The sequence below is a fragment of the Aquarana catesbeiana genome, linkage group LG05 (assembly GCF_042186555.1).
Source record: "Aquarana catesbeiana isolate 2022-GZ linkage group LG05, ASM4218655v1, whole genome shotgun sequence".
In the NCBI taxonomy this organism is placed as follows: Eukaryota; Metazoa; Chordata; class Amphibia; order Anura; family Ranidae; genus Aquarana; species Aquarana catesbeiana.
This window is the reverse complement of record NC_133328.1, coordinates 250,903,305-251,191,662: the sequence shown is the minus strand read 5'-3', so window position 1 is coordinate 251,191,662 and position 288,358 is coordinate 250,903,305. Positions and strand designations below refer to the sequence as shown.

Here is a 288,358-nt window from a genome sequence, read left to right as displayed (position 1 = left end):
TTCTCCTGGAGCAAACATGAGGACTATGCGTTTTTATTAACTGTAACACTAAGGATCTTTTGATTGAGGAGTTCAATCTGCGTGTGTTCCAGGAGAGAACTTTAAGGGAAGACATTAAGATTTACTGGCAATATGGGTTGAGGAGTATTGGAATTGAGAATAGACTGAACCATCGCACCTGGAGAGGGCAGAGGGAGGAACAGTACAGACATGGGGTGTTATTTACTAAAGGAAAATCCACTTTGCACTGCAAGTGCACTTGGAAGTAAAGTCGCTGTAGATCCGAGGGGGACATGCAAGGAAAATAAAAAACAGCATTTTAGCTTGCACATGATTGGATGATAAAATTAGCAGAGCTTCCACTCATTTCAGATCTTCCCCTTAGATTTAGAGCGAATGCACTTTCAATTGCATTTTCAAGTGCACTTGCAGTGTAAAGTGGATTTGCCTTTTGTAAATAACCCCCATAGTGACATAAAAGATTGCTGTCATGCAACAGAACACATAAAACTGAGAGCCAGCAAAGGTGGCCCAACTTAACCAACCATCCCCCCACACCCCCCAACAATGGAGGAGGGTCTGCAACCCCAAATGAACACCAGCCTGTGGCCGGACGTGAAGGCAAATGTGCAAAAGGCACCTAGCCCCTTTCAATAGAAACAGTCAAAGGCACATAAGGTATTCCGGCAAGGAGTGTTGGTGTAGATCACCCGGAGCCCCGGGGGCACAAAACCTAGACGGACTAAGTGTGAAAAACAGGCACAAAGTAAAGTACTATCAAATAGTTTGTAGGATGTAGGACCAAAGACTTTGGGGCCATAGCATGGGTGTTGGCACTCACGCTGCAGCCGTATACCTGGATAGAGGTCGCAACTGTGTAGGGAAGTGTTCACCTGGTAAGACTCGGATCCCCGGGAATACAGCACACGGAGAGCTATCCGGAACGTTGCTCACAGGAGAAGGCAGTCAATGGGTACATCAGACAGCAGCACCCAGTCTCCAGGATGGAAAGGAAAAAAAGAAAGAAGAAAGAACACAAGCGGGCTGCAAGGAAGCAGCCCCGGCTATTTCCCAACTGTACAATTTGGGTGGAGGAGGGGGAGGCGACAGCCGTCACCAGAGCTCTGACAGAAATGACAGGAGCATAGCGTCCAGGGTTTCCCGGGCATAGTCCCATCACAAAGGGGCCCAAGCGGTGTACACGGCAGTAAAAGTGGGTCGCCGGCCACAGATTGTAGGATAGGGCTCCGGATTCGGAGCACCACAGCCCACGAGTCACAGTCAATGCCCTGCAGTGAGAGTCACAAAGGTACGTTCAGGAAATTGTGAGGCCATCAATGTATGGTATCAGCCCATGCAGCAGCCTCTCTGGGGGAGGTGAAGAACTGCACACGGTCACCATCTTGAACATGCAGCATGGTGGGGAAAAGCATGCTGTATTTAACCCCCTTCTCCAGCAGCATGGCACGGACATGGTCAAAGGACTTACGATGCCTCTGTGTTTCCACAGAATAGAGTGAAAAAATAAGTAGTTTGACATTGTCGAATTTCAGTTCTCCCTGCAGGCCGGTAGCACGAAGCACCGTACCTCCTACTCTGTAGTGAAGGAGTTTAAAGATGAACGTGCGTGGTGGAGCCCCCTGCGGTCCTCTGGTTGCCAGGCATGTGATGGGCACGTTCAATTGAGAAATGTGAGGAGAATTTTGCTCTTGGGAGCAAGGAGGGGAGTAATTGTTCCTTGAATGCCATCGGGTCCAAGCCCTCTGCACCCTCAGGCAGCCCCAGGACCCGCAGATTATTACAGCTGTTCTGATTTTTGGGGTCCTCTGCCCTGGGCTCTAGTGATTTAACCTTGGTTTTAAGGATCTGCAGGTCAGCATGGTGATCTCTCTGTACATCTTCTGTCCCGCATACTCGTCTCTCCACCTCGGTCACCCGGTCCCTGAACTTGTCCATGTCTCAGCGAATGAGGGCCGTCTCCATCTGGACATGGTCAATCTTCACCATGAGGGTAGATTGGCAGGTAGAAATGGCCAACATCAGGGCATCAAAAGCTGCAAATCCGGCCTGGATAGTGCCATCAGACGGAGAAGTCTGAGTCTCCATATAGCGGGCCGAGGAGGAGGTAGACCTAGGCTTAGGCAGTGTACTCACTGCTTGGAAGAAATTAGAGTAGAAACATAGACTTTATAGGCATACGTGTATATAGTGGGGACGGAAAGTATTCAGACCCCCTTACATTTTTCACTCTTTGTTAAATGATTTTAGCAAATGGCTGCAATATAAGTTCTTTTTTTTTTTCCTCATTAATGTACACACAGCAGAAAAACACAGAATTGTTGACATTTTTGCAGATTTATTAAAAAGGAAAAACTGAAATATCACAAGTATCCAGGCCCTTTGCTGTGACACTCATATATTTAACTCAGGTGCTGTCTATTTCTTCTGATCATCCTTGAGATGGTTCTACACCTTCATTTGTGTCCAGCTGTGTTTGATTATACTGATTGGACTTGATTAGGAAAACCACACACCTGTCTATATAAGACCTTACAGCTCACAGTGCATGTCAGAGCAAATGAGAATCGCGAGGTCAAAGGAACTGCCTGAAGAGCTCAGAGACAGAATTGTGGCAAGGCACAGATCTGGCCAAGGTTACAAAAAAAAATTCTGCTGCACTTAAGGTTCCTAAGAGCACAGTGGCCTCCATAATCCTTAATTGGAAGACGTTTGGGACGACCAGAACTCTTCCTAGAGCTGGCCGTCCGGCCAAACTGAGCTATCGGGGGAGAAGAGCTTTGGTGAGAGAGGTAAAGAAGAACCCAAAGATCACTGTGGCTGAGCTCCAGAGTTGCAGTCGGGAGATAGGAGAAAGTTGTACAAAGTCAACCATCACTGCAGCCCTCCACCAGTCGGGACTTTATGGCAGAGTGGCTCGACGGAAGCCTCTCAGTGCAAGACACATGAAAGCCCGCATTGAGGTTGCTAAAAAAAACACCTGAAGGACTCCAAGATTGTGAAAAATAAGATTCTTTGGTCTGATGAGACCAAGATAGAACTTTTTGGCCTTAATTCTAAGCGGTATGTGTGGAGAAAACCAGGCACTGCTCATCACCTGTCCAATACAGTCCCAACAGTGAAGCATGGTGGTGGCAGCATCATGCTGTGGGGGTGTTTTTCAGCTGCAGGGACAGGACGACTGGTTGCAATCAAGGGAAAGATGAATGCAGCCAAGTACAGGGATATCCTGGATGAAAACCTTCTCCAGAGTGCTCGGGGCCTTAGACTGGGCCGAAGGTTTACCTTCCAACAAGACAATGACCCTAAGCACACAGCTAAGAGTGGCTTCACAACAACTCCGCGATTGTTCTTGAATGGCCCAGCCAGAGCCCTGACTTAAACCCAATTGAGCATCTCTGGAGAGACCTAAAAATGGCTGTCCAACGTTTACCATCCAACCTGACAGAACTGGAGAGGATCTGCAAGGAGGAATGGCAGAGGATCCCCAAATCCAGGTGTGAAAAACTTGTTACATCTTTCCCAAATAGACTCATGGCTGTATTAGATCAAAAGGGTGCTTCTACTAAATACCGAGCAAAGGGTCTGAATACTTAGGACCATGTGATATTTCAGTTTTTCAATAAATCTGCAAAAATGTCAACAATTCTGTGTTTTTCTGCCGATATGGGGTGCTGTGTGTATATTAATGAGGAAAAAAATAAACTTAAATGATTTTAGCAAATGGCTGCAATATAACAAAGAGTGAAAAATTTAAGAGGGTATGAATTTCTGTCCCCTATGTATTAGGTAAAAAATTTAAAGCTTTTAATAGGATAAAGTTAAAACCATTGTATACAAACACATTAAAAAACATATAATTGAGTGACCTCAAGGACTCTCATAACACCTCTAATACATATATACAACGGGTGGCCCTGCCCCCCTCTGATGCCACGGGGAAGCCATTGGGAAGTCCCTGTGCATCAGTGGGGGGTGGGGTCACCTGGGTACGTCACTGTGTGGCCCCGCCCTCAGTTATAAAAGAACTATCACTTGAGAGGACGGTCATTACGGCGTGTGCCTCCCATGGAGGCAGATCGGTGGCGGCGTGCGGGTTTTGTTTTTTGGTTTTTTTTCGGTCCGGCGGAGTGAGAGAAGAAGATAAATGGAATGGGACATTTTAATTTTTTTATTTTTTAAGGGCTTGTCCCAAGATGTGTCTTGTGGTTTTTGAACATTTTGACACTTTTTTGTGAAATGGTATGGGTACAATGTACCTGTTACCATTTCAAATGGGGGGGCGGTATCTGGGGGTCCCCTTGTTAAAGGGGGCTTCAAGATTCCGATAAGCCCCCACCCGCAGACCCCCACAACCACCGGGCAAGGGTTGTGGGAATGAGGCCCTAGTCCCCATCAACATGGGGACAAGGTGCTTTGGGGGGCTGCCCCAAAGCACCCTCACCATGTTGAGGGCATGTGGCCTGGTACAGTTCAGGAGGGGGGGCGCTCTCTCATCCCCACCTCTTTTCCTGCGGCCTGCCAGGTTGCGTGTTCGGATAAGGGTCTGGTATAGATTTTTAGGGGGACCCCTACGCCATTTTTTTTTTAATTGGCGCAGGGTTCCCCTTAATATCTATACCAGACCTGAAGGGCCTGGTATGGAATTTGGGGGTACCCCCACACAATTTTTTTTTTTTTAATTTTGGTTCGGGGTTCCCCTTAGTATTCATACCAGACCCAAGGGGCCTGGTATGGATTTTTGGGGGACCCCATGCTGTTTTTTTCAATGACTTTTATCTGTATTGCCGAGACCGGACAATTCATTATACCTGCGAATAGTTTTGAATGACTTTTTTTCCTTTAGAAATGTCATTATGTGCAGGGACCGTTCTAAACACTGGAAAAATGCGCAACTTTACAGGCATACTATAGACACCCCCCAGGTAAAAAATTTAGGAATATTTCACTTTTATTGTTTCACTTTAAGCATTATTAAAATTACTGCTCCCGAAAAAATGGCCGTTTTTAAAACTTTTTTTTGCATTGATACATGTCCCCTGGGGCAGGACCCAGGTCCCCAAACACTTTTTATGACAATACCATGCATATAAGCCTTTAAAATTAGCACTTTTGATTTTTCACTTTAGTGTCCCATAGACTTTAACAGTGTTCACGTGTTCGAACAAATTTTTTGCCTGTTCGCATGTTCTGCTGTGAACCGAACCGGGGGGATGTTCGGCTCATCCCTGCCCAAAGGGCTGGATGTTCATACATTTTGCAATCTTCATAAAGTATTCAATTTTTTTTTTTAGTCCTCACTTGTGAACCAGACGTCAAGGACCCCTTGCCACCAGTTGTTATTTCATCCAAGTTTAACATGTCCTGTGATAGTTGGTAAGGTTTTATAAAAACACCAGGCTATACAGTTCAACCTGAGTGTATGTCACTACTGTTTTCAATACCCCTTACATTGTGCTGGCTAAGAGAATTTTGAACTTATCTACACTCTCTGCTGACACCAAAAAATAAAACAGAACACCTGGAGCGCTGCGAGTCTAGGGGCCAAGTAGAGTGCTCTGATGAGGAGTAATCAGAGGAGTAATCAGATAAGTGGATCAGACCCAGTGCAGCCAGCATGGCATGAAAAGAGATGCGACAGTCAAAGAAAAAACACAAAATGCAGCACTTTAAAGAATAATCAAATAAATTCCAACGTAGTACTGTATGCATAAACAATGCTATTCATTCCATAAAGTTAAAAAATGGTTGAACAGTCAAAGTTTAAAATAAATGGTAGTGAACGTTACCAGTGACCTCAGAGTGGATAAGGGGGAAACAATCATCTGGGAGGCTTGCCTGGAGATGATTTGAACATGAATCACCAGCCAAGGAAATGGAGGGGGGAGTGTACTGGCTGCTGGCAAAATCTGTCAGCTCCAGATGGATGCCATGGCTGGATGGAAAGGCAACCTGTGTGATATAAATGGCCCCAGAGGGAACAACCAAGCCGAGCAGGGTCTACATTCTCCTATGCGCCTTCTGTGACATCACTGCTGTGCCCGAGATGAAGGGGGAAAGGTGTCCTGAAGTCAGTTATGTAAGCGTCCACTGTTCTGGTGCCGTGACTTACATGTTTCGCGCGCATGCACTTTGTCAAAGTGACCCCAAAGGCTTTGTATCATCCCTCACTGTATAAGATGGGATAGCAGGCTTCAATCAGAATGATTTCTTCCTGGGTGGTTAAAACAATCCAAAAGCATGTATAGCTCTTGAGCTATTTGTTCCAAAAAAAGCTGATGGCCTTACACTGTGGCAACATCATGGACATCTTAGCACTATATACTGTTGGAAATCGTATACAACATATCATTGGCAAATACCTTTATTACCCGTTATAGAATTTAACCTGCCTGATTGACTGATCAGCAGGGCAGCCCTCAGACTTCTTGATCATTCCATGTATACTTGCCATTAAAATTTGACTTAGTGCAACAAACTCTCCCTGTATATGACAAGTTATTATTCATCGTATGCTGCCACATTTCAGTAAGATTAAAAAAATTCTATACTTGGCTTTCCATAATTTTCCTTTCTTGTTACATCTTCATGCTTTTTGTGTTCCCACTAGGGTGATTTTACTTGGGTGATTTTACTTGTTGTCCTGCTGACCATTGCCATTGGTCATTTGAGTTGTTATCCAAATAGAGAATAAATAAATGCACCCATTGGTACAGTGATTCCAATAATAAGTGTCTAGGAGGAAATTTCCCAGAATCTCACTTCCTGTTTTTTCTAAGGAACAGTAAGTGAAATCACCCCAGTTGAGGACCGAAAGGAAAAAAAGCAGGGGTTTTAATCAGTAGCGATATAGTAAAAAAATGTTGACATCTATTTGTTAAAGTAAAATATCCTTTATTATATTATCGCCACAAAGTGCACTCCTAGTACAATCTAAAATGAACCTGAATGGCAACAAAAGAATATTATGGACCTTGTGTGCAATACAATGCGTTCCTTTAAATACTTGTTAAGTCCAATACTCTGGAAAAACAGTTACTTGCATCTTTTTCACTTTTTAGATACTGTATGAAGTAAAATATCTGCGAGTTCAGAAAATATAAATGTTGAAAATTCTGAATGTGTAAATGCTTTAAAGTTGTGCTGCTTTAGATCGGATGACTAACTTCTCACACCACAAGACTGATCACTCTATCCGTAATCCCATAAACCTTGTGGATAGCCTTCCCAGAAGAATTAAAGCCATTATAGCTGTAAAGGGTGGGCCAACTCAATATTGAACCCTACGGACTAAGGCTGGGATGCTATTAAATGTATTGTGTGCAAAAGGTAGGCGTCCCAATACTTTTGGTAATATAGTGTATATTTTACATCCCCCCAGCCAGCAGACTTATGCCTGTTGGCATTCCCAACTCACAGTTGACCTCCAGGACTGCTTTCTCCAACACAGAACCTCCAGTTGGCGCCTGGTGTGTGCCCAGAGATTGCTCCCTGTTCAGATGCAATGCCTCCCCTATGTACTGCTGTGTCTACTGAGCAGGGAGTAGCTGACTATCTTGACACATAAGGAGGCACTAAACTGACAGCAGCATCTTACCTCTTCCATGTCCCGCTGTGTCATCTAATCAGGAAGCTGCCAATTGTTTTAAATACACAGAGAGGTACAGGATTGGCAGTGGTGTCTCCTGCATGGCAGTGGAGTGAGCTCTTTACAATCAGAGTGATCTGAAGCCATTACAAGCAAGACTATGTGGCACCTCCATCACAGCTTTTCTGAGTACTGAACTCCCACTCACTCAGCAGACTTTGTTTTACACCTTCTGAGCCAGTACTACAGCCACAGTTAAAGAGCGCTAATTTGTACTGCTACCGTCTTGGCAAGCTCTAGGCATCCCACGCTTAAAAGGGCAGCCTTAAAAAGAATACCACCACTCATTCTCCACTTTTTCTTTTTACATCCTAACTAATGTAACCTGTGTCCAAATTAAGCTGGCCACAGATGCTTCTAATCTTGGCCATTTCAGCAAGGACCAGCCAAGGTTCGAACCATCTATGGGCAGGCCGAACGTACCCAAGTCTATCCATCAATCGACTTTGGCACAACCAGCATGTCACATTTTTACATGCGATTATTGCCAGCGGCTATAGCCCCTAGCAATAAGCACCGTGTTCTCCTGGAAGGGAGGGCTCCCCACTGGTAGAACACAATAGCTCCGCGGGACGGATTACCCCATCAACACTAAATGTGTTGATGAGGGAATCAAGTATTGTTCTTTCTTGCAACCCATGGTTGCAAAAAAAGAAAACTGCATCATCTACAGCCTACCTTAATCTCCTTACCCTTAATTCCTGAGCACTGAGAACATTCACACCTGTGCTCATAATGGACATGAACTTTAAAACACCTAATTTTTTATTAAAAATGGAAAAATATCTTGGTAAAAATACCCTGGTCACGCAGAAAACACCAACAGAATAAAAGAACTTGAACAACATATGAGTGATTTGATTTGGAAGACTAATGACTCGCCACCCAGAATAAATTGGCTCAATTGCTCCTTATTACTTCAATGGGAGAGAAATTGGAAGACCTAGAAAACAGAAATCCAACCTATAACTCATAGGTATACCTTAACATAAAGACGCAGACCTACTACACTATCTCACAGCCAATCTAATGAATTTTCTCACTCTTGCAACATAGAAAGACTACAATATATTAATAAACCCTCTGAACACTGCTATACACCCTTTCCAGCACACTATGCAGTGAAAAAAAGGAAAATTTATTATCAAATACTTACCGTAATTTTCCTTTCCTGATGGACTCCATGGCAGCCTACGTGTGGGTTAACCCCGCCTCCTCTCCAATGCTATAGGACCCCATTCCCATAAATGAGTACTCACCACTAGCTACTGCGTTCTGTAACTAGCCTACTCTTTGACAAATGGGTGGGAACTCCGTCTGCCATAGAGTCCATCAGGAAAGGAAAATTACGGTAAGTATTTGATAATAAATTTTCCTTTTTCCTGACAGACTCCATGGCAGCCTATGTGTGGGAAATAACTAGCCGACCACACGGGTGGGTATGCTGAATCAAACAAAATTTTAATTTGTCCTATCAACCGATAGGATTCTCAAAGCAAAGTTCACAGAGGACAATGAAGCAGGCTCAATACAGTAGTGAGACATGAAAGTATTGATAGAGGCCCACAAGGCCGCTTTGCATATGGTGTCTGGGGCCATGTTTCGCGCTGCCGCCCATGAAGCCGCCATTCCCCTGGTGGAATGAGCTGTCAACGCCTGTGGAGGAGCCAAGCTCTTCGCCCTGTATGCTTGTTGAATAGTTTGAACAATCCAAGTAGCGAGCGTCCTAATCGAAGCTTTCTTCCCTTTATTGCTTCCCGAGTGTAGAATAAATAAATGGTCAGAACGTCTGAAGGGAGAAGTCACTCTCAGGTATTCTTTGATTGCTTCCCCTACATCCAAAGGATGAATCTCGGAGGACCCCGGAGACCTAAACGTAGGAAGGACTATCTCCTGATTATCATGGAACACTGAGGACACTTTCGGGTTAGAACCCAGCATAGGGATGAGGACTACCCGGTTCGGGAAGAACGTCAGGAAGGGTTCTTCACAACCCAGAGAGCCAATCTCAGAGACTCTTTTTGCCGATGTGACGGCTACTAGAAAGACCACTTTTGCTGAGAAGTCCTTAATAGAGAGTGGTGCAGGCCCGGTAGTACTGAGTCCTGAGATTGAGTCTAGAACAAGTGGCAGGTCCCATTTGGGGAACCTGGATTTCCTTTGGGGCTTGAGCCTTGAAGCACCACGAAAAAAAATTGTCAGATTAACGGATTGGTTGCCCAAGAGGACCCAGAGAAGGCAGACAGTGCAGACACCTGGACTCTAAGCGAGCTGATGGATAATAGTAGATCTAAGCCTGTTTGAAGGAAGCTGAGAACGTCTTGCACCCCCGGGTGTCTAAAAGACCTACCGCTAGAAGAGCAAAAATCCAAAAACTTGGACCAGATCCTACTGTAGACTCTATTTGTGCTAGGTCTTCTTGAGCTCATGAGAGTTGAGATCACTGTAGGAGCGCAACCAAGCGAGATTAGCCTCTCCCTCTCAAGAACCAGACCATCAGTCTCAGCACTGCCGGACATGGGTGCAGGACTGACCCCTGAGTAAGAAGGTCCGGCCTGAGAGGGAGAGGCACCGGGTCCCTGAAGCTGAGTTGGACAAGGAGAGGGAACCAAGGCCTGTTCGGCCAGTATGGAGCTATTGTCAACACTTCGGCTGTTTCCGAACTGAGCCTCTGCAGGAATCTCAGGATGACCGGAAGCGGCAGGAAGGCATATGCCTTGTTGAACCTCCAAAGATCCGCCAGTGCGTCCGACCCGAGAACCTGGCTGCAATGACCTCTGGCATAAAATTTCTCCAGCTTGCAGTTGTGGCGGGAGGCGAATGGATCCACCTCGGGATTGATCCCTAGTGACGAGACCCATCTGAATGTCTCCATATGCAGGGACCACTCGTTGTTGTCCAGCTTGGTGCGTGAAAGGAAGTCTGCTTGGGTATTCTGGACTCCTGGGACAAACACCGCCGAGATATTTCACAGGTTCTTCTGTGCCCAAGAAAGGATGGGCTCGACTTCCCGAAGGAGATTGGGACTCCGGGTACCCCCTTGCCTCTTCACGTAGGCGACTGCCGTTGTGTTGTCCATTCTTAACAGCACTGAGTTCCCTTTCAATAGGTGAGAGAAGGATTGCAGTGCACACCAGGCCGCTCTGAGTTCCAGGACGTTTGAACCTAGGACTGGGAGGCATGGATCCCATTTGCCCTGGGCGAGGTTCGAACCGCAGAGGGCTCCCCAACCCGTCCCGCTGGCATCGGTCGTGACCGTGATCCAGGAGATGGGGGCAATGGAGTGACATGCCAGGAGGTTCTTGCGTTGAAGCCACCAAAAGAGTCTGTTCCTCATTGATGATGTCACCCGGCTGACTCGATTCTTGTCCCCTGTTCTCCACTGCTGCAGGAACCCTGACTGGAAGGGACGTAATCTCCACAAGGCCCACTTGACCATGGGAGTCGTAGAGACCATCGTACCAACGATTTCTAGACATTGAGAGGCTTTCAGGAGTGTGGTATGTAGAGCCCGAGAAATTCTGTCCCGAACAACCGGAATTTTCTGTACTGGAAGGGAAATAGTGCTTCTGACGGTGTCGAACTGTGCTCCCAGATATATTAGGTGCTGAGCCGGAATTAGGTGGCTTTTTGCTAAATTCAGGAGCCACCCGAAGCTGGATAGGGTGGAGATCACCAGCTCCCGATGGGCCAGCAGCTGTTCCCTGCTTTGAGACAGAACCAGGAGGTCGTCGAGGTAGTGGTAGAGACGCACCCCCTTTAACCTTATGAGAGCTACTGTGGCTAAGAGGATTTTTGAAAAGACCCGGGGGGAAGTTGTCAACCCGAAGGGGAGGCAAATAAACTGCAGATGATCCTGCCCTACTTGGAAACGTAGGTACTTGTGAAGCCCCTTTTCTACTGGGACGTGGAAGTAAGCATCCTTCAAATCGATGGAAATCATCCAGTCGCCTGGCTGAATAGCTTGCTGAATGGTCGACAGAGTTTCCATCTTGAATTTCCCTTGCTCTATAAACTCGTTCAGGTAGGTCAGGTCTATGACCGGGCGCCAAGAGCCACTCTTTTTTTGAACTAAGAAAAGAGGGGAGTATACCCCCTGAAACCATTCGTCCCTGGGGACGTGTACCATTGCTCCTTGAGACTTCAGAAGGTCCACGTAGGACAGTAGGGCTTGTTTTTTGTTCTTCCGACCGGGGTAGAAGAGTGGAGACAAATCTGGGAGGAGGAATATTGGAGAAGGTCCATCTGTGACCTGTCAAGACTGTTCTTATTACCCAAAAGTCCGAGATCGAGGCCACCCAGACGTGCCGGAAGAGGCTCAGTCGTGCCCCTACCCGACCCGCCTGGGCGGGCGCAATCTCAAAAATACTTTGCCTGCTTACGACCACTGGATGTCTGGCCTTTGGTAGACTTGCGAAAGGACGTTTAACCTCTGTTCCAGTTCTTCCTAAAGTCCCTGCCTGGCTTGTAAGAGCGAGCTTCCCTGGAGCGCTCTGGAGAATGTCTTCTAAAGTGAGGTTTCTTCCGACCAAGAAGGCGTCTATCTTGGGGAAGGAAGCCTGACTTGCCACCCGTGGCACGTGATATGGCATCGTCGAGTTTGTTGCCAAACAGTGAGGACCCCTCGAAGGGAATCTTACACCAGGCCTGTTTGGAAATTGGGTCAGCAAGCCAAGGACGTAACCATAAGGCCCACTTGGCCGTGACTGATGACAGCATAATCCGCGCCAATAGGCGTATCAAATCAATGGATGCCTCCCCCAAGAAGACTGCCGCTAGCTTTAATTCTGCAGCTGCTGAACTTCCTGCTAGCTCCTCCGAAATTCCCTTAAGGAAGGAATCCACATTCTCCGTCCAAGCCTCCATGGCTTTTGACATGGCCGCCAGGGCCAAAGCCGGTTTACAGGCCGTACCGGCTAGCCCATAGATCCTCTTCAGATCCTGGTCAATCCTTCTCTCAAGACCATCCTTGAAGGATACCGTATCCTCTAGGGGAAGCGTGACATGTTTAGCCAGACGCATTAGGGCAGCATCTACAAGGGGAGCATTCTCTAGGTACTTCACCTCTTCCGACTTGAAGGGGTATAATCTGGAGGCTTTATTAACCATAGAGGACTTCCTGTCCGTCTTACTCCATTCCTCATCTATAATATCTTTCAGCTCCGAAAGGAGCGGGAAACTTAAATGTTCTTTTCCAAGGTGTTTGAAGAATTTCTTCTGTTTAGCTGGAGGAGTAGCGGGATCCTCCCATTTAAGGGCCTCCTTGACTGCTTTAATTAAAGGTGACACCATGTTGAAGTCAAAGCCTCCGATTTCCTCTTCTTCCTGAGGATCGTCATCTGAGGGATCAAGAGAGGCCGCATAAGGCTGGGAAGTGCCCGGGTCTTCACGGGCCTCATCAGCCGGGGGGGCCAGACAGTGAAGTAGACTGACTCAGCGTGTGGGGAGAATCCAGCTCTTTCAGGGATTGTTGTACCACACGTTTAACGAGAGATTCCAAGTGTTGGTTCTCTGTCTCTTTTTCCCTGACCGCCCGGGCATAACACCGATCACATAGTGATTTGCCCTCCGGAACTCTTGCTCCACATCCCCAGCAGGCTCTTCGATCAGAGCGGCTGTCATGGCCGTGGGAGCGGTGTCTGGAGGAGGAATGAGATCGTCTCCCCTGGTGGTGGTCTCCAGATGCAGAGTCTCGTCTGGATCTTGAAGGAGACTGGCGTTGCGGCCTGGCAAGGTCTTTATCATTCTGGACCGAAATCTGAGGGTCCGATCTAGAAGGGCTGGAAGAAAAAACACAGCAGGGAAGGGGAAATGATGGGACCAACATCAGATAACGCATATACCATGCGGCTGACTTTCCACCCCTCCCCTCTTAAGCACATACCTTGTGCGAGAGGGCTGGCCACTTAAAGGCGGTGAATTATCCATGATTTGCAGAAGAAGGGCGACACAATGCAGCTGGTCTGCAAAAAAGAAAAAATGGCCTGAATGGGCCGACAAACCAGTAAGGAGGAGTCCTCTGCCCCAAAGCAAACAAACGAGCATTTGCAAAAAAAAAAACAAGGGAGAAAATTTCTCTCTGCCCTTCTCTCCCTTTTTTTTTTCTTTTTTTTTTAATCAACATGAATTGCACTTAATAATTTATTATTATATTTTTTTATATATATATATATATATATTTTTTTTTATAACCAACATGAAATGCACTTAATAATTTATTATATATATATATTTTTTTATTTTTATTTTTAATTTTCAAAAACACACAGTGTATACCTACACTGCAAACACTCACCTAGCGATGACCAGAGCTGGGTATGGGGAAGACCGCTCCACTCCCGTCCACTGTGAGGGGAAATCCCACTGTGAGGGAGTCTAAGAGTGGTATTTGAAGCTCCCCGCCCATGACGTCACCGCCCACCATGCACCTGCGCCGTAGGTCGGTGATTGTACCGCGCATGCGCGGTTCCCCGAGTATTGCGCTGTACTACGCATGCGCGAGCCAAGCCTCGGTCTCGAGGAGGCTACTGCGCATGCGCGAACGGCGCGAACGGCCGTACCCGGAAGTGCTGAGGCGAGCTGGAACGCACCAGCGCCAGCCGCCATGAGGGGCGGAAAAGGACCCAAAAGCGACCGGCATAATAGTAATAGGAGCCGGGGATACCTAGGGGAAGACAGGATACACAGAGAAACACTGCCATGGAGACACAAACAATGCTTCCGACCTTGCCAGCCGTTGATGCGTCCAGAAGTTTTCGGCATACAGAGGCAACCATCCCTCCACCACAAGGGGAAAACTTCAGCCTCAAACGCTACTCGCCCGCCCATGGCTGGGCCCTGAGCTGCACCACAAGAGGTATGCCATGATCCTGGATCCGTCCGACCGGACGCGAACATCTTGAGTAGGTCCATTGGAGGAGGACAAAAAAGGAATGCAGTAGCTAGTGGTGAGTACTCATTTATGGGAATGGGGTCCTATAGCATTGGAGAGGAGGCGGGGTTAACCCACACGTAGGCTGCCATGGAGTCTGTCAGGAAATAGGGATTTTTAGTTCACACATTGCAATACATGTTTGTATGCCCCATGTTGGCATTGTATCCACCATAGCATTTGCAGTGGCAAAACAGAGTAGGACTGGCCAGAAGAGGGATTACTAAGATGCAGATGGCCAGCTTAAACATGTTTTTCAATGTGTAAACTAAAAATCCTGTTTTTTCATTGCATAGTTGGCTGGAAAGGGTGCTTAGTGTGCAGAGGGTTCATTCAGAATTTGTAGTGTTAACATGTGGTCACACCCCTTTAGCACCTGATCTATTATAGATATGTGCAAGCTATTGGGATTTGAGCACAGGTATATCTTGTTTTTGTTACAACATAGAAAGCGTGAATGGACTAGGTCTGGAAAGACAGGGATCCAACAACAGACCTAGACCTGTCATAGCCAAATACTTTCACCCGGACAAAGAAGCCAATCTACAGAAAGCATAAAGGTGCATAAAAGGTACGAAATATATACAAGAAAAAGTTGCGCTACTAGTGTAAAAGAATAAAAAATATAAAAATTAGCAGCCAGCATCAACAATATGACTAATTGTGAATAGAGTAAAAAATAAAAAATGCAGTGCTAAAATAAAATATAACCACTCCAAGAGTCACCTTGGGGTAGGGAATTCACTGATGTAAAAGTGAATGGTACTGCAAATGTACAATATATAAAATACAATAAAAGTGCTCAGTGGATAAGTGAGGACAGTGGGTGAACTCATATGGCACAATCACAAAAACCAAAGGAATACATATAGTCCATACAGTAATTAAACATGAAGTGTTTAACTGACATAGGCCATATAATTGGGCTGGTTTACGTAGCATTTGCGCCATGAGTTGCGGTGCACGCCGATGTGCAAATTACATTTTCGTATTTACAAAACATTTGCGCCAGTAACACAGCGCGATCCCCCATTTACTATTCTCTTCGCGGCGCACGGGAAGAGGTGATCGGCGCACGGCATCTTTAACTTAAAATTTAAACAAGCTGAAAGTGCCAATATTATGGGGGTGATGTGGGTTGATGTGAGGAAGTGTAGTACTAACTGCCCAAGTCACAAATATGCCCAAAATACACCACGCATGCTCAAACGGCATTTGCGCTTGTTCAAATGCTTTGGTTCACTGCGCTGGCAAAATCTTAGTAAATGTCAAGCAACGTAAATGCATTCGCATAGGTTGAACGGGCGCACCTTTTTTTTTTTTAAACGCTGGTTCACTTCGCGGCTATAATGAAATGTCGGTCCGGCAATACACATAGAAGTTCATTGATAAAAACAGCATTAAGAAAAGAAACTAAATTCAGAAAAAAAAATGCGTGGGGTCCCCCCGAAATTCAATACCAGGCCCTTCAGGTGTGGTATGGATTTTAAGGGGAACCCTGTGCCAAAAAAAAAAAAAAAAAGGCGTAGGTCCCCCTAAAAATCCATACCAGACCCTTATCTGAGCACGCAACCTGGCAGGCCGCAGGAAAAGAGGGGGGGACAAGAGAGCGCCCCCTCCTGATCCGTACCAGGCCACATGCCCTCAACATTGGGAGGGTGCTTTGGGGTAGCGGCCCCCCAAAGCACCTTGTCCCCATGTTGATGAGAACAAGGGCCTCATCCCCACAACCCTTGCCCGGTGGTTGTGGGGGTCTGCAGGCGGGGGGGCTTGTGGGAATCTGGAAGCCCCTTTTAACAAGGGGACCCCCAGATCCCGGCCCCCCCGTGTGAAATGGTAAGGGGGTACAAAAGTACCCCTACCATTTCACAAAAAAAGTGTTAAAAATGACAAGGGCCAGTTTTTGACAATACCTTTATTTAAAGCCTTCTTCGGGTCTTCTTCCTTCTTCCTTCCTTAGGTTTCTTCCTCCATCTTCTCCTTCCTCTGCTTCCTCCTCCGATCCTCGGCTTTTTGCTCCAGTGTTCTCGTCCGGCATCTTCCTCCGCGGCGTCTTCTTCCCCGCTTCGTTCTTGGGCCGCTCTGCATCCATGATGGGAGACTTCCGCTGTGTGACGCATCTCATCTTCTGACACTTCTTAAATAACGTAGGGCAGGGCCACCTGGTGACCCCGCCCCCCTCTTACATCACGGGGAAAGCCATAAGGGAAGTCCCCGTCAAGTCCCTGTGCGTCAGAGAGGGGTGACCCCGCCCCCTCTGAAGCACGGTTCCGTTATATATATGTCAGAAGACAAGAAGCGTCACACAGCGGGAGCCTCCCATCATGGATGCGGATCGGCCCAAGAACGAATCGGGGAAGAAGATGCCGCAGAGGAAGATGCCAGACGAGAACATCGGAGCAAGAAGCCGAGGATCGGAGGAAGAAAAAGATGGAGGAAGAAACCAAAGGATGAAGGAAGGAAGAAGGAAGAAGACCCGAAGAAGATGGAAAGAAGAAGACTTTAAATAAAGGAATTGTCAAAAACTGTCCCTTGTCATTTTTAACATTTTTGACACTTTTTTTGTGAAATGGTAGGGGTACTTTTGTACCCCTTTACCATTTCACATGGGGGGGCGGGATCTGGGGGTCCCCTTGTTAAAGGGGGCTTCCAGATTCCCAAAAGCCCCCGCCCACAGACCCCCACAACCACCGGGCAAGGGTTGTGGGGATGAGGCCCTTGTCTCCTCATCAACATGGGGACAAGGTGCTTTGGGGGGGACCCCAAAGCACCCTCCCAATGTTGAGGGCGTGTGGCCTGGTACGGTTCAGGAGGGAGGGTGCTCTCTCATCCCCCCCTCCTTTCCTGCGGCCTGCCAGGTTGCGTGCTCGGATAAGGGTCTGGTATGGATTTTTAGGGGGACCCCGCACCATTTTTTTGAAATTTTAGCTCGGGGTTCCCCTTAAAATCCATACCAGACCTGAAGGGCCTGGTATTGCTCTTGAGGGGGACCCCCACGCCATTTTTTTTTATTTTGGCGCGGGGTTCCCCTTAATATCCATACCAGACCTGAAGGACCTGTTATGGAATTTTGGGGGAACCCCACACATTTTTTTTTTCTTAATTTTGTTTTTTTTATTAATGCTGTTTTTATCAATGAACTTTTATGTGTATTGCCGGAATGACATTTCATTATAGCCACGAGTAGTTTTAAATAACTTTTATTCCTTAAGGGCCAGTTCACACCACATGCAGTCCTGAGCGGTTTTTTTTCTGCATCAAAAACGCATGGTTTTCAATGGCATAGTTCACACCAGTGCTTGCAGTTCAAGTGCGTTTTCAGTTCCCGAAAAAAAAGTAGAACATGCTGCATTTTTTAGGCACTGGACTGTACTGGAACGCCGTAAAATGCATCAAAAATGCACTGGAACGAACCTAAATGCGCCAAAAATGCACTGCAACACACTTGTCCTTATTTAAGGTTAAGAAAAAAGAGGGGGGGGGAAGCAATGGACTGCATCAAAAACGTGCATGCAGAAAAGCACCTGGAACGCATCCGAACTGCGTTTCTATGGTGTGATCTGGCCCTTAAGGCCAGTTCACACCATAGAAACGCGGTCCGGACGCATTCCAGGTGCTTTTCTGCATGCGCGTTTTTGATGCGTTCCAGTGTGTTTTTGGTGCGTTTTTGATGCAGTCCAGTGCTTTTTTCCCCCCCTCTTTTTTCTTAACCTTAAATAAGGACAAGTGCGTTCCAGTGCGTTTTACAGCTTTCAAGTACAGTCCAGTGCAGAAAAAAATGCAGCATGTTCTACTTTTTTGTCTGGAACTGGAACACACTGGAACTGCAAGTACTGGGGTGCCATTGAAAATCATATAACCAAATTTCCATGCATTTTTGATGCATAAAATATGCACGGGACTGCATTGGTGTGAACTGGCCCTTAAGCAATTTGGCATATTTAAAAGCATTTATCCTTGTTTCGTTTTTGGGGTTGTCCAATTGGTGACATTGATATATGTCCCTTATGGTGGGACCTGGGCCCCCATACCCATTTTAAGGCCAATAACTAGAAGATAAGCCAGCCAAGTGGGTACTAGTAAAATTGCCAAGTCAGTTCCCTTAGACTGCAATGGTATTTGTTGTATCACTTTTGCACGTTTGGCTCTTTAGTTGCCCCCCCCCCCGGACTGGGGGGTGTTTTGTCCCATCTGTCATTTTGGTGCATGCTGGGTGATGTGCTTAATTTTGGACAGGGGGTGGCTTATTTTGTGCTAGCTGCATTTGGGTTGTTCTGGGCATGCTCAGGGACTTTGTTTTTTTCCTGTGCCTTTTGGTGTGTGAAATGCATTTGGGTTTGTCTGGGCATGCTCAGAGACTTTGGGTTTTTTTGGTGGTGCTTTTTGTGTGTGAACAGCACTTGGATGTTTCTGGGCATGCTCAGAGTGTGTTTTTTGGGTTAGTAATTTAAGGACATCCTTAACAGGTGTAGTCACTTTGAAGTTCTCTCTACATTGGGTGAAGTTGCATTTTGTGTGTTTCATGGACTGTGCATGTGTTTGCAATTGCCTCATTAGCACACAAACCTATGTTATATAAAGCTTGCAGATAGCATTCTTTACTTTGCCCTGAAAAGAGCCAAGATTTGGGGGGAGTACATTTGGGTGTCCTTATCAAGTTTCTAACACATGTATTTTCTATTTGTATTTTGTTTATGTTGCTGCAAAACAGATGTGTTTTATGCAATTTATTTGTTACTTTGGTTTGTTGTTTTTTTTTGGGTGGTGGTTATTTTACCATGAAATCTTTTTTATGTTAGCAATTTTTGTTGTTTTTACGTTGTTCACTTTGGGTTAACTGTCTTTGCTGCATTATTTTTAAAATTCTTTCTCAAGATGTTGTGACTAATGTTTTAATCCTTAACCACTTGAGCCCCGGACCATTATGCTGCCTAAGGACCAGAGGTCTTTTTCCAATTTGGCACTGCGTCGCTTTAACTGCTAATTGCGCGGTTATGCAATGCTGTACCCAAACGAAATTTGCGTCCTTTTCTTCCCACAAATAGAGCTTTCTTTTGATGGTATTTGATCACTTCTGCAGTTTTTATTTTTTGCGCTATAAACGGAAAAAGACCGAAAATTTTGAAAAAAAATGATATTTTCTACTTTTTGTTATAAAAAAAATCCAATAAACTCAATTTTAGTCATACATTTAGGCCAAAATGTATTCGGCCACATGTCTTTGGTAAAAAAAATGTCAATAAGCGTATATTTATTGGTTTGCGCAAAAGTTATAGCGTCTACAAACTAGGGTACATTTTCTGGAATTTACACAGCTTTTAGTTTATGACTGCCTATGTCATTTCTTGAGGTGCTAAAATGGCAGGGCAGTACAAAACCCCCCCAAATGACCCCATTTTGGAAAGTAGACACCCCAAGGAAATTGCTGATAGGCATGTTGAACCCATTGAATATTTATTTTTTTTGTCCCAAGTGATTGAATAATGACAAAAAAAAAAAAAAAAAAAAATATTTACAAAAAGTTGTCACTAAATGATATATTGCTCACACAGGCCATGGGCCTATGTGGAATTGCACCCCAAAATATATTCAGCTACTTCTCCTGAGTACGGGGATACCACATGTGTGGGACTTTTTGGGAGCCTAGCCGCGTATGGGACCCCGAAAACCAATCACCGCCTTCAGGATTTCTAAGGGTGTAACTTTTTGATTTCACTCTTCACTGCCTATCACAGTTTCGGAGGCCATGGAATGCCCAGGTGGCACAACCCCCCCCCCAAATGACCCCATTTTGGAAAGTAGACACCCCAAGCTATTTGCTGAGAGGCATATTGAGTCCATGGAATATTTTATATTTTGACACAAGTTGCGGGAAAGTGACACTTTTTTTTTTTTTTTTTTTTTTTTTTGCACAAAGTTGTCACTAAATGATATATTGCTCACACAGGCCATGGGCCTATGTGGAATTGCACCCCAAAATACATTTAGCTGCTTCTCCTGAGTATGGGGATACCACATGTGTGGGACTTTTTGGGAGCCTAGCCGCGTACGGGGCCCCGAAAACCAATCACCGCCTTCAGCGTTTTTAAGGGCGTGAATTTTTGATTTTACTCTTCACTGCCTAACACCGTTTCGGAGGCCATGGAATGCCCAGGTGGCACAAACCCCCCCCAAATGACCCCATTTTGGAAAGTAGACACCCCAAGCTATTTGCTGAGAGGCATGGTGAGTATTTTGCAGCTCTCATTTGTTTTTGAAAATGAAGAAAGACAAGAAAAAACTTTTTTTTTTTTTCTTTTTTCAAATTTCAAAACTTTGTGACAAAAAGTGAGGTCTGCAAAATACTCACTATACCTCTCAGCAAATAGCTTGGGGTGTCTACTTTCCAAAATGGGGTCATTTGGGGGGGTTTTGTGCCACCTGGGCATTCCATGGCCTCCGAAACTGTGATAGGCAGTGAAGAGTGAAATCAAAAATTCACGCCCCTTAGAAAGCCTGAAGGCGGTGCTTGGTTTTCGGGGTCCCGTACACGGCTAGGCTCCCAAAAAGTCTCACACATGTGGTATCCCCGTACTCAGGAGAAGCAGCAGAATGTATTTTGGGGTGTAATTTCACATATTCCCATGGCATGTTTGAGCAATATATCATTTAGTGACAACTTTGTGCAAAAAAAAAAAAAAAAAAAAAAAAATTTGTCTCTTTCCCGCAACTTGTGTCGCAATATAAAATATTCCATGGACTCGACATGCCTCTCAGCAAATAGCTTGGGGTGTCTACTTTCCAAAATGGGGTCATTTGGGGGGGTTTTGAACTGTCCTGGCATTTTATGCACAACATTTAGAAGCTTATGTCACACATCACCCACTCTTCTAACCACTTGAAGACAAAGCCCTTTCTGACACTTATTTTTTACATGAAAAAGTTTTTTTTTTTTTGCAAGAAAATTACTTTGAACCCCCAAACATTATATATTTTTTTAAAGCAAATGCCCTACAGATTAAAATGGTGGGTGTTTCATTTTTTTTTTTCACACAGTATTTGCGCAGCGATTTTTCAAACGCATTTTTTGGGGAAAAAACACACTTTTTTAAATTTTAATGCACTAAAACACACTATATTGCCCAAATGTTTGATGAAATAAAAAAGATGATCTTAGACCGAGTACATGGATACCAAACATGACATGCTTTACAATTGCGCACAAACGTGCAGTGGCAACAAAATAAATACATTTTTAAAAGCCTTTAAAAGCCTTTACAGGTTACCACTTTAGATCTACAGAGGAGGTCTACTGCAAAAATTACTGCCCTCGATCTGACCTTCGCGGCGATACCTCACATGCATGGTGCAATTGCTGTTTACGTTTGACGACAGACCGCCGCTTGCGTTCGCCTTAGCGCAAGAGCAGGGGGCGACAGGGGTGCTTTTTTTTTTTTTTTTTTTTTTCTTTATTATTTTTTTGCTTTTTTATCTTATTTTTAAACTGTTCCTTTCATTTTTTTTTTTTTTAAATCATTTTTATTGTTATCTCGGGGAATGTAAATATCCCCTATGATAGCAATAGGTAGTGACAGGTACTCTTTTTTGAAAAAATTGGGGTCTATTAGACCCTAGATCTCTCCTCTGCCCTCAAAGCATCTGACCACACCAAGATCGGTGTGATAAAATGCTTCCCCAATTTCCCAATGGCGCTATTTACATCCGGCGAAATCTAAGTCATAAAATGCTCGTAGCTTCCGGTTTCTTAGGCCATAGAGATGTTTGGAGCCACTCTTGTCTCTGATCAGCTCTATGGTCAGCTGGCTGAATCACCGGCTGCATTCTCAGGTTCCCTGTTGAGACAGGAGAGCCAGAGAAAAACACGGAAGACGGTGGGGGGGGGGGGCATTCCCTCCCACGGCTTGTAAAGGCAGTCTAGAGGCTAATTAGCCACTAGGATTGCTTTTACATGAAAGCCGACCGCTGGCTGAAAAGAATGATACCAAGATGATACCTAAACCTGCAGGCATCATTCTGGTATAACCACTCAAAGTTGTGAATGGCGTACCTGAAGACAAAAAAATGGTTAACAATAAAGCACAGTAAACAATAAAGTATAAATAATTACATACCTGAAAAACAAACATGATAAAACATAATAACAATAACAATAACAATAAAACACTGCAGAATAGAATACAGTAAAAAAAGAGCAGAACAATAGAGAGAGAGAATAGAGAGAGAGAACAATAAAACGACAACTATTTTTTTTTATTTTATATATATTTTTTTTTTTTTTTTACACTTTTTTTGTAACTAACTTTTATAACTGTAACCGGTTCCAGGTTCGGGTCTCTCAAAATGCGATGGCATCTTGGGAGACCCTGTGAAAGTGTGCCTAGTCTGTGCAATGCTGTACCCTACGCTAATACTCAACTAGTGTATGGTAGCGTTCAAAACATTCACCAATGCAAAGACCAGGATTGTCAGGACAGGAGGGACAATAATAGCGGGTGTCACGCCTATATCCGCGTTTGCTGCAGACACAACATCTTTTTGGGGGGGGTTCGTTGGGTAGGGGTACTCGGGAGCACATAAAAATGCCTCTCATGCAGCCGACTGCATTTCGTTGGGGGATGTGAATGGGGGAAGTACGGGCGCTGCAGAAGTGGTGGGTTCCCAATTAGGATTGGCGAATGCAGCAGGAAGGGCACTATGGGCACGACGGGCCTGTGTTTGTCTTTTTGGTGGCAGCGGGACACTACTTGTGCTTGTCACCTCACCAGCTTGAACTGCACTTATGGGACTCGCCACGTCACCAAGTGTTACTGCAGTGCTGGTTTGACTACGACCGGGGTGTACTAGGCCGCTGGTGCTTGCCAGTTCAATAAAAAGCTTCCAAAAAAACTGTTAGCGATCGCAGGGATCAGGCCTGACTCTGCGAACGCTGCAGTTATGCGTTTAGTGTTTTGTAAGTGACAGTGATCGATCGATACTGCACTTGGGTGGGCTGGACTGGGCCGGGCGGAGGGGCAAAACGCAGGTGCTAGCAGGTATCTGGGTTGATCCCGCTAACACTGCGTTTTTGGGAACCCTAAACTGCTGGGGACGCTAGTATAGATCTGATCTGATCGGATCAGATATTGATCCGTTCAGATACTATACCACTAAAGGAGGCGTATGCTGCGTGCGTGGGTGTTAGCGGTACTGGCGCTAACCTGACGCTGCCTGGGGCCGGTGCTTGCTAGTTCACCAAAATGCTACCAAAAAAACTGTTAGCGATCGCAGGGATCAGGCCTGACACTGCGAACGCTGCAGTTATGCGTTTAGTGCCTTGTAAGTGTCAGTGATCGATCGATACTGCACTTGGGTGGGCTGGGCTGGGCCGGGCGGAGGGGCACAACGCAGGTGCTAGCAGGTATCTGGGCTGATCCCGCTAACACTGCGTTTTTGGGAACCCTAAACTGCTGGGGACGCTAGTATAGATCTGATCGGATCAGATATTGATCCGATCAGATACTATACCACTAAGGGAGGTGTACGGTGCGTGCGTGGGTGTTAGCGGTACTGGCGCTAATCTGACGCTGCCTGGTGCTTGCTTGCCAGTTCACCAAAATGCTACCAAAAAAACTGTTAGCGATCGCAGGGATCAGGCCTGACTCTGCGAACGCTGCAGTTATGCGTTTAGTGTTTTGTAAGTGACAGTGATCGATCGATACTGCACTTGGGTGGGCTGGGCGGAGGGGCAAAACGCAGGTGCTAGCGGGTATCTGGGCTGATCCCGCTAACACTGTGTTTTTGGGAACCCTAAACTGCTGGGGACGCTAGTATAGATCTGATCGGATCAGATATTGATCCGATCAGATACTATACCACTAAGGGAGGCGCATGCTGCGTGCGTGGGTGTTAGCGGTACTGGCGCTAATCTGACGCTGCCTGGGGCGACGCATATCACCGCCGGGCGATCAGGGGGCTAAACCTTTATTAGGTAATAAACGGCGGGTGCCCTGACACTATAAAAAATAAACGAACTAACCTGCGTCACCCGTAACGGTTATACGGTGATCAGTGGTGAAAGGGTTAACTAGGGGGCAATCAAGGGGTTAAAACATTTATTAGGTAGTATATGGGGGTCCCTGTCACTATAAAACGCTGACGGCGAACCTAAATATTTACCTCACTAACTAGCGTCACCAGCGACACTAATACAGCGATCAGAAAAATGATCGCTTAGCAACACTGGTGACAGGGGGTGATCAAGGGGTTAAAACTTTATTAGGGGGGGTTAGGGGGGTACCCTAGACCTAAAGGGGGGTAATACTCACTGTCCCAACACTGTAACTGTCACAAACTGACACTATGCAGTAATCAGAAAAAAAAAAAAAAAAAAAAAAAAAAAACCTGCTGGTGTCAGTTTGTGACAGGGGGGGGGGGTGATTGGGGGGGGATCGGGGGGCGATCGGGGGGGGGATCGGGGTGTTTTGTATGCCTGGCATGTTCTACTGTGTGTGTGTGTGTTGTGCACTCACATTGATGTCTTCTCCCCTCGGCGCTGGAACGGAAAATACCGAGCCGAGGGGAGATGACATCATTTCCTTTGCTGCTGTTTAGCATACAGCAGCAAAGGAGTGTTCCCATTGGCCGGCGGCGATCGCGAGGGGGGGGCCACGAACGGATGGCCTCCCCCTCATCTCGGATCGCCGGGGAACAGAACGGGACCGCTTCGGGCACCGGGGGGGGGTCCGATCGGACCCCCCACCTGCGAGAGGCAAATCACGTACATGTACGTGATTTTGCCTGCCCGTGCCGCCTTGCCGACGTAAATCGGCGTTAGGCGGTCCTTAAGTGGTTAATAGATGTCCATTTGTGGGTGCACTCCTTTTAATTTCTGTTAATTTACACTGCAAAAGGGTCAAACCTCAAACCTATTCTGTTAGCCCCGGTTCACACTGAGGCAGCGTGACTTGCAGTGCGACTGCCTCAGGCGACCTGGACACGACAGGGGCGGTGACTTGCAAAGCGACTTCTATATAGAAGTCTATTCAAGTCGCCTCAAGTCGCCCCCAAAGTAGTACAGGAACCTTTTTCTAAGTCGGAGCGACTTGCGTCGCTCCGATTAAAACGGTTCCATTGTACAGAACGGGACGCTACTTGTCTGGCAGCTAGGTCGCCTGACAAGCCATCCTAGTGTGAACCGACCCTAAGTGTCTAAAATTAACATGTGTGTATTTTGCTTTCCTTGCTTCTTTTCCAAGTCCTTTTTTTTGGACTAAAATTGTTTCAAAATTTTTATGTTTTATGTGTGTTCTTTTCATGCAACGGATTTCCCAGCTGCAGCTTAACTAGGCTGACAGGACATGGTTAGGAAATTTTATCTTATCTAAAATAGCTGTCCAAAATACAAAACCATTGACTTTGATTTAAAGCACCTGTGCAAGATGAAGGGAAAACCTGCAAACATGGCCTGTTGGGGGGTACTTGAGGACAGTGTTGAGAAGCACTGATTTAGAGCACTGAACTAAAATTAAGCTGAAGACAATCCTATTCTAATTGTGAACATTTGAGGGAAATCAATTTTTTTTATTTTTATTTATTTATTTTTTTTTTTTAAGGTTGGGCTTTGTGTCCCTTTTCTTAAAATTGGCTTTGCTTCCTGTTACATAGCCAAACAGGAAGTGAGAGTAAAACCCTAACAATATTTTTCCTTGGGGACACACAGGTCAATTTAACTAGTGCCCCCATTATGCAAATTGCACTCTAACACTTTTTTGTGTACACCCCAAATTATTAGGTATTTTGGGGTTTATTAAAGGCAAATCCTTTCTGCAATACAAATGTAGTTGATGAAAATCAGAGGGGTAGCACTGGTGATTTTATCATCCAATCATGTAGAGGCAAAGATGCTGTTTTTTTTTTTTTCTTTTCCTTGCTTGTCCCCCTCGGATCTCCAGCAACTGCACTTCTAAGTGCACTTGTAGTGCAAAGTGGATTTACCTTTTAGTAAATAAACCCCAAGATACATAATAATTTGGTATGTACATGGCAAAATGCTAGAGTGTAATTTCCCAAATGGGGAAACTATTTATATTGACCTGTGTGTCCCCAAGGACATACATTGGTTGGGTTTTACCCTCACTTCCTGTTTGTCTATGTGACAGGAAGTGAATAATTTTGAATGAGAAATTGGTAAAATTTGGGAGGTGTCTTCACCCTATCGGGGTGTAGATATCCCCCAAAACTTCTAATCCCTCTGCAGTCTATCCCAAAGCAAAAATAAGAAAGGATTTTAATTAGTTTAACTTTGCAAAGACACATTCCTAAGTTCAATTGTGATGCATGTTGATGGCCCATTTAGACCTTTAATAGAAAGTCATCAGTTGCCTTTGACTCTAAACATTATTTTTGGCCGGTCCTAGAAATCTGCATCTGTTTTTCTATTAACCACTTGGTGTCTGTGCTATAGCCAAATGACGGCCACAGCGTGGACCTGAATTTCTGGGAGGCTGTCATAGGATGGGCTCCCCGAGTGCTCCCTGCAGGGTGCACTGAGTCACTGAGACTCGGGTGATCACAGAACGAAGTAAGGGCCGAGCCCGGCCCCTTACCACACAATTAGCTGTCAGCCAATGACGACTGATCACATAATGTAAACTAAAGCTTGGTAATTGTTTATTTTTCCTCCTCACGCTGACAGCATGAGGATAAAAATAAAAGCTGATCACCAGCTTAGGTGCAAGGGACATTGGTCCCGAAGAGGCAATTCTGCCTCATCTGTGCCCACCAGTACCACCTGCCAGTGCCACCTATCAATGCCCACCTGTGGTCCCAAGCAGTGCTGCCTATCAGTGTAACCAATCAATGCCCCCTCATCAGCAATTGGTCTGGACAGCAGGGGGATTAAAGTGCCCAGTAAGCAATTGGTTAATTTCCATGCCAAATATGGATTTCTGTAATAAAGATGTGTGCCCGCTGTGTATACGGCATGGGCGTAAGCAAGTCGCACACATATGAACGGTACTCATTGTAAATTATGGGGTAGAACTTGTGATGCAACTTTTCAGTCCCTAGTGGCATGACAAGTTGCAGTAGTGGAAAACAAGCCGAAAAAGCACATTGTAAATCACGCAACTTTGAGGTTGAAATAGTGGAAAGAGAGCATTAGGCTAAAGCGGTAATAGGAAGATGCACTATAAGAATTACTTGTCATTGTAGAAAACCAAACAGGCTCTTGCACTGAATCTAATTTATGGAAGATCTAACTGATTGGCCAGTGTATGGTGACCTTTAAAGATATGAAAACTTGAATTTCTGGTGTTTAAGCCTCATACACACAATGGGACTTTGTACAAACTTTCCCGTGGATTTTTGTACAAAGGGCGTTGGCCTTAGGATTTTTTCACACGGACATGTCCGTGTACGGAGCCCGCTCTGCTCAGCGGGGGATCGCTCCATGGATCCCCACTGAGCAGGCAGATGACAGGTCTGTCTCTGACAGGCCCGTCCCTGCACAGTGTGTAGAGTGCCGCTCTCCTCTATGGGGGATCGGATGATGACGGACCGTAGAGTCCGTCGTCACACGATCCGATGATGGATGGAAACATAGGTTTTTCCTCCGTTACACTTTTTTGGAGTGGAGTGGGTTGGATGTCAGCGGACATGTCACCACTGACATCCGACCCTCCATAGAGGTCTATGTAGTGTCCGTTCAGGTCCGCAGGTCCGAGGCGGACCTGAAAGGTCCGTCCGTGTGAAACTGGGGCGGTGCGGGCGTCACTGGTAAAACGGCGCTATTTTTAGCGCCGCTTTACCGGCGGTATTCGGCCGCTAGCGGTTTTAACCCCCGCTATCGGCCGAAAAGGGGTTTATATAAATCTGCCCGCAAAATGCCACCGCAGTGGCGTTTTAGCCGCGCTGTCCCATTGATTTCAATGGGCAGGAGCAATTTATATATCGCTCCAAAGGTGCTGCTAGCAGGCCTTTTTTTTAGGCCCTTATCACACTGGGGCATTTTTAGGCGCTACAGCGCTAAAAATAGCATCTGAAAAACGCCCTAAAGAAGCGGCTCCATTCACTCCAGTGAGGGCTTTCACACTGGAGCGGTGCGCTGGCAGGGTGTCACAAAAAGTCCTGCCAGCAGCTTCTTTGGAGCTGTGAACTCACCACTCCTCCCCATTGAAATCAATAGGGCAGCGCTGTGATACTGCCGGCAAAAAGCTGCTCCAGCAGCGTTTTGCGGGTGGATTAAACCCCTTTTCAGCCACTAGCAGGGGGGTTAAAACTGCCCCGCTAGCAGCCTAATAATGCTGCTAAAACTACAGTAAAGCGGCGCTAAAAATAGTGCCGCTTTACCGCAGACGCCACCACCGCCCCAGTGTGAAAGGGGCCTTACTGTCCTGCTAGTGCACCGCTCCAATGTGAAAGCCCGATTCACACTGGAGTGAATGGAGCCACTTCTTTATGGCGTTTTTCAAGCGCTATTTTTAGCGCCTGAAAAACGCATCAGTGTGAAAGGGGCCCTAGGGCCTTATCCTTTCACACGGACGGATAGAATTGTGCTTTTAGCTGCGTTTTCTACCGCAGCTAAACGCACACAATGCTTTCCTATGGCCCCATTCACACACTGCGTTTTGATTACATGCGGTTTGGTGCGGATAGAAAAAATAGAATTGACTGCGTCCAGGAGCAATTTAGCGCAGCTATCTGCACATAACGCAGGTAATCGCAGTGCACTGTGTCAGCTGCAGATAGCAGCGCCGAACTGACTCGCTCATCGGGAGAGGAAAAAATGTTTTTTCCTTTCCCAATGAGCGACAAGCAGGGGGATCCGACTTGGATCCCCGCCAATGCCAGGCACCGTGGTATGAATCTTGAGGGAGAACTCCACGCCAAATTTTACATAAAAAACTGGCATGGGTTCCCCTCCAAGAGCATACCAGGCCCTTTGGTCTGGTATGGATTGTAAGGGGAACCCCTATGCACTGCGGTCCCCCCCACCCCAAAGCACCTTGTCCCCATGTTGATGAGGACAAAGGCCTCTTCCTGACAACCCTGGCCGTTGGTTTCGGGGTCCGCAGGCGGGGGGCTTATTAGAATCTGGGAGCCCCCTTTAATAAGGGGGCCCCCAGATCCCAGCCCCCCACCCTACGTGAATTCAGTATGGGGTACATGGTACCCCTACCCATTCACCTGGGGGAGAAAAGCGTCAAGAAAAAAAAACACACTAGACAGTTTTTAAAAGTAATTTATTAGCCAGCTCCGGGGGTCTTCTTCCGACTTCGGGGGTCTCTTCCGCTCTCCGGTATCTTCTGCAGGACTCCCCAGCTATCTTCTCCCAGCTCTTTTGCTAGCGGGGACCCGGTCTTCTGTCGCTGTCTGGTTCTTCTGCGGTATCTTCTGCCAGATCCCCCGCTATCTTCTTCCCGCTCTTTTGCTAGCGGGGGGGCCCAGTCGTCTTCATCGTCGTCGTCTTGTTCCATCTTCTTCCAATGTTGACACGACGCTCTCTCCCGCTGTAATGCCGTCTGCGAGGTGTGTGGCGACTTATATTGGCATGGGGTGTGGTCACATGTCACTGGCATGATGGGACTATGCCGTCATTAAGGGCACCTGGTGTCACCTGGTGACATCACATGGTGACCACGCCCCATGCCAATATAAGTCGCTGCACACCTCGTAGATGGCATTACAGCGGGAGAGAGCGTCGTGTCAACATCGGAAGAAGAGAAGAGGGGAGAAGACGACGAAGAAGAAGACTGGGCCCCCGCTAGCAAAAGAGCTGGAAGAAGATAGCGGGGGGATCCGGCAGAAGATACCTGAGAAGAACCGGACAGCGGCAGAAGACCAGGCCCCCGCTAGCAAAAGAGCTGGAAGCAGATAGCGGGGGAGTCTGGCAGATACTGGAGAACGGAGAAGAGGCCAGAGAGCGCGGAAGAGACCCCCAAAGTCAGAAGAAGACCCCCGGAGCTGCCTAATAAATTACTTTTAAAAACTGTCTAGTGTGTTTTTTTCTTGACACTTTTCGCCCCAGGTGAATGGGTAGAGGTACCATGTACCCCATACTGAATTCACGTAGGGTGGGGGCCAGGATCTGGGGGCCCCCTTATTAAAGGGGGCTCCCGGATTATGAGCCCCCGCCTGCAGACCCCGACAACCAACGGCCAGGGTTGTCAGGAAGAGGCCCTTGTCCTCATCAACATGGGGACAAGGTGCTTTGGGGTGGGGGGGCCCGCAGCGCGCCCCCCTTCCCCAAAGCACCCATCCCCCATGTTGAGGGCATGCGGCCTGGTATGGTTCAGGAGGGGGGGCTCGCTCGTCCCCACCCCCTTTCCTGACTGGCCGGGCTGCATGCTCAGACAAGGGTCTGGTATGGATTTGGCGGGGACCCCCAAGCCATTTTTTCGGCGTAGGGGGTGCCCCTTACAATCCATAACAGACCGAAGGGCCTGGTATACCCCATTCTCGCGCCGCTTTAATTGGAATGTGTTTTTTATTCTATTGCAGAGAGCGCGAGATGTACCTCGCCGAGAACCAGCGCGATGGGATTGCGCTGGAAACATTCTCGCGGCCAGGTACTGCTGTGTGTGTGTGCCGGTTCACATGCTCAATTAAGGATTTATCCAGCGGGCCAATTAAGGTATGAACCGGCAGGGCACATTCATCTTAGTAAATGACCCCCAATGTGTCTATAATGCACATTAAAAAGTCCGTGGAGACTCCAATAAATGATATATAGTCTCTTACAGATGACAGAGATGCAATCATTTTTATGAGAGAAAATTATGAATATACAATGTAGGGAGTGAGTTTTACACACAACACTCTGGAAAGTGCATCCAACACCGGGGAAGGGGGGTGGGTACTCTTACCCCAAATCGTGGACACACACGCCAGCGGCGGTGGGTCAATCAAGCATAAAACGATCCTCCAAAGAGAACTCTCCAACCAGAACTTCTGCAGAGAAGATGATGTATACCAGCATCAACATCCAGGGGAGTCGGTGTAAAGTTGTCGCAGGTAAGGATTTGTTGTCATCCAAATGGCAGCATGGATCATGGGAAAAAGGTGAAACAAAAAGGCCTCCACATAGTGCAGATGAATCCTAGATAAAAAATGTATTTAAATAAAATAGGTAAAAAAAGTACAAAATATCGTTCCAGATACTTACATAACGTGATCACAGACATCTAATAAGAAAAGCGTGGTATGTAGAGCCAAGCAGGCTATGTACCCAAAAAAGGTACTCTGCAAAGTTTTTCCCTTTACAAAACCATAACCTTAACCACTTCCTGCCCAGCCTATAGCAAAATGATGGCCGGGCAGTGGTACAGTTATCCTGACTGGGCGTCATATGACGTCCAGCAGGATAACTGCCGGCGCGCAGTGCGGCGATCGGTGGTACGGCGTGTCAGTCTGACACACCGCTACACCGATCTCGGTAAAGAACCTCTGACGGAAGCTTTTTACCACATGATCAGCTGTGTCCAATCACGACTGATCACAGTGTAAACAGGAAGAGCCGTAGCCGTTTATCCTCGCCGATCGGCAGCTCTCTTGACGGGGGGGGGGTCTGCGCCGATTATCAGCGCAGCTCCCCTGCGGATGCCCACACTGGACCACCAGGGCACCCATCACACATTGATGCCCCCCATGGCCACCAGGGATGCCACACATTGCCCTAAAAGATGCCAGTACCCACAAATGGTGCCAGTCAGTGCCCACTATAAATGCCTGCCAGATGTCTCCTCATCAGTGATGCCCATCTGTGCCACCCATCAGTGCCCATCCATGCCCACCTACCAGTGCCACCCATAAGTACTCATCAATGCAGCCTTTCAGTGCCCAGTGCCACCTATGAGTGCCCCTCATCAGTGCCCATCAGTGAAGGAGAAAACGTATTTACATAATTGTATTATTTTTTTTTTTTAATCTTTATTTAAATTATATATATATATATATATATATATATATATATATATATATATATATATATCTCCATACAAAAAAATAACATTTAATCATACACCTATATAATAACACCTCCCCTCATATCCCCTATCCTCCCCCACCCACCTCCCCACTAAACCAAACCCCCCCTCCCCACCCCGCAGACTTCTCTTATATTTCCGTCCAGGTACCTTCACCTCGCCTACCCCACTGGTGTCAAATTAATTCAGCCTCTTCTCAGCATAACTCGCAGACTTCTTAAAGGCCACCCAACTTGCCCATCTACCTCCCACTGTCTCTTGCTCCCTATTTGGAGGATCTATCTCCCTTTTCTCTAAGTTATATGTTTCTTGTACTCTTAGGAACCAATCGCCGATCCTAGGACCTTCGACCTTCTGCCATTTTTTTTAGGGATTTCGCTTTTTGCTGCATTCAATAGCACGGGGATAATGGACGCGTTGTACCCTCGGTCTCCTCCCTCCGAGCTGTGAAACAAGCAAACCCAGGGGTCATAAGGGATTGATTTACCCGTAATCTCCTCTATGATTTGAATTACCTCCAGCCAGTATTTTTTGACAACCGGACAACTCCACCAAAGATGGGCCATAGTCCCCAACGACCTGCACCCCCTCCAACAGTTCGGAGACCTATCTGGTTGGAATTTGTTAATTTTCTATGGTGTTACGTACCATCTGGATAAACACTTTGTTTCTGTCATTTTTATATCCATTGCCGAGCTGTGTGTTGCCTTCAAAATATTTCCCACTACATTTTCCTCTAGAGTTACCCCCAGATCCCTCTCCCATTTTTTAATGAATGGCGGCACTTCCATCTCTCCACTATTTAACAGGATTTTATATATCGCAGAGACATACCCCTTAGACTTTTCACTGCAAAATATTTTCTCTATTGGTCTGAGGTCTTTTTCCTCTCTTAAAGGTCCTGGGAGACTTTCTACAAAATGTGAGAGCTGTGCGTACCGCCAGCCATTTAATTTCAATAAATCGCTTTGTGTAACTAAGTGCTGAAAAGTGCAAATTTTCCCTTTCTTCATAATATCTTTTAATTGTATTTCGTTATTTATGATCCAGTTTCCTCCTACTTCCTTCATCCCCGGGGGAAACAGCTCATTATTTTTTAAATAAATCAGTGGTGAGTTATATTCCCAACTATTATTTATATGCATCAGGTCCCAGATTTTAAAGGTGTGTTGTGTAATAATATGAGTGTCTGGGCCTAGCTTTCTAAAAAGTGAGGGATTCCATAACAAATATTTCCTTGTCAAAAGAAGTTTATTGAGTATACAATGTTATAAAGATACATAAAGTAAGTTTACAAGGATCTATAAAGTAAGCTCATTGTTTTACAGTAGGGTTTATATAGGTAAATATCATGAAATTTCAAATATTAAACATTGGGTTCACGTAAACCTAAATTAAAGATATATATCATTTCCTTAGTTACTTTTGTAGGTATTTAAATGATTTATACCTACTATACATATTGTTTACAAGTAGAGTGTATATAGGTCAAATAAATTCTGATAATGAGCTTTAATCGTAAGGTGGAGAAAAGGAAAGAGAAAGAAGAAAAAGGGTTGAAAGGTAGAGGTATGGTCCACAAGGTTGTCCCGCTCGTCAGTTTATTATTCTTCTTAGTTCTCTTTGAAGCCTTAGAATGGGTGTCTCTGTAAGTCAATTAATCTGTTACCATGGCAACAGGACAGAGTCATTGAAGTTTGACAGGAACTGTTGTTTTGTCCAAAGATGCCAAAGTTTTTCAAATTTTGGAATTTGATTTTGATCGATGGCTACCATCTTAGCATGGGACATTGTATTATTCATTCTGTGAATTGTTTCTGCTAGTACCAATGTAGGAGATTTCCATGCTTTGGCCACTGTTTGTTTTGCAGCCGTTATTAGTTGGATCATAAGTTTGAATTGAGAGAGTCTTAACCATTCCGGTTTTAGATTAAGTAAAGTTAAATATGGATCTGGTTGTATTATTTTTTAAAATATTTTAGATGCAATCACAAAGACTTCCTTCCAGAAGGTTTGGATTACTGGGCACGTCCACCATATGTGTAAATATGTGCCTATTTTTGGGCATCCTCGAAAACAAAGAGCTGAGGTATTGGGTGAATATTTTGCCACTCTAGCGGGTACAAGGTACCAGCGAGTTAGGACTTTATAATTTGTCTCCAGTGCTAAGATGTTGGGTGAAGATGACTTAGATGTGAGCCATATGTTAGACCAGTCCGTGTCTTCTAAAGTTCGTCCCAGGTCCTCCTCCCACCTCTGAACGTAAGAGGGTCTATTAAGATTTGCTACTCCATATAATTGATTATAAAGTGATGAAATTGTACCTTTAGCAAATGGATCTTTTGTACAGATTGATTCAAAAATGGATAATTGGGATAATGGTGTATCCCCCTTTAGGAATGGTGTATAGAAATTTTTGATTTGGAGATATCTAAATATCTCAGAGTTTGGTAGATCATATTTTTCTCTAAGCGATGGGAATGAAAGGAATGATTTAGATGCTATGAAGTCATTTAGTGTCTGAATGCCTGATGTTGTCCAAGCTTTAAAAGAATTTGGGTAGATCCATGCCGGATAAAAGGCCGGATTTCTGATAAAAGAAAGGAGAGGATTGTGTGGAGATTGTAACTGATATTTGGTTTTTAGTTTATCCCAGAGAGATAAGAAGTGTTTAGTTATGGGATTATGAATTTTAAAGCGGTCTTTAGGATCAAGCCATAATAAATTTGATATTAATAGAGGGTCATTTTCTGAAGCCTCTATAAATACCCATAATGGGATTTCCTGTTTTGCATGGTATTTGGACAGACTGGCCAAATGTGCCGCTCTGTAGTAGTTAGTAAAATTAGGGTATTATTTTTGGGAAGATGTAGTGTGTGTATAGGTATACGTGGTTTAGAAGAGCCCCATATAAACGAAGTTGCTCTTTTTTGTACTATTCTCAAAAAATAGGAAGGAATTGGAATAGGGAGGACTCTGAATAGATAAAGCAATTTGAGTAGAATAGTCATTTTGATTGCATTAATCTTCCCCATCCAGGATAAAGGAAGTTGCGACCATTGTTTTATTAGATTTGTGATCTGTCTTAATACAGGAGGATAATTGGTTGAGAATAAGTCAGAATGAGAGGCTGTTAAATGAATTCCAAGATATGGGATTGATTTTTCTGCCCATGTGAATGGGAGTGCAGCCCTAGCTAGGATCAATTCCATGTTTGTGAGTGAAATATTAAGCACTAGGCTTTTCTTAGGATTAATCATAAGGCCGGATAGGGCTGCAAATCCATCAAGAGCTGGTATTAAGTTAGGACCAGAGACCTGTGGTGATGATAGAAAAAGTAATATATCGTCTGCAAATATACATAATTTGTGTGTAATACCTCCTACTTCAATGCCAGTTATAGTTTGCTTTGTTCTGATATATTGGCCCATGGGTTCGAGTATAAGGGCAAATAATAAGGGAGATAATGGGCAACCCTGTCGGGTACCTCTTTCGATATTAAAGGCTTCAGATTTGTATCCAGCATATTTTATATAGGCTTTGGGTTTATTATATAATGCTTTGATCCATGTTAAAAAGTGGGGTCCAAAACCCCATTTTTGTAATGAATATTGCATATATTGCCAGGATACTGTGTCAAATGCCCTCTTAATATCGAGAGATAGAAAACATAAAGGGATTTTCCGTTTTTTTAGCAATATGTGCCAATAACACTGCCCTGCGTATATTATCGCCTGCCTGTCTATTTGGCATGAAGCCTACTTGATCTCTATGTATTAATTTTCCTATAATGCTATTGAGGCGTTTTGCTATTATTTTTGCTAATAATTTAATATCGAGGTTTAACAGAGAGGCCGAAAATTCACACAGGAAGTATCATCAGTAAGGGGTTTTGGGATCATACAAACAATTGCCATTAGTGTTTCTTGCCGAAAAGAATGTCCATCTAGAAGTTTGTTAAAAGTTTCAGTGAGAATGGGAGAGAGTATTTCTGAGAATGTTTTATAGTATAAAGCCGAGTAGCCGTCTGGGCCTGGTCTTTTGTTAAGTTTTAGGTCTTTTATGGCGTTAGCAACTTCATCTATAGTTATAGGCTCATCCAAACTGCTTTTTTGATTCTGAGATAACTCAGGTAAGGTTATTTTTGAGAAGAAGGATTCAGCATCTGTAGGATTAAATTCATTGTTTGTCTTGTATAAAGTTGCGAGATGTGAGTGAAATTTATGGACTATTTTAACTGGATTACAAGTGTAAACATTTTTTGATAATTTCAAACGTATTGGTTTGAAAGATTTGTTAGTTGAATTTAATGCCCGAGCCAAATATGTACCTGGTTTGTTTGTATTCATGTAGAAATTGTGTTTGGAGCGTTTGAGGGATTTATCAACTGACTCAGTGAGAAATAGATCGTATTCCAATCTAGATTTTTCCAGATGAGATTTTGTACTCTGAGATGGATTATCTTGAAATGATATGTAGGCTGCATTAAAATTGAGTTTTAGTTTTTTTGCTAGATTTTTGCGTTCCCGTTTAAATAGTGCCATTTGTCTTTGTATTGTACCATGCAAGACAGGCTTATGAGCTTCCCACAGTGTTATTGGGGAGATGTCTGTTGTATTATTAATTGATATGTATTCCTTTAAAGCTTGTTCAATTGCCATCTGATGTAGTGGGTGTTTGAGCATTATGTCCGGTAAGTACCACGTTGGGTCATGCGCTTTTGGTATGGCTGAGGCTATAGTAGTGTATACTGCATTATGGTCAGACCACGGAATCGGAATTATATCTGATGCAATAATTTCTGGTATCATTCCTATTGTTAGAAAAATATGATCTATTCTGGTGAAGGTTTGATGAGGGTGCGAGAAATAAGTGAATTTCTTTTTCATTGGGTTACTTTCTCTCCATGAATCTACCAGATTGTATTTGGAAAGAAGTTGAGAAAAAGGTAATCTAGAGGTTATTTTGGATGGTGTAAAAGGTGATTTATCTAGAAATGGGAGGAGGACCTGGTTCGAATCCCCACACATTATCACTGTTCCTATTTTGTGTGTATTAATCACTTGTAATATATGTGAGAGGAATGGTGTAGGTTGTTAGGAGCGTAGTAGGAAATCACCATGATTGCTGTATCCATTATATAACCCATGAGTATCAGGTATCTACCTTCTGGGTCTTTCATTTCTGATGATAAGGTGAATGGTGTGGATCGGTGAAATGCAATTAGAGTTCCCCTTTGCTTGGTACAGGCAGAAGCCGTGTAAATTTGTTGATAAAAAGGAGAAATATATTTTGGAGTAGAATCTTTGGTGAAGTGTGTTTCTTGGAGGCATACTATGTGAGCCTTCTTGTTATGGAAAGTACGGAAGGCTTTGGTCCTTTTTTGAGGGACATTTATTCCCTGAACATTCAGGGAAAGTATATTCAGTGGTGCCATGGCAATAGATCAAATAGTTATGACTTACTTTTTGTTATGCAGAGCTGACTGCGCAGATCAACCTGTGTGGACTGAAGAGATGAATAGATAGAAAAGAAACCAGTGAATTCTGGAGTAAAGAGTAAACAAAAAACATATGAGATTAGATGATACATTGTATAAATTATTTTTTGCAAGTAATCACAATTTACCCGTGAAAGAGAATAAATATCTCTCTCAGGGGAATAAGTGCCTTCGTCACACTCCCACATAATATGGTTGGGAGAATGAGGAGGGCTAATGGGGGTACACGGATCTTCCGCTTACAGGAGAGAAGTGCTATGTCAAAAGACATCAAAATGATGTTTCATTAGTTGGAGTGCAGAATATAGTTTTTGTTGAAATTATTTATTCCAGGGTGGTTGTATATGGTTAGTCTTGCCCTAGGCTAAATAATTCAGTTAGAAAGGTACTGTTAATAACTTTGGTATTGATGAAGAAAGTTTGAATTATTTTGGGATTTTAACCCTTTTAGAGTAAACAATTACATATTTTATTCATATGTAACTGTTTAGATATGTTAACTCATAAAATTGAGGTTGTATTGCTTCAGATTAGAATAAACAAAAACATAATTCTAGGAACTAGTTAGGTAATAATATATTTGTTTTAAGAAAAGAAAGGAAAAAAAAAAAAGCTTCCATTACTTCTGGATTATTGAACATATTTGTCCTAAAAAGTAATAAATCTATTGTTATTACCTGATAATATATAACTGAACAAGAATTTCCTTATTTCACTTATATATTCTAAGGCTATATGAATCAGAAGTAATAAGAAATATAACTGGAATGTAACATGATCCCACACAGTGTGTGACTATCAGAATGCAGTTACATTCAGTTATAAATACAGGTTTTTTATAGAGAACCATCTCTTAGTATAATAAATGAAGAGATATCAGGAATTAGGATGTCAGTCCATTGAATCTTCTTGGTCCATGGATGATGTGGCATAACGGCCTCTTTTGTGAGAATGATGATTCCCATTTTGTTCTGGAATTTTCTGGGTGCTGCCTGAAGGTGAAGATGATGCCATTCTTCTGCGTGTGGGAGTGTTGCTGCTTGTGGGTTCTGTCAGATTTAATTTTAAAAGGGTTTGTTGTAGTTCATCTGCTGATCTGCTTCTGTAAATTGTACCTTGGTAGTTAAATCTGACTGAAAAGGGGAAGCCCCATTGATACATAATGTTGTGGCGTTGCAGTTCCATTAGTTGGGGTTTCATGGATCGTCTTTTAGTAATAGTAAGTTGGGATAGGTCAGCAAAAATTTGATAATTGTGTCCTTGAAAATTAAGTTCCTTTTTTTCTCTTGCAGCAATTAGTATTTGTTCTTTCGTTCTGTAATAATGAAATTTTGTGATTATATCACGTGGGGGTCCATCTTTCTTTTTGGCTGTGAGGGCTCTGTGTACTCTGTCCAGTTCTAAACGTTCAATAGGGATATCTGGCTTTAGTTCTTGTAATAGAGCAGTAATAGTAGATTGCAGGTCTGTCACAGTTTCAGGTATTCCCCTTATGCGCAAGTTTGAACGTCTGGCTCTATTTTCGTAATCTTCGAGCTTACTTTGAAGTATTAAATTCTCTTTTTTTAATTGTTCCAATTCTGTTATATTTTCTTGGGTTGTAATTTCAATTTCATCCATTTTTATTTCTAAGGCTGCGGTGCGGTTTCCCAGCTCTCTTATTTCTTTGGTTAGGCTGTTTGTTATTTGGTCTGAGGTTTGTTTTAAAGCCTTATGAAGCATCTTTTCAAATTGTAATAATATTACTGGGGATACTGAGGAGGCTTGTGGAGAAGTTTGTGAGAGGATTTGTTCTGTATCTGACTCAAATGGAGAGTCTTGCTGTGACATTTTCTGTCTGTGAGAGCGCCCTGATGCTGTATCTTGTGAGGTGACTGGAGCTGCTTCAGCTGCAGTGAGTGCCTGTGAGCTCTTTGTGAGGTGATTTTTATTTCTGCCACGGTTTCCTACCAGTACCATATTTCCTGCCCAAACTTTCACAGTTTGTTCCCTGGGGCAAAAAGGTTCAAATGGATACCTTTTGAGCCTGCAGGCTCCGCTTTGTCCTTCTCTGCTCTCCTCAGCGGTGTGGAGCTCTAACAATGCATGTCTGCTCCGCTAGGCTCCGCCTCCTGCTCCCCCATAACAAATATTTCAAACGTGCACTACTTAAGCCCATTTCTAGATTAACCCATCTTTTATTATACCCCCCTTTAACCCAATCTACCGCCCGTGCAATTCCTATTGCATTACTATATTTTTTTAAATCTGGCATAGCCAGCCCCCCTTGTGCTTTTTCTCTACATAACTCCTTATGTGCTACCCTAGGTTTCTTATTGTTCCATACAAACCCATTTATTATTTGTGTTAATTTTTTAAAATAAATTTGAGGCAAAGGGATTGGAAGCATCTGCATCTTATAAAACACTTTTGGAGCCAACACCATTTTAACTGAATTAATTCGCCCAATCCATGAGATTGGGCGGTGTACCATCCTTTTTGTTTCTGCTCGAATTTCATCCAATAGAGGGATAAAATTTAATGCATAGATCTTCTTTACTGAGCTTGTTAACTTGACCCCCAAATATTGAATATTATCTCTCACTGGAAAATGGAATGTCTCCCTTATCCATGCCTCTTCCTTACTATCAATGTTGATGTTTAGGGCTTCAGATTTTTCTAAATTAATTTTGTAATTTGAGAACTCTCCGTACTTCTTCACTATAGACAATAAATTGGGTATCGAGACCCTAGGGTACGTAATGTAGAGAAGGACGTCGTCGGCATAAGCAGCCAATTTATGTTCCTCCTTCCCCACTATACAACCTCTAATATCCGGGTTTTTTCGTATAGCAGCCAACAAGGGCTCTAAAGTTAAAACAAATAGGAGGGGAGAAAGCGGGCAACCTTGCCTAGTCCCGTTTTTCATTTCGAACTGAGCTGAGGCAAGATTGTTAACTTGTACAAAGGCTGAGGGGTGGTTATACAGAATTTTAATCCATTTTATCATTTTTTTCTCCCACACCCAATGCTTCAAGCGTTTTAATCATGAAACCCCAGTCTACTCTGTCAAAGGCCTTCTCGGCATCTATAGAAAGAAATAGACCTGGGGTTCCACTGTTCTTGATGGCTTCTGCTACAAGCAATGACCGCACCCCATTGTCTCTACCCTCTCTCCCCGGAGCGAAACCCACCTGGTCTGGATGGACCAGGTACGCCATTCTCTCCTTAAACCGTGTTGCAAGCACCTTCGTGTACAATTTAATGTCTGCGTTTAAAAGCGCTATAGGCCTATAACTGAAGCAGAGGGTGCGATCCTTGCCCTCCTTAGGAATTAAGGTCACCGCAGCCAGCAAAGCTCCCTCACCCAGCGCGCTCTGCGTCCCGAGCTCGTTCCAGAGCCGACTCAGTCTCGGGACCAGAGAGTCCCTAAGTCTTTTGAAGAAGCAAGACATGAAACCGTTTGGGCCGGGGCTCTTCCCAGTGGGAGATCTTAAAGCTAAGCGAATTTCCTCTTCCGTTATGGGGTTGTCAAGTTCTTTTATGTCCTTTTCGGCCAATTTGTTGAGCCCCGCCTCCTTCAAAAAGTCCACCACCCTTTCCTCTTCCACATCCATTTGTTCCAACAGAGTACAGAGAAGTAAAGTACTGTCTAAATTCCTCCCCTATTTCTCTCGATGAAAACCTCAGGTCCCCTTTTTTATTTTGAATTTTGTCGATGAAATTTGTATCCCTTTTTTTCTTCAGGATTTTTGCCAGATGATTACCTACTTTATTTCCCCACCTAAATTTGTCTCTGAGATGTCTATTCATAATTTGGTTCGTCTCCTCCTCCATTAAATCTCTTAATTTGTCTCTTTTGATGGTCAACTGCTGCAGTGGGGTCCTATCTGATCCTCTATGGGCTTTATGAATCTGCTCTAACTTAAATATTTATGTCATGAGTGTTTCCTTTTTTTTTAGCTCTTTTTTCAATCCCGCCCATGCAGAAATCAAAACCCCTCTTATATATGCCTTAAAGGCTTCCCATACAGTAGTCCCCGAAATCTCACCCGTATCATTTATTAGAAAAAACAAATCTATTTCCTGCTGAATTTTTTCGGCAATCTTAACGTCCCTGATTAAATTTTAATTTAGGCGCCATGTGAACGGGGGTTTTTGTACTCCTTTTAGTCTCACTTTCATCGTGGCAGGGGCATGGTCTGACAATGTTCTGATCTCAATCCTTGTTTCTTCCACTGCATCCAATAGGCTATGAACCACCATCAGATAGTCCAATCTAGAATAAATCCCATGCACGGGGGAGAAGAAAGTATAATCTCTGACCCTTGCATGTTGGACCCTCCACACATCAATCAACTGACAATCATGCAATTTTTTTCCAATTCTTCTCAAGAGACTTTTACTCATCCCCCGTGCATTTGAAGAACTATCCAAGGATGGGTCAAAGCTAAAATTGAAATCTCCCACCAATATCATCTCCCCCTCTCTGAATCCCATCAGTCTGTTAAGTACCTGGGAAAGATATTTGGTCGGACCCCTATTCAGGCAATAAACATTGGCGAGAGTGAGGGTCATATCTCTAATTCTAATCTTTAAAAAGAGAAAGCGCCCTTCTGGATCCGTCTTCCTGTCTATTAGAACATAATTTAATCCTTTCGAGAAACCTATTGCCACCCCTTTTGCCCGTTTCATAAGGGAGTCGCTGTATATCCATTTTGGGAAATGCCTAGAGTAAAGCTTCCTGAAGAAAAACCACATCTGCCCCATATTGTTGCAGCTCTCTCAGCACCTTATGCCTCTTATTGGGGGAATTTAACCCTTTAACATTGTATGTCAAGTAATTGATATACATTTAACCTGGTCCTTGTGCCTCACTTGAGACCTGGTGTTTACACAAGGCACTCTGTATATTACGAATCTGCAGGGGAAACCCCCCCTCCCCCCCCACCACTACCTGGCCACTGGGTCGCAGTGCCGAGCTTACTATACTCGTGCCCTGCGCTCCCTTGTGCTATGGAGTGGAGCCCTGGTCGTGGACAGCAGTGGCACCGCCCCCCCTCCTACGTGGGGTGGGGGAGGGAGTCCTAAGAGGTCCTCCAATCGCTTAATTACCCCCCTCCCCAGCCCCCTTCTCACTGAAAAATCATTGCAATCAAAGCCCTTCAACTAAGGAAAAACCCCCTCAGGGATAATAGGGGCAGGAATATCTAAGTTCCTACAAAAGTCCTGTAGATCTCCGGTGTGTCTCATTTTAAAAGTCCTACCCTCTTTCGTCACACTCAGTGACAGCGGGAAGCCCCAACTATATTTTAAATCTGCCGCCCTCAGTAAGTCCAATAACGGTTTCAATTGACGTCTCCTCGCTAAAGTTCCAGCAGAAAGATCTGAGAATATTTGAATTTCCTGATTATTGAATTTCACCGGTTGGGCCCCTCTTAATTTCCTCCAGATTTTTGCTTTGTCCTCAACTTGATGGAACTTCACTATGACGTCCCTAGGCACATCTTCTCTCACACTTGGGGGTTTTCTTATCTTGTGGACTCGGTCGATTTTTAGCTCACACTCTGGATTTCTTCCCAAGCGGGCGTTAAAAATTTCCCTTATCGCTATGGTCAGATCTTCTCCTCTCTGCTCTGGTAGAGATCTAATTCTTTGGTTTTGTCGCCTATTTTGATTTTCTTGTTCTTCCAATTTATGCAACAACTCGCGTTGGTCCCTCTGTAGTGTTTTTACTTGTTTCTCTAGCGTAGAGAGTTCCTCACCCTGCTGTTCCACCACCTTCTCCACTTCCTCCACTCTCTTAAGGAGGTGTCCCATATCTGTCCTTACATTGAGGATTTCTGCCTTAATTGCTTCTTCAAGCTTCAAAAACATGTCTTGGATCTCAGCTTTAGTAGGGAGTGCTTCTACGGCCGGGTCCGTCTCCATACTCAGATCTGGTCCAGCTTCGGAAGGAGTCCCTACAGTCCCCCCCGGGCCCCTTTATTTTTAGTTATGGCCTTCTTTTTGTCCTTTGCCTCGTGTTGTTTGTTGTCCATACCTGGGCTTTTTAAATACATTTGAATTGTTCTGGAATTTAAACTGTCTCTGGGTTTGTTAAGGTCTGCTGATTTTTGGGAATGTCCTCTCATGTGCCTCCCTTCCCTATACACTGCCAGTTCCCTTTTTGCGCTAGCTTTTATCGCAAACTACAGAGCAGTCCTGTTCCAAGCCCGGCTCAGTCCAATAGTTTAGCAGGTTAACAACAATTTTACTCAGTTCTCAGTGACCGTCCCTTTGAAATTTACAGCGAATCCTGGGTTTCCAGTGGGGACCTCTTTGTCCCATTGTCAGAGCCAGCACTGCTTTAAGAAGGGGGGGGGTCCCGGCACCTCCTGTTCTGATTGTCTGGACCAGGTCGTCCGGATTAAAAGTGCACTGCTTGTCCACTCTCCACATTCGGGAAAAACACGGCTGTGGGGCTGGGGAGGACGGGACGGAGAGCCATCAGAGAACCAAGACGAGGGGGGGGGGAGCCAGGGGACGCTGTAGCGGCGAGCTGCCGCTCTGCCGGACCTCCGTAGGCTGTGCTGTATCAAGCACTGATCTGCGGCTCCTGTATGGCCGCCACTTACGCTCCCTCGAGCCAGCCGCCGAGCGGACCCGGCCGCCGTCTCGGAGGAAGGTTATCAGGCCGGCCACGGGCTCTCACCCCGTGCCTTCTGAAACGCCATCCCTTTCAAGCCTCCTTCGTCCACCACCCCACCACCAGGCCCCTCCCCCAATCCTTAGCACGTCACATCCTCCTCCCCCTGCTATTACTGCATACGGTTCATTTACATAAGTTTATAACAGAAAACAAAGACTTTTTTTTCAAAATTTTTCGGGGCTATATTTGTTATGCAAAAAATAAAAACCGCAGGGGTGATCACATACCACCAAAAGAAAGTTCTGTTTGTGGGAACAAAATGAAAAATTTGTTTGGGTACAGTGTAGCATGACCGCAAAATTGTCATTCATAGTGACAGCGCTGAAAGCTAAAAATTGGCTTTAGCGGGAAGGGGCGAAAGTGCCTGGTATTGAAGTGGTTAAAAAGTAACTCCATTTTTTTTCTTAACAAAAACACACATCCCCCTCTGGGTGATCTATGTACATTGCAAGGATTTTAACATTTGTTGCAGATTCCCACCTTTTGTTATTCTGAAGAAATCATTGTGTGTTTGTCTGTGTTAGGCTATGTTTCCACTATTGCGTCCCCAAAGTCGCGCGATTTTGCCGCGATTTTACCGCGACTTTTTAACGCGATTTGAAGCAATGCCTGTATCTATGGACCTCAAGTCGCATCAAAGTGGGACCAAAGTAGTGCAGGGACTACTTTGAAGTCGCTGCGACTTGAAGTCACACAGATATGAACGGTACTCATTGGAAATCATGGGATACAATTTGTCATGCGACTTTTCAGTCCCAAGTCGCATGAAAAGTCGCACTAGTGGAAACATAGCCTTAAAGTGGAAAGTGAATCTAATGGAAATGGTTTTAGAATTATCATTCAGCTGCAGGGCTCTGAGGAAAATGGCAGTCTGCATCCCTTTAGACAGAATTTCCTATTGGGCGTATCTCACCAAAAATTACATTTTTGTTGCAGGGGATGCCTGAAATCTGACTAGTATCTTAGTGCAGACTTCAGGGAAAATCAGTAAGCCAATCACACAAGCAGGAAATGATGTTTCTGGGGGGTGTTCTGTACATACTCTGTGTACAGAACATCTCCAGGTAGCCATGTTGCATTGCATTTTACAGAAAATTACAGAGCTGCAGATTGAAAAAGGAAAAGGTAAATTTTATTAACATTCAATTACAATAGGACTTGTGTCGCAATTGTATATGCTATATATTTTTTTTTTTTTATTTGCCTCCCCCCCCCCCCACGAAAGTGGAGTCACCCTTTAAGATAATTTCCAGGAACATGGCTGGCCTAAATACCCCAAACAAAAGGAAAAAAAAAAAGAAAAAAAAAAAAAAGGATCTTGTATCATCTAAAATGCTTGAAACCCAAACATCGCCCTCTTGCTTGCCAGAGAGGCCACAATAGCCAATTTATTGATGGCTGGATAGCAGAAACCACAAAAAGAAGGGTTGCAAGACTAATGAGTAAATCCCTTATTAAAAAAAAAAATCCTCAATACTGTCCTCGACCCAAATGTAATACGGACCTCTGCTGGAAGAAAATACTACTGACTGGATTGAATTCAATACCCCTAAAATAGAGAATCTCCATATACACAATCCCACAGTTGATCAAGAGGAAAAAAAAAAAAAAAAAGAAAACCACACACACACTCTATAAAAAGCCAATTTGCCGGGGGGGGGGAAATCCTTTCAGATCCTCCAGAAGGCAACTGAATTTCCCCTGGATCAACAATCGCTGATGTTATTACCTATAAATGTTATATCCAGTTATGTTTGTGCTTTCAGGAATGCAACCAGCTATTTTTGAAAACAATCTACTGAGCTGGCCAGAATTAGTTCTTGAGGGACTTCATTACACATTTTCACAGCTCTTATTGTGAAGAAGGCTTTCTGTATATGGAGGTTAAATCTCTTTTCCTCAAGACATAAAGAGTGTCACCTTGTACTCTGTAATGACCTGAAAAATTTATTAAGTCTACACCCAGTTCACTCTATGGATCATCTATGTATTCGGTTCCAGCCCTGCCCCATTTGGGTTCCACGCTGGTTAGCATCACGGTTTGCTGCTTCCCACAGTACCAGGCTTCTGCTGCTCTACCACCTGGATACAGATACTTATATATATTAAAAAATGTCAATGTTAACTCATTCTAGTGGCTAGAATAAATGATCATTTAGGATGAGTTTACGTTCATACCCTTTTAAACACTTTACAATGCAGATAAATATGCATAATTATGCATCAAAATAAACTTTTTTATGCAGGAGTTTTCTGCCAGTTTCTGGGGCAAAATGACCTACCACAGATGTTGCTTCCTTAATACACCCCTGTGCATGCAGCCTTCTTAGCGATAAAGTACTGTGCATCAATTACAAATGCTTTTTTCATAAAATATGGTTCTTTTTTTTTCCCATCCTTCTCTGCATCTATTATGTAGATCTCCCGCAGCCTCTTTATGGACATCTATCTACATGCACTTGTTCCAGCATTGGCTGAACACCACTGCTCAGGACTGGTTTCCTGATGGCGGCAACAGGTGGACCATCCCTTCACTCTGTGTTGGCATAATCGCTTGTAGCCAGCATAATTTACGCATGCGATCGGGTGCACAACCGGGAGGAATTTTTCCATTGTAATAGGAAGTGCCCAAACAGTGATCTCACTGCTGAGCTATTGTGTTCTAACGGGGGGTATGCCGCCCCCCCCCGACAGAAAACACCGGTCAGTGTTCTCAGCCATTGGCTGAGAGAGCTAATCAAATGCCGATCAGCAGGCCTTTTTTTCATGGAATTATAAAAGAAACCACTATGGAGAATGAGAAAACTCCATTAGTTGCCAACATCCCTATATATTGTATAGTTAAAGAGAGAAAGTTACCCCCCGGTACTTTGGGACTTAAGGGCGAACTTTTGAAAAACAGTGTTTTAAAACATAGAAAAATGTATTATTTTATAGCTATAGAAGTGTTTCTCTCATACTATATGCATATTATGTACGGTTTTATGTATGGCGTTGTTACACACCATCATACTTAACTTCTAAAATAAAAAATAAAAATTCTTTTAGAAGTTAAAAAGTAGGATGGTGTGGAACAAAGCCATACATAAAACAGTACATAATATGCATATAGTGTGAGAAACACTCCTCCTATAGCTATAAAATAATACATTTTTCTGTTTTAAAACACTGCGTTTTCAAAAGATCACCCTTAAAGTCCCATAGTACCGGAGGGGTCCTTTCTAACTTTTTTCATGGAAGGTCAACTTTAAATAGGATGCAAGTAGAGGATTTTAAAAATGTACAAATTTACATTTGATGATTAAGAATCATGTCCCAGGCCAACCTTATTTCATAGCACTAAATTCATATATTATGCGATTTGAAATACACAAAAATATAGCATCCATTTTCCAAAAAAAAAAAAAGGGTGGGGGGGGGGGGGGGGAAGTGTTTATTTTACAAAAAACATTTAATTTCCTAGGCTTACAAGATAATCTCAGTTAGTTTTATAACAAAGATACTGTCAGTAATTGTGAGCAACACTGGTACTAGGACACAGTTTGAGGAAAAGCAAAGATTAAAGTTCTTCTTTCAGTTGTTTAGATTTTGAAGCATGTTCCTCTATAAATGTAGACAATCCCTCCAGGTCTCTACTTCCACTTTGGAATTTAATTGGATTGTGTTTACTGTTCTTTGGAGCAAAATATATAGTCGGAAAACCTTCAACTTTGTATTTGTCGTTGGGAACGTCATTGGCAGTAGCATCCATCTTGGCTATAACAATATTTTGCACCGATCTGTATTTTTTACCAAGGTCATTAAAAACCGGTTCCAGTGCTTTGCAGTGTCCACACCATGGGGCATAAAATTCTATGAGTACATCAGATTTTGCATCCATGACAATTTCATCAAATGTTTTTCCGACCACAATTTTGACAGGGCCTTTATTGTTTTTTGGTATGGGCTGGGACTTAAGAACTGGAGTGAGTTTGCCTGCGGAAAAAAAATAAAATAAAATTAAAAAAAATGCACATATCCATACATACATAGTAATTGTAGGCAATAAAATTAAAGCTAATGAAATGTTCCATCTTACATTGAAAAAGGGATGGTCATAGCACAAATGTTGAGGCTAAAAGTTGCATTAATCTGTATAAACCTACAAGACAATGCAGTTTTGGCTTGGACAGATTTGTTGGAAAATAATATACTGTAAATAATTGGATTATAGTAATAATTCAAACCAATTGTTTTCTGTAATTTGTATCACACATTTCTTCAATCATGCGATCTGACAGTCCATTTAAAGTTGATCTTCAGCTTTTAGTGAAATTTATATACGGTAGTTTGTTTAGGCCAACGTCTTTGAATGAATACAGTTTCCTCCAACTTGCTGAGTTGAAGATCATGACATTATCTGCCTGCCTCTCCTCTTCAGCCAGAAGAATTCATAGAATAGAAAGTTCCCTGGGAGAATCTAAGCAGATTATATATATATATATATATATATATATATATATATATATATATATATATATATATATATATATATATATATATATATATACACACACACACACACACACACACACACACACACACACACACACACACACATATATATATATATATATATATATATATATATATACATACATACATACATACATACATACATACATACATACATACATACATACACATACATACATACATACATATATACACACACACATATATACACACACACATATACACATACACACACACAAACACAAATATATACACACACTGAACCAAATGGCCTACTAAAATATTTATTATACTACTACTACTATAGGTGGGTGGTGGACACTTGGAAATACCACCCCCCTATCAAATCAGCTCAGCTACACTACATCTGGGTGGTGGTGGTGGACACAGCAACCTCCCCCCCTTCCCAGATCAGCTCAGGGTGGTAGGGCAGACACAAACACCTCTTCAGCCTCTTCTATCACAACAGCTCAGGTGACTGGGCAGTGGATAGCATGCCAGCCCACACCTCCCACCCCCTTATCACTAGCTCACCTCAGGCAGCGGAGGACACTGCCATTACAATCCACAACCCGCGCTGGCTGGCTCGCTGGATGGATGGATGAATGGCTGGCTGGCTCTCAGCCTCAGATACACCCGGACGGCAGCTAGGAAGGAGGACTGGGGACTTACCATCGACACCCCCCATTTTTTTGCACCCGGGGAGGACTGCCTCCCCCCCACTCCCCCTTGGTATGCCCCTGCCAGAATGTGCCTCACATCCTGTTCTCTCTCCTTCACAGAGAAGCCGAGCGTCAGTATTCTGAAACGGCAGTGACGAGGGGGGCTGGTCAATATTCGCTCCATAAGACGCAGGGACATTTTCCTCCATTTTTTGGGGGGGAAAAGTGTGTCTTATGTGAGAAAAATCTGATACATGGCACACATAGTGGGCACATCTAGTAAAAGGTAAAAGTTTGTTTTGACGACACGATTCGTATGCAAATCAAAGACTTACTCCACTTCAAAGCTAAAGCAGCATTACAGATTTCCCGGAAAAAAGTGTATGAGTCAGGAAACAAATGTGGCAGACTGTTAGCACAATCCCTTCGAACACAAAAGTTAGCATCTTATATACCACACGTAACTTCCCCCGAAGGTCAGAAAAGGAGTCTACCCCAACAAATTACAAAATGAATTCAAATCTTATTACGAGAAATTATATAACCTACCCACGACACCACAGACACCGGAACAGATGACAGAATACTTAACTAAATCGCTAATGCCCACATTACAGACTGAAACACGAGACATCTTAGAGGAACCTATTACACTGCCAGAGATACAACTAGCAATACGTAACACAAAACCAGGGAAAGCTCCAGGCCCAGACGGCCTGACGACTCAATATTACAAAACATTACTACCATCTCTGGGAAATCACTTATTAAAACTGTTCAATAATCATAGTGAGGGGGACATCTTTCATAGTTCTACACTACAGGCCCAGATATCGGTCATTCCCAAGGAAGGGAAGGACCAGACACAATGTGGGAATTACCGCCCAATTTCCTTACTCAATACAGACCTCAAATTGTTCACCAAAATATTAGCAACCAGATTACAGCTACACTTACCCCAGCTAATACACTTAGACCAAGTGGGATTTGTCCCAACCAGGGAAGCAAGGGACAACACCATTAAAGTCTTGAACCTACTCCACACGGCCAACAACACAAACACTCCAAGCGTCTTTATCAGCACCGACGCCGAAAAGGCGTTTGACCGCGTAAATTGGGCGTTTATGTTTGCAACACTTCGACATGTAGGGATCGGCAATACCATGATGAGATGGATAAAAGCAGTCTACACGACACCGACGGCTAGAGTCAGGGCAAATGGAGTACTATCAGACACGTTCCCGATCACCAATGGGACGAGACAGGGGTGCCCTCTCTCTCCCCTTCTTTTTGCACTATCAATCGAGCCCTTCTTGTGCCACATTAGACTAAACCCCAATATCTCGGGAGTAATGATAAACCAGGCACAATATAAGGTGTCCGCTTACGCGGACGACCTTATGTTTTCTATCACAAACCCAATAACATCACTCCCGAACCTACTCAAGGAATTTGACATATACCGTTCCCTCTCCAATATGAGGATCAATCTCACCAAATCAGAAGCCATGGGGGTGGGAATACCACACTCAGGGCTTACACTTCTACAATCTAACTTCCACCTAAAATGGACCAACACAGCACTGAAATACCTGGGTACAAGGATCCCCCAAACACTTTCGAAGCTTTACACACTAAACTTCCCGCCACTACTAAAAACAGTCAAATCACTTTTAAATAATTGGAGCAAGGGACTACACTCCTGGTTGGGAAGGTGTAACATACTAAAAATGTCCATACTCCCAAAGTTCCTCTACCTCATGCAGGCCCTGCCAGTAAACATACCCTCATCCTACCTCAAGCAAATACAGTCGACATTCACCGAATTCGTATGGGCCAAACAAAGACCACGACTTTCAAACAAAATACTTGTCCTCCCCAAACAATATGGGGGTCTGGCATTGCCGGATGCCCGTTCTTACTATCAGGCAACTAATTTGGGAAGAATGGTGGATTGGTGTCGTCACCGAGAAACCAAACTATGGGTCCAAATGGAACAAGATCAAAGTACAGTGCCTCTCCAGAGGGTCCCATGGTGTTACTCAAACTTGCAATCGGAGACCAGGAGACACCCTCTAATAGGTGCGACTGCACAAATCTGTGCCAGGCATATCGCACGGGCAACACTAACTTCGCCGAATTCCCCTCTATACCCAATACTAGGAAACCCATTATTTACACCGGGCTTGAAGGACACGGTCTTTAGAAACATGGCAGAGTCAGGCCTACACCAAGCGTCTCACTTCAGCTCTGGAAGTCGGTGGAAAACAGCCACAGAACTCTCTGATCCCATGGGCATATTTCGCCTAGACTTTTTGAGGGCATCTCAGTTAAGCCATTTTCTGAAAACACTCCAACCTCCCACGAACGCCCAAATTCTTACCACATTAGAAGAACTTTGTTCCGCCTCGGGGGTAGTACCACACACGCTCTCTCTGATGTACAACCTGTTAAATACACCACCGACAGACTTCGTACCACCGGGCCTACTTAAATGGGAAAGAGACCTAGACTGCAATTTTACCACACCCAAGAGACAACAAATCCTCCGATTCACGCACAAGTCCTCTATCTGCGCCAAAACCCAAGAGACAAACTACAAAATTCTCACTCAGTGGTACAGAACCCCAGCACTGCTACACAAGTTTTTTCCGACGACATCCGACCTCTGCTGGCGATGCCAGACAGAACCAGGGACATTATTGAATATCTTCTGGTCATGTCCCAGACTAGCGAACTTTTGGCAAACAATACGGGAGATAGTAGGTAAATTTACAGATTACAACATCAGTGACGACCCAGCCTTTTTCCTCCTACACGCATCAGACATCCCGATAAAGACTTACAAAAACTCAGTGACCCGACACCTCTTAGACGCAGCTAAAGCCTGCATCCCACTACATTGGAAGTCCACAATACCACCAACCATAGACCTTTGGATGACCAAGGTGGAGGAAATTAAGAGTATGGAGGACCTTATCCACACTGCACAAAACAAACAGGAAAAGTTCTCCAAAACATGGCAGCTGTGGAACATGTTTATATACTCCAGTGAAGGCCAAGCTATGAGAGAAACCTCACTGACTAATTGACCTCTTACTAGGCAATTTTATCTTAATTTCTAAACTTTTGCATAGAGAACAGATAATGACGCTACAGTTACATTTTTGTTACACCTTATTAACACACTCCATGATCGCTGCGAATGCTTCCCTTTACCCCTTTCTCTCCCTTTTCCCAACCCTATCCCCTAGCCCCTCAACCACCCCCCCTTCCTTATCCTTTTCTTTCCTTCTCTTAGTAGGATACTCCTACAATTAAATTGTGGGTAAAAAAAAATAGAAGGGAAGGAGCTCATGGGACTGTACTAACCTAACATGACACATAGTAAGACGCATATAGGTTCCTTTCCAGGGTGGAGAGAAGCCTACACCTATTTTTAGTGACTAATGCATATTGATGTGTTATATAATTGTTATGTTTGCTGTCAATTCTCTGTACATTGTACTGTATCGGTCCATGTGGGCCTCCTTTTCTGTTATAAATAAAAAATTAAAAAAAAAAAAAAAAAAAAGTTTGTTTTGACCAGCTTGGAACTCCATTTAAACCAGGGGTCTCAAACTGGCGGCCCTCCAGCTGTTGCGAAACTACAAGTCCCATCATGCCTCTGCCTGTGGGAGTCATGCTTGTAACTGTCAGCCTTGCAATGCCTGATGGGACTTGTAGTTTTGCAACAGCTGGGGGGCCACCAGTTTGAGACCCCTGAACTAAAAGCTTAAAAGCATTTAAACCTCACTAAATGTTGGACATTAGCTTTAAATGTAGAAAATTGTACTCTGTTTGGTATCATTGATTCCCCATACTGAACAAGAATCAGAGAACGAAGAGGAGAGAGTTGTCTGACGAGCTCAGCATGTAAAATTATAGACCAACATTGTAAAGACTGTAAGACCATCTGCAGACAGCTTGATGTTCCTGTGTGTATAGTTAGACATTATTAACCCATTAACAATGCCTGCCAGCAGCCCTTTGAGTGGGCTTTAAAGCCCAGGAATGGCATGGCTTCTATATCATGTGACTACTGTGACTGGCTCTCACAGTGGTCACATGATTGTGAGCCTGCCCTGCTGGCTCCCATTAAGAAGCTGGGACCGGGGCGTGGTCTCGGCGCAGACAGATGAGGAGGTGAACTAGCTGAGCTCCCGGCCTGAGGTGACTTGCCAGCCATATAATACAGCGCTAACCCCACATTCACAGCTCCTCCAGCTTTGGTAGTAACCGAGAACACAGCAGACTGTCATTACCGGCAGTTCCCGACATGGAACGGTACCTACGGCCGAATTTACAGGCGGCTTCTACTCCGGCTGGGAACAAGATGGCGCCAGCCATCTGTAGCCACGCTGCTCCAGATCCTGCAGTACCGCAAAAAGGAGAACATAGCAATGAAAACGACATGCCTCCATTCTCCCCTCCTAGCGACCTCTCTCCATGCATGCCCCGCTCCTTTATTATGTCCCCTGAGACAGGGACATTCCATGAGGACCCGAGCAACTGACTGGCAGTGGATGCTTCCCCACAGAAGCTCAACTACAGCCACAACAAATCAACAAACCCCCGGCTGCAGGGTTCTACTGCACAGGACACAGTGAGTACCATCTCAAAAGACACCACACAGCACAACCCTCCCTGCTTTTTTAACAGAGCAAACTGTGTGGACCTTCCTGCAGCAACTACCTACAAGAGCTGACTTTGAAGCCTTAGCAAACAGGGTAGAATCAGCACTGAGGGGAGAACGACAAGTGCTTAAGCAGGAAGTATCAGAGGTAGATGACAGGGTAGCAGCATTGGAATGGGATAAAGGGGCAATGGCACATACGGTAGACCACCTCCAATCTGCTCACACTGACCTGTCTGATCAAGTAGTACAGCTCCACCTACTTCTTGATGACCTTGAAAATCGCAGCCAGAATATTCGGCTCCGGGCCATCACAGAGACTGTGACACAGGCGGAAATGCATTCACAAGTTACCGCCATCTTTAACAGGTATCTTGACCGCCCCCCAGACACAGAAGTTGCTATTGATAGGGTACACCGTACCCTCGGCCCCAGACCTACCCCGCAAGACAGACCCAGAGATGTACTGTGTCGCCTGCATGCCTACAAGCTCAAAGAAGAAATTGTTCAATAGGCATGGAGAGTAGGAATTTTGGAATTTGACGGGGTCCCCGTCCAACTCCTGCCGGATGTTTCCAGAAAGACCTTGCTAATGTGCAGAGCCCTGAAACCCCTGCCAGAGAGAATCGTGGAGCTAGGAATGTCCTACACATGGGGCCACCCATTTCACCTAAAAGTACCAAAGGCAATCGCTCCTTCCCGCTGCGACATCCCTCGGAACTACCTGACCTATTCAACTTTGCAGAGATGGAGCCCATACAAGTTCCAAATTGGCTCATTATTGATGTTTCAGCTGATCCACCAGGCGGTGCACCTCAAGGCAGGCCCCAACAAGCCAGAGACAATTGCCAATACCGTAGGAACAGACAACGGCCATTAAGGAATGAAAAACGACGTTGAAGACTGTTCAACTACCCCATGCAGTTTTTCTACGAAGCGCATCATAGACACTTGAAGTAAAAGACCATTCCCTCTCATATTGAACTTTGGAGCCCCTCTTGTGGAACCTACCGGAACTCCTCCTCCCTCCCCTTCATAATGTTATGTGTATATTATAATATATATTTATGGTCGTGGCCCTAAGACCGAGACAAATGTGGATCACAAACACGCGACAAGACTCACAACATAAATAGACCTGAGGTGTGGCTTTTGGTCGTCTGGTAGGTATGGCAAGAAAAGGGGCCATACCCAAGATAAGTAATGGATGATTGTGAAGGAGAATTTGCTGAGGAGTGCTGTAAAAAGGGGAATGGGAGGGAGGGTATCGTGCACTGGAACTGACAAAGAGGAAGGGGAAGTGGTCAGCTTAAATACCCTCCGGACTCCTCCCATAAATTCAGGCCAGCATACTGGCCTTCTAATTTATGGTCGTGGCCCTAAGACCGAGACAAATGTGGATCACATAAACACGCGACAAGACTCACAACATAAATAGACCTGAGGTGTGGCTTTTGGTTGTCTGGCAGGTATGGCAAGAAAAAGGGGCCAAAAATAAGCAAGTAGGAAAGAATCTTTATTGCCTCTAACCTCATTGAGTGAGCTTGGAATATATATCTGGTGAAGCAGGCAGACTTTCATCTGCCTAGCTTCTTGGTCACATGGTCTGGTACTCCATGCTGAGATGTGGCTAAGGCTGCATCGATCCAAAGGAATGTCCAGAACACCGCCCGGGGTCTAGGCCTAAGTTGACCAGTAGGACCCCAACATGTTTAATAAACTGACTGCAACTCAGGGGGTTGGACAGAAAAGGCAGTAACGGGCTGGAGACTGGCTGGGTAGGTGAAAGAGCAGACGGTCAAAAGGGCGTGCTGGGCACCAGGCGTTGCTGGCTCGAAAGAAGTTGATATCCACTCCGGGTCCGGTTTGTTGCATTTTAGAGACCGTAAGATGAAGGACATAGTGACTTGGATACCGGCCAGGTACAGCCTGATAGTGATATCAGCGAGAGCCAGCTGATATGAGCAAGAGCCAGCTGTGTGTGGCAATAAGATATAAAAGGCTAGGACATGAGTGATGTCATCTGCTGTGGTTCCGGGACAAGTGGCAAGGAACCTACGGCAGATGTTCCAGGCCGTGCGATAAACCTTTAGTATGTTGCTAGACAGTGAGTGGTTGATGAGCCAGGTTGCATTGGCAAGGTGTGGCTTCAATCCATTATTAGTTAAGACCAAGGTGGGATAGGAGAGGATGATGGGTCGGCTCCGGGTTCCTGCTGGAAGAATGAGACAAAATTTAAGCGTGACAGTGCATCGGCTGCGGCATTGCACTTGCCAGGGATATGCTCACAGTAATTGTTAAACTTGGTGATTGCAGCAGCCTGCGCAGGAAGGACACGACGGGGAGCAACTTGGATCCACCCTTATTAATGATGTCGGCTGTAGCCTGGTTGTCGGTGATGAAGAGCTCTGTCTGACCTGTCCACGTGTGGCCCCAGACTTGGGCTACTGCCACAATGGGGTACAGCTCGAACAATGACGAAGATCGAGGGATATCAGGAATCAGGCCGATTTCCAGGGGCCAAGGTCTGGTGAACCAGTGATGGCCAAAAATTGCAGCAAAGCCGGTGGAGGCTGCAGCATCTGACTACCTGGGGCAACTGAGCTGATACTGAGGGAAAAACCATTGATATGCTGTTCCAGTTGAAGAGGAACTCGTCCCACATAGCCAAGTCTGCTATTGCTGCTGGGTCTAGTCTGAGGACTTGGTCGGGTCCTGCACTCGGGCGAGAGACTAAGAGCTGTGAGATGAACGACCGCCCCTGAGGAATTGTTCTCATAGGGAAATTGAGCATCCCTATCAAGGACTGCAGCTGTGTTTTAGTACACTCCTGTGACCGGGTAAACTCCTGAATGATGGACCTAACATGAGGTAATTTGTCAGAAGGCAGGCTAGGCTGCATGGCGTGCGTATCCAGGACGATGCCTGAGAAACTTATGAAATGTTACATGTTACACAACAAAGCTAATAAAGGGTCTGGAGGATCTTAGTTATGAGGAAAGGTTGCAAGCGCTGAACTTATTCTCTCTGGAGAAGAGACACTTGAGAGGGGATATGATTTCAATTTACAAATACTGTACTGGTGACCCCACAATAGGGATAAAACTTTTTCGCAGAAGAGAGTTTAATAAGACTCGTGGCCACTCATTACAATTAGAAGAAAAGAGGTTTAACCTTAAACTACGTAGAGGGTTCTTTATTGTAAGAGCGGCAAGGATGTGGAATTCCCTTCCACAGGCGGTGGTCTCAGCGGGTAGCATTGATAGCTTCAAGAAACTATTAGATAATCACCTGAATGACCGCAACATACAGGGATATGTAATGTAATACTGACACATAATCACACACATAGGTTGGACTTGTGTCTTTTTTCAACCTCACCTACTATGTAACTATGTAATGTGTTGGGCCTTCCACTATGTGTTCATTGAGATTGTTGAAGACCTCTCTTAGCTTGTCTATATCTACCGGGGGGTATGTCCAGGTGTTCGATGAGCAGAAAATCGTCCGGATAATGGATAAACCTGTGACACTGGGCCTGGTGTGACAGGTTCAAGTGAGGGACTGGGCGAAAACGTCAGCTTTGTCTGCGAAGTGGCGACAAAAAAGTTCTGTGTCTGTGAGGCTCCAGTCAGAGCTGATCTGGAACTGGGCAAGTCTCGCTGCTGCTTTGGCTGAAAACGACTGATGGTATTCATAGAAGGCAAAACCTCCATATTTGTAAGCAAAATCTGTCACAGCATGAAGATATAAGTTCAGCTCCTCCCTCCTGCTGAGGGTGGCTGAACAAAGTATGTCTCTGAACATCCCAAAGGCCAGGGCGAACTCAGTGGCTGGCAGCTTACGACTGAGGCTGGGGTCTCTCGACTTGACAACCACTGAGACATCCCCCCAGGCGTATGATTTGTTGTCAGCTAAGTCACGGACTGGGATGAGCAGGGATGTCAATTGACGTCTTTGCCCTCCAATATATCCTCCCCGACACTGGTCAGGACAAGATGAGCGGGGAGGACGATAGGTGCAGGGCCCGGTGTAACTGCAGAAGGAGAAGCGGTCATTGGGACCATGACCAGGTCAGGGAGGGCCATGGGTGGGCGAACTTTCAAAGGTGTGACTCTGGTCTGGACGTCTGAACTGTTGCGGCTAAGGGGGAGACCAAAGAGTGCAGCTGGGCCCCGTGGATGGATTGTAGGGATGCCTGTTGGGCCCAGCTGCAGCTGGAGGCGGGAAGAGGAGCCTGAAAAGCTCTGCCTTCCTGGCCATAGCGGGAAAGGGAATATCCCTGCGACTCAGCTCAGCTATGAGAGTTTGGGGATGTTCAGTCCCCTGAGGGACTGCAAGCAGCCGCGCTCTGAGCCCGCTTGGGGGAGTGTGAAATTTCCGGGTGTGAAATCCTCGCTGCCAGCCTGCGACATGGCTCCGGCCAGAAGACAAAAGGGGGCGGGTGCTCATATTTAAGGAGGAGTCATAGCCATAGGATAGAGAGCGGGGTGGTAAAGAGAAAACTCAGAGAGGAGGAAAAAGGGGAGAAGTACAGAAAAAGGAATGATAGGCATAGACAGGAACTGACAGAGTTCTGTTGTACAGAACTTATGTAGAGTGGAAATTTAGAAAACTCAGAAGAGTGCATGGCGACTGAGGTGGGCCAGGAGGTGACTGGCCAGATAACCGATAGCTCGGGTGCCTATCTGGGGCGAGCACAAACCTGAAGACCAGAACCCTAGGGCGAGAAGTAGAAGTCTGGTACGGCCTACGTAGGAATGTTGCGGTCTGTAGGGGGTGACGTGTGCTCGGCCTGCTAACACTTGCACTACCAGCAAGCCTACTGTTAAGCGACCTTGTCTGTTTTCGAAGGGCGACCCTTCACCTCGCAGAGTGTCATGTATAGACATATGTGACAGAACTAACGCCTGGAGATCACGTCCAATGATGTATGTGAAGTGACGGTATAGTGAAAGGGTGCTGCAGAATGATGTGATAGAAAAGCCCATGAACTAGGCCCTGACTGACGCTCTAGTAGCGAGGTCCTGGTTAGGATCGAAACTCGGTCGACCGGGAACACCTGCAGTAGGGGTGACATAATTGCAACGATATTTTTTTTGTTTTGTTAATGTGTCCCCCTTGCATGCGACTGGCCCTGGTGAAGATGCAAGCATAGCGTTTTTTTTTTTTTTTAACTTGGGAAATAACGTCAAACATGGTACAGGATGGAACCTGGACTCGACTGACCTGAAGGAGAAAAGACAGATGAAAACAATGAGTGGCTCGTACGAATGCCACTGGAGAAGAGTGACCGATTAAGTGCCACTAAAAATGAAGTGGGCTGTATGAGCACCACTGAGTGTGCTTGCAGCGATTGCAAGGAGTATATGTTGAGATGCATGTTTTGTAGTGATTGCAAAAATGGGTATATGCCGAGATGCGTGTTTTGCAGCGATTGCAAAGAGTTTATACTGAGATGCATGTTTTGCAGCGATTGCAAAAATGGGTATATGCTGAGATGCGTGTTTTGCAGCGATTGCAAGTGGGTAAACACTAAGATGCCTGTATTTGCAGCAATTGCAAGGAGTTTATACTGAGATGCATGTTTTGCAGAGATTGCAAAATGGGTATATGCTGAGATGCGTGTTTTTTGCAGCAAATGCAAGGGGTTATAACGAGATGCGTGTCTTGCAGCGATTGCAAGGAGTTATGATGAGATGCGTGTCTTGCAGCGATTGCAAGGAATTATGATGAGATGCGTGTCTTGCAGCGATTGCAAGGAGTTGTGACGAGATGCGTGTCTTGCAGCGATTGCAAGGAGTTATGATGAGATGTGTATCTTGCAGCGATTGCAAGAAAAGGTCACCTACTGACAGGCGAAAAAGAAAAAGGATAGTAGAAATTGTATATGTAGGAAGGAACTGCTAAGTAGCATACGCAACGAATCTTAGATCTGTGATAGGGACTGTTACGAATTGGTGTGTGGGATACTGGTGATGCGAACCATTGTTCCGCTGATGCGACTAGGTTTGAATCGAAATGTGACGTGTACAAATGTAAATGTGACACAAATGACATAAGTAACGAATCGTAGGTTTATATAGGAACCGCTATGAATTGGTGTGCGTGATATCCGTGATGTGAACCGTTGTGCCGCCGGAGCGACTAGGTTTGGAATGGACTGTGATGCATGTAGCTGCCGCTGCGATCCGAATCGGTCAGAAGAAATAATATGAATAACGATATTGTAGGGTATGCTATTAACTACTATGAATCAATGTTTGGGACACGACCGATGCGAACCGTTGTGCCGCCGAGGCGACTAGGCTCAAATTGGAGTGATGCGTATGGCATGAAAGTGATATGAATCAGGGAGTAGCATGACATAACAATGAATCGTTTGTAGGGTACGAGAGTGAGTGGTTTAAATCGGTGCGGGATGTATCTGATGCAAACCGTTGTGCCACTGACGCGACTAGGTACGTATCAGACTGTGGTAGGTAATGCAACATATCTGATATGAATCAGTAGTAGGGTAAAAGAAATTGGTTGAAAAGTATGAAGTGAATCCGTTATGAATCGGTTGCAGAGTGTATGCCACCCCTTACTCTAAAACCGAACCCATACCAACCACCCAGCCCCCCATGCTAATCAAGTGCAGAGAAGGCACCAGGTGGGTCTAATTACCACCTCAATCAGCCACAGAACCTGTGCAAACAATACATGCTCATCTCCAAATGGATGAGATGGCAACCCCATAGACCAGGGGTCTCAAACTGGTGGCCCTCCAGCTGTTGCAAAACTACAAGTCCCATCATGCCTCTGCCTGTGGGAGTCATGCTTGTATCTGTCAGCCTTGCAATGCCTCATGGGACTTGTAGTTTAGCAACAGCTGGAGGGCCGCCAGTTTGAGACCCCTGCCATAGACTGTGAATCCTATGAGCAACAAAGCCTGTAACGAGTGAAATTGGACAACGACTAACAGTGGCTTGGATCTACAAATGAAACATATGTTTGTGGGTGGGATGACAAGCAAGGCTGAGGGAACATGTGAATCTACTACACCTGTGCTGAATGATGACAGGACGTGACCGACAACAACTCAGAGGCAGCTAAAAGCGAAAGGGATGCAGGATAGGAAACTTAACAAATCGCAACATTGCGTATGAACGAAAATGTTCAAACCCTACCTGCAACAGCAAATGAGAACCACAGACAAAGACCACGCACAGAGAAGCTGCAAGACATGTGTAATCGGACGGACTCATGAACACGAGGTGAGCTGGGAAGAGTCAGCCCAGTGATGTGTAGTATCGTGCACTGGAACTGATAAAGAGGAAGGGGAAGTGGTCAGCTTAAAGCGGAGTTCCACACAAAAATGGAACTTCCGCTTTTCGGAACCCTCCCCCCCTCCGGTGTCACATTTGGCACCTTTGCTGCAGTATTTGTAGCTGCTGGCTTTTAATATTTTTTTTTTTTGGCGGTTTAGGTGGACCCCCGCTTTAAATACCCTCCGGACTCCTCCCATAAATTCAGGCCAGCATACTAGTTTCAAAAGGTCTATTCCTACACCAGCACTCCAAAATAATAACGGTTACCCCTTCTGAGAGCTACATGCGGGGCCCTCTACCCTTGTCGATCAAGGAGGGGAGCATTGTCCACAGGGCACACCGTTAATCCCAGACAGGGCCACCCACATGTTCGAGTGGAGATGCCCCCCACCCATGTTCATGAGATCTTGGAGGGATTAGATAGAATAAATGAGGTGAAATTGCACCATCCGTTCACTTGACCAGTTTGTATTATTGTCAGTGCCTTTGAAATGTTATGTTATGTTACAGCTTGTTTAACCAATAAGTTGGCGTTGCCTGACGGGGCAACTTGGCCTTCACAGAATTTAATTCGGAGGCGCCCTTTGAGGGCAATGCTAACCTCTTATATTGTTTCCTGCCATTACTGTGGTTCTTAGTCTGAACGTTACAGACACTTAATTTCCGGCCTATATATGCAATGATAACGGATTCCCGGCTTTAACATAAACATTTGCCTGCTCCTACATTGGGAGAAATGTTATACATAAGTTGTGTTCTCTTATTTATTCTTTAATGTTATCTAGTTAATCATTTATTTTATCTCATTTTTGCAATCAGGCTGGCGGGGTCTCCTTTGGGTCGGGGCTCCTCGTCTGGAAGTGCCTTACCGCTACCCACTCTAGGCATTCTTTGCCCTGGCGGCAGTAGAACTGCTTGTTTGAGCACTAGCTGCGATACCCTCTTCTCTTCCTCCCTACGTCATTTCTTTCCGCTCTATCCCCCTTCCACTTATTCTTGGTTTACCCAAACCGCTGCTGACTTTCCATCTCTCCCCCCCTCCTCTTTTTTTTCCTCTCTCCCCCCCTCCTTGGTCCTTTTGTTTGCGGTGGGGCCCGGCTGGTGTCACGTCAACCGTGTCAGTGAAGATCATTTCCTGGAATATCAAGGGGCTAAACTCACCCGAGAAACGAACTAGCTGCCTCAAGGAACTCTGGAGACTAGGAGCGCAAATAGTCAGTCTCCAAGAGACCCACTTTAGAGCAGATAAGATCCCTAAACTTTACAACTCCAATTTCCCGACAGTCTATCACAGCCCGTCTCCATCCTCCAAAGCTAAGAGGACTAGTATTTTGGTTGCCAAGTCCCTCCAATGGCAGTTGTCGGACATCCATCGGGACCCAGAGGGCAGATTCCTCTTGCTGAAAAGAAAAATTTACTCCCACACTTTCACTCTGGCGAACGTATACCTGCCCAATACCAATTAAATAACAGCCCTGGAATCTTTTCTCTCCACTCTTGAATCCTTCAAGGAGGGGACCCTTATCTTAGGCGGGGACTTTAATATAACCTTAGACCCCCACAGGGACTCCTCAGCGAGACCGCTTTCCACGCCTAGAGGATCCAGACTACGCCTCAAAGAGCTTCTTCATTCACACCAACTAGTCGACATACTAAAGAGAGACTATACCTACTACTCCCCCGCCACATGGCTCCTACTCTAGAATTGATTTCTTTCTCATTAAAAACTCCACCATTCCGTTAATTTTCAAAGCCGAAATAGGCCATATTGCAATTTCAGATCATGTAACGACTATAAGGCCCCTTTCACACTGGGGCGGTTTGCAGGCGTTATTGCGCTAAAAATACCGCCTGCAAACCGCCCCAAAACAGCCTCCGCTGTTTGTTCAGTGTGAAAGCCCGAGGGCTTTCACACTGAAGTGGTGCGCTGGCAGGAGAAGAAAAAAATCTCCTGTCAGCCGCATCTTTGGAGTGGTGAAGGAGCGATATATTCACCGCTCCTAAACTGCTCCTGCCCATTGAAATCAATGGGACAGCGCGGCTATACCGCACTATACGAGTGGATTTAACCCTTTTTCGGCCGCCAGCGGGGGGTTAAAACCGCACCGCTAGCGGCCGAATACCGCGGTAAAACAGCGCTAAAAATAGCGCTGTTTTACCGCCGATGCCCCCTACCGCCCCAGTGTGAAAGGGGCCTAATAGAAGTTAACCCCCAACAAAGACAATCTAGCACACCAATATGGCGTTTAAATGAATCTCTATTAAAAGACCCGGAAATCACAGCAGACATACAGTGCGAACTTAGCGAATACTTCGCCACAAACTCAGGATCCGTAGAAAACCCCCTTTCCCTATGGGCCGCACACAAATGTGTCCTCCGTGGGATCTTTATAAGGCACGCACATGCGTCCAAACAACGCAGAACAGAAAATTTAGCCGACCTGTTGGACAAACTGTACACCCTTGAACGAGCACATAAACGTAACCACTTGCCGACCGCCTAACGCAGATATATTGTGGCAGAATGGCACGGGCTGGCAAAATCACGCGCCCCCCCCCCCCCCCCCCGATGCCCTCATTCGTGGCCACCCCCTCGCGATCGCTCCCAAAGAATGACAATCTTCCTCTGCCTCTGTAATGTCAACAGCGGCAGAGGAAGTGATGTCATCTCTCCTCGTTCCGGCGCCGAGGAGAGAAGACATCAATGTGAGTTGCACCAATACTACACTAACAGTAGAACACACTAGGCACACTTTTACCCCCCATGACCCCCCTGTACCCCCTGTCACAGTGACACCAATAGCAGTTTTTTTTTTTTCTGATTATTGCATTGGTGTCAGTTTGTGACAGTTAAAAGTGGTAGGGCAGTTAGTGCTAGCCCCCATTAGGTCTAGGATACCCCCCTAATAAAGTTTTAACCCCTTGATCACCCCCCGTCGCCAGTGTCACTAAGCGATCATTTTTCTGATCGCTGTATTAGTGTCACAGGTGATGCTAGTTAGGGAGGTAAGTATTTAGGTTCGCCATCAGCGTTTTAGCGTCAGGGACCCCCATATACTACCTAATAAAGGTTTTAACCCCTTGATTGCCCCCTAGTTAACCCTTTAACCAGTGATCACCGTATAACTGTTACGGGTGACACTGGTTAGTTTGCTTTTTATAGTTTCAGGGCACCCGCCGTTTATTACCTAATAAAGGTTTAACCCCCTGATCGCCCGGCGGTGATAGAAGTTAAGTTTTAGGGTCAGATAAGGTCTGCGTCGCCCCAGGCAGCGACAGCTTAGCGCCAGTACTGTTAACACCCACGCACGCAGTATACACCTCCCTTAGTGGTATAGTATCTGAACGGATCAGTATCTGATCAGATCTATACTAGCGTCCCCAGCAGTTTAGGGTTCCCAAAAACGCAGTGTTAGCGGGATCAGCCCAGATACCTGCTAGCACCTACGTTTTGCCCCTCGGCCCAGCTCTGCCCAGCCCACCCAAGTGCAGTATCGATCGATCACTGTCACTTACAAAACACTAAAACACACATAACTGCAGCATTTGCAGAGTCAGGCCTGATCCCTGCGATCGCTAACAGTTTTTTTGGTAGCGTTTTGATACAGTCGCTAACAGTCAAGAGCTTTTTTACCTGTGAGTCTCACTAGTGTACCACTAAATTTAGAGCCCAAAATGGCAAATCGAAGGTACACTAGTGAAGAGGCCTACACGTTTCTGAGCATGACAGATAATGAAGAGGAAGTCACTCATCTGTCAGATTCAGACTCAGAATACGATCCTGTAGACGACAGCGGCTCCATGACAGATAGCTCTGACGACGGAGTTGTGGTCCCTGCCAAGGTCGGGACCTAAACTTCTTCTGTCGTTGATGTGCAAGAACCGCAGGTCCATGGTATGGGGCAGAGCAGTACTAGCGCCGCTATTCCTTCTGGTGAACTGGCAAGCACCAGCGGCCTAGTACACCCTGGTCGTACATCCAGCACTGCAGTAGCACGAGGTGACATGGCGAGTCCCATAAGTGCAGTTCAAGCTGGTGAGGTGGCAAGCACAAGTAGTGTCCCGCTGCCACCAAGAAGACGAACACAGGCCCGTTGTGCCCTTCCTGCTGCATTCGTCAATCCCAATTGGGAACCCACCACTTCTGCAGCACCCGTACTTCCCCCATTCACTAGCCAACCCAGCATTCAGGTGGAAACAGTTGATTTTACATCACTTGATTTTTATTCGCTGTTTTTCACCGAAGATCTCTATAGATCTATTGTGGACCAAAGCAATTTGTACGCTGGTCAACACATCGCCACTATTCCCCAGTCCTCCCTAGCCAGAGATTGGAGACCAATTACGGTCTCCGAATTTAAGCTCTTTCTGGGCCTTTCCCTCAACATGGGCATAACCAAAAAGAGTGAGTTGCGGACATATTGGTACACTGACCCAATTCACCATATGCCCTTGTTCTCTGCCTCCATGACCAGGGCAAGACACGAGCAGATCTTGCGGTACATGCACTTCAATGACAAGGAACTCCGTCGTCCTCGTGGAGACCCTGGATACGATCGGCTCTACAAAATTCGGCCCCTCGTAAACCACTTCAACCAACGTTTTGCAGACTTGTTTACTCCCCATCAAGTTGTCTGCGTTGATGAGTCCCTGATTACGTTTTCTGGCACACTTGTCATTCAAACAGTACCTTCCCAGCAAGCGTGCCAGACACGGGGTCAAGATGTATAAGCTCTGTGACAGGGCCACAGGCTATACATGTAGTTTTATGGTTTACGAGGGAAAAGATAGTCACGTAGAGCTGACAAACTGCCCTGACTACATAGGAAGTGCTGGCAAGATTGTGTGGGACTTGGTGTCACCCTTATTCGGAAAGGGGTACCACTTGTACATGGACAATTATTACACGAGCGTGCCACTTTTTAGTCACTTGTTTGATCAGCAGATTGGAGCATGTGGCACGTGCGACCTAATCGCCGGGGCTTTAGCTTGTAGATTCCAGCCTTAGGCTGGGGGAGAGAGCCTGCTTCAAGTGTAATAATTTGCTCGCTATGAAGTGGAGGGATAATAAGAATGTTTTCGTTCTTACCTCCCTTCATGCAGACATGACGGTCCAAATTACTACGGCGACTGGTGTTGAGGAGAAACCCCTCTGTGCCCACGAATATAACCAAAATATGGGAGGGGTGAACCTCAACAACCAGTTGTTGGCGCCGTACCTAGTTACCCGTAAGGCCAGACGCTGGTACAAGAAAGTGTCTGTTTATTTATTTCAATTGGCTTTGCTGAACGCTTATGTGCTATATAGAGCTTCAGGATGGACTGGATCCTTCCTTAAATTCCAGGAAGAGATCGTCAGAGCCCTTCTGTTTCCAGACGGTGCTCCACCTCACCTTCCTCAACCAAGTGCAGTAAGCCGGCTGCATGAGAAGCATTTTCTTTATGTCCTCCCGAGTACCCCTACCCAACGAGCCCTCCAAAAAAGATGTCGTGTCTGCAACAAGTGCAGATATAGGCATGACACCTGCTATTATTGTCCCTCCTGTCCTGACAATCCTGGTCTTTGGTGAATGTTTTGAATGCTACCATACACTAGCTGAGTATTAGCGTAGGGTACAGCACTGCACAGGCTAGGCACGCTTTCACAGGGTCTCCCAAGATGCCATCGCATTTTGAGAGACCCGAACCTGGAAACGGTTACAGTTACAAAAGTTAGTTACAAAAAAAAGTGGATGAAGGGAGGTATTCTAATGGTGGGCATACCCACCGATCAATCTCTTTTTTCGTTCAGCCCACAGGCTGCATGAAAAAAAAAAAAGTTTACAATATATGCCTAACAAGGACCAGCAACGTACTGGTATGTTGCTGGACTTTGAGTGGTTATAACAGAATGATGCCTGCAGGTTTAGGTATCATCTTGGTATCATTCTTTTCAGCCAGCGGTCGGCTTTCATGTAAAAGCAATCCTAGGGGCTGATTAGCCCCTAGACTGCTTTTACAAGCAGTGGGAGGGAATGCCCCCCCCCCCCCGCCTTCCATGTTTTTCTCTTGCTCTCCTGTCCCAACAGGGAACCTGAGAATGCAGCCGGTGATTCAGCCAGCTGACCATAGAGCTGATCAGAGACCAGAATGGCTCCAAACATTTCTATGGCCTAAGAAACCGGAAGCTACGAGCATTTCATGACTTAGATTTTGTCGGATGTAAACCGCGCCATTGGGAAATTGGGAAAGCATTTTAATCACACCGATCTTGGTGTGGTCAGATGCTTTGAGGGCAGAGAAGAGATCTAGGGTCTAATGGACCCCAATTTAAAAAAAAAAAGTACCTGTCACTAGCTATTGCTATCATAGGGGATATTTACATTCCCTGAGATAACAATAAATATGATAAAAAAAAAAAAAAAATGAAATGAACAGTTTAAAAATAAGATAAGAAAAAAATAGAAATAAATATAAAAAGCACCCCTGCCCCCCCCCCCCTGCTCTCGCGCAAAGGCGAACGCAAGCGTCGGTCTGGCGTCAAATGTAAACAGCAACTGCACCATGCATGTGAGGTATCACCACAAAGGTCAGATCGAGGACAATAATTTTAGCAGTAGACCTCCTCTGTAAATCTAAAGTGGTAACCTGTAAAGGCTTTTAACCGCTTCAATACAGGGCACTTAGACACCTTCCTGCCCAGACCAATTTTCAGCTTTCAGCGCTGTCGCACTTTGAATGACAATTGCGCAATCATACAACACTGTACCCAAACTAAATTTTTATCATTTTGTTCCCACAAATAGAGCTTTCTTTTCGTGGTATTTGATCACCTCTGCAGTTTTTATTTTTTGCTAAACAAATAAAAAAAGACGAAAAAAATTTTGAAAAAAAAATAAAAGTTTAGCTTTTATTTCTGTTAAAAAAAAATTGTAAATAAGTTTTCTCTTTCACTGATGGGCACTGATAAGGCGGCACTGACAGGCACGGATACGGCGGCACAGATGAGGTGGCACCAATGAGCGGGCACTGATATGTGGCACTGATGGGCACTGGTAGGCGGCACTCGTATGCAGCACTGATGGCCATTGATAGGCGGCACTGATGGGTGGCACTGGTTGGCACTGATAAGCGACACTGAGCAATGAAAGGTGGCACTGCTGGGCACTGATACGCGGCACTGATGGGCATCCCTGGTGGCACTGGTAGGCATCGAAGTGGGCACTGATTGGCAGCTGCCTGGGCACACAGTGGCATTTCCCTGGGGGTCTAGGGGCATACCTGGTGGTCCAGTGTGGATGGCTTCCCTGGTGGTCCTGGGCGGCTTCCCTGGTGGTCCTGGGCGGCTTCCCTGGTGGTCCTGGGTAGGATCCAAGGGGGGGGGGGGGACGACTCTTTACCTAGATCGGTGTTGCAGGGTGTCAGACTGACACACCGCAACAACGATCGCCGCGATGCACGCCCCCGGGGGCGCACAGTGGCTCGATATTCCTGATCACGTCATATGACGTCCGATTAGGAATATCAAACCACTTTGCCGACGTCATTTGGTAATAGGGCGGGTGGCAAGTGGTTAAAAATGTATTTAGTTTGTCGCCACTGCACGTTTGTGCAGTTAAAGCATGTCGTGTTTGGTATCCATGTACTCTGCCTAAGATCATCTTTTTTATTTCGAAAAATCGCTGCGCAAATACGGTGTGGAAAAAAAAAAATGAAACACCCACCATTTTAATCTGTAGGGCATTTGCTTTAAAAAAATATATATAATGTTTGGGGGTTCAAAGTAATTTTCTTGCAAAAAAAAAATTAATTTTTTCATGTAAACAAAAAGTGTCAGAAAGGGCTTTGTCTTCAAGTGGTTAGAAGAGTGGGTGATGTGTGACATAAGCTTCTAAATGTTGTGCATAAAATGCCAGGACAGTTCAACCCCCCATGACCCCATTTTGGAAAGTAGACACCCCAAGCTATTTGCTGAGAGGCATGTCGAGTCCATGGAATATTTTATATTGTGACACAAGTTGAGGGGAAAATACAATTTTTTTTTTTTTTGCACAAAGTTGTCACTAAATGATATATTGCTCAAACATGCCAAGGGAATATGTGAAATTACACCCCAAAATACATTCTGTTGCTTCTCCTGAGTACAAGGATAACATGTGTGAGACTTTTTGGGAGCCTAGCCGCATACAGGCCCCCGAAAACCAAGCACCGCCTTCAGGCTTTCTAAGGGCATACATTTTTTATTTCACTCTTCACTGCCTATCACAGTTTCGGAGGCCATGGAATGCCCAGGTGGCACAAACATCCCCCCAAATGACCCCATTTTGTAAAGTAGACACCCCAAGCTATTTGCTGAGAGGTATAGTGAGTATTTTGCAGACCTAACTTTTTGTCACAAAGTTTTGAAAATAAATTTTTTTTTTCTTGTCTTTCTTCATTTTCAAAAACAAATGAGAACTGCAAAATACTCACCATGCCTCAGCAAATATCTTGGGGTGTCTACTTACCAAAATGGGATCATTTGGGGGGAGGGGGGGGTGGTTGTGCCATCTTGGCATTTTATGGCCTTCAAAACTGATAGGTAGTGAGGAGTGAAATAAAAAAATTTACGCCCTTAGAAATCCCGAAGGCGGTGCTTGGTTTTCGGGGCCCCGTGCGCGGCTAGGCTCCCAAAAAGTCCCACACATGTGGTATCCCCATACTCAGGAGAAGCAGCTAAATGTATTTTGGGGCGCAATTTCACATATAACCATGGCACGTGTGAGCAATATATCATTTAGTGACAACTTTTAGTACATTTTTTTTTGTTTTTTTTTTTATCATTATTCAATCACTTGGGACAAAAAATGTAATATTTAATGGGCTCAACATGCCTCTCAGCAATTCCCTTGGGGTGTCTACTTTCCAAAATGGGGTCATTTGGGGGGGGGGGGGGGGGGGGTTGTACTGCCCTGCCATTCAGCACCTCAAGAAATGACATAGACAGTCAAACTAAAAGCTGTGTAAATTCCAGAAAATGTAGCCTAGTTTGTAGACGCTATAACTTTTACGCAAACCAATAAATATACGCTTATTGACATTTTTTTTTACCAAAGACATGTGGCCGAATACATTTTGGCCTAAATGTATGACTAAATTTGAGTTTATTGGATTTTTTTTATAACAAAAAGTAGAAAATATAATTTTTTTTCAAAATTTTAGGTCTTTTTCCGTTTATAGCGCAAAAAAAAAAAAAAAAAACGCAGAGGTGATCAAATACCATCAAAAGAAAGCTCTATTTGTGGGAAGAAAAGGACGCAAATTTCGTTTGGGTACAGCATTGCATGACCGCGCAATTAGTTAAAGTGACGCAGTGTCAAATTGTAACAAGTGCTCTGGTCAGGAAGGGGGTAAATCTTTCCGGTGCTGAAGTGGTTAATCAAGCCCCCGCACTGGAAATGGAACTCACGAAAGTGCGGGAAATGATTAGGGAACACTCCCTTTACAAAGCCAAACATGTTCTTCTAAGGGTACGTCGCTCATACTATGAAGATGGCAACAAGTGCAGCATGTTGGCTAGAGCACTGAAAGCCCAAAATAGCAAATCATTTGTCTTGGCACTGACTACCTCTTTCGGAGCTAAAATACATTCCACCCCAGAGTTAGCTGAAGCATTCCGTAAGTTTTATGCGGATTTATACAACTTGAGATCTACTCCTTTGGCCTCAACAAACCAGATCACTCTCTGAAATGAAAACTTACCTACAGGAGGCCCAACTCCAGAGGCTCACTCAGGAGGAAAGGGATGCTTTATCCCAACCACTCTGCCAAAGAATTTGCGATGGCCATCGTGGCCACCCAGCCTGGGAAAGCCCCAGGACCGGACGGCTCTAGGATTTCGCACTATAGAACCTTTCAAACGACACTTATGCCACACTTCTTAGAAGCCTTTAACGCCATCACAGATGGCCATAGCACCCCCTCCGAGTTACTCAGCCCTAAAATCTCTGTCATTCGAAACCAGGCAAAGACCCACTACAATGTGCCAGCTACTGCCCCATCTCGATTTTGAACTGCGACATTAAGTTATTCACCAAAATCATCACAACCAGATTAAAGGTTATCTTGCAGCGTATTGTACCCCTCAATCAGGTAGGGTTCATCCAATCCAGGGAAGCCAGAGACAACACCATTAGAACCCTAGATATCATTGCATCAGCCGAGAAACTCAACTCTCCAATGCTTCTATCTACAGACGCCGAAAAGGCTTTAGACAGTCGATTGGACCTTTCTTTTTGAAACCCTCAAATGTTTTGGTATGCCCGCCCCAATCTTGTCCTGGATAGCGGCCATTTACACAAACCTGACAGCCACTATTAGAGTTAATGGCTTTAATTCTGACTCCCTCGCGATCTCTAATGGCACCAGGCAGGGATGTCCCCTATCCCCACTCCTCTTTATACTCACACTGGAACCATTTCTTCAACATGTATGTAATAACCAAGATGTGAAGGGAGTACAAACCACGACATACCACCACAAAGTGGCAGCATTTGCCGTCGACCTTCTTTTTTATATCACAGATCCCCTAACCTCTCTGCGCTCCCTACTACGGGAACTGAAAAAATATGGTGCCCTTTTCAACTTTAAGGTAAACCTCCAAAAGTCTGAGGCTCTTAATGTCTCCCTTCCAGACTACTCTGCAAAGCATACGGCCTAACTTCCCCTTTAGATGGGCGACACAGTATCCAGTACCTAGGGACAAAAATACCAGCAAATCCAAACTCTATATTTAAACTCAATTTTCAGCCACTTCTGGCCTCATTGTCCACAGATTTGGCTAGATGGAATGGACTGGCCCTATCGTGGTTCAGTCGATGTAACATACTCAAAATTAATGCGATGCCCAGACTTTTTTACCTATTACCTGCCTATTAAGATCCCCCAAACATACTTTCAAGCGGTTAGATCCGCCTTCACTAATTTTGTGTGGCAGTGAAAAACCCCCCAAATCACGAGAGCACTTATGCTCCGGCCTAAACTCAAGGGAGGAATGGGGTTCCCAGATCCGGCTCTACTATACAGTTGTCCACATGAATAGGGTAGTAGATTGGTGTTGGCATGGCGCCACTAAGCTATGGGTCAGCTTGGAACAAGACACTGAACAGGTACCAATACAGGGCCTGCCATGGGTAGGGAAAAGTCACGTTACCCACCTCTCCCACCACCCCTTAATTGGACCTATTTTGACCGAATCCGAAAGGTTCTTTAAACTCTCTTCGCTCAAAAGTTTCCCGTCCCCAATGTCACTGATAATAGGATAATAGGAAAGTTCGGACCTGGACTGTCAGAACCAGCATTTACCGCACACTCACCGCAGAAAATCTTAAGTGCGTCCCATTTCCTCTGCACAAATGGCTGGATTTCATGCAAAACCCTGTTTACGGGCTCAGGATCACAGTTCCTGGACCACTGGCGAGCTCATCAATTGACATTTCCTGAACTCACTACCCAAGCCACACCTCTTTCAGAGGCCTCTTAGCCCGTTTGAGGAACTCTGCCTGGGGGAAGGTCCGATAAGGAAATCCTTGTCCCTTTCCTACGAGGCTCTACTAGATCTTCATGCGCAATCGGAACCTCCCTTTCTTTCCAAATGGGAAAAAGACCTTCAGGTCACTTTTTCGAAACAAAAAGATAAAATTCTCTATTTTGCTCATAAATCATCGCTATGCAGTAAGTACCAGGAAACCACTTACAAAATCATGACACAGTGATATAGAACCCCATCTGTACTAGCCAAACTATTCCCACAATTGAGCGATCGATGCTGGAGATGTGACTCCCACAGGGGAACACTTTTACACATCTTCTGGGAATGCCCGAACATCCAGCCATTTTGGCTACAAGTTATCCAATTGATTCACAAATTTACGGACATGTCAGTATACGGAGACCCTGCAGCAGTTCTTCTTAATCTGACCCCTCCATCGTGGAAAAAATACAATAAATAATTACTTAAACATTTACTTAATGCAGCTAGAGCATGCATTACAGCCATGTGGAAACAACAATCTCCTCCTACCCTCGCCCAATGGTTCGCCAGAGTGAAAGACATAGAAAGCATGGAGAGTCTGACCGCCGATCTTCGGGACAAATCAGAACAACACAAAAAAAGATGGTTCTACTGGGATCAGTTCCGTTTCTCTGATGAATACCCTCAATACCTTTGCCTGTCGTGACATGAGTGGTGTGGGGCTGGCGGGGTACTGTCCGCATCCCCTTCCCTACCTCCCCCCACTACACCCTTTTTCCTTTTACTTTCTTCTCACAGTAAATTTTTTTCTTAAGTTTAAAAATTGATGCACTTCGTCACGGCCGAACACCGTTTAAGATAAAATCCGTCATCAACCAGTCACTACTTTCCGAGAGGTTTTGAAATCTTTATCGATTGCATAAAAATGCTTTTTTCAATTTTTAAAAACAGATAATGTTAGATTGTAGTATTTACGCTAACTGTTATTACCCTAACTGTGATATAGCAGGGCTGTTTGGCTACCTGCAACTGTCACCCTCTGTGCATCTTTCAATAAAAAGATAATCAAAAAAAAAAAAGAAGCTGTGACCAAGAACTGTCAGTGACATCTCAGTGTGCTGTGAGCAGGCATGGGGCACGCTCTGAGCACACAACCTTCTGTCACCTTGAACACATATTTGCAGCAGCCTTAAAGCCCAGTTTTTTGCTGCCACATATAGGGGTTACCTAGTCAGCAAAGTTAAGTAGTTTGGGGTCCATGGGAGCGTAGCCAACCTCCCAGGGTGTGGCCACAAGAAGAAAATATAATCCAGATGGAATAGGATAGAGTAAATGGTAGACAAAAAGTCAAGGAAAACTTCTGAAGAGATTGCCCTCTTACTGCAGTGATCAGAATATATTTAGAATTCATAAGAATGACTCAATGATAATTGTGAAGTTGAAAACCAGATCCTGTATATGTATTATTTTTTCAAGTGATCAACTTTTGGTGGTTGCATTTTAATAGTTAATATACATAATATATTAATTTATTTAATTGAGATACAAGAGTCATTTTGGCTTAAATGTAAATTCATTATCTAGGAGTACAGTTCAGGACACAGGCTGAGTATTCATGGACCCTGGGTTATAGGCTTGTACCTTCAGGTGGTTGGACACTGGCAATGCTTTTGAGGACATATGGGTGCCTCCCCTATAACCCTACTCTAATCTGAGTCCTCAGCTTTGTAGCAAGCAATGCAGAGTAACCCAAGCATATATGGGAGGGTGTTCTGTGTCCTGTAATACACTCCAAAATATAGAATTTACGGGCAAGTCAAAATTCATCTCATCATACAGTACAGAAAACAGACTGAGTATTAATGGGACATCGGGATGTTCCCAAGCAAACCAAACTGTGCCAACAAAAAACAAAAAGTCTGACAGACCCAAGTTCAGAGTGCTGCTGCTAGAACATTGTGGCAGAAAGCTGCATTCATGAAAGATTGAATGTCTACCTGGTAGAACTTTGAAAACAAACAGAGAATAATGTGGTACCCCTACAAAGCTCAACTAGAGAGGCTTGGCTCCCGAATGCCCAGGAAACACTGGGTGGAGTGGGTATAAATTACACAGGAGGAGATTTGACCTTTAGAGTGTAGGGTAGGACTAATAGGGAGTCCATCTTCCTGGTAGAAGCGGTTTGCTTTGAGGTAGACTTTGATGGCTCAGACTACATCAAGGCAATGCATAGCAATTTCCTTTGGGTGCTTGGGAGTAGGGCACAAAGTTGGAAGGACTATGTCTTCATTGAGGTGGAAGACCAATATCACCTTAGGAAGAAAATATGGTCTTTGGTGTAGAACTACCTTGTCCTTGTGAAGAATTGCTCCTTACAAGAGAAAGCTGCCAGCTCAGACACACATCTGAGCAGCACAATAGCAACTAAAAAGGCTACCTTGCAGAAGCGGTCTTGTATGGGGATATTCCTTGATGGGTGCAAAGGGAGGTTTCTGCAGGGCAGAGGGACTTAAGGAAGCACAGGGTGCTGCAAAGAGGTTCTGATCTGAGGTACACCTTGGCTAAGCAAACATAAAATACCCAGCACACTTATCAGCTAGCCTGCAAAAAAACAAAAACAAAACCAAACTGACTTTTTCTAACAATTCACGCTGATGTCCAATGTGTCCCTGTGCCTTTGAGCTCTCTCCAGGCAAACCTGCCCTTAATTTAACCACTGCTATACAGGGTGCCAATTTATAGACTCTCAAATAGAGTTAGGACTGAGGTACACAGAGGTGCTTTGGTGAGGCACCGCGGCTTCCACATATATTTGCAAATGTGTGCAACTAAACCCTATTGTTTCTAATGTGAATTGTTAGACAGGGTCAATTTTTTTTTTTTTTTTGCAGGCTAGCTGGTAAGTGTGCTGGAAATTTTGTTTGCGATATGCATTACCTCTCCATGTGCACCTTACTGCAAAGGCTAGTTAGAGATTGGGGTCGTTGTCATGTTTTTGTATATCTTGCACGCTTTGGATAAAGATGCTTAAAGTGGCATTTCAGCTTTCCCCTAACTAGCCTTAAAACTCTTCCCTCCCCCCTCCTAACACCTATCCTAATTAACCTGGGTAAGAAAGAAGTATATACTTAACCTTTTTCAGGCTGCTTCGGTCCAGTCATGCGAATCCCCCTGTCAGCCAGCGGCAGCTGCAGGAAGAGGAGAGTGATCCAAAAATGGCTAGTAAAGACTACAGCAGTGATGTCACCCATGAGTCTCAATGGCCCATCCATTGTTGGTTCACCCTCCTCTCCTTTGAAGTCACAGAGCTGAAACAAGGGAGCCGGATCATGTGACCGCACTGACCTGAAAATAGGCAAGTACAGTATATACATCTTTCTTACAGTGGTCTGGGTCTAGGGGCATGGCAAGGTAAGGGAGATTCAAGTGCGACAATGTTGAGGCTTTTGTGCACAGCCGAATGAGCATATCCACGATGGCAAGCATATTGACACTGCAACCTCAGGTGTATAGGAGTCTGGGAGTGAGAAATCTTCCTCAGCCTCCTCTAACTCTTCCTCCAGGTCCTCTTCATTCCCTCTTCCAGGCCAGGCATATTAGGATCTGACTCAAGTAAAGAAGGTCAGGTAGGCCGTTTGCTACATGCCTGAAATAGAACTAGAATAGGATTCAGTGACCTGTGTTAAAATCAAGTCTTGCTCTGGAGCAAGTCAAACACTTAGACCCCTTTCAAACTAAGGCAGTTTTCAGGCATTTTAGCTCTAGAAATTGCGCCTGTAAAGTGCCTGAAAACTGCCTACCATGCCGTCTGCATGTGAAAGCCTGAGTGATTTCACACTGGGGCGGTGCACTTGCGGGACGTTAGAAAAAGTCCTGCAAGCAGCATCTTAGGGGCTGTTTGGGAGCACTGTATACAGTGCTCCCAAACCGCCCCTGTCCATTGCAATGAATGGGCAGTGCTTCCGAAGCGCCTGAAAAGCGGCAGAAGGGGCATTTTTAACCCCTTCTTCTGCCGCTAGTGGGTGTTAAAAGCGCCAGCTAGTGGCCAAAAAGCGCCGCTAAAATGAGTGGCGCTTTAGTGCTAACACAGTGTGAAAGAGGTCCAACTTTAATGTTGCACAGACCTTTGGCAGAGTGAATGTTTGCCTACGTTTGTGCAGCCTTTCCCTTTTGCCTGCAATCTGCACTGCATTCATTTCATGGAGGACAGGCGAGACAAATAAAACAAAAAACACAACTAATCACCACATAGGGGGCACATTTTTTTAAAAAAAGTCAAAGTATGTAAAAAAATTCAAAAAGGTACACCAAAGCACCTAAATTCCCCTTCCCTGCAAATCATTTTTTGAGCCCCCCCCTCCTTATTGAGCACAACTGCACGTGTCAGGGGAGCCTAAGCACAGAAATATTGACTACCCTACATGGGTTATACATTGTTGTGCAAGCAATAATTCTAGGTGCATTATTGTTAAAGTGGTAGTAAACACCGCTTGCTGACTTGTACCTACAGGTAAGTTTATATTAGCCACTTCCCACCCACATGACATCATATATGACATTGTGGACTTTGAGTGGAGATATCTGGAAGATGTCTGTAGCTACAGGCATCATCCAGATATCTTTTCCAGCCAGCGATTCCCTGCAATGTAAAAGCCATCCTAGCGGAGTATTAGCCGCTGGATCACTTTTACAGACGGCGGGAGGGGATGCGCCCCCCACCGGCGCCCCTCTTGGCTCTCCCATGCAATCGGAAAACCGGAAATCTAATCCGGCGGTGGCACTGGGTTACTGAGTGGGGTGCGGAAATAGGATAAACATGTCTAGATAGATACATACATACATACATTTATAGGAGACATAAAAACCTGGGTGTCGACCACTCTGTAGCAAAGTCTTTGTGGCAAAAGGGTGGAAAGAAGTGAGTAGAACTATAGGGGCCTGATAGAGTTGGGATAGAGATATAGATATACAGTGGGGACGGAAAGTATTCAGACCCCCTTACATTTTTCACTCTTTGTTATATTGCAGCCATTTACTAAAATCATTTAAGTTCATTTTTTTCCTCATTAATGTACACACAGCACCCCATATTGACAGAAAAACACAGGACTGTTGACATTTTTGCAGATTTATTAAAAAAGAAAAACTGAAATATCACATGGTCCTAAGTATTCAGACCCTTTGCTGTGACACTCATATTTAACTCAGGTGCTGTCCATTTCTTCTGATCATCCTTGAGATGATTCTACACCTTCATTTGAGTCCAGCTGTGTTTGATTATACTGATTGGACTCGATTAGGAAAGCCACACACCTGTCTGTATAAGACCTTACAGCTCACAGTGCATGTCAGAGCAAATGAGAATCATGAGGTCAAAGGAACTGCCTGAAGATCTCAGACAGAATTGTGGCAAGGCACAGATCTGCCCAAGGTTAAAAAAAAATAAATTATGCTGCACTTGAGGTTTCTAAGAGCACAGTGGCCTCCATAATCCTTAAATGGAAGACGTTTGGGACGACCAGAACCCTTCCTAGAGCTGGCCGTCCGGCCAAACTGAGCTATCGGGGGAGAAGAGCCTTGGTGAGAGAGGCAAAGAAGAACCCAAAAGATCGCTGTGGCTGAGCTCCAGAGATGCAGTCGGGAGATGGGAGAGCCCTCCACCAGTTGGGGCTTTATGGCAGAGTGGCCCGACGGAAGCCTCTCCTGAGTGCAAGACACATGAAAGCCCGCATGGCGTTTACTAAAAAAACATCTGAAGGACTCCAAAATGGTGAGAAATAAGATTCTCTGGTCTGATGAGACCAAGATAGAACTTTTTGGCCTTAATGCTAAGCGGTATGTGTGGAGAAAACCAGGCACTGCTCATCACCTGTCCAATACAGTCCCAACAGTGAAGCATGGTGGTGGCATCATCATGCTGTGGGGGGTGTTTTTCAGCTGTAGGGACAGGACGACTGGTTGCAATCGAGGGAAAGATGAATGCGGCCAAGTACAGGGATATCCTGGACGAAAACCTTCTCCAGAGTGCTCAGGACCTCAGACTGGGCCGAAGGTTTACCTTCCAACAAGACAATGACCCTAAGCACACAGCTAAAATAAGGAAGGAGTGGCTTCACAACAACTCCGTGACTGTTCTTGAGTGGCCCAGCCAGAGCCAGAGACTTAAACCCAATTGAGCATCTCTGGGAACCTAAAAATGGCTGTCCACCAACATTTACCATCCAATCTGACAGAACTGGAGAGGATCTGCAAGGAGGAATGGCAGAGGATCCCAAATCCAGGTGTGAAAAACTTGTTGCATCTTTCCCAAAAAGACTCATGGCTGTATTAGATCAAAAGGGTGCTTCTACTAAATACTGAGCAAAGGGTCTGAATACTTAGGCCCATGTGATAATTCAGTTTTTTTTTTTTTTAGTAAATCTGCAAAAATGTCAACAATTCTGTGTTTTTCTGTCAATATGGGGTGCTGTGTGTACTTTAATGAGGAAAAAAAATGAACTTAAATGATTTTATCAAATGGCTGCAATATAACAAAATGAAAAATTTAAGGGGGTCTGAATACTTTTTCCGTCCCCAGTGTGTGTGTGTGTGTGTAGATATATATCTATCTATATTGTCACTTTAAGAATTGATAATATGCTTGATTTGTTTACTTTCCCTAGATGTTCTCCTTTTTCTTTGTTTCAATTCCTTGGAAAAAGGAAACTACAGGATATGTGACTGATAAGAACCCAGAAAGCTGACTTCCTTATCAAAACCAGACCAAATATTGCTGATATGTCTTTTTTGAGAGTCACATGATGTAACCACCCATTTAACTGGTCCCTTGCTACTAAGATATGAATGTTGATTGGACTAAACTATATGATCACACCTATAAACACGCCTAGTGCTTATGCATATTCATAAAGTATAAAAATTGTATAACCCGTAGATGTAAGCTCAGAAACACTTTCACTTTACTGCTTGTTGAGAACTGTGTATTGTGTTTCTCCACTATAGTGCATGGAATAAAAAAAGCACCCACTTATCTTAAGATCTGGACTCACTATCTCATCATCTGTCTTGTTTTGAGACCCCTAAATCAGATTTAACAGAAGTGTCCTAGTACCTTGTAAAATGATAAAGAGTGCTAAGGTTATGGATACTAAGACACGCCCAGTGCTGTTTGCACTCACTATCACAGGAGTGCTGTCTTTGGCGCAACATCGCTGAGCTCAGAGCTATTGTGGTGGGGAAGAGAGCTCAAGCAAATCGGTTTGAATTGGAGAAAAATCTTGCTCCTGGGATAGCAGGGGTAAGCAGTAACCGACGAGAGCGTCTTTTTACCATTTGTCTTAGCAACAAGATAGGACAGAGGGTGCCATCTCGGAGTTTTTTTGGCCAGACTTCAGAAGGTACACAAAAGGCCTACACTTCTAGCCAGGTAATTTTGGTCAGAGCTGCACAGTTTGTTTTTATCTACAGATACCCATTACCTGCATAGGCAGAGTGTATGCCTGTAATCCTAGAACAAGGAACAGCATAGAGAATATTCACTTTATCATAGGGGGCAATTGCAGTTGCCTCCTCTATAGCAAACAGGGTTGAGGGGTTCTCTCAGTTCATTGAACATTTAGATATTAAAGTGATAGTAATTTGCAGAAATTAATATAATTTCTAGAAAGTGAGCTTTTAGGAACACAAATACAATTGATATTTGATAAAAAAATACACATTTTCTAAGCTACAATATGTGCAGGGAAATGAATATAATTGTATTTCAGTGCTGGAACTACATTTGTCAGAGAATGAAATGGTCTAAATGCACCACTCAATATGTTGCAGCTGTCAGTGTTGAGTTACTAGACGTTTCATATATATATATATATATATATATATATATATATATATATATATATATATATATATATATATATATATATATATATATATATATATATATTTATTTTAAAAGCTTACCTTTCTTAAAAGCCATCACAAAATCCCTAAGGGAATCTGAATCAAATTCATCAGGGTCTCTGGCATATTTTTTACCATTTGTGTCTAGAATGGCTACATTCACTTCTTCCCCACTGTCACTTAATCCAAGGTCTTTTAATTCAGAAGCATAATCCTCTTCGTTAGCAATAGCAAAGGTATACTCTGGAAAATCTTTTGCAACATCCAAAACTTTATTTCTCCAGTACTGGGTTGCTGCAATTAAAACACAGTAATATTAAAGCAAAACTAGGTTTTTGAAAACTTCGTCCTTGTGGAACTCTTCCCTCTTCAACCCAATCTAATTCAAGGCTGTATATGAAGCCCTGATTTATTTCCAAATTTAGATTAAAGCAGTATTACACCCAACAAATAGGAATTTTGACTTACCTGTTAATTTACATATCTTGGAGTACAGGACACAGGAATTGATTTTTAGACCACAAGTTTTATGATACTACCCTTCGGTGACTAGACACTGACAAAAGCCTTACTGGAAACCTCCCCCCACAGTGTAGCTGTATAACCACACCCATTGCATGAGGCTCCAGTTTTTTTACCAAGCAGTAAGAAAAATCACAGAGAAAGGAAGGGAGGGGCCTGCACTGTACTCTATATTTACAGGTACAATAAAGTTCCTATTACCCCAAGGCCCCTTTCACACTTGTGCGACTTCAAAGTCCCGCGATTTTGGAGCAGTACTACTTTGTACAACTTTGCCACAACTTTGGCATTAACCATTCTCAGCTTGTGCTTACAAAGTCGTACTGAAATCGTGTCTATATTATTCAGGTACGATTTGCATGCTACTTGAGGGTTTAATATTGAGGTCTATGGAGTACAACTCGCATGGAAGTTGGACCAAAGTAGTGCAGGGACTACTTTGAAGTCGGCACGACTTAAAGTCGTGCCAATATGAATGGTAGTCATTGAAAATCATGGAGAATGACTTGTCATACAATTTTGCAGTACAAAATCGTGGGACAAGTCGTATAAGTGTGAAAAGGGCCCCCTTGTTCTAAGATTGCCCTGTATTTGGCTCCATCTTCCCATCAACTATGACCAGCTTCCCTGTCTCTGCTGAAGAAAAGCATCCCCACAACATGATGCTGCCACCACTATATTTCACGGTGATGCACAGTGTTAGTTTTCCGCCACACATAGTGTTTTGCTTAAAGGCCAGATTTGTGGAGTGCACAACTAGTAGCTGTCCTATGGACAGATTCTCCCACCTGAGCTGTGGCTCTCTGAAGCTCCTCCAGAGTTACCATGGGCCTCTTGGCTGCTTCTCTGATTAAATTGCCCGGCCTGTCAGTTTAGGTGGATGGCCATGTCATGGTAGGTTCAGGCCAATCAAAGAGGCTGAATGTAGTTACCATACCGACGTGTCCCTCCTCCAATGAGAGGCTCTTCCTGCTGTGGGGATTCTAGCCATGTTGTGGCAACCCCCTCCTTCCCCATGCACGTCCGTGTACATTGACTGAGTGATGTCCTGATGTTATTGGAAGCCTGAACACAAGGTCCTGTATAACACCTGGTTTGCCGGTCATCTGCCACGTCAACAGAGGGGAGGTTCCAACACCTGCTGGTTATCTGGCCCTTGGTCTATCTACGAGCTTATTGAGCTTACTATCTGGTAAGCATGCATTCTTAAAGGTGGAGGATCACTGGAAGGGGTGTCGTTTTCATTTTCCACTTTTAGACACTGATCCCTATGAAGAGCTAATTGGGGACTCTTCCCATCCTTTAGAAGATTTCCTCTTTTGGTTCTGGGACTTTTTTATTTATGGTTCACTATCTTGTGTTTTTGACATTTTTGTGATTTTTATTCAATGATATTGACTGTTCACTATTGATTTGTGTGCTATTCAATTTATTTATTTCGAGGATTCACATACACTTCCATAATCAATTGGGCATCTTTTCATATATGCCCTAACATATGTTACGAGGGTTTAGCGCAGTTTTTTTCATTGTTTTTGTCCCATTATTGTGTATTGCACATTTGAACTGCAGCTCTTGTTAGCTTTATTTTAGGGCAGTGTTTTTTGTTTCACATGGTAGGTTTGCAGTTGTGCCATACGCTTTCCAGTTTTGATTGATGGATTGAACAGCGCTCCGTGAGATGCTCAAAGCTTGGGATATTTCTTTTTTAATAACCTAACCCTGCTTTGATCTTCTCCAAAACTGTATTCCTGACCTGTCTGGTGTGTTTTGGCCTTCATGATGTCGTTTGTTCACTAAAGTTCTCTAGAAAAATCTCTTTGGGGGGGCTTCACAAAACAGATGTATTTACACTGAGATTAAACTACTCACAGGTGGACACTATTTAGGTGACTTCTGAAGGCAATTGGTTCCACTAGATTTTAGTTAGGGGTATCAGCGTAAAGGGGGCTGACTACAAATGCATGCCACACTTTTCACATTTGTAAAAAAAAAAAAAAATTTGAAAGCCATCATTTTCCTTCCACTTCACAATTACGTGCCACTTTGTGCTGGTGCATCACATAAAATCCCAATAAAATACATTTACGTTTTTGGTTGTAACTTGACAAAATGTGGAAACTATCAAGGGGTATGAATACTTTTTCAAGGCACTGTAACTGCTTAAAAAGTGTTGTCTGGAGTTTGGCTTTAATTTGATAGTCAAGCCTATCCAAATCTGCTAGGGCAGCTAACCCTACACTCTCCTCACACTGACAATGTTGCTATCCAAAAGTTGTCTCCGTTGCTCCACCAATCAGACTGTACACACCCTGAGACAGAGTGTGAATTAAAATAGCCACCACATTTAAGGATTGGTAAACTGCAATATATTACACATTTGTTTTTGGGTTTAGTACTGCTTTAATAAACTCCACTCAATATCCTTCAACTATTAAAAGCTAAAGACTACTTACTAGTATTTTTTTTCTGCCATTTAACAGTTGAATGACAGAGCGCAACGCAACACAGCACTAGTAGAGTGGGGCTTAATCTCTGATAAGTCGTCGAGTCCCCTTGTAAGCCTGGGCCTAGGTTTCAAGGAGCTTCCCAAGGATTGACTTAAAGATGAATACTTGAAGGCACCACAAGTTTGTCATCTTAGAATCCAGGTGGCTAGGTCAGGTCCACTTCCAGTGTACATTATTGTAACTAGTGCATCATTTTCAAGCTCCTTGTTTAACCCCCTCAGCACCAGCACATTTCTTCATTTTCAAAACATTATGGCAAAATGGGATCACCTTGGGGTGTCTGCTACCAAAAAAATAATAATAAATAAAGAAGAAGGGGAGGGTTTTTTCAAAGTTTTTGGTCTTTTTCCCCCGTTATATTAAAAAAAAAAAAAGGGGGGATTATTAAATACCAAGAGAAAGCTCCGTTTGTTTCCAAAAATTATATAAAAATGTATTTGGGTGCATGAGTAATTGTCAGTAAATCCATCACAGCACTGAACACTGAAATATGTCCTAGTAATGAAGGGGTATTACAGGCTAGTACCCAAGTGGTAAAACATTAAAGAAAAAAAAAAAAAAAAGACATGGGGCCTAAACCCAAGACTTAGAAATATTTTTGATTCTATGCTGAACTTACCAGTGCGATGGTCGAAGCTGAAATCTACTGTGTAATAAACAACAAAAAGTGGGCGCTTTGTGTATCTCTTAGCTTCATTAGCATGTGTTCTGTGGCCAACTAAAGGCAGACCATGCTTACGAATGTGGTCTTTAATATTTTCTTCTGTTATAGTATCCTGAAACAAAATTTCAAAGAAAGATAAAACTACATTTTTCCATTACATATTATCAGAAAAATCATTTGAACCTAAGCAACAGCATGGCAGGCAAGTGCATGCACATGCATAGATTGCAATGATTTAAGTAAAAGTAAAAAAGAAAAAAAAAAAAAAAAAAAAAGTAGCCAAGCTGTTCAGAACATAATGCAAAAGGCTTTACAAGTACACAGAGACAAGGCCAAAAAAAAAAATCTACACATACTTAGTATAAAAAACTAAGAGCTGACACGTTTTGGCTTATGACCCCATAAAAACCTTGAATGCACTAGCTACCCCTAGACTCAGTTAATCCTCCAAAACATACCTAGTAAGTCCTGCAATTCTGCTAACTGCCACCCCTACTACCCCCACACCATCAGTTTGACTGTCAAGGTCCCAGTCTGTGTAAAAGCTGCAGTCAGCATCTCTTCCTGCAATATGTTATGTTATTAATGTTTTATGTGCTAACTGGGGCTAGCTTAAAGTGGTTGTAAATCTCTGACATGAAAAAGCATATTCCTCTATAGTGTGTATCTGCCTCAATCCAAAGCACTGAATGTGGTTTCTCTCTGCTGCCTGTCTGCTCTGCCAACTGTCTAAGTGATTTCTGACAGCCATTGCCAACTCCAAGGGGTGGAGGGGGTAGGAGAGTTCCAGAATACAGCCTGTGATTGACAGCCTCATCCATACTTGCTTCCTTATGGGTTTGTATGCAGGGGGGGTGTCGATCCCTCTAAGAGCTCATGTTATAGTCAGCTCCCTGCTATGTGCTCTGAAATGTGTGACCTCAGATTCCCACTCCCTGCTTGCTAGAGCTCAGAAATGCTGTGTACAATGTGTGGTTTAGTAGGCTGTAGCGAAGAGATGGCTGCAGATAAAACAGGTATAACTTGTACAGAAAGATTTGTTTCATTTCTGTATATCACCAGACGCTAATCACTTCACTGGGATTATATAAGGCCCCTTTATTACGATAAGCCCGCTCGGATCCACCTGTTCGTTTTTCAGGCAGAAAACTCCCCATAGAAATCAGCGGGGCTCTGACAGGTCCCTCCCTGCTCAGTGAGCAGAGAAGGACCTGTCATCCACAGGCTCAGCAGAGATCAACGGAGCGATCTCCCGCTGAGCAGATCCGCCCCGTGTGAGAGGGGCCTTGTGGTTTACAACCACTTTAAAGTTTAGTTTATTCACATTCCATTTAGATGCAGCAAACCTGAAAAGTATTCCACAATCCAAATAGGAACTAAATATGGATATTTTTTCTTGAAGCGGAAGTAAACCTATCCATAAAATGGTTTAATTTCTGGTACGTGCTGGAAATGTAACACTCCCATTGGTTGTGTTCTCAACCAAACTGAGAAACCATGCAATGGCTAGTGTCATAACCGATCACATATGCAGCATCATGGCAGTTGTAGATTAAACGGAGGCAAAGATGGCAGATTCCCTGGCTGAAAACGATAGGTGGGTTTACATACACTTTAAACTGGTCATTTGAGGATCCTCTGGTGCATTTCTTTAAAATTAAAATCACCATCAGTGTTGACACTTTTCTCCTAAACCTAGCTGGAATAAGTTTTGGCAATGCATGGCTTAGCGGACCTGTGCATACTTAACTTTGATACACCTTCTCTCCTCTTAAGCCAAAATCTGAGGTTTTTTCTTGTCAAAATATTTTATTATAGATTTCAGTATGGAAATAACATTGTACAAGTGACATATTGTAGTAATAATACAGTCTTGTAGAAGATGGTAATTTACATAATCTAATATTATATCCTTAGAGACAATAAATTAACGTCAAGAACAAATTAAAATGTTGTTGATAATACATAAGGCTATTCAAGATAATGTGTATTAATATAATAGTCATATATTATAATCTTGACAATATCAAAGAGACTGTTGAGTGGAAAATACGAAAAGAAAAAATATACAAAATAACCAAAATGGGTGCTATAAAATCGTATAGTATATCATAAAAAATAAAAGGAAGGAGAGATGAAGGAAGTGAAGAAGAGAAGGAAGAGTGGAAAAGTCCGCAAGGTGAGACCATGATCCATTACTACTATTTAAGGAAACATAAGCTTTAAAATTCTACATTCAAGCTACCACGGCAATAGTACTTGATTGTCAAAGGTTTGTGGTATAGTATAGTTTATCCAGGGTTGCCACGTTCTTTCAAACTTAGGGATCATGTCCATATCAATAGCTATAATTTTGGCATGGGTCATAGTATTATTCATTTCAACTAATGCTTCCTTTACGATTAGGTTAGAAGATTTCCATGCTCTTGCTAGTGTTTGTTTAGCCGCTGTAAAGAGTTGCATTAGCAATTTAAATTGAGCGTGTGTTATATTTTCGGTTTCAGGTTAATTAGTGCTATTGCAGGATCAAAAGGAATTATATCAAATAATTTAGATGCAATATTAAAAATTTCCTTCCGATATATTTGAGCTTTTGGACACAACCACCAAATGTGAAAGAACGTTCCCAATTCAGAGCATCCCCTAAAACACTGTGCAGAATAATTTGGTACATATTTCGCCAGCCTAGCTGGTGCTAGGTACCATCTTGTTAACACTTTATAACTCGCTTCAAGCGCCAATATATTAGGTGATGCTGTTTAAGTTGAAGACCATATTTGATTCCATTCAGAGCTATCTAATTTTCGTTTTAAGTCTTTTTCCCATTTCTGTATATATTGTGGTTCATTATGATTGGTTTGAACCAGTGAATGTGAATATAGTACAGAAATAGTACCTCTAGAATGTGGGTTATTCTTATAAATAGCTTCAAAAGTGGACAAATGAGTTAGAGATGTTACAGTATTTAATAGTGGTGTGAAAAAGTTTTTGATTTGGAGGTATCTAAACAATTCCGATTGTGGTATATTATACATTTCACTTAAATTCGGAAAAGGAATAAATGATGAAGAATTTACAAATTTGTGCATGTAAATTACATCTCTAGATGTCCATTCTTTGAAGGATTTGGGAGATACCCAGGCAGGGTAAAAAGCAGGATTTTTGAAAAAAAGAGTAAAGGATTATGTAGGGATTGTAACTGATTTTTAACTTTCAATTTATTACAGAGGGAAATAAAATGTTTGGTAATTGGGTTAAACTTTTTACGATCTTTTTAAGACAGAGTAAGTTGGAGATTGAAATAGGATCACATTCAGCAGCTTCAATAGATACCCAAAGTGGGACTTCATGATGTGCATGATATTTAGTAATACTTGCTATATGTGCTGCCCTATAATAGTATGCAAAATTAGGACATCCTAAACCCCCATTTGTTTTAGGAAGATAAAGTATTTTGCTGAATCCGTGGTTTGGAAGAACCCCATTGTTTTCCTTTGTATAATTCTCAGATAATGTGCTGGAATCAGAATTGGTACAACGCTAAACAAATAAAGTAGTTTAGGTAACAATGTCATTTTAACCACTTCCTGACCGCCGCACGACTATGTACGTCCTAAGTTTGAACGGGGATATCGTTGTTATGGCAGCAGCTAGCTGCCATAACCCCGGTATCCCCGTTTTCGTGCGGCGGCCGGCTTTCAGATAAAAGTGGTCCCTGCGGCGGATTCGCCGCGAGATCACTTTTATCGGTGGCGGGAGAGGGCCCCCCCCCCCCTCGGCCGCGATCCGGTGCCCTCCGCCGCTTACCAGAGCCGGCGGTAGCGGCAGAGGCGATCGCGTCCTCTGCCGTGGTGTGTATAGAGACGAGTAAGGCCAAGATGGCGCTCACTCGTCTCCATGACACTGCTGGGCGGAAGCGACGTCAAAACGTCACTTCCGTCCACGCCTCTTAAAGGCATATTTTTTCAAATGTCATTTTTCTAAATGACTTTTTTTTTTTTATTGCATTTTAGTGTAAATATGAGATCTGAGGTCTTTTTGACCCCAGATCTCATATTTAAGAGGTCCTGCCATGCTTTTTTCTATTACAAGGGATGTTTACATTCCTTGTAATAGAAATAAAAGTGACACAATTTTTTTTTTTTTTAAAGTGTAAAAATAAATAAAATATTGTAAAATAAATAATAATAAAAAAATTTTTTAAAACCCCCCTGTCCCGACGAGCTCGCGCGCAGAAGCGAACGCATATGCGAGTAGCGCCCGCATATGAAAACGGTGGTCAAACCACACATGTGAGGTATCGCCACGACCGGTAGAGCGAGAGCAATAATTCTAGCCCTAGACCTCCTCTGTAGCACAAAATATGCAACCTGTAGAATTTTTTAAACGTCGCCTATGGAGATTTTTGAGGGTAAAAGTTTGACGCCATTCCACGAGCGGGCGCAATTTTCAAGCATGACATGTTGGGTATCAATTTACTCGGCGTAACATTATATTTCACAATATAAAAAAAAAATTGGGATAACTTTACTGTTTTATTTTTTTATTCAAAAAAGTGAATTTTTTCCAAAAAAAGTGCGCTTATAAGACCGCTGCGCAAATACGGTGCAAAAAAAAAGTATTGCAATGACCGCCATTGTATTCTCTAGGGTGTTAGAAGAAAAACCATATATAATGTTTGGGGGTTCTAAGTAATTTTCTAGCAGAAAAACCTGTTTTAAACATGTAAACACCTAAAATCCAAAACAAGGCTGGTCTTAAAGTGGTTAATGGCATTTATTCTACCAAACCATGAAATTGGGCGATGGGACCAGGAATCAATCATATTTGATATGTGTTTCAACGCCTGAGGATAGTTGGATGAAAATAAATCAGATAATATTGATGTAAGTTGTATACCAAGGTATGGGACTGATCTGTCAGTCCATGTAAATGGGAGACCAATTTTTGCAGAAGATAATTCCACATTTGAGAGGGATATATTTAGAGCTAGACATTTTTTAGGGTTAATGTAAAGACCTGAAATTGCAGCAAAATTATCAAGAGTTGGCACAAGATTAGGGCCAGACACTTGTGGTGATGAAAGAAATAGGAGAATATCATCAGCGAATAGAGTTTGTGATGATAACCTGCTATTTCAATTCCAGTAATTGTAGGTTCATTTCTAATTTTCAGTGCTAGTGGTTCTATAAGAAGGGCAAAAAGTAAAGGAGAGAGTGGACATCCCTGTCTAGTACCTCTTTCAATATCAAAAGAGTCAGATTTATAACTGGCATATTTGACGTATGCTTTTGGTTTATTGTAAAGTGCAAAAATCCAATTTGTGTAGTTTGGACCAAATCCCCATTTCTGTAATGTATATTGCATATATTGCCAGGAAATAGAGTCAAAGGCTCTTTTGATATCAAGGGAGAGAAAACAAGCAGGAATATTGCGCGTTTTAGCAATGTGGGCCAACAGGACTGCTCTGCATATATTGTCACCTGCCTGACACGAAGGCATAAAGCCAACCTGATCACAATGGATAAGTGTACCAATAATCTTTTTTAGCCGAGCAGCTAAGATTTTAGCTAATATCTTCATATCAATGTTTATCATAGATATACGGCGATAGTTGTGCTGAGGGTGTCATCTGATTGTGATTTCGGAATCATACAGATAATAGCCATTAATGATTGTCGGAACGATTTATTATTTAAGAGGTCATTAAATGCTTCTGCAAGTACAGGAGAAGTATCACTATAACTTCGATAATACAATGCTGAATATCCGTCAGGACCCGGTCTCTTATTTATTTTTAATTCTTTAATGGTTTCTGTAACATCATTGAGTGTAATGTGGTTTTCTAGTTGCGCTTTTTGAGCATCAGTCAATTGTGGGATATTTATTTGTGAGAAAACGGAATCTGCCTCATTAGTGCTAAATGTATTTGTTTCAGTATAAAAGATCTTTTAGATGAGATTTGAATTTTTGTACAATTTTTTGGTGGATTACTAGTATATACATTATTAGCCAATTTAAGTTTTATAGGTTTGAAAGATTTATTAATGGATTTTAAAGCCTTGACTAATAATGTACCATGTTTATTAGACTTCACATAGAAAGTATGTTTAATTCTATGAATTGATTTATCAGCGGAGTTGGTAAGAAAAAGCTCATATTCTAGACGTGCTTTTTCTAAACGAGTTCTAGCAGAAGTGGGATTACTTTGAAAGGACATAAACGCTGAATTAAATTCCATCTCTAATTGTTTTGCTAGGTTTCTACTTTCTTTAAGATTTAAGAATTCCTGATTGTTGTTGAAAAATGCCTCCAAGGACTGGCTTATGCGCTTCCCATAGTGTAAGAGAGGATATGTCAGTACTGGTATTGTTTTTTAAATAATCTTTTAATGCTAACTCAATGATTTTGCGGTGAGGTGGATGTTTAAGTAATGTGTCAGGGAGGTACCAGGTTGGGTCATGTGCTCTAGGTATAATTGAAGCAATGGTGGTACATACCGCATTATGGTCTGACCAAGGAATGGGAATGATGTTAGACATAAGTATTTCTGGCACCATACCTATTGTTATGAATATATGAGCTATACGGCTAAATGTTTGATGTGGGTTTGAGAAATACGTATAGTTTCTTTTTGTTGGATTAGATTCTCTTCAAGAATCGATCAATTTGTGCCTGGAAAGAAGCTGAGAAAAAGACCATTTGGTTTTGTATTTTGGTGAGTTATATGGGGTTTTATCCAGAAATGGGAGGAGTACTTGATTGGAATCACCGCACACAAAAATTGAACCCATTTTATGTGTATTTATAACTTGAAAAAGATGTGATAAGAATGATAAAGGTTGGGGGCATAATAAGAGACCACTGTTACAGGAGTATCCATCACATATGCTGTGAGTATTAGATAACGTCCTTCTGGATCTTTGATTTCAGAATGTAATGTGAATGGTGTAGTACGATGAAATGATGAGAGTGCCACGCTTTTTTGATGTTAGCCGAAGCTGTAAATACTTGTGGGTAGGATTTACTGAAAAATGTGGGAGTTGTAGTCGGTGTGAAGTGTGTTTCTTGAAGACAAACAATGTGCGCCTTCTTAGCTTGAAAAGGCCTAAATGCTTTCGTTCGTTTGTGTGGAACATTAAAACCCTGGACATTTAGTGAAAATATGTTTAAAAGGAGCCATGTCAAATGATTTCTCTTGCTAAATATCGCTTTTGAATAAAACTTAGTGCAGTGATTTCTGGACTTACCTTTGCGGACAAAAGAAAAAAGGATAAGAAAGTTCAGTATAATCTATCTTAGAGAAGAAAACGGAAAAATAAATTATATAACATGCAAATACAGTGAAAAAACATAGGGATACAAAAATTGCTCGTGATGAAGAGTTAAACTACTCATCAGGGGGTAAAGGACCTTCGTCGAGTCTCCACATAGTAATGTGGGGATCCGAGGAAAGCAGGTTGAGGCACATGAAGCTTCCGTGCGCTGGGAAGTCGCCTAAAGAGAATGATGTACATCTCAAGGATGTAATAATACTAGCCCTAACTATGTATTTTTGATTCATATATATATATTAAGATCTAATGATAGAATAAAAATGAAATTAGAGGAGAAATTCCTCAGAATTGTATCTTATAGAACTAAGGTTATGAAAACAAAATTATCCTCAATGTTAATATAACCAAAGTGTGTTCAAAACAGTGGAAACAAATTACCTACAAACTTTGTTATTTAGTTTCAAAACTTAAGATAAATATATAGTTACAAAGTGTCTCACTATACTTTAACTAGATATTAATAGCCTATGGAAGATCTGTAATTACTTAGTCCATAAGTAATAGTGGATCTTAGACTGAGAAAGAAAAAGGAAAATTTCCTATATTTCAATAAGGGATTATGAAAATATATGATCTGAACAACAATTTCAAAATGTTTTAATATTAAATTTAAAGAGAAAAAAAAAAAAAAAAAAAAAGATTAGGATAATAAATTATTTCTGTAAACTTAGAAATAATTCATTAGAGATAAATTAATTTATATTGCATTTTTCAATGCATTTCAACTTATGAGTTATAAATCAGGGAGTTGTATGAGATGTTAAAATTAAAGCAGCACTCAAATTTTTCTTGACCCTTAAAAAGGTACTATTTTAACAAAAACAATGAATTTTATGATAAAAATGAATTTCTTCAGTCCATGGAGTCATCTTGGCCTTGGGGTGAGGTTGCAAATCGTCCTCTTATGTGAATGATAATTTCCATTTCTCGCCTCAGAATGAGTTGCACTTTGAAGGGAGGAAGCCGAAGCTGATCTTCTTCGTGTAGCAGTGTTGGGTGAATTCCCATCCGTTAAACTGAGGTCTTGGAGAGCTTGTTGGAGTTCATCAGCTGTTCTGTAGGAGATTCTTGTGCCGTGATGAGTGAAGCGTACAGAAAATGGGAAGCCCCATTGGTATTTTATATTATGACGTTGTAGCTCCATTAATTGGGGCTTCATTGATCTCCTTTTAGATATTAATTGGGAGAGATCAGCAAAGAGTTGGTAATTATATCCTTGGAACATGAGGTTGTTCTTTTCTCTAGCTGCATTTAAGAGCTGTTCCTTTGTCCGATAAAAAATGGAATTTTGCTATTACATCCCGTGGGGGGCCATCCACTTTTTTGGGCATAAGAGCCCTATGCACTCTGTCCATTTCCAGCCTTTCTAATGGTATTGCTGGCTGTAATTCTTGGCACAGTGCTGTAATAGTTGCTTGTAGATCTATGACCGATTCAGGTATGCCTCTGAATTGCAGGTTTGACCTTCTTGCGCGGTTCTCATAATCCTCCAATCTATTCTGCAATGTAACATTTTCTTCCTACAGGAGTTCAATTTCAGATATAAATTCTTGGGTAGTGCTTTCAATTTCCTCCACTTTAAGTTCCAGTGAGGCTGTGCGTTGTCCCAATTCTCTTATTTCCTTAGTTAAATTAATAGTTATTTGCTCTGAGGTTTGCTTTAAAGCTTTATTAAGCATTTTTTCAAATTGTTTCAAAATGCTTGAGGGTACTATAGACTCTTGAATTGTTGTGACACTGTTAAATCAGTCTCTGAGTCCCCAGGGGAGATAAGTTGTGACATCTTAGGTTTATTACTCTTTTCTGAGGTAAATTTGCTTGAGGAGACTGGTGCTTTTTTTGTGGTGTTCCGCGCTTGAATGCCGCTATTAGAGGTCTGTTTCATCTTATTTCTGGCACCCCCCAGCACCATTTTAGAATCAAAATGTTCACCTCACCTCTCAGGAGTAGATGCTCAGAAGTTTTTATAATTATATGATGGCAGGCTGTCTGTATGATGCGGCTTTCTTCCCCTCACGGAGCAGAGCTCTAGCCTGACATGTCCGTCCCGCTAGCCTCTGCGCATGCGCCCCCTATCTGAGGTTTTTCAAGCAAACTATTCATTTTCCCTCACTGGCTCAAGAGAGCTCAATTCTCTAATTTCTCACAAGAGGCCTTTTGGATGTTGCCAAATTGTTCCTTGGTTAAGCAGACCTGGTCTGACATCTCTATACCGAGTCTCTCCCAAATGGCTGCCTGGTTACTGGGAACAAATGATGGGCCTCTATTTTAATTCCTTTCTTTCTGTTGTCAAAGAGGGTAACCTAGACCATTTAAAATTAAGTTCTGGAAGGTTTTCTCTTTGAGGATGGCAGGATTCTGAATTTGTAGTTGTTGGGTTACAAAAAACCATTGACAATGGCCTTGCCGTCTGTATCAAAGTCCAAGTGGTGGCCCTTGACGTTTTACTGAAGAATTTGTTGGCTAATCTTCTCATACCCAGAACATTATTAGTTACATGCTGGATTTAGTGAAACCTTTATCAATGGGGTCTTTATTTGGCACACCAGAGAAGCAAACAAAAACTTAGGCCACTCATCCTTTTGACAATGACACAGTACAGTACTGTACAGTCGATGAAACCAGGAGTACCGCTCTCCCCAGATTGTTTGGACTCAAAATAGTCTTGCCTATTTTTTTCCCTGCTCCCTCTAGGGTTCCCAGAAACACTTAGCCAGTTCAATGGTGCATGCTGGAATGGAGGAAAATATGAAAAGAAGTGATTTATTCTTTTTAGCCAATATATACACCTTCCCTGGTTCCAGTGATGTCCAAATATAGGTAATATTGTCACATGGAACTACATCCTCAGAGTTTCCTGAAGCACAAAAACCTTGCCACAAGAGCAGCCAGTGTTCAAATAGGAATTTGAGCAGTGACAGAGGAGAAGTACATTACACCTTCCTGGACCTGGCAACGCTGGATCAGACACTGCACAACTTCTTTAGATATCACTGGAACCAGGAAGCATTGATGCACCAGAAAGATAAGGAAGTACAGGTAGGTATCCTTGATATCCACTGAAGCAAGAAGTCCCCAAGAAGGAGGAAGGCAATGACTGATTGGGTAGATGGCTTACAGAACTTTTTTTTTTTTCCTTCCTTTTTAAAAAGTGTTGAGCACTATTAGGTCCTAAATGAGACGAATGCCCTCTTTTGCTTGGAATGGCGAATAGGTTGGATTGAAGAGCTCCACTTTTCTTTCTTTCTTGGGAACAGCAGCAATGACTCCTTGGTAGAAGAGCTGTGCCAGAGCAGTGTGAAAGCCTGTTCAGGAGAGGTTCAAAATGGTAGCTCCTGGTAAACACATGCCTTTAACCATGCAACCAATATGCCTTTGGTTCAGGTGGGTTGTAAAAGGCCAACAGATGTCTCGTCTCTCCCCTTCCGTCGCCAGTGTCGCTAAGCGATCATTTTTCTGATCGCTGTATTAGTGACACAGGTGACGCTAGTTAGGGAGGTAAGTATATAGGTTCGCTGTCAGTGTTTTATAGCGACAGGGACCCCCATATACTACCTACTAAAGGTTTTAACCCCTTGATTGCCCCCTAGTTAACCCTTTCACCAGCGATCACCGTATAAGTGTTACGGGTGACGCTGGTTAGTTTGTTTGTTTTTTTATAGTTTTAGGGCACCCGCCGTTTATTACCTTATAAAGGGGTAACCCCCTAATGCCCGGCGGTGATATAAGTTAGGTTTTTAGGGTCAGATAAGGTCTGCGTCGCCCCAAGCAGCGTCAGGTTAGCGCCAGTACCGCTAACACCCACACGCACGCACCATACACCTCCCTTAGTGCTATAGTATCTGAGCGGATCGATATCTGATCTGATCAGATCTATACTAGCGTCCCCAGTAGTTTAGGGTTCCCATAAACGCAGTGTTAGCGGGATCAGCCCAGATACCTGCTACCACCTGCGTTTTGCCCCTCGGCCCAGCCCTGCCCAGCCCACCCAAGTGCAGCATCGATCGATCACTGACACTTACAAAACACTAAGCACACATAACTGCAGCGTTCGCAGAGTCAGGCCTGATCCCTGCGATCGCTAACAGTTTTTTGGTAGCGTTTTGATACAGTCGCTGACAGGAGCATTTTTGCCTGCGAGTCTCACTAGTGTACCCCTAAATTTAGAGCCCAAAATGGCAAATCGAAGGTACACTAGTGAAGAGGCCTACAGGTTTCTGAGCATGACAGATAGTGAAGAGGAAGTCACTCATCTGTCAGATTCAGGCTCAGAATACGATCCTGTAGAGGACAGCGGCTCCATGACAGATAGCTCTGACGACGGAGTTGTGGTCCCTGCTAAGGTCAGGCGTACCAGACCCCAATCTTCTTCTTCTGTCCTTGAAGTGCAAGAACCGCAGGGCTCTCGTATGGAGCAGAGAAGTACTAGTGCCGCTATTCCTTCTGGTGAACTGGCAAGCACCAGCGGTCTAGTACACCCTGGTCGTATATCCAGCACTGCAGTAACACTTGGTGACGTGGCGAGTCCCATAAGTGCAGTTCAAGCTGGCAAGGTGGCAAGCACAAGTAGTGTTCCGCTGCCACCAAGAAGACAAAGACAGGCCCATCGTGCCCTTCCTGCTGCATTCGCCAATCCGAATTGGGAACCCACCACTTCTGCAGCACCCGTACTGCCCCCATTCACTGGCCAACCTGGCATTCAGGTGGAAACAGTTGATTTTACGCCACTGGATTTTTATTCACTGTTTTTCACCAAAGATCTCTATAGATCTATTGTGGACCAAAGCAATTTATACGCTGGTCAACACATCGCCGCTAATCCCCAGTCCTCCCTTGCCAGAGATTAGAGACCAATTACGGTTTCCGAATGTAAGCTCTTTCTGGGCCTTTCCCTCAACATGGGCTTGAATTAAAAGAGTAAGTTGCGGTCATATTGGTCCACTGACCCAATTTACCATGCGTGTTCTCTGCCTCCATGGCCAGGGCATGATACAAGCAGATTTTGCGGTTCATGCACTTCAACGACAATGAACTCTGTCGTCCTCGTGGAGACCCTGAATACGATCGGCTCTACAAAATTTGGCCCCTCGTAAACCACTTCAACCAACGTTTTGCAGACTTGTTTACTCCCCATCAAGTTGTCTGCGTTGATGAGTCCCTGATTAAATTTTCTGGCCGCTTGTCATTCAAACAGTACCTTCCCAGCAAGCGTGCCAGATACGGGGTCAAGATGTATAAGCTCTGTGACAGGGCCACAGGCTATACATGTAGTTTTATGGTTTACGAGGGCAAAGATAGTCACGTAGAGCCGACAAACTGCCCTGACTACATAGGAAGTGCTGGCAAGATAGTGTGGGACTTGGTGTCACCCTTATTCGGAAAGGGGTACCACTTGTACGTGGACAATTATTACACGAGCGTGCCACTTTTTAGTCACTTGTTTGATCAGCAGATTGGAGCATGTGGCACCGTGCGACCTAATCGCCGGGGCTTTCCCCAGCGGCTTGTAGATTCCCGTCTTAGGCTGGGGGAGAGAGCCTGCTTGCAGTGTAATAATTTGCTCGTTATGAAGTGAAGGGATAAGAAGAATGTTTTCGTTCTCACCTCCCTTCATGCAGACACGATGGTCCAAATTACTACGGCGAATGGTGTTGTGGTGAAACCCCTCTGTGTCCACGAATATAACCAAAATATGGGAGGGGTGGACCTCAACGACCAGTTGTTGGCGCCGTACCTAGTTGCCCATAAGGCCAGACGCTGGTACAAAAAAGTGTCTGTTTATTTATTTCAATTGGCTTTGCTGAACGCTCATGTGCTATACAGAGCTTCAGGACGGACTGGATCCTTCCTTACATTCCAGGAAGAGATCGTCAGAGCCCTTCTGTTTCCAGACGGTGCTCCACCTCACCTTCCCCAACCAAATGCAGTAAGCCGGCTGCATGAGAGGCATTTTCAATATGTCCTCCCGAGTACCCCTACCCAACGAGCCCCCCAAAGAAAATGTCGTGTCTGCAGAAAGCACGGATTAAGGCGTGACACCCGGTATTATTGTCCCTCCTGTCCTGGCAATCCTGGTCTTTGCACTGGTGAATGTTTTGAGCGCTACCATACACTAGTTGAGTTTTAGCGTAGGGTACAGCATTGCACAGACTAGGACACACTTTCACAGGGTCTCCCAAGATGCCATCGCATTTTGAGAGACCCAAACCTGGAAACGTTACAGTTTTAAAAGTTACAGTTATAAAAAAAAAAAAAAAACCACAAATATAAAATAAAAAAAACAAAAATAGTTGTCGTTTTATTGTTCTCTCTCTCTATATTCTCTCTATTGTTCTGCTCTTTTTTTACTGTATTCTATTCTGCAATGTTTTATTGTTTGTTATGTTTTATCATGTTTGCTTTTCAGGTATGTAATTTTTTTTTTATAGTTTACTGTGTTTTAACCATTTTTTTTTTTCAGGTACGCCATTCAGCTGCAGCACGGATTTATTTATCTTGACAGCAACAGCGTTTGCTCCCACGATATATAAAGCCGTGACTCCAGCGCTGTCGGAGGTGATTTCACCACCACAGTTACATACTTCAGCATATATGCCGAAGCGTGGGGGCAGCAGTGGGTGGAGGAGCGATTTGCTCCTGCCTTTTGTGGGAGGATGCCCCCATGCTTCGGCATATATATATATTTTAGGTAGGCACGGGTTGCGTTAAATGTTTTATTTTTTACTATGTTTTTTTTTGTATTTGCTTTGCACGTATGGTAAGTCTTACTGTTATACTGTAATGTTACTTTGTTTTTTGTTAACCATCATTTGCTTAGCAGGTACGCCATTCAGTTGCAGCGCAGATTTATCTATCTTGACAGCAACAGCGTTTGCTCCCACGATACATAAAGCCGTGACTCCAGCGCTGTCGGAGGTGATTTCACCACCACAGTTACATACTTCAGCATATATGCCGAAGCGTGGGGGCAGTAGTGGGTGGAGGAGCGATTTGCTCCTGCCTTTTGCGGGAGGATGCCCCCATGCTTCGGCATATATAAACGGTGCATGTATGCCCATCATTAGAAGTGGGTGGATGAAGGGAGGTATTCTAATGGTGGGCATACCCACCGATCAATATCTTTTTTTCGTTCAGCCCACAGGCTGCATGAAAAATAAGTTTACAATATATGCACAACAAGGACCAGCAACGTACTGGTATGTTGCTGGACTTTGAGTGGTTATACCAGAATGATGCCTGCAGGTTTAGGTATCATCTTGGTATCATTCTTTTCAGCCAGCGGTCGGCTCTCATGTAAAAGCAATCCTAGCGGCTAATTAGCCTCTAGACTGCTTTTACAAGCAGTGGGAGAGAATGCCCCCCCCTCCTCACCGTCTTCCATGTTTTTCTCTGGCTCTCCTGTCCCAACAGGGAACCTGAAAATGCAGCCGGTGATTCAGCCAGCTGGCCATAGAGCTGATCAGAGACCAGAATGGCTCCAAACATCTCTATGGCCTAAGAAACCGGAAGCTACGAGCATTTCATGACTTAGATTTCGCCGGATGTAAACAGCGCCATTGGGAAAGCATTTTATCACACCGATCTTGGTGTGGTCAGATGCTTTGAGGGCAGAGGAGAGATCTAGGGTCTAATAGACCCCAATTTTTTTTAAAAAAAGAGTACCTGTCACTACCTATTGCTATCATAGGGGATATTTACATTCCCTGAGATAACAATAAAAATTATTAAAAAACATAAAAATGAAAGGAACAGTTTAAAAACAAGATAAAAAAAAAAAAAAAAAATAATAAAGGAAAAAAAAAAAAAAAAAAAAAAAAAAAAAAACACCCATGTCCCCCCCTGCTCTCGCGCAAAGGCGAACGCAAGTGTCGGTCTGGCGTCAAATGTAAACAGCAATTGCACCATGCATGTGAGGTATCACCGCAAAGGTCAGATCGAGGGCAGTAATTTTAGCAGTAGACCTCCTCTGTAAATCTAAAGTGGTAACCTGTAAAGGCTTTTAAAAATGTATTCAGTTTGTCGCCACTGCACGTTTGTGCGCAATTTTAAAGCATGTCATGTTTGGTATCCATGTACTCGGCCTAAGATCATCTTTTTTATTTCATCAAACATTTGGGCAATATAGTTTTAGTGCATTAAAATAGTGTGTTTTTTCCCCAAAAAATGCGTTTGAAAAATCTCTGCGCAATTACTGTGTGAAAAAAAAAAAAATGAAACACCATTTTAATCTGTAGGGCATTTGCTTTAAAAAATATATATAATGTTTGGGGGTTCAAAGTAATTTTCTTGCAAAAAAAATAATTTTCTAAAGCTTCTAAATGTTGTGCATAAAATGCCAGGACAGTTCAAAACCTGCCCAAATGACCCCATTTTGGAAAGTAGACACCCCAAGCTATTTGCTGAGAGGCATGTCGAGTCCATGGAATATTTTATATTGTGACACAAGTTGCTGGAAAAAGACAATTTTTTTTTTTTTTTTTAATGCACAAAGTTGTCACTAAATGATATATTGCTCAAACATGCCTTGGGAATATGTGAAATTACACCCCAAAATAAATTCTGTTGCTTCTTCTGAGTACGGGGATACCACATGTGTGAGACTTTTTGGGAGCCTAGCCGCGTACGGGACCCCGAAAACCAAGCACCGCCTTCAGGCTTTCTAAGGGCGTAAATTTTTGATTTCACTCTTCACTGCCTATCACAGTTTCGGAGGCCATGGAATGCCCAGATGGCACAACCCCCCCCAAATGACCCCATTTTGGAAAATAGACACCCCAAGCTATTTGCTGAGAGGTATAGTGAGTATTTTGCAGACCTTACTTTTTGTCACAAACTTTTGAAAATTGAAAAAAGAAAAAACAAAAAAAATACATTTTTCTTGCCTTTCTTCATTTTCAAAAACAAATGAGAGCTGCAAAATACTCACCATGCCTCTCAGCAAATATCTTGGGGTGTCTACTTTCCAAAATGGGGTCATTTTGGGGGGTTTTGTGCTATCTTGGCATTTTATGGCCTTCGAAACTGTGATAGGTAGTGAGGAGTGAAATCAAAAATTTACGCCCTTAGAAATCCTGAAGGCGGTGATTGGATTTCGGGGCCCCGTATGAATCTAGGCTCCTAATAAGTCCCATACATGTGGTATCCCCGTACTCAGGAGAAGCAGCAGAATATATTTTGGGGTGTAATTCCACATATGCCCATGGCCTGTGTGAGAAATATATTATTTAGTGACAACTTTGTGCAAAAAAAAAAATAATTTGTCACTTTCCCGCAACTTGTGTCAAAAAATAAAATATTCCATGGACTCAACATGCCTCTCAGCAAATAGCTTGGGGTGTCTACTTTCCAAAATGGGGTCATTTGGGGGGGGGGGGGGTTTGTGCAATCTGGGCATTTTATGGCCTTCAAAACTGATAGGTAGTGAGGAGTGAAATAAAAAATTTACGCCCTTAGAAATCCTGAAGGCGGTGATTGGTTTTCGGGGCCCAGTACGCGGCTAGGCTCCCAAAAAGTCCCACACATGTGGTATCCCCGTACTCAGGAGAAGCAGCTGAATGTATTTTGGGGTGCAATTCCACATAGGCCCATGGCCTGTGTGAGCAATATATCATTTAGTGACAACTTTTTGTAAATATTTTTTTTTTTTTTGTCATTATTCAATCACTTGGGACAAAAAAAATAAATATTCAATGGGTTCAACATGCCTCTCAGCAATTTCCTTGGGGTGTCTACTTTCCAAAATGGAGTCATTTGGGGGGGGGGGGTTGTACTGCCCTGCCATTTTAGCACCTCAAGAAATGACATAGGCAGTCAAACTAAAAGCTGTGTAAATTCCAGAAAATGTACCCTAGTTTGTAGACGCTATAACTTTTGCGCAAACCAATAAATATACGCTTATTGACTTTTTATTACCAAAGACATGTGGCCGAATACATTTTGGCCTAAATGTATGACTAAAATTGAGTTTATTGGATTTTTTTTTTTATAACAAAAGAAAAAATATCTTTTTTTCTTCAAAATTTTCAGTCTTTTTCCATTTATAGCGCAAAAAATAAAAAACGGCCGAGGTGATCAAATACCATCAAAAGAAAGCTCTATTTGTGGGAAGAAAAGGACGCAAATTTCGTTTGGGTACAGCATTGCATGACCGTGCAATTAGCAGTTAAAGCGACGCAGTGCCAAATTGGAAAAAGTCCTCTGGTCCTTAGGCAGCATAATGGTCCGGTCCTTAAGTGGTTAAATATAACTTCTATGTGTAATGTGTGCAGTGTGTGTTGCTTTTACTAAGATCTGTTTCTCATCCCTGCTTTGCAGATTGTTCCCTCAGTACAGAGCTCTGGGTCATTTACCAACACAAGAGCTCTGGGCTGTGATTGCACACAGCCAAACAGCAGGTCCCAGACATGAATCATTGGCCAGGACTTGCTGACAGGCTCCCGCAATCACAGTGGGTGCAATAAACCCAGAAGTAGGTAGCGATGTACAGGTATGTCACTTTGCTTACAGTAGCCACCTGTCTGCAGTACATTGCAGGAGGGCGCTAAGTAATTAAGTGGTAATATATCTTTACATAAACCCACTGAAATGGCTAGTTCTATAAGAAACAAAGCATATCCTCCCCACATAAGCTATAGCTATATGAAGCATATCCTCCCCACATAAGCTATAGCTACAACCCTTTCTTTTCCAGAGACCTATAAAGTTCACAGAGCAGATCGTACTCCTTAGCTTCCAGGAGGCAGTACATGAGAATCTAATGCCACATACTTCACAGCACAATGCAGAGAGCTGATGGGATGGGATTGGATGGAATGAAAATGAAAAAAAAACGGATACCCCCCCGCTGCCTCACTAGAAAAATACACGCGATCAGTTAAATATGCCTGTCAATCACCTTCTGTGGGGGGGGCACATCCCCATGGATTGGCTAGAGTCACAGAAAATTTCCAGAAGTGGCATATTCAGATTGCAGAGAAAGGAGCTGCCGGGATCCACATTAGGTGCTATTGATTGGGGCGAGCACACTTTACAGGAGGATACACAGTTTTGCTCATAAGTTTACACCCTGGCAGAATTTACGATTTCTTGGCCATTTTTCAGAGAATATGAATGACAACACAAACTTTTTTTCACTCATGGTTAGTGTTTGGTAGAAGCCATTTTTTATCAATCAACTGCGTTTACTCTTAAATCATAATGACAACAGAAACTACCCAAATGACCCTGATCAAAAGTTTACATACCCCAGTTCTTAACACTGTGTATTGCCCCCTTTATCAATGACAGCTTGAAGTCTTGTAGTATTTGTGGATGGGGCTCTTTATCTTCTCAGATGAAAAAAGCTGCCCATTCCTCTTGGCAAAAAGCCTCCAGTTCCTGTAAATTCTTGGGTGGTCTTGCATGAACTGCACGTTTGAGATCTCCCCAGAGTTGCTCAATAATGTTGAGGTCAGGGGACTGAGATGGCCACTCCAGAACCTTCAATTTATTCTGCTGTAGCCAATGTCAGGTCGACTTGCCCTTGTGTTTAGGATCATTGTCATGTTGGAATGTCCAAGTACGTCCCATGCGCAGCTTCCTGGCTGATGAATGCAAATGTTCCTCCAGTATTTTTTGATAACATACTACATTCATCTTGCCATCAATTTCAACCAAATTTCCTGTGCCTTTGTAGCTCACACATCCCCAAAACATTAGCGATCCACCTCCGTGTTTCACAGTAGGAATGGTGTACCTTTAATCATAGGCCTTGACTCCTCTCCAAATGTAGCGTTTATGATTGCTGACAAAATGATCAATTGTGGTGTCATCACGCTAAATGACTGTGCCAGAAGATTTGAGGCTTGTCTCTGCCGTTTGGTGTATTATAAGCAGGATACTTTGTGGCATTTGCGTAGTAATGGCTTTCTTCTGGCGACTCGACCATGCAGCCCATCTTTCTTCAAGTGCCTCCTTATTGTGCATCGTGAAACAGCCACACCACTTTTACACAGAGTCCTGTATTTCACCTGAAGTTATTTGAGGGTTTTTCTTTGCATCCCAAACAATTTTCCTGGCAGTTGTGGCTGAAATTTTAGTTGGTCTACCTGACCGTGGTTTGGTTTCAACAGAACCCCTAATTTTCCACTTCTTGAGAGTATGAACACTGCTGATCAGCATTCTTAATTCCTTGGATATATCTTTTTATATCCCTTTCCTGTTTTATACAGTTCAACTACCTTTTCCTGCAGATCCTTTGACAATTCTTTTGCTTTCCCCTTGACTTAGAATTCAGAAAGTCAGTGCAGCACTGGATGAAAGATGCAAGGGTCTGTCAGGAGTCCAGAAACTCATTGACCTTTTTACACACGCACACGCACACACACACACACACACACACACACACACACACACACACACACACTCTACAGGTGAGGATGGTTACCTTTAATAACCATTCAAACCCCTTTGTGTCAACTTTTGTGCATGTTATCAGGCCAAAATCACCATGGTAGGTAAACTTTTGATCAGGGTAATTTAGGTAGTTTGCTATGATTATGATTTAAAAAGAGTAAACACAGTTGATTGATAATAAAATGGCTTTAGCCAAACACTAACCATGAGTGAAAGAAAAGTTTGTATCATCATTCATATTCTCTGAAAAATGGCCAAGAAATCAAATTCTGCCAGGGTATGTAAACTTATGAGTACAACTATATATTTGTTCATTTCAAAAGCGATTTCAAACGGTCTCTGCCTGTGAAGTTAACCACTTAAGGAGCGGGCCTATTTTTCAGACTCTGTGTTCACAAGTTAAAATCATTTGTTTTGCTAGAAAATTACATATATAATGTGTGGGGGTTCTAACACCCTAGAGAATAAAATGTTGGTTGTTGCAATACTTTCTGTCACACTGTATTTGCGCAGCGGTCTTACAAGCCAATTTTTTTTTTGGGGGGGGGGCACTTTTTTTTTTAATTAAAAAAAAATAAGACAACAGCAAAGTTAGCCCAATTTATATATTATGAAAGTAACTTGATACCCAACATGTCACGCTCGTGGAATGGCGACAAACTTTTACCCTTAATAATCCCCATAGGTGATGTTTAAAAATATCTACAGGTTATCCTTTTCGAGTTACAGAGGAGGTCTAGGGCTAGAATTATTGCTCTCACTCTAACGATCATGGCGATACCTCAAATGTATGGTTTGAACACAGTTTTCATAAGCGGGCGCTACTCACATATGCGTTCGCTTCAAGCTCATCAGTACAAGTTCATCGGGACGCTTTAATTTTTATTTTATTTCTATTATTTTATTAATTTATTTTTTGACACTGTCCTTTTAAAACAAAAAAGATTTTTGGGTCACTTTTATTCCTATTAAACATCCCTTGTAATAGAAAAAAAAGCACGACAGGACCACTTAAATATGAGATCTGGGGTCAAAAAGACCTCAGATCTCAATTACACTAAAAAAGTAATAAAAAAAAAATAAAAAAAAAATTCTCCTTTAAGAGCATTGGGTGAAAGCGACGTTTGACACAGTTTGATACAGATTCTCATTCATTCTAGTAAGTGATACAGAGAAAAGGGACCATCTTCAGTCCCTTTCTCCGTCTCAAGTGATGGGGGTCTGTTAATACCTCTGATATCTCATCAAAGACCCCCCCCCCCCCCCCAAAAAAAAAAAAAAAAAACCCACACACACAAAACATAGTAAGGCTCCCCCCCCGCCAGGTCCGCCCACACTCACCCCTCCACGGTGACTGTCCCCCCTCCCGCACTCACCCCTCCATGGATACCTCAGTGTCTCCTCCAGGCCAACCCGATCCGTCCCGATTGGCTAGGAGGAGAATCTGGAAGACGATCGCTATTGTCACAAGTGGGGGTGCAGTGCTATGTGCCCGAGCCCAACTTTTTTCAAGCCTATTAGAGCCTCAGGCTCTAATCATGTGGTTCGAAAAAAAAAAAAAAAACAAACCACACTGGGGCGGTTTGCAGGCTCTATTGCGCTAATGATAGCGCCTGCAAACCGACCCGAAAGTGCCGCTGCTTTGATTCCAGTGTGAAAGCCCCGAGGGCTTTCACACTGGAGCGGTGCGCTAGCAGGATGGTAAAAAATGTCCTGCTAGCAGCATCTTCGGAACGGTGAAGGAGTGGAGTGTATACCGCTCCTGCCCATTAAAATCAATGGGACGGCGCGGCTATACTGCCGGCAAAGCGCCTCTGCAGAGGCGCTTTACGGTGGTTTTTAACCCTTTCTCGGCCGCTAGCGGGGGTAAAACCGCCCCGCTAGCGGCCGAATAACGACGGTAAAGCGCTGCTTACAATAGCGGTGCTTTACCACCGACGCCGCCCCCACCCCAGTGTGAAAGGGCCCTCATACAAAACATATTAGTCCTGCAGGGGAGCGGCGCCCCAGCGCCCCTAATGGACCAGCCGCTCCTGGTAAGACCCCTTTCACATGGAGCAGACTCTGAAAAAGCAGATCCGCCTGCTCAGAGGGGGATCTGTCTGCTGAGCAGGCAGATGACAGGTCCATATTTCGGAGATCAAAAACAGCTCAAATGGTCAAATAGCGATAAGCGTGAGGGGTCACTGATGACGGCTGTGTAGCTGAAACATGTCGGGCGGACCCCTCACGATCACCGCTATTTGACCGTTTGAGCTGTTTTTGATCTCCGAAATATGTGAGTTTATATTTTTTTATTTAATAAATCAATGTTTTAAACGTTATCACGCAATGTGAGTTTTATTTCTCGCATGGCATATGAAACTTTCGTTTGGCCTTATTGGATCGTTTGTGGATGTGGAAAGCTGTGTTGATACCCCTCTTCCCATTGCAAGTTGAGGATATTTGACGAGTTACCCTGTACAGACCGGTTGGTCAACAAGCCTTTTTGACTTGTAAGACGTAGGTCTTTTCAAGTCATTAAGTTCCGGTAAGCCTCTTGATGTTCCGGTGATGGTACTGCCACCCATCTAGACCCTCTGTTCACCTGTGGTTCCCTCATTGTTTACCAACCTGCTGGATGTGACAAATGTCATCTATGTGTGAACTTGGGAGTCATATTTCCATAATTTTTAATGCACAACCCCTATAGACTTTCGGTGGCGGTTTCGTTTTCACAATTTATTATTCATTTATATTTTGGACTTTTTATATGAATTTGAGTGCTTGATCTGCCGAACCTTCACGGTTTTTCAGATATATTGTATTAATTTTTATAATTGGTCACCAATATTTATATTGTATTTCAATTGCTGTTTTGAATTACACAGTGTCACTTTATTATGCACTTCATACCTTTGTTCTACAAGGGGTGATTAGGTTTTATACACTGTTTCTACGCACGTAAGACCTCCTGTTTAATATATATATAGCGCTACACTTTTATTATTTTTTCATCCCAATTGACATAAATGAGACTGCCTGTACAGGGATGCATGGAACACCTGTGCATCCCTGTGCAGGTAAACATAGCCCCCCATGGGCATACACTTTAGTATGCCATATGTGAACGAGGCTTTAGTACTAAATTTAGCAGGAATTTTGTAAGTTACGTTGTGTTTATGTGCAATATTAATGATTTTATTGTATTTTTAGTGAAAATAGCGATATGATGAACATTTGCGCAATTATTGTGGGGCCCAAAAAATTAGTAGCACTTTTTTCATTCTACTGCCCATGTGCTTTTAGAAAAATGTCTAGTTTGAGGGGTCTTTACAAATTATGAAATCTGTAAGTGTAAAATGAAAACCTCCATATTTTTAGAGATTTTTTGGGTACGTTCGATTTTCACAATTTTGCAAAAAGGCACAATTTAAAATTTACAAATATTTGTTATTTAATAACACCATACAGGTTAAGCTTTAGCAGGGATTTAGCAGGAATTTTGTAAAATTAGCTGGGTTTTAATCTGCTAATAATGGTTTTAGTGTTTTTTTTGCCAATATATTTATTGGTTCCATAAACATGTGCACAAATACCGCGGGTTCTAAAAAAATCAGTAGCACCTTCTTTTTGTTCTAGAGGTCATATGCTTTCAGGAAATATGGTTTTGTGGGTCTTTCACAAATTCTGAACACTGTAAGGGAAAAATGAAAACCTGATTTTTAGAGAAATTTGGATATTTATACTTTTTGCGTCTGTTCAATTTTCACCATTTCACAAAAGGGCGAAATTTGAAAGTTACAAATATTTGTTATTTATTCACTCAATACAGGTTAAGCTTTTATATTTAGTAGGAATTTTGTAAAATTTGCTGTGTTTTTATCTTCCAATAATGGTTTTAGCGTATTTTTTGCAAATATATTAGTTTGATGAACATTTGCACAAATACCGCAGGGTCAAAAAGAAAAAAAAAGTATCAGTAGCACCTTCTTTTTATTCTACTTGTCATGTGCTTTCAGAAAATATATGGTTTGGGGTTTTTTTCACAAACTCTGAATGCTGTAAATGAAAAATAAAAAAAACAAAAGGAAAAATTGCAAAAATGGTCTGGCCACCTGAGTGTACAAAATGGAGCACAGGGCCTGGCAGCGAAAAGGCTTTATGTGGAGTAATGTAAAGTAATGCACTTGGGGTCAAAAAACATTAATGGAAAATATTCACTAGGTGGAAAAAAGCTGGGAGAATCAAAGATGGAGAAGGATCTAGGGGTGTTATTAAAAGATGCAGACTGAGCAACAGCATACAGTGCCAAGCTGCAGCTACCAAAGCAGGCAGAATATTAGCATGCATAAAAAGGGGGATATGCTCCAGAGACAAAACTAGAATTCTGCCACTTTACAAAGCTCTGGTCAGACCTCATCTGGAGTTTTCCGTTCAGTTCTGGTCTCCAGTCCTCCGAAAGGATGTTCTAGAGCTGGAGAGAGTCCAAAGAAGAGCAACAAAACTAATAAGGGGAATTGAGGACCTCAAATTACAAAAAAGGGCTGCAAATACTAAATGTATTCTCGCTGGAGAAAAGACGCTCGAGACGGGACATGATAGCGATCTACAAATATCTCAATGGGGATCCCAGCATAGGAAATAAACTAAACTATTCAGTCCTAGGGAGTGTAAAAGGACACATGGCTCACAATGAGACTGGAGAAGAAGCAGTTTAACCTCAAACTGCATAGGGGGTTCTTCACTGCTAGGGCAATAAGGATGTGGAACTCTCTCCCACAATTGGTGGTGGATGCAGGGAGTATGGATATCTTTAAAAGACTCTTAGATATACATTTTAAAAGGACACAACATACAGGGATATGGGAAATCAATATAGACAATGATACACATGCACCCACACAGGTTGAACTGGATGGACTATTGTCTTTTTTCAGCCTTACCGACTATGTAACCAAGAGGCATTTAAAAAAAAAAAAAAAAAAAAAAATGCATTCAGAGCTCCTCTTTCTGCTTCCCACTTCCTTCTAGCAATGCCATCTGGGAATGTAGTCCACTGAGCCAATAGGAAAGGAAACTACATTTCCCATGAATCATTGCATTCTCTGTGTGCCTGGGATGTGAACTAGCATTTGTAGGAGGGGCTGGCTGGCAATCAGGTTACAAAGCCTTTGGGACACAGATATAGCTGCAACAAAAGGGTTAATGAGTTCACACTCTTTCCTGTTAGTAATCCCAGCTCCTCGGCAAATGTAGCATCTGATAAACTGTCTGTACTGAAACGTACAAGGCTGATTGTATATAGGGGTCGACCGATATGGGTTTTTCTCTGGCCAATGCTGATCTCATAAAATCTAACAGTTAGACCCCTTTCACACTGGGGCGTTTTTCAGGTGCTTTTGGGCTAAAAATAGCGCCTGTAAAGTGCCTGTAAAACAGCTCCCCTGCAGTCTCAGTGTGAAAGCCAGAGTTCTTTCACAATGAGGCGATGCGCTGGCAGGATATTAAAAAAAAAGTCCTGCAAGCAGCATCTTTGGAGCCGTGTATACCACCACTTCTGCCCATTGAAATGAATGCGCACCGCTGCTGAAGCACCTGCAAAGCATTTCGGCAGCGGCGCATTTAACCCCTTCCTCGGCTGCTAGCTGGGTTATAAGCGCCCCGCTAGCAGCCGAATAGCGCCGCTAAAATGACAGTAAAGCGCCGCTAAAACTAGCAGCGTTTTACCGTCAACGCATGCCCGCTCCAGTGTGAAAGCAACCTTAACCACTTAAGGACCAGCCTCGTTTTGGATTTTAGGTGTTTACATGTTTAAAACAGGTTTTTCTGCCAGAAAATTACTTAGAACCCCCAAACATTATATATGGTTTTTCTTCTAACACCCTAGAGAATACAATGGCGGTCATTGCAATACTTTTTTTTGCACCGTATTTGCGCAGCGGTCTTATAAGCGCACTTTTTTTGGAAAAAATTCACTTTTTTGAATAAAAAAATAAAACAGTAAAGTTATCCCAATTTTTTTTTTATATTGTGAAATATAATGTTACGCCAAGTAAATTGATACCCAACATGTCATGCTTGAAAATTGCGCCCGCTCGTGGAATGGCGTCAAACTTTTACCCTAAAAAATCTCCATAGGCGACGTTTAAAAAATTCTACAGGTTGCATATTTTGCGCTACAGAGGAGGTCTAGGGCTAGAATTATTGCTCTCGCTCTACCGGTCGCTGTGATACCTCACATGTGTGGTTTGACCCCCGTTTTCATATGCGGGCGCTACTCGCGTATGCGTTCGCTTCTGCACGCGAGCTCGTCGGGACAGGGGGGTTTTAAAAATTTTTTTTTTTTATTTTTATTTTAAAATATTTTATTTATTTTTACACTGTTTAAAAAAAAAATTGTGTCACTTTTATTCCTATTACAAGGAATGTAAACATCCCTTGTAATAGAAAAAAGCATGGCAGGACCTCTTAAATGAGATCTGGGGTCAAAAGGACCTCAGATCTCATATTTACACTAAAATGCAATTAAAAAAAAAAAAAAAAGTCATTTAGAAAAATAACATTTGAAAAAATATGCCTTTAAGAGGCGTGGACGGAAGTGACGTTTTGACGTCGCTTCCGCCCAGCAGTATCTTGGAGACGAGTGAGCGCCATCTTGGCCTCACTCATCTCCTGACACACAACGGCAGAGGACGCGATCGCCTCCGCCGCTACCGACGGCTCCGGTAAGCGGCGGAGGGCACCAGATCGCGGAGGGGGGGGGGGGGTCCCTCTCCCGCCACCGATAAAAGTGATTTTGCGGCGAATCCGCCGCAGGGACCACTTTTATCTGAAAGCCGGCCGCCGCACGAAAACGGGGATACCGGGGTTATGGCAGCTCACTGCTGCCATAACAACGATATCCCCGTTCAAACTTAGGACGTATATAGTCGCGCGGCGGTCGGGAAGTGGTTAAGGGATACAGAAATTTTTTTTACATTTAAACATTTATTAAACAAAACAAACCTCCAATCAGTTTACTTGTATGCAGAATTTAGATAAAAAAAAAACAAAAAACTATATCTTAAATATTATACACACAAAAACAGGTAATCAAAACTTGAAAAGAAAAAAAAAAAAAAAAAAATGGGCTAACTTTACTGCTTAGTTTTTTTTTAATTTATTAGTGTATTTTTTCAAAAAAAATTGCGTTTGAAAGACCACTGCGCAAATACCGTGTGACATAAAATATAGCAACAACCGCTATTTTATTCCCTAGGGTCTCTGCTAAAAAAAATATAAATAATGTTTGGGGGTTCGAAGTGATTTTCTAGCAGAAAATTACAGGATTTTTACTTGTAAGCAACAAATGTCAGAAAAGATTTAGTCTTTAAATGGTTAAACTGAGAACTTCTACACCAGAGTTCAGTTCATTCATAAGTGTAAACATTGTATCTCTTCAGGTTCTTTTATCAGATTTGGCAGGCTGCCCAGGGAGGAGAGAAGAGCTCAGCAAAGCTGGCCCCCCTACAATCAGCACAAATAAAAACGCAAGTGTGTTTCTTTAGTGCTACGTTTGTGCTGTTTTGTGCCGTAAAAATTTACATTTGTGCTGCTTTTATTTTTAAGATATTAATAATTGTTTTTTCCAGACCATGACATCACCTAGCCCCCCTACAACGTCCAAATGACACAAAACTGGTCTCGTTGGTTAGTGCTACGTTTGTGCTGCTAAAAATTCAGTTCTATCTTTTATCGTTTTTGCATTATTAATGATTTATTAAAAGGTCACCAAAGGTCAGTCAGCCCCCCTACAACGCCCAAATGACACGAAACTGGTCTCGTTGGTTAGTGCTACGTTTGTGCTGCTAAAATTTTTATTTGTGCTGTTATGGTTTTTAAGTTAACAGTTTTTTTTGTCAAACCCCACTGACTTTGCTCACCATACAGTCAGCACAAATAAAAACTCAAGTGTGTTTCTTTAGTGCTACATTTGTGCTGTTTTGTGCTGCTAAAATTTCTGTTCTACCTTTTATCGTTTTTGCGTTATTAATGATTTATTAAAGGTCACCGAAGGTCACTCGGCCCCCCTACAACACCCAAAGGACACAAAACTGGTCTCGTTGGTTAGTGCTGTTTTGTGCTGCTAACATTTCCGTTCTATCTCTTATCGTTTTTGCGTTATTAAGGATTTATTAAAGGTCACCAAAGGTCAGTCAGCCCCCCTACAACACCCAAATGACACAAAACTGGTCTCGTTGGTTAGTGCCTCATTTTAGCAGCACAAACCAGCACTAATGTAGCACTAACCAACGAGACCAGTTTCGTGTCATTTGGGTGTTGTAGGGGGGCTGAGTGACCTTCGGTGACCTTTAATAAATCATTAATAACGCAAAAATGATAAAAGGTAGAATGGAAATTTTAGCAGCACAAATGTAGCACTAAAGAAACACACTTGAGTTTTTATTTGTGCTGATTGTAGGGTGGGCAAAGTCAGTGGGGTTTGACAAAAAAAACTGTTATAACTTAAAAACCATAACAGCACAAATAAAAATTTTAGCAGCACAAACGTAGCACTAACCAACGAGACCAGTTTCGTGTCATTTGGGCGTTGTAGGGGGGCTAGGTGATGTCATGGTCTGGAAAAAACAATTGCTAATATCTTAAAAATAAAAAGCAGCACAAATGTAAATTTTTATGGCACAAAACAGCACAAACGTAGCACTAAAGAAACACACTTGAGTTTTTATTTGTGCTGATTGTAGGGGGGCCAGCTTCGCTGAGCTGGAGAGAAGTCACTTCACAGAAGATTTCAGGCAACTTGTATTAAAATCTATTACAGAAGTCATTTGCAAGTCGTGCTGAAGTTATATCGGCCTTTTTTATTAGCACAATCGGCCGATGACAATTAAGTAAAAAACACCAAATATCGGCCGATATATGGGTCGACCTCTAATTGTATATACATAGCGCTGTGTGCAATCCCGCTGTCATCCTCAGTGTCAGTCCAGAACAGCAGCTGCCAAAATAGAAGGTATACACGCAGGGCCGAAACTAGGGGGGGCGCTTGCCCCGGGTGACGCATTTAAGGGGGGGGGGGGGGGCGCTGCCAGGGTTGCCGCCCCCACCCGCACTGGGAACCGCTGCTCTAAGTGAGTCACTGCAGGACAATCAAAGGAAGTAGCTGAACGGCTGCACTACGAATACACATGGTAGATGCTTAATCATAGCCAGTAACCATAATCAGACTGGGTATATAGCAGTGTTGCCAACCGTCAGTATTTTTACTGGCAGCCAGTAAAAAACAGGCAATTTTCTCCTGCCAGTAAATGCCAGTAAAAGGAAAAAGTTGCCAGTAAAAAATATGGCTGTGATGTTCGGCCCGGTCCAGAGCCGGCCGAGACCATCCAAGTGCCTGCTACAGTGTGTTCGGGCAGCTCTGGTGGAGGCGGTGCCCGATCGTGTCGTGTGATGTCATGGTGCAAGGGAGCCAAGTAGAGCGGCCAGAGCCTCGTGTGTGGGTCTGCAGGAAAGAAGCAGGGGAGGTCAGGAGTGGGACTGTCAGTGCTGTTTAGACTGGAATGGACTGAAGGGACCACCTGGCTTGGAAAGAGACTGTCACTGTGACTCAGGATGGGGACATGTCGTGTCAGTGAGAAGTCAGCATCATCTGTGCTGCTGCATACTTCTGTCATTGTCACTGTGAGAATTTCATGTGTGTGTGTGCCTTCCTATTCTAATTTCTTGCCCTCCTGAGTCCTGTCCCTGAGCTACTTACTTACTATATCGAAAATAAAAAAATAAATATGTTTTTTGCCCTAATAGCTACCTTAAATCATATTGCTAATTGCATATTGTACTTGTTTGTAGCCTAAATACTAAAATTTGCACTTAAAACCGTAATTTTTGGAAATGCCAGTAAAAACGTGGCTGTGCCAGTAAATTTTGTGTGTTGTGCCAGTAAATTTCAATCTGGTAGGATGGCAACACTGGTATATAGTGAGATAAAACCAATTGGGTTAACAAACACCCCCTAAAACTCCTTCCATATCCAATCAGACTGAAATGGAAACCTAGTGTGCAGAGAGATGGACAGCACATGAAAACAGAGAAACACAGAGTAACAAACTCTAAAAACATATGACAATATAATAGTGATGATAATAATATATTTGTTTAACCAGGTCAATAGAACTGATTCACTGTGCTAGCGTGCTGTCCCTCAGCAGATGACATAACTGTAAAATGTTCTAGTATAGACTCAATATATAACATGAAAACATAACCAAGCACTGAACAATGCATTTAAATGTATCTGCAAGGCTAAGCGCAATCAAAATACCTCAGACAATACCAGAAAGACGATCACGACAGAAAACCCGACGTTCATGATTGTGATTTGCAAATTCATGAAAAATCACGTAATGATCATTACTATATCAGACACATTTGTGTCAAACATGTTCCATTAGCAATTGAATAAAGTGTAAGGTCACAAAACTATGCGATCGTTCTCCTATCTGCCATGACTGTGGTAGGGAAAAAAACGTTACGAAAGAGAAGGGGAGGAATGCTAATAAACAGAAAACAGAAGAAGACAAAAGGGTAAGAGGCGAATTCAGTCAATATCAAGCAGATAGACTTAAAAGACACATACAGGTGCTGCTTGAAAAACCCATGCAGACAAAATTATAAAAAAAATTAGTTTTTTTGCTAGAAAATTACTTCGAACCCCCAAACATTATACATTTTTTTCTTCTAACACCCTAGAGAATAAAGTGGCGGTCGTTGCAATACTTTGTCACACCGTATTTGCGCATCGGTCTTACAAGCACACTTTTTTTGGGAAAAAAAATACTTTTTTTTAATTAAATGTAATTAAAAAAATGAGCCAACAGTAAAGTTAGCCCAATTTTTTTTTATATTGTGAAATATGATATGCCGAGTAAATTGATACCCAACATGTCACGCTTCAAAATTGCGCCCGCTCATGGAATGGCGACAAACTTTTACCCTTAAAAATCTCCATAGGTGACATTTAAAAAATTCTACGAATACGCCACAGAGACCACTCTTATCGGAAACCAGACCGCCGGCTGAAGAAGAGGATAAAATACCAGGGTTATGGCAGCTAGCTGCTGCCATAACAACGATATCCCCCAAAGTAAGGACGTAGATCGGCGCGAGACAGTCCGGAAGTGGTTAAACTTCCCTCCTAAAATTGGGGTGCGTGTTATACACTGATAAATACGATAGAGATCTATCTCTATTTTTTTCTACCTACTGACTGTGCACTTTTAATAAAGTGCCTGATATCTTCACACACTAAGTGCATACAATCAAATTTATTGCTGAGTAAGAAAAAAAACGATCCCGTGAACCGTCATAGCTGTACGTCGGCTCCTTTAAGCAGGATAGCAGGCGCGGGGGTGTCAATGCTTGTGACCGGCGGTCGCAATGACTGCTGACCACGAGAGACAGAACAGGGATGTTTGTGTGTGTGTGTGTGTGTGTGTATATAAATATATATATATATATATATATATATATATATATATATATACACACACACACACACACACACACACACACACACACACACACACACCCCTGTTCAGAATATAATAAAAATGCCATAAATCCATCCCCTATTTTGTAGACGCTATAATTTTGCACAAACCAAACAATATACACTTATTGCGATTTTTATTACCAAAAATATGTAGAAGAATACATATCGGTCTAAAAACTGAGAAAAAGAGAACAAGCGAGAAAGAACGAGCAACAGTGTGCAAGGGTTTAACAAAATCAGATACACTCTTGCCTGTCAGTTTAATCTCAGCTCAAAATACAGATGGGTTAATAGAAGGATCTCCCAAATAACTTTACATAGATGCTTACAATACAATACAGCAATCAGGTTACAGAACCTTTGGGACACAGATAATAGATGCAACAAAAGGGTTAATGAGTTCACAAACACTCTTCCCTGTCAGTAATCCCAGCTCCTCTGCAAATGTAACATCTGATAAACTGTCTGTACTGAAACATACAAGGCTGCTTGTATATACATAGTACTGTGTGTAATCCTGGCTGTCGTCCTCAGTGTCAGTCCAGAACAGCAGCTGCCACAATAGAGGGTATACATGCAGGGCCGAAACTGGGGGGAGGGGGGGGGGGGGGGGGTCGCTTACCCCGGGTGACACATCTGGGGGGGGTGCTGCCAGGGTTGCCACCCCCACCCACACTGGCATCCGCTGCTCTAAGTGAGTCAGAACAATCAAAAGGAAGTAGCTGAACGGCCACACAAACTGTCACATCATGGTTATAGTTGGTACAGAAGAAAACACTAATGCGTTTCACATCATAGCTAGTAACCATAATCAGACTGGATATATAGTGAAACAAACACCCCCTAAAACTCCTCCCATATCCAATCAGATGGAAATGGAAACCTAGTGTACAGAGATATGGACAGCACGTGAAAACAGAGAAACACAGTAACAAACTCTAAAAATATATGACATAATATAATAGAGATGATAATAAACTCTAAACTTGGGCTTTCACACTGGAGTGTGAGGAGCGGCTCTTTCAGAGTGCTTTGCAGGCGCTATTTTAAGCGCTGTAGCGCCTGTAAGGCGCCCCAGTGTGAAAGGGGTCTAAAGTGTAATGTCACAAAACTATGCGATCTTTCTCCCATCTGCCATGTCTGTGGTAGGGAAAAGGACCTTATAATGAAGAAACAGTTACGAAAGAGAAGGGGAGGAATGCTAACAAACAGAAAACAAAAGACACACACACACACACACACACACACACACACACTGCCCATACAAAATACACACACGATACATACAGATATTTCACCCCAAATACACATATGACATGCATGGATAACAGCAGTATGGAAAAAAACAAAGCCGTCCGTGCATGTTAATGCGATATATAGTACATTAAAAAGATAAATATCTAAATAGATATACGGGCAGTGTTAAAAACAATATCAATGTAAGTGCTAGCGTATGTGCGGTATACACAAGATGTAAATAGATACCCTGCCCAGCGATATGGAAAACCACAGCCATCAATGCAATATTGCAACGCATAAAATTAAAAAAAAATTATATATGAATTTGAAAAGGGCATCAATGTCAATCCAAACCACTTCAATGAAGCTATTCCTAGAAATAAGAAAAGGTCCCAATCAAAGTTTAAGCCTGCTGGGTTTCTTGTATGAAGTGAATTATCCAGTAAACTTCCTTTCTACACAAAATGCCAAACTTATTGCCACCTCTTATGGGCATACTTCTTTTTTCCATGCTCTGAATGACAAGGCTGGAAGTGTTTTTATTATGGCGTTGAACACAATGTCTAGCTACGTTTGCAGAATGGTCTTTTTCTATATCATGTAGGAGATCATATAGACAGTCCCTCAGATGTCGGGTGGTCCTTCCTACATACTGGATCTGACATGTAGTGCATGTAATGACATACACCACATAGCGTGTATTACAGTTAATAAAAGGATCCGATCCCAAAAGATTTACCTGTGAATAACAAAGTGACACGGTCACCTCCTTTGATGAAGGAACAATAAGAACTGCTTACGCCCCACTTACAAGTGCCATTAAACAGTAGCCAGTGCGCGGGTGGTCGTTCACTAGTATACAGGCTAGGTGACAGATTTCTACCTAAAGTAGGCGCTCTTCTGGAGACGCCCTGTATCCCATTAGATAAGATCTGTGCATATATACGGGGTCATTGGTCAGGACAGGAAGATACTTCTTGATAACTTTTTATTTTCTCAAACTCTATACTGTAGGGGGTTGAAAAAACAGGAGTACTGGAGAACTGTAAAGTTTTATACCTATGATGTTTATTGGCTGGAAATTTTTGGTTCATTAAAAAGTGTCCCGTGGGGTGTTCTCAGCGGTAACTAGGGCCCTATTGATAAATGGAACTGGACTAGCCTCTTTATTTAAATCTGGAGGTCATAAGAATGGCCTCCCTTTTAACCGTTTGCCGACCAGCGCACGCTGACGTACGTCGGCAGAATGGCGCTGGTAGGCAAAAGGACGTACAGGTACGTCCCCTTTAAGAAGCGGTGTCGCGGGTGCTCGCCCGCGGGTCCCGCAAACTCGATGTCCGCGATCGTGTCACGGACAGGAAGAACGGGTAAACAAAGCATTTCCCCATTCTGCCTAGTGACAGGACAGTGATCACCGCTCTCTCTCATCGAGAGCAGTGATCACTGTCCTGTGTGTTGAAGTCCAGCCCCCTAACAGCTAGAATCACTCCCTCGGACACACTTAACCCCTTCACTGCCCCCTAGTGATTAACCCCTTCACTGCCATTTACACAGTAATCAATGCACTTTTATAGCATCAATCGCTGTATAAATGACAATGGTCCCAAAATAGTGTCAAAAATGTCCGATGTGTCTGCCATAATGTCGCAGTCCCGAAAAAAAAAAAAAAAAAAAAATTGCAGATCACTGCCATTACGAATAAAAAAAAAAAAATTTAAATTAAAAAAAGCCATAAAACTATCCCCTATTTTGTAGACGCTATAAATTTTGCGCAAACCAATCAATATACGCTTATTGCGAATTTTTTTACCAAAAATATTTAGAAGAATACATATCGGCCTAAACTGAGGAAAGAAATAGTTTTTTTTATATTTTTGGGGGATATTTATTATAGCAAAAAGTAAAAAAATGTGTTTTTTTCAAAATTGTCGCTCATTTTTTGTTTATAGCGCAAAAAATAAAAAAAAACGCAGAGACGATGAAATACCACCAAAAGAAAGCTCTATTTGTGGGGGGGGGGGGACGACTTCAATTTAGCTTGGGTACAACGTCGCACGACCGCACAATTGTCAGTTAAAGTGACGCAGTGCCGAATCGCAAAAAGTGCTCTGGTCAGGAAGGGGGTAAAATCCTCCGGGGCTGAAGGGGTTAAAATCAAATTCTTTACTACATAAACGTTTAGTCTACAGAACTGACCCACTGGTATACTCCTAATAGTATGACCCGGATGATTAGTTTCAGCTCTTAGGAGAGTGTTCCCCACACAGGGCTTCCTGTATAGACTGGACGCTATATGATCTCCATCGCCCTTAAGCAGAACATCCAAAAATTCAATGGACGAGGAATCACTGTGATCCGTGAATCGGAGATTAAATTGGTTATCATTCACGAAGTCCAGCCATGTCTCTAAAGTAAAATGTTGCCCAGAGGCAATAAACAAGTCGTCCATATAGCGACAGTATAGCATAGTATCTGCTCTGCGGGGACTATAGGCCCCAAATATGCGGGACCTTTCCCACCATCCCATGTACAAATTGGCAAATGATGGTGTCACTGCAGCCCAGTCAAGTGTAATGGATAGGCAGCAACCACTGCATAGTTTGCCAAATACTGGAGAATCAAATAGGAGGAAGACCGCACAGGTGCACTAGCACTGAATCACTCTGCTCCGCAGTGGCATCTGGTGCGAGTGGCACCCCCGGTGGAGTGCTGTGAGGTCTCCCTCCTAGTCCTGCCCAGTGCCCAAACAGCCCATGTCTATTCTGCGTGAGGGAGGTGCTGGAGTGGGAGGGGGTGCAGAGAAGGCCCTGGGCTAGAAAAGGGTTGGTGTATCAAAGGCCCTGCGCCACAAGGGGACCGCAGAGGAGGCCCTGCGCCACAAGGGGACCGCAGAGGAGGCCCTGCGCCACAAGGGGACCGCAGAGGAGGCCCTGCGCCACAAGGGGACCGCAGAGGAGGCCCTGCGCCACAAGGGGACCGCAGAGGAGGCCCTGCGCCACAAGGGGACCGCAGAGGAGGCCCTGCGCCACAAGGGGACCACAGAGGAGGCACCGCGCTAGGTGGGTTGTAGAGGAGGCCTTGGACTAGGAGCAGCGTGCAGAGGAGGCCCTGGATTAGGGGGGGTGGGTGCAGAGGAGGCCATTGACTAGGAAATGGTGGTTGGTGTGGCAAAGGCCCCTAGATAGGGGGGTACAAGGGAAATACTGGACATTTATAAATTGTCGCAAGTAATGCCAAACAGGAGCAGAGAGACTGGTTGTGTGATAGATTTATTAAAGGAGAAGTACAGCCAAAGTCTGTTTGGTTGTACTTCTCCTGTTGATCACAGCAGTGCAGATTGTTTTGCACTCCTGTGACCCATTTTTTCAGATGACAGCGGGCTTAAGCCCACTCTCGGCTGATGTCACAGGGTTGGTCCAGGCAGGGGGAAAAAAAAAAAAAAAAAAAAAAAATCACAACCATATGATTGGGATCTGCCCACATGCCTGGCCCGGCACCCAGCTCAGCCTGTCGGTGAGCTGCTGAGAGCCTTAGCTGGCCACTCCTGCCCCCTCCACAGCCCAGTGCTTCAGTGAGCACTGGGGGGGGGCAGAGCAGAGAGCCAGAGACTGACAACCACCAGCTCTCTGTTTAGGGAGCACAGAGAACTGAGTGATCGGCAGCGTTTGATTACTCGGTTCTCAGCCTTAGGGCCGACAGGGGACAGATGCAGCATCTACCTAGGTAAGTATGATTCATAAATAACATTCCCATACTCGACATCTCCTCTTTCCTGCTATCTGACCCACATGACAACTAGGCCTCATTCACATGGAGCATATGCGTCCATGCCCTGTGTGATGGCCGTGTACCGCGTGGGGATACTTGGTGTTTTGTGCATCCCTGTGCAGGCAGTACAGTCAAAGTCAATTGGGACGCAGAAGCTGCATGGACAGTCGAATGTCAAAATTTGACCTGCAGACGGGAAGGGATGCATGTAACCAAATGCAGTGTCTGCATTTGGATCTGTGCACCCACTTCTATAGGTGAAGCTCACTGGTGGATGCAAAAAGTGGCTTAGCATACAGGACCTGTCTCATTGCCTGTCTGAATGAGCCCTTAGGGTAATTTATCAAAATTAGAGCAGACAGAATTTTGAGCAGCTGTGCATGGCTTTTTAAAGCTGAACAAGTTGAAGATACAAGCTGATTGGTTGCCAGGTGCAGCTGTTCCAGATTCTGACTGCACCCGTTTTGAATAAATTCCCCTCACTGTGTTTTACATTTCTTACTCCTGACTACAGCATTCTAATACAGCACATTTTTTGTTAAAGTGGTTGTAAAGGCACAAGGTTTTTAATCTTCATGCATTCTAAAAAACCTTCTGTGTCCAGCAGCCCCACCTAATAATTACCTGAGCCCCTTCTCAATCCAGCGATGTCCAGGAGAGCCTTGGTTGTCCGGGGACTCACACTCCTGTGAATCAAAGCCAGTTAGCCAATCAGAAGATGAAGGGGCGTAGTGTCAATCCATGGCTCCATGTGTGAATGGACACAGATATATATACACACTATATGCAACAGAACAGTTTTATTTTAAAATGGTACATTTGTGGGGAAGAAAGGTGCAGCTTTTAAAATTTGGAAAACCGGAACTAGCAGCTTTGGAGGATCCAAATGGTAAGAAAGAAACATCTGTTTACCATTCTGCACAGTGCTTTATAGTTATATAGGCATCCTTTACAAGATCATAACAAGTGTTGTAAAGGTGAACGAAAGGAGAGAGGAGGGAGGAGGGTATAGAGAATATATATATATATATATATATATATATATATATATATATATATATATATATATATATATATATATATATATATATATATAATCTCATTCAAATAGAAACTAATGGCAGGGTGCAATATAATACATTTTTGCCTTTGGACTTAACCCCTTAGCGCCAACCGTACGCACATATGCGGCCTCGGCTTTAAGGGGTTATACCGGAATGAAGATTTTAGAGCGGGTGGTCAGCTCTTCAGGGATAACAACGATGTGGCTAAAAGTCGCTCGGTTGTTATCCCGTAAGAACGGGAGGGGACCTGTCCCAACCCCCCCTCCACCACCTTCTGCCGCTGTTCCATGCCTCCTGTCTAACTGGCACTTCCACCAGCTAGAGAGAGACTGAATCGAAGCCGGAAACAACTTGGTTTCAGTCTCCTATGTGTAAACGATCTAAATACTTTGAAGTGCAAAGGAGGGATTTGGGGTACCAGTCACCACCTATTACTGTTACAAGGGAGGTTTACATTCCGTGTGACAGCAATAAAAGTGATCAACATTTTTTTTTTTTTTTTACAGAGACAATGTAAAAAATAAAAGTAAACAAATAAGAAAAAAAAAAAAAAAAAAAAAAAAAATGTAAAAAGCAGCCCCGTCCCCGGAAACTTGTGCAGCAAAGAGAAAACGCACACGCAAGTCGCACCCGCATATGTAAACGGTGTTCAAATCACACATGTGAGGTATCGCCGTGATCGTCAGAGCGTGAGGAATAATTCTAGCACTAGACCTTCTCTGTAACTCTAACTTGGTAACCACTATTTTTTTTTAAAGCATTGCCTATGGAGATTTTTTTTAGGTACCGTAGTTTGTCGCCATTCCACGAGTGTGCACAATTTCAAAGCATGATAGGTTAGGTATCTATTTACTCGGCATAACATCATCTTTCACAATATACAAAAAAATTGGGCTAATTTTATCGTTTAGTTTTTTAATTCATGAAAGTGTCTTTTTCCCCAAAAAATTGCGTTTGAAAGACCGCCGCGGAAATACAGTGTGACATAAAATATTGCATATATAAATAAAATGTTTGGGGGTTCTAGGTAATTTTCTAGCAAAAAATATGGATTTTAACGCGCAAGCAACAAATGTCAGAAAATAGGCTTAGTCATGAAAGGGTTAAATACTGCTTTAAATTCTGAAAATGTGAAAAGCTTCCACTGAAATGGTCTGACATAAAAAGGAATCTTGATTACAGAAACTGTTGGGTGAAAATATTTTAAATTAGATTATAATTAAGAAAGAAAAAAATTTTTTTTTTTACCTGAATACTTGGTTGGGCTGTACAGTATATGGGGGAATGACAGGTGGTACTGAAGTAGAGGGTAGCCACAAAGTAAATAAAATTGCCTCTGGGATACTAGTACAGGACCTTAGACTATGCTGCTCTAATTCATGACTGATGTTAAAACACCCCACTATCACCAGTGCTTGCCACTTCCACCAGGATGTACTGCACCGGCTTGTGCTTTTCAGCTGGATGTGCAACGCATTGTGACATAGCACACCTGACATTTAGAACTGAACTCTTCATTCTCAGAACCATATGAATCTGACTAAGAGGTCTCTTCATCTGCTGTCAGTCATATTAAGAATTTAATGCCTCCTCACCGGTGTATGCCGCTTTAGACATTTTTCTCAGTGGCTAGAACGGTACCTGATGACAAGGGTACTGGTGCTGGCAGGCTGGACACTTATTAGATTTCACAAATACTGGAGCTAGGTGGTGCTCTGGACATTGGTTCTGGCTGACATTTTTACTAGATAACACGGGTACTAGCTGGCAGTGATCAGGACACTGCTCGGTTCTCACTGACACTGGTACTAGCTCTAGATCAGGACACTGGAGAGGATTCCTCCATCAAACGCGCTTGTGTGAATGGAGAAATATGTTTGTTGCTTTTTGGTTAGTATGCATATACCAGCCGAACAAAGGTTGGGGGTCACAGCAATCACAGGGTAAAGGGCCAATTTCATGGTCTTGTGTTTTTAAAGCAACATCCCACCTGTTAAGTATACAATACAATGGGCCGATAGCAAGTGGTAAAAGAGCTGGGAATCCCAAAGACTGAACCACATCACAAATTGAATAGTTTAAAGCTGTTGCCATGTCCAGTAACAGGGCTACATTTTATAAACATTTATAATTATTTCAAAGATAACCAGTAAAAACCTTACCTTAATTTTAAGACTGTGCATTTTTGGTTCATATTTTGATTGAAATCGGTCAGGATGCATGACAACTATTTGTCCTGCTGAAGCTTTAAGAAAGTTTGCAATGTCTGTGTTGAAAGTGTGGTATAACTTAAAGTCTTCTCTGAGAGCATTTGCTGAAATATACAAGGAATAATACGAATAATAATAATAATAATAATAATAATAATAATAATAATAATAATATTACAATAGCATAAGTTAAATATCTAGAGACAAAGCTCCTGAAAATACATTTATATAAAAGTATACAGTTCATTAGCCAAGTGTGCCATGTATATATTTTGGGAACAAGACAAGGCTAATGACTGCTGTTACTTTGCGCATGTAAATTGTTTTTATGGAAGATATTGAAAGCTGAACGCCAGGAAAACCACTAAATACACAAAAGAAAAACATGTATGGGAGAAGGTTTGTCTTCCAAAAGGATTTGGGTGATGTGATGAATAATTAAAGCTAATTGGCCTCTTTCACCATTTGGCCTGGCAATCCTTTTGTGTTTTTACGTTTTGATTTACATCACAATCTAAAACACCCACAAAGAGGAGCCTTGCTTTATGCGAGCAGCCTCACCAGGGCCAGTGAGCAAGAATGGACAATTTGGACATAGGTGTTGTAAATATGAAGGAGTGTACTAATAAATTTAAATGTAATTATAATATAAATTATAATATATAAATATTATGTGTTGTGGAAACAGGAATGATCAGACAAATATACAACACCAATGTCTCCAAACATATCCTACAACAGGCTGAGTAATCATAAACCTTGGGTTACAGGCTGGTACCTTCCCTTGAATAGACACTAGCAGGTTTTTGAGACTACGTCCCCTTTGCATTCCCCCTATAACCCTACCCCACTCTGTAAGCCCTCAATTTTGTAACAAGCAATGCAGAGTAGCCAAAGAATAGAAGGGAAGGTGTCCTGTACCGTAACCCCAGACACAAAATTTACAAGTAAAACATTGCTTTCTTAGTTGTACATTACAGGACACAGGCTAAATAATCAAACCCTGAGGTATCCCCAAAAAATAGATGAAGGATGGACAACAACCAGGTAAGAAGAAATTGTGCCAACAGGCCATCAACAAGGGTGAACAGACCCAACTTCAGAGTGCTGCTGCAAGAACATTGCAGCAAAAAGCTGCACCCACAGAAGAGTAGACCGCGTGGTAGAATTTAAAAAAAAAAAAAAAAAAAAAAAAAAAAGGTATAAACATGAACAGAGTACCAGGTGGTGGCCTTCCAAAACTGAGAAACAGATGGTAGATTTAGCCTACTTAAAATAATGTAATCCCCAAGCATATTTGGGAGTTAATTCGTAATACATTTCCTGTCACCCCCACCTTTTATGCTCTTCCAAAAGTCCACAAAAGCAAATGCAATCTTTCAGGCAGACCGATCATATCGGGCAATGGTTGTTTAACCGATAATATTAGTCGGTATGTTGACGAATAAGACCTTTCGTCTTGGCACTCCCTATTGGTTATATTAGAGACACTTTAAATCTACTCCAAATTATCGATGGAATCCACACTCCCGAGCATGCCTTGATAGTCTCGATTAATGTGGAAGCCCTATATTGCTCCATCCTGCATGAGAGGCATTTCAGTTATTAAACATCTTTTTCAACAAGTTTGCTGATTTAAAGTGTAGTAGATTTAAACCATACAGAATGGAGGCTCAATGAGTTCATAGTTCAGGCATTGGAGTTTACACTCACTCAGGATGCCTTTTTTCAAGGTTCCCACTAGCTCTAGGTGTAGGGTGTGGCTATGGGGACGTGCTGTGCTCGCTCATATGACAGCCTGTACCTGGGGGAGTGGGAGCGTGACTTTTTAATCACGTGATGATCTACTTGATTTTTCAAGCCATATCAATTTATGGCATAGATTCAAATCGATATCTTTTTGATATGGGATGGACCCATTGAGACTCTCCATCAGTGCCATGAACTCCAATCAGTTCAATTTAACTTTTACTATGGACTAGAGTTTGAGCGCAAATTGCTTTTTTTGGACATTACCATCTCCAAAGACCCGGACAGGACTCTTTCTAGTAACCTCTATCGCAAACCCACAGCAGGGAATAACATTCTACACTTCTCCAGCTTCCATCCAAGACCCCTTGTGAACTCAATTCCTTATGGGCAGTATCTGCGTATTTGCAGAAACTGCACCAACAATGACGCTTTCAAAAGGCAGACGCATTGCGAGATAGGCTTTTGACCAGGGGTTATTTGAAAACGTGTCTAAAGAAGGCATATAGACGGGCTGTGTTACCTACTAGACATTCACTTCTCTATGCCCCTAAAAAACGCAAGACAGATGATACTACTTGGGTAATAACCCGCTTTTGCAGCCAACACTCACAGGTCAGGAGCATCATGGAAAAATATTGGCATTTGTTAAGCATGGACCCCACTCTTGGCCCCTTTGTGCCAGATAAACCTGCCATCACTTATAAATGTGCAAAATCAGTCGGTGACCAACTGGTCCACAGCGAATTCAAATGTAGTGCCAAAAAAGATCCTTGCATATCACACAAGCTGTTATTTATACGCTTACAAAGATCAATAACATATAGTTTGTACAAAACACATAAATTCCTGCTGGATGTAGCGGCTGTACAAAATTAGCCCAGCGGTTAGTGGGCAGAAAACTGACATTTAGCCCAGACTCACATACACAATGGGGAAATATGCCCCTGGTAGCACCAGTCAGTGAAATTGGTGATCTAAAAATGAATGAACAATAGGGATAATAGTATACTGGTAACGTATAGAGAGTTTAGAGCAAGGGCATTGAATTAAAATTCACATCCAGAGGTCCGAGTCTCATGTTTGTGCTATAACCCATCACTTCATCACATCACAGCCTTTCCCCCTTAAATTACAGTTTTCCCTTTTACACGAGTATCATTAGTCCTTCCCTTTACATCACAGTCCCCCCCTTTACACCACAGCAGCACCTTTTACAACACAGAACCTCTCATTTACATTACAGTGCCCCCTTTACATCACAGCACCCCCATTTACAATACAGCCCTTTACATTACAGTGCCTTCTTTACATCACAGCCCCCCTTTGCTTCATAGCGCCTCCTTTACTCAACTGTCCTCTGTCCCCTTTCACATCACAGAACCCCCACCTTACATCAGAGACCTCCACCCTTTACATTAGCCCCCTTCCTCACATCCCTGTCCCCTTCACAGCCCCCCTCCTTGGTTCCCAGTTCCTTCACAGCCCTCCTTCCTTGCACCTCAGTCACCTTTACAGCCCCCCCCCCCTTGTATCCCAGTCTTTTACTTGCATCTTAAACCCATTAACAACCCACCTTCCTGGCAGCCAGGTCCACTTCACAGCCCCCCTTCCATTTTCATCTAAGTCCCATTATCCTTGTATCCAAGTCCCCTTCAATAAATAAATTTTATATTATATACAATATATATACATATACACATACACACACACACATATATATATATAGCGCAGCATGTCCAGACAGGGGGCGGGACATGCTTTTCATGTTAACAGGCAGGTGATTGGTTGCTAGGACTGCCTTGCATTTCAACACTAAATCGTCGGCTTGTTAACATGAAAAGCATGTCCCGCCCCGTGTCTGGTCATGCCACACCATCTGCATTCCACCTGCTATGGATGAATGCTGTGGAGGCAGGAAAAAGAAACTGCAGCCAGGAGCGGATACTTAGGCTGCTAAGTGGCGGAGCCACGGTCCAGGTAAGATTGCCCTGTGGGCCGTTTTCGGACTGTGGTCTGCCATTTAGGGCTAGTTTACACTTGCTTCAAAACATATACATATATACACACATACATACATACATACATACATACATACATACACACAGCTTGGTGCTTCGGTGGGGCTTCAAGCGAGCTTTGCCATAGACTTCTATGGAGGCTTTGAAGAAGCTTTGAAGCACCACTAAAGCTACAAGGGGTATAATTTTTGAAGCAAAGTAAAAGCAGGTGTAAACAGGACTGTAAGCTAACCATTTTATTTAGTGACAGGAGCTTTGACTAGCGTTCAGAGAGCTTTAACAAAGCCTGTCTGAAGCCTTGTTGAAGCTGAAGTAAGTGTAAATGAGCCCTTAGTGATGCCTGGTTTAGAGGATGAGGTTTGGCAGAACCATTATTCTGAACCATAGGGTTATATTGCCCTCTACAGGATTAGGACACTAGGCAGAAAAAAAAAAAAAAAAAAAAGGACTTGGCTACGCCGACGGGCAGTCCTAGGCGATATACACCCCCCCCCCCCCCTCTCTGCTATAGGCCTTCAGTTTAGTAACAAGCAGTGTCAGAAGCATCAAAACGCCTTAAAGGGGTGGGTGCTGTGTCTGTCAATGAACTCAGAGAAATGGATTTTACAGCAAGTCAAAAATCCCATTTTCTCGTTCGTTCATTGACAGACACTGTGCTCCATTATTCAGAACCATAGGGATGTTCCAAAGCAGTGCCAAACATGAGGGGTGAGGCAACGAAAAATCCCAAGGCTAACACAAGAGCCAACCAGGTAATAGGAGCTCAACACAGAACTACTGAAGCCCAACCTGAACAATACACCCTCCAAGAGAGATTAGACCCCCTAAACAGCAGCCCGCAACACCTTGCGGCCAAAAGAAGCATCCCCAGATGTCAGCACATCCACGTTTTAGAATTTTGTGGAAGTGTACACCGACGATCAAGGGCCACCTTGCAAACCAGCACAGCTGACGCCTGATGGAAGGCCCAAGAAGCAAAAAGCAGCCAAATAGAATGCGCCATAACAGGGAAAGGAGGAACCCAACCCCTGATAGAATAGACCAGAGTCCTCGTCTGTCTGATCCATCTGGAAAGGTTGCAGCAGAAGCAGACAGCCCCTTTTTTGGCTTGTCCATGATCACAAACTGTCTGATCTCCGAAAAGGCCCTGTGACTGCCAAATACACCCGAATCGACCGAACACGTCCGGGGCATGCAAGGTAAATTCCTTTAGGACATTTGACCTGGCACACAGGGAAGGCAATACAACGTCTTTAGTCAAAAGGAATCAGAGGAGGGAACCACTGACAAGGGCGAAGAACCACTTGATCTTTGTGGATCACCAGGTAAGAAGTATGACATGGTAACGCCTACAGTTCCGACACTCTGCAAGCAGAGGTGATAGCAACCAAAAAAGCCACCTTCTGGGACAGAGCAAGCATAGGAACCTCCCGAATATTTTCAAAGGGAGGCTCCTGTAGAACTGAACGCACCAAGCGTAGATCCCACGGCGGTAGAAGAGACCGCACCGGTGGCGGCAGATGTCAAAACCCTTGATTAAGAGTACACACCAGGGAGCGCGAGACCAGGGGACACCGAAGAAAACCGCCAAGGCAGACACCTGACCCTTGATACTCAAGGCCAAGTTCTGCTCAACACCCCCCCCCCCACCCCCCCATGAAGGAAGGTTGAAATCCGAGCCACCGAGAAACAACGAGGGTAAATGCCAAGCGCCTCACACCAGGATATGTATGCTATCCATGTCCGGTGGTAAATCTTCCTAGGAGGAAGGCTTCCTAGCCTTTAGCAGCGTCATAACTTCAGCACCTGGCCACTGCAGTTGGAGGAACAACCTCACTGACAGGACAGGGAGTGTGGACACCAACCCCGCAATGTGGGTCACATGCATGACGGCAAAGTCAGACATGGCATCAGTCAAGACTCATGAGGCGGGGGAAGGCGGGGGGCGCAATTTACTAACCTATATGCCTAAGCGCCACCTGTGAAAAATGCGAAAGAACACAGGGGGGGCCGCCGACTGAGACCTCTGCTGCCTTAGGCCCCACACAAGGGCGTCACCGAGGTCCCAAGCAGGGGACGTCGACCGAAGCCCCGCACAGGGGGCACTGACCAAGGCTCCTCACAAGGGGCACTGTCCAAGACCCCGCACTGGGGCGCCTACTGATAACCCGCACAGGGGGCACCGTTGTACCCCTAACAGGGGCACTGGCTGAGACCCCGCACAGGGGGCGCCTACAGATGCCCCACACAGGGGACACCACTGTGCCCTTCACAGGGGGCACTGGCTGAGGCCCCTCACGGGGGGGCATCCACCAAGGCCCCTCACAGGGGGTGCCTATGGAGGGCCAACATAAACAACCCTCCCAAAAGGGGGTCTCCCCTCAGAGCCCCAACAGCGCCGTCCCTCTGGAAGAAGGTGTCTGGCGTGGCCGTGCAGACTAAATTTTTGGCCGCCCGCCGCGAGTGCACAGGTCCGCGCGGGGGGGGCGCGACCGGCCAGGATGCCCGCAACGGAAAGCGGCGCCCTCCACCGCCCGCTCTAGGACCACCCTGCACATCGCCCGGTCAGCCGCAAAAGCCGCGGCATAAATTTTCGGCCGCCTGCCGTGAGTGCACCGAAGGCCGCCGCTTAAATTAGTGGAGGGCCACCGCAGGGGGTGCGGATCTGTGGATGCCTGGTCACCCACCCAACAGGTGCCAAGGTGTACCCCCCAGTGACAACCCTGGAGGGGGGGGGGTGTCCGAAGCACCTAAGCCAGAGGCCTGGGCCTCACCCGGGGAAGGGGGGGGTGGAAATGTGGAGGAGGACCCCAGAGGGACCAACCACCCCAGGGAGTACCCGTGCCCCACACACCCTCGCTGGCCAGACTGGGGAGACCACTGGATCTTGATGTCCAGCCCATCGCCCAGTCTGGTAGCCGATTGTAGATCTCACAGGAAAAAATCCAAGAGAAAAAAAGTTTAAAAAGCAAAAACTAGAAAATTGCCAAGACCAGAGATTCCAGCAGGGAACTAGGTCCTTACTGCTGACCAGGCAAAAAAAAAAAAACTGAAGGCCTATAGCAGAGAAGGAGGTGTATATCACCTAGGACTGCCCATAGGTGTAGCCAAGTCTTTCTGCCTAGTGTCCTACTCCTGTAGGGGGCAATATAACCCTTTGGTTCTGAATAATGGAGCGCTGTGTCTGTCAATGAACGAAAGAGAAAGCAAGTTTAACAAAATATTAATATTCTCAGAGCATTAAACAATCAGGAATTATAACTAGTACCTGTAAGTGAAGAAATCCATGTTTTGACAGTCAGCATGTACCTTGCAGCAACTGATAGCTGACTGGGGCGTTCAATAAATACCCTGCCAAACAATGTGAGCAATCTAATTGCCTTGATGGTTATAGATTGCAGCTGGCTTAGGGTGCCAGGATGCTCGTTCCATCCACAGAGGTGGTGAGCGACTTCCATCTTGGGTCCTTGATGTAACAGCACGCGGGATGACCCCCAACAGGGCGGGATGACGTCACGTGCTGCATCACCGCCGACGCGCATGCAGCCACAGACTCATGTTCCAAACGGGAACGCAGATAAGAGGAAGGGAGGCAGTCGCCTCAGTGGACGTGAGGTAAAAAAATTCATCCCCAGCCAAAACAATGACCAGCCTCTTTTCGGAGAAGATCGAGGAATGTCATGGCACGTCGGGTGATGTGAAGTCTGGGCAGAAAACTGTACCACCACCCAGGATCCACGGAAGATATTAAAACGACCCTAATTAAATTAAAAATAAATGTAGGTTTTTACAAATTAATTTTACATCCCCCTGAGGAAAAGCCTTGCAGGAAGGGTTTGAAATGTATTGCTTCATTGAGGCCTGGTGGCGAGGTGGCTTTTAGGCCCCTTTCACACTTGTAAGTCACGCAACTTTGATGCAACTTGAAGCATTGCCTGTGTAATCTTGAGGTCTGTGGACCTTAAGTCGCATTAAAGTCAGACCAAAGTAGTGCAGGGATTACTTTGAAGTTGCTGCAACTTGAAGTCACACAGATATGAATGGTACTCATTGGAAATTATGGTGTACGACTTGTCATGCGACTATGCAGTCCCGAGTCGCAGAGTGTAAAAGGGGCCGAAGTTAGTAAATCCACCCTAGCTCTCATAGCAAGTTTTTATTAAAAAACCAAAGGCCCACCCTGTGATAGGAGTGTACACGATCTAATGCTAGGAATATTACTCTGGGCATGGATTCACCATGCACCAGGGCAGTGTCTATCCAAGGGCAATTCCGCATCCTTTTTGCTTATACTTGCCATGTGTCAGAAGATTCTTCTCCAAAATTCAAGTTTAATCTTCTTGACGTAGTAACATCCAAACTCACATGACAGGATGTATACCACAAAGGGAGTTTTACAGTTTACATAGAGTCTAGGTTTCAGAATTGAGCCGTTGGGTAGAATAAGGTTTGTCCGTGTGTCCATAAAAGTTGGCAGTAGTTACAATTCTCACATGGGAATGTTCCTACTATTTTGCATCTATCGCCCCTTTCTTTTTTGATTTAGCTGTGGACTAGCTTATCCCTTATAGATGGAGCTTTCCTGTATGTGATGGCAGGGTGCTCAGACACAAAAGGAGCCAATGAGGGGTCCATTGTTAAGAGATGCCACTTGCTGAAAATTTGTTCATGCTGTCTAGAGTATTTTGTCACAATTCTAGTGACCTCATTGTTTTTTTGATTCCCGATGGGCAAAGAGCAATTCAGTATGCGACTTGCTTTTTGCCCATTTGTATGCTTTTTTTAGAGCAGTTTTAGAATATCCTTGTTGGAAAAGTCTAGTTTTTAATGTTTGGGTCACTTTTTCAAAGAGCAGTTGTGTCTTGCCCTGATATATTGCCCATATGGAATAAAGACCAGTAAGGTTTTGGGGTGGAAGCTTGAAGCAAATATTGTTTTTCCAGCAGTGGGTTTGCAAAAAAGTTGTCCATTTTAAGGTTTATGAACAAGGGACATCCAAAAAAGGTGATCTTTAATTGGCCATAAGACATGGTGAATTTCAAATTAAATGTATTGTTGCTATTAAAAGTAGTTGAGGAAATCATTTCAGAGCGTCTCGGGCCCATCCCATAGCATGAAGAAGTCAGTGAAGCGGTACCACGCCATTCACTTTCTAAAAATACTGGAGGGCCACCACATCACTGAGCAAACATTTTTGGTGGCCACTGATGTGGGAGGCCATTTACGGTTGAATTCCTCATAACAAGGGTCTGTCAGAAATCTGCCACGTTCTCTCTCAAAGGAGTCAACACAAATGCCAGCTCAAGGAGTTTATTCATTCTTCCTTTGGATTTTTTTTTTTCCAGGCACAATTTTTTTTCCTTCCATGACTCAGACTACCTCCAGCTACAGGGGGTAGCCATGGGGATCTGCTGCACCCCCTCATATGCCAATATGTACCCGAGGGAGTGGGAGCAGAATTTTTTTTTCCCCCGACAACTCACCATCAATGTATGTGGACCACACTGTTGCACGGTACCACTACATTGACAACATCTTCATGCAATTGGATGGGCATGAGACTTTTATGATTTCCTCAACTACATTATTAGCAACAATACATTTAATTTGAAATGTCATATAGCCAAACATCACCTTTTGGATGTCCTTGTTCATAAACATCAAAAAATGACCAACCTTTTCGCAAACCCACTGCTGGAAACAATATTATATGCTTCAAGCTTCCACCCCAAACCCTTATGCCCTGTACACACGACCGGTTTTGCCGTCGGAATAAACTCTGAAGGTTTTTCCCGACTGAATTCTGCTCAAGCTGTCTTGCATACACACGGTCACACCAAAGTCTGACTGTAAAGAACGCGGTGATGTACAACAGGACTAGAAAAATTGACAGTTACTTACCGATAACTGTTTTTCTAGGATATCTTCCAGGACGGCACACCTGAGAGATGAGAGGCTCCTCCCTACAGGAAACACAATCAATCGACAGCTGTTTTAAGTCCCCACCCTTCCCCTTGATCCTCAGTTTGTAGAGAAGTAACTCTTGAACCTGGTTCACAAGGGAAATCATTCCTCATAGGTACTCACCTTCTAGTGTTCTACCATTTTCCCTCCTCCAACGGGTGGGAAGTAGGCCTGCCGTCCTGGAAGATATCCTAGAAAAACAGTTATCGGTAAGTAACTGTCAATTTTCTCTAGTCATCTTCCAGGACGGCACACCTGAGAGGATAATCAAGTACCTCAGGCCTACCTTAGGGTGGGACCACTGCAAGACCCTCTTGGCGGACCTTGGTTCTGCAGTGAGTTTTACCTCCACTCCATATGCTTGATGAAGGTATCTTAGCTGGATCATGCGGCTGATCTGCAGGTCTACTCCACCGATGTCCCTGCCTTCTCTGCTTCGGATGCAGGACCTAGGTGGAGTGGGCTCTTAAAGATGGAATCAGAAAACATGTTAAACTTGTAGGTTATCAATGTTGCCTATCTCACACATCTAACAACCATGGCCTATTGTGCCTGTAGGTGCTACTTAGAACCCTTAAAGATTAATCAGAGACCTGTGTTGTAAGACAAGGACACTAATTGATCACCAAGAGGGCCTGTCTTAACCATAGGTGTGCGCAGCCAATTTCATTAGGGTGTGCACCCTAAAGCTCAAACACCCATGCATGTGTGTGTGTCTACATATATATGACCCCGGCAAATTGATCTCTCTGCTGCCACAGTGAAAGAGAAGAGCATAGACACTTCTCTTATGGCAGAGCCAGCAAGATGTAGATCTTTCACATGTTCCTGCTGCTACACAGAGCGATAATACTAATGCGCATGGGGTGATTAGGGTGTGCCTGGGCACACCCTGTGCGCACGCCTATGGTCTTAACACTATCCTGTTCAGGGAAAGAAAACTGCAAAAAAAGGTGGGCCCCTAACAGACAACCTTTTTTGTTCATTTTTATCTTTACATCAGCAAAGACTAAAGGGAAGCCTACTTAAGGGTAATAGATTAACCGAGGCTTAATCCCTGGGTTTAAGGCATGCCCACTCTGTGGCTTTACTTACGCCTGAGTGCCTACTTCAGGAGAATAAAGTCCATAGCAGGAGTATAACACTTATACTGCTACATCTAGTTCTGCTAGAAGGGTGAGATGAAGGCCATGCACCGAGCCGTAACCTATTCGGTCGGATATACATCTTTATACTTCATCTTCAGGTCATAATATTCCTCTGAACAGAACTTCCCAAGTTCTTACTAAGCAGGGTGATTCTTTATCGCCTTCCTCCAGTGTCCTATAACCCTACTGGGCTTCAACCCTAGGAAATGGTTCCAGCATCCCTGAATGTAAGGGGCTGAGGCTTTCTGACATGTGACGTCTGCAGCCAGAACTCCAGGCCCCTCCACGGAAAAGAGGGCTGAAATACAAAAGGTGATACATGCATTATTAATATCACAAATTAAAAAAGACCATAGATTGTGGACCCAGCACAATAGATTTAGACAGAAAGGACACAAGCATAGACAATAATGTGTATCTGAGTGTGGCTAGCTAAACCAACATATCAAATATGGGAGAGACCCAAATCTGAACTTCAATGTAGACAAACAGTCCTCACAGTCTGGTTTTCTGATGTACAGCCAATCTGTAAAAACATTAAGATACACGCAAACCCTCAGCCTTGGTTCACACTGGGACGACTTGTCAGGCGACCTAGTCACCTGACAAGTAGCGTCCTGTTCTGTGCAATGGAGCCATTCTAAATCGGCACGATGCAAGTCGCTCCGACTTAGAAAAAGGTTCCTGTACGACTTTGGGGGCGACTTGCATTGACTTCTATACAGAAGTCGGTTCGCAAGTCGCCGCTGAGTCGTGTCCTGGGTCGCCTGAGGCAGTCGCGCTGTAAGTCGTGCTGCCTCAGTGTGAACCGACCCTAAATGCTGCGTGTTTCTGAAGTGCAGCTAGCTAGGTCATAACTGATATATATACATAAAGGATGGGAGTCCTGTTTACGGTGGAGTTTTACTGATGTACAGCAAAACAGGGCCATAAATATAAGACAGAAAGACCCAAACTTCTATGTTGCGTATTTCTGATGAACCACCAAATACAGTTATAAGATCAATATGGCCCTGGCTAGCTAAACCAACATAAGACAATATCTTTTCTGTTATGCAGTTCTGTAGTGCAGTCACATAGAACCAACACGGAAAGGACCCAAGCAACCTGCAGCATTGTGTTTTTCCGAAGTGCAGTAAGGCAAGGGAATCTGAAACAGAAAGCACCAACAAGCTTCAATGTTGAGTATTTCTGCTGTACAGCAACATAAAAACAGACAGCCTTCCTAGCTGCGATCTTTCTGGTGTATTGCAAAGTAAGGCAATAAACTCCATGATGTCTATTCTTGTGTGTAGCAAAACCTCAACCAGAAGGGAACTTCGGGCTCCCACACCTGTGCGACCCAACCTGCAACCGCAAAAACGCAAGAGAATCACTATGGCTTCCAATGGGAACCATTTGTGTCTGTGCAACTCCAGGTCGCAGCGCCACCAAGCAGACCCTGCTTTCTGGATCCACAGACCTCAAGATTACACAGGTCGCAGGTAACTTGCAATTTTCAGGTTGAACAAGCGAGGGGTCCCCAATGCTCTATCTCCCTGGAGGCGTGCAGCCAACAACACCCTGCTGTGTATCCCTAAGAAGCAGCAAGGTAGAACAATGAGAAACAGAAAAGACATCGCTCACTGCTGTGCCTTTCTGATATGCAGCCGATAAGGCAGTAAATATAGGACATACAGGACACAAACAATCTTCAATCTTTGTGTATGTCTGATGTGTAGTAATATACCAATACTGAGCAGATACGCCACCATCCTCAATGTGTCTCCCTGCTGAGGCAGCAAAAACAAATCAGAAAAGGACAAGCAACCTTCACTGCTGTGTCCTTTCTGATATGCAGCCAATAAGGCAGTAAATGTAAGACATAAAAGGACAGACAACCTTCAATCTTGTATATGTCTGATGTGCAACAATATAACAATCTGAATAGAGATAGCACATCCATATTGAAGGGATTTGGCATGCGACTCAACATGTCAAATCGCATGCCTAAAATCGGCAACCTTTGCCGTTAATAGCACTGTCAGCCTGACGCCACTTTGCGGGGCTGCACCGATTACCAAAGGCAGTACTAGTACTACCCCTGGCACAGGTTCAACTTGTATTTCCCAATAATTCAGGACCATCAATCTTCACTACTGCCTATCTAATAAGCAACCAATAAGGCAGTAATACAGGACACACAAAAAACCCCAGACAGAACTCAATTTTGAGTATGTCTGATGTGCAGCAATATAGCAAATATGAGCAGAGATGTCATAAGACTAAATGATATGCATTTCCGCCATGCATCACAAAACCAGAAAGTACAGACCACCTTCCCTGTTGTATCTTTCTGATCTGTAGCCAAATAAGGCAGTACCTTTAGGATATAAACAGACAACAACAAAGCTTCAGTGCAGTGCATTTCTGATGTACAGCACTATATCCCTTATGAGCAGAGATGTCACAAATTTCAATGTGTATTTCTGCTGTGCCCCAAAACATCCCAGCAAGGACAAACCTACACTACTGAGCTCTACTGGTGTGCAACCAAGGAGGAGTCATGGTGTATCCCTTTATGAAATAACCAAACAGAGCAATTTGATCCCTAGGCATAGCCTGGGCTGTAGATACTAACACTTCACCCCCCAGTGAAGGAACAAATTATAAAAATGGTTAGACACCTTACAATAGTAGCTGTTGTCCTACCTTACCTCCGTGGACTGAGCAAACGCTAGCCAGCTCACACACAGGTGGGGCTGATCAGAAACTAAAGTCTCAATGAGCCCAGCCCTAGAGGCCAATTTAGGACAGCCTCTAGAAAAGGTGGTCACCAATTTAGCCTGGAGGAAAATAGCCACCTGCAGGCTTTAAACAAGCAATCATGTATCTAGCTCTTGCATATGTTTGCACAGAAAATCCTTAATTAAAGGATATAGGAAGCGATTTATGGTAAATCGCCTTTAGATCTGTCACTGAGTTGACTGCAGCCCAAACCAACAAAAAGGTTTTTCTTACCTCCTGCACTTCAATATAACCACAATGTAAAGGTGGAGTGGGAGGTTGGAGCTTAGGACTTCAGATTCCTAGCAGCTGGGCTAATAGGGCCATATAACCTAGTGCACCTGCTGACCAGGAGAGCTTACTCCTGAATCCTTCAACCATTGCACAATCCATAAATTGTTCAGTGGTATACCTGGCCTGTAAGGAACTCTTTGTATCTACCAGGTCCTTCCCCCCCCCCCCCCGCTTTATTCATCCCTACTAATGTCCCACAACCGGACATGTAGGGAGAGTGTTGGAAACCTACTGTTGTGATCACCACAGTGTCTCTGCTGTAAGAGAGAGCTGTGGATGGTGGTTTTAGCAGTAGCTTCTGGGCTATTTTGTTATGCAGACCCCAGGTCCTGCACTGCACCACTTAGTAAATTCAGGGGGAAGGGGAAGAAATGCCTTACCTACCTCTTTCCCATCTGAGGTGGTTTAGGCACACTCACTCCTCTGCACTACTTGTCCACCATACAGCATCTCTGATGTAAGAGGGAGCTGTAGCTGGTGTTTTTAGCAGAAGCTTCTGGGCTATTTGAATCCAGACCCCAGGGGAGATTATCTCAAATGCCCAGAAACCATCTGGCTGGGATTGGGGATTTTGCAGCTAAATTCCCAAGGTAAAGGAAAGTACTCACCGTTGTAGTCTTCCCCTTTTTCCACAGCCACAGGGCTTGCTTTTCCATCCTTATGGTCCACACGCAAGGAGGATAGCCGCCAAAGTGCCCCCCCCAACTGCTAGGCTGTGTCCTGCCAGTCAGTATATACATCTGGGGGGGGCAATGCCGTACGTTCCTCATTCCCTTCTGAGGTGGTTTAGGCAGACATCCACCGTAGTGAACTGGTGCCTCCTCGAAAGGAGGATGTGGGCGCCTGCTCCTGCTGACTCTCAGCCTTCCCACCTGGGTAAGAACGCAGGTCGTTCAGGCGGCGCCCTCCCCAGCAGCCCACGCGAGCTACCAGGGGCCCAGGAGTCGGGGGCCCTGGAAAGAACTGACAGCCAGCACCCCTGTCTGAATGGACGCCCGGACAGGTAAGGGGGGGGAGACAGGAAAAAGGCCCCTGAAGTTCTGGGGACACCACTGTACCCAGGGGCCTTCAGCTCTCAGGGGGGCTCTTCCAGTTTCTGCTGCCCCCCCTGAGGAAAGGATAGGGGAACCCCCCAGGAAGGATAAATATATCCGGCCAGACCCAGAGGCCCATCAGGTACTAACCAGGCCCGACCCTGCTTTGCCTCCGAGATCATACGAGATCGGGCAGGCGGCGCCCTCTTTCACTTTCAGGGTGATGTGGCCATAGGCCTTCCCCAGGCATTTGGTCCGGCTCCCAGGGGGGGACCACCAGCCACAGGCTTCGGGTCATTTGGAAAAAAACAAACGGTTTCGCTGTGTAGGGAGAAACACAATCAAAAACTGAGGATCAAGGGGAAGGGTGGGGACTTAAAACAGCTGTCGATTGATTGTGTTTCCTGTAGGGAGGAGCCTCTCATCTCTCAGGTGTGCCGTCCTGGAAGATGACTAGAGAAAAAGAAGTGCAATAGCAAGTGTTTGGGCTCCTTCTGCTAATCTCGTGTTAGTAGAAGTTTGGTGAGAGACGATTTGCGCTTTTCAGATTGTTTTACTGCTCTTCAGTTTGTGCTTGTGAGCTTGTAGCTGTTCTTCAGTGGGTGTAGTCAGTTCATATCTGTTTTCCAGTGCGTTCTTGCCCCCTCGTTTCTGATTTTCAGCTCGCTCTTCACAGGCCTTGCTGTTCTTCAGTGTGTTCTGTTCCTTTGTTCTGAGCAGCTGACCGTTTTGTTGCAGGTACGTACTCGTCGTAGAGTTCGTGTTGTGTGGGGGTTTGGTGTTGGGGTTCATACTTGGACCCAAGCCCAGTCCATGAACAGTGCGGGGAAGAGCTCATGGACCAAGAATTGGTTACTCCAGCGTGACCAATTCTCTCATTTACCTTTGCTGGGTGAAATCCAGGAGAATAATCCTGATAATTTCAGGAACTTTCTCCAGACGACGGACCCTGTTTTTCAACATCTGTTGGCTTTGCTGACCCCTTGTATTATGAAGCAGGACATCTGCATGCGGCAAGCCATCACTCCCGAGCAGAGGCTAGTTGCCACGTTGCGGTACTTGGTGGTTCTCTACAGGCATCTCCCCCCAGGCTCTGGAGATCATTATCCCAGAGACGTGTTCTGCCATCATTCAGGTCCTGCAGAAGGACTATATTAGGGCAAATTCTCTCCTTTAACATCACATTCTATGTATTTAATGTTTGCTAATGTATTGTATTTATTTCCTTATTCCCCAATTATCATGATTGTAATATGCTGTGAATGTCTTCTTTGTCCTCATGCATGCTGTAAGCTTTTAATGCTCTTTTTTGTCCTTCATGCATATTTGCCTTCACTAACCTCCCCAGCATGTTATCCTGGGCCCATATACACCTAGCCTAGTCACTTAATGTATTTTGTCAGCTCCATTGTAGTGCTTTACCCTGAGCACCCCCTAAAATGTGTCCAAATGTTATTGTTGTCCTTAAATTCAGGCAGAGGCTTTTTTTTTTTTGGGTCCCAAACTCAGCTCGAAACCCCCCCCCCCCCCCCAAAATTTTTACAATGGGCCATCAGAGGGGGTGAGGAATCCGATAAGTGGGCCTCATATTTTTGTCTTTAAATACTCCTTAAAATAAATGTTATACTGATGTTGGCCAAGAATGTTTTTGTGTAATCTGCTTGCAATGTTATGTGCAAAAGTACTAATATTTTTTTGTCTGGTTTGACGCCACAGTTTCTTTCAACGCCACAGGAATGGCAGACTGTGGCCTCCCATTTTGCCAACCGTTGGGACTTTCCCAACTGTGGAGGGGCTATAGATGGGAAGCATGTCCACATCGTGCCACCACCCAATTCGGGGTCTTACTATTACAATTATAAGGGTTTTAATAGTATAGTGTTGATGGCGGTGGTGTCGGCACAATACGAGTTCCTCTATGTGGACATGGGGAAGAATAGCCGGGTGGAGGAGTCTTCGCCCAGACCGAGTTCTCCCAACGTCTCCAGACTGGTGGCCTGGCATTGCCACCTGCTGCGGACAGCGTTGAAGGACTCCTGTTCGTCTTTATTGCTGATGAAGCATTCGGTCTGGGCGAGCACCTGATGAAGCCATTCCCCAGAGGAACCTCACCCCGGAGAGGAGGGTTTTTAACTACTGGCTGGCCAGAGCCAGAAGAGTCGTTGAGAATGCCTTCGGGATAATGGCCAGCCGGTTCCGCCTGTTTCTGACAGCAATACATATGGCGGACTAAAAAATTAACCACATCATACTATCCTGCTGCATATTGCACAATTTATGTAAAAATGCCCAAAATTATCTTGCCTCAGTTGGGCCTGAGGTCAGACTTCCTGCTAATCCCCTGACGGGCCTGGATACTGGCAGTCCTGGCTTGGCACCCCAAAGCACCCGTGAAGATCGCCAGAAATATGTCAATTATTTTATGGGTAGGGGGACCATTGCCTTACCATTTAGACAATGTCTATATATTTTTTTAATTAAAAAAAAAAAAAATAAAAAATAAAAATAATATAATAATAATAATAATATTAATAATAATAATAATATTAATAATATCTGATAAAATCTTGAAATTTTCTTTATTGCTTGTGTTTCTTTTTAGCTGTCTCCTAGTGCACTTGTAGTGCCAAGTGTATTTTCCTTTAGTAAATAAGCCCCATTGTCACTGTAAACACAAAATTACTTACAAAACTGGTATTGAGCATTGAAAGAAGAAGAAGAAGAAGCCACACATTGTTGATTATCAAACTTTTTACTCTGTGCACATTCACACGTGCGTTATAAAATTTTGATGTAAAATATTTTTTTTTTTCTCAAGTTTTTTACAATTTTTTTTTTTTGGTATAAACAGGCATGTTTTAAAACATAACATACACAACTCTGGAACTTACAAAGTTCAACGTAGAAAAAATGAAGGCAATATCAGACATTATAGTATGTCCAAAATGTGTTGATATTGCCTTCATCAGATGGGGTGATGTCACCCCTGTAAAAGCCAAATTTTGAAGATGCACACAATTTGGGAGTCAAAACGGCAATTCCCTCCTGATCCCATGCCGAACGTCAACATGTGCTATCTCCCATCATGGGGGATCAATGGACATGTTTTGGGGGTGCAACCCCTTCCTCTCACCTACTAGAGTTAAGAGGAAGGGGTTGCACCCACAAAACGAGTACATTGATATCCCCTGATGGCAGATAGCACATGTTGACACACCTTGTGCATCTTCAAAATTTGGCTTTTAAAATGTAAAAAAAAAAAAAAATATTTTTGTTTAGTACATCAAATGGTAAAATGGTGGCATTTCGTAGTACAGCAAATGGTAAAATGGTGGCATTTCGAAGATATTTAGATTCTCCCCAACACATCAATCATGCTCTTCATGTGTTGTTCCATAACATGGAGTTTATTCCTTATGAGGTCAATTTCACGATTCCACACCATGATGTCCTGGATTAGCCTTTGTGCACCGTCACTTGTGAAATGTTCAGCTTGCTATTCCACAACCAGCACATCACCTAAAAATTTTAGTAAAAACAAGTATCATAAAATATGCAGGCATACATATATATTACCTGAAGCCGGGGTGTCAGACACTCACCTGTTGTGGTGACAAGTTTGCCAACTTCCTCAACCTCTCCTTCCTCCAGATCCTCAGGGTGTGGTGTTATATGTAGTACCTGGTGTCCTCTGAGTGGTGTCCCCTGAGTCCTTTCTACCCTATGAGAATGAAACAAAAAGGTATACTTAGCACACAGATATTTGAGTCCAGAAATAGGAACATGAAACATTGCTGGGAAGCGGGATACACTTGTCTTGTTTTCCAAGCTGAAGACATGATTTTTTTAGCTTACCAAAAGCTGGAATACCTTACCTTTTGGTGACAATTTTCACACATGGAGACCCCAAGTATCCACTGGAGTACCTGTGTGGGATGCCTTAAAAAAAGTTTAAGTGCTTCTGAGTCCAGATGTGTAAACGGCTGCTGAGTGTCCTCTCCTTACATTACACTGAATCAAGCTTGCATTTCATTCTAGTTACAAAACACATCTAGACAGCAATGTACAAAACTTATTTTTACACAAATAGGCATGACCAAATGTATTTAACCTGTATCTGCCCAAAACATCGTATTTAATGAGCGAACAATGTTTCCTATGACCGATTACTGTGCCCACAAACATGAAAGTCGCCATTTTAAAACGGTACAACAATAAAGAATAGCACTTGGAGTATCATGCAAGTATAATAATAATGATGATAGGAACACACAAGTACTTACTTTTTAGAAGCACTCTTGATCCTTCTATACTGATCCTGCTCCCTCAGTTTCAGGTCTGACCAGCGTTTCCTCAATTGCTCCTTGGATCGTCGTACCCCAAAATTTCTGTGCAGACTCTTCACAACTTTAGTCATGATCTTGGCCTTTCTCACATTTGGGTTTAGGTACGGTCCATGCTTCCCATCATAGTCGTTCCTCCTCAAGATGTCCACCATCTCCATAAAGGCCATATTTGAGGCCTTAAATCTTATCTTCCGGGATCGGGACGTTTCTGGCTCTGGGCTTTCCTCCTGCTCGTTACTGCTATTATCACGCACCTGCTGTGTCTCCGCCATGTCGCTCCTACTGCGCGCCGAAAGAGAAGGGGCGGGGAATATTCTCGAAAGAACGTCAGGGGCAGGCGACGTTTCACACATGCGCAGTGTATATCAAGCTAACACGCATATGTCGTACGTACAATCTGTGTGCGGAGGAAGAAGGAACAGAAATGGCGAGTGTCCTAAACCAAGGTAAAATTTTAACTTGGGCCATCAGTGGCCTATACTGCTTCAAGATTGAGGCCTATATTGGGATAAAATTATGAGTTTAGGCTGACATTAGTGTTTTTTGTCTGGTGTATTGAGGAGAAGGACAAGGACAGGAAGAACAAGAAGAACAAGAAGAACAAGAAGAAGAAGCTATAGATGCAAAAAACAGTAGGAACAGTCCCATGTGGGACTTGTAACTGACAACTTATGGACACACAGACAAACATTACTCTACCCAAACGGCACAATTCTGAAACCTAGACACTATGTAAAAACTGTAAAACTCCCGGCATGGTATACCTCCTCTAATGTGAGTGTTATTATATCGGGTAGACTATACTTGAATTTTGGAGAAGAATCTGACACATAGCAAGTATAAGCAAAAAGGATCCGGTGTCTTGCCGAGAAAGTTCCCCCTGGCGGATAAGGACCCCCCCTGTACTGTGCAGGCGCAGCGCTTGTGCAGTACGAACGACTAAGGAGCCGCCGAAAATAGCCGAAGCGCAAAACCTTCAATCAGCTGTACACGGCGCCTGCGCCCTGGGTCAAGGTTCAAGTACCACCATCCAAGTGGACCTAGAGGGAGAATAAAAAAGTGCCGAGCAAAGCGAGGCCGTGCCCGAAGCGTGGCGAGCAAAGCGCCGTGTACAGCCGATTTCTATTCTATTCGGCTATTCCTGCTGGCTCCTACTGCGCAAGCGCTGCGCCTGCGCAGTAGAGGGGGGTCCTTATCCGCCGAGGGGAACTTTCTCGGCAGAACACCGGAAATGCCCTGGGGTAGACACAGTGCCCTGGTGCATGGTGAATCCATGCCCAGGGTAAAATTCCTAGCATTAGATTATGTACACCCCAATCCCAGGGGGGATTTCAATAAAAATAAAATTGCTACGAGAACTAAAAAGGTGGATTTTCCAACTTAAAGTCACATCGCCACCAGGCCTCAATGAGGCATTACATTTCAAACCCTTCCTGCATGGCTTTACCTCGGGGGGATTTGAACTTAATTTGTAAAAACAGATCTACAATATTTTTTTTTTCTTGTATTCACATTTAATAAGGGTATTACTTATGCTTATTATTTCTGGAAACTTTGTACGCAAGGTTTATTCTGTTTCAAATTTGTATTTTTATGTAGCTGCCCAGTATGTTAAATGTATGCGATTGTCGCAATGCATTTTTCTGTAAAGCATTTCTTATGGATCTGGTGGGGTCGTTGATGCCTTCAGTGGATTCTGGACAGTGGTGTCATTTCCTGCCCAGACTTCACATCAGACACACCATGACCTTCCTCGATACCCTCCGGAAAGAGGCTGGTTAATGTTTTGGCTAGAGATGCATGTCGTGACTCACTTCCACTGAGGCGACTGCCTCCCTTCCTCTGATCTGCACTCCAGTTTGGAACGAGGGTCTGTGGCCACATGCACATTGGCGGTGATGCAAGATGTCATCCTGCCCTGTTGATCCGGGGTCGTGCCGCGCACCGTTACGTTGGGAGACCCAGGATGGACATCGCTCACCACTTCTAGATAGAACGAGCGCCCTAAGCAATGCATCGCCATCAGTGCGTTTGTATTGCTCACATTGTGTTAGGCAGGCTATTTATTGAACGCCCAAGTTGGCTATCAGTTGCTGCAAGATGCATGCTAACTGTCGACATATGTATTTCTTGACTCACAGTTATTATCACTCCTGATTGTTTAATGCTCCGAGATTTATACCCCACGCCAAGGATGGCTTCTAAAATTTAAACTTGTTTCTCTGCCAAACATCCTCTAAACCATTGCCTTATCAGTATAAGTTTATCCCCATTCATTCACCAATTTAACTGACTGGTGCTACCAGGGGCCTATTTCCCCATTGGGGTCCTTGTGTATGTGAGTCTGGGCTAAATGGCAGTTTTGCTGCCCACTGACCGCAGGGGCCCATTTGTACAGCCGCTACATCCAGCAGGAACTAATGTGTTTTATACAAACTATGTTATCATTTGAGCTTTGTAAATATAAATTATCAATAAAATAAAGTAGATGTGTGTGTGTATATGTATATATATATATATATATATATATATATATATATATATATATATATATATATATATATATATATATATATATATATATATATATATATATATATATATATATAAATAAAATATAACACACACACACACACACACACACACACACACTTTTTTCAACCCAACTAGAAGAGTCCCTTCTTTAAACAGTAGCATCTAGTGTTAAGCAACTTATTTTTGCTATCTGCACATGTAATATTGACAACTCATTTTTTGAACATCATGCATACCAGAGCTCATGTAGTTTTTATATAATGTGTTTTTCTGTATTTGTATGTAAGAAAGAACTTCTTTTGGATATACCCCCATTTAGTTTACTTGTTTTAGCTGCCTATAGGCCCATGGAAGCAATTTTTCTATATTACTATATTTTGGGCTAGCATCATTTCTTCTTACCCATGTAGGTGGGTCCCTCTTGACCATTTGTCACTATGCTTACTAATACAATATAGATTTACATTATAGAAAAATAATACCCAGTTCATAACCCCCGAGGAATAGCCTGAAACATGTTGGTTTTCATCACAACTGTTCATGGGAGCTGGCCTGGAATCAGACACGTGTAGCCCTCTGGATGCTATGTTTCTGTCTTGAGGGTATTCATATGTAATATACCAATGTTTGGTCTATGTTGTATGTACATGCTCATTTTTATACATTTTATCCTTGAATTTTAATGATATTGATGTCAAAATAAAAATATATCTTTTACTTTACATAATGAGTCTGCACACTAGTCTTAGTAAGGCAGGAAGAGGTGCCAAGACCTTTGTGAACACGCTGGGAGCAGAAAAAAAAAAAAAGCCACTGCGACAAACTGGAAATCGTCTTGAACTAAAAAGTGTAGAAAATGCCAATGTGGTTGATAAATGGAAATATGTAACTAGGCATCTTGGATGCCAGATATTCTGTCTAAGACAGGTCATAGCTGACCTTGTGGATTCCATACAAATCCCTCAACAAATACCTTCAAATGTCCCCACTGGGCTTTGGTACTGTGAAAAACTGAGTAAAAATCTTTGAACCCATCTTGAAGAGGTACTGGCACAACCACTCCCGGGGACAGGAGACTTGGGATATTCTGTAAATGTAAGTGACAGGATAGTTTTTAGATGATTTGAGAAAAGAAAGCAGTGAGGGGTTAGAGTTTTGAATTCTACTTTTTACACCTTTGAAACCACAAGTCTGGGACCCAGAAAAAGGCTAACAGAAGTTTCCCCCACTCCTGGGAGTAAGGACACCCCTTCATTGAGAAGAGGGCTGCAGGGAAGACTTGTTGGGCTTTTTGGGCCAAATCTTCTGCTAAAAGAAAGAGTTGAAATCAGGTTTGGAGTATGAATCCGGGGGGAAAGCGACTGAGTGCTTTGTGTTTTGAAGAGGTAGAAGCTCCAGTGGATCAGGGTTTTTTTTAGGGATTTTCCAATGTGAAAAAAAAACTCCTCCCCTGTGACATCTTTAATGGATTTGTCAAATCCTTTAGCAAAAACATGTCCTCCTTTTAATTTAGCTATCGAGACTTTTAGCCATAAGATTCGGCACATATGAATAGAGAATAGGGCCATTCTGATTTGAGCTGTCCCTTTAGGACCAAGCAAAACTCATCTGAAAAGGCAACTGCCTGGGAAGCGGTAATGACTGGCGTGCTCTTTACTGTTCAACTTTCAGACACCCATGTCAACACACCACCAGTGCTCAGGTTAGCGTAGCTACAGCATCTCTGTGTGCTTCTGGTTGACCCAGCTGATATCTTCTCTGAGTATACTGTGTATGACCTGGCCTGTTCTGACCCTGCACTTCCTTGCTTTGAATTCGGTATGGTTTGGGCACTGATCTACAAGTCTCCAGCTGGTCTGCACTATGCTTTTGCTTGACCCTCTGTCACCAGACCCTCCGTTACAACTCAGGTGTCTTGGCCTGCTCCCACTACGAACCAGTCTATGGCCATTCCATCTACAGTGCATCTGCAGCGGTGCACCACAAGTACTAGCAAGCTTGCCAGGCTTACAGTCCTGCTAATGGTGTGTGCTCTTATTTACTGAACTTTCTGCACAATCAACACATCTGAACTGTATTACCTGTTTTATCTAACTCCTGGTCTAACTATCACACATTCTAGGGCATCCACACGAGCCAGATGGTAACTGCTGTAATTTTTTGGAGAAGATATGGTCTTGGTATACAGGATCATGTTGGTTGTTCATTGTCCTTGTCCAGTTAGCTGCAGTTTGAAATTGCAGCATGAGCTGGCTGCAGAGTTGGGCCTGCAAGAGTAAAGAAAGCCTTGAACCCCAAAAATAGCTTCCCAGTGAAGTCCACCTAATGGAGCTTCCTGTAATGGTGTGCTGCTCCCAAATTCAGAGCAGGAATGGTCAATCTCAAAAATTTTGCATGGGGCGTAGTTATCCCCACTGTCACTGCTGATTCAGAAAGCCTGTTGCTTGTCAATCAGCACCTGGCCACACAAAGTGGATGTAAACCCCATTCATGAAACCCGAGCTAGGCACATATATCTACAGTGTTTTCTTATCACTTTTCAAAGCTCTAAGTCCCATGGCTAAGTCCCATGGCCCTTTTTTCTGTTCTCAGCACAACTTCTGAGAAGTTCTCCGTCAACTGATAAAACCAGCCAGTGTCAGGATGGTTGCTGTAAATAGATTAGCAGAGAGCTGGTCTATTCACAGCACAGCTCTGCATTGTTTCTTCCTTTTTCTGTGGAAGGGGGGGGGGGTGCCTTTCCTCCAATCAGCTGTCTCACAGTGTATGGCAAGAATCCACACCCACAGGCGATTTTAGGAAGAGAAAATTCTAACAGGTCGTGCACATTGGTTAATAAAATCTTGCATGGAATGCATCAAGGTAAAAAAAAACTTGAGCATTTAGAAACACTTTAAGGAGTCATGAAGAACAGACAACTTACTTGTACTATATCTGTAATCCAAAATTATACATGCAATAAAAAAAAAAAAAAAAATAATAATAATAATAATAATAATAATAATAATAATAATAATAATAAAACACCCATCCTGACAGGAGTACATGTACATTATTTGTGATTAAAAAGAAGATTAAAAAAGATCACATTTTAAATCTATACCTGAATCCTGATAGATTCCAAATTCTATCTTTTGGTCATCATTAAAAATTCCAAGGACTACAACGTCATCACCATCTTTCAAATGCTCCTGTACTTGTTTAATGGTCTGAATCTGTTTAGAAGGTGGCCCAGCTTGCTCAGTCATGTAATCAATGATCCCTTCAAAATGAAGAAAAAAAAAAAAAAAAAATATGAAAAAACATTCATGCTCTTCTTTCCGTTGTGTTAGGTATGACCAGCAGAAAGATTTGAAAAGACCAAATGTGTGTGTATATATTATATATATATATATATATATATATATATATATATATATATATATATATATATATATATATATATATATATATATATATATATATATACACATATACACACATATACACACACACACACACACATACATACATATACACATACAAACATGCAAAGCTCAAAGTATGTGAAAACATTAAGAATGACAAACTAATTTGCCAGCTGTAGAATTTTTAAAAAAAAATAAGAGTTTTGATCCTTGGTGACAGCTTGCCAAGATGCCGCTTACTTGGGGGTGGGCAAGTAGCTGTGGGCCTGGAAAGGAAATCTTGTGCAAGCACTAATGGTTTGCTTGTTGCTGTCATCCACCAGTTCCAGTACTCCTTTCTCAAGATAAAATCTGCCAGCATTCTTTCCTATTTCAATGCTTGTTACCGATAGTGCTAAGGCTAAATAGGAAGGGGCTAAAGTGTGAAAAAAAAGTTTTGTCCTCATATTAACATTTAAAATCAACCACTTCAATGAATAGTTATTGCAAAAAATTGGTTATGGGGCATACGGTATTCATTGATCCAAAGTAAAAATAGCATAGATGTACCAAAAAATTGTGTGAAAAGGCAGATCGAATTGATTCGTTTTAATAATGGTTTGTTTAATTAAAGTTAAATATATTTTAAACTAATCAAACCAAAACTTTAATTAAACAAACTATTATTAAAACTAATCAATTCGATCTGCCTCTTCACACTTCGTGCTTTTTGTGCATGCCATACACTGATGGCTGTCAAAATACTAGAACAGCTGCTGCATCTGAATGGATACAGAAACTTTTCTGCCAACAATTTTTAACCCTGTCCCTTTGATGTTTCAAACATCTTTTTTGAATGATGGCCACATCCATAGAATACAGACATTTTTAAAATGATTACCATATTTTTTTTATTATGCACAATAGATGTTAATAAGTAAAGTTTCTATGGGATTGATATACTAAATGTTAATAGACTGTGCAATTTGCAAGTGCAGTTGCACAGATTTTCCCAGTTAAGGGAATGTGGTGAAGTGCCCCTGATTGCCATCATCCAATCGGGTGCACGAAAAAAAATATTTATTTCGCAATTTTTCCCCACAAGAGTGGAGGCCACAGCAATACACCTGTGGCCAAGAAGGAAGTGGGGCTACTCACAAATGTGTGAGGCCCAGCCTGCTTAGGTACCGTTACAGTCAGGCTTTGATTCAGTTCACTCTGTGCAGCAACTCTGTAGAAAAAAGGAGAGTTGAATTGAATGGTGTTTTGATGCTAGGGAGGTGGTGTGCAGCAGTCAGAAAAAAATTTGACCCAACTAGCAATGTTCCTGCTGTGCAGGAGGCTCCAAAACCACCAACTTCCAATGAAGTTGTGTAGAAGGTCACAGGAAGGGACTTAAGTAATAAAACAAAAAAGCAATGCATCTGCTTATTGGACTATGGAATACACAATGGTAGAGATCAGTTATCAGTTTATCAGTCCATCCTGTTTATACAGTCTTATGTGACAAGAGTCCTTTGCACATACATTAGGTTATGCATGGAGGTGTAAAACGAAGAACAGAGGAAAAGAACAAATAAAGCCCATCTTATAATTGACTGGTAGGATAATGACCCTGATGCAGCTGATGTAGAGGAAGCAAAGATATGCGTTTACTGTAGGTCCTCAGACCTACAGTACAAGGCATGGAGCAAGTCAGTAATGGGAAAAGATTGGCTCCAGGGAGCACACAGGCAGTACAGGCTACAAGTCCTTTGCCCTCTTATGCCCTTTTGTGGTCACATTTTTCACACTACAGGTTCTTTGTAAATGGCTATTGGCAGTCACCCCCAACAGCAGCACAAAGAAAATCAATGTGATTCTAATGAGCTACCAAATAGTTAAATCTTTCAGTAGTAATATTTAATTGCTTATGTAGACCCAACCTTAATCACCTGCAAGGTTGCTGGTACAAGGCAACATGTTGCTAAAGATGAATCCATTGTTTAAAAACAACAGCTGTACACATATGTGGCAGCACAGACTGTGCCTTAAGCCATGCTGCCACATATATGTGTACTTGTGTTAGTGCTGGAAGCGTGCTTGATCATGTGCTGCCAGGACGAAAACCAAATTATCACAGATGGCCCCCAATGGTTAGTCCAAGACCAGGAGCTAGTAGGAGGGGCACCTCATTACATAATCACTTGTTTAGTAAGCTACCCCTGTATCTTTTGGCCCTTTGTTTGTGAGAAGATACATAGGGAATTTATCAAAAACTAGGCCTCCTTCACCCAACCATTTAGCTGCATACACTGGATTCCAGTGGCAAGAAAACAGGTTCCAGCAGCTGAAATAAAAGATGCACGCGGATAGCGACGGCCGCTCAGCCTGTAAAGTATTGACAGGATGAGAGCAGTAGTCTTTTTGCATGTAGGCATACACCAAGCAGTTTTTTTTTGCAATTAGGGAATGGTGCAGTGTTGAGTCAATAAAATTTATATTATATATATATATATATATATATATATATATATATATATATATATATATATATATATATATATATATATATATATATATATATATATATATATATATATATATATATATATATATATATATACACACATACATACATACATAATATGTAGTAGTGTATGCAGTTTCCTTGTGACTAGCTGTAATCTGGATGCAGTTTTCCACTGGAAGGGCACATTGAGCTGTCAGCACAGAAATCTCAGCTACCACGAACACATATGCAAGGTGTGTGAGTGTTAAGGTGAACTCTCAGCTGCTGCACATACTGTATTTGTTGCATGGGCTGCATGAAGTTAAGGGCACAAGGGCTAGTATCAATGGTTGCAAGATGCAAACTCCCCTTCTCTTGTCACAGGGTACAAACCCACATGCCTGGTGTACTGGGCTGAGAATGTTTAGAAAGAGGGGTACACGCCGCAAATCTGCCATCTAAGGTTTTATAAAAAATGTCCCATAAAATTATTTAAGACTAATAAAATGTTTTATGTAAGCACAAATTACACATTCTCTATATACTTAGGCAAGTTTGAGTCTTGTTAGACTGCAATGACACATATGCCTACATTTTCAATTTAATTAGAGCAGTGAAATAAAGTCAGTTTACAACAAAAATACTTGTATTACAAAAAGTCCTTTGTGTATGTGTATAATATATATATACACACATACATACGCAAAACGTACCGTATTTTTCTCTTGGCCCGTTGTAGTCAAATGCTTTGCCCTTTCGAAAAATCTTCAGTGTGGGGTAACCAGTTACCTCGTATCTCGTTGCAAGCTCAGCTTCAGCCGTAGCATCAACCTTTGCCAAAGGTATAGGTGGTGTCCGCATACTTAATTCCTGTGCAGCCTTCTCATATTCAGGGGCAAGCTTCTTACAATGTCCACACCTAAAGTACAATCAAATGCAAGATACCAACAGTAATCAATGTTGTAGAATTGTACTTGTACGCAGAATGTCTGTGTAATAGGATTGGATACTCTGAAGGGGGGGGGAGGCTCAAAACACACGTCCAAAGTATAATGCTCCTACTACCAGCATGTCACAGTTCTGTAGCAAAGCAGTACCAAGAGCACGATCATACACACCCATGCCCTTTAATTGACTCCAAGGAAAGGATTTTACAGTGGAGCACAAGAAACCCAATTTCTGTCTTTGTCCATTGAGGGACAGATGGGGGGGAAAAAAAAAAAAAAAACATATAAAAAGAAAGGATTTAAACCTCTAAATGGCCCAAAAGCAGTCCAACCTATCCATGTGTCCAGCCCCCTAATCTACATGCACGGTGCTGTACACATAAGGGTTTTTAAGCACATTAGAGCCAAAGGCTCCAAAAAAAAAAAAAAAAAAAAAAAAAAAAAAAAAAAAAAAAAAGGGTGGGCTCGGGTAGAGCACTGCGCCCAAGCCCACCCAGTTGTGTGACAATAGGGAATGAATATTCCCTATTGTCACACCGATTCTCCTCCCGACCAAACAGGAAGTGGGTTGCGAGACCCATTTCCCGATTGGCCAAAGCCATCCTATTGGCCGAGGAGAAACACGGCCACCGTGATGCCGAGGGAGGTGACGCAGGGGAAGCTCTGCCCGCGCCATACATGGGGTAAGTGTGGGGCTGGTACTATCAGCCACCACTGAGGGGCGGGGAAAGAAACAGAAGTAGGAAGGAAGAAGACGACACCTAGAAATGGTGTAAACGAGAAGCTGAGAGGCACCCTTCCTGGGGCCACCCAAGACTCTGAAAGAAGTAACAACAATGGAAGGAAGTTTCCTTTTGATGAACTGGAAGCAGGACAGAAGGATGGAGTCCTGATTATGGTGCAAGGACAAGACTACCTTGGGAGGAAAGGATTTCTCCCAGGATAAAGTTGCCAACTCGCACACACGCCTAGCCAAAGTGATGGCCACAAACAACCTAGTAAAAGAAGATTTAAAAAAATAAATCAATATGTATCTGACCAGTTTAAAAATGGGGGCACCAGATTCAAACTCCACAAAGAACAGAATTTAAAAAGCATAGCTCTGAACTTTGAAGGTGCCAAGTGCAAAAACACTGCAGAAAAGGGGATCCATTCGACAGAGAAACTCTTGGGGTGAAAACCCTTGGGCTACATTCACACAATCCTCCTGCATTTGGTTTATTTAACCACTTGCCGACCAGCCACCGCACTTATTCTGCAGCAGGTCGGCTCTCCCATGTGAACTGATGTACCTGTACTTTGTTCCGTGCATAAGAGATTGCAGGCGCGAGCCCGCTGGTCCAGTAGACTGGCAGAACGGGGATCTGCCTTTGTAAACAAGGCAGGTCCCTGTTCTAACAGGGCATGTCAGAGATCTGCTGTTCCCAGTGATCGGGAACCGCAATCTCTGTCATGTCCCAGGTAGCCCATCCCCCCTACAATTAGAACACACTGAGGGAACATATTTAACCCCTTGATCGCCCCCTAGTGTTAACCCCTTCCCTGCCAGTGTCATTTATACATCGATCAGTGCATTTTTACAGCACTGATCAATGTAATATTGTCACTGGTCCCCAAAAAGTGTCATGTGTGTCAATGTCAAAGTCCTGCAAAAAAAAAAACAAAAAAAAACAAACACACAACCAACCAAACCAACCCCCCCCCCCCCCCCCCACACACACACACACACACACACACACTCGCAGATCGCCGCAATTACTAGTAAAAACAATAAAACAATGAAAAGTCCCTAAATCTATCCCATAGTTTTTAGACGCGATAACTTTTGTGCAAACCAATCAATATACGCCTATTGCGTTTTTTTTTTTAACCAAAAATATGTAGAATACCTAAACTGATGAATACATTTTTTTTTTTTAATTTATATATTTTTTGTATATGTATTATTGCAGAAAGTAAAGAAAATGTTTTTTTTTCCTTCAAAATTGACGCTTCTTTTGTTTATAGCTCAAAAAAAAAAAAAAAACCCCACGCAGAGGTGATCATATACGCCACCAAAAAGAAAGCTCTATTTGTAAGGGAAAAAAGGACATAAATTTTGTTTGGGTACAGCGTCACACGACCGCGCAATTGTTAAAGCGGCGTAGTGCCGCATCACAAAAAATGGCCTGGTCATTAAGGGGCAAATCCTTCTGGTCCTTAAGTGGTTAAAGACTGGATATATTACCTGGGAAGTATAAACCAACTTTGTGTTTCAGAGATGAAGTACTTCTGAATTTAAACGCAATTGCGTTTCCATGTTTTTAATGCATGTAGATGTAGTCAAAAGGGTCCAATCTGCCTCTGGATGCACAGAATTGTAGTTTGCCAGTTTAAAAAGTCTGCATGGCAGTTTTCAAATCCTGAAATGTGAGCTGATAAATAGACTTCTGCTGAGCTGGGGAGAGGCATCCTTCCTGCAAAGGACACCAAGCTAAATTAATCAGTAGGAGAACCTGTGCCTTTTGATTTGTCTAATCTTCTTAAAAAAAAAAAAAAAAAAAAATCGCTTGGGCTCGGTTAGAAAATTTTGTAAATAAGTAACTTTTCTCTTTCACTGCGCTGATGAGGCTGCACTGATAATCAGGGCACTTATAAATCAGTGCAGGTCTCCCCTGTGAGGAAATGTCGCTGATCGGCTTTCCTCTCCTCACCTAACACGCTGTCAGCCAATAACCATCATTTCCTTGTTTACGTGTGATCACCTGTGATTGGACACAGCTAATCACATGGGTAAAGAGCCTCATTATCGGATCAGGAATGCGCTGTGTTCCAGGGACACAGCTTGCCGCCGATCGCCACGTGTGCACAAGTGCGGCGAGAGTGGGACAATGCCATATGACATTGTCTCAGAACAAAAGGGCCACCTTGTGCCCGTCATTTTACTATATGGCGAGTGGGAGGTGGGTAATAGGGGGATGGGGGAAGGGGATAAATAAAAATACACACACACACACACACACACACCACACTTCTTACCAGGGTGCATAAAATTCGACAAGAATAATATCTGCATTGTCCACAACTTCATCAAAATTTTCTCCAGTTAACACAATTGTTGCTTCAGGGGGCAATGTCCAGTCCGGATGGGATATCTCTGTCACTTTTTCCACAATTGCTGAAAAACAAGAAAAACAACATTAAACAATTATGGGTTTTAATTTAAATTGCATGTGAAAAAATAGCTTTGCTCAACTCAATGTAAAATCTTTCACCTATTTTTTTTTTTTTTTTTAAATACAGTAAATGTATACAAACTTTGTACTATATACTATATGTGTATTAAAACGGTTTTCATATAAAATGTTTGGGGGTCAACAAAACATACATACATACAACATCATAGAAGGGGTGTAGCATCAGCAGTCTTTTTTTTTTTAGGGCCATGTACATTTTTGCAAGTATAGGAAAACACCTATTAATACTGTCAGAACGTCTTCTGGACCGAGCTAAAATCTCAAAACAATGCTCAACCTGTGGCCCTCCAGCTGTTGTGGAAATACAAGTCCCATCATGCCTCTGCCTTTGGGAATCAGGCTTGTAACTGTCACCTTACAATGCCTCATGGGACTTGTAGTTCTGCAGGAGCTGGAGGGCCACAGGTTGAGCACCCATGCTATAAGCTCTTAGTTATCTGTGAAACTACAAAGCAAAAAACACCTCTTTCCTGACAGACTCCATGGCAGCCTACGTGTGGGTTAACCCCGCCTCCTCTCCAATGCTATAGGACCCCATTCCCATATATGAGTACTCACCACTAGCTACTGCGTTCCTTTTTTGTCCTCCTCTATGGACCTACACATGCTGTTCGCATCAGGATTGAATGGATCCAGGATTGGCATACCTGTGCGGTGCAGCTCAAAAGCCCAGCCATGGGCAGGCGAGTAGCTTAAAGAGGCTTGAATGTTTCCCCTTGGTGGATGGGTGGTCGCCTCTGTATGCCCGGCGGACAGTTTTCATCAACGGCTGGCAAGGTCTGTGGCTGCATTTCATACTCCATGGCAGTGTTTTTATATGTAGTCTCTGTTTCCCCGGTGATCCAGTGTGGCCTGTCCCCCTCATGGCGGCTGGTTCGCGTGCGTTCCAGCCCGCCACGGCACTTCCGGGTTGCGGCAGTCTCCGCCGCTGGCACCTGCGCTGTAGCCACCTTGAGAGCGAGGCTTGGCTCGCGCATGCGCAGTATGGCGGTTCGTTCGTCGTCCACGCAGGCGCCGAACGGCGGTCTCCTATATAAAAGGGTAATTATATATATATATATATATATATATATATATATATATATATATATATATATATATATATATATATATATATATATATATATATATATATATATATATATATATATATATATATATATATATATATATATATATATATATATATGGAAGTTGTTTCTTTTTTGCCTTGAATATGTGTTGATCAATGCTTTTTGTGCATCTTAAAAAAAAAAAAAAAATAAAAAAAAGCAGAGTTTTGTCCTAAAAACCTTCTCATGTTTGGTGCCTAGGTTTTCTTAGACCATTATCCCTGCAGACTATTTAAAGTGACATTCGCGTCCTAGGTTATGGACAATTCACCGCCTTTAAGTGGCCAGCCCTCACGCACAAGGTATGTGCTCGTGAGGGGAGGGGGATGAGATTTTTGCACAAATGTTGTCATGCTGATACCATGTTCTGCTTTTTCTTCTCTCCCCTTCCCCTCTTCTTTTTTCTCCAGCCCTTCTAGGTCGGACCCGCTAAACGCGGTCCAGAATGCCAATGACCTTGCCAAGCCACAATACAACTCATCTTCATCCAGACGAGACTCCCAGTCCGGATCCCACCAGAGGAGACGCTCTCGTTCCTCCTCAAGACACCGCTCCCAACGCCATGACAGCCGCTCAGACCACAGAGCCTGCTGGGGATGTAGGACACGAGTCCCGGAGGGCAAGTCCTTATGTGACCGTTGCTTTGCTCGTGCGGTTGGGGAAAAAGAGACGGAAAACCAGCGTTTAGAGTCTCTTGTGAAACGAGTGGTGCAGCAATCCCTAATGGAGAGGGAGGCACCTCGCACATTGAGTCAGTCTACCACTGTGTCTGGCCCGCCGGCTGAAGAGGCCCGTGATGATCCGGGTACTTCCCAGCCCTATGTTGCCTCTCCTGACTCCTCAGAGGACGAGTCTATTAATGAGGAGGTCATTGGAGGGTTCGACTTCGCGATGGTTTCCCCTTTAATCAAAGCGATCAAGGAAGCCTTGAAGTGGGAAGACCCTTCCACTCCCCCAGCCAAGCAGAAAAAATTCTTCAAGCACCTGGGGAAAGAACGCGCAAACTTTCCGCTCCTTCCGGAGCTAAAGGAAATCATTGAGGAAGAATGGAGTAAAACAGAAAAAAAGTCTTCCATGTCTAATAAAACCTCCAGATTGTACCCCTTCAAGTCGGAAGAAGTAAAGAGTTTGGAGAATACTCCCCTTGTGGATGCAGCTCTTATGCGTCTGGCCAAACATGTGACTCTTCCTCTAGAAGACGCAGTATCTTTCAAAGATGGGCTCGAGAGGAAGATAGATCTAGATCTAAAAAGAATCTATGGGCTCGCTGGTATGGCCTGTAAACCAGCCCTGGCACTAGCGGCCATGTCCAAGGCCATGGAGGCCTGGACGGAGAACGTGGAGTCCTTCCTTAAGGGCGTATCAGAAGAGCTGGCCGGAAGTTCAGCAGCCGCAGAGCTGAAGCTTGCAGCGGTCTTCCTGGGGGAGGCGTCCATTGACTTGATCCGCCTTCTGTCTCGTATTATGCTGTCCTCAGTTACGGCCAAGAGAGCCCTCTGGTTGCGTCCCTGGCTTGCTGACCCAGGTTCTAAGCAAGCATGGTGTAAAATCCCGTTTGAGGGGTCCTCACTGTTTGGCAATAAGCTTGACGATGCCATTACGCGAGCCACAGGTGGTAAATCGGGTTTTCTCCCCCAGGACAGGCGCATGTTGGGTCGAAAGAAGCCCCAGTTCAGAAGACGAAGCCCGGAGCGCTCCAGGGAAGCACGCTCCTACAAGCCTGGCCGGGACTTTAGGAAGAATTGGAGCAGAGGGCAGACATCCTTCCGCAAACTTGTTAAAAATCAAACGTCCAGTGCTCGTGATCAGGCTATATCTTTTTGAGATTACGCCCGCCCAGGCGGGCCGGGTGGGGGCTCGTCTGCTCCTCTTCCGGCACGTCTGGGTGGCCTCGATCTCAGACTTCTGGGTCATAAGGACGGTCTCGTCAGGCCACAGATGGGCCTTTTCCAGTACTCCTCACCCAAGGTTCGTCTCCACTCTTCTCCCTCGGGCAGAGGATCAGAAACAAATTTTGCTGTCCTATGTGGACCTCCTGAAAACTCAAGGAGCAGTGGTACATGTCCCACAGGACGAATGGTTCCAGGGGATATATTCCCCTCTCTTCCTAGTGCAAAAAAAGGGGGGCTCTTGGCGCCCAGTCATAGACCTCACATATCTCAACAAATTCATAGAGAACAGAAGGTTCAAGATGGAAACCTTGATGACCATTCAGAAAGCTATACAGCCAGGCGACTGGATGTTATCAATCGACCTGAAGGATGCGTACTTCCACGTCCCAGTGGAAAAAGATTTACACATATACCTCCGTTTCCAAATAGGGTCGGATCATCTACAATTTATCTGCCTCCCCTTCGGCCTGACGACATCCCCCCGAGTTTTTTCGAAGGTCCTTCTGGCTACGGTGGCACTCATAAGATCAAGAGGGGTACATCTTTACCACTACCTCGACGACCTGCTGGTGCTATCTCAGAACAGGGAGCAGTTGCTGGTCCATCGGGAACAAGTGATTTCCACGCTGTCCAACTTCGGGTGGCTCCTAAATTTAGAAAAGAGTCAACTGACCCCAACTCAGCGTCTAATATATCTGGGAGCTCAGTTCGATACAGTAGCAAACACTATCTCCCTTCCGTTACAGATAATTCCTACGGTTCGAGACAGAGTCTCTCGGGCCCTACATGTCCGGCAAATGAAAGCCTCTCAGTGCCTGAAAGTCGTCGGCACGATGGTTCCCACAACTCCAATGGTAAAACGGGCCTTATGGAGACTGCGACCCTTCCAGTCAGGTCTCCTTCGACAATGGAAGTCTGGAGACAAGAATCAGGTCATCCGCATAACTTCTACAATGAGGAACAGCCTCTTCTGGTGGCTTCAGCGCAAGAACCTTCTGACCTGCCATTCCATCTCTCCCATCTCTTGGGTGACGGTCACGACCGATGCCAGCGGTACCGGTTGGGGAGCCCTCTGCGGGTCGAACCTGGCTCAGGGCAAGTGGGGTGCATGTCTTCTCAACCCAGGGTCGAACATCCTGGAACTTCGAGCGGCCTGGTGTGCCCTTCAGTCCTTCTCTCATCTCCTCATAGGAGAGTCAGTACTGTTAAGGATGGACAACACCACAGCGGTGTCATATGTGAAGAGGCAAGGGGGCACTCGGAGTCCCACTCTCCTGCGGGAAGTCGAGTCCATCCTATCATGGGCGCAGAAAAACCTTTCCAACATTTCGGCAGTCTTTGTCCCAGGGGTCCAAAACACTCAAGCGGACTTCCTATCAAGGACCGAGTTGGACAACAACGAATGGTCTCTTCACATAGAGACGTTCAGGTGGATCTTGTCGCTCAAGACCAATCCAGAGGTGGATCTGTTTGCTTCCCCCTGCAATTGCAAGCTGAAGAAATTCTACACCAGGGGTCTCTGCAGTCAAGCCATCGGGACAGATGCCCTGACGGATCAATGGAGGTTCAAGCGTGCATACGCCTTTCCGCCACTGCCAGTCATGCTGAGATTCCTGCAGAGGCTCTGAGCAGAGCCAGTGGAGGTGGTGACAATAGCTCCCTACTGGCCGAACAGGCCTTGGTTCCCTCTCCTGGTCCAGCTCAGTTGTCGGGACCCAGTGCCTCTCCCTCTCAGAGCGGACCTTCTTTCTCAAGGGTCAGTCCTGCACCCTTGTCCTGCAGTGCTGAGACTGATGGTCTGGTTCTTGAGGGGGAGAGGCTGGAATCCCTAGGTTGTGCCTCAGAAGTAATATCCACTCTCATGAGCTCGAGAAGATCTAGTACAAATAAAGTCTATGGCAGAATCTGGTCCAAATTCGTGGAGTTCTGCTCTCCCCAGGGCAGGTCTTTTAGACATCCAAAAGTCCAGGACGTTCTCAGTTTCCTCCAAACGGGCCTAGATTTACATCTATCTGTCAGCTCTCTGAGGGTCCAAGTTTCGGCACTTTCAGCCTTCTCCGGCACTTCATCCTTTGGTTAGACAATTTTTTCGAGGTGCATCAAGGCTCAAGCCCCAAAAAAAAACCTAGGTTCCCCAAATGGGACCTTCCATTAGTCCTCGACTCGATCTCTGGACTCAGTACTACGGGACCCTCCCCGCTCTCCATCAAGGTCTTTTCAGCAAAGGTGGCCTTCTTAGTGGCCATTACCTCAGCCAAAAAGGGTCTCTGAGATTGCATCACTTGGTCATGAAGAACCCTTCCTAACGTTTTTTCTGGACCGGGTAGTCCTCATCCCTATGCTGGGTTCCAACCCGAAAGTGTCTTCGGTATTCCACGTCAATCAAGAGATCGTTTTACCTACATTTAGGACCCCAGGGTCCACTGAAAATCACCCTCTAGATGTAGGCGAAGCTATTAAAGAATATCTCAAAGTTACTTCTCCCTTTAGACGTTCTGGTCATCTCTTCGTGCTTCATTCAGGCAGCAATATAGGGAAGAAAGCCTCAACCAGGACTATCGCGACCTGGATTGTACAGACCATACAACAAGCATACAGGGCTAAGGGCTTGGCTCCTCCAAAAGCGATGACAGCCCATTCCACCAAGGGAATGGCAGCCTCATGGGCAGCGGCTCGGCACGTGGCTCCAGATACCATCTGCAAGGCAGCCTCATGGGCTTCTATTAATACCTTCATGTTGCATTATTGTATAGAGCCTGCCTCACTATCCTCTGTAAACTTTGGGTTACAAATCCTATTGACCGATAGGACAAATTAAAATTTATGTTTATTCAGCATACCCACCCGTGTGGTTGGCTAGTTATTTCCCACACGTAGGCTGCCATGGAGTCTGTCAGGAAAAAGGAAAATTATCAAATACTTACCGTAATTTTCCTTTCCTGATGGACTCCATGGCAGACGGAGTTCCCACCCATTGGTCAACGAGTAGGCTAGTTACGGAATGCAGTAGCTAGTGGTGAGTACTCATGTATGGGAATGGGGTCCTATAGCATTGGAGAGGAGGCGGGGTTAACCCACACGTAGGCTGCCATGGAGTCCATCAGGAAAGGAAAATTACGGTAAGTATTTGATAATAAAGTTTCCTTTTTATGTCATGGGAATGAGGAGAGGCGTTTGTGGTTTAAATCAGGACAACAGCCTAGGGTGAGCTTTTACCCTTATCCCTAGCACACACACACACGACAAGAAAAATCTGAGTTTTCAGAGCAATCATCCAATAATCTGATCATTAGAACTCGTGTATGGAACCAAACACGGACGAATATTCGTCCGATATTTTTGTCGTGTGTACTAGGCACAAGTGTGTTATTGCCATAATCACAGAGTACAAAAAAAAAGAAAAAAATATAATATATTTATTTATTTCGGCGCCCACCCAAGAGGACCCGGCGCATCACGGATCTCGGTAAATGGCCGCTAATCGCGGCCGTTTATCATGTGATCGCTCTGTCAAATGACGGAGCGATCACATGTAAACAAACCGGCGTCATGTCATGACACCAGTTCCTCTCCTCCCCTCTCTGTACCGATCGGTACACTGTGAGGAGAGGGGAGAGATCGGATGGTAGCAGCGCTGTGGGCTGCATCTGTAGTGCCCACAGCGCTGCACAGTGACAACTGCCATCCATCCATCCTCAGCCATCCCTCAATGCTCTGCAATACCCTGCACTGCCCCACAATACCCTGCACTGCCCCACAATACTCGGGGATACTCAGCCATACTCTGCCATACCCAGCCATGCTCAGCAATACCCTGCCATACTCGGCCTCTGTATGTGGCCAGGCTGTGGAAGTCTCACACATGTGGTATCGCCGTACTCAGGAGAAGGAGAATCTATTTTGGGGTGTCATTTTTGCTATGTACATGCTATGTGTTAGAAATATTGTATAAATGGACAACTTTTAAAACAAAAAAACAAAAAAAAACAAAAACAAAACAAAACAAAAAAAAACAAAAACAAAAAAACAAAAACAAACCACTTCCCGCCTGCCGTCATACGACGTCCTTGACTTTGTGCGGGAATATCTGAATGATGCCTGCAGCTACAGGCATCATTCAGATATCAGCTTTTTTATCCAGCGATTCCCTACACCATAAGAACGATCATAACGGCTGTTACACTGCTTGATCGTTCTTATGAGAGGAGACGACCCCCCCCTCCGGTGCTTCTACCTACTCACCGCTATGATCGAAGCCAGGATCGTTTTTGTTTTTTTTGTTTTTTTTTTTTTATTTCAGGCACAGCCTAGAGGTGAGATGTGGGGTCTTCTTGACCCCATATCTCACTGTAAAGAGGACCTGTCATGCCATATTCCTATTACAAGGGTGTTTACCCTTGTAATAGGAATAAAAGTGATCAAAAAAATTTTTTTTTTTTGGAAAGAAGTGTCAAACTAAAATAAAGAAAAATGAATAAAAAAATAAAAAATAATTTTTAAAAGCGCCCCTGTCCTCGCATGCAGAAGCGAACGCATACGTAAGTCCCGCCCACATATGAAAACGGTGTTCAAACCACACATGTGAGGTATCGCTGCGATCGGTAGAGTGAGAGCAATGATTTTGGCCCTAGACCTCCTCTGTAACTCAAAACATGTAACCAGTAAAAATTTTTAAAGCGTCGCCCATGAGGATTTTTAAGTAGCAAAGTTTGGCGCCATTCCACAAGCGTGTGCAATTTTGAAAGGTGACATGTTAGGTATCTATTTACTCGGCGTAACTTCAGCTTTCATATTATGCAAAAATATTGGGCTAACCTTACTGTTTTTGTTTGTTTTTTTTAAAGCACAAAACTGTTTTTTTTTTGTTTTTTTTGGAAAAAAAAAAAAAAAAAAAAAGACGCGTTCGAAAACTGCTGCGCAAATATCGTGCGAGATAAAAAGTTGCAATGACCGCTATTGTATTCTCTAGGTTCTTTGCTAAAAAAAAAATATATAATGTTTTGGGGTTCTATGTAATTTTCTAGCAAATAAATGATGATTTTTACATGTAGGAGAGAAATGTCAGAATTGGCCTGGGTGCTCCAGAATGCCTGAAGGTGCTCCCCTGCATGTTGGGCTTCTGTATGTGGCCACGCTGTGTAAAAGTCTCACACATGTGGCATCGCCATACTCAGGAGTAATAGCAGAATGTAATTTGTGGTATGTATATGCTGTGTGTGAGAAATAACCTGCTAATATGACAATTTTTTTTTTTTTTTTTTTCACAAAAAACAAACACTTTATTTTGCAAAGAATTGTGGGAAAAAAATGACGACTACAAAAAACTCACCATGCATCTTTCTAAATACCTTGGAATGTCTTCTTTCCAAAAAAGGGGTCATTTGAAGGGTATTTGTACCTTTCTGGCATGTTAGGGTCTCAAGAAATGAGTCAGTAATTCAGGTGTGATCAATTTTCAGATATTGGCACCATAGCTTTTGGACTCTAACTTTCACAAAGACCAAATAAATATCCAATGATTTGGGTTATTTTTACCAAAGATATGTAGCGGTATAAATTTTGGCCAAAATATGAAGAAAAATTACTAATTTGCAAAATTTTATAACAGAAACGAAGAAAAATGCATTTTTTTTTTTTTTTTTTTTTTTTTTTTTACAGATTTTTCAGTCTTTTTTCTTTTATAGCGCAAAAAATAAAGAACCCATCGGTGATTAAATACCACCAAAAGAAAAAACTCTTATTTGTGTGAAAAAAAGAACAAAAATTTCATATACAGTGTTGCATGACTGAGTAATTGTCATTCAAAATGTGAGAGCACCAAAAGCTGAAAATTGGTCTGGTTATTAAGGGGAATTAAGTGCCCAGTGGTCAAGTGGTTAAATGCCCATCAATGTAGCCTTGTCAGTGTCCATCTGCAGCCTTGTCCATCATTGCAGCCTTGCCCGTGTCATTTGCAGACTTGTCAGTTCACTGCCATTTAAAAATGTCGCCTCCGTTCTCGGCGGCTCTCGGTGACTTTCGGCCATTCTCAGCGGCTTTTGGAGGCTTTCGGCAGGACTGCACGCCGAAAATTTTTACCAAAAATATGTAGAAGAATACATATCAGCCTAAACTGAGGAAAAAAAAAAAAATTTTTTATATATTTTTGGGGGATATTTATTATAGCAAAAAGTAAAAAATATTGCGTTCTTTTCAAAATTGTCGCTTTTGTTTATAGCGCAAAAAATAAAAACCACAGAAGTGATCAAATACCAACAAAAGAAAGCTCTATTTGTGGGGGGGGGGGGGGGGGACACGTCAATTTTGTTTGGGTACAACGTCGCACGACCGCGCAATTGTCAGTTAAAGCGACGCAGTGCCGAATCGCAAAAAGTGCTCTGGTCAGGAAGGGGGTAAAATCCTCCGGGGCTGAAGTGGTTAAAAGGACTATACTACCAGAAAAATTATGCTACTACTTTGTTGAATTCCCAATGGTCTTCGAGAGACTTGGACGACTATTCTCACAGAAGAAGGGTTGTCCAGATAGCCCAGTATCGAAATGCTATGAGAGCAAGAGAGCTAGCAATGTGGGCAACATCCAAAGGTGCAGAGGAAAGTCCGAATAGGAGGGCTACAAGCTGGTAGAGGGGCCCGCTGTAATGCGGAGTGCTGGAAAGATGGATATGTGTACTTTGATGTCCACTGAGGACAATAAATTCCCAATTGAGCGAAGCAATGACCAACTTTGTGGATTTTATTTTAGCACTTGTGAGCATGAATGAAGACAGACAGACAGGCCTGGGAATCACACAGATTGTAACAAAATCCATGAAAGCATTCCACAATAGGGAATGGAACAGTGACACTTTGGTGACGGCGCTTCAAGAGAACAAACCCAAGCTTGTAACCCGGAGACACCACCTACTGCAACCAGGCTTCAGGTATTCAAGATCTCCAAAGTGTGCGCAAAGGCAAACAGGTGCTCTGACAAAGAGTTATCTATGCTAGAGCTGCACGAATAATTGTTACAGAATCAAAAAGCATTCTATGTAACAAATGCAGAAAGGTCTCTGCTCACGTCTGACAGCTGGCAAAAAAAAAATCCAGGCAGCCTGCCAAGTTTATCACAACATCAGAGACAAAGAGAAACATTGTAAACATTTTGATCTTACAAAGGAATGAACTTGTGTCTGCAAATGAGGTAAGTTTAACCATTACATTGGTAGACAACCTTTTAAACACAGTGTGTCGAAAAAACGTTTTCAAAGAAATTGAGCGTGCTGATTTTATAACAAAAAAAAAAAAAAAAAGTTAACTCTCAACCATGAAAAAGATTTTTTATAAAGTAAATGCTGTAAACTACTACACTTACGCCTCAGATGAGCCCCAATTCCTGCATCTTCACACCATTCCTGTAAATCTGTCCCATCACTGAACCCCCCCTGATCATTTGCCCCAACACTAAACCCCCCTGCTCATCTGCCCCAACACTGAACCCCCTTTTCATCTCTTTCACCACTGTACCTCCCTGCACATCTGCCCCACCGCTTTATCCTCCCGCTCATCTGCTCCACCGCTGTACCCTCTTCTCATCTATGATATGCGTGATATGCAGAGTGGTGAAAGAAAGCAGAGATGAGACACATCTACCTGTACACTCATCCAACTCTTGTGCTTGTATGTGATGTCACATACAGTGGGGACGGAAAGTATTCAGACCCCCTTAAATTTTTCACTCTGTTATATTGCAGCCATTTGCAAAAATCATTTAAGTTCATTTTTTTTCCTCATTAATGTACACACAGCACCCCATATTGACAGAAAAACACAGAATTGTTGACATTTTTGCAGATTTATTAAAAAAGAAAAAAACTGAAATATCACATGGTCCTAAGTATTCAGACCCTTTACTGTGACACTCATATTTAAACGCAGGTGCTGGCCATTTCTTCTGATCATCCTTGAGATGGTTCTACACCTTAATTTGATTATACTGATTGGACTTGATTAGGAAAGCCACACACCTGTCTATAAGACCTTACAGCTCACAGTGCATGTCAGGGCAAATGAGAATCATGAGGTCAAAAGGAACTGCCTGAAGAGCTCAGAGAAAGAATTGTGGCAAGGCACAGATCTGGCCAAGGTTACAAAAAAATTTCTGCTGCACTTAAGGTTCCTAAGAGCACAGTGGCCTCCATAATCCTTAAATGGAATACGTTTGGGATGACCAGAACCCTTCCTAAAGCTGGCCGTCCAGCCAAACTGAGCTATAGGGGGAGAAGAGCCTTAGCGAGAGAGGTAAAGAAGAACCCAAAGATCACGGTGGCTGAGCTCCAGAGATGCAGTCAGGAGATGGGAGAAAGTTGCAGAAAGTCAACAATCACTGCAGCCCTCCACCAGTCGGGGCTTTATGGCAGAGTGGCCCGACGGAAGCTTCTCCTCAGTGCAAGACACATGAAAGCCCGCATGGAGTTTGCTAAAAACACCCGAAGGACTCCAAGATGGTGAGAAATAAGATTCTTTGGTCTGATACTGGGAGTATGCTATAGGCCCCCTAACCTGAGGGAGGAAGTGGAGACGGATCTCCTATCACAAATTGGATTAGCAGCAAGGATGGGAAGTGTTATCATAATGGGGGATTTTAATTATCCAGACATAGACTGGGCGGAGGGAACCGCGCATTCATTTAAGGCTCGCCAGTTCCTTAGTGTCTTGCAGGACAATTTTATGGGTCAGATGGTAGACGCACCAACTAGAAATAAAACATTACTAGATCTACTGATTACCAACAATACAGACCTGATACCAGATGTGGAAATACGGGGCAATTTAGGTAACAGCGATCACAGGTCAATTAGTTTCAGTATAAATCACACAAATAGGAGACATGAAGGGAACACAAAGACACTGAATTTCAAAAGAGCCAACTTCCCTAAACTACAAACCTTGCTAAAAGGCATAAATTGGGATAAAATATTAGGAACAAAGAATACGGAGGAGAGATGGGTTTGCTTTAAGAGCATATTAAATAAGGGCATTAGCCAATGTATCCCATTGGGTAATAAATTTAAAAGAGCGAACAAACATCCTGGATGGCTTAACTCCAATGTAAAAATGCATATAAAAGCAAAGGAGAAGGCCTTCAAAAAATACAAGGTTGAGGGATCATCCACAGCATTCAGAATTTATAAAGAATGCAATAAGAAATGTAAGGGTGCAATTAGGATGGCTAAGATAGAACATGAAAGACACATAGCGGAGGAGAGCAAAAAAAATCCCAAGAAATTCTTTAAGTATGTAAACAGTAGAAAAGGGAGGACAGACCATATTGGCCCCATAAAGAATGAGGAAGGACATCTGGTTACAAAGGATGGGGAGATGGCAAAGTTATTGAATTTATTCTTCTCCTCAGTCTTCACGAGTGAATCGGGGGGCTTCAGTAACCAAAACTGCAGTGTTTAGCCTCATGACACAACACAGGAAGCACCTACATGGTTAACAGAGGACGGAATTAAAATTAGACTTGAGAAACTTAACATTAATAAATCACCGGGACCAGATGGCTTGCATCCGAGGGTACTTAGGGAACTCAGTCAGGTGATTGCCAGACCGTTGTTCCTAATTTTTACAGACAGTCTATTGACTGGAATGGTACCAGCTGATTGGAGAAAAGCCAATGTAGCACCAATATTTAAAAAGGGCCCAAAAAACATCCCTGGGAATTACAGACCAGTTAGCCTAACATCAATAGTATGTAAACTCTTGGAGGGGATGATAAGGGACTATATACAAGATTTTAGTAATAAGAATGATATCATTAGCAGTAATCAGCATGGATTCATGAAGAATCGTTCTTGCCAAACCAATCTATTAACCTTCTATGAGGAGGTGAGTTGCCATCTAGATAAAGGAAGGCCCGTAGACGTGGTGTATCTGGATTTTGCAAAAGCATTTGACACAGTTCCCCATAAACGTTTACTGTACAAAATAAGGTGCGTTGGCATGGACCATAGGGTGAGTACATGGATTGAAAACTGGCTACAAGGGCGTGTTCAGAGGGTGGTGATAAATGGGGAGTACTCAGAATGGTCAGGGGTGGGTAGTGGGGTGCCCCAGGGTTCTGTGCTGGGACCAATCCTATTTAATTTGTTCATAAACGACCTGGAGGATGGGATAAACAGTTCAATCTCTGTATTTGCAGACGATACTAAGCTAAGCAGGGCAATAACTTCTCCGCAGGATGTGGAAATCTTGCAAAAAGACCTGAACAAATTAATGGGGTGGGCGACTACATGGCAAATGAGGTTCAATGTAGAAAAATGTAAAATAATGCATTTGGGTGGCAAAAATATGAATGCAATCTATACGCTGGGGGGAGAACCTCTGGGGGAATCTAGGATGGAAAAGGACCTGGGGGTCCTAGTAAATGATAGGCTCAGCAATGGCATGCAATGCCAAGCTGCTGCTAATAAAGCAAACAGAATATTGGCATGCATTAAAAGGGGGATCAACTGCAGAGATAAAACGATAATTCTCCCGCTCTACAAGACTCTGGTCCGGCCGCACCTAGAGTATGCGGTCCAGTTCTGGGCACCAGTCCTCAGGAAGGATGTACTGGAAATGGAGCGAGTACAAAGAAGGGCAACAAAGCTAATAAAGGGTCTGGAGGATCTTAGTTATGAGGAAAGGTTGCGAGCACTGAACTTATTCTCTCTGGAGAAGAGACGCTTGAGAGGGGATATGATTTCAATTTACAAATACCGGACTGGTGACCCCACAATAGGGATAAAACTTTTTCGCAGAAGAGAGTTTAATAAGACTCGTGGCCACTCATTAAAATTAGAAGAAAAGAGGTTTAATCTTAAACTACGTAGAGGGTTCTTTACTGTAAGAGCGGCAAGGATGTGGAATTCCCTTCCACAGGCGGTGGTCTCAGCGGGGAGCATTGATAGCTTCAAGAAACTATTAGATAAGCACCTGAATGACCACAACATACAGGGATATACAATGCAATACTGACACATAATCACACACATAGGTTGGACTTGATGGACTTGTGTCTTTTTTCAACCTCACCTACTATGTAACTATGTAACTATGTAACATAGGTTGGACTTGTGTCTTTTTTCAACCTCACCTACTATGTAACTATGTAACTATGTAAGATAGAACTTTTTGGCCTTAATGCTAAGCGGTATGTGTGGAGAAAACCAGGCACTGCTCATAACCTGTCCAATACAGTCCCAACAGTAAAGCATGGTGGTGGCAGCATCATGCTGTGGGGGTGTTTTTCAGCTGCAGGGAGAGGACGACTGGTTGCAATCGAGGGAAAGATGAATGCGGCCAAGTTCAGGGATATCCTGGAAGAAAACCTTCTCCAGAGTGCTCAGGACCTCAGACTGGGCCGAAGGTTTACCTTCCAACAAGACAATGACCCTAAGCACACAGCTAAAATAACGAAGGAGTGGCTTCACAACAACTCCGTGACTGTTCTTGAATGGCCCAGCCAGAGCCCTGACTTAAACCCAATTGAGCATCTCCGGAGAGACCTAAAAATGACTGTCCACCAACGTTTACCATCCAACCTGACAGAACTGGAGAGGATCTGCAAGGGGGAATGGCAGAGGATCCCCAAATGCAGGTGTGAAAAAACTTGTTGCATCTTCCCCAAAAAGACTCATGGCTGTATTAGATCAAAAGGGTGCTTCTACTAAATACTGAGCAAAGGGTCTGAATACTTAGGACCATGTGCGATTTCAGTTTTTCTTTTTTAATAAAGCTGCAAAAATATCAACAATTCTGTGTTTTTCTGTCAATATGGGGTGTTGTGTGTACATTAATGAGGGAAAAAAAATGAACTTAAATGATTTTAGCAAATGGCTGCAATATAACAACAAAGAGTGAAAAATTTAAGGGGGTCTGAATACTTTCCACCCCCACTGTACAAGCATCTGGAATGGATGTGCAATGATGAGCTCAGGTCAGGGGCATTTTTTGAAAGCCAGTGGGCCCGTGTTAGGATCATAAGTTGGGGCACCCCCCAGCTGAGAAAAAGTGCAGAGCTCTGTGCCACAGGAAAAGTTGGGTGTGATTTTCATTTCGCTGAACACTGCCTCTGGCTTAAAAGGGACACAGAGTGCAGGGATTCAGTAGTGACAAAAAAGGTTCAGGAATAATTTCAACAAAGTTCCTAGAAGCTCAACAGTAATTACACAAACTGTCACCTGATTGTGGTTTTCTCCCATCACAGTGAAATTCCTTCTTTCGGAGATTGGTAGTGGCAACCAAGGGATTCATCTTCCGCCAGATGGTGGGTGGGGCTAGCAGGACTGTGATTGGCCACTGCTAAAGGCAATGACAGTCCTCTTCTTCCTGGAAACAGGGACGGGACCGCCCCCCCCCCCCCCCCCCTCCAGCAGAACTGCACCCAATCTCTTCCCCATCACAAAAGCTTACGATTGCAGCTACAGCAAAGTTAGAGAACCAAACAATGTTTCCCCATCTTTTACAATGTGTGGGGGCACAGTGCCTCCCCTTCAGTGCAGGTCTTCCTGGAGCTGCTCTGCTGATGGGGAGGGAGTTGAGTGCCGGCAAAAGAGGCTCCGTGTGCCGCTTGCGGCACCAGGTGCCTCTGGTTTAACAAAAAAAAAAAAAAAACAAAAAAAAAAAAAAAAAAAAGAAGGAGGAACACTGAACATTATACATTTATAACACATTATAAAATATATCTATATATATCTATCTATCTATCCACACACACACTTTTTTTTTCTTAGCAGAGACCGTAGAGAATAAAATGGCGGTCGTTGCAATTTTTTATGTCACACTGTATTTGCGCAGCGGTCTTTCAAACACAATTTCTTTGTATAACGTGAAAGATATTGCGCCGCGAGAATCATGAGAGAATTGTGGTCTTTATACTAAGCAAAAAAAAAAAAAAAAATTGTGATTCTCATTTTAGCCAGAATCGTGCAGCTCTACTTCATGCTGAGGAAGACTTGTCAGCAGTTTTGGTGGACTTAAAGTGCCAGACCTTGCTGGTAGAAGAAAAAACAGCCTTAGGAAGCTTCGATGTTAAGTCCTAGAGCAGGGCTTAAAATTTCAAGTCCTGAGATACTAGCCAGGTCTTGAGTTACCACCAGTTGCCACCAGTTGCCCCACCCAACCCCTACCCTGCCCCACTCATTAACATGCCCTCATGAAAGAGCATAGATAATATTTTATTTTTGTAGCTTGGTTCTGCATAAAACATTAACAACTTCTTTATCAGTGCCCATGAACGCAGCTCATCAGTGCCGCCTCACTCAGGAGAGCCGGCCACATCACACAGAGGATCTCTCGCCAAGACACAGCTTGGATCTGAAATGCTGGCTGCTGTCAAAGTCCCGCCTCATGGACTGGCTCCTATGATAGATGTCACACTACAATTTCCCAGCACTAAACCAGTGTGCTGTCCATCATAGGAGCCAGTGCAGGAAGCAGGACTTTGACACAGCTTGAAACGGCGGCTGCTACAGAGATGGAGTGGCCCTCTCTGTGGGACCCGGCCGGCTCTCTTCTCACCTCCCCACATTCTCCTGGCCGATCGCTGGAAGGAGAATCGGCTCCCATTCAACCCCTCCTGATGGTGGCTCCTTATGTGCCCTCAGCTTATTTCCACCCGCTAAATGCTAGTGGAAATGTTGAGGGCTGTCTTAGAGTGTATGGTTGTGAAAGGAGTGCTTCTGAGAATGCAAAGCTAGAGATGGCTTACTTCTAAAGCTGAGAAGATGGGCACTGGTGAAATCCTTGGTGATCCTATGCAAAAGCAGCTCTGAAAAGACTCCATCAAAAAGGGCATGCAGAGCAATTGCTTCTTGCAGTAAAGTTCAACAGTCTAGCATTATAAAGCATCTGGTGCACATGCACAGATAAAAGACTTTATGTTAAAAGCAAAGACATGCATCAGTCTCCAGTACCTCATCACCAACAATCTGCTGGTCTGTGCTAGCATCAACCAATTTCCACTTAAGGGAGTTAGACTAATCAGTATGGGTTTGAGACAACAAACCCACGACCAGGAGCAAAGCAGTACTAAACACCATGACCAGACACCGGAAACCATGGCCCTGGAAAGAGCTTCCATTTTTGCCCTGAAAGAAGGAGCATCCTCCAACTTTAAGCAAGAAATGGTTGGACGAACCACACAGACTATTTATATCACCAGTTGAGTGGGTGAAGAGACACACAATGTTTAGGGGGAGCAAAACCTTTCAGGACGCTTCCAGTCCTGAAGGAAAGGGCTTTGGCCTCAGATTAAGAGCTAGTAGGAGTGACAGGCTGATCCTCCAGCTCCAGGACAGGAAAAAAAAAAAAATCTTTGCTGTAAGGGGCAAGGAGGCAGCTACACCCACTGGAGAAGAGGCCAACATAAACACTAAGGGATAAATTGGATTTACAGCTACGGCGGTCCCCATTATGAAGGGATGCGCTACATGAAGAACCCCTTACTGGGCTGTGCACTGAATCAGCTGCAACTGCAGTAAGATGTGTTAGTTTGTGGCCTGCAATCACTTTGGTTTTCCAGTGTCCAATCCTCCTGTTGGCAACATTATAGCCGAAAAGTTAAATTATTTTGTCCAGCAACGGAAAAAAGATGTTGTTAGGTGTTATGAAGAGCTGATACATTAGTAAAGGTTTCCTTCCTCAGTCAAGCAAACATTACCACATTAATGAGCAATGCCTCCTCTTGTCAATTTATCACATAACGGGCAAGTATTAACGGTTAAAAATTTAGACCCAATAGTCAAGTAGGAAAGCTGCACGATTCTGGCTAAAAAGAGCATCACAATTTTTTTGTTTAGAATAAAAAATCATGACTCTCGCAGCATAACATCTTTCACATTATACAAAAAAAAAATACTGATTTTAACTTGTAAGCAACAAGCGTCAGAAAAAGGTTTAGTCTTTAAAGCGGAGTTCCGGACAAAATATGCCTTTTAAAGATAAAAATACCCTAGAATACTCATGCCTCTTGCAATGTAACAAAAGAATTATGTAAACTATGCCCAGTTTTCTTTTTTTTGCAGCATAGGTTTTCTTACTTTCAAGTTCCTGCACAGCATGGCCATCTCCAATGTGGGCATCTGAAGCCGCAGTGTCCTTCCTGGATTCTGTGCATGCTGGCTACCCAGCATGCACCTGCCGATCTTGTGTATGTGCAGTGCGATGCAATCTTGGTCAGTTCCAGTAACTTAACATGGTCTTCTATGGGAAATCTAGGTCAGCTTGACATGGTACTGGAGCTGTGCCATGTCAAGCTGACCAAGATTTCTCCATAGACGCCAATGTTAGTTGGTACGAGAGCAGTGCCATGTCAAGCTGACCAAGATCTCCCAGGAGCCAATGCAAATGACATTCGGCGCCGCGGCCTCTAAAGGCGGAAGTTAAATTAGACATAAATCAAGTAAGTGAACAGAAAAAAATAAAATTGCCAATTAATTGTAAGGATGCACATTAGTGCTGCATGGTGAGGAGTGAAAAATGTGGGTGGTACTCCACTTTAAGTGGTTAAACTGGCCTCATTTACAGACTGAAGTTCATTCCTTTGATTCAAGAATTAAATGTTACTTATAGTTATCTCCGATGTTGAGATAAACTTGGCAGGCTGGATTTTTAATTTTTTTTTTGACAGCTGTCAGAAGTGAGCAGAGAACCCTGCACTTGTTACATAGAAACGAGAAATGCGGTTTTAAGATCAGGTGGCGGGGGGTAGAATTGTGATTTTGATTCTTTAACGATTGATTGTGCCACTCTAGCAAGTAGCTTTTCTGTTGTCACAACACAAAAAACAAAAGAATATTAAAATCATTTATAGAAGAAAAAAAAAAAAAAAAAAAAAAAAAGGAAGAAGGAGGGTGGTCTGTGGATGAAGGGTTGTCCCAAGCTTTTAAAATCAGTTACATGTTAGACTGATGTTTTTCTTACCTTTTTCTGTTCGAGGACCATCATAGTCAACAGGCTGGCCTTTCTTTAGGATTTTAATTGTAGGATAGCCACTAATGTCATATTTTTCAGCAACCTTTGACGCTACAGTCGCATCAATTTTTGCAACTGGTATCTGTGGATCATTGTCCTTTAGTGTCTTTGCAATTTTTTCATATTCAGGAGCAAACTGCTTGCAGTGACCACACCTAAGAAATATAAACCATTAGTATATTTTGTTTCCTTTTTAACAAGGAGATACTTGAGTCTTTTGCAAAGCTGAAAAAAAGGTCCATAAAACAAAACAAAAACAAAAAGGAAGAGAACACGAATACCTCTCCTATGAATACACCATTCCAATCAGTTAAGTAATTGGAGGCTGGCGTTTTCTGTGAAGTGATGTCCACTTATGGGAATTTTTCCATAGTGAAAGTGGAATCATCTCAGCTGGTTAAGTGATATACAAAAAATAAATAATAAATAAAAAGAAATTGGGGAAACCTTAAGCCCTCGTTCACACCGGGCAGATTTGCCAAACCGGAGCCTATTGCTGGCAACGTCCAAATTGGTGCGACGCCGACTTTGAGGCACCACACCGATTCCCAAAAGTAGTTCCTGTACTACTTTTAGCGACTTTGGGGGCGATTTTAATAGACATCTGTGCATGAATCCGCACAAATGTCTCTCAAATCACCCCCAAAGTCGGACTCAAATGCCAGTTTGAAATCATGCGAGTTCAGCTGAACGCGCACGGTTTCAAACCTGCATTCAGTGTGAACCTAGGATAAGGCTGGGTTCACACAGATACATCGCATGTCATTTGTACAGTAATCACACTGAATTCCTGTACAAATGACATGCAAATTCAGTGTGATGCGAATTCAGCCATACATTATGTACAGCGAGGGAAAAAAGTATTTGATCCCCTGCTGATTTTGTACGTTTGCCCACTGACAAAGAAATGATTAGTCTATAAATTTTAATGGAAGGTTTATTTTTAACAATGAGCAACAGAATAACAAAAAATCCAGAAAAACACATTTCAAAAAAGTTATAAATTGATTTGCATTTTAACGAGTGAAATAAGTATTTGATCCCCTATCAATCAGCAATATTTCTGGCTCCCAGGTGTCTTCTATACAGGTAACGAGCTGAGATTAAGATCATTCTCTTAAAAGGGAGTGCTCCTAATCTCAGCTTGTTACCTGTAAAAAAAAAAAAAAAAAAAAAAAGACACCTGTCCACAGAAGCAAACAGATTCCAATCTCTCCACCATGGCCAAGACCAAAGGGCTGTCCAAGGATGTCAGGGACAAGGCTGGAATGAGCTACAAGACCATCGCCAAGCAGCTTGATGAGAGGGTGATAACAGTTGGTGTGATTATTCGTAAATGGAAAAACCATAGTCACCAACAGTTGGTAAAGCTATGCTGTGAAGGACTGAAATCCTGCAGCGCCAGCAAGCTCCCCCTGCTCAAGAAAGCACATGTACAGGCCCCTCTGAAGTTTGCTAACGAACATCATAGAAAGCAACTCAACTTGCAGTGTTCTGAGGAGGAGGAATCCTGCCTATGACCCCAAGAACACCATCCCCATCGTCAAACATGGAGGTGGAAACATTGTGCTTTGGGGGGGGGGTTTCTGCCAAGGGGACAGGACAACTTCACCTCATCGAAGAGGCGATGGACGGGGCCATGCGCCGTCAAATCTTGGGCAAGACCCTCCTTCCCTCAGCCAGGGCATTAAAAATGGGTCGTGGATGGGTATTCCAGCAGGACAATGACCAAAAACAAAGGAGTGGCTCAAGAAGAAGCACATTAAAAAAAAGGTCCTGGAGTGGCCTAGCCAGATCTTTGAAATAAGACCGATAAAGCTGAGACATGGCCTTTAATAGTACTCAAGGCCAATTTCATTTCTACCTCTAATTGTAGAAAGGCAAGAATTCTGCCTATGATATATCTCCGAGGGTGCCAACCCTTGGAATCAGACCAGAAAAAAACATAAGCCCTCCAGACTCTATAATATATAGTTCTGGAAGCTGGCTTCCTTGCATTAATCAGGGTAGAGATAACTGACCCGGAGAGCCCACATTTCTTCACAATGTGGGATTCAATAGCCAAGCCATTACATTTAGAGACCGTAAGGTAGGATGGAATATCGGTCCCTGTGAGAGCAGATCTGGCCTTAGTGGGAGGGACCATGGGCCCTCCACTGCCATCTTTACAATTTCTGCATACCATGACCTGATGGGCCATGCTGGTGCCACCAGAATTACTGGCTTTCTTTCCAGCTTGAGCCTGCAAAGAAATCGAGGCAGAAACTGAAGGGGGGGGGGGGGAATAGATATTAGATTAGTGAGAACTGATCCCACAGGGTCACCAACGCATTCGTTCCCATGCGAGTGAATCCCTTGTTCTGGCCACAAAGTTGACTAACTTCATGTTGAACCTGGACGCTAGAAGATCTACGTCTGGAGTCCCCCATCTTTGGCAAACAGCCCGAAATATGTCGGGGTAAAGAGACCATTCCCCTGGGAATAACTGCTGGCAACTTAAGTAGTCCGCCTGCCAATTCTCTACTCCCGGAATGAAGACTGCCGATAGTCACGGAACATTCCTTTCTGCCCAAGTTAGAATATGGTTCACCTCTCTCTGCACTGAGAGACTCTTGGTGCCCCCTTGGTGATTGATATAGGTCACAGCTGTAGCATTGTCGGATTGGATCCTGACAAGACAATCCCGTAACCTGAAAGTCCAAGCCTTTAGAGCCAGACGCACTGCCCGAATCTCTAAGATATTGATGAGCAAGGTTCTTTCGGCTCTTGACCACTGTCCCTGGACAGTTGTCTTTTCTAGTATTGCTCCCCAGCCTCAAAGGCTGGCATCTGTCCTTACCACTTTCCAGATAACTGGTCTGAAGGATTTTCCTTTCAGCAGATTCAGCAGAGTTAGTAACCACCAATTGAGGCTTTGTGACACCCTTGGGGACAGCCGCATTGGCAAGTCTAAAGCTTGAATCGTTTTGTTCCAAGTGGACAGAATACTGTTTTGCAACATTGTTGAATGGAACTGGGCATGGCCAACGGCTTTGAATGAAGCCACCATGGTTCCTAGTAACCTCATGCAAAGGCGACTGGAGGGATCACCTTTTGAACTGACCATCCGCACCAGCTCTTTTATGGAGTTGATCTTTGCCTGAGACAAGAACACCTTTTCCTGGGCTGTGTATATGATCAGACCCAAGTACTCCAGTTTTTTTAGCGGTATTAAAGGAAGATTTCTCTAGGTTGAGAATCCAACCCAAACTTTCCAGGTAACTGGTTGTAATGCGTACGCTTTGCACCAAACGATCCACCGACTGGTCTATTAGCAATAGATTGTCTAGGTACGCTATGACTGTTATGCCCTGTGCCCTTAACCTGGCTAGAGGTGGGGCCAGCACTATTGTGAACACCCGGGGTGCTGTGGCTAGCCCGAAGGGCAGGGCTACAAACTGGAAATGCTGCTGTTCTACCTCGAACTGCAGAAACTTTTGGAGAGCGGGAAATATAGGGACATACAGATATGCATCCCTGATGTCGATTGATGCCAGAAGTTCTCCTGCTAGAAGGATAGAAACTACTGACCTAATCGTCTCCATGCAAAAGGAGCAGATCTTCAGGAACCAATTTAGATTTTTTAAATCTAGAATGGGTCTGACATCTCCATTTGGTTTTGGTACCATAAAGGATTTGAATAAAACCCCAGACCTTGCTCTTTTGTGGGGATCTGTATGATCACCCCTTAAGATATTAATCGGTCTAGTGCCTGAAACAGATTGTCTTTTCTCTGTATCTTTGGGAACGCTTAACCTCAGGAAACGAGACAGTGGAAAGTCCCGAAATTCCATCTTGTACCCCAGCGTTACCGTGGAGATGACCCATCTGTCCTGAATTTCCTCTTGCCAGACTTCTGAAAACTGTAGGGGGGGGGGGGGGGTTGCCTCTTCATGATGAGGCTTTAGGTTTCCGACCCTAGGACTTTTGAGCCTGGGTCTGACCCTGAGGTTTTCCTATAGAGTCTGACGGCGGAGGCCATCGCTACTGCCTAGAGGCAGAAGCCCCTGGCGCAGGGGAAAGAGCCCGTTTAACCGCTTCCCGACCACCTTACGCAGCAAATGCGGCAGAAAGGCACGTACAGGCAGATTAACGCACCTGTACGTTGCCCTTTAAGGAGGCGGCTTGTAGGCGCGCGCAACTCTGAGTGAGATCGCGGGTCCCGCAGACTCGAAGTCCGCGGGGATACCCGTGATCGTCTCACGGGGTGGGGGGTTTGGGGTGGGAAGAGATTGAAGAAGGGAAAAAAAAATATTATAATATAAATACCACCAAAAGAAAGCTCTATTTGTGGGAGGAAAAAAAGGCCATCAATTTTGTTTGGGAGCCAAGTCGCACAATTGTCAGTTAAAGCGATGCTGTGCCGAATCGCAAAAAAGTGCTCTGGTCTTTGGCCAGCCAAATGGTCCGGGGTTTAAGTGGTCAAATGAGGGGTATTCATACTTTTTTTTTTTTTTTTTTTTTTTACCAGTCAAAGAGTACTTTTCCCACTAGAAATCGTTTGGATAGATTTGTCCAAATCTTCTCCAAATAGTTGCTCCCCATGAAAAGGGAACCCAGTTAGGAGGGTTTTACATGGTGCTTCGGCTGACCATTTTTTTTAACCACAGGATTCTACGCATATGTACAAGCATAAGGCGAGACACCTGGTGAATAGATTGTGAGGCTGAAAAAGGTTCATCCACCGTTGTTTCCTCCACAGGAGGAATCATCGGTTTGTTTTTCCTCCTGATCGACTGAGGGAAACACCTCATCCTGAGCCCACTGTTCCCCTTGCAAAGGTTCTGAAGTGGGGGAGGGGGATCTAGCACGCTTCCTATCCATTTGAATGGAGGATGCGATTAAAGCCGCTAATCTTCCTTCCAGACCCTGCAGGGTGGAGGAAAGGACATCTTCAGTCACGTATACAGGGGATGAGATGTGAGAAGCAGTTACACCATCAATTTGTTCCAATGGCTCACTATGGCTTCCTCTGAAGTCACGTGACATGACGATATGACGTGACAAACAGGAGACGAGCTCGGCGCTCGTAGTTGCCACACACTGCAGCATTGTTTTAAATAGGAGAGAGGCACGGGGACAAATTCCAGTTTCCAGGTACGGGGACAGATTCCAGATTGGTGATAACCCTGGAGGCATACAAGCTCGGCGCTCGTAGATTGATGCCCACACTCACTTCATGAAAGTGAGTGCAACCCCCCCTCCCCCGTGTGTGTCTTGCCCCCCCTCCACTGTGGTCGTCGCAGAGTTATTTTACATGCTGTATATTTTTTATATTTTGCTTGGCATGTTCATCATTGTCACTACCTTATACACGGAACGTCTACACCTGCGGGTCATTTGCAACACAGGCTGTACACCTTACAGCTGTAAGGTAAGCGGCTTGCAAACACGGAGGTGTCCTCACTGAAGATCCCCCTTCCCTTCACGATTGGAATTGTTTTGTGTTTCTCATCACGAGTTTTTTTTTTTTTTTTTGGACTGGATGATAGAACTATTATTTCATGTTTGTCCTAGGGATTTGTCACTTGTAGTCCACCAGGATTTAGCACGTTTTTGCTAATGGGGCACTAGCCCACATGTATTTTTCTTGCATTATATATTTTTTTGCATTGTGTCATTATTTATCCTATTTGTGTTAGTATATGCAGTTTTGTTTTGCTATATTCAAGCAGTCACTGCTTCACAATTACCTTTATATATTAGGCTTTGTCTGCCCATAACATTATAGTCCTGTTGATCAGCTACGTTGCACTGCACTGCATCCTCACCATGTTCTTTTAGCATGTAGGATCTATTCATGCATTGGCCCGTTTCTTTTTTAGTTCACTTTGCCACTTTAGTCATCTTTGTAGCTCCCCCCCCCCCCCCTTCATCACAGCGCAACTACCATCTTCCCCCATTTTTGTCACTATGGCTTGCCATAACTGGTAATTCAGGCGAGGATTACAGCGTGGAAATGCGACTCGAGATCCTAGCACCTGGGGGTGAAACCTTTAGTACTTTTTTGCTCTTTGTGGTGTCTTTTTTGGTAGACATAGTCCTAAGCACAAAAACAGAGGCACTATGCAATTACACTTAATCGCTGAATATAGTCATGACAAATAAAGCTGCTATAAAGTTTAGCCTAGTGCTGGGAACAAAGTGTCCTTCCTGTATCAGGCATGCCAGCTTGCAACCCTCACGTGTCCCACAGCTCCTGTGTCCCTGTGTGCAGGCTGTTGTTTCCTCCTCGTCAGCCGAGGAGAGACTGTTACAGCTGTAGTTTTATCTGTTTTTTGCCTGCCATGCGTCCTAGCGGACGTTCACAGCACCGCGTTTAGGCCCACTCCAAAAAAAATTCCGTCCCCCTCTTTTCATTTAAAAAAGTTCCTGCGCTGCACTTTCGGGTCTACAGACCCAACACGAGGGGGGAGGGCAGAGACCCGTTTAGCAGCAGGCACACAACAACAGTAACAGCCGTCAACAGTAACAATAGTTAACAATATTAGCAGTACCAGTGGGACCCTCTGCACCCCCCGCGGCGGGGGGGGTGGGTAATGTGAGGGGGGAACACCGCTGATGTCCCCCTAATCCTCTGGTTCCTTTAGGGGGGAGAAAGATAACATTTGGCAGATTTCTTTTATCTGAGAGGAATCCCCCTGCACACGCTGCTGCGGCCACACAGACTGACTGAGCTTTACAGTGAAGGCAACAGAGTAAAGGTATGTGCATAGACTCCCTCTAGTGGAGAATTTGGCATGACAACATTTTTTCCCAAATAGAATACATAGGCGCTTTTAGTACCCAAGTTTCTTCCCTTACCTTATCCCCGCCGCAGGATTTGCTGAATTAACAGACAATCCAACCTTCACCCACCACAGCGGGCTGCGTTTAGCAAACCTTCAAGAACCGGGTCCCTAGATATCGGGGTTCCAACTCCCTTGGACCTGTAAAAGCACCCCACCAGGAAAGCTTTAGGTAATGTAGCAAGACCTAAGCCCTGGGGTCCAGCCCTACAAAGAGAGGCGTTACAGGCAAAAACCTTGTGCTTCGGCTACGAGGCCCCAGGTACAATCCACTTAGGCCTCAGTGGCACTTTGGATGGACCTCGTCTATGGAGGCTATTTAAATCCAGCATGGATCCGTCCTGGAGCTCCTCAGAGCACATCCTCACTCGTGACCAACACCTTAGGCACTGGCGAAAAAACTGATGTGCTCCTGGAAGGAGGAAGGGTTATATAGGGAGTGAACTTCCTGGATTGGGTATACCATTGTCCATCACCTGAAGGTGGCCTATAACCCATTAAGTAATTACTTAAGGATCTGTGTCCCATGATGTATGATAAAGAAAGGAGGTTGTCCAGATATGTGAGGCCATGGTGAAAGTGTCCAGGCTTTAAAGGAATGACTGCAATGTTTCCTGGGAAGTGGGTGGAGCTGCGCTCTCTCCAGGTGCTGTCCTGAAAGACCAGGTGAGAAAACTGGCTAAAAGACAATTCGGAGAGCAGTGGTTAATAAGTCTCACTCTGAATGCTCTAAGGTCATCAGTGATGTACCCCAAGGTTCAGTGTTGGGACCCTTACTTTTTAATACCTTTATAAATGATATAAGGTCTGGGATTAAAAGTACCATTTCAGTCTTTGCAGATGACTATGCAGTGGAATAACGTCCTTACAGGACGTTATTGTTGCGGGGCATGGTATGGAGAGAAGACGCGCTATGTGAGCGTGCGGAGGCTTCCGGGCTCTAAGAGACACGAGCAGCAGTGAGTCACGGCGGTAGCCCTCCACCCGCCTTTCCTGGATATCGCAGCTTAGTATGGTGACACGCCGGCGTACTGCCTCACAGCCCCCTAGCAAAGGGAAGCCGCAGATAGGCGGTTTGAGAGCCTGTCCCCACAGAGTACGGCCCAAGGAAGGACAGCCCGCAAAATGTCCGAGCATGACAAGACAAAGTGTGGCGGACGAAGGTATGAGAGGGATACATCATTGAATGGCCAGGGTCCTCCGGGGTTTCGGCCAGAGGAGCCTAGTAATGGCGGAGGACATTGCAGTGTGTGGACCTGGGATGGTGGAGCGGGATGCCTTGTTTGCAAGGGGTGACCATTCGGCTGTTGGGAAGAACCCCAAGATCCCCAGTGTGCAGGCAATAAGCTCAACAGAGAACTATGGGGGCAGGATATGGAGCAGGACATTCCGGTAGGAGGAAGCAGAGTGGAGAGGCCTGGGGATCTCACTGTGGAGAATGTTCAGGGGGGCTTACTGAGGGTGAGCCACCTGGTTAGCACTCGATGTCTGCTAGTCAGGGACTGGCTCTGGGAGGAGATGGTGACAGAGAAACACAGATACAGCAATCTATCCCCCTGACCCAAATCCCCCCTAGATCAAGTGATATCTCAAACGGAGGTATTAAGGATGGACTTGGATAGAGAACACCTGAGAGCCCTCCCTACTAAAATGGACATACAATCACTTATTGCTGCTGTTGAACTATCATGTAAGCAAATGGTTGATGGGCTCAGGGAGGACACAATGGCATTGGCGAATAGAGTGGAGGAGATGGAAACAAGTCAAGATGATATTAAGCAGGCGGTGGTCGATACTCAAGAGGCAGTAAAACCTCATGAAGAAATTGTAAATTCCTTATTAGATCAAATGTACGACCAGGAAAACAGACCGCAGGCAGAATATCCCCATACGGGGGTTAGCTGAGGTAAAAGGGGCCCCGGATTTACTTCAAACGGTGACTGGTTTGTTTCGTCAGGTTTTAGGGTCCCTGGCACCAGATGTGATTGCAATAGATAGAGTACACCGATCTCTATCTTATACCCCTCAGAGTGTGGATAGACCCCGAGATGTCATATGCAAATTGCACAAAATTACAACGAAAGAGGCAATTATGAAAGCAGCCCATAATAACCCCATGATAGAGTATGAAGGATGTCAGATGTCTCTATCCCAGACTTAACATACCGCACACTTATGCAACGCCAGACTGTTCAACCCTTATTAGAAGCTATGCGGGCTGTTGACGTGAAATATCGGTGGGGTTTCCCCTCTCGTATAATGGCCACCCAAAATGGAAAGACAGCGGCCCTTAGATCTAAAGATGACTTATAAAATTTTTCAGAAATTAGGCCTTCCTTTAGTTGACTTTCCAGACCGGAGAATGAACAGTATTAAATCTCCCTTGCAACGCCCGGAGCAGTGGAGCCAAATACCAATTAGAGGCCGAGGGTGGAAGATAAATAAAGAAGGACAAAGCTCGACTGCAAATGGGCATATTTGAAAGTTGAACTGGGTCTAATTAAGAGGAAAATTGGCTATAAGAGGATCGGTGATAGGGATGAAGATATTAAAGCGGGGGTTCACCCACACCGCAAAAAAAAAAAAAAAAAAAAAAAAAAAAATTAAAAGCCAGCAGCTACAAATACTGCAGCTGCTGACTTTTAATACATGCCCACTCACCTGTCCCAGGTCCAGCGATGTCGGCAGGGGACGCCGAGAACCCGCTCGGTTCTCGGCAGCTGCCGCCGCCATCCTAGGTGAGGGAATCAGGAAATGAAGCGTTGCGGCTTCACTTCCCGGTTCCCTACTGCGCATGCGCGAGTCGGAGCCCATCGTCCTAGTCCGATCGCGTGGTGACGTCACTATGTGCCCTCTTCCAGACTCGTTTCATCATCAGCAGACGTTGTCAATGGGGTTATGTCCGAGGTTCTGAGGGAGGTGGGTCTAGGAGATCGCATGATGGGATGGGTATTGGAGTTATACAATAATCCCAGAGCTAGGGTTAAGGTAATTGGTGGATTATCAGAGTATTTTAATATACGTAATGGGACTAGGCAAGGGTGCCCACTCTCCCCATTGCTGTTCGCTCTGGTCTTAGAGCCTTTTTTTTTATGTACAATTAGGAGGATTACAGGGATCCGTATTGGGGCAGCGGAACATAAGGTGTCGGCATATGCAGATGACCTTTTATTCTACCTGTCCAACCCTCAAGAATCATTAAAAGAATTAATGCAGGAAGTGGATACATTTTTTATATCATATCCTTTTTATTGATTTTTCAAGTTATACATTGTTCCTCGTAACCGGTGTAACGAACAAAAAACACATATTACAATATATGTTTCCTCATATCACCATCAATAACAAAAATATCTTACCCTTCCTTTTTCCGTTAGTCCCTCCCCCCTCCCCTGTTCCCCTATTCACCCTCCCTCCTCCCGCCAGTTGCTTATATTAAAATAGTCGTATCCTAAGCTTGGCAAGACTTAATACCCCAATAAGAATACTGTGCACACTACTTATTCCCTAATATCTGTTCCCTCATGCAAATCTTCCTTTCCTCATTACGATTTTATATTTCCCTATTCTCTCCCTGACACCACATACCCCAGATCCCTATGAACTTCCCATAGCTTCCCCTTCTAGTATAAATTGTCCTTTCTGTTCCCACTAGTGCGTTCATTGTACTAACCCATTCTTCCGGGGTAGGGGGCGTTGTTGATAACCATGCTTTTGCGATCAGTTTCCTGGCCTGGTATAAGCATCGTACGATTGCTATTCCTGTGTGGCCTTCCCCCATATCCTCTTTAATTAGCCCCAGGACACAAACCTTAGCCTCGAGCTCCAGCCTTATCCCAAGCCTAGCCTCTATGATGTTTAGGATCTCAGTCCAGTACCTAACTAACTTAGGGCATCTCCACATAATGTGTATAAGATCGCCCGTATCTAAGCATCTGGGGCATTTGTCGTCTGGTCTACGACCAATTCTATGCAGCCTCTTGGGGGTGTAATAGGCTCTGTGCACAAGCAAGAGGTGTGACGCCCGCTGTGATGGAGATAGGGACACCAGTGGACCAAGCTCCAATATTCTCCTCCACTGATCATCGCTCAACTCCCCCACATCGGCCTCCCATCCCTCTCTTGCGCGCGAGAGTGGGGCTAGACTAGTTGCCCTGGTCGTTAGTTGGTCATAAATTCCCGATATTAGCCCCTTAAGGCTATGTACCCTTACCACCTTATTAAGAAGTGATGCACTACACCATTCCAGTGCGTTAGTCTTAAATTGCTTGTCTAATGCGTGCCTGATCTGGAGATAAAAGTAAAATGATTCCTTGGGGATTCCAAACTCCCGTCTCAGGTCCGCAAAGGATTTTAGTATATTGCCAACGTATATTTGTGCCAGCCTAGTTATTCCCGCCCTTTCCCACATCCTGTTTACTCCTATCGCCTGCATTTCTTGTAGCTGCCTATTCTGCCATATAGGTGCGAACTCCGTAACCCCCTTATATCCCATTTCGATCTTTACTGACCGCCAGACTTTTATAACCAGTTTGTTTGTTGGAGATGAGCATCCTAATGATCCAGCTTCCAATGCCCCTACCAAGGATTTATGCGGGTTCCCCGACAACATGATTTTTACACTGGAATCCACCTCCCCCCCACGTTCGCACCCACCCAGGTGTTGCAGCTGGGCCACCAAGAAGTACCTGTATGGGTGGGGCACCGCCAATCCCCCCTCCCTGTTGGGGCGTTACAAGGTCTGGAGACTAATCCTGGCCTGGCCCTTTCTCCATATTAACTCACGAAAGATAGAGTTTATTTTTAAAAACCAGTCCCTCCCTATCCATATTGGTGAGTTATGTAATATGTACATTAGTTGAGGCATCCAAATCATCTTAATCAGATTTATGCACCCCGCCATAGATAGGGGAAGCCGAGACCAGATGTCTTTCTTCCTTCTAAACTTTTCTAACAGCGGAGCTAGAGTATCTTTAATATACTGCATTGGGTTATTGGTCACCACTATACCCAAATATTTAAACTTCTCCACCACCCTGAGACAAGGTACCACCTGAGGGAGAGAGCCATTGGTCGAGTCAAGCGGGAGGAGTGAAGATTTCTCCCAATTGACTATTACCCCGATACTCTCCCAAACCCTTCCACCAGCTGCATTACCTTTACTAACGATGGCCCCATGTCCCCCAGGAATAACAGTACGTCGTCGGCATATAACGCTATTCTATCCTCACCCCCTTTCCTTTTATAACCCTGTAAACCTGGTGATTTTCTGATTACCTCCGCGAAAGGCTCTATTGCCAGGGCGAATAGCAGGGGCGACAAGGGGCCCCCCTGCCTAGTCCCCCTCTCAAGAGAGATCCCTTCCGAGTATGTGTTGTTTATTTTCAATCTAGCACTGGGGTGTCGATATAAAATCTTAAGCCACTTAATAAATAGGGGACCAAACCAAAATTTTCCCAGTACCCACCATAAATACTCCCATTCCAGGGTGTCAAATGCCTTGGCAATGTCCAAGGACAAAACCACCCTGGAGCCTGCATTCTCTACCGGGGTCTGGAGGTTCAAGTAAGTCCTTCTTATATTTTTACTGGTAGACCTGTTCTGCATAAACCCTGACTGGACGGGTGAACCAAAGTAGATATACATCTATTCAGCCTGGCAGCCAGGATCTTTGCCAAAATCTTGACGTCTGTGCCCAGCAATGAAATTGGTCTGTATGACGAGGTATCTAGTTGACTATTCTCCTCTTTCTGAATCAATACGATAATAGCTTCAGACATTGATAAAGGCAAGCTATCAACTGCAGCTGACCAGTTCAGTGTCTTCCAAAGTTCCGGAGCCAGCACCTCCCCATATTGTTTGTAAACCTCAGATGGCAATCCATCAGGGCCTGGGGACTTTTGGTTCGGCATGTTCTTTATTGCTTGCCCGATCTCTTCCAGTGTTATCGGTGCTTCCAGACTATTCTTATCTACGTCTGACAACACCGGTAAATCAATACCTTCCAAAAATTTCTCCATCTCTGCTTGTTCAGGGCTATGACGCGTCTTATATAGATCCCTATTAGAATTCTACAAATGTTTTATTAATTACCCTAGGATCTGAAGAAATATCCCCATCCTTTGTTTTGATCATGGGAATTGTTGAAGACGGCGAGTTAGTTTTGGCCAACAGGGCCAACGTCCGACCTACTCTTTCCCCCTCCTCAAAATTCCTCTGCCTCTGAAAAACCTTCCTGTTCTCTGCTCTTCTAATTTCTTCCTTTTTGTATTTTTGTTGTTTCAGTACCCAATTTTCCCGATTTTCGTTTGTTGGGTCTAATACATACTTTCTTTCTGACTCCCGAACCTCTTCCCTAATAAGCTCTCCCCTTGCCCTTGTTTGTTTCTTTATTTTGGATATCTGTTGGATCAAGAGCCCTCTGAGGTATGCTTTCAAGGAGTCCCAAATCACACCCTCCGAGGCAGTACCGGTGTTAAATTCAATAAATTCTCTCAATCATAAATTAATTTCATCTCTATTCCCCACTAGGTCCAACCATGTTGGGTTTACTGACCACAATCTGCGACCACCGTCATCCTGCATGGTTATTGTCACTATCAATGGCGAGTGATCGGACACCCCCCTTGGGCGATATTCAATACTACTTATTAAAGGTTGGGCTTCCTGGTTACCAATGGCCATATCAATACGGGATAAAGTATGGTGGGTCCCTGAAAAGCAAGAATATTCCTGACTATTGGGGTTACGCGCCCTCCACATATCACACCACCCAACCTCCTCTAAAAACTGTGCCAGCCTTCCCACCGACCCTCCACCTCCGCTAAGTCCTGGGGGGAACCTATCTAGCCTGCTGTCAAGCACAGTATTAAAGTCCCCTACTGTGATAACTGGGACCTCTCTCTTCTCCTCCAGGAACTCTAGCAGCAGGAACAATATCTCCATTTTGAATGGTGGAGGAATATATAAATTTGCTATAACAAAAGATCTACCCTCAATTAAACAAAGCAAAAAAATAAAACAACCCAGTCTATCAATACTGACATCCCTGCAGAAAACGTCAACCCCTTCCTAATCAGGATACTCACTCCCCTTGAATAGGGGGAGTACACTGAGTGGTATTGTGTCTGAAATTTATTATTTTTAATCAATAATTTAGTCTCACTGGTCAAGTGCGTTTCCTGCAAGCATATCACTTCGGCAGCACAAGCATCTAACTCCTGGAATACAGTGGCTTTTTTCACATAGTCGCTCATCCCCCTGATATTCCAGGAGCTTAAACCAACTGTTCTAGGCTTCATTCAAAATTGTACATCAACAAATACCAGGGTAGGGTTACCCTTCTACTTATATATTGGAAAGTCACGGCTGTGAATTGGCACTATTCCGAACCAGTACTTTTTTGAAGAAAACTACAAAGAAAACGTTTCCAAACTCTGTTCTGATTTACCACATGTGCCCACATTCCCCTTTTGTTCTTGTGCTTCACCTCCTCAATGCTCCTACCTACCACACTCAGTGCTATTATTATGGGAAGGGGACCGAGCGGATCCGGGGTCCTATACCCCCACACCCCTCCCTCCCACCTCCATCCAAAACAGTGTTATTAAACCTACTAAATCTTATAAACTTTAAGTATTTACACTTCATTTCTTTTATCTTCAACACATTTTTTAACAGTGCTCTGTGCATTTTTACCTTTATTTTTGCAACTGTGGTACCCCCTAATTTAAATAAACCCTTCTCCTCCCCCCCCGTGCCTCACTCGGCGTGCCCTAGGGGCCTTCCTTGTGACCTTACTACTCCCCTCACCCCACTTCATCCACCACCCCTCCCCCCACAGTCCCCACCCCCTTCCCCCCCTCCCCCCCAATAGGCCCATCAACCCGAGGGTTAAAAGAACCCACGTCACCAAACTAAACATTTCTTTCACTCTTCACTTCATCCACCCAGCTCTCTCCCTCCCAACCCCTTCTACTGCCAAACAAACCAGCAAAAAAAAAAAAAAAAAAAAAAAAAAAAAAAAAACCACACAACATTTATAAGTTCCTTTTGTTCTCTTCAAACCAGTCCGTGGCTCCTTTGACCGTTTCAAAAAAACGGGTAGTCCCTAAAGCCTCAATACGCAATCGTGCTGGATATAATAGCGCATATGGAATGTTGTGGTTCCGTAAGGTGCGCTTAATGTCCAAAAATCCTGCTCTTCTCCTTTGTAATTCCGGGGAATAATCTGGATAAATCGAAATTTTTGCACCATTGAAGAGGACATCTCCTTTTTCTCTAGATTTTTGCATTAAGTTCAACTTATCTTTGTAATTAAAAAACCTCATTATCATTGGTCTTGGGCGATCTCCTGAATATACTGATCTAGAAGGGACTCTGTGGGCTCGCTCAATAGAAAAAAAAAATGTGAAAAAGCCTCTACCCCAAAAACTTCCTTAAGCCATTTTTCCATAAATTCTTCGGGGCGGGAGCCCTCGACTTTCTCGGGGAGGCCCATCACTCTTACGTTTTGTCTTCGCGACCTATTCTCCCATTCATCCATTTTGAGCTTGTTGGACTCTAGCTGAGCTTGCATTTTCATAAACTCCTGTCGCAGTGGGGATACGGTATCTTCTACTTGGCTAACCCTTTCCTCCACACATTTAATTCTCTCCACTGTTTGCTGGATTTCTTGTTTAATACTGCCAAACTCCTCGCTTAGGGTTTTCAACTCTTCCCACATCCCACTTATTGAACTCCTACAAGCGTTTATAGCGCATAGTATCTCTTATAAAGTGGGATCTTGTTCGCTGGCTGCGGCTGTATTGGGGCTACTATCCCCTGTTCCTCCTAGGAGCTCCCTCTCAGGACTTTTTTTATTCGCTATTCTTGTGCTAGCCACCGGGATATCGGGACCTTTCCCCAAGCTTTTTCTGTCCCCAGAACCCCCCGCTGATATTTTCCCCGCAAGCGGCTGATTGCTTTTGGCTGGGGACTGCGTGGTACTATGGGCAAATGTTTCCAGCTTCGCCGTAGCGGCTACTGCGGCTGCATTTTGGGACCCCTTCTCCTTCTCATTGGCTGAACGGGTAGCTTGAATAGGCATATTATCCTGGGGCTGGTGTTGCTGATCTTCCCCCTTCTTCTTAGTCATAGCCAGCTAGGACACTTTAGGCACTTTATAGCCCACCAGCCTGACCAGTCCAACAAACAGTCCCTTCACACTTTAAGAATCCAAACCTCTATAATAACAAGGGATGAGCCCCAGATTCCCTATTTTAACACACAGTCAATATACTTTGCTTCTATGTACAGATCAGGTTCTTTACCTGTCTGATTGGCTTCAAGGATGTCTGCCGGTCTTTTGCCAAGGTCTCTACAGCTGATCCATCCAGCTCCACCGTCCTCTATTCAGGATTGCCACCTTTTTCTCAGCCGTCCTCCAGCAACAGTATCTCCACCGCTCTCTCCTATGACTGCCTCTGGATTAGCTCTATCAGCATTCATTACTCAGCCTCCTGCAGTGTCTGTGAACTGTCACCAGGCAGCATTACACAGCCGTTCTTATACACAGCGGAGGCACTGTATCCAGGCTTCCCCTCAGAGCTCCGCTCGTCAGCACGTCAAAACCGCACGGCAATCAGCTGACTGCAGACAGCTGATCCTTCCCAGGCTCTCCTCCTCTCTTGTCACCCCCGCAAGTCAGGATGCCGTTCGGGCAGCCAGTACCACCGTCGGCAGCCTGCAGGAGCCTTGGCTCATAAGCAGGAACCAGGCGCTTTCACAGGGCACACATGCAGCTGCCTAAGCCCCCACTTCACAGCGCTGGTGCAGCATCGGGGTCAGAGCCGGGAGAGAGCACACACTCACCGCTCACACCTGCATCCGGTCACGCCCCCTCCAGAACAACACACTTTGTTAGGAAGTGGATAAATTTGGTTCTTTGTCCAACTTCAAAATAAACTTTGGGAAATCACTCTTGATGCCAAGCCATGTCCCTACTAGGATGATGTCCTCCATGCAACATACTTTTCCTTTTATTTGGACTCATTGGTATATTTAGAGAGTCATATTTACACCAGACTTAAAACGGTTATATGACCTTAGCTATGGCCCTCTGTTAACAAAATGTATGAAAAGGACTTGAAAAGTTGGAAAGGTCATTTCCTGACCTGGTTTGGAAGAGTGAATGCTCTCAAAATGAATGTATTACCAGGAATAATTTATACTTTATTTACGGTCCCTGTGACACTTCCACAATCCTTTTTCAGGCAGATGAGAAAGGCTCTATCGTACTTTGTGTGGGCAGATAAGCATCCCAGGTTGTCATATGATATTTTAAAGGAGACAAAAATCAGAGGGAGGATTAGGACTCCCAGATATAAATTTGTATTATAAAGCTATGTCCTTGGTGCGATGAACTGGTGCCATGATTCCTCAAATAAACTTTGTGTAAATTTAGAGAAGACAATGGCAGGCAGGAACCTAGAAGAAGCTCCTTGGATTCCAGTTGGGTGTAGGGGTTTGTCGGCGTGGACATCGCCAATAACTAAGACAACTCTATCGATATGGGATAAGTTCAATGTTTCAGGAAAATTTGCCCTCATAATATCTCCATTAACACCAATGGAGGGATATCCGTGGTTCCCCCCGGGGGAGGATAGGAGAAATTTGGAAGGCTGGGGTAGAGATGGTGGGGTTACATGCGCTAGGATAGAACCAATGGGTACATTGGTACCCCTAACAGATCTTATATCGACCTGGGGAGATATTCCAATGGCCACCTGAAGATATTATCAAATAGTGGATTTTTTTTAATAAAAGGAAGTCCATGATGAAATCTTTAAATTCCCTCAATACTTTAGAATCATGGTGCATAAATAATCCAGAGGCTAAACATTTACTATCTAGGATGTAAAAAATGATACTTAAAGCCCAAAACATATCAACACCTTATTATATTAGGGAATGGGAAAGAGAAATAGGACAGAAATTTTCAACTTTACAAATACAAAAGATGATTAAAATAAGTCATTGCTCTTCAATAAGCTCCCATACTCAGGAGATGTCGTATACATTATGTTTCCAACGGTGGATGCATGTTGGAGGGGATGTGCTCAAAGGAGGCACCTTTCTCCATTTATTGTGCCCCAAGATAAAAAAAATTCTGGGAGGTAGAGGCCCCATGGATCAAGAAGTTTAAGACCTATAGAATTTTCTGTTATGCACTTGTTCCATGGGATGCCATCCTCAAATAAGTCCTATAAAAGTAGTATCACCCCACAATCTGCTGAACGCGGCAAAAGGTACTGTTACAAAGGTATTGTGGGCCACCTAGACTGCTTCCATTATCTGACTGGAAAAAGGAAGTGGATATAATAAACAGAGGCTGAAAAATGGGTGTATTTGATTAAAGATAAATACTATATGGGAAGGATGGAGATATTATTCCCCGGAGATACCTATAGAATAGATTGGATGCATTTATTTTGCCGTACCACCCCATTCAAAGTGAGGGGGAGGGTGTCTGTCCCACTTGGATGAGTTTGGCATAGAAGGGGCGGGTTCCCGCTCTACACACCTATCCTTAATTAATATTTGGGAGGAGGGGGGGGGGGTCTTTTTTTTCCCCCTCTCTCTCCATGCCTTGCTATCTTGACTCCTTTCAAAGAAGGAGTGAAAGAGGAGAGTCCATATAGAAATAATGAGGTGCGAGAATATCACGGGTGGAATTGGGAAAAGGGGACAAAGTTCACAAAGATGATAGAAGGTTTTAAGGGATGAGGGAAGGAGGTACCTTTATCCTTCCCTCCCCCCATACAAGGGTTTAAATAGGACACTTGATGAGCACATGGATAGAATAAGAGGAGGGAGGGTGAGTATATGAAGGGAAAAAAGGAAAGAAGAAATGTAGTTGTGGCGATGATTTTGCTGAAGGAAATTGAAGTGTGTGTATATATATATATATATATATATATATATATATATATATATATATATATATATATATATATATATATATATATATATATATATATATATATATATATATATATATATATATATATATATATATATATATATATATATATATATAATGTGTGTATGTGTGGCCACAAAGGTGGTGTGAGGGGGTGTTTTTTGTGTTTTTTTCCCCCCCCCCCTTTTCCCTTTTCAGTTATTTTATGGGATCTCACTAATAAAATCTATATGGTTTACTCTATGGTAAAGGGAACAGGAGAAAGGGAGGAGGAATGGGGGTCTTTTTTTTCTTCTTGGAATGTTTTTGTGGGTTGTTTTTCTGTGTTAATGTATAAAGCAACAGTGGTGAAATACTGGATGTACAAAATAAATGAAAAGTTATAAGCAGGGAATGGAATATATTAAAATTTGTGTAGAAATGAATATGTTTGGATAAAATACAAATTTTTTTTTTATAATAAAAGTCCTTACAGGATATCTCCAACTTACAAGCCGACCTCAATGCATTGTTTAATTGCATCATACATACTATGGGGGGGGGGGTACAACTAGGGGAATCCATAGTGGAGAAGGATCTGGGGGTTTTGGTAGATCATAAGCTCAACAATAGCAGTGCAATGCCAAGCTGCGGTTTCCAAAGCGAGCAAAGTGCTTTCTTGTAAAGAGAGGTATGGGCTCCAGAAGAAACACATCATTTTGCCGCTGTACAAATTAGTAAGACCTCATCTGGAATATGCAGTTCAGTTTTGGGCACCAGTTCTCAAAAAGGATATCAGGGGAACTGCAGAAAGTGCAGAGAAGGGCAACCAAACTGATGAGGCATGGAGGAACTAAATTTATTCTCTTGAGAAGAGATTAAGGGGAGATATAATCAACATATACAAATCATAAATTTGTCCATATAGTGAACTCGGTGTTGAGTTAGTCACTTTAAGGTCATCACAGAGGACAAGGGGGCACTCCTTATGCCTAGAAGAAAAATAGGATTTTTATAACAGCTTACCTGTAAAATCCTTTTCTTGGAGTACATCATGGGACACAGAGCACCATAGTAATCACTATATGGTATATAGGCACCTTCAGGTGATGGACACTGGTATACCCAATACAGGAAGTTCACTCCCTATATAACCCCTCCTCCTTCCAGGAGTACCTCAGTTTTTGTAGCAAAGCAATATATCAAAACCCAAAAGAGGGGAGGGACCTCTGTGTCCCATGATGTACTCCAAGAAAAGGATTTTACAGGCAAGTTGTTATAAAAATCCTATTTTCTTTATCGTACATCATGGGACATGGAGCACCATAGTAATTACCATGTGGGACGTCCTATAGCAATGCTATTTGAGGGGAGGGAGAGACAACCCGTAGGGCACCCCCAGACTTGAGGACTTATACTGCTGCCTGCAGCACACTTCGCCCAAAGGCGATATCAGGCGGTTGTAAGAAGGCACGAGGATAAAACTTGGTGAATGTATGTACTGAAGACCAGGTTGCGGCCTTACAGATCTGAGCCATGGAGGCCTGGTGACGCACTGCCCAAGAAGCACTAACCACCCTGGTAGAGTGCACTTTGACGTGAAAATGTGGAATCCTACCCTTTAAATCATAAGTCTGAATTATAACCTACCAAATCCACTTAGCGACAGTGGATTTTAAACGCTGCCTGTCCCTTCTTAAGACCTTCGGGCAGAACAAATAAGACATCAGTCTTCCGAATCTGAGCAGTCGTCTTAAAATAGACTTTGACTGCTCTCACCACAGCAAGACAATGTAGTGACTTTTCTTCCCTGGAACATGATTTTGGCAAAAAACGAGTGCAGGACAATATCTTGGTTCAGGTGAAAACCTGAGACCACTTTTGGCAAAAAATCTGGACGAGGGCGCAACACCACTCTGTCCTCATAAATAATCAAGTATAGCTCTTTACAAGAAAGAGCAGCCAAATTCCAAAACCCTCCTTGCTGAGGATATAGCAACCAAGGACACCAACTTCCTTGTCAGAAGGACTAAGGGAATATGTTGTATCGGTTTAAATGGCTGTTTTTGTAACACTGACAAAACTAAGTTCAAGTCCCAAGGGTTCAAAGGTGATCTAACTGGGGGATTAATCCGCACCACCCCTTGCTTAAAACCCCATACTAAAGAATGTGTAGTAAGCGGTCTTTGAAATAAGACCGATAAGGCTGAGACTTGGCCCTTAATAGTACTTAAGGCCAACTTTATCTCTACCCCTAATTGTAGAACGGCAAGAATTTTGCCTATGGTATATTTCCGAGGGTGCCAATCCTTGGATTCACACCAGGAAAGATAAGCCCTCCAGACTCTATAATATTATAGTTCTGGAAGCTGGCTTCCCTGCATTAATCAAGGTAGAGATAACTGACCGGGAAAGCCCACCATTCTTCAGAATGTGGGTTTCAATAGCCAAGTCGTTAAATTTAGCGTTCGCAGGGTAGGATGGAATAATCGGCCCCTGTGAGAGAGTAGGTCTGGCTGTAGTGGAGGGGACCATGGATCCTCCACTGCCATCTTTACAATTTCTGCATACCATGGTCTGATGGGACATGCTGGTGCTACCAGAATTACCGGCTTTCTTTGCAGCTTAATCCTGCAAAGAAGTCGAGGTAACAACTGAAAGCGGGGTTCCACCCAAATTTTGAATAATATCTGTATGTATTCTCTTCCTTGCCTAGATGCTGACATGCCGTTTAAAAAAAATTAAATCGCCGTAATTACCTTTTATTTTTCTATTCTTTGCACTTCCTGGTTCTCCTCCCGTGGGAGTAGGCGTGTTTCTAGCCTCTCCCAGACTCCTGGGAGCTAGTCTCAGGCTTCCCAGGATGCCACTGAGCATGTGTGGGAACGAGCAGTGAATGCTGGGAGCACAGCATTCACCACATCCAGGAAATAAATGCTTGTGGGCTTCAAATGCCCACAATGAAGATGGAAACCGCCTGCAGTGAATAATATAAGTTATTCTTTCCGATGAAATCTGACACAATATGTGAGTATGTAATGCTGAGAAGAAAAGTTTGTGAATGAACTCAAAAAAAAAAAAGATAGATAGGTGGACCCCCGCTTGAATAGGGGGATATACATAGATCAGTGAGAACTAATCCCACGGGGTCACCAACGCATCTGTTCCACATACGAGTGGATCCCTTGTCCTGGCCACAAAGTTGACTAACTTCATGTTGAATCTGGACGCTAGAAGAGCTACGTCCGGAGTCCCCCATCTTTGGCAAACAGCCTGAAAAATGTTGGGGTGAAGGGACCATTCCCCCGGAAATAACTGGTGGCGACTCAGGTAGTCCACCTGCCGATTCTCTACTCCTGGAATGAAGACTGCCGATAGGCACGGAACATTTCTATCTGCCCAAGTTAGAATATGGTTCAACTCTCTCTGCGCTGAGAGACAAATTGGTGCCCCCTTGGTGATTGATATAGGCCACGACTGTGGCATTGTCGGATTGGATCCTTACAGGACAATCCCGTAACCTGAAAGTCCAGGCCTTCAGAGCCAGACACACTGCCCGAATCTCTAGGATATTGATGGGTAAGGCTCCTTCGGTTCTTGACCACTGTCCCTGGATAGTTGTCTTCTCTAGTACTGCTCCCCAGCCTAAAAGGCTGGCGTCTGTTACCACTTTCCAGATAACTGGTCTGAAGGATTTTCCTTTCAGCAGATTCTGGGTTAGTAACCACCAACTGAGGCTTTGGGACACCCTTGGGGACAGTCACATTGGCAAGTCCAAAGCTTGGATCATTTTGTTCCAAGCAGACAGGATAGTGTTTTGCAACAGTCTCAGATGAACTGGGCATAGGGAAGCACTTCGAATGAAGCCACCATCTTTCCCAACAACCTCATGCGAAGGCGAATGGAGGGATCTCCTTTCGACCTGACCATCCACACCAGCTCTCTCTTGGAGTTGATTTGGAGTTGGAGTTGATTTTTGCCTGAGGCAAGAACACCTTTTTCTGGGCTGTATCTATGATCAGACCCAAATACCCCAGCTTTTTTAGAGGTTTTAAGGAAGACTTCTCTAGGTTGAGAATCCAACCCAGACTTTCCAGGTAACTGGTTGTAATGAGTGTACTTTGCTCCAAACGAGCCACCGATTGGTCCATTAGCAATAGATCGTCTAGGTACGCTACGACTGTTATGCCCTGTGCCCTTAACCTGGTTAGAGGTGGGGCCAGCACTTTTGTGAACATCCAGGGTGCTGTAGCTAGCCTGAAGGGCAAGGCTACAAAACTTAAAATGCTGCTGTTCTACTTCGAACCGCAAAAACCTTTGGTGAGCGGGAAATATAGGGACATGCAGATATGCAACCCTGATGTCAATAGATGCCAGAAGTTCTCCTCCTTGTAGGATAGAAACTACTGACCTGATCGACTCCATTCAAAAGGAGAGGATCTTCAGGAACTGATTTAGATTCTTTAGATCTAGAATGGGTCTGACATCTGTTTGGTTTTGGTACGGTAAAGAGGTTAGAATAAAACCCCAAACCTTGCTCTTCTGTGGGGATCTGTATGATCACCCCCTGAGCCAGTAAATCGGTCTAATGCCCGAAACAGAGAATGCCTTTTTCCTTGGATCTTTGGGAATGTTTGATCTCAGAAAACGAGACAGTGGAAACTCCCAAAATTCTAGTTTGTATCCTAGAGACACTGTGGAGATGACCCATCTGTCCTGAATTTCCTCTTAGCAGACTTCTGAATATTGCAGCTTCATAATGAGGCTTTAGTATTCCGCTTTGCAGATTTCCGGCCCCAGGTCTTCTTCTGTGCCTGGGCCTGACCCTGAGGCTTTCCTCTAGAGTCTGACGGTGGAGGCTGTCGCCACTGCCTAGAGGCGGATGCCCCTGGCGAAGGGGAAAGAGTCAGTTTAAATGAAGGACGTTTATACTTTCTTTTGACTGGCAAAAAAAAAAAAAAAAAAAAAAACACACCACATACTCTTCCCACTAGAAATGGTTTGGATGCATTTGTCCAAATCCTCCCCAAATAGTCAATCCCCATAAAAAGGGAAACTAGTCAGAAGTCTTTTGCAAGGTGCTTCGGCTGACCAATTTTTTTAACAACAGGGTTTTACGCATGTGTACTAGCACAAGCGCAAGGCGGGACGCCTGGTGAATATAATCTATGGCTAAACATAGCGCCCTTGGTAGTTCAGCCAAATCGCGGGCCTGTTGTGCAGGGACCTCCTTAAGGGCCTGTCTAAACTGGTTCTTTAGGGACTGACAGATGCCTATTGCAGCAACTGCAGGCTGAGTAACCACACCTGCCAAAGAAAAAAAAAAAAAAGGGCATTTTAAAACAGATCTTTAAGCATTTGTGCATTGTCCACTGGGCAAGTTAGACTATTATTCACACTGGAAATCGCAGCGGGTACATTCCATCTTTTGGTGAATTTCTCCTCATGGGATAGAGTGCTGTGAATCTCTTTGGAGGGAGAAAATGCTTATCCGGGTGATTCCATTCAGTATAAATAAGCTTTTCAAGTAATGCATGTACAGGAAACTCATGAAAAGGCTGTGAAGGTTTTAAAAGGAACCTAAAGAAGAAACAGAACTTTCAGCTGACTCTGCTAGGGGTAGCTTGAAAGAAGCACGAACCATCTCTGTAAGAGATTGTACCAGCAATTTCTCAGATTGCAAGGCTGAAAAAAGTTAATCTACCATTGTTTCCTCCACAGAGAAGTAAATGATTTGCCTTTCTTCCTGATCGCCTGAGGGTACCACCTCATCCTCTACCCAATGTTCCCTTGGTAAGGGGTCTGAGGTAGGGGAGGGGGATCTAACACGCTTCCTAGCCTTTTGGATGGAGGATAGGATTAAAGTCGCTAATCTTCCTTCTAGGACCAGCAGGACGGAGGAAAACACATCTTAAGTCACATATACAGGGGCTGAAATGTGAGTAGCAGCTGCACCACCAGTTGGTCCCAATGACTCACCCTGGCTTGCCATATCTGGTATCTCAGGTGAGGAAGACAGTGTGAAGGCAGGACTGGAGTTCCCAGCGCCTGGGGGTGGAATTTTTGGTCCCTTTGTGGTGTCTTTTTTAGGAGCCATAGTGCTGCGCACAAAGCAGAGGCACTAAGTAAATGCCCAACTCGCTGAGCAAATAGTCTAGCAAACAGACAATGCAAATAAAGTTCAGCTTTAGTATTGTTGTAAATGTTATTGCCTGTACCGGAAATGCCTGCATCAACCTTACGTGCCCCTAGCGCTCTTATGCCCTGTGCGTCAGACTGCAGCTTTAGCTGTGAGCGTCTGTCTCTTGTCCTCAGCACCTGCGCTGTGTGCTCCTCGTGGACTTACGTCCCACACACAGCACTGTGCCTTTAAGCCACGCCCCCTCCATCAATTACACACATCCCCCACCTCTGTATAACTAGCCCTAGTTATACGGCATTCAATACGCTCTTTGAGCGAGGGGGGAGGGAGGGCTGGGAGGCGGGAAGTTTGAAAAACTTCTGTTGGGGGAAAGAAAAGAAAAAAACTCAAATATATGAAAGCCACCACCGCCCGCCTCCCCCTCCTACTGCTGTACCTCCCTCCCCCCGGGGAGCCATGTACTAAGGTATGCATTTACTCCCTCTAGTGGAGACTTTAGGCATTACAACATTATATTCATGGAAGAAAAAAAAAAAAAAAAAAAAAGGGAGCATACGGTAGGTGGACTTACAGTTCCTAGGCTTTCTCCTTTACCTTTTCCTCGCTGCAGGATACTACTGTAACAGACAGATCCAAACTTCACCCATCACGGCAGACTGCGTTAGCAAACCATCAAGGACCCGGTCCCCATTATAGGGGTACCGCTCCCTTGGACCTGTACCAGCACCCCGCCAGGCAAAAACTTTAGGTAATGTAGCATGACCAAAAAGTCCTTGGTCCCGGGGTCCAGCCCTACAAAGAGGCGTTACAGGCAAAACCTCCTTCTTATGCGAGGCCCGGGTACCATCCACCTTGGCCTCAGTGGCACTTTGGATGGATCTGGTCTATGGAGGCTGTTTAAATCCAGCAGGGATCCCTCCAGCTTTGGAGCTCTTCAGAGCACATCTTCACTCGTGACCAACACCTTAGACACTGGCGAAAAAACTGAGGTACTCCTGGAAGGAGGAGGGGTTATATAGGGAGTGAACTTCCTGTATTGGGTATACCAGTGTCCATCACCTGAAGGTGCCTATATACACACCACATAGTGATTACTATAGTGCCCTGGTATCCCATGATGTACGATAAAGAAGAGAGGAGTTCATCTCCAAATACAGAAAGGTTTCTTCACAGTAAGAGCTGTGAAAATGTGAAATGGACTCCCTTCCAGAGGTGGTACTGGCCAGCTCAGTAGATTGCTTTAACCGCCCGTCGCAGTTTTAGGTCGCTGCTTTAGAGGAATATCGTTATGGCAGCAGCTAGCTGCCATAACCCCGGTATCCTCTTCTTCAGTGGGCGGTCTGCTTTCAGATAAAAGTGTTCTCTGCGGAGGATTTGCAGCGGCCCTCTACCACCGCGCTCTGGTGCCCTTCGCCACTTACCGAAGCAGTCGTAGTGGTGGAGGCTATTGCGTCCTCTTGCTGGCCTTGGAATGGAGACAAGTGAGGGGGAAGATGGCCCCCATCCGTCTCCATATCATTGCAGGGCGGAAGCAACGTCAAAATGTTCCTAAAGCGACTTTTTTTTTTTATTGCATTTTAGTGTAGTGTAAATATGAGATCTGAGGTCATCTTGACCCCTTATTTCATATTTAAGAGGTCCTGTCATGCTTTTTTTTCTATTACAAGGGATGTTTACATTCCTTGTAATAAAAAAAAAAAAAAAAGTCACTTTTTCTAAGAACAGTGAAAAAAATAAATAAATAAAATTGGGCCAACTTTACTGTGGTCTTATTTTTTAATTCAAAAAAGTATTTTTTTGCAGTGGAACAACATCTTTACAGAGGTCTCCAATTTACAAGCCGACCTCAATGCACTGTCTAATTGGGCGACTATGTGGCAAATGAGGTTTAATGTTGATAAATGTAAAGTTATCCACTTGGGGGCTAAGAATATGCATGCATCATACATACTAGGGGGAATCAATGGTGGAGAAGGATCTGGGGGTTTTGGTAGATCATAAGATCAATAATAGCATGCAATGCCAAGCTGCGGTTTCCAAAGCGAGCAAAGTCATTTCGTATAGATAGAGAGAGATCATTTTGCCCCTGTACAAATCATTAGCAAGGCCTCATCTGGAATATGCTGTTCAGTTTTGGGCACCAGTTCTCAAAAAAGCTATATATCGGGGAACTGGAGAAAGTGCAGAGACTATGAGGAAAGATTAGAGGAACTGAATGTATTCACTCTTGAGAAGAGGAGATTAAGGGGGATATGATCACCATGTATAAAATATATATAAAGGGGTCCATATAGTGAACTTGGAGTTGTTATTCACTTTACGGTCAACACTGAGGACAAGGGGGGCACACTTTACGTCTAGAGGAAAAGAGATTTCATCTCCAAATATAAAAAGGTTTCTTCACAGTACGAGCTGTGAAAATGACTCCCTCCTAAGGTGGTTCTGGCCAGCTGAGTAGATTGCTTTAAAAAAGGCCTGGATTCTTTCCTAAATGTACATAATATAACTAGATACTAACCTTTATAGGTAAAGTTGATCCAGGGAAAATCCAATTGCCTCTCTGGGATCAGGAATTAATTTTTTCCCCTGCTGTAGCAAATTGGATCATGCGTTGCTGGGGTTTTTAGCCTTCCTCTGGATATAGGATTGCGTATATGGGTTTGTATGATTTGTTTTTATTTATTTCTTTTTTAATGGTTGAACTGGATGGACTTGTATCTTTTTTCAACCTGACTTTTGGCAAGTTTTTTTTTAAGTTGAATTTTTTTGTTTTGGATAATGGTTTTTTTTTTTTTTTTTTTTTTAACACACACACACACACACACACACACACACACACACATCAGAATTGTTTATACCAGTGAATTTCATCTTCATCTTGCTATAGGCCAGGTGGGAACTGGTTAAAGCAGTATTAAACTTCAAACCAAACATTTAACATATTGCAGTTACCATTCCTTAGGTCTGATCTGGCCACTAACACTTTGGGTGTCCACACTCTGGATGAAGGAGAAACAGACACCTTTGGCCAGCTGCACCCATTGTTAATCTGCAAGGGGTGGGGGTTGTTAGATGCACTACCAGATTTAAATACACTAACAAATTGAAGCCAAACTCCAGCTTGCACGTTTAAGCAGTTACAGCAACAGTTTTTTTTTTTTTGGAATTAAAGTTTTACATGAATAAAAGCTGATCATGTTAAGCACCCCTGTCAGTGGTAAACGGTTTGTCTCAACCAACTAACTGCTACATCTGCAGGACAGCTTGTTCTGTTTAAAAACCAACAGACTTACTGGCTGCATCGCCAGGTGAAAACAAAAAGAAAGAAGAAAGAAGAAAGAAGAAGGCCGAAGAAGAAAGAAGAAAGAAGAAGGCCGAAGAAGAAAGAAGAAAGAAGAAGGCCGAAGAAGAAAGAAGAAAGAAGAAAGCCGAAGAAGAAAGAAGAAAGAAGAAGGCCGAAGAAGAAAGAAGAAAGAAGAAGGCCGAAGAAAGAAAGAAGAAGGCCGAAGAAAGAAAGAAGAAGGCCGAAGAAAGAAAGAAGAAAAGAAAGAAAGAAAGAAAGAAAGAAAGAAAGAAAGAAAGAAAGAGAAAGAAAGAAAGAAAAAAGAAGAAAGAAAGAAAGAAAGAAAGAAAGAAAGAAAGAAAGAAAGAAAGAAAGAAAGAAAGAAAGAAAGAAAGAAAGAAAGAAAGAAAGCCGAAGAAGAAAGAAGAAAGAAGAATTGGCAACCTGCATAATAAAGTTTTAATTTATTTTAGGATTATCATCACTAATGAACGCAGAATTAAAAGACACAGATACTTACCTCTATTCCAACTGCCTGACACCCGCAAGGTCCCTCACTGACGCCGGCATCTTCTCTCTGGCTTATTCCGGGTGTCGGTCTTCAGCCAGCTCGATTGGCGTAGGATGACGTCACTTTGGCACACACACAGGAGTGTAGTAATCCCAACACGCACAGCTCAGTGTACATTCCACAGGGGATTGCAAATAGGCAGGTAAGTGCATTTTAGTGCAGAAGAGACATATTGGGGGTTATTTACGAAAGGCAACTCCACTTTGCACTACAAGTGTAAACTGCAAATCTGAGGGGTAGATCTGAAATGAGGGGGAAGCTCTGCCGATTTTATCATCCAATGATGTGCAAGCTAAAATGCTGAGTTTTTTTTCCTTGCATGTCCCTCGGATCTACAGCGACTGTACTTCAAAGTGCACTTTCAGTGCAATTTCAAGAGCACTTTGCACTTGTAGTGCAAAAGGGATTTGCCTTTCGTAAATAACCCCCTATGTCCCTTCTGCAAGGGAAAGTCTGCCAGTTTACAATTTAATATTTTGCCTTTAGTCCCACTTTAAAATGGTTGCCTTTGGTATGCTAAAAGTGTTGGTTAGCCCTCATGTCTATTCTTGCTTTGTATGGCAATGAAAAACCCATCTACTTACCAGGGAGCATAAAATTCCAAAAGTACAGTGTCTTTATCGGCAACAAAACTATCAAAGTTTTCATCTGTTAAAGCTATTACATCGCTTTCCTCAACTTCACTCTCATCTGTAGGAATTTCTGGGGAAAAAAAATAAACAAACACACCACAGACAAAGTCATTACCATATCAGATCTCAGGTCAACAAACACCTTTTGATTTTTGTTGCATTTTTTTTTTCTGATGCATTTAACAGCTGCATTCACACCTGGGAATTTCATGAACATGGGAAAAAAAAAAAAAAAAAGTTGTTTTCCAATAGTCTTTCAGGACAGCACCCAAGAGGTTATGGCTCCTCCAACAGAAAACACCTCATCATTCCAAGCTTTAAAGTGTTTAAGCCTTTTTATGAAAAGCTGCCAGCCGACTCACATGACTCACAGCAGCTTTGCAGCTCTGATACAAAGCTACTGCAGGAGAGACCGTGATCTTCCCAGCTTACGTCAGCTGGGAAGATCACGTGGCCGCTCGGCTTCTACTGCAGAAGCCCTGTCTAGGAGCTGTAATGCATATGTGAGCCACGTGACTGGCCTGAAGACAGCTCAGCATCGGTACAGTTGCGCAAGAATTGGCTCGTGGTGACAACTGTCCACTGGTATATATGAATTGCAATCCGTACTTTTTTTTTTTTTTTTTCTTTTTATAAAAGGTGGAAGTTGTAAATTGAGCGAAATACTGTTATATTGAGATGCAGAAAGTTAATATTGGACTTATAAAGCAATCAGTGTAGCGCTGGACATAAAAGTGTAACTGGTGATTAGAAATTGGTGCACAATCTCTGATAATGCTAGGGTGTAATGCCGAATAAACAATGTAAATACACCAAAAATAATCATCTAAAGCTTATATCTATACAATACATAGTGATATTCCTTTTAAATATGGGACCATGCCAGAAATAGGTATGTGTGAAAAGAATAATAAAAGTGAAAAATAAAATAAAAAGTTCAAAAAAGTGTCCCAAATAACAATGTGTAAAATCCAAAAGAGATCCGGAGGAAGATATATTGCAGGATTCGGGAATATTCGATCCACCTCCCGTGCAGCCCACCACCAAATGGTAAAGATGAAGGCTTACCAGAAAGCCTGCGACCGCCCTTACTCAGGGGGGTCAGAACAAGCTTAGTTGTGGAAATGTCCAGGGATGATGGAGCCTCCGAGTCCTCTCTCACTACATCGGGCAGGCAGCCCACAGCAACGGGAACCCCGAAGAAGAAGTTCACAAGAATTCCCTCAATGTTTCTTCTCGGAAAAGGTCAGATATAAATGAGCATCTAGCATGGGTTGACTGCATGGACTGCGTGGAGTCCATGCAGTCAACCCATGCTAGATGCTCATTTATATCTGACCTTTTCCGAGAAGAAACATTGAGGGAATTCTTGTGAACTTCTTCTTCGGGGTTCCCGTTGCTGTGGGCTGCCTGCCCGATGTAGTGAGAGAGGACTCGGAGGCTCCATCATCCCTGGACATTTCCACAACTAAGCTTGTTCTGACCCCCCTGAGTAAGGGCGGTCGCAGGCTTTCTGGTAAGCCTTCATCTTTACCATTTGGTGGTGGGCTGCACGGGAGGTGGATCGAATATTCCCGAATCCTGCAATATATCTTCCTCCGGATCTCTTTTGGATTTTACACATTGTTATTTGGGACACTTTTTTGAACTTTTTATTTTATTTTTCACTTTTATTATTCTTTTCACACATACCTATTTCTGGCATGGTCCCATATTTAAAAGGAATATCACTATGTATTGTATAGATATAAGCTTTAGATGATTATTTTTGGTGTATTTACATTGTTTATTCGGCATTACACCCTAGCATTATCAGAGATTGTGCACCAATTTCTAATCACCAGTTACACTTTTATGTCCAGCGCTACACTGATTGCTGTATATTTGATCTTTGCCTTATATCGAGGTTATAGTGTTTAGCAGCAGGATTTTACTCAATCTTTGTCACTTACGATTCATTTATTTTTCACATCTTCACATTTATGCACGTAGCGCGGTTCCTTATTTATTTATAGTTTTAATATTGGACTGACTTGCCTCAAATTCAGCCTCTAGTATTATCATTGAGATGTTCCATGAAACATTCAAGTAGGAGGGATGGTACCTGAGATGAACTTGAAATGTTTCATGGAACATCTCAATGATAAATACTAGGGGCATCCATCTGAATTTTGAGGCAAGTCAGTCTGGACCTCAATATAAAAAACAGTATGTCGAGATTTACAACTTCCACCTTTTTTAAAAGTACGGAGATTATATATATATATATATATATATATATATATATATATATATATATATATATATATATATATATATATATATATATATATATATATATATATATATATATATATATATATATATATATATATATATATATATACATACACACACACACACACACACACATACATACACACACACACACACACACACACACACACACACACACACACACACTTTGCTTGGGATGATGTAGGTTTTATTTATTATTTTTACTGTATATGTTTTTGTCCTCCTGGACGTTACTCCATCACGCCCACAGTTCTGAGCCAGATTGGTGCAGTGTAGCATTTGTGGGGACCAAGGTTGCTTGTAGGTATATGTCTGGACATAGGTATTTTTAGCAATATCTTTGTTTTTAGTTCTTATGTTTTGTCATTTTTAATTTTAGGCTATTTTCAATTAAAAATTTTTTTTGCATGGCAGACTTGATGTCATGCTGGTTCTCCATGCATTGTGCTTGAGGTTCCGGTCTGACTCGCATCGAGGCTTGGTTCTATTTGGCTTTGTATATAACGCGATGCGTCAGAGCGTCGCCTGTGTCCCAGACGTCACTATTTGACGAAACGTACGTTGGGAGGAGCCGACATCATCGCGTGCAGGTGTCTAAGTGGACGGGTGTTTTGCACAGCCGGACGGTTATTTTGCTACTTTTAAACTTTCACATTGTAAGTGTAATTTTTATTACTATAATAAATGAGGTCTTATCGGAATTATGCTATGGTGAATTCCTCTTTCATTCTGGGCAATATCCTGCCATCTTGTGGGAACCTTCCCGATCGGGGTATCCATACCGTTTTGCTGGCTACATGCCTTGGAGCATTTAGAGGCATCGGTTCATATGTCTGGATAAAGGCCCTGACTGGGTATTTGGTCACAAGCTTATCTAGCTTGCCATATGGTAAGCGTGCATTTAATGTGGTGTTCACATTCTGGTTGCGGTGGAGGAATCGTCACCTTTTATATAGATTTGTTTCACGGATTTAGGTTGTGATTGAATTCACAGTAGAAGTGTTCTACCTTATACCAGATTATAAACTTTTTTGGTTTATATTTATATACACTTTGGACTCATATTTTTTTCACGGATAATTGATCTTGGGTGTATTCATATTTATTCTTATTTGTTAATACCTATAATAGTATTTAAATATTAAAGCAGAAGACACAGCAATTGCAGCCGTCGCTAGAACAGAGACAGCTCCGCTCCCAGGGAAGCATGGCGGATAGCCCCGCCCACTCCTTCTCAAATCCTGTTCCAGCAGCACAGCGCGCCAAACCTCCAGCAGTGAAGATGGCGCAACAAGGCAGTTCTACACCACGGGGGGGGGGCCCAGAGGATTCTTCTCTCATGCCACAGGACATTGAGGTGGACACGGCAGCCATAACAGGTCCGATCCTGGAAGCCATTGCGGCATCAAAGTCGGAACTCATGGAGTGCATTGACCTCCTGGCGTCGGAATGCAACCTCATCAAGATCAGAGGCAGACTGACCACTGCGGGGGACCGTATTTCGGAGGTGGAGGATGCCTCACAACTGGCGGAACTAAAGGAGATGGTGAGATCACTGCAACATAGGGCAGATGACGCTGAGGACCACCAGAGAAGAAATAATGTGAGATTGGTGGGGTTGCCGGAGTGGGCTGAGGGGACTGCCACAAATACATTTGCAGAACAGTTTTTTAAATCCCTGCTGGCATTAGGTGACCTACCTCCCACATATGTTGCTGAAAGAGGGCACAGGGTTCCAACGGCAGCTAGGCCCTCAGGCGTCCCACCACGGCTATTCCTTGTCAGGTTCCTTAATTACAGGGATCGAGACAGGTTACTGGCGGAGGCATGGAAACATAAGGAGCTAAAGTTTGAAAATGCCCTTATTATGCTGTTCAGGGAACGTGAGCTAAAAATACAGCATGCTGTACCCCAGTCGGCTCCGTGTGCAATACAAAAAGGTACTGTGAAATTCTTTGAAACCCCGCAAGATGCTTGCAACTGGCTAGACCAAAACCCATGAAATACCATTATTCCTTTGAGGGGAGTTTTTTGTGATTTGTTCCACTGTTCCGTTTCTTCTCCTGTTTATCTTGTCCATTTTTTTTTTCCCCCCTTTTCTGGATGGGTTAAGGACTAATAACAGGCCCTCCTGTGTGACCGGTGGACTGAGACCCCTGTATCTACTCCTTAATGATTCCCCCCCATACAACTAAGGAACTGCATCTGAGAAACGCCTGCACACAGAGGGGGGACGCTTACTATGGTTTGAGCACTGCAACATGGTGAGTCATTTATTGCTATCTGCAGCTATCATTATAGGACAACTTCTGGTTACATGGCCAATCAGCTGTACTTTCACATACATGGACTGAGCATGGAGTCTCGTACGGAAGACACAAACTTTTTTTCTTCCAATGCCGAACTGTCTACACTTCAGGTTGAAATCTTTTAGGTTTTTTTGTTACAGGGCTCAATCTGCATACCGGACAATTTTTGTTTTAGTTTTTTTTGTTAAATTAGTAGTTACTGATATAACAGCAGGGGGGGGGGGGGGGATTGACCAAGGCCATATGCTATTTATGCACCAATAATGCCTAGAGCATACATGTCTCCGATAAACAGGTTTTTTCCACTATTATGATGGATAGCAGGATAAAGATATTGCCATGGAATGTGAGGGGACTAAAAACATTAAATTTAAGAGGGCAGCAGTGTTCCAATACCTGAGACGGGTGAAGCCACACACCGCCATCCTTCAAGAGACCTACCTGGAGGGTAGTAAAATTTTGAGTTTGAGGAATTTGTACAAGCCCCCGTACTCGCCTATTCCATCCTATAATTTCATTGAGTTGGAGGAGTTATATTATTAATAATAATAATAATAATAATAATAATAAACAGTGGGGACGGAAAGTATTCAGACCCCCTTACATTTTACACTCTGTTATATTGCAGCCATTTGCTAAAATCATTTAAGTTAATTTTTTTCCTCATTGATGTACACACAGCACCCCATATTGACAGAAAAAACACAGAATTGTTGACATTTTTGCAGATTTATTAAAAAAGAAAAACTGAAATATCACATGGTCCTAAGTATTCAGACCCTTTGCTCAGTATTTAGTAGAAGCACCCTTTTGATCTAATACAGCCACAAGTCTTTTTGGGAAAGATGCAACAAGTTTTTCACACCTGGATTTGGGGATCCTCTGCCATTCCTCCTTGCAGATCCTCTCCAGTTCTGTCAGGTTGGATGGTAAACATTGGTGGACAGCCATTTTTAGGTCTCTCCAGAGATGCTCAATTTGGTTTAAGTCAGGGCTCTGGCTGGGCCATTCAAGAACAGTCACGGAGTTGTTGTGAAGCCACTCCTTCGTTATTTTAGCTGTGTGCTTAGGGTCATTGTCTTGTTGGAAGGAAAACCTTTGGCCCAGTCTGAGGTCCTGAGCACTCTGGAGAAGGTTTTCATCCAGGATATCCCTGTAATTGGCCGCATTCTTCTTTCCCTTGATTGCAACCAGTCGTCCTGTCCCTGCAGCTGAAAAACACCCCCACAGCATGATGCTGCCACCACCATGCTTCACTGTTAGGACTGTATTGGACAGGTGATGAGCAATGCCTGGTTTTCTCCACACATACCGCTTAGAATTAAGGCCAAAAAGTTCTATCTTGGTCTCATCAGACCAAAGAATCTTATTTCTCACCATCTTGGAGTCCTTCAGGTGTTTTTTAGCAAACTTCATGCGGGCTTTCATGTGTCTTGCACTGAGGAGAGGCTTCCGGCAGGCCATTCTGCCATAAAGCCCCAACTGGTAGAGGGCTGCAGTGATGGTTGACTTCCTACAATTTTCTCCCATCTCCCGACTGCATCTCTGGAGCTCAGCCACAGTGATCTTTGGGTTCTTCTTTACCTCTCTCACCATGGCTCTTCTCCCCCGATAGCTCAGTTTGGCCAGACAGCCAGCTCTAGGAAGGGTTCTGGTCATCCCAAACGTCTTCCATTTAAGGATTATGGAGGCCACTGTGCTCTTAGGAACCTTAAGGGCAGCAGAATTTTTTTTGTAACCTTGGCCAGCTCTGTGCCTTGCCACAATTCTGTCTCTGAGCTCTTCAGGCAGTTCCTTTGACCTCACGATTCTCATTTGCTCAGACATGCACTGTGAGCTGTAAGGTCTTATATGGACAGGTGTGTGGCTTGCCTAATCAAGGCCAATCAGTATAATCAAACACAGCTGGACTCAAATGAAGGTGTAGAACCATCTCAAGGATGATCAGAAGAAATGGACAGCACCTGAATTAAATATATGAGTGTCACAGCAAAGGGTCTGAATACTTAGGACCATGTGATATTTTCAGTTTTTCTTTTTTTAATAAATCTGCAAAAATGTCAACAATTCTGTGTTTTTCTGTCAATATGGGGTGCTGTGTGTACATTAATGAGGGAAAAAAAAAAAATGAACTTAAATGATTTTAGCAAATGGTTGCAATATAACAAAGAGTGAAAAATTTAAGGGGGTCTGAATACTTTCCATCCCCACTGTGTATGTATATATATTTGCCGGACTCAATGATGGAAGCCTATATGATACTTCTGAAGCCAGGCAAGGACCCGCTGGAGTGCTCCTCTTATTGCCCTATAGCAGTGGTTCTCAACCTTTCTAGTGCTGTGACCCCTTGATAAAATTTCCCAAGTTGTGGGGACCCCAACAGTAAAATTATTTTCCTTATGTGGGTTGTCAGCACCCAAGTCCCTTCCACTCATACAGTATTAAAACCCCTTATGGTACATTTTAGGATGTACCACTCTTTGTTCTCCTTTCTTTCCCTTTTATCTGTCTCTATCCTAATTTCTTGTTTTTTTCCCCCCTCATCCTCCTCTCTAGCCAACTTTGTTCTCTTATCCTTTGCCCCCCCTCCCCCTTTTCTTCTCCCTTCCATGTATTCTCTATTTTTATTCATTCCCTTACTCCTTGGTGGGGGGGAATGGGATGAGTGTCAGTGCTGGGGGGAGTTCTGATCAGCCAACTTAGGTGCTCTTGGTCAGGGTCATCTGCTGATCTGAGAACTGTAGAGGGAACTTGTAATGGCAACTATAATCACAGGTAGTGTTACTCACTGTGTCTCCGACTGGTGTCTCGTAGCAGTGACAAATATGCCGAAATCAGGAGATAGGGTCTCCTCCAGCCCATCCCACTTGACATTCCTCACCAGTCAGCTGACCTCTAGCCATGCCGTGAACTGAATGGGAGGCTGCGAAGAGGCTGAATGGTCGCCGCTGGCTCCAGGAACAGCCCAGCTGGACGGTCGCAAAAAGGCTGGGAGAGTGGTGCGGGCTTCAGGAACAGCCCAAGATTTGGTGACCCCCTGGCAAATCATCATTCAACCCCCGAGGGGGTCCCGACCCCAGGTTGAGAACCACTGCCCTATAGCGTTGCTCAATATGGATTTGAAGATCCTTGCTAAAGTGCTGGCATCAAGGTTGGCCAGGGTTATTTTGACACTGGTGGACATTGACCAGACAGGTTTCATGCCCGGCATGTCGAACCGAAGGAGATTATTCGCACATTTACAGCTAGAGACTGCAGCGTTTCCGGCCAAGGTCATTGTCTCTATAGACATTGAAAAAGCCTTTGACTCTGGACTGGCCATACATGCACAAGGTGTTGGAGGCCATGGGGTTCGGTCCTGGATTCCATCGTTGGGTCGCACTGCTATATAGTGCTCCAAGGACAGCAATTCGGCTGGGAATCATGGTTTGATTACTTCACGATAGGAAGGGGCACCAGACAGGGGTGTCCGCTCTCCCCTTTTCTATTCACCCCGATGATGGAGCCCATGGCCAGGGCACTTAGACAGTCTGAGATGGTGGGAGCAATTCAGGTAGGGAACATTAAAGAATGTTTAGCGCTATATGCCGATGACCTGCTTCTGTTCCTCAAAGATCCGGGGCCATCTCTCAGAGCTGCCTTATTGATCTTAGACAAGTTTGCCACCTTTTCGGGTCTGCAAGCGAATTGGAGCAAGTCATCAATCCTACCACTAGGTCCCAAGGCACGGAACCTATTAGATGACACACTACCATTACAGTGGGTCTCTTAAATTATATACCTCGGAGTTAAAATAACTGCCAATGTTCAGAACTATATGTCACTAAACCTCCTACCGCTCGTGACTAGACTTAAACAAAAGACCCATGCATGGAGAAGCCTACTCCTCTCCTTTTTGGTGCGGGTTAGCCTCATAAAAATGAAGTTTCTATCTGTAATATTGCATTTCCTACATCATTCTCCTCTATGGATACCCAAAACTTTTTTTTTTTTTTTTTTTTTTAAAAACACTGAACAGCACAATAGGATCTTTCGTATGCAAAAAAAAATAAAAAAAATAAAAAAATAAATAAATAAAAAATGGTGCTGCGCTAATCCTAGCAAAAACCCAAAACAAAAATTAACAAATCTCCTAGTGAACTGGATATCATATAAATATTAAGCAAATTATAAATAGTATATGATCACTCCTCTGTGGGAACAAATCACAAACAATAAGTAAAAGTGCAATGTGCCATCGTGGTCTGAAATAACAACTTTCAGTGAATATTCATAACCATATTGTAACTAAAGGTTAAAAAATGTGCAACAACCAATTAAGGGATTAATCCTCCCATAAATAGTGCAAATAAATCAATGCAACAATATATATTCCACTATGTGCTATACATGCAGCAAACATAAGGTGACTTGTGCTGTAAAAGTCCACGTGACTCCAAAAGCTTGAATTCACACAAGGTGCTAAGGTAAAGAAAACAGTCCTCCTCCAAAAAAAATATAATAAACGGACTCCTCAGCATGCATAGATGACAGTGAAGTGCTCCAATACATCAGAATAGTGCTCCTCTTCGTGTTCACACTCAGATTGGTAAGCAGTGGCCCCTTACCTTAGGGTAATGGGGTTACAGGAGGAGGGAGGAGGGAGGAGGGAGGAGAAGAAGAAGAAGAAGAAGACCCAATAGTGTAGTATTTAAGGCTAAAACTGGCTTTTATTAAAAAACACATAGGTACTCACAATATAGCAGTAAAAACGGGGCTGATATCCGACGAGTGGCGAGCTCGTCTGCCTCAGTCAGTAAGGTGCCTGTCCCATCCCGTGACTTCATCAGGGTCTTTCATATGGTCCCCGCAGTCACCTCACATAAATATCAAAGTTCTCCAGGAACCATGGGGACAGGGGCGACTGGCACTACCTGACTGGCAGAAATACTATCTGGCAGGCCAGAAGGTGTTTGCTAGGCGATGGCTGTTGGCGGATGATGGGGACTCTGCCATGGTTATGGAAGCGGCACACTTGGGGTCCTATGAGAGTTTGAGGCTGGCCCTCTACAGGGGTCCCAAATCCTGCTTGCCTTTAAACAGGTTCGATGAAAGCGACCATCAGGGCATGGGAAACTTCCACCACTTTGATGTCTCCTAGTTATTTGGGAGTTACGCCATTAGCCCCATTGTGGATGAACCTGAATCTCCCGCATTTTTACTCCCTCCCAGATCCCATGATATGGGCATGTGGGGGTGTTAAGGTGTTGAAAGACATTGCCATAGAGGGAGAGCTTTGTACAATTGACCAGTTGAAGGCCAGGCATAATTTGCCCAACTTCTTCTTCTTTCACTATTTGCAACTGCGCCACGCATTTCAATAGTCAAAGAATCGAGTATCTGCCATCAGCCCTAGAGACTCTCTTGACTGAAGAGGAACTGGTCAAGCCTTTATCAACAGTGTACAAATCTCTCTTCAAAAAACACCTCTGGGAATATCCAAAGGCAGGGAGCAGTGGAAGAAGGAAATCACTGATATACTGTACAAAAGGAGGACTGGGAGGATATGTGGGAACACCCCTTTAAATATTTAGTGTCTGCAAGGGACTGCCTAATTCACTTAAAGTTCCTCCATCACATTTTACACCTGCCAGGTTGTCCCGCATATATCCATCTGCCAACAGTCAGTGCTGGAGATGCTCCCACTCCCCAGCTGATTCGGAACATGTATTCTGGAGTTGCACACAGATTCAAGTTTTCTGGTCTGGTATTACAGAATGCCTTTCGGAGGTACTCAGCATCCTGGTCCCTATGACACCTACAGTCTGCCTGATAGGATTAGGTGGAGGAGGTAGTTCCATCCCGAGCGCACCGCACGCTACTGAATATTGGGCTGTTTTATGGTAGGAAGGCTATACTATTGAACTGGAAGAAACCAACTGAACCCACTCTGTCATATTGGAAAGGACTGGTTAATTCAGTCATACATCTATACAGAGCAATTTACAGGTCCAGAGGATGTGAGAAAAGGTTTAAAAAGGTCTGGCATGCTTGGCTGATGTGTATGTATGCATGCATATGAGGTTAAACAAAAACATTGAGTTGGTAAATTATGTTATTCGGTAATAAACAATCCCCATCAAGAGGCATATAAAATAGTTCCCATTTACATAGGTATGTAAATATCTGCTACGTGGGGGGCATGGTACGGATGTAACTAATCCTAAGGTGCACATCTCTATAACTGTAAAACTTTGGCAATTGGTTGGGTAGGGAGGTAAGGGAGTTAGATTGAATTATGTTAGTTCTTTTTTGATGGCCCTGCGTGACCAACCAATTGCCTACTGGGTTTGTGTTTTTGTATGTACTGAAAAAAAAAAAAAAAAAAAAAAAAAAAAAAAAAAAAAGGGGGGTGGGTTATTGCTGTCCTGAAAGACGATTGGAAAACAAGTTACCGGTAAGTTTAACTTGAATTTTCCCCAAAACATCTTTCAGGACAGCACCCGAGAGGATAATCGAGACTTACCCCATTTAGGATGGGACAACAGCCTGCAAGACTTTCCTTCCGAAAGCCTGATCCCTTGCCCTCAGGAGTTCTAACCTATAATGACAGGCAAAGGTCATCAGACTCGTCCATGTAGCTGCTTTACAGATCTGTTCGGGGCTCTTTCTGCCCAACTCACCGCCAAAGCTCTTGTAGAATGAGGCCGAATACCAACTGGACTCTCCTGGCCTGAAAGGGAATAAGCCCCTGATCGCCCTTCTCAACCATCTGGCAACTTGTCTTCCTTACTACCAGCATATGAAACAAATAATGCGGGCGAACGCCTAAAGTCCTTAGTGGACTCCAGGTAACTCAAGACTGCGCTCTTAACATCCAAGTTATGGATGTCTTCTTCCTTCTTTTCCGATGAATTAGAGCAAAACATAGGAAGTATCATCTCCTGAGCTAGATTTTGGACCAAAGCAACCTTCGGTAAAAAAAAATTAGGATCTGTCCAGAACGATTCAATCTGAAAAGAAAAAAAAAAAAAAAAAGGAAGAAGGGGCATGCAGAACAACCGATAAGTCCCACTTTGGACAGCTTCTGATCACTACCGGGACCGGGTGAGGGCCTTAAAGAATCTGATCACTAGGGGTGATGACGATATTGATTTTTCCAAAAATACCCCAAGCGTGGCAACCTGAACTTTGAGGGTACTGACTGCCAAGCCCTTCCTTCTTGCAGGAATTCCAGAATAAAAGAAATATATATTTTAAGGATTTGTTGGACGCAGGGCACCAGGAGTTGAAAACTTTCCATCCATTAGAATAAATAGCTCTGGTAACACTCTCTGCTAGATAGGAGGGTAGCAACCAAGTTATCCGAAAATCCCTTTTTCCCTTAAGAGCTGCTCTTCAGAAGCCAAGCTGTGAGCTTTACTACTTCCTGGTGAAGTAAGGGACCTTGTATCAGCAGGTCTTGTCTCAACAGAAGGTGTCAATAAGGGTTTCGAGTTGCATCTGGAGAAGGGATGAAAACCAAGCTCTCTTGTGCCAAAAGGGAGTGGATGAGGATTACTGTTGAATCCTCCGTCTGGATTTTCCTTATGACCTGGGGGATAAGCTGAAAAGGGGGAAAAGCATAACAGAGTTGAAAATTCCAGCTGTGCGCCAGAGCATCTAACCCCAGAGATGGCTCGGTTCTGTTCAGGGAGAGGATGGAGAGACACCTGTGCATTTTCCTGATTCGCGAAGAGATCCACTTTTGGCTGCCCCCATTTCTTCATAATCATATAGAAGATTTCCGGGTTCAATTACCACTCTGCCTCATACACCTGGATCTGCTGAAGAAGTCTGCTACCCTGTTAAAGTCCCTTTTAGATGGACCGCAGACAAGGATAGAATATGGAGCTCTGCCCATCTTAGAATACCTCCTGCTAGGCACTGAAGAGCTCTGCTTCTGGTGCCCCCTGTCTGTTTATGTAGACCACTGCTGTGGCATTGTCTTCCAGGACCTGTATATGAAGTCTGCGCACTTCGCTGGCAAGCATCAGTAAAGCCATGTCTATTGCTTTTAGTTCCCTCCAATTCGACTATCTTCCTGCTTCTCTTGTGGATAATGAGCTCTGAGCCTAGCGACCGCTCATGTGAGCCCCCCAACCCCAGGATCTGGCATCCGTTGCTAACCTTACTTGGACCTTTAAAGGACCTGATGAAAACCTTGTCTGGTAATTCCACTACCAAAGACTCCTTTTCACCAAGGTGGGGACCCTCACTAGCAAATCTTGTTGGTGATCCCAGACTTTTAACAAGGAACCTTGCAGGGGTCTGAAGTGAAGTCTTGCCCACTGAATTGCAGGTATGGAAGAGGTCAGGATTCCCAATGCTGACATGATCTTCTTGATGTGGAAACCTTGCAAGAAGATCTGAACAAATTAATGGGGTGGGCAACTACATTGCAAATGAGGTTTAATGTGGGGGAAAAAAAAAAAACAAAAAACAAAAAAACAAAAACAAAGTAAAATAATGTATTTGGTTAGCAAAAATATGAATGCAATCTACTCACTGGGGGAATCACTGGGGGTCCTAGTAGATGACAGGTTCAGCAGTGGCATGCAATGCCAAGCTGCTGCTAACAAAGCAAACAGAAAATTGGATGCATTAAAAAGGGGATTAAGTCCAGAGATAAAGCAATTATTCTCCCACTCTACAAGACTCTGGTCTGGCCTCATCTGGAGTATGCTGTCCAGTTCTGGGCACCAATCCTCAGGAAGGATGTGCTGGAAATGAAGCGAGTACAGAGAAGGGCTAAAAAAAAAAAAAAAAAAAAAAAAAAAAAAGGGGGAAGGGGACTGGTGGACATTAGTTATGAAGAAAGGTTAAGAGCACTGGAGCTTATTCTCTCTGGAGAAGAGACGCTTGAGAGGATACGATTTTAATTTACAAATACCATACCAGTGACCCCACACTAGGGATAAAACTTTTCAATGGAAAGGAGTTTAATAAAAAAGACACGTGGCCACTCATTAAGATTAGAAGAAAAGGTTGTTAAACCTTAGGCCGTGTAGAGGGTTCTATACTGTAAGAGCAGCAAGGATGTGGAATTCCCTTCCATAGGTGGTGGTTTCAGCAGGAAGCAATCAATAGTTTAAAAAAAAAAACTATTAGATAAGCACCTGAGCGACCACAACATACAGGGATATACAATGCAATACTGACATAAAAAAAAAAAAAAAAAAAAAAAAAAAAATTTATAATCACACATAGGTTGGACTTCATGGACTTGTGTCTTTTTTCAACCTCACCTACTATGTATGTAAATATGGAGAGAGCCTTGGCTGGATCCCATGGGGCGTTTGTCACCAAAAATCTTTTTTGGAGGTTCTTCCATGAATTCAATCACATATCCCTGGGAGAGCATGTTTAGAATTGGTTTGGTGTAATGCCTCTCCACTGCGGAAGACACTCCTGGAGCCTTTCTCTGACCGAGAGGAAGGAGTCACTGCGACTTTCCAGAAGTCGCAGGAGGATTGAAGAGCACTCCACTCCTACCTTTGGGCTTCTGGAAAGACCATGGCTTCTTTCCCTGCATTTCACCTTCCTGCTGTCCTTTAAGGCCGAAAAAAAAAAAAAAAAAAAAAGTGAGCTTATGGGTCTGAACCTGCTTCTTCTTGCCTGGAAACTATTTCTTTTTATCGGCTGTTCGGTCAAGAATGGATTCTAGTTCTGAACCAAATAGCAAATAACTGGGCCTCTTTTACAGCCTGCTGCCATTTTGCTCCTCAAGGGAGGAAAAAAAAAAATCACTTCAAATTACAGTGTGTGCAGAAAGATCACAAGGTTTATAAGCTGCTTAGAAGTAAGGAGTCACTTTTTTTACTGCTTGCCCTTCCTCCTCAACACTAAGGCTTAATGTACACAGGACATTTTTACAACCTCTCCTGAACAATTTAACCCGACAGATAGTAACCCATGTTTAAAAACGTTCGTTTTGCCACGTTTGCGTTTAGAAGCGTTTGAAAGAAAAAAAAAAAAATGAACGCCTGTAAACTAAAACGCGGCTAATGCAAGTTACCGCATTTGGCGTCTGAACTGATTTTTTTTGCCGTCAAAGAGAAGCCTATAAAACGCAACTGCCTAAAAATGACATTAAACGAACCTGTGTACATGTACACATAAGATAACATTGGATGAGTCCAGGGGCAGTTGAAAAAAAGCATCCAACTGCCTCTGAATGTCCGTTTACCAGCAGCAGTGTACATGAGGCCTTAGACCCTGGTACAGATGCATTTCTCTTCAAACAACCATACAGTTTGTAGTGTACATAGATTTGCAAAACAATGGTATAAAAGGAATATTCTATATCTCATGGTAACTGTGAAAGAATCAATGTAGTGCATGTTATCTCAGCTTGCAGAGCTTGGATTCATTGAATGGGTTTCCCAAAAATGTAAATGTTGCAGAATATACAGCTACATAACTAAGCTCAATTTCATGCTGAATAAACTAAATTAATAATGTAGCTTAAATAGAAAACTCTTTTAGATAGATTTTTTACTCCAAAAGCATTTTGATTAAAAAAAAAAAAAAAAATTTTTTTTTTTTTTAAATAAATTGATTTTTATCCACCCTGATCCGCAGTAACATGGGCCTTCATCTGGTTAATCCAGTGCTCTAAATTCCTAGCAACACATGTTGTTGCCATTGCCGGCTTCAGATGGTTCATAACCGATACCCATCCTCTTATCCTTGGGCTCCTTTAGCATGCCCATATCTTCAAAGGCAAGAATCCAGTTTTGGAGCCTTGTCCCAGATACAGTCAGGATTTTCCTCAAACGGGAATCTTCTCTTGTGGGCCCAAGAAAAAAAAAAAAAAAATTGGCTTCTCCTCTAGTTCCAGCCATTTTTTTTTAATCATGTCAGATTAGTGAATGGGCCGGAAAAAGAACAGCCTTTGGAGTCTCCCAGACCTGCGTACATGTGGTCGTGCAGGGAGAGCTTCTTCTTTTCCTCCATCCCCTAGGTAGCGTGGATTACTTTCAAGAGTCCTCCTACCTTTTCTAGTGACATCTTGTACTTAGAGGCAGCATCTGCTTCATTTTCCTCCTCTTCTGAATCTGTTCCATCTGGAGCGGGGGAAGCAGGGAGACCAGACCTCCTGCCTGTAAATCAGAGAAACCCCTTGGGATTCTGAAGATGGCTGCGGAGCCCTAGGCTCCCCTAAGGGACCTGGCCCTTCTCTCAGGTTTGACCTGAAAGCTTGAAAGGTGGCGCAGAGCTCATCCTTAATGGTTGAAACAAGATCTCCACAAATGGATGGAGAATCCTCCCTGACTAAATATGAGATACAATCTGCACAAAGAGATTTTGTCCAAGCTTTGCTTAATTTTTATTTGCAGACAGGGCACCTTCTCTTGACTGGTTGAAGAGAGCTTTTGGCCTGGACAAGTGGAAGAAAAAAAAAAAAAATTAAAGTTACGTACCGGTAACGTCTTTTCCTGTAGTCTTTCAGGACAGCCACTATTGAGAGATAATCTCCTCCTCTTCCTGTAGGAAACACTGCGCCAGCCCATAAAACTCTCACTTCCCCTGCCAGACCTCAGTTTTTACAAGATCACCTCCGGTCAGCTGGGGAGACACAAGAACACATTAATAACATACCATTCAATATCATTATCATATTGCGTTCTGGTCTTAAATAAGACCCCCCCAAGCTTAAGGTGGGTAACTAGGGCTGTCCTGAAAGACTACAGGAAAAGACGTTACCGGTACGTAACTTTAATTTTCCCTTTACGTCATTCAGGACAGCCACTATTGAGAGGATAATCGAGCACTTACCAATTAGGGTGGGACTACAGCTTGCAGAACTTTTCGCCCAAAAGCCTGCTCACCTGCCGCCACCAGGTCCACTCTGTAATGTTTAACGAAAGTGGAGTAGCTGGACCATGTCGCTGCCTTGCATATTTGCTCTGGCGTTGCTCCAGCCTTCTCTGCCTGGGAAGTTGCCACGGCTCTGGTAGAGAGTGCCTTTATGCCCATAGGAATCTCTTTCCCTGCTAGAGAATATGCCTGCCCAACAGCTAATCTAAGCCATCTGGCAATCGTGCGTCGAGACGCTCTGAGTCCTTTTCTGGACCCGGAAAATAAAATAAATAGAGAATCAGACTTTCTTATTGTTTTAGTCATCTCTAAGTATTGTAGGATACACCTCCTTACATCTAAGAAATGAAATTTCAGTTCCCCATCTCCAGCAGGATTGGGACAAAATGAAGGTAGGACTATTTCCTGGCTTCTGTGAAAGCCTGATGCCACTTTAGGCAAAAATGCTGGATCAGTCTTAAGGACTATTCTATCTGGCAAAATAACGCAAAAAGGAGGTCTAATTGATAACGCCTCAATTTCACTGACTCTCCTGGCAGTTGTCACTGCCACTAAAAATGCTGTTTTTAAGGTTAACTCTTTTAACAGACATTTGTCCAAGGGCTCAAAAGGGAATTCCTGTTAGGCTTTGCAACACTAAAGATAGATCCCACCCGGGAAAGGGGGGACCTCGGACAGGTCTCTGCCTGAACAGTGCCCTAAAGAACCTGACCACCCATGGATTGGTGGCCAAAGATTTCTCTAAATAAGCACTAAGTGCTGACACCTGGCTTTTAAGGGTACCTATGGATAACCCTTTGTCTGCTCCACACTGTAGGAACTCCAAAACAGCTATGGGGCTCTGCGCCGAGAAGGAGTTTTCAGTGCACCACTTGTTGAAAAGGAGCCAGACCTTTTTATAAATATGACGCGTCTCCTTTTTTCTACTGTTGAGAAGGGTGGATATTAATTTCTGAGAAAATCCCTTAGATTTTAATATACTCTCTTCAGTAGCCAGGCCGCTAATTTCCACTGGTGTACCTGTGGACAGAGGATTGGACCCTGTGAGAGAAGATCCTCCTGGGGTGGAAGGAATAGGGGCGGTTCCACAGCTAACTGACTGAGAATTAAAAACCATGCCCTTTTCGGCCAATGTGGAGCTACTAGAATGAGGGAGGTGTTCTCTAGTTGGAACTTCCGCAGAACCGCCGGTAATAACACCGGAGGGGGGGGAAGGCATAGCATGTCCTGAAATGCCAATTCTGTGTTAATGCGTCCACCCCCAGTGCTCCTTCTCCTGCGTTTAGGGAGAAAAAACAGGGGATTTTCGTATTGTCTCTTGAAGCGAAAAGATCCACTTCCGGGGGTCCCCATTTCTCGGATATGAGATTGAAAACCTCCTGGTTGAGGGCCCAATCTCCCTCTCTCAGCCTCCGCCGGCTGAGAAAGTCCGCTATAACGTTCCTCTCTCCTCTCAGAAAAACCGCTGAGAGTGAGAGAGTGTTGGTCTCGGCCCAATTTAGGATGTCTGTTGCTAAGGCCAGGAGACTTCCGCTTCTGGTGCCACCCTGTTTGTTTATATAGGCTACGGTAGAAGAATGGTCTGACCGTACCTGTATATGGTGGCCCTGAAGCTCTTTTTTGAAAAACCTGAGGGCCAGACCGACCGCCTTCAGCTCCTTCCAATTGGACGATCTTTTTAGTTCGTCTCCCCTCCATACGCCCTGCGCTAGAAGGGATCCCAGATGCGCCCCCCAGCCCTTGCCGCTTGCGTCCGTGGTTACTATCCGTGAAACTGGAATAAGCCACAGACGTCCCTGCGACAAGTTCGCTTCCTTCCTCCACCACCAAAGAGATCTCTTTAATCGATGGGGAATTTGTACTAAAGGTGTCTAGATCCTTCTGACTGTGGTCCCATACCCTTAGTACGTATGACTGCAGGGGACGAAAGTGTAATCCTGCCCACTGCACTGCTGGGAGAGTAGAGGTCAGCAGACCTAGTGTTGACATTAAGGACCTTTTGGACACCCGATGGTTGCACTGGAGAGATAAAACTGCTCTGTTAAGTTTTAGAATTTTTTCTCTTGGAAGAAAAACTTTCAAGAGTGTCGAGTCTAGCAGGTATCCTAGGTACATAATGCGCTGTGAAGGAATGAGACTGGACTTGTCTAAGTTCAGGAGCCATCCTAATCCTGTCAGTACCCTTTTTTGTCAGGTCGAGGTCCCTGAGCAATTTCTCTGGGGATACTGCAAAAAAGGAGCAGGTCGTCCAGATAGGCTATAACTGACAAACCCTGCAGTCGCAGGAAGGCCATGGCCTCTGCCAGGATTTTGGTAAATATTCGGGGCGAGGAGGATAGCCCGAAGGGCAGAGCCTGGAATTGTAGGTGCAGTATTGCGTCGCCCAGGTTTATTGCTAAACGCAGAAACCTCTGAGAGGTTTCTGCAATAGGGACGTGCAAATATGCGTCTCTGGAGGTCCAGAGACACCATGAAACAATTCTGCGGTAACAGAGCCCTGACCGTAAAAATTGACTCCATACGGAATCTTTTGTAACAAATTGACTTGTTTAAGGGCTTTAAATTCAGAATCAATCTGAATTTTCCTGAGGGTTTTTTTACCATAAATACATGGGAATAAACCCCCTCTCCTTCCTCCCCCTTGGGTACTCTGCAAACTACATTTTGTAGTTCTAGCTCCTTCAGAGCGTCTAACAAGGCCTTGGTTTTTGTTGTGCAGTTGGAAAGCTGCGTGACAAGGAACCTTTGTGAGGGGGGCCTTGTAAATTCCAAGAGATACCCCCTTCTTATGATCCCTAGGATGAACCGATTGGGGGGAAATGATCTCCCACTGTGGAAGGAAGGCCCCCAGTCTTCCTCCCTCCGCTTTTAGAGAGTCATTGATCTTTCTGGGCTTTTTCAGGAGGGCGAAAAATCGCCCCTCCTCTACCCTTACCTCTTTGGCCCCAGGTTTTCTTCTGTCCCCCCTGTTTAGGGGCTTCCCTGCGCTTTTGCGGACGAAACCCCCTCTTTCTCTGTGTAGGGGTCTTTCGTTTGAGTGGGAAGGACTTCTTTTTGTCTGCTGTCCGGTCTAGGACTGTATCTAACCCAGGACCAAATAGTAGGTCACCTGTCAGGGGTATCCCACATAACTTGACCTTAGAGGCAGCGTCGCCCGGCCAAGTCTTCAGCCAGAGGGCCCTCCTGGCCGAGTTAGCCAGGGCCGCTGATCTGGCTGACATACGGACTGACTCTGCCGAGGCGTCTGCTATGTATGCGATGCCTCGCAGAATCGTGGGGAAAGACGCTAGGATAGTCTCTTTAGCTGTGCCAGCCTCAATATGCTCCTGAATCTGGAAAAGCCAATGTTCTAAATTGCGGGCTACCACAGTAACAGCCATTTCTGGTTTTAAGTTACCGACTGTCGAGTCCCACGTCTTTTTCAGTAGTGAGTCTATCCTTTTGTCCATGACGTCTGATAAGGCCCCCATGTCCTCAAACGCCAGGTCTGTGTGCCTAGAGACCTGAGAGAAAGCTGCATCCAGTTTGGTATTTTTATTCCAATGGACGCTGGATCCTCTGAAAACGGAAATCTTCTCTTAAGGGAACTAGAGAAGAAGGGCTTTCTTTCCGGATCCTGCCACTCTTTTTTAATCGTCTCCACCAGAACCTCGTGTACTGGAAAAACTTTTCTCTTTTGATCTCCTAAGCCCTTGTACATAAGGTCATGGAGTGAGAGGGGTTTTTTATCCTCGTGTATACCGAGGGTTGTATATATAGCCCCTAGGAGATCTTCCACCTCCTCTAGGGACAACTTATACCTGGAGATTTTCCTGGACTCCCCGTCCTGGTCCTCTCCCTCTGATTCCTCATGGGAGTCAGAAGTGCCACTGTCTGGTTGCCTAAGCTCCACCCCGGAAGGGCCTGCAGCCTCTTCTGCCGTAGCCATACTAGTGGATCTGGCAGGAGCCGAGCCCTGAGCATGAGGCGGGGTTGAATCCTGCTGAATGGGATTAAGGGGAAGCGGAAACTTCTCAAAAAGCGTTTTAAAGGATGAAAAAGTGGATGACAGCTCCTTTACAGAGGCTGCCAAGCCGGACTGCTGTTCAGAGTCCCTTTCCTTGACCAGGGAATCTATGCATTCCTTACACAGAACCTTGGTCCAAGCTTCCCCTAAACTGTCCCTACAAGAGGCACATTTCTTTTTAGAGACATGAGTGGACTTTGTCTTTTCTGTGGATTTCTGAAATTACATACAGAAAGCACATTACATTCAGCAATTTTTTAACAGAAACAACCCTGGGGGTGTACCCGACCCACCTGTAGGGATCCGAGTCACCCCCACCCCCTGACCACCCAGGGGGTCTGTCCCCCCCTAAGTAAGGAACCGTACATGGGGGGGGGGGACAAATCCTAGGTAGAGAGGACCCCTCCCCAGGGAACTCTTACCTTCGGAAGGCTGGAGCTAGTGTCCGTATGAGCTGCAGCATCTGCCTCAGACATGACTGCAGGTGGTTGCCTGTGTAGAGTCTCACACTGTCTGCACGTGTAAACCGACTCCTCCAGCCTGAGCCCGGCCCCCTATCAGCACCGCGACCCGGAACCGGAAGTCGCGGGTTAAAGGTAGACTTCCGCCCTCCGCCGGAAATGACGTCGCCCGTCGTCCGGCCCGTTCGTTCCAACAAAAAAATGCGGCCTGCACAGCGTACAGGGAGAGCGGAGTGTCCACTTGCTGCGGCCCTGAGGACGCGATAGGGGGCCCCCACAGCCTGATGCCACGCTTGACAAGGAAGGGGTGGCTGCTGTTTTGCGGGTATGTACCGCCTATCCACTGCTTGGAAGCCCCTGCTCCCCTGGGGATGTTTTGAAAGAGGCCACAATCTCCCTGATTGTATCAGCCTGGTTCCCTGCAGTGTCTCCCCTCCGGAGGAAACACTATTAACTGAGGTCTGGCAGGGGAAGTGAGAGTTTTATGGGCTGGCGCAGTGTTTCCTACAGGAAGAGGAGGAGACTATCTCTCAATAGTGGCTGTCCTGAATGACGTAAAGGGAAAAACACCCATAAAAAAGGACCACGCTGAAATGCTGCTGTACAGCACAAGTAAAACAAACACCCAGGTGCACTAGGAAAGAACCTCTCACTACCCTGTGCCCAAGCAAGCCACCACCACCACTTTGTGGAGTCCCTTATGCTAGACAGAAGAGCTAACCCACTAGCCACTGCTGCATCCTGCATTGCAGAGCCCACTGCGGTCACATGGCTGAAAGAAAGCCAGTTCCGACATTCAAAAAAATGCTACCGCGCCAACCTGTAACTGGAAGTTTAAGACCACCAGGTGACCCTGCCATCGCCCCCGCACTTTGCAGCTGGAAATGACGCCACGCGCCTGACCTGGAAGTGCTGCCTCTTCCTGTACATTGCACATGACGTGGCTGAGGGCTCTCCTCGGTCACCAGAACAATGGCGGCTGCTCAGCTTTGCACTGCCGTCATCCCACGATGCGGGCGGCCAGCAGGGGACCACCGCAACCGCCCTCTGCAAGAAAAAATAAAAAATAAAATACATGGGCAGCACTCCCAGTCAGTACAGGCTCTCCCCGAGCACAGGAGGGGAGAAGGAGCCCACGGGATCATCCAGCAAGAGGATCACTCTCCTAAGAAAGAAGAAAACTGACAGGCGAGAACCTTTGGTCTCCCAGGAAAGCCCTGAGAGATCATGGCTCCCACCAGAGGTGTTTCTCCAGCTGGAGGAAACACAAAAACCTGGAAGCTGCAGTGGAGGCCTCCTGGTAGCCTCCCTGGCGGTATGATTATGTCAGATTTTTGCATCTCAAAGCGGTACAATTGTTTTGCATAGAAATTTAGCATTTTATATTGTAGACCTGTAATTCTTAGCAATAACACACTTAAATCTGTCCAAACAAGAGTCTAGTAGACATCCCGGGTATGATAAAGTTTGAAAGACAAAATCATAAATAATATAATAACTATAAAAAAATAATAAGAAGAATTTCCCCACGAGTCACTATTGCTCAATTCTGCAAGCGATCTAATTTTCTATTGCTGTTTTCTAGCTGGTCTAAAACCACTTTTGACATAAAAGGGACACTTTTTGGTTGCTATGGACAATCTCAAGTTTCCAGGCAGAAAGAACAGTGAGTGTATGTATGTATGTATGTGATATAGATATATGGCACTGGACAAACCACTAGGGACAAAAGGGTTGTAAAATAACTTCATACGGTAATGTAATCTGTAAGATTACAGTGTACTGTATGTATTATGAATTTTCAAATTTTTGAATTTGCCTCCAGGCTCCACCCCCGTGCGTTGCATCGCTCGCAGGGAACGGAGCCTGGCACACAGAGGCATCGGGCAGAGGACAGAGCCCATGGACACAGGGGGGGGGGGGGGGTACACTGCACCAGAATCCTGCAATGCAATCCCGAGTGTGGCTCGGGGTTACCGCTAATGGTACTGAAATTTAACCCTGAGCCACACTCGGGAAAACCGCCAGGGAGGTTAAAGCTTGGAATGATGAGGTGTTTTCTTGTTGCAGGAGCCACGATCTCTCGGGTGCAGTCCTGAAAAGACATTTTGGGGAGGAAAAAAAAAAAAAACCAACACACACACACACACGCTGGTTTTTGTGCCTGTTCACAAAACATGTGTTGCACTTACAGTGCCACTTTATTACACCCCAAACTCAGCAAGCACATGTGTTTTTGAGAGTATTAAAATGTGTGAAGCGCAACTCCCAAAAAAGTAAATGAGCTACGTTGGCACGTTTGTCACACATAGGGAAGCCCATTGAAGTGTATGGGCTGCCCTTTGCATTCAGCACGAAAAACACGCATTCACAAAACGCTAGGTGTGAACCTAACCTCCAACTTGAGCCTTAGAGCACATGCTCACAGGCAGCCATTGCTGCCTCTCTGAAAAGTGGTCTGTAGTGGATTGCTTTTCAGAGGGTGGTAGAGCAGTGGCTGCCAGGCATTCCGTAAAGGATACTGTCACTTTCTGAATGCTCTTTTTTTGATAGCCGAATGGCAGTTTTGTATGCAGATGCCACACTGCAACCACGAGCCAAGTGTTTGGCTTATGGTTGCAGCCCAGCCCCATTCATTTGATCGAATCATGAGACCAGTGAAGATGGGTACAGGTATACTTGCAGGCTTTTCAAAAGGGAAATTACCACATCCCATGCATACTGCCACAGTAATTATTACCAAAGCTGACAAAAATACTTGCAGCTCAACCATGTTATTCTTAATATAATTCATGAAGACCAAACAGGATCTATGCCTGAATAATTATATATAATTAACTCTCAATATGAGATCCAAAGAGCTGTCACTATCAGTGAAGCAAGCCATCATTAGGCTGAAAAAACAAAACAAACCCATCACAGAGACAGCAAAAACATTAGGTGTGGCCAAATCAACTGTTTGGAACATCCTTAAAAAAGAAAGAATGCACCGGTGATCTCAGCAATACCAAAAGACCTGGAAGACCACGGAAAACAACTGTGGTGGATGATCGAAGAATTCTTTCCCTTGTGAAGAAAAACACCCTTCACAACAGTTGGCCAGATCAAGAACACTCTCCAGGAGGTAGGTGTATGCGTGTCAAAGTCAACAATCAAGAGAAGACTTCACCAGAGTGAATACAGAGGGTTCACCACAAGATGTAAACCATTGGTGAGCCTCAAAAACAGGAAGGCCAGATTAGAGTTTGCCAAACAACATCTAAAAAAGCCTTCACAGTTCTGGAACAACATCCTATGGACAGATGAGACCAAGATCAACTTGTACCAGAGTGATGGGAAGAGAAGAGTATGGAGAAGGAAAGGAACTGCTCATGATCCAAAGCATACCACCTCATCAGTGAAGCATGGTGGTGGTAGTGTCATGGCGTGGGCATGTATGCCTGCCAATGGAACTGGTTCTCTTGTATTTATTGGATGATGTGACTGCTGACAAAAGCAGCAGGATGAATTCTGAAGTGTTTCGGGCAATATTATCTGCTCAAATTCAGCAAAATGCTTCAGAATTCATTGGACGGTGCTTCACAGTGCAGATGGACAATGACCCGAAGCATACTGCGAAAACAACCAAAGAGTTTAAGGGAAAGAAGTGGAATGTTATGCAATGGCCAAGTCAATCACCTGACCGAATCCGATTGAGCATGCATTTCACTTGCTGAAGACAAAACTGAAGGGAAAAATCCCCCAAGAACAAGCAGGAACTGAAGACAGTTGCAGTAGAGGCCTGGCAGAGCATCACCAGGGATGAAACCCAGCGTCTGGTGATGTCTATGCATTCCAGACTTTGCAACAAAGTATTAAAAAGTAAAAGTTTGATAGATGATTGTTAATCCGTCCCATTACTTTTGGTCCTTTAAAAAGTGGGAGGCACATATACAAACTGTTGTAATTCCTACACCATTCACCTGATTTGGATGTAAATACCCTCAAATTAAAGCTGAAAGTCTGCAGTTAAAGCATCTTGTTCGTTTCATTTCAAACCCATTGTGGTGGTGTATAGAGCCAAAGATTAGAATTGTGTCGATGTCCATATAGATCAGCCATTCATACAAAAATTCAGTGCAAGTCCCAGACACACTTCTCACATGGAAACCAATCTGTGTTTAACAGTTCTCTTGATCTAGGTGTTGCAGCTCCCTTGTATATCCACTGGGTGGTGGACTGAAATCTAACAAACATAGGGAGAAAGAGCGCAAAGCCGCCTTAGTGTGAGGGCGTTTATTCAGTTAAAATCTTGTATTAAAAACAAAAAGATTGCACTCACAAGCGGAGACTTGATAATCACAGTTACACCAACATGTTTGCCTCCTCTCCCAGCCTATTAAAAGTACTGAGCACCAAGACTCAAGGAGCGGGGGATGGATGTGAAAAATCCTAGCTGCAGCATCCTGCTGGACAGTACGAGGAGCCCCGCATGCGCCCAGCTGGCACTGTGCAACGTCAATCCCAGCCGCTATAGGAGGTGGTGATGAGTGGATCGTCTTCGGTTGCTATGACAACATGTTTCGGAGGCGCGGCCTCCTTCAGGTCACACCCTTGCTCTCATTCACAACATTTATATATGGAACCCAAACCCCCTCCCTGGGAAAAATACTTAAAAAGGAACCAGGTGGGTAGTGGAGTTCACATGACATTAACCACTTCCCGACCATCTCCTGTACATATACAGCGGCAGAATGGCTCTCCTGTGCGAGTCATCTCCTCCTTTAGGAGCCGGAGCCATAGCAGGGGGACCCAATGCGCGTGGCCGGCAGGCGTGATCGCCGCCAGCCACCCGCGATCGTGGGCACGAGAGCCAGAACAGGGATTTGTGTGTGTAAACACACAAATCCCTGTTTCGACAAGGGAGGAGAAACAGATTGTCTTTTCCTACTAAGTAGGAACAACGATCTGGCTCCTCCTCTAGTCAGTCACATCCCCTCACATTGAACCCCTTGATCGCCCCCTAGCGTTAACCCCTTCCCTGCCAGTGACATTTACACAGTAATCAGTACATTTTTATAGCACTGATCGCTGTATAAATGTCAATGGTCCGAACCCCCGCACCCTAATAATAAATTTTTGCCTATTTTGTAGACTTTTAAAACTTTTGCGCAAACCAATCAATATACGCTTATTGCGTACAATACATATTGGCCTCAACTGATGAAGAAATTTGTTTTAAAACTTTTTTTGGGGATATTTATTATAGCAAAAAGTTTAAAAAAAAAAAAAAAAAGTCCGCCCCCCCCCCAAAAAAGTTCGCTTTTTTTTGTTTATAGTGCAAAAAATAAAAACCACAGGAGGTGATCAAATACCACCAAAAGAAAGCTCTATTTATGAGAAAAAAAAAAATTGAAGGAAGTATTTTTACTGGCAGCCAGTTAAAAAGAAAATAAAGCACTTTTTTCCTGCCAGTAACAGGAAAAGGTTGCCAGTTAAAGTGATTGTAAAAGGCAGAAGGGTTTTTAACTTAATGCATTCTATGCATTAAAGTGGAGTTCCAGCCATAAAGTCAGCAGCTACAAAAAAAGTGTAGCTGCTGACTTTTAATAAGCACACTTACCTGTACTACGATCCAGCGATGCGGCCTCCCGAAGCCTCAGTTCTCTCCCCGCCTCTCCCCAGCATCACTAGTGTGGACACCCAGCTGTGACAGCTTGCGGCTTCACAGCTGTACTGCACATGTGTGAGTCACGTTGCGTGCCTTGAATGGCCGGGCAATCTTCTGGGACCTGTGACGTGTCCCAGAAGATTGCAGGGAGGGGTAGAGGAAAACTTCCGCTCAAGTCGCCTAGGCAGCCGGACCAGAAGTGGGGGCTGGGTACCTGTCAAAACTAGCCCCCCCCCCCCAAAAAAAAAAAAAAAAAAAAGGCATTAGGGCTTATTTTCTGGGGATGTCTTATTTGTCAAAAAAACAAAACAGGTGTAGCGCTAGTGAAATGAATGTCCAATATGTAAAAACCGTAAATGTTCCCAAAGGTAAACCACAAAAGGCATCTATATGGGAACTCCTTCAAGAGCCTGAAACTTCAAGGAGACATCTATGATGAAAATAAACACACCACCACCTGAAGATGAAGAGGCTTACCAGATGGGATGGACCCAAAGGGCATACGCCGAGTTGGGTCAGATAGGCTTGGGTGGTGAGTGACTCGAGACGACCTGGAAAGATGATACTTGTGGATGAACCGGCTTGTTGCTGTATCCCTTTAAATGGTGGATGCCCAGACCAGGGAGGACGATGCAGGTGAAGCAAGCCAGGTGGTACCGTATCCCTCAGAATCGAGTTTAGAAGAGCCAAACGATGATGTAGACAAGTGGAAAAAGAAGGAATGGCCACATAGTGTAAATCCGTAAAAAATATATATGTAATTTATTGAAAATAAAAGGATGTACACTCACATGTAAATCCAGATAAAACATCGCTGAGAAAAGAAGTGTCGACAGTGGGGTCCTGCCCGACGCGTTTTGTCTTCATAGACGTCATCTGGGGGGTTCCCCCCACTGTAGCCACCAGGGTTTATATAGGGGGTCAAATGAAATAATGAGAAAAAGGCTCCAAGACTGTGTAAACACCACTTCCGGTTTTTGGCCATCCTTTTATTTTCAATAAATTACATATATATTTTTTATGGATTTACACTATGTGGCCATTCCTTCTTTTTCCACTTGTCTACATCATTGTTTGGCTCTTCTAAACTCGATTCTGAGGGATACGGTACCACCTGGCTTGCGTCACCTGCATCGTCCTCCCTGGTCTGGGCATCCACCATTTAAAGGGATACAGCAACAAGCCCATTCATCCACAAGTATCATCTTTCTAGGTCGTCTCGAGTCACTCACCACCCAAGCCTATCTGACCCAACTCGGCGTATGCCCTTTGGGTCCATCCCATCTGGTAAGCCTCTTCATCTTCAGGTGGTGGTGTGTTTATTTTCATCATAGATGTCTTGGTTTACCTTTCGGAACATTTACGGTTTTTACATATTGGACATTCATTTCACTAGCGCTACACCTGTTTTGTTTTTTTCTCTTGTCTATGCCTTGTTGGTTGTGCTAGCTGCTTTTGTTTCTATATAGGGCAGCGCAGAATTGTTTTGTACATATTTCCTTGATGTCTTATTTGTCCCCTGTCTTCTCTACCTGTCAGCATCTCTGTAACCCCCAAAATAAACCCTAAAGTCCTTGTAAAATCATTTAATCCACTCTGTAAATGTATTATTTAATGTATTATTTAATGTCCAGTGTGTGTCTTTATGTAACTGTAGAAAATACCCTATTTACAGTGAAGCTGGGCGCTTACATGACCCGCTGGAGCACTTCTTCCCCACTCTGAGCACTGCTGAGGGAGATGCCAAAATGCCAGATGACGCTGTAAATAAGGTGTATTCTACAACAATGTTACAGAAAAAGACACACACTGGGCGTTATATAATCCTTTTACAGCGTGGATTACATGATTTTACTAAGGACTTTACCTAGGGCTTATTTTCGGGGTAGTGCTTATATTGCAGCCATCCAGGAAAAGCAAGATGGGCCTTATTGTCGGGGGAAGGTCTTATTTTTGGGGGAAAAAAAAAAAAAAAAAAATGGTACTTACCTGAGCGCCATCTAGATCCAGCGATGTTGTATGATTGTCTCGGCTGCCCGGGACTCCCCTCGTTGGCTGAGACAGCAGCGCAGCGCCATTGGCTTCCGCTGCTGCCAAGGTCGGCTCGGGTGCCCCCATAGCAAGCTGATTGCTGTGGGTGGCACTCAACAGGAGGGAGGGGCCAGGAGCACCAAAGAGGAACCCGAGTAGAGGAGGATCCGGGCTTCTCTGTGCAAAACCACTGCACAGAGCAGGTAAGTATGACATGTTTGTTATATTTAAACAAAAAAACAAGACTTTACAATCACTTTAAAAATATGGCTGCGATGCTTGAATCAGAACAGCGCATGTGCAGGGGGTATAGCATTTCTTGAATGTCACCCATTCTGGGCAAGTGACCTCCTGTGTTCACAATACAGCAGACCAGCATGGGAGCCGGAAGCAAGGGGAGATCACTGAAGTGGTGTCACGGTTTCAGCGGCATAGGCCTGGTTTGGTATATAGCTGGACCGATGAAACTAAGCATAAAAAATACCCATGCCTGGAATTATTCTTTAAGGCTAGACATGCTTATATATATATATATATATATATATATATATATATATATATATATATATATATATATATATATAAAAAAAAAAATGTATGTATACTCATTTTTTTTTCTTTACAGAATGGTTAGTGTTAGATTGGTGGCGTCTATAGATACAGGGATTTTAGTTTTTGCATGAACTTCCACTTTAATTTTTCCTGAAGGAGGTGGAGCTCCGCTGTAATATAACTTGAAGTAGCATTCTTCCCACTGACTATCACACCAATGTATCATTTGTTGTAGATCTAGTCATTTTAGCAGGGGTTGTTCCCGGAGACCGGAAAGTTTTTCCTTCAAGGGTTCCTCTGTGTTGAAAAATTAAAGAAAAGCTGATCTAACGAACAGTAAACTGGCCTTTCGTTTAGAAAGTTTGGAGATCATTGGCATAGACAGTCCAAAATCCAGGCTATTCTACTGGCGTTGTGCACACCATTGTAGGGCAAAAACTAATGTAAAATGTGCGCAAATGCAACACACATTAAAGTCCAAAAGAACGAAGGCAGTGACCTCACAGGATAAACACACAAAATGTGCTTCAACTGCATGTAAACACTCATAAAAACATGCATCCAATGTGCATGAAAAAAATAAAAATAAAATAAAAACACCATCACAGCACTCAGAACCACAGCCTATGGCTCCTCTACAGAAAGAACATACATGTCTAGTTCTAGTAACAAGCAACCACATGGGCAGCATATTATTCATTCTTACCCAACGATCATGGCCAAATAACATTTCTTTTTTTATCCTATCAAGCCTTGATTCTTGTTGAATCACTAGGGAGTCATCGAGGTAATTGGAGACTACAATTCATCCCATCCCTCTTCTCACCTGAGACCATTCAGCCCCTGGAGGATGTGTAAATACTTCCAGAATCATAGACACAGAGCAGTAAGCAGCCAGGGTAACCATGTCCTTACCTTCCTCGCCATGTACAATATCTGTGAGCAGTAATCCAATAAGGAGGGGAAGGCTCAATGATCTCCACAGCCCCATCTCGTTCCAGAATACCCCAATCCGGTACTGCGGATAGTACTGTCAGACATGCACACAAATACACACATAAACCCGCCCCCTCTCCGAGTCTTCCTGTGAATTTGGGCAACGCCAAGGGATGTTGGAGATCGTGGACAAATCACCGTTTAGCTACACGTCACCACGCCCCTTATTCTGCCGTACAACGTCCCAAATACGGGTTTGGTAGCGAGTACAATGTAAAACGTATAACCGTGTGCTGTAAAGCTACGACGGAGTTTTCCTCATTTTCATAACAAAACTAACATTTGTGAGGTGTTCGCCTATCATTGGCTGATTAGATAACCCGCCAATTAATGTGTGCCACTTTGCCCGGAGAAGGCGGATACCTCTTCAGGGCGGTGTCTATAGAATGGACTAGTCAGTCGGCGGTTGGTTAAAAGTATGGGAAAGGAGGAGGATTCGCTGAGTTTGCAGAGTGCTGGAATTCGGTTGAAGGTGAAAACTTAATGTAGCGTACTGTGTATGACCCAGTGCATTTCCAGTCAGCGCTGACCTTCATTACCCGACGTGGTCGGAGAGAGGCTGCGTAGTTGTGGTGACTGGTGAGGAAGAAAAGGTGGTGTTACCTAAAAAAAAATACATCTACAGAAAAATACACTGGAAGCCGACCTGCGTTTTGTTTTCTATGTCACATAATGGCAAAACGGCATTGAATAACCAGACTCTAGACATCATTTATACTGGCTCTGTCAAGCCCTTGCTTATTGGTGTGTAGAGGACATTTCTACATGCATATTTCAAAGTTTAAGTTCACCTTTAGGCTTCATTTAGACTTGCGTTTGGGGTGCCATAAAAAGCACAGTTGAGCAGCCTTTTTGCTGCCCGGCAACCGTCCCAGCTTAAAGTGTTTGTTAACCCAAAAAAAAAAAATAAATAAATAACATGTTCCCTTAACCATTTGACGACTGGGCACTTAAACCCCCCTTGTGACTAGACCAATTTTCAGCTTTCAGTGCTCTCACACTTTGAATGACAATTACTCAGTCATGTAATACTGTACCCAAATTATTTTTTTGTCCTTTTTGAATTTTTTTTTTTTTTAAAAACACATTTTTTTTAGTTTCTGTGATAACATTTAGCAAATTGTTAATTTTTCTTCATAAATTTTGGCCAACATTTATACTGCTATATATCTTTGGTAACAATAATCCAAATAAGTGGATATTATTTGGTCTGTGTGAAAGTTACAGAGTCTACAAGTTGTGGTGCAAATCATAAAAAATTGATCACACCTGATGTACTGGTGGACTATCTCATTTCTTGTGACCCGAACAAGCCAGGAAAGTACAAATACCCCCCAAATGACCCCATTTTTGAAAATAGACATTCCAAACTATTTAGTAAGATGCATGGTGAGGTTTTTGATGTCATATTTCCCCATAATTCTTTGCAAAATGAAGATTTTTTTTTCCCACAAAATTGTCATTGTAATAGGTTATTCCTCTCACATGGCATGTGTATACCACAAATGACACCCCAAAATACATTCTTCTACTCCTCCTAAGTATGGCCATACCATGTGTGGGAATTTTTCTCAGCCTAGCCACATAGAGAGGCCCAACATGCAGGGAGCACCATAAGGTGATCTAGGAGCATTAATGACACATCTAACGTGTTGACTACCTATTATACTTTTGAAGGCCCTGGAGCACCAGGACAATGGAAACGCCCACAAAATGACCCTATTTTGGAAAGCTAACACCCCAACGTATAATCTATGAGGCATAATGAATCTTTTGAAGGGATCATTTTTTTTCCAGAAGTTTTTGGAAAATGTGCAAAAAAAAAATGAAAAACACATTTTTTTTTACACAAAGTTGTCCATTTATAAGATATTTCCAACACATAGCATGTACATAGCAAAAACGACACCCCAAAATACATTCTGCTACTCTTGAGTATGGCAATACCACATGTGTGAGACTTTTACACAGCCTGGCCACATACAGAGGACCAATATTGAAATAGCACCTTCAAGGGTTTTAGGAGCATAAATTACACATCTCATTTCTCAACCACCTATTACACTTTTGAAGGCCCTGGAGCACCAGGACAATGGAAACGCCCACAAAATGACCCCATTTTGGAAAGCTAACACCCCAACGTATAATCTATGAGGCATAGTGAGTCTTTTGAATGGATCTTTTTTTCCAGAAGTTTTTGGAAAATGCGAAAAAAATGAAAACGCATTTTTTTTTACACAAAGTTGTCCATCTATAAGATATTTCCAACAGATAGCAAAAATGACACCCCAAAATACATTCTGCTACTCCTCCTGAGTATGGCTATACCACATGTGTGAGACTTTTACACAGCCTGCCAACATACAGAGGGCCAACATTGAAATAGCACCTTCAGGCATTCTAGGAGCATAAATTACACATCTCATTTCTCAACCACCTGTTACACTTTTGAAGGCCCTGGAGCACCAGGACAATAGAAACGCCCACAAAATGACCCCATTTTGGAAAGCTAACACCCCAACGTATAATCTATGAGGCATAATGAGTCTTTTGAAGGGATCATTTTTTTCCAGAAGTTTTTGGAAAATGTGCAAAAAAAAAATGAAAAACACATTTTTTTTTACACAAAGTTGTACATTTATAAGATATTTCCAACAGATAGCATGTACATAGCAAAAATTACACCCCAAAATACATTCTGCTACTCCTCCTGAGTATGTCAAACCACGTGTGAGACTTTTACACAGTCTGGCCACATACAAGGAACACCGTCAGGTGTTCTAGGGACACATAGCATGCACATACCAAGAATTACACCCCAAAATACATTCTGCTGAGCAAAGGGTAAACAAAAGATTACCTGTGGTTTTAGTAGCACCGTTGTCCACAGGAGGATAGCACTGGTCCAGGCAGCAGGCAGGGACTTGGTCAGCAAAAGTGAACGCAATTGTCCAGGCAACAGGCAGGAACACTGTCCATATACAGTCCAGGGTCAGTGCAGGCAGAGATTGTCAGCAGTGCCAAAATATTGGCCCTGGTAGTGGGCAGGAACATGGTCCATCCATGTGGTGGGGTCAGTTCATGCCACAGGCAGAGGCATGATGGCATAGGTCTTACAGGCAGCAGGCAGAAGTAGGGCTTCATTCAGGACAGAATGGGGACGGGGTAGAGGCTTCTCCCACCCAATCTAAATCTCTTTGAAGCCTCCTGAGTCTCCAGACCCTAATCTAGGAATGAGAAAACAAAAAAATATATATTCTTCATCCAGAAAAACAATTCTGGAGCCCCTCACATATGTAAGACCCCTGTGTTATGAATCCCACTAGTCCAGTGGCAGGGTACAAGATATAATCAAAATTGTGAACAGAAAAGCTAAAGGGGGTACCTCATCCTAAATAGAGTATATAAAAAACAGAAACAGCATGACGGTTTATCGCAGTACCACAGAGGAATATAGACATAAATTACTTATTAAGAGTTTATTACAAAAATTCATAGATATAAACACTATAAAAACACTAGAATACTGTCTAAAGCAGGGGTCCTCAAACTTTTTTAGACAGGGGGCCAGTTCACGGTCCCTCAGACTGTTGGGGGGCCGCACTATAGTTTTAAAAAATATGAACTAATTCCTATGCACACATCTTATTTGTAATGCAAAAAAAACAGTACAATATTTAAAATAAAGAACAATTGTAATCAATATGAACTTATCAGTATTTCACAGACTCCCCTCATTACAGAACCACTCCCAATCACAGACCCCCCCTTCCCTACACAGACTCACCCCATAACAAAGCCCCCCCATGACAGATCCCCCCATCACAAAGCCCCCCAAAACAAACTCCTCTCCATCACAAAGCCCCACATAACAGATTCCCCCCATAACAGACTCCCCCATATCACATACTTCCCCCATCACAGACTTTCCCCATAACAGACTCCGCCATCACAGATCCACCCATAACAGACTCCCCCATCACAGATCCCCCATATCAGTCCCCCCCATAGCACAGACTCCCCCAGCACAGATCCCCCCATATCACAGATCCCCCATAACAGACTCCGCCATCACAGATCCCCCCATAACAGACTCCCCCATCACAGATCCCCCCATATCACAGATCCCCCATAACAGACTCCGCCATCACAGATCCCCCCATAACAGACTCCCCCATCACAGATCCCCCATAACAGACTCCCCATCACAGATCCCCCCATATCACAGATCTCCCCATCACAGATCCCCCATATCACAGACTCCCCCTATCACAGACTCCCCCATAACAGACTCCCCATATCACAGACTCCCCATATCACAGACTCCCCCATCACAGATCCCCCATAACAGACTCCGCCATCACAGATCACCCCATAACAGACTCCCCATCACAGATCCCCCCATATCACAGATCTCCCCATCACAGATCCCCCATAACAGACTCCCCCTATCACAGACTCCCCCATATCACAGATCACCCCATAACAGACTCCCCATCACAGATCCCCCAATATCACAGATCTCCCCATATCACAGATCTCCCCCATAACAGACTCCCCATATCACAGACTCCCCCATCACAGATCCCCCATATCACAGATCTCCCCATATCACAGACTCCCCCATATCACAGATCCCCCATAACAGACTCCCCATCACAGATCCCCCCATATCACTTACTCCCCCATAACAGACTCCCCATATCACAGATCCCCCCATATCACAGATCTCCCCATCACAGATCCCCCAATAACAGACTCCCCATCACAGATCCCCCCCATATCACAGATCTCCCCATCACAGATCCCCCCATATCACAGATCCCCCCATATCACAGATCCCCCCCATATCACAGACTCCCCCATATCACAGATCCCCCATCACATATCCCCCATCACAGATCCCCCCCATATCACAGACTCCCCCATATCACAGATCCCCCATCACATATCACAGACTCCCCCATATCACAGATCCCCCATCACATATCCCCCCCATATCACAGATCCCCCCATATCACAGATCCCCCCATATCACATATCCCCCCCATATCACAGATCCCCCATATCACAGACTCCCCATATCACAGATCCCCCCATATCACAGATCCCCCCTATATCACAGATCCCCCTATATCACAGATCCCCCATCACAGACTCCCCATATCACAGATCCCCCCCATATCACAGATCCCCCCATATCACAGATCCCCCCTATATCACAGATCCCCCCCATATCACAGATCCCCCATCACAGATCCCCCCATATTACAGATCCCCCATCACAGATCCCCCCATATCACAGATCCCCCATCACAGACTCCCCCATATCACAGATCCCCCATCACATATCCCCCATCACAGATCCCCCCCATATCACAGACTCCCCCATATCACAGATCCCCCATCACATATCCCCCCCATATCACAGATCCCCCCATATCACATATCCCCCCCATATCACAGATCCCCCATATCACAGACTCCCCCATCACAGATCCCCCATATCACAGATCTCCCCATATCACAGACTCCCCCATATCACAGATCCCCCATAACAGACTCCCCATCACAGATCCCCCCATATCACTTACTCCCCCATAACAGACTCCCCATATCACAGATCCCCCCATATCACAGATCTCCCCATCACAGATCCCCCAATAACAGACTCCCCATCACAGATCCCCCCCATATCACAGATCTCCCCATCACAGATCCCCCATATCACAGATCCCCCCATATCACAGATCCCCCCCATATCACAGACTCCCCCATATCACAGATCCCCCATCACATATCCCCCATCACAGATCCCCCCCATATCACAGACTCCCCCATATCACAGATCCCCCATCACATATCACAGACTCCCCCATATCACAGATCCCCCATCACATATCCCCCCATATCACAGATCCCCCCATATCACAGATCCCCCCATATCACATATCCCCCCCATATCACAGATCCCCCATATCACAGACTCCCCATATCACAGATCCCCCCATATCACAGATCCCCCCTATATCACAGATCCCCCTATATCACAGATCCCCCATCACAGACTCCCCATATCACAGATCCCCCCCATATCACAGATCCCCCCATATCACAGATCCCCCCTATATCACAGATCCCCCCCATATCACAGATCCCCCATCACAGATCCCCCCATATTACAGATCCCCCATCACAGATCCCCCCATATCACAGATCCCCCATCACAGACTCCCCCATATCACAGATCCCCCATCACATATCCCCCATCACAGATCCCCCCCATATCACAGACTCCCCCATATCACAGATCCCCCATCACATATCCCCCCCATATCACAGATCCCCCCATATCACATATCCCCCCCATATCACAGATCCCCCATATCACAGATCCCCCATCACAGATCCCCCCATATCACAGATCCCCCCATATCACATATCCCCCCTATATCACAGATCCCCCCATATCACAGATCCCCCATCACAGATCCCCCCATATCACAGATCCCCCATCACAGATCCCCCATCACAGACTCCCCATATCACAGATCCCCCATATCACAGACTCCCCTCATCAATATTACACTGCCGCCCCTTGTATAATGTCACAGCACTCCCACTCAGCACTTACCTGTATCACGCAGGACGCAAAGCATGGTAGGTCCGGACGGAGGGCGGGACTTTGGAAGTGAGGGGCAGGTGATTGGTTCCTGGGACCGCCCTGATGCCTAGTAACCAATCACCTGCTTCTTAGCACAGAAGGTCCTTTGTCCGGGCCTGTCATGCTTCCCGTCCTGTGTGATGGAGGTAGCAGAGGGCAGGGGGAGTGCTGCAATGTTAAAGGGGCAGTCCGCGGGCCAGATAAAAAATGCTGGAGGGCCGGATTCGGCCCGCGGGCCGTAGTTTGAGGACCCCTGGTCTAAAGGTACAGTGATGTAGATTACAGTATATGTGAAAACAAGATGGTTGACGCGTTTCGCAAGATAGCTTCTTCAGAACCAACTTGAACATGTAACCAAGAAGCCTTTAATTAGAAAGATGGGAAAGTTACATATATTAAAAATACAGGCAAGTCCATTAATGTATAGCAAGTATATATAGATACGACACATTGCTCAATGATCAAAGATATGCACACTTACGCATTACAGAACCCAGACGGTTAAAACTGAGGAGCAGAAGCGGTGTGCCCCACACAGAAGGCAGGAGAGAGTATAGAGGCAGAGAGATGCAGGAAACACAAAAAAATAAAAAAAAATACTGCGCTACCTATATAAATTATCCCCCCAAAAAGCAGCAGTTAAACAGTGAGATGTGCACTAAAATAACTAATAAAAAAGAAATAACCGCGCTAAATATAAGTGATACACGTGAAGCAATCTCAAAGACTTCTGTGAGGAAGTATATATATCAATACAAAAATGCTGAAAAATATTAAAAATTAAATTATGAAACGTACATGGGTCAACAACGGGTTCGGCACATCATGGATCTTGTGGACAGATTACTGGGAGGGGCTGGGGAAAACCTGGCTGTCATGGTGCACGTTGGCACCAATGACAAAGTCAGAGGCAGATGGAGTGTCCTAAAGAACGATTTTAGGGACTTAGGTGCTAAATTGAGGAAAAGGACCTCCAAGGTAGTGTTCTCAGGAATACTACCTGTACATCGAGCCACACCAGAAAGGCAGAGGGAGATTAGGGAAGTAAACAAGTGGCTGAAGAGCTGGTGTAGTAAGGAGGGGTTTGGGTTCCTGGAGGACTGGGCCGACTTCTCAGTCGGTAACCGGTACTATAGAAGGGACGGACTGCACCTAAATGAGGAGGGTGCAGATCTGCTGGGAATGAAGATGGCCAAAAGTTAGAGGGGTTTTTAAACCAGGCGATGGGGGGGAGGGTCCAGAGACTGTGATAGCCAGCGAGGAAGATATTCCAGAGGGTAGTATTGGGGGCATTAGTGGTAGGTTAACCAAAGCACAAAAACACAAGGTGAGTATAGTAGCAAGTGATAAAAGGGGGAAATGATTAATGCGCTACCCAAAAAAAGGACAAAAAACAGCTGCTACAAACCATAAGACAAAAAGGTAACAAATATGACAATAAATTGTAGCGCTAAAACACACAAGAGTAAATAGTGAATAGAATTCAAAGTGCATATAGACGTAATGTCCCAAGTGAAAAAGGGGGAATGTATAGTCCAAATAGGACAACAGTCCGCAGTGAGATCAAAAAATCTGTGTATCAATCCTGTCTGCTTCCCAATCTTCAGCTTGTATATCATCAACTTTAGCGAATAGATGGAATACGCTTACCAGAAAGGTTGGATTCTACTGCCGTGAGCGTAGAATCAATGGAGCTTGATGCCACCCTGGGCAAAATGGTGAAGTGTTGGAGGCAAGGGTAGAGCCTCTACAAGGCCGGGACGTCCCCTCTATGTCCACCAAAGCAGGGCCAAAATGGATTCCAAAAGGCAAAGTGGTTCCACGGTTCTCCAGGATATGTAAAAAAGGGAAGGAATGCTTCCATATAGTGTAATTCTGGGTGTTTTTATTCATAAAAGAACACAATACATGTAAAAAGTGATCACAGGATAAAAGCAGTGTATAGGGTCTATAAAAGCCGCCCTACGCGTTTCAGTCCAATGACCTTCAACAGGGGCATGTGGTACCCTCATAACACTGGCCAAATTTATAAACTACTGTATACCATCTAAAATGATCAAGACCAATAGGCTGTAAACAAACGAATAAAAATGAATCTCATTGGACCCAAAGAACATCACCTGTTAGGGTATAACACACCCCTTAAGGATATCCAATCTGTGAACTTGTGGCATAAAGTTTACTTTATCTTGTGAGCCAATGAAAATGTAAAGTTTCTCCATGTCCATATGAATGTTTATGGCTACGGAATGGGCGTCCGTGTGCAGAAAGCCCGGGAATTCAGCTGAAACGTGAGCGTGTGACGTCAGTGTTTGAGGCTGTGTGGTCCGTGCAGGAGGGTAGCCTAGCAACCAGGCACGCTATTAACTAAAAGCCCGCGAAAACAGAAGGTGTGTCCGCGCGGCCATCACGTGGTGCTGGGAGACTAGAAACATGCGGACCGTGCAGAAGGGTTGCCAGGGCAACCCTGCGCGTTACCGCTCGGGGGCCCGCGAACGCAGGGAAGGCGTGTCTGTGCAATCATCACATGATCCAGGGTAATCCCTCGTGTGATGACTGACGTCTTTCACACAGGGACACCCGGGATAGGTTGCCAAATAGCAACATCGCTGACTCGGAAGAGCCGGCGAACACAAGAGGCGTGTCCGCACAGTAGTCACGTGACCCTGGGTTGTCCACCGTGTGATGACTCACACGTGGTCACTCAAGGTCGGTTGTCAGGCAACGGGGACGCAATGTTAGGGAAGTCCGCAATAATGCGGACATACTCGCACTGCAGTCCTCCATTACAGGAGAGAACTCCCCCATGACACCTGGCACTAATCCCCATTAAGGGTACATCAGTATGCCAGGGCAGATGGACATAGGTGCCTTCTCCGGACAATCCTGGTATCCCTCTTAATGTAAAGAGAGACATGCAAGAAGTGAAAGTGAAAGTAATGAAATATAAAATATGATATGGAATAAAAATGAAAAATGCTGGTGAAGGGTGTAAAATAAATGGAGTGTTTTTAGGGCCGGATCTGAACTCGGCCGAAAACACTAAACCCCCTAAAAAATAAATAGAAGTGAATGAAAATATAATAATCAGTGTCATAACTGGAAGTCAAGACAATAGAGTGTATACGGGTAAGGAAAAATGTGTGTGTATATGTCCAAATATATAGTGTGTATATATATGGAATGTGTAAAGATGTGTAAAATCATGTATGAAAATGTGCTGAATGAGGGAATGAGGATTACTATGGTGACAAAAAAAAAAAGAAAAAAAAAAGGTGACACTAGAATAGGGTGAAACTGAAAAAATGTATTAGGATAGATTGATAAATGAGTTCAGATCCCATTCCACATTAAGCCCAAACGGGAAATAGGATCTGAGCTGGTGTATCCAGTATGTCTCAAGCTTGGATACCCCCTGGAGGCGTGACTCCCCCCGCCAATGGGGGACGAACTTGTCAATCACCTGGAAAGTGCTTCCCGTGGGGTCCTTGTTATGGTGGAGTAAGTAGTGTCGGGGTACCGTATGTTTGTCTTTACCTCCTTTTATACCCGCAATGTGTTCATTTACACGTATAGTGAATGTTCTGATAGTCCTGCCCACATATTGTTTTTTACATGGGCAGGTAATCAAATAAACCACATATTGACTGGTACAGGTGGCAAACTCTTTCATGTGGTAAATACGTGATGTAATTGTGGAACTGAAGGTATCTATTTTACGTCCACTTAACCCATTATGTACACATACACTACACCTACGACACGGATAGTAGCCTTGGCATTGTTGGAAAAAGGAGATTTTCTTTGGGGGATCTAGGATGTTGGGGGCAATTTGTCCCTGTATGGAACGAGCCCCTCTAAAAATGACCCCTGCATTTACCGGTAACGCAGGACCTAGAAATCTGTCACTCTTAAGTACTTTCCAGTGTTTTCTGACAATGGCCCTTATTTCTTTAAACTGGGTGGAGTATGTGGTAAAAAACGACCATTTGGCTCTGGAGTCAGAGGTGTCCCTGGACCGTTCCATGAGTGTCGAGTTCCTATCAATCTGTGATACTCGATTAATTTCTACATCTAGTTCTCCTGCATTATACCCCTTAGCTATAAATCTGTCCTTCAATATCTGAGATTGTGCAAAATAGTCCTTGATTTGGGAGCAATTGCGACGCAATCGTAGAAACTGGCTGCGTGGAACAGACCGTAACCATTGGGTGTGATGACAACTATCAGACGAGATATACCCGTTACGGTCTGTGGGTTTAAAGTAGGTTTTAAACTCCAGATGTTGGTCTACTACCATGATTTCCAAATCTAAAAAATGAATGGAATATGTACTGGCCTCATAACTCAGGGAAATACCGCGATCGTTGGCATTCAAGGATGCCATAAAAATGTCCAACGATTCCCGGTCTCCCTGCCATAGGAGGAGGATGTCGTCAATGTACCTGACCCAGAGAACCAACTCCGGTCTCTGGCAGGCATAGACGACATCCTCCTCCCACTGGGCCATAAAAAGGTTGGCCAGACTGGGGGCAAACTTAGCCCCCATGGCCACACCCTTTTGTTGTACGTAAAACTGGTTCTGAAAACAGAAGTAGTTGTGGCCGGTTGCAAACCGTAAAAGCTGCATAATAAAATTGCGCTGCAATATTGGTAAAGTATGGTTCTTAGAAAGATGTTTTTCAACCGCATTGAATCCCAGCAGATGTGGTATGCACGTATATAGCGCAGCCACATCGGCTGTGACCAAATAAGTTCCCTCCCTAAGTTTGACCTTTTCCAGACGTTGAATAACGTCCCTGGTGTCCTTAAGATAGGACGGAGTAGATTGAACCAGTGGTTGAAGGAAAAAGTCCACGTATCTTCCTATCCTGGACTTGACTGAGTCAATCCCACTGACAATGGGTCTGCCAGAGGGATTGACTGGGTCCTTGTGGACTTTAGGGAGATAATATATTGCGGGGATCCGTGGAACTAGAGGCACCAAATAATTCTTCTCTTTTTTATTAAGGATCCCTGGGTCAGGTACATTGACGACATCACCCTCCTATGGCAGGGAGACCGGGAATCGTTGGACATTTTTATGGCATCCTTGAATGCCAACGATCGCGGTATTTCCCTGAGTTATGAGGCCAGTACATATTCCATTCATTTTTTAGATTTGGAAATCATGGTAGTAGACCAACATCTGGAGTTTAAAACCTACTTTAAACCCACAGACCGTAACGGGTATATCCCGTCTGATAGTTGTCATCACACCCAATGGTTACGGTCTGTTCCACGCAGCCAGTTTCTACGATTGCGTCGCAATTGCTCCCAAATCAAGGACTATTTTGCACAATCTCAGATATTGAAGGACAGATTTATAGCTAAGGGGTATAATGCAGGAGAACTAGATGTAGAAATTAATCGAGTATCACAGATTGATAGGAACTCGACACTCATGGAACGGTCCAGGGACACCTCTGACTCCAGAGCCAAATGGTCGTTTTTTACCACATACTCCACCCAGTTTAAAGAAATAAGGGCCATTGTCAGAAAACACTGGAAAGTACTTAAGAGTGACAGATTTCTAGGTCCTGCGTTACCGGTAAATGCAGGGGTCATTTTTAGAGGGGCTCGTTCCATACAGGGACAAATTGCCCCCAACATCCTAGATCCCCCAAAGAAAATCTCCTTTTTCCAACAATGCCAAGGCTACTATCCGTGTCGTAGGTGTAGTGTATGTGTACATAATGGGTTAAGTGGACGTAAAATAGATACCTTCAGTTCCACGATTACATCACGTATTTACCACATGAAAGATTTTGCCACCTGTACCAGTCAATATGTGGTTTATTTGATTACCTGCCCATGTAAAAAACAATATGTGGGCAGGACTATCAGAACATTCACTATACGTGTAAATGAACACATTGCGGGTATAAAAGGAGGTAAAGACAAACATACGGTACCCCGACACTACTTACTCCACCATAACAAGGACCCCACGGGAAGCACTTTCCAGGTGATTGACAAGTTCGTCCCCCATTGGCGGGGGGAGTCACGCCTCCGGGGGGTATCCAAGCTTGAGACATACTGGATACACCAGCTCAGATCCTATTTCCCGTTTGGGCTTAATGTGGAATGGGATCTGAACTCATTTATCAATCTATCCTAATACATTTTTTCAGTTTCACCCTATTCTAGTGTCACCTTTTTTTTTTTGTCACTATAGTAACCCTCATTCCCTCATTCAGCACATTTTCATACATGATTTTACACATCTTTACACATTCCATATATATACACACTATATATTTGGACATATACACATACATTTTTCCTTACCCGTATACACTCTATTGTCTTGACTTCCAGTTATGACACTGATTATTATATTTTCATTCACTTCTATTTATTTTTTAGGGGGTTTAGTGTTTTCGGCCGAGTTCAGATCCGGCCCTAAAAACACTCCATTTATTTTACACCCTTCACCAGCATTTTTCATTTTTATTCCATATCATATTTTATATTTCATTACTTTCACTTTCACTTCTTGCATGTCTCTCTTTACATTAAGAGGGATACCAGGATTGTCCGGAGAGGGCACCTATGTCCATCTGCCCTGGCATACTGATGTACCCTTAATGGGGAATAGTGCCAGGTGTCATGGGGGAGTTCTCTCCTGTAATGGACGACTGCAGTGCGGGTATGTCCGCATTATTGCGGACTTCCCTAACATTGTGTCCCCGTTGCCTGACAACCGACCTTGAGTGACCACGTGTGAGTCATCACACGGTGGACAACCCAGGGTCACGTGACTACTGTGCGGACACGCCTCTTGTGTTCGCCGGCTCTTCCGAGTCAGCGATGTTGCTATTTGGCAACCTATCCCGGGTGTCCCTGTGTGAAAGACGTCAGTCATCACACGAGGGATTACCCTGGATCATGTGATGATTGCACAGACACGCCTTCCCTGCGTTCGCGGGCCCCCGAGCGGTAACGCGCAGGGTTGCCCTGGCAACCCTTCTGCACGGTCCACATGTTTCTAGTCTCCCAGCACCACGTGATGGCCGCGCGGACACACCTTCTGTTTTCGCGGGCTTTTAGTTAATAGCGTGCCTGGTTGCTAGGCAACCCTCCTGCACGGACCACACAGCCTCAAACACTGACGTCACACGCTCACGTTTCAGCTGAATTCCCGGGCTTTCTGCACACGGACGCCCATTCCGTAGCCATAAACATTCATATGGACATGGAGAAACTTTACATTTTCATTGGCTCACAAGATAAAGTAAACTTTATGCCACAAGTTCACAGATTGGATATCCTTAAGGGGTGTGTTATACCCTAACAGGTGATGTTCTTTGGGTCCAATGAGATTCATTTTTATTCGTTTGTTTACAGCCTATTGGTCTTGATCATTTTAGATGGTATACAGTAGTTTATAAATTTGGCCAGTGTTATGAGGGTCCCACATGCCCCTGTTGAAGGTCATTGGACCGAAACGCGTAGGGCGGCTTTTATAGACCCTATACACTGCTTTTATCCTGTGATCACTTTTTACATGTATTGTGTTCTTTTATGAATAAAAACACCCAGAATTACACTATATGGAAGCATTCCTTCCCTTTTTTACATATCCTGGAGAACCGCGGAACCACTTTGCCTTTTGGAATCCATTTTGGCCCTGCTTTGGTGGACATAGAGGGGACGTCCCGGCCTTGTAGAGGCTCTACCCTTGCCTCCAACACTTCACCATTTTGCCCAGGGTGGCATCAAGCTCCATTGATTCTATGCTCACGGCAGTAGAATCCAACCTTTCTGGTAAGCGTATTCCATCTATTCGCTAAAGTTGATGATATACAAGCTGAAGATTGGGAAGCAGACAGGATTGATACACAGATTTTTTTATCTCACTGCGGACTGTTGTCCTATTTGGACTATACATTCCCCCTTTTTCACTTGGGACATTAAGTCTATATGCACTTTGAATTCTATTCACTATTTACTCTTGTGTGTTTTAGCGCTACAATTTATTGTCATATTTGTTACGAGTATAGTAGCAAGTCCTAGTTGCAATCTTGAAACACCCAATACGAGGGCAATATGGAACCGCGCATTCATTTAAGGCTCGCCAGTTCCTTAATGTCTTGCAGGACAATTTTATGGGTCAGATGGTAGACGCACCAACTAGAAATAAAATATTAATGGATCTACTGATTACCAACAATACAGACCTGATCACAGATGTGGAAATACGGGGCAATTTAGGTAACAGTGATCACAGGTCAATTAGTTTCAGTATAAATCACACAAATAGGAAACATGAAGGGAACACAAAGACACTGAATTTCAAAACAGCCAACTTCCCTAAACTACAAACCTTGCTAAAAGGCATAAATTGGGATAAAATATTAGGAACAAAGAATACGGAGGAGAGATGGGTTTGCTTTAAGAGCATATTAAATAAGGGCATTAGCCAATGTATCCCATTGGGTAATAAATTTAAAAGAGCGAACAAAAATCCTGGATGGCTTAACTCCAATGTAAAAATGCATATAAAAGCAAAGGAGAAGGCCTTCAAAAAATACAAGGTTGAGGGATCATCCTCAGCATTCAGACTTTATAAAGAATGCAATAAGAAATGTAAGGGTGCAATTAGGACGGCTAAGATAGAACATGAAAGACACATAGCGGAGGAGAGCAAAAAAAATCCCAAGAAATTCTTTAAGTATGTAAACAGTAAAAAAGGGAGGACAGACCATATTGGCCCCATAAAGAATGAGGAAGGACATCTGGTTACAAAGGATGGGGAGATGGCAAAGGTATTGAATTTATTCTTCTCCTCAGTCTTCACGAGTGAATCGGGGTGCTTCAGTATCCAAAACTGCAGTGTTTATCCTCATGACACAACACAGGAAGCACCCCCATGGTTAACAGAGGACGGAATTAAAATTAGACTTGAGAAACTTAACATTAATAAATCACCGGGACCAGATGGCTTTCATCCGAGGGTACTTAGGGAACTCAGTCAGGTGATTGCCAGACCGTTGTTCCTAATTTTTACAGACAGTCTATTGACTGGAATGGTACCAGCTGATTGGAGAAAAGCCAATGTAGCACCAATATTTAAAAAGGGCCCAAAAAACATCCCTGGGAATTACAGACCAGTTAGCCTAACATCAATAGTATGTAAACTCTTGGAGGGGATGATAAGGGACTATATACAAGATTTTAGTAATAAGAACAATATCATTAGCAGTAATCAGCATGGATTCATGAAGAATCGTTCTTGCCAAACCAATCTATTAACCTTCTATGAGGAGGTGAGTTGCCATCTAGATAAAGGAAGGCCCGTAGACGTGGTGTATCTGGATTTTGCAAAAGCATTTGACACAGTTCCCCATAAACGTTTACTGTACAAAATAAGGTCCGTTGGCATGGACCATAGGGTGAGTACATGGATTGAAAACTAGCTACAAGGGCGTGTTCAGAGGGTGGTGATAAATGGGGAGTACTCAGAATGGTCAGGGGTGGGTAGTGGGGTTCCCCAGGGTTCTGTGCTGGGACCAATCCTATTTAATTTGTTTATAAATGACCTGGAGGATGGGATAAACAGTTCAATCTCTGTATTTGCAGACGATACTAAGCTAAGCAGGGCAATAACTTCTCCGCAGGATGTGGAAACCTTGCAAAAAGACCTGAACAAATTAATGGGGTGGGCGACTACATGGCAAATGAGGTTCAATGTAGAAAAATGTAAAATAATGCATTTGGGTGGCAAAAATATGAATGCAATCTATACACTGGGGGAGAACCTCTGGGGGAATCTAGGATGGAAAAGGACCTGGGGGTCCTAGTAGATGATAGGCTCAGCAATAGCATGCAATGCCAAGCTGCTGCTAATAAAGCAAACAGAATATTGGCATGCATTAAAAGGGGGATCAACTCCAGAGATAAAACGATAATTCTCCCGCTCTACAAGACTCTGGTCTGGCCGCACCTGGAGTATGCTGTCCAGTTCTGGGCACCAGTCCTCAGGAGGGATGTACTGGAAATGGAGCGAGTACAAAGAAGGGCAACAAAGCTAATAAAGGGTCTGGAGGATCTTAGTTATGAGGAAAGGTTGCGAGCACTGAACTTACTCTCTCTGGAGAAGAGAAGCTTGAGAGGGGATATGATTTCAATTTACAAATACTGTACTGGTGACCCCACAATAGGGATAAAACTTTTTCGCAGAAGAGAGTTTAATAAGACTCGTGGCCACTCATTACAATTAGAAGAAAAGAGGTTTAACCTTAAACTACGTAGAGGGTTCTTTACTGTAAGAGCGGCAAGGATGTGGAATTCCCTTCCACAGGCAGTGGTCTCAGCGGTGAGCATTGATAGCTTCAAGAAACTATTAGATAATCACCTGAATGACCGCAACATACAGGGATATGTAATGTAATACTGACACATAATCACACACATAGGTAGGACTTGATGGACTTGTCTTTTTTCAACCTCACCTACTATGTAACTATGTAACACATGTATGTATGAATCAAACATGAGTGTCCATATGTAATATTTGCGAATAAAAATAAGTGTCCATATATAGTAACAGAAAATAAGAATGTGAAGCAGTGATCTGAAATCAGTCCAAGAAAGACCCCTTGGGTGAATCCAACCAGAGTCAATGGTGTAAAAAATATGAGTGACAACCCATACAGTATCCGCAAATACCCAATAATTGCGCTTACCGCAAGGCAAGCGAACACCAGCCTGTATCATGTCTTGGTGTGGGGAATCCAGATGGTGCTCTTAGACTGTATACATCGTAGCTGAAAGGATGTAATGAGGACACCAAACTTCCATCTCATGGACATGTAAATAAAAGGAAACTGGCCATAGTTTAATACTGCCAAACTAATTAAAGTTTAGAAAAGGTAGAAAACTTACACTAGTGCATAAAGATACAGCAGGAAAAAAAAGGGAACTTAGAGTGAACACTAGCAAACTCAGTAGTGAAGATGAGACCCCACACTCCATGCAAATATTGCGCTTACCACAAGGCAAGCCAACAACAGCTTGTGTTCAGTATTGGTTAACCACACCACACTACGTGATCCACCACCAGGCAAATAATGCGCTTACCGCAAGGCAAGCCAACCACAGCTTATGTTCAATAGCAGTATGAGAGATCCATTGGCGTTCTGGACTGCTTGTGGCAGGAACCGGGGGATACAGCAGAGACTCCAAAATGACATCTCACAAGCATGTAAATAAAAAGGAACTGGCCATAGTGTAATACTGATAAAAACGGTTTAATAGATAAAGGTAGAAAACTCACATGAGTATGTAAAAATACAGCAAACAGCTGGCCGGCATAGCGAGCACCAGTCCACACTGAAAATGGCGATGACGTCAGAGCGTCAACCTCCCGACGTACGTTTCACCACAAATGGCGTTGTCTGGGGAACAGGCGACGCTCTGAATCATCGCTCTAAATAGTGTACAGCCAAACCACGCCTCGTTCTGAGATCTCAGCAGCGGAAGGAAGACATACGAGCCGCCTCTCTCTAATCACAGCTCATACTGCCATACGAGCCGCCTCTCCCTAATCACAGCTCATACTGCCATACGAGCCGCCTCTCCCTAATCACAGCTCATACTGCCATACGAGCCGCCTCTCCCTAATAACAGCTCATACTGCCATACGAGCCGCATCTCTCCAATCACAGCTCATATCAGCAAAAAGAGGAACAAGAACAAGACTGAATCTTGTACTCATATTCTAAAACATCTATGGCGGAAATAAATGTTTATTGCAAGGGAATAAAATGATTGTAAAAATAATCATAAAAAATGCCCAATCAAAAAGCTAAGCTATAATGGAGGGTTAGACAGGCTAGGCATTCGAAAGGAGCACCAAGCGAATCTACTATCGAAACTCTGCCCTCTTGTGGCAACTGAAGATGAGGCAGAACCTTGTGAAAAAAGGAGAAATATAAGTCTCAAATGAGAAATAATAAAATGATCTCTATAAATTCAAAAGAATGTATATTTGATCATGGATATAAATTCCACATATAAATAATATTACTTAATGTTGTTTGTGAGTAGGGATGAGCTTCGAGTTCGAGTCGAACTCATGTTCGACTCGAACATTGGCTGTTCGCAAGTTCGCCGAACAGCGAACAATTTGGGGTGTTCGCGGCAAATTCGAATGCCGCGGAACACCCTTTAAAAGTCTATGGGAGAAATCAAAAGTGCTAATTTTAAAGGCTTATATGCAAGTTATTGTCATAAAAAGTGTTTGGGGACCCGGGTCCTGCCCCAGGGGATGTGGATCAATGCAAAAAAAAATTTTAAAAACGGCCATTTTTTCAGGAGCAGTGATTTTAATAATGCTTAAAGTCAAACAATAAAAGTGTAATATTCCTTTAAATTTCGTAGCTGGGGGGTGTCTATAGTATGCCTGTAAAAGGGCGCATGTTTCCCGTGTTTAGAACAGTCTGACAGCAAAATGACATTTCGAAGGAAAAAACCCATTTAAAACTACTCGCGGCTATTGCATTGCCGACAATACACATAGAAGTTCATTGATAAAAACGGCATGGGAATTCCCTACAGGGGAACCCCGAACCAAAATTTCAAAAAAAAATGACGTGGGGGGTCCCCCTAAATTCCATACCAGGCCCTTCAGGTCTGGTATGGATATTAAGGGGAACCCCGGCCAAAATTTAAAAAAAAAATGACGTGGGGTTCCCCCTAAATTCCATACCAGACCCTTCGGTCTGGTATGGATTTTAAGGGGAACCCCGCGCCAAAAAAAAAAAAAAAAGGCGTGGGGTCCCCCCAAAAGTCCATACCAGACCCTTATCCGAGCACGCAACCTGGCAGGCCGCAGGAAAAGAGGGGGGGACGAGAGTGCGCCCCCCCTCCTGAACCGTACCAGGCCACATGCCCTCAACATTGGGAGGGTGCTTTGGGGTAGCCCCCAAAACACCTTGTCCCCATGTCGATGAGGACAAGGGCCTCATCCCCACAACCCTGGCCGGTGGTTGTGGGGGTCTGCGGGCGGGGGGCTTATCGGAATCTGGAAGCCCCCTTTAACAAGGGGACCCCCAGATCCCGCCCCCCCTGTGTGAATTGGTAAGGGGGTACTTACCCCTACCATTTCACTAAAAAACTGTCAAAAATGTTAAAAATGACAGGAGACTTCATCTTCTTCTTCTTCTGGTTCTTCTGGTTATTCCTCCTCCGCGGCGTCTTCTATCTTCTTCTCCTCTGGCCGCTCCGCACCCATGGCATGGGGGGAGGCTCCCGCTCTTCTCTTCATTTTCTTCTCTTCTTCCTTCTTCTCTTCTTCTCTTCTTCATTTTCTTCTCCGGGCCGCTCCGCACCCATGCTGGCATGGAGGGAGGCTCCCGCTGTGTGACGGCGTCTCCTCGTCTGACGGTTCTTAAATAACGGGGGGGGGCCACCCGGTGACCCCGCCCCCCTCTGACGCATGGGACATGACGGGACTTCCCTGTGGCATTCCCCGTGACGTCACAGGGAAGTCCCGTCAAGTCACCGTGCGTCAGAGGGGGGCGGGGTCACCGGGTGGCCCCGCCCCCCGTTATTTAAGAACCATCAGACGAGGAGACGCCGTCACACAGCGGGAGCCTCCTTCCATGCCAGCATGGATGCGGAGCGGCCCGGAGAAGAAAATGAAGAATAGAAGAAGGAAGAAGAGAAGAAAACGAAGAGAAGAGCGGGAGCCTCCCCCCATGCCATGGGTGCGGAGCGGCCCGAGGAGAAGAAGATAGAAGATGCCGCGGAGGAGATGCTGGACGAGAACGCCGGAGGAAGAACCAGAAGAGCCAGAAGAACCAGAAGAAGAAGATGAAGGAAGATAGAAGAAAGAAGAAGCATTTAAATAAAGGAATTGTCAAAAACTGTCTCTTGTCATTTTTAACATTTTTGACAGTTTTTTAGTGAAATGGTAGGGGTAAGTACCCCCTTACCATTTCACACAGGGGGGGGGCAGGATCTGGGGGTCCCTTTGTTAAAGGGGGCTTCCAGATTCCGATAAGCCCCCCGCCCGCAGACCCCCACAACCACCGGCCAGGGTTGTGGGGATGAGGCCCTTGTCCTCATCAATATGGTGACAAGGTGTTTTGGGGGGTTACCCCAAAGCACCCTCCCAATGTTGAGGGCATGTGGCCTGGTACGGTTCAGGAGGGGGGGGCGCACTCTCGTCCCCCCCTCTTTTCCTGCGGCCTGCCAGGTTGTGTGCTCGGATAAGGGTCTGGTATGAATTTTTGGGGGGACCCCACGCCATTTTTTTTTTGGGGGCGCGGGGTTCCCCTTAAAATCCATACCAGACCTGAAGGGTCTGGTATGGAATTTAGGGGGAACCCCACGTCATTTTTTTTAAAAATTTTGGCTGGGGTTCCCCTTAATATCCATACCAGACCTGAAGGGCCTGGTATGGAATTTAGGGGTCCCCCACGTCATTTTTTTTTTTAAATTTTGGTTCGGGGTTCCCCTGTGGGGAATTCCCATGCCGTTTTTATCAATGAACTTCTATGTGTATTGTCGGCAATGCAATAGCCGCGAGTAGTTTTAAATGGGTTTTTTCCTTCGAAATGTCATTTTGCTGTCAGACTGTTCGAAACACTGGAAACATGCACCCCTTTACAGGCATACTATAGACACCCCGCAGCTACGAAATTTAAAGGGATATTACACTTTTATTGTTTGACTTTAAGCATTATTAAAATCACTGCTCCTGAAAAAACTGCAGTTTTTAAAACTTTTTTTTGCATTGATCCATGTCCCCTGGGTTAGGACCCAGGTCCCCAAACACTTTTTATGACAATAACTTGCTTATAAACCTTTAAAATTAGCACTTTTGATTATTCATGTTCGTGTCCCATAGACTTTAACGGTGTTCGCGCGTTCGAACGAACTTTTTTCCTGTTCGCATGTTCTGGTGCGAACCGAACAAGGGGGTGTTCGGCTCATCCCTATTTGTGAGTAATAAAGGCGAATACTCCCCAAAACCAATTTAGTTGTTGGTAAATATCATATGCCAATGGAGTAGGTATACAAATAAAAAACAAAAAACAAAATATGCTAAAATTATCCACTTGCCGACCGCCTCACGCATATATACGTGAGCAGAGCGGCACGGGCAGGCAAAATCACGTACCTGGTACGTGATTGCCTTCCCGCGGGCGGGGGGTCCGATCGGACCCCCCCCGGTGCCATCGGCGGTCGGCGTTTGGCTGGGAGAGTTGAGAGACGAGGGGGAGGCCATCCGATCGTGGCCCCCCCTCGCGATCGCTCCCAGCCAATGAGAAACATCCCCTGCCTCTGTATAGTACACAGAGGCAGAGGATGTGATGTCATCTCTCATCGGCTGGCCAGTTTCCGTTCCAGCACCGAGGAGAGAAGACATGTAAGTGCACCAACACACACACACAACACAGTAGAACATGCCAGGCACACTAAACACCCCTGATCGCCCCCCGATCCCCCCCCAATCACCCCCCCCCGTCACAAACTGACACCAAGCAGGTTTTTTTGTTTTGTTTTGTTTTGTTTTTTTCCTGATTACTGCATAGTGTCAGTTTGTGACAGTTAGCAGTGGTAGGACAGTTAGTATTAGCCCCCTGTAGGTCTAGGGTACCCCCCTAACCCCCCCTAATAAAGTTTTAACCCCTTGATCACCCCCTGTCACCAGTGTCGCTAAGCGATCATTTTTCTGATCGCTGTATTAGTGTCGCTGGTGACGCTAGTTAGGAACGTAAATATTTAGGTTCGCTGTCAGCGTTTTTATAGCGACAGGGACCCCCATATACTACCTAATAAATGTTTTAACCCCTTGATTGCCCCCTAGTTAACCCTTTCACCACTGATCACCGTATAACTGTTACGGGTGACGCTGGTTAGTTCGTTTATTTTTTTTGTTAGTGTCAGGGCACCCGCCGTTTATTACCGAATAAAGGTTTAGCCCCCTGATCGCCCGGCGGTGATATGCGTCGCCCCAGGCAGCGTCAGATTAGCGCCAGTACCGCGAACACCCACGCACGCACCGTACACGCACCGTACACCTCCCTTAGTGGTATAGTATCTGAACGCATCAATATCTGATCTGATCAGATCTATACTAGCGTCCCCAGCAGTTTAGGGTTCCCAAAAACGCAGTGTTAGCGGGATCAGCCCAGATACCTGCTAGCACCTGCGTTTTGCCCCTCCGCCCAGCCCACCCAAGTGCAGTATCGATCGATCACTGTCACTTACAAAACACTAAACGCATAACTGCAGCGTTCGCAGAGTCAGGCCTGATCCCTGCGATCGCTAACAGTTTTTTGGTAGCATTTTGGTGAACTGGCAAGCACCAGCCCCAAGCAGCGTCAGATTAGCGCCAGTACCACTAACACCCACGCACGCACCGTACACCTCCCTTAGTGGTATAGTATCTGATCGGATCAATATCTGATCCGATCAGATCTATACTAGCGTCCCCAGCAGTTTAGGGTTCCCAAAAACGCAGTGTTAGTGGGATCAGCCCAGATACCTGCTAGCACCTGCGTTTTGCCCCTCCGCCCGGCCCAGCCCAGCCCACCCAAGTGCAGTATCGATCGATCACTGTCACTTTTTTTTGTAGCGTTTTGGTGAACTGGCAAGCGCCAGCGGCCTAGTACACCCCGGTCGTAGTCATACCAGCACTGCAGTAACACTTGGTGACGTGGCGAGTCCCATAAGTGCAGTTCAAGCTGGTGAGGTGGCAAGCACAAGTAGTGTCCCGCTGCCACCAAAAAGACAAACACAGGCCCGTCGTGCCCATAATGCCCTTCCTGCTGCATTCGCCAATCCTAATTGGGAACCCACCACTTCTGCAGCGCCCGTATTTCCCCCATTCACATCCCCAACCAAATGCAGTCGGCTGCATGAGAGGCATTTATATGTCCTCCCGAGTACCCCTACCCAACGAACCCCCCCAAAAAAGATGTGTCTGCAGCAAGCGCGGATATAGACGTGACACCCGCTATTATTGTCCCTCCTGTCCTGATAATCCTGGTCTTTGCATTGGTGAATGTTTTGAACGCTACCATTCACTAGTTGAGTATTAGCGTAGGGTACAGCATTGCACAGACTAGGCACACTTTCACAGGGTCTCCCAAGATGCCATCGCATTTTGAGAGACCCGAACCTGGAACCGGTTACAGTTATAAAAGTTACAGTTACAAAAAAAAAGTGTAAAAAAAAAAAAAAACACAAACAAAAATAAAAAAAAATAGTTGTCGTTTTATTGTTCTCTCTCTCTCTATTCTCTCTCTGGTGTTCTGCTCTTTTTTACTGTATTCTATTCTGCAATGTTTTATTGTTATTATGTTTTATCATGTTTGCTTTTCAGGTATGCAATTTTTTATACTTTACCGTTTACTGTGCTTTATTGTTAACCATTTTTTTGTCTTCAGGTACGCCATTCACGACTTTGAGTGGTTATACCAGAATGATGCCTGCAGGTTTAGGTATCATCTTGGTATCATTCTTTTCAGCCAGCGGTCGGCTTTCATGTAAAAGCAATCCTAGCGGCTAATTAGCCTCTAGACTGCTTTTACAAGCAGTGGGAGGGAATGCCCCCCCCACCGTCTTCCGTGTTTTTCTCTGGCTCTCCTGTCTCAACAGGGAACCTGAGAATGCAGCCGGTGATCCAGCCAGCTGACCATAGAGCTGATCAGAGACCAGAGTGGCTCCAAACATCTCTATGGCCTAAGAAACCGGAAGCTACGAGCATTTTAGGACTTAGATTTCGCCGGATGTAAACAGCGCCATTGGGAAATTGGGAAAGCATTTTATCACACCGATCTTGGTGTGGTCAGATGCTTTGAGGGCAGAGGAGAAATCTAGGGTCTAATAGACCCCAATTTTTTCAAAAAAGAGTACCTGTCACTACCTATTGCTATCATAGGGGATATTTACATTCCCTGAGATAACAATAAAAATGATTTAAAAAAAAATATGAAAGGAACAGTTTAAAAATAAGATAAAAAAGCAAATAAATAATAAAGAAAAAAAAAAAAAAAAAAAAAAAAAGCACCCCTGTCCCCCCTGCTCTCGCGCTAAGGCGAACGCAAGCGTCGGTCTGGCGTCAAATGTAAACAGCAATTGCACCATGCATGTGAGGTATCACCGCGAAGGTCAGATCGAGGGCAGTAATTTTAGCAGTAGACCTCCTCTGTAAATCTAAAGTGGTAACCTGTAAAGGCTTTTAAAGGCTTTTAAAAATGTATTAATTTTGTTGCCACTGCACGTTTGTGCGCAATTGTAAAGCATGTCATGTTTGGTATCCATGTACTCGGCTTAAGATCATCTTTTTTATTTCATCAAACATTTGGGCAATATAGTGTGTTTTAGTGCATTAAAATTTAAAAAAGTGTGTTTTTTCCACAAAAAATGCGTTTGAAAAATCGCTGCGCAATTACTGTGTGAAAAAAAAAAATGAAACACCCACCATTTTAATCTGTAGGGCATTTGCTTTAAAATAATATATAATGTTTGGGGGTTCAAAGTAATTTTCTTGCAAAAAAAAATAATTTTTTCATGTAATCAAAAAGTGTCAGAAAGGGCTTTGTCTTCAAGTGGTTAGAAGAGTGGGTGATGTGTGACGTAAGCTTCTAAATGTTGTGCATAAAATGCCAGGACAGTTCAAACCCCCCCAAATGACCCCATTTTGGAAAGTAGACACCCCAAGCTATTTGCTGAAAGGCATGTCGAGGCCATGGAATATTTTATATTGTGACACAAGTTGCGGGAAAGAGACAATTTTTTTTTTTTTTTTTTTTTTTTGCACAAAGTTACCACTAAATGTTATATTGCTCAAACGTGCCATGGGGATTTGTGAAATTACACCCCAAAATAAATTCTGTTGCTTCTCCTGAGTACGGGGATACCACATGTGTGGGACTTTTTGGGAGCCTAGCCGCGTACGGGACCCCGAAAACCAAGAACCGCCTTCAGGCTTTCTAAGGCCGTAAATTTTTGATTTCACTCTTCACTGCCTATCACAGTTTCGGAGGCCATGGAAAGCCCAGGTGGCACAAAACCCCCCCAAATGACCCAATTTTGGAAAGTAGACACCCCAAGCTATTTGCTGAGAGGTATAGTGAGTATTTTGCAGACCTCACTTTTTGTCACAAGGTTTTGAAAATTGAAAAAAGAAAAAAAAAAATTTTTTTTTCTGGTCTTTCTTCATTTTCAAAAACAAATGAGAGCTGCAAAATACTCACCATGCCTCTCAGCAAATAGCTTGGGGTGTCTACTTTCCAAAATGGGGTCATTTGGGGGGGGTTGTGCCATCTTGGCATTTTATGGCCTTCAAAACTGTGATAGGTAGTGAGGAGTGAAATCAAAAATGTATGCCCTTAGAAATCCTGAAGGTGGTGCTGGGTTTTCGGGGCCCCGTACGCGGCTAGGCTCCCAAAAAGTGCCACACATGTGGTATCCCCGTACTCAGGAGAAGCAGCTGAATGTATTTTGGGGTGCAATTCCACATATGCTCATGGCCTATGTGAGCAATATATCATTTAGTGACAACTTTTTGTAAATTTTTTTTTTTTTTTTGTCATTATTCAATCACTTGGGACAAAAAAAATAAATATTCAATGGGCTCAACATGCCTCTCAGCAATTTCCTTGGGGTGTCTACTTTCCAAAATGGGGTCATTTGGGGGGGGGTTTGTACTGCCCTGCCATTTTAGCACCTCAAGAAATGACATAGGCAGTCATAAACTAAAAGCTGTGTAAATTCCAGAAAATGTACCCTAGCTTGTAGACGCTATAACTTTTGCGCAAACCAATAAATATACGCTTATTGACATTTTTTTACCAAAGACATGTGGCCGAATACATTTTGGCCTAAATGTATGACTAAAATTTAGTTTATTGGATTTTTTTTATAACAAAAAGTAGAAAATATCATTTTTTTTCAAAATTTTCAGTCTTTTTCCGTTTATAGCGCAAAAAATAAAAACGGCAGAGGTGATCAAATACCATCAAAAGAAAGCTCTATTTGTGGGAAGAAAAGGACGCAAATTTCGTTTGGGTAGAGCATTGCATGACCGCGCAATTAGCAGTTAAAGCGACGCAGTGCCAAATTGTAAAAAGTGCTCTGGTCAGGAAGGGGGTAAATCCTTCCGGGGCTGAAGTGGTTATAAGAAATATGGGCAGGTGTGGGAATAATTAAAAATGTTAAAAGTAAATTTAAATACGAAAAAATCCTTCATGAATGCTGAGATATCACATCGAGTTAACATCAAATTAAACATTATGCATTATCAATAAAAGCATTTAAGTCTACTTCAACGTTCAACCCGAACGGTGTGTAACATTTAATTTTGAAAATCCATGCCATTTCTAAACGAGAAATTCCTCGCACCAAAGATCCCCTCTCCAGCGGTGTGTGTATTTATCAATGCCCAGGAAGACAGTTTTATCCGGATTTCTATCGTGAACTTCCGAGTAATGTCTGGACACCGGATGTTTGGGGAAACCGTTGAGGATATTAGTCACGTGCTCATTTAGTCTGACCCTGAGGGGGCGCTTAGTCCTGCCCACATACTGAAGCCAACAAGGGCATTGGAGCAGGTATACAACCCCCTCAGTGGAGCACGTGATAAAAGGTTTGATAGCAAACTCTACATGTGTGCTAGAAGACCTAAAACTCAAAGTTCTCCTATGTGTGCAGCCATTTAATGAACATATCCTGCATCTCCTGCATTGATAAAATCCAGAAAGATTATTGAAAAAACTGTTTTTGATATTAGGGGGGTCAATGATGTTATTAGCAATGGTGCCCATTAAAGAGGGCACACCCCTGTAAACCACTTGGGGTCTGGCAGGGAGGAAAGTATTAAGGATCGTGTCATTGGTGAGGATATGCCAATGTCTATTGATTATATTCCTCACTGATCTATGTTGAATAGAGTAGGCCGTAATGAATGGGATGGAAGGCATCCTACTGTTATTAGGTGGTTTCTCAATAAGGAGATCTTTCCTATCCATAGCTAACACCTCCTTTAAGGTATTAGCCAGAGGTGTGTGTGAATATCCCTTCTCTAAGAATCTTTTAGTCAGTATATCGGCCTGCGAAAGAAATTCACCAATGTCCGAATAATTACGCCTTAGGGCACCGACTTAATCCAGGATTCATGATGGCAACTATTGGTGGGAATGTACGAGTTGCGGTCGGTGCTCTTAACCACTTGACAACTGGGCACTTAAATCCCCTTCCTAACCAGACCAATTTTCAGCTTTTGGTGCTCTCACATTTTGAATGACAATTACTCAGTCATGCAACACTGTATCTTTATGAAATTTTTGTCCTTTTTTTCACACAAATAGAGCTTTCTTTTGGTGGTATTTAATCACCGCTGGGTTCTTTATTTTTTGCGCCGTAAAAGAAAAAAGACCGAAAAATCTGTAAAAAAAAATACATTTTTCTTCATTTCTGTTATAATATTTTGCAAAATAGTAATTTTTCTTCATATATTTTGGCCAAAATTTATACCGCTACATATCTTTGGTAAAAATAACCCAAATCAGTGGATATTATTTGGTCTTTTTGAAAGTTATAGAGTCCAAAAGCTATGGTGCGAATATCTGAAAATTGATCACACCTGAAGTACTGACGGCCTATCTAAATTCTTGAGACCCTAACATGCCAGAAAAGTACAAATACCCCCCAAATGACCCCTTTTTGGAAAGAAGACATTCCAAGGTATTTAGAAAGATGCATGGTGAGTTTTTTGAAGTTGTCATTTTTTCCCACAATTCTTTGCAAAATCAAGGTTTTTTTTTTTACTTTTTTTTTTTCCACAAAATTGTCATATTAGCAGGGTATTTCTCACAGACCGCATATGCATACCACAAATTACACCCCAAAACACATTCTGCTATTACTCCCGAGTACGGCGATACCACATGTGTGAGACTTTTACACAGCATGGCCACATACAGAGGCCCAACATGCAGGGGAGCACCTTCAGGCGTTCTGGAGCACCCAGGCCAATTCTGACATTTCTCTCCTACATGTAAAAATCATAATTTATTAGCTAGAAAATTACTTAGAACCCCAAAACATTATATATGTTTTTTTAGCAAAGACCCTAGAGAATACAATGACGGTCGTTGCAACTTTTTATCTCGCACGGTATTTGCGCAGCAATTTTTTTAACGCGTTTTTTTGGAAAAAAAAATGTTTTGTGCTTTACAAAAACCAAAACAGTAAAGTTAGCTCAATGTTTTTGCATAATGTGAAAGATGAAGTTACACCGAGTAAATAGATACCCAACATGTCACCCTTCAAAATTGCACGCGCTTGTGGAATGGCGCCAAACTTTGCTACTCAAAAATCCCCATAGGCGACGCTTTAAAATTTTTTACTGGTTACATGTTTTGAGTTACAGAGGAGGTCTAGGGCCAAAATTATTGCTCTCGCTCTACCGATCGCAGCGATACCTCACATGTGTGGTTTGAACACCGTTTTCATATGTGGGCGGCTTACGTATGCGTTCGCTTCTGCATGCGAGCACATAGGGACAGGGGCGCTTTAAAATTTTTATTTTTTTTTTTATTGTTCATTTTACTTTATTTATTTTAGTTTGATGCTTTTTTCCAAAAAAAAAAAAAAATTTTTGACCACTTTTATTCCTATTACAAGGAATGTAAACATCCTTGTAATAGGAATATGGCATGACAGGTCCTCTTTACAGTGAGATATGGGGTCAATAAGACCCCACATCTCACCTCTAGGCTGGGAAGCCTGAAATTTAAAAAAAAAAAAAACGATCCTGGCTTCGATCGTAGCTGTGAGTCGGTAGAAGTGCGGGAGGGGGGACATCCATTCTCGCCTCCCGTAAGAACGGTCAAGCAGTGGAACAGCCGCTATGATCATTCTTATGGTGTAGGGAATCGCCGGCTGAAAAAGCTGATATCTGAATGATGCCTGTAGCTGCAGGCATCATTCAGATATCCCGCACAAAGTCAAGGACGTTGTATGATGGCCGGCGGGCGGGAAGTAGTTAAAACACTTTTTTTTTTTTTTAACACAAAGTTGTCCATTTATACAATATTTCTACCACATTACATGTACATACCAAAAATGACACCCCAAAATAGATTCTCCTACTCCTCCTGAGTACGGCGATACCACATGTGTGAGACTTCCACAGCCTGGCCACATACAGGGGCCGAGTACAGCCGAGCATGGCTCAGCATGGCAGGGTATGGCTGGGTATGGCGGGGTATTGCGGAGTATGGCGGGGTATTGCGGAGTATTGCGGAGTATGGCGGGGTATGGCGGAGTATGGCGGAGTATGGCGGGGTATGGCGGAGTATGGCGGGGTATGGCGGGGTATGGCGGGGTATGGCGGAGTATGGCGGAGTATGGTGGGGTATGGCGGAGTATGGCGGGATATGGCGGGGTATGGCGGGGTATGGCAGGGTAATGCGGGGCTTTGCAGAGTATTGTGGGGGTATTGCAGAGTAATGTGGGGCTTTGCAGAGTATTATGGGGGTATTGCAGAGTAATGTGGGGCTTTGCAGAGTATTATGGGGGTATTGCATAGTAATGTGGGGCTTTGCAGAGTATTATGGGGGTATTGCAGAGTAATGTGGGGCTTTGCAGAGTATTATAGGGGCTTTGCAGAGTATTGCACAGCAGAAGGGATGGCTGAGCATGGATGGATGGATGTCTCTGTGCAGCACTGTGGGCACTACACATCCAGCCCACAGCGCTGCAGCCATCCATCCCCCTCTCCTCCACAGTGTACCGATCGGTACACAGGAGGGGAGGAGAGGAACCGGCGTCATCAGATGACGCCGGTCTGTTTACATGTGATTGCGCCGTCATTTGACGGCGCGATCACATGGTTAACGGCCGCGATCAGTGGCCATTTACCGGGATCTGTGATGCGCACACGAATGTGCTCGGGTGCGCGCCCCAGGGGGCGCGCGAGAGGGGAATTCCGGGAGGACGTCATATGACGTCCTCCCAGAGTTAAGCAACCACCCTGCAGCCGTCATTCGGCTATGGCCCGGTTGTTAAGTGGTTAAAAAGAGTGGCTGTGGTAAACTGACCACCCTCTATTCTAATGGATAGATCCAGGAAGCTAATCTTTTGTTGGCTAGCCTCATAGTTGAGAAAGATGCCCCTCTCATTGATATTAAGTTCCTCAAGGAATAAATCAAGATCAACCCTATTACCATCCCATAGGAGGAGGATGTCGTCTATATATCTGGCCCACAAGACTATCTGGGGTCTATTTTGGGCATAGACGACATCCTCCTCCCAAAGGGCCATGAAGAGGTTCGCCAGGCTGGGGGCATACTTAGCCCCCATGGCGACCCCTCTGTCCTGTTTGTAAAATTGCCCTCCAAACCAAAAATAACTGCGAGAAGCAGCAAAATGAAGCAGTTCAAGAATGAAAGAAATTTGGTCGGTGTGGAGTTTGGAGTCACGCCTTAAAAAATGTTCGACTGCATGGAGGCCGAGACTATGTGGTATGACAGTATAAAGCGATGTGACATCGGCTGTCACCATCCATAGTCCAGGCCTCGGTGCGATTCCAGCAAGGGAATTGATTACATGTTGTGAATCTTTAATATAAGAAGGTGCCTTTACAACTAAGGGTTGCAAGAAAAAATCTATGTACCTGCCCACCCGGGACGTGATGGAATCTATACCACTCACGATTGGACGTCCCGGGGGGCAGGTAGGGTGCTTATGAATCTTTGGAAGATAATATATCACTGGTGTCCTCGGCGCCCTAGGTATAAGGCAGGACTTCTCTTTTTTGTTAAGGACACCCAGTTCAAAGCCCCTCTGGACTAAAGCTTCCAATTCCTTCTTGTATTTGATTTTAGAATCGGAGAGAAGAGGGGTATATGTATCCTTGTCACCTAATATCCTATGCATTTCTGCTAGGTAATCTTGTTTATCTAAAACTATGATACCACCCCCTTATCAGCAGGCCTGATGACTAAATTTTTGTTTTCACATAATGAATGCAGCCCTGCTACAAAATCTCTATCAGTCTTAACCTTATTGATAGGCATTTTATCCAAATCACTGAGTACTATGTCTCTGAAAACTTTAAGGGAGGGAGCCAAAACCCCAGGGGGATTAAATAAAGAGGCGTTTGCAAGCCCTGAATGTGTATAACCAACAGACGGAACATGATTGGTTTGGATAGGGTTGGATACCATATACCGCTTGATGCTCAGTCTTCGTATGAACTTATGAATGTCCATGTAGGACTGAAATTTGTTCAGCCTACATGGGGGAGCAAATTTCAGACCCTTACTCAGCACCAATTTTTCTGAGCCGGTCAGAACAGCAGTACTTGGATTAAATATTCCATCCTCCGTTATGACTTCTTCATTTTTTGGTCGTAACCTTCTCCCTCCCCGGGTCCCTCTTTTGCATCCATGGGTCTTTTTTTGCCTTGGGTGGTTTTGTGAAAACCCCAATGCTGATTGGCATTGGAAGGGCCAGGACTAGCCAAATCTTCACCAATATCAAACCTAGAATGTGGTAATGGATTTGATATGCCAGATGCACCTCTAGGTTCGGGGTTCTCACTGGGACCATCTAAATTCCTCAATGGGTAGAAATTATTGTGAGTGCTCACATTATATTCTGGTCCTTCTCTCCTATCTGAAGCTCCATAATGATCAAAGTGACGATATTCCATTTCGTATCTGTCAGAGTGATCAGGCCTATACCCCATATGGGAGTCATACTCATGATGGTAGTTGGTCCCATTAGTAGTGTTACGGGGGAAAGGTGGAGCACCCCTATTATTGTATTGATAAAATTGCCATTCATAGGCTGACTGGGGGGGGGATAGTTATAATTCTAAGGAATCCCTGAATTTTCATAACCTCTATCTCTCACCCGGCTGGGAGGACCCCTCACCCCTTTACCCCGCCGTTGGGCAAAGGTGTATAGTTAGAAGGGCCTCCACTTCTCCCCATCCCACCACGCCTGAAAGGTGATTGGTGGGAAGTAGGTTTACCTCTCCGGGGAGGTCCTGGGTATCCTCCAGGTGGTCGTATAGGGTTAGGCCTAGTATTGGTAGAGGGAGGAACCACACTGATGTTGACTGGGGCTCCAACCTCCATGGCTTCATTATTTATGTTGGTTTGTTCTGCCAACAATTTTTTCTGCCATTCACTACTCCTCCTTGATAGTCCCCTAAATCTCTATTATACTTCTTTTTCTTCTTGGTTTTTTGATCTTGTCCTCCTTATCTAACAATTTTAAAAGGGAGGACGACCTATCTTGATAGTCCATACTCCCTTTGAAAGGAGTGAGCTTATCTTTGATATTCTTGATTTCTTCATCTAAACGGGCAAGTTTATTGTTCTTACGTCCAACCAGAAATCTAAGAAACTCAACCCCTGCCGTATTAAAGTAGGCGAACCATTCTTCCAACTGGACGTCTCCCTGTTGGGGGCTAACCTCCCACCTGAGGCTACGAGGAACCATCTGGTTTTTAATGTACGTATCTAGATAGGCGATATCCCACTGGGTGTGAAGCTCAGAAATGGTCAAGTTTTTGAGCTTCATAAAGAGACCACCCAGATCACCTTCATCTCTGTCAGGAAAGGGTCCATCCGCTGGTAAGATATATCGTTTGGCATGCAGTACTGGGGTCCACCAGCAGGTGTCTCCTGGCAGTGTTGAACTGTCAGGAGAATATTTCCCTGCTGGTGTCATTTCATCTTTTGGCCGCAGTACTGATGTCCACCAGCGGATGGATCCTGGCAGTATGGAGCAGACAACACTCCCTGCGCTCAGGTGTGACTTGAAGCCAATTATAGTCAGCCCTATAAATACCCGGCAAGCCCTCACATGCTCGCCTTGGTATCTTTCTCCCTGTGCCTTGACCTTGCTGCCTGTATCCTGATTGTGAACCTGTTCTGTCCCGCTCTGCTCTGATCCGATCCGATCCCTATCCCAGGCCCATCCTGTTCTTGTCCCTCCTGACTCCCTTGGATCCCTACCCTGCAGCTTCACCATCCATCCTCTCCCCTTCCTGCTGGTTTCCCGTCCTTACCCATCTGCTGACCTCCTGTGTATGACCCTGGCTTGGCTAACGTTTATGTTTCTGGTTTATCCCTTGTTCCTGCTTACCTGCTGTGTATGACCCTGGCCTGGCTGACATCTGTGATTCCGGTATTGCCCCTTGCTGTATATACTATTGTTTGCTGTGGGTTTGTTGTGTTGGTTTTGCACTGTTTGTATTTTCTGAGTTATCACTTATTTTTAATAAATATTATTTATTCATTTACATGCGTTTGGGTTATCTCTGTGCAGTCCACACAGTCTGGTCAATTAGATTCCCTGACAGTATACCAAGGCCATCCCTGACCAGACGTGGCTGCCTTGAGGAAACCATCCTGGTTTATCGGGTCTGCTAATATGGATTTCGATGAAATCATTTATTATTCTCTGCTAGCAGAAGAGGATGGTGAATATTGTCACCAGATTTTAAAAGGGTGGACTAGTGACCAGCTGATGGAAACTATCCGATCAGCTCATTCCCTAGTGGATCAGGGGTATATGTCTTTTGAAGATGTTCAGCCCCTGATCCAGTTATGTGCAAAACCAGCCCTGTCATGCATTCCCGAGGGAAGTGATGATTTTTCGCCCCCCTTCAATTATGGCCAAGTTGAATCCCTGGTTTGGTTGTTAGAGGATGATCCAGCCTATTTTATGGAACATTATTCCTCTTGTTCACAGCAAGTGTTGTCTAATTGCATCCAGTCGGTGCAATCCTTGATTAGTCAGGCTGTGTGTGAATCAGCGTTTGTTCAACCTGTGCTGCAGGCATGGTCAGATCTCCTGTCTTTAGCTAAGCCACAATATTCCAGCCCTGCCATTAATCATCTGTCTTCCCAAAAATGTATCTCCCCGTCGCCTATGGCAACCTCAGCTACAGCCCAGTTTACTCAACCCCCTACCAAATACTACTACCCAGTCTCCAAGTGTAGCACCTATCCCGCCTTCAGACCACCTGTCTCTTCTCCTCCACCTGTAACAGTCCCACAAAACCCCTCTCTAGCTACAGTTCCTTGGTCTTCCTTCGATCCAGCTACTTTCTTTTCTTTCAGCCCTGCATCTACATACAAAACTGCACGGGCTAAACCAAAAAAGAAACAAAAATTCTTTCCTACCCACACGATCCTGCCAGTAACCCAACTTGCTTCCACACCAACTAACCCACCTGATTCTGTCAAACCTCTGCCTGCTACCCAGCCTGACAGTCCAGTGCCTGCTACCGAGCCTGATGCGCCAGTGTCTTCTACTCAACCTGTTGTGCCAATGTCTGTGCTCGCTGTCCAGTTTGAGGTCCCAGTGCCTGCTGCTCAGCCTGACATCTCAGTGCCCATGTTCCAGTCTGACGCTTCAGTGACTACTGTCCAGTCCGATGTACCTATTGTTCAGCCTGGTATGCCAGCACCTGCTGTTCTGCCCGATGTGCCAGCGCCTGTGTCTGCTGCCCAGTCTAAAGTTCCAGTACCCGCTGCCTGATCTGATGTCTCGGTGCCGGCTTTCCAGTCCGCTTTCCAGCCTGATGTGCCAGTGTCTGCTACTCAGCCAGTTGTGCCAATGCCTGTGTCCGCTGCCCAGTTTGAGGTCCCAGTGCCTGCTGCTCAGCCCGAAATCCCAGTGTCCATGTTCCAGTCTGACGCTCCAGCGACTACTGACCAGTCCGATGTACCTGTTCAACCTGTTGTGCCAGTACCTGCTGTTCTGCCTGATGTGCCCACTGTTCAGCCTGATGAGCCTGCTTTCCGATTTGATGTGTCCATCCTCCAGCCTGATATCCTGGTACCTGTCTTCCAGCCTGATGTCGTGATGTTGGTATCCCAGCCTGAGGTTTCGGTGCCCGTGTCTCAGCCTGAAGTTTCGGTGCCCGTGTTTCAGCCTGGAGTTTCGGTGCCCGTGTCTCAGCCTGCTGAATCGGTGCCCGTTACCCAGTCTGTTGAATCGGTGCCCGTTACCCGGTCTGCTGAACTGGTGCCCGTTACCCAGTCTGCTAAACCGAAGTCTGTCACTTTGCCTGTCAAGCCAGTATCCGTTATCCGGCTTGCCGAACCAGTGCCCGGTGTCCAGCTCGCTGAGTCGGGGCCTGTTACCCAGCCCACTGGGCCGGGGTCCGTTACCCAGCTTGCTGAGCCGGTGCCTGTAATCCGGCCTGCCCTTACGGTGCTCGCTGTTCGGCCCAATGTTCCAGAGCCTGCTGCCCATCTCGATGACCCGGAGCCTGCTGCCCAGCTCGATGACCCGGAGCCTGCTGCCCAGCTCGATGACTCGGAGCCTGCTGCCCAGCTCGATGACCCGGAGCCTGCTGCCCAGCTCGATGACCCGGAGCCTGCTGCCCAGCTCGATGACCCGGAGCCTGCTGCCCAGCTCGATGACCCGGAGCCTGCTGCCCAGCTCGATGACCCGGAGCCTGCTGCCCAGCTCGATGACCCGGAGCCTGCTGCCCAGCTCGATGACCTGGAGCCTGCTGCCCAGCTCGATGACCCGGAGCCTGCTGCCCAGCTCGGCTTGTTCCTGTCTGCTGCCCAGCTCGGCTTGTTCCTGTCTGCTGCCCAGCTCGGCTTGTTCCTGTCTCTCGGCTTGTTCCTGTCTGCTGCCCAGCTCGGCTTGTTCCTGTCTGCTGCCCAGCTCGGCTTGTTCCTGTCTGCTGCCCAGCTCGGCTTGTTCCTGTCTGCTGCCCAGCTCGGCTTGTTCCTGTCTGCTGCCCAGCTCGGCTAGTTCCTGTCTGCTGCCCAGCTCGGCTAGTTCCTGTCTGCTGCCCAGCTCGGCTTGTTCCTGTCTGCTGCCCAGCTCGGCTTGTTCCTGTCTGCTGCCCAGCTCGGCTTGTTCCTGTCTGCTGCCCAGCTCGGCTTGTTCCTGTCCGCTGCCCAGCTCAATGACTCTGACATGCCAGCCGTCTGCCCGGATGTGCCTGATGACCAGCCTGAAATGCCTTCTTCCACCATTCTGCCTGATGCCATAGACCATGGACAATTAAGACCAGTTGGAGCGTCCGGAGGCCGCTCCTTTAGGGAGGGGTACTGTCAGGAAAGGGTCCATCCGCTGGTAAGATATATCGTTTGGCATGCAGTACTGGGGTCCACCAGCAGGTGTCTCCTGGCAGTGTTGAACTGTCAGGAGAATATTTCCCTGCTGGTGTCATTTCATCTTTTGGCCGCAGTACTGATTTCCACCAGCGGATGGATCCTGGCAGTATGGAGCAGACAATACTCCCTGCGCTCAGGTGTGACTTGAAGCCAATTATAGTCAGCCCTATAAATACCCGGCAAGCCCTCACATGCTCGCCTTGGTATCTTTCTCCCTGTGCCTTGACCTTGCTGCCTGTATCCTGATTGTGAACCTGTTCTGTCCCGCTCTGCTCTGATCCGATCCGATCCCTATCCCAGGCCCATCCTGTTCTTGTCCCTCCTGACTCCCTTGGATCCCTACCCTGCAGCTTCACCATCCATCCTCTCCCCTTCCTGCTGGTTTCCCGTCCTTACCCATCTGCTGACCTCCTGTGTATGACCCTGGCTTGGCTAACGTTTATGTTTCTGGTTTATCCCTTGTTCCTGCTTACCTGCTGTGTATGACCCTGACCTGGCTGACATCTGTGATTCCGGTATTGCCCCTTGCTGTATATACTATTGTTTGCTGTGGGTTTGTTGTGTTGGTTTTGCACTGTTTGTATTTTCTGAGTTATCACTTATTTTTAATAAATATTATTTATTCATTTACATGCGTTTGGGTTATCTCTGTGCAGTCCACACAGTCTGGTCAATTAGATTCCCTGACAATCTCCCTTAAAGGCTTCAAACACTCCCTCGGTGTTGGCCACTTTGTTGGCTCTGTACTCAAAAATGTCCATAATAAATATACTAGTGTATGTGAAACCGTATATGTGTAAAACACAGAAATAAACCTGTGAAGGGAAGCTGCAGTATCAAACCATCAATGGAGAAAAGGCAAAAAAAACAAAAAAATACTGCGCTACCTATAGAAATTATCCCCCCAAAAAGCAGCAGTTAAACAGTGAGATGTGCACTAAAATAACTAATAAAAAAGAAATAACCGCGCTAAATATAAGTGAAACACGTGAAGCAATCTCAAAGACTTCCGTGAGGCAGTACATATATCAATACAAAAATGCTGAAAAATATTAAAAATTAAATTATGAAAAGTACATGGGTCAACACATGTATGTATGAATCAAACATGAGTGTCCATATGTAATATTTGTGAATAAAAAGAAGTGTCCATATATAGTAACAGAAAATAAAAATTAGTAGTGATCTGAAATCAATCCAAGAAAGACCCCTTGGGTGAATCCAACCAGAGTCAATGGTGTAAAAAATATGAGTGACAACCCATAGAGTATCCGCAAATACCCAATAATTGCGCTTACCGCAAGGCAAGCGAACACCAGCCTGTATCACGTGTTGGTGTGGGGAATCCAGATGGTGCTCTTAGACTGTATACATCGTAGCTGAAAGGATGTAATGAGGACACCAAACTTCCATCTCATGGACATGTAAATAAAAGGAAACTGGCCATAGTGTAATACTGCCAAACTAATTAAAGTTTAGAAAAGGTAGAAAACTTACACTAGTGCATAAAGATACAGCAGAAAAAAAAAAAGGGAACTTAGAGTGAACACTAGCAAACTCAGTAGTGAAGATGAGACCCCACACTCCGTGCAAATATTGCGCTTACCACAAGGCAAGCCAACAACAGCTTGTGTTCAGTATTGGTTAACCACACCACACTACGTGATCCACCACCAGGCAAATAATGCGCTTACCGCAAAGCAAGCCAACCACAGCTTATGTTCAATAGCAGTATGAGAGATCCATTGGCGTTCTGGCCTGCTTGCAGCAGGAACCGGGGGATACAGCAAAGACTCCAAAATGACATTTCACAAGCATGTAAATAAAAAGGAACTGGCCATAGTGTAATACTGATAAAAACGGTTTAATAGATAAAGGTAGAAAACTCACATGAGTATGTAAAAATACAGCAAACAGCCGGCCGGCATAGCGAGCACCCGTCCACACTGAAAATGGTGATGACGTCAGAGAGTCAACCTCCCGACGTACGTTTCACCATAAATGGCGTCGTCTGGGGAACGGGCGACGATCTGAATCATCGCTCTAAATAGTGTACAGCCAAACTACGCCTCGTTCTGAGATCTCAGCAGCGGAAGGAAGACATACGAGCCGCCTCTCTCTAATCACAGCTCATACTGCCATGCGAGCCGCCTCTCCCTAATCACAGCTCATACTGCCATACGAGCCGCCTCTCCCTAATCACAGCTCATACTGCCATACGAGCCACCTCTACCTAATCACAGCTCGTACTGCCATACGAGCCTCCTCTCTCTACTCACAGCTCACACTGCCATACGAGCCGCCTCTCCCTAATAACAGCTCATACTGCCATACGAGCCGCATCTCTCTAATCACAGCTCATATCAGCAAAAACAGGAACAAGAACAAGACTGAATCTTGTACTCATATTCTAAAACATCTATGGCGGAAATAAATGTTTATTGCAAGGGAATAAAATGATTGTAAAAATAATCATAAAAAATGCCCAATCAAAAAGCTAAGCTATAATGGAGGGTTAGACAGGCTAGGCATTCAAAAGGAGCACAAAGCAAATCTACTATCGAAACTCTGCCCTCTTGTGGCAACTGAAGAGGAGGCAGAACCTTGTGAAAAAAGGGGAAATATAAGTCTCAAATGAGAAATAATAAAATTATCTCTATAAATTCAAAAGAATGTATATTTGATCATGGATATAAATTCCACATATAAATAATATTACTTAATGTTGTTTGTGAGTAATAAAGGCGAATACTCCCCAAAACCAATTTAGTTGTTGGTAAATATCATATGCCAATGGAGTAGGTATACAAATAAAAACAAAAAACAAAATATGCTAAAATTATAAGAAATATGGGCAGGTGTGGGAATAATTAAAAATATTAAAATAAATTTAAATACAAAAAAATCCTTCATGAATGCTGAGATACCACATCGAGTTAACATCAAATTAAACATTATGCATTATCAATAAAAGCATTTAGGTCTACTTCAACGTTCAACCCGAACGGTGTGTAACATTTAATTTTGAAAATCCATGCCATTTCTAAACGAGAAATTCCTCGCACCAAAGATCCCCCTCTCCAGGGGCGTGTGTATTTATCAATGCCCAGGAAGACAGTTTTATCCGGATTTCTATCGTGAACTTCCGAGTAATGTCTGGACACCGGATGTTTGGGGAAACCGTTGAGGATATTAGTCACGTGCTCATTTAGTCTGACCCTGAGGGGGCGCTTAGTCCTGCCCACATACTGAAGCCCACAAGGGCATTGGAGCAGGTATACAATCCTCTCAGTGGAGCACGTGATAAAAGGTTTGATAGTAAACTCTACATGTGTGCTAGAAGACCTAAAACTCAAAGTTCTCCTATGTGTGCAGCCATTTAATGAACATATCCTGCATCTCCTGCATTGATAAAATCCAGAAAGATTATTGAAAAAACTGTTTTTGATATTAGGGGGGTCAATGATGTTATTAGCAATGGTGCCCCTTAAAGAGGGCACACCCCTGTAAACCACTTGGGGTCTGGCAGGGAGGAAAGTATTAAGGGTTGTGTCATTGGTGAGGATATGCCAATGTCTATTGATTATATTCCTCACTGATCTATGTTGAATAGAGTAGGCCGTAATGAATGGGATGGAAGGCATCCTACTGTTATTAGGTGGTTTCTCAATAAGGAGATCTTTCCTATCCATAGCTAACACCTCCTTTAAGGTATTAGCCAGAGGTGTGTGTGAATATCCCTTCTCTAAGAATCTTTTAGTCAGTATATCGGCCTGCGAAAGAAATTCACCAATGTCCGAACAATTACGCCTTAGGCGCACATACTGACTTTTGGGCACCGACTTAATCCAGGATTCATGATGGCAACTATTGGTGGGAATGTACGAGTTGCGGTCGGTGCTCTTAAAATGAGTGGCTGTGGTAAACTGACCACCCTCTATTCTAATGGATAGATCCAGGAAGCTAATCTTTTGTTGGCTAGCCTCATAGTTGAGAAAGATGCCCCTCTCATTGATATTAAGTTCCTCAAGGAATAAATCAAGATCGACCCTATTACCATCCCATAGGAGGAGGATGTCGTCTATATATCTGGCCCACAAGACTATCTGGGGTCTATTTTGGGCATAGACAACATCCTCCTCCCAAAGGGCCATGAAGAGGTTCGCCAGGCTGGGGGCATACTTAGCCCCCATGGCGACCCCTCTGTCCTGTTTGTAAAATTGCCCTCCAAACCAAAAATAAGTGCGAGAAGCAGCAAAATGAAGCAGTTCAAGAATGAAAGAAATTTGGTCGGTGTGGAGGTTGGAGTCACGCCTTAAAAAATGTTCGACTGCATGGAGGCCGAGACTATGTGGTATGACAGTATAAAGCGATGTGACATCGGCTGTCACCATCCATAGTCCAGGCCTCGGTGTGATTCCAGCAAGGGAATTGATTACATGTCGTGAATCTTTAATATAAGAAGGTGCCTTTACAACTAAGGGTTGCAAGAAAAAAATCTATGTACCTGCCCACCCGGGACGTGATGGAATCTATACCACTCACGATTGGACGTCCCGGGGGGCAGGTAGGGTGCTTATGAATCTTTGGAAGATAATATATCACTGGTGTCCTCAGTTGCCACAAGAGGGCAGAGTTTCGATAGTAGATTCGCTTGGTGCTCCTTTCGAATGCCTAGCCTGTCTAACCCTCTATTATAGCTTAGCTTTTTGATTGGGCATTTTTTATGATTATTTTTACAATCATTTTATTCCCTTGCAATAAACATTTATTTCCGCCATAGATGTTTTAGAATATGAGTACAAGATTCAGTCTTGTTCTTGTTCCTCTTTTTGCTGATATGAGCTGTGATTAGAGAGATGCCGCTCGTATGGCAGTATGAGCTGTTATTAGGGAGAGGTGGCTCGTATGGCAGTGTGAGCTGTGAGTAGAGAGAGGCGGCTCGTATGGCATTTCGAGCTGTGATTAGGGAGAGGTGGCTCGTATGGCAGTATGAGCTGTGATTAGGGAGAGGCGGCTCATATGGCAGTATGAGCTGTGATTAGGGAGAGGCGGTTCGTATGGCAGTATCACCTGTGATTCATTAGAGAGAGGCGGCTCGTATGTCTTCCTTACGCTGCTGAGATCTCAGAAGGAGGCATGGTTTGGCTGTACACTATTTAGAGTGATGATTCAGAGCGTCACCCGTTCCCCAGACGACGCCATTTGTGGTGAAACATACGTCGGGAGGTTGACGCTCTGATGTCATCACTATTTTCAGTGTGGACGGGTGCTCGCTATGCCGGCCGGCTGTTTGCTGTGTTTTTACATACTCATGTGAGTTTTCTACCTTTATCTATTAAACCGTTTTTATCAGTATTACACTATGGCCAGTTCCTTTTTATTTACATGCTTGTGAGATGTCATTTTGGAGTCTCTGCTGTATCCCCCGGTTCCTGCCACAAGCAGTCCAGAACGCCAATGGATCTCTCATACTGCTATTGAACATTAGCTGTGGTTGGCTTGCCTTGCGGTAAGCGCATTATTTGCCTGGTGGTGGATCACGTAGTGTGGTGTGGTTAACCAATACTGAACACAAGCTGTTGTTGGCTTGCCTTGTGGTAAGCGCAATATTTGCATGGAGTGTGGGGTCTCATCTTCACTACTGAGTTTGCTAGTGTTCACTCTAAGTTCCCTTTTTTTTTCCTGCTGTACCTTTATGCACTAGTGTAAGTTTTCTACCTTTTCTAAACTTTAATTAGTTTGGCAGTATTACACTATGGCCAGTTTCCTTTTATTTACATGTCCATGAGATGGAAGTTTGGTGTCCTCATTACATCCTTTCAGCTACGATGTATACAGTCTAAGAGCACCATCTGGATTCCCCACACCAAGACATGATACAGGCTGGTGTTCGCTTGCCTTGCGGTAAGCGCAATTATTGGGTATTTGCGGATACTGTATGGGTTGTCACTCATATTTTTTACACCATTGACTCTGGTTGGATTCACCCAAGGGGTCTTTCTTGGACTGATTTCAGATCACTACTTCACATTTTTATTTTCTGTTACTATATATGAACACTTATTTTTATTCTCAAATATTACATATGGACACTCATGTTTGATTCATACATACATGTGTTGACCCATGTACTTTTCATAATTAAATTTTTAATATTTTTCAGCATTTTTGTATTGATATATGTACTTCCTCACGGAAGTCTTTGAGATTGCTTCACGTGTTTCACTTATATTTAGCGCGGTTATTATTTCTTTTTTATTAGAGAGGTGCAGGACCTGAATCCAATGTAAATCCAAAAATAGCCTGTATATATTGAAATGGGCAATAAATAACCAGACAATATCCATAAATCAAATCCAATATCACATATTAATCCGGCAGAGCAAGCTCGCATAAAATACAACGAACTATACCCATATGGACAAGTATATTACATAGAGGACTATTGTGGCTCGGTATACTTACAGTGGTCAAATACCCAGTGCTCATAAAACAATAGCGCAGCAAAAAGTTCTCAACAAAGAAGCGTAGTGCTGGAAAAAAGGCCAATACCTGGATAGAAAAAACCTCCTAAGTCAGGTATTCCAAATAAGAAAAAAATAATGAGGAGCAATAAGAAGAGAAAAAAAAAGGAAGAAAACCCAAAAAGAATTTAAGTATGTAAAATTACCTAAGTAGGGTCTGCAACTAAGTCCAAACATCCCAATCAGATGGATAGGAAGAGAAAAAGGTCTATCCTGCAAAAAGCCCAAAGAGGGTATTCCCACCCTAGGTATCATCCAAAAAATTGTTTTATATTGGAGGGCCTAACAGAAAGGATGTCTGTTAACCAATGCCACTAAGAGAAGAAAGAAAAATCATATAAAATATATATATTAGCATTGAAAATAATAACAGCCAATCTGAGTACCAAATAGCGCTTAAATGGAGAAAAGTCCATGATATAAAGATATAGCAATCAAAGAAAATAAGGCAAGCACCTACCATTAGATAATTTATTGCATGAAAAGTTTTTTTCATCCACTTTACTGGCACTAATTACCGTATTTATCGGCATATAACACGCACTTTTTTCCCCTGAAAATCAGGGGAAAATCAAGGGTGCGTGTTATAGGCCGATCCCTGCCAATTTTTTGTGATCGGAGCGATCAACGCCATTGCCGCGATCGCCGCGATCGCCGCTGACATACACAGCCGTGTGTAAATTCAAATATGGCGCCGAGACTGCAGGGACTCGGCGGAGCTGAGATACACATACCCGAGAGTCCTCGGCTTTTCTCGGCGCCGCTTACAGTCCCGCCCAGTCCCGCCATTGGACCTATGTGATGTCCATCATAGGGCGGTTCTGGGCGGGACTGTAAGCGGCGCCGAGAAAAGCCGAGGACTCTCGGGTATGTGTATCTCGGCTCTGCCGAGTCCCTGCAGTCTCGGCGCCATATTTGAATTTACACACGGCTGTGTATGTCGGCGGCAATCACACAAGGCTGCACTGGGGCAAAGCTGCACTGGGGCAAGGCTGCACTGGGGCAAAGCTGCACTGACATGGCTGCACTGACAAGGCTGCACTGACATGGCTGCACTGGGGCAAATCTGCACTGACAAGGCTGCAATGGACACTGGGGCAAGGCTGCACTAACAATTCTGCACTGGGGCAAACCTGCACTGACAAGGCTGCACTGACACTTCTGCACTGGGGCAAAGCTGCACTGACAAGGCTGCAATAGACACTGGAGCAAGGCTGCACTGACACTGACAAGGCTACAGATGGACACCGATAACGCTGCATTGATGGGCATTTTAATGTAAGTTTTTCTTCCTTAAACTTTACTCCTAAAAGTTTTTTTCCTTAAAATTCCCTCCTAAACTTGGGGTGCGTGTTATACGCCGGCGCGTGTTATACGCCGATAAATCCAGTATTCTGCATGGACTTGGTTTCATCCATTTTTTGTTCAGCTTTTTTCGCTACATTTTTTATCACTGACCTTTCATGAACTATTGTCACTATTTGTATGCTTAATTGTTTATCTTTATGTCACTATGTGATTATTTTGATCCCTACCTGCAAAGGGGAGGGTTTATCTGATTACCATTATTTAGATATATATATATTTTTTCACTATTAGCAGAGAGAAGGTTAACACTTTCCCTGTTCATAGACCCACTTTCACTTTTTTGCATCTGCGATTCAGCGCCACTACTTCTATTGAAGATTGTTCACTTTATTTAAATTACTTTTACACTAGTTGGCAGCCGCTATTAACACTATTCATTAGTACCAATATTTTTTAGTTTGTCCATAAGCGCAGTGGGGGGTCATTTTGGTGCCTTGTTGCGCAGCACTTGAACACCGTCTTTTAAAGCACCTACCATTAACAAAGAAACACTCCATACAGCACACCGCTCACCAGATGCAGCCTTAGAGACTGACTATATACTCAGTGTGGTTGAGCGTGGCTTCGACATGCACAAGTGAGGACGTGCTTTCTCAGAGCTCCGTGAGACCCGCGCCTATATTAACCTGAACGGCAGCTTCCTGGAGGGGATACACACCCCAAAAGATGCCACCGAAACGCAAGACATCCCCGCAGCCTCAGCGGACACCGCAGAGCCGGTCCGAATCGCTGGACAACTTTTTTGGAGCCTGCAAAAAACCCGGCAAGTACAGCCAAGATGGCGCCCGGCTCCCATGCAGCCAGGGCTGCCTCCCTCATCAGCTCTCCTCACATACCGGTGCTGACCCTGCCTCCCCCTTCCTCTCCCTCCAGCTCAGACAGCGCTGAAAGACCCACAGGTGGAGGTGATCCCTGGGAGGACAGGGACATTAGATTCCACGTTCAGTCTCTCCCCACCAAGGCTGATTTGGAGCAGTTCGCTCATAGAGTGGAGAAGGCCCTGAGACAGGACATTGAGGATTTACAGGCAGACACAGCACATTTGGGAGGTAGAGTGGAGGCCTTAGAGACACAATGGGAAGAGACTACCCCCACTTTGCAGGCCCTTACTGACCATTGTAAAATGTAGGATCGCAGGCTTGAGGCTCTACTGGATCAAATGGACGATTTTGAAAACAGGAGCCGCAGGGTTAATATCCGCATTAGAGGCTTCCCTGAAGCAACAGGTCCAAAGGAAATTATAACCACCCTGCAAGGGATCTTTAAGCAAATACTAGGCCGCCAGGCACCCGAGCACATTGAAATAGACTGGGCTCACAGAGCCCTGCGACCTCCCTCTGAAGACGTGGATAAACCCAGAGACATTATTTGCAAGTTACATAAATACTCGCTCAAGGAACGCATTATGAATCAAATTAGAGGAGTCAGATACGTGGACTTTGATGGCGCCCAATTATCCTTCTTCCCAGACCTCTCCAGACGCACATTGATGCAGCGCCATGCTCTTAAACCACTATTGGCGGCCTTACAAGATGCCCAACTACCCTACAGGTGGGGTTTCCCGTTCAGTCTTTCTGCAACTAAAGATGGGAAACAATCTACTCTACGAAATAAAGCTGATTCACCCCGCTTCTTGGAGTCGCTTGGACTGCCTCAGGTAGATATCCCAGACTGGAGGACATGACCAGACATACCTCTCCCCACACGCCCTGAACCGTGGCAACCAGGCCGCCGCAGACGCCGCTGCGGATCTAGGAGAGGTCCCTCTGGACATACGCCGATATCCCATCCTCCACAGGAGGAGGCCTGAACAGATGTTTTCTCTAACGATGGGTTCTGAAATGCCTATAGTCATTACCTGACCCCTCTTAGCTGCCGTATCATTATCCTCATTATTTTTCTTCCCATGTTTAGGGATAGATTAAACATCTTATACTGGCCGCGGGTCTCCCAGCAGACTCACTCCTAGTGCCTTACCACTTTCCCCCAATAGGACAACTCCCTGGAGTTATGCTCCCTTTTTGGGGACTGCCTCTGCTTGCTGGCCTTCCCTGACCAGTGGCGAAGTTGCCCTTTGGGCCTTTTGTTTTTTTCTATGCTTTTGTTCACAGTGTTTTTTATGTGCTATGTTTTGTACATGTGCTATAATTGTGGTTTACTTTTTAGGCTCCTGCTTATGCTCTATGGGTTCACTGTGCTCCTTGCTGTGGGCCTGGATGTGCTGTTGGTCTCATCTCCCTCCTGTCACTGGTCTAATGATTCCGCTGTGTGACCTCATACCATGGCTGCTCTGAAAGTTGTATCCTACAATGTACGAAGCCTAGGATCCCCGTCAAAGTGCAGTAAGTTGTGGCTTGAGATGAAACGCATGGGGGCACATGTCATTTTTTTGCAGGAAACACACTTTCGCACTGACTCGGTCCCCCACCACCCTACCCATCGATATACATTGTGGTACCTCAGAAACTCCCCCCGTCCTAAATCAGGGGGGGGTCGCTATAGCAATCCACAAACATTGTCCATTTGTCATGAAGGATCAATTGCTTGATCCAGAGGGCCGATTTGTGTTTGTTAAAGGCACTATTTATAACTGTAAGTTTACTTTTGCAGCTGTGTACGCCCCGAATAGCAAACAGCTTACATTTCTAGATTCTAATTTGGAGTCCCTGACTGCCTTCCGGGAAGGTCAGCTCATCCGGGGGGGAGACTTTAACGTTAGCCCTAATCCACACATAGATACGTCCTTGGGCCGATCCACGCAATAATTTGCCTTTCTGAAGCATTTTAGGAAGTTCCTGCAGACACACCACTTAGTCGACTGCTGGAGACTACTCCACCCAGGAGACAGAGACTATAGCTATTTTTCAGCCACTCATAATATTTATACCCGTATAGATCTTTTGATGATGGACCAGTACTCCCTCGATTCCCTAGCTGGAGCTTCCATAGGCTCCATCACCATTTCTGATCATGCGCCGGTTTCTATCTCCCTGCGTCCCCTGTCTATGGAGGCACGGACATGGAGCTGGTGTTTGAACGATAACATATTGGATGATGCGGTCGCTTTAAAACAAGTCTCAGACACCATTTCTCTGTATTTTGCAGAGAATAAACCAGGCGAGGTAGGCATGGGATCCGTTTGGGAAGGCCATAAAGCAGTGGTTCGGGGGGAACTGATTTCCCAGGGGGCGAGACTGAAGAATGCCAGGGAGGGGGTACTACAGACCCTCTTAGCCAAAATACGCTCGGCGGAACTCATGCACAAGAAAAATGTTACCCCATCATGGAGTCGGAGTTACATGCCCTTCGACAGGAATTAGCTACTCTACTAGACACCAAAATTAAGGCATGTATATGCCATTTGGCGCACAAATTCTATGAATTTGGTAATACATGTGGGAGGTTGCTGGCAAGAGCCCTCAAACACCAACGTGCCACTGGACACGTACATAAACTAGCTTCCATCACAGGTGCCTCAGTTATCCACTCCTCAAAAATAGCAAATACGTTTAGGGAATATTACGCACAGTTGTACGATCTCCCAGGAGCCTTGCCCGGCTCTTCGGAACCCCAACGGGTCGTACGCATTCTTCAATATCTCACAGATGCCCATTCCCCACAGCTAGAGGCCTCTATTGGTAAACAACTGGATACCCCCATTTCTGTATCGGAGATTCAGGCGGTGGTGAAAGACCTCCCTAATGGGAAAAGTCCAGGCCCAGACGGCTATATTAATACCTACTACAAGAAATATTCTGAGGTGCTTTCTAACCCTATGTGTGCCTACTTCACAGCCTTGGCCTCCAGTACGGTAATGCCCTATGAAGCACTAATGGCGCACATCACAGTTCTCCCAAAAGAGGGGAAAGACCACACCCTGCCAGGAAACTATAGGCCTATATCACTTTTCAACACGGATATTAAGATCTTAGCCAAAATATTGGCCAACAGACTCAAACCGATCCTCCCGACGGTGATTCACCCCGACCAGACGGGATTTATTATGGGCAGAGAGGCTAGGGACAACTCAAATAGGGCACTCCAACTGATACACTGGGTTGAATCTCAGGGGACGACCCTCCCCTGTCTCTTGCTTTCCACTGATGCCGAGAAGGCATTTGACAGGGTGGACTGGACCTATATGAAAGCGGTACTGACCAGACTCGGATTGGGCCCCAATATGCTAGCTTGGATATCCTCCCTGTATAGCTCCCTGACTGCCAGAGTGAAGGTAAATGGGCTACTGTCCGACGCCTTCCCGATTAGCAATGGGACACGCCAGGGATGTCCATTATCCCCTCTAATATTTGCTCTAACCCTCGAATCACTGCTTAATAGGATCCGCGTCAATAATGATATCAAGGGCTTTAAGTTAGGTCCGATAGAACATAAGATATCCACGTACGCATACGACGTCTTGTTTTATGTCTCTGACCCCTTGATATCATTGCCTAACATTATGGCAGAGCTGAAAGAATTCAACTTACTATCTAATTTCAAGATAAATTACAAGTCCGAAATCCTGTCACTAAGTGTCCCCTCGGGTTTGCGTACACAGCTGCAATCTGCTTTCTCATTTACATGGTGCCCAACCGCCCTGAAATACTTAGGGGTCCATTTGCCCACAAGATGTTCCTTGCTTTATGAATGTAACTACACACCACTACTTTCTACTATTAAAGTGGACCTGAAAAGATGGGACAGGGTTGCATTTTCATGGATAGGCCGAGTCAGTGTTCTTAAAATGAATGTGCTACCTTGTGTATTGTTTTTCCTGCAGATGGTGTTGATTGCCCTTCCTAGGACTTTCTTCTCAACCTTCAATAGTCTGTTTATTAAGTATATATGGGGTGGGAAGTGCCCTAGGCTGGCTCTCCGTAGGTTACAGCGCCCTAAGACGCAGGGAGGTTTTGGGGTGCCTGTGGTCCGCAGATACTATGAGGTGGTAGCTTTACAACGCATTTTAGATTGGTATCATAATACCCCTTACAAACTATGGGTACCCCTAGACAAGTTTCTAGCAGGTCGTAACTTATCACATGCCCCCTGGGTCCCCGGGAACATAGGGGCCTTTCGATGCTGGTCTCTTCACTGGCCGCCCACGCCTTGGCGACTTGGGATGCCCTGAACAAGGGAGGGAAGCTCGCACTACCGACTTCCCCCTTGGCGCCCTTAAGCGGCTTCCCCTGGTTCGCCCCTGGGGAACATCCTTCCTTCTTTCGGTCCTGGGCGGCTGATGGGGAGTCCAGATGTGGCAGATTTGTTCAGGATCATGGCCTGTTAACGCTGGCCAGGTTGAGGGAGCAGTTTGTCCCTTTCCCTATGGATGAATGGCGCTACAGGCAGCTTAGGCACTTTATCTCTAGTCTTCCCCAAGGAGTCCGGTCACCTACTTTAGCCTCGCCATTCGAACGTTTATGTATGGCAGCCACGGCTGTTCCCCATGCCATCTCAGTACTGTATGACCTATTATTGAACATGATTACTGGGGGAAAGCCAGGGTTCATTAGAGAATGGGAGAGAGACCTTCAGCACGTCTTCACCGAGCCTCAGCTGGACCATCTATATAGACTGACACATTCGAGCACAGTAGATACGAAAATGCAGGAGAATAGTTATAAAATTCTGACCAGGTGGTATAGGGTACCTTCCAAGCTCACTAAGATATACCCTTCCCTTTCAGATGCATGCTGGAGAGAATGTGGCCTCAGAGGTTCATTCCTCCACATCTGGTGGTAATGCCCCAAATTACGGCCCTTTTGGTTAGATATACATGCTCAGATCAAGATTATTCTGGACTTTGAGCTCCCTTATTCCCCGTTAGAATCCTTGCTGCACTTCCCCACCATTCCTCTTAACCACTACCGCAAATACGTACTACCCCATTTGCTTAATGCAGCATGGCGGCTAATTCCAATCCATTGGAAAACACCCCGCATACCTACCCGCACCGAATGGGTGACTTTAGTTAATCATATTATGGCAGCAGAGGAGTGGATGGCACAATATAAAGCTAGACATGAGAAGTTCTATTCCATCTGTGCTACTTGGATAAATTATGCAAACCCACCTGGGGTTTCTGCCCGGGGGCCCTTGACGGCTGCGGCCCACTCTGTTTGAGGGGGTCGGGCCGGGGAGAGCGTGGGATACCAAAGCTTTGAATATGCATAGGGGCAGCCGTACCTTGGTAGGTTTACCACAGATTGCCTCTGCCTAATATACTAGCAGATGTTTTTGGTGCTTTTCAGATTTATGACACTGTACTACCTTTATTTTATTTTATTTTTTTCCTCTTTATTTTAGTTTTTCCCTCCTTACTTTATTTGTTTCCCTCACCCCATTTTTTTTCTTATGTTGATGGGCCCATGGTCTTAAGGTGCGGTCTAAGTTTTACCTTTAATTAGAGACCTACATCCTCTGTAGAGATGTACCAGATAGGGACGATAGGGGTGATCCATTGATGTGTGATTTCATATCATGGCTGTAAGATGTTGATAACTAATCCCCCAGGGCGATGCCCTAAAATGTGTACATCCCTAAGTTATTTTCCTGTTGACCACATACACCCGATAAGGGACCCGTCATTTCATATCCTGTTATGTTATATCTTCTTCTACTTACATGTCTTGTTAAATGTCTACTTGTTTGTTATCTCTTAAAAAAAAAAATTTCGAATAAAGATGACATTAACAAAAATATACTCAGTGTGGCGCCAAAATTAGGCTTACACCGTTGTTACCCTAATATGGGTCAACTGTGACAGCTAGAGGGAGGAAAGAGAGTGGGAGCGGCCAACAGTCACACATCAGTCCCATAATAGAGGCCGAAGAAAACGAAACTGCGCGCAGGTGGAGCGGGAATCACCGCAGCTAAAGAGCAAACGGCTGGGAGCCAAGACTGCAGACACACAGCGCCACCTATAGACGCTATCCAAATATGTCCCAGCTGAAAGAACACTAAGAACAAATGAACCTAGGAGATGCCTAGAAAACAAATAAGTAAAGGAAGGAAAAGGAGGGGAAAACCCCTGGACGCCACCACTATCGACTCCACCGCCAACCATGCCAGGTAGGGTCCCCCCTAGAATCCTAATAGGGTACAGGTCCCGCATATCCACCTCTCCACACCGATCGGGTCCCCAGAGTAACTCTAGGGAAGAAAAATACATAAAAAATAATAAGCTAGTAGTCATAATCACAATATTAAATGATATTAATGAAAATGGACCAGCGTGTATCTTCAAAAAATCTCCCAAATCATTCCTACATTTTTAAACATACAAATCTGTGATTCACTCACAATGGTTCTTACATCTAAAGGTGCAACACGATGATGGGAAAGGAAGGGAGGGAAAAAGGGGAAGGAGAAGGGGAAGAAAGAGGACGGAAATTATAACCATATGGGGCAAAGATAAAACTAGATAAAATTAGAAAAAACGGTGCGCTCCCACTCCCCCAGGTACAGGTTGGCGTAGGATGGGGCACAACATGTCCCCATCGCCACCCCCTGCACCTGGAGGTAGTGGGAGCCATCAAAAGTAAAGACATTCTTGGTGAGAATATGTTTCAACAGCTGCACGATGAACGCATTGTAGGGACCAGCAGCCGGATCACCCTTAGCAAGAAAGTTCTCCACCACAGAAATGCCTAAGGACTGAGGTATACTGCAGTAGAGGGACTCTACATCTATGGAAACCAGGAGACTGTTAACAGGGATCTTTTTATCATACAGAATCCTCAATAAAGCTGTGGTATCCTGCAAGTAAGAAGGAAGGGAGGTTACGTGGGGTCGAAGGAAGGCATCAACTAGACTTCCTTTTTCACTTTTGGCTCCAATACACTAAATTATAGGGCGTCCCGGTGGTTTCAGTAGATTCTTATGCGTTTTAGGTAGGGAGTAAAAGGATGGAATTCTAGGGTGGGTGATGCGTAGTGCTTCAAAGACCTCCTTGTCAATGATCCCATTATTATAGGCCTCAGTAATGACCATGTCATAGTCATTATTAAAGATCTGGATATTTTCCATAGGGATTAAACAATACCACTCTTTGTTTGACAAAATATCGAGACACATTTCTCGATATTTGTCAGTATCCATTACTACCACATTTCCACCTTTGTCAGCCATCTTGATGGTCATCTCCCTATTATTTTGCAATTGCATAATAGCCTGATGTTGTTGAAAAGAAATATTTTTATCTTTATCAAACTTGAAATCAAGCTTTTTAACATCCATTGTAACCTGCTGCACAAATGTCCATATGTTAGGGTTGGTTTTTAGGGAGGGGAAGTTTGTAGATTTTTTTCGGAGTTTTGATACTTCCCTGGGGGGAAATGTTTGAGAAGAGACACCCGTATGCAACGGGGGACCCTCCTCCACAGGACCACCCAGAAAGTCCTCATTCTCCTCTAATAAATCCATAAAGTCCTTCAAGGCGATAAAGTCCCTAACTGTAAACCCCTTCCACTGTTCTCGCTCCACAAATTCTTGTTTTTTCTTTTTCCTTTCATCATCAAACATATATTTGTAAGTGAGACGTCTGGCAATAAGTTCAAGTCCTTAACCACCTCAAAACTGTCAGTGTTAACTGACGGACAAAAACTTAAACCCAGACCAAGTACTTCTAACTCATCCTGAGACAACG

At 44.1% G+C, this 288,358-nt stretch overlaps 1 protein-coding gene across 2 annotated transcripts; it reads right to left on the bottom strand.

Moving 5' to 3' along the window:
• Positions 1–48,146: 48,146 nt before the first annotated feature.
• PDIA4 (protein disulfide isomerase family A member 4) lies at positions 48,147–235,248 on the bottom strand. Of its 2 annotated transcripts, XM_073630702.1 has the most exons (10): positions 234,905–235,248; positions 204,794–204,911; positions 175,395–175,600; positions 156,228–156,366; positions 152,976–153,181; positions 149,489–149,647; positions 124,481–124,632; positions 84,940–85,096; positions 81,349–81,582; positions 48,147–48,705 (listed from the first exon to the last, which is right to left on the bottom strand). In XM_073630702.1, the coding sequence occupies exons 1-10, from the start codon at positions 234,978–234,980 to the stop codon at positions 48,290–48,292; spliced, it is 1,863 nt and encodes a 620-aa protein (XP_073486803.1). In that variant the 5' UTR covers positions 234,981–235,248; the 3' UTR covers positions 48,147–48,289. The 2 variants fall into 2 exon arrangements, with proteins under 2 accessions (XP_073486803.1, XP_073486805.1); XM_073630704.1 differs by lacking the exons at positions 175,395–175,600; positions 204,794–204,911.
• Positions 235,249–288,358: the final 53,110 nt, after the last annotated feature.

Excerpts from the sequence above, each read along its gene's own strand:
- PDIA4 (XM_073630702.1), bottom strand. The coding sequence starts at position 234,980 with ATGGGGCTGTGGAGATCATTGAGCCTTCCCCTCCTTATTGGATTACTG. Across the intron at positions 175,601-204,793 it reads TTGGAATTTTATGCTCCCTG|GTGTGGTCACTGCAAGCAGT; the intron begins GTAAGTAGATGG and ends TATATTTCTTAG. Across the intron at positions 153,182-156,227 it reads GTCGAATTTTATGCACCCTG|GTGTGGACATTGTAAGAAGC; the intron begins GTAAGAAGTGTG and ends ATTGTACTTTAG.